The sequence below is a fragment of the Chiroxiphia lanceolata genome, chromosome 22 (assembly GCF_009829145.1).
Source record: "Chiroxiphia lanceolata isolate bChiLan1 chromosome 22, bChiLan1.pri, whole genome shotgun sequence".
Taxonomy (NCBI): Eukaryota; Metazoa; Chordata; class Aves; order Passeriformes; family Pipridae; genus Chiroxiphia; species Chiroxiphia lanceolata.
In genome coordinates this window covers 4,528,861-4,817,218 of record NC_045658.1, presented here as the reverse complement: position 1 = coordinate 4,817,218, position 288,358 = coordinate 4,528,861, and the positions used below count along the sequence as shown (strand labels likewise).

General features: G+C 46.0%; 1 protein-coding gene and 1 long non-coding RNA gene across 9 annotated transcripts; both read right to left on the bottom strand.

Moving 5' to 3' along the window:
• Positions 1-22,072: 22,072 nt before the first annotated feature.
• On the bottom strand, positions 22,073-23,450 carry LOC116797332. The gene is made up of 3 exons (XR_004360619.1): positions 23,339-23,450; positions 22,954-23,021; positions 22,073-22,162 (listed from the first exon to the last, which is right to left on the bottom strand). It is a non-coding gene; the product is annotated as an uncharacterized LOC116797332 (long non-coding RNA).
• Positions 23,451-72,870: 49,420 nt separating this feature from the next.
• RERE (arginine-glutamic acid dipeptide repeats) lies at positions 72,871-278,996 on the bottom strand. Of its 8 annotated transcripts, none has more exons than XM_032709297.1 (22): positions 278,835-278,996; positions 212,568-213,038; positions 198,444-198,514; positions 172,467-172,572; positions 170,959-171,055; positions 167,604-167,708; positions 152,175-152,223; positions 149,365-149,489; positions 148,434-148,533; positions 140,337-140,435; positions 118,587-118,667; positions 89,076-89,238; positions 86,823-86,915; positions 85,875-86,074; positions 84,428-84,589; positions 83,145-83,258; positions 80,920-82,298; positions 80,473-80,695; positions 79,206-79,929; positions 77,249-77,395; positions 76,892-77,072; positions 72,871-75,916 (listed from the first exon to the last, which is right to left on the bottom strand). In XM_032709297.1, the coding sequence occupies exons 2-22, from the start codon at positions 212,890-212,892 to the stop codon at positions 75,883-75,885; spliced, it is 4,578 nt and encodes a 1,525-aa protein (XP_032565188.1). In that variant the 5' UTR covers positions 212,893-213,038; positions 278,835-278,996; the 3' UTR covers positions 72,871-75,882. The 8 variants fall into 8 exon arrangements, with proteins under 8 accessions (XP_032565188.1, XP_032565193.1, XP_032565187.1 ...); XM_032709302.1 differs by lacking the exon at positions 278,835-278,996 and adding an exon at positions 240,353-240,550 and having other exon boundaries at positions 83,145-83,255; XM_032709296.1 differs by lacking the exon at positions 278,835-278,996 and adding an exon at positions 240,353-240,549.
• Between the last annotated feature and the right edge of the window lie 9,362 nt (positions 278,997-288,358).

Below are 288,358 nucleotides of genomic sequence, written 5' to 3'. Positions count from 1 at the left end.
TCCGCTTTTTTTTTCATTTAAGTAAAACAACAAAAAGACACAAGAAAAGAGCAAGGAGTTCTGTGATGGTGTCACATATGTGCCTGCCCCTTCTGCACACACAGAATTACAGCCAAAGCTGTCTGCCTGGATGGCACTGCCCAAACTCTGCTGTTTTCCTATTGTTTCTCCATGTTAGCAGAAGCCAACACCCCTTAATTCACAGGTTTCCACATTCTAAGTTTATACCTAAAGTTAATATTATTTAAACATCACTTTACTTTTTTTTTTTCCCTTCTCTCTCCTGTGAATTTCATGCTGGGCTTCTTATTTCCCTCCATTTTTTTAAAAGAACAGTTCATTAAGAAAAGCTGCCTGTACCTCCAACCCCGTCTGTTGGAGCAGCACTGACGAATAAAAAACCCACCTCACAGGAAGACAGTTTTATTCTGTTGATCGGAAGTCTGCCAGCCCAATTTATGATTGGACATAAGATCTCCAAATCTGGATTTATGTGTTGCAGTATAACGACAGGTCAATGAGATTAAAAGTATGTTCATGAGAGAGCTGTAAGGCAATTTGAGTTTCATGGTTCTGTGGTGATTGGGCATTCAGTCTAAGAAAACCTGTGTTAATAAAACACTTGCAGTCCCCGGGAACAATCTGCACATTATTCATTATTGCAGCCTGGCTGTGGTCGCCTTCACCAACACCCCCTCACCATAAAAACAGAGAGAGAGGGGGAAAGCAATTCCCCCCCTCCTCCCTATTCAGATGGAGCCATCGGGGAGATGGTGCCACTGATAACGAATGGGCTTGAATTAACAATAGAAACACTTTTCTCCCTTATCCTATGGTTCACATAATCAAAACAGGGAGGGGGGGGAATGGGAGGCGAGAAGAAAAGTCTGAGCCTCACATATGGGTCTCCCCCACCAGCTGAAAAATATGTGGACTCAACGCAGAGCAGCAGCTTCTAATCACACACAGAGTAACTCCCTTGCCTTCGAGTTCCTGTTTATTGAAGGAACATCACCCTACAAACCTTAAACACGGGGCTTAAATGAGCTTGAGCCAGGTCACATTGGCTCGTGGAGGTCTCCTGCATCAGAGCAAACCTGCAGAAATTGTGGATGTGGGCCTTTGGATCCAGGGCCAAACAGCCTCGGGCTTCAAAACAGGCCACAGGCTGGATGCAGCAAGTCCTGCAAACTTGAGGTTCAAATTCAAGGATCTCCCAGGCTGGAAGCCAGACCAAGGTTTAGGTTCAGTTTGTTATCAGGGTAACTTTCAAGTGATGCTCAGATCTTGATCCACAGTTACCTGGGGGCGTAAAGTTGTTTTGCTTTGACCATTCTAGTTCGCCCTGTACCTCCCTGCAAATGCTAGTTCAAGCCCAAATCACAGAATTTGGTAGGAAGAGACTGTAAAGATCATGTAGTTCTAACCCAAAATCAATCAAATTCCTCACCTTGCTTTGGCATCACATCCCAACTCCTGACTGCTCCCACCTAGTACAGGAACACTCTCACCCATCAGAGCACCACATAACCAGAAGGGAACCTGCAGCAAACCCAAAAGTCATCATCTTTCCTCTTTAAGATGTCACTCTTCATCATCACAATAAAGATTTTAGCTCAAGACAGATCACAGGATGCAACCATTTGGTGGTGGGGAAAATGTTCCATGCTTTGTTTCCACGTGGACTCTGCCTAAACAAAGCAACTCCTGATGCTCCTTTCCCCATGCAAGTACAAGGGCCAAATTCACCTTGGCTTGACTTAAGAAGGGCTGAGAACCCCCAACCCCTGAGTACTTCAGTAATTGCTGAAGGTGCTCAGCACTTCTGAACATTAAGCACAAATGCTGGAAATCCAGAGCAGGAATGTAAGGGATGTAACAGCAGCAGCCCAAGGACAAAGGAAGGACATGAAGAAAGGAGCCTGAAAAGGGACAGAGGAGGTACTGGGGAGCTGTCACTTGTGCTGCTGTTGGACTGTTCCAATCATTATGCAATGGAGTCCCAAATCAGAGAGCCCTGTGTACCTACAGAGCTGTTACTGCTGAAGGGGCCAGAAAACGTTTGTTGAGCAAACCCATCTCTGATAGGCAATGAGATACCAGGACGTTCCTGTTTCATCCTTGTTTAATCTGTTCTTGTTGTCAGGCAGGGCGCTGGGCCAGTACAAGTTCCCATTGCCTCAGCTTCAGGGGTGGACTGGCTTCAGAATTTATACAAGTAAAAGAAGAAACGAAAAAGCGCCGGCAGCCCCAATCTGATTACAGAGTCATTTATTTTCTGGTCGTTAATAATTTGTGCAATAAAAGATTGCGTGCCTTTCTGAGTTAGTAGGAGTTATTGGCATGAATTTCCCTCCACACTGGTGTGAGTCTGTGCTTGGAACATAAATTATTAGTTTCTTATCGCACTCCTCCTCATTTTTCATGCTGCCACAGCGAGATCGCCAGGAGCCAGCCCCTCAGTCTCAGTCTTATTTTATGCTGCACGAGAGGAAGGCAGCAAAGATGGCTATTCCATCTTTAATTACACCAGCTCCTTCCTGCACTGCCTCCCTCTCCCAGTCCTCCTCCCCACCGGAGCACGGGAAGGGGTGCCCTGTACTGTGGCTGTGTGTGTAGCCACTGCTGGTGACAGGCCACTTGCCAGCGGCGTTTCTAGTGAAAACACTGTTCTTTGACAACACCCAGAGTAAGGAAATGACAGGCTTCCACCATCCTGCCAGCTCCTGTCACAGATCTGTTTGGAAGCAAATTGCATGTGTGGCTCTCAGTGCGAGGATAAAAGGAGACTGGAATCCATAACATCCTTGAAAGGAGAGGAGGGAAGTCCTGGCACAGAGCTGGGTTGTACACAAGATGGTTGTACCTCCAGCTGAAGATTAAGAAGTTTGAGTCTTGGCTGTGACTGAGGAAATGCCTGGTCTTTCTCTTCCTAGAGCATTAAGCAGGTGAATTATAAGAATGCCTCAATGCTCTTCTGTCAAATGGATGCTTCACTCACATTTCCAAATGATTTGAAGTTCAGTGAGGGAAATACACTAAGAACTAAAACTCATTTAAAAGCCATCAAAACACCCTCCTTGTTTCTCTGACACACAGCACTGAAATGCTCTTTAATGATGCTAATTGCCCTGTTAAATGCAGCAGTGTGCATATAAACCACACCAAAACTCTTGGACCTTCCCATATGGCAGCCTCATGGTCTTCTCCAATCAACGTGGCTCTTCCAGTTGTGTCCCAGGAACATTTGCACCAACATCTGCTAAATTTCAGGAGCAGCACTGACAGACTGGGGGGACAGAGCACATCTGGCAGCTGCAAATGCACTTGCCAAGGGCTGTGCAAACCACGAGCTTCTCCAGAGGAGGGAGGCAGGAGGTGCAGGAGTAGCTTTGCACTCCATTGAAAGAGAAGTATCCACCAGCTGGGAGAGCTTCTCTGTGCAGCACCCATTCACAGCAGCCTTGGACCCTACCTTGCCTTGCTCCCTCCTTACACACTCCTCTGGCAACTCCAGTCACTCCTCTGGTCCCAGACAAAGCCCAAAGCCCACTGCTCTCCCTCCCAGATTCCTGAAACAGAAGGATGTGACACGCCCAGGGCACCGCTGTGACAAGGAACACGTGTTCCTCCATTCCAAGAGGATTTAGAACAGGGATCCTGGGCAGGCATAGCACACACTGAGGGTGTGCTGTCAGCTCCACAGTGACTGATGGCTCTGAGCTGGGCCTGTCTCTGCTGATCACACTGCACTGGGGACTCACTGAGCATTTCAAAACCATGCTCATGTCTGCAGGGGACCATCCAGCACACCCACGGCTCATGTGATGTTCCAAATGTCCATCCTGAACTCTCATGATTTGCTGAAGGAACATCACCATAAAGATCTGGTTGACTCTGTTTGACTGGGCTAATTCCTGTCAGGAACATCCCCCAGACTGCTCTCAGACTGCTCAAACACAAAACCCCAGCCCACCTCCCACTGCCTCACCAAGCACCTGTGTTAGAACTCTCCCCACCCAGGAGAAGAGTGAATCCGTGCTGAAAATACTACCACAGGAGGGACTATAGCTGCAGTCATGTTACTGCTGGGATAAGGATATTTAAAGCAAAAATTAAAAGTAAACAGAACAGTTGCATGCTTTATCCCTCAGTAGATCTGTCCTTGAAAAAAAAAAATAAAATCAAAGACAGGGGCACCAGCATCACAGAATTCCTTCAGGACAAAGATTTATAGATCACAGGACTAACTTCTCTGGTCTATCACAAAATTCCACTAAGGGACAGAAGAGAGAAATTTTACATTAGCAAAAGCTCATGTGCACTGTGTATGTGCTCCTGCTTACTGGACACAAATCCTGGGGTCTTCCCTGATTCTCTCACTCCCAAATTCACACATCCCATGCTGTTTGCCATCACCACTCTGATTTTTTACTACCTCGCTCCCAGTTTGGAATCTCCAGTTTGTAGCTACAGACCAGGCTAGGAAAAAAATAATCTAGTCCCTTTTAAAGTCTTTTAAAAAAAAGGATTGAGATCATGACTGGAAGGAGATACCAGAAAAAAAAGAGTGAGCAGAATGACACTTGACTGCAGAAAGACCCAGAAATAAGGATGAAATGGAGCCACCAGGTTCAAACCCAGGTCAGCTGAGAGGGGACCTGAAATCAGGGCCTCTGGTTCCCTGCATTTAGTCCCTTCAGGACCCAGGGACCCAAAATCACAGGAAATTTATTGTAAATCCTTGGCAGAGGCAAATTTCTACCCTTGGAGAGAAAAATGCTGGATTAAAAAAAACCCCTTAGCTGAAATCTTAGACTTTACCCAGTGCCTTACAGCGTTGGGTGCACGGGAGGACGGTGCCCGAGTGCTCCAACAAGCCCATCCTCACTGTTCCTCTGATCCAACAGTTTTAAGATATTTATTGCTTCCCTTTGCCACTTCCCTAGAGAACTCCCTTTATCACGACCTATTCCAAATTTGTTTTGCTGCCATCAACACCTGCCAAGGCCACGATTCCTGTAAAATAAGCTGGCGACGTGCCCCAGGCACGATTTGTCTCCACGCTGCCTCTTGGAGGACACCCTCCCTTCAACCTGGTGACATTTCCACGTCCCCCCAACTCCGTCATCCCATCCCTCATGGGGACACCTGGCTGAAAACCAGTGCCTACCTACAAGGTAAAGCCAAACTGCAGAAGTGTTTCAAATTTCTGGTGAAGCAACGACAAGACGTTGAGAGTAAGGTTGCAACGGGACTTGTACAGGAGCTTCCACGGATTTAAAAGCAGCAGACACCCCAAGAAATTGCTTGACATCCAACACAGACCTGGATTTCAGCATCCAGTTAAAAGTTAAAAGCAGACTGACAGCTCCTACTTGTATTCTGGTTGCAAACCACTCTCAAACAAGCCCCTGGAAATCCGGTCTGCATCGCTTGCTCAAACCTTGCCAGCTTAATCTGAATAATAACAGAGAAATGGCCCTGCAAGGCCAAGTGCTATCGGGGCAGGAGCAGTCAGGAAGATAAATTAAGCAGCACACGTGGCTGAGACCCTTTAAAAGGAACACTGCACTTCCTATTTGCACATCCTGAAATCCCCACACTGGAGCGGCGACTCTGGCACGAGTCCCTCAGTCACTCTCTCCCTAAGAGGTCAGCACACCCAGCAGATGTCCTTCCCCAGATCCCTTTCTCTTTTTTTCCCCCCTGTATAACAGCATGCCATGGATTTAATTCTTGATGTTTCTCTGCACAGCAAAACCAACCATCACCCCAAGCTCAGGAAACACTTGGCAAACGCTCCTGTCTCGGCTTCCTGAGAGTACCGGGGGGAGCCAGGGAAGCACCAAGCACAGGCAAATGTGAGTGGGATTTCTGATGTGCGTGGCAGTAATATATAAAAAAAAACCAAAACAGCAAAACATTCTTTAGGAGCGGTGCCCCAAAGTACCAAGAACCTCATAAAAACATTTTGCTACTCGATATTCTTGAATATTTCAATACGTGGCTGAATTTCCAAATCAATTTCTTCCATCTATTCCGCCTTTGTTTTTACTTTGTGGTGTTCAAGCCGAGGGATATTTGCTGCCTTATAATTCTGTGCACAAATACTCAAAGAAATCAACTTATTACCCTCAACTTGTCTGTGGAAAAAAAACAAAGGCACACAGCGAGCATTTGGCATTTTGGGATCAAGAGGCAGGAAGAGCAGACAAACAACTCCGTTTCCTTACACATGGGCAGCTCCACATGACCAGACTGTTCCAAAGTGGACCATTCATGTCACTTACCACCTACTAAGCATAAAATAATTAAATTCTATTCTTTTCTTTATATGTGATACTTGACATCAATATTTCTGTTTTCCATAATTTCTCCCGCCCTTCCCAGCCTGAGCTTTGCACGTCTCTCCTGAAAGAGCCACCACTGTGCAAGCACACGCTGTACTGCACCTAATGAGGCACTTCTGGAAAGATGAAGGACCTCATTGAACCTGTTCTAGCTCTGTGCTTCTCCCTTCCAGGCATCTTAAGTTGGCTCCTGCACGATCTTCATTGTGGTGCTGCTTCTTCCTCGAGTTACAGCTCCGTGGTTCCCTTCCCTCCTGCCTCAGGCAAAGGACTCAGGGGTTGGAACTCCTGCCTTCTGTTTCCAGATTTATCATGAGCTGTTGTGACCTTGACAATGAGCCAGGAAGGGGGTAATTTTCAAACTTGGGTGCTTCAATTTAGGCACCTGGCACAGCCTTATTTACTGAGAGGATAAGCATCCACAGCTCTTGTGATAAAAGAGCAATAATAATAATAATAATAATAATAATAATAAAAGTCCTTCTGACTCTCCTCCCTCTTTCATATTTCATTCATCCCAAATCTGCATCTCCCCCTTACTTTAAGAGCCAAACCTAATGCAAGCTTTATCTTCAAACCCAGTATAACCAATACTCCCAGTTCCTCTGGAAGCTACACTCTACTGGCAACAAACCCTCACATTAAAGCCTAAAAAGTTAAAGGAGAGCCACAGATAAGAGTTTCTGACACCAAGCCATGCACTGACCCACCTTCCCTAAACTTTTCACCGCAGTAGGAAACAGCTTCTTTAATTTTCCACCTTGGGACCCACAGTGCACATTGTCAGCAATACAACCAGGAAGAATAACACACATTCTCGGGACTGTGGATTATTGCACGTATATATTAAAAAAATTTACACAGCTCAGTTTTTAATTGACCTCACAAAAGGTCCATAAAGCATGAAAACTAAACCTTCCAACCCAATAATTTCATGCACGCCCTTCCTGCAGACCTGTAACACCCCCCCCCCCAGCAAAGGCTCTCTTTTAATCTCTGTGGGGACTACAGACCATTTTTTAAGGAAAAAAAAATAACCAAAAAATACGTGCTCTAGCTCCATAACGTTTCCAGGTGTATACTTGCTACGGTGTGTGAATGTACAGGGAGACAAAACAATACCGTATTGTCCTGCCCGCGTACGGCCCTACATCAGAGCGACTCTGTGAGTAATCCGATTATCTCCCCTATGAAATCAAAACAGCACGGGAGAGAGGTTTTCCCCTAATCCCAGCGCCATCTCTGGGAACGGCTCCGCGGCGCAGAACTACTTAACAAAGGGGCTGGGAATTAGGGGAGGGTTTTCCTGCTCTCCTGCATCGCCACAACCCGGGGAGGGGGATGTGCTCTCGGCAGCATCCCGGAGCCATCCCGGCGGGATGCGGGGAATGGGAAGGGATGGAGCCCCGCGGGCTGTGCCCGGGCTGGCGCCGCTCGGCCCCCCCGGGGCTGTGCCGTCGCCGCCGCGGTCGGAGCGGCCCCGGCGGCGGAGCCGAGACGCTGCAGAGCCGCCGACACGTCCCAATTAGCGCGGCGGCCCCGCCGCTGCCGCCCCCGGGGCGCTGCGGGCGCGTCCCGCCCGCCGCCCACGCGGCTCCCCGGGCGGCCGGAGCTCGGCGGGAGGGAGGGGGAGGATTAAAAGGGCGATAGCCTGGAAAAGCACGACCCTGCCAAATAAAATAAAATGAAATAAAAACCCACAACCAAAAAACAAAACGGCTGCGCGCCCCCCGCCCCGCGACCCCCTCGGGCGCGCATCGACAGGAAGCTGAGCATGAGCCAGAGTGTGCCCAGGTGGCCAAGATGGACAATGGATCCTGGCCTGGCTCAGGAACAGTGTGGCCAACAGGTCCAAGGAAGTGATTCTGCCCCTGGACTCAGCGCTGGTGAGGCCACCCCTGAGTGCTGTGTCCAGTTCTGGGCCCTCAGCTCAGGAAGGACATTGAGGGGCTGGAGCAGGTCCAGAGAAGAGCAGCAAGGCTGGGGAAGGGACTGGAGCACAAGTGCTGTGAGGAGAGGCTGAGGGAGCTGGGGCTGTTCAGCCTGGAGAAGAGGAGGCTCAGGGGAGACCTCCTCACTCTCTGCAACTCCCTGACAGGAGGGGGGAGCCGGGGGGGGTTGGTCTCTTTTCCCAGGCAACCATCAGCAAGACAAGAGGGCTCGGGCTTCAGCTGTGCCAGGGGAGGTTTAGGTTGGATCTTAGGAAGAATTTCTTTGCAGAGAGGGTGATCAGCCATTGGAATGGGCTGCCCAGGGAAGGGGTGGATTCTCTGTCTCTGGAGGTGTTTAAGAACAGACTGGATGTGGCATCAGTGCCATGGGCTGGGAACCACAGTGGGGTTGGATCAAGGGTTGGACTTGATGATCTCAGAGGTCCCTTCCAACACAGCTGATTCTATGATTCTGTGATCACTGGGATGTGGAGGAACAGGGGTTCGCAGGGAAACGCGCACCGAGGAAACCACCCCACAGCATTCCAGGCTGGAGAAGTACGGCAGGGAGCAGGAGGAGGAGAGCCAGGCACATGGAGTGTGTGTGCCCAGCACGGATGTGCTGTACAGCACCCCGGGCACCTCGCCAAAGAGCCAAAATCAAACATGAAGTTGGCCGTGCAGACACGGCCACCGCTGGCACACGGGAGCTCCCAGAGCTCCCAGCGCTGGACTTTGGCCGTCTGTACCCACAGGGGTTCTCAGGACAACGGGGCAGTGGCACACAGGGCACCTGTGGACCATCACGTGCCTTGCTGCCACTTACGGTACTCAAACAGCGCCAGCACAGGGCAGTGCCCCATTCCTGACAATCTGCACGTCAACATCGGTGATTTTCTGGGTATTTTAGCTACAAAAGGCTTCCATCCTGAGCTTTTCACATTCCTCTTTTGACCCCTGGACACACAGGTACAGGTGCTAGGAAAAGACTTCTAAATCATCAAGTGCCACGTCTCCTTGGAGAAACTTTGCTCCCTTAGAGCAGCAAAGATTCTCCAGGCACTGGTGGTGTGGGAAAGGGATGAAGTCACTATCAGAGCCCCATCCCTTCAAGCCACATCTGCCAGATGATTCTCCACACCTGGCAAGACCTTTCCCAGGAGACAGGCTTTGGCACCAAGCAGGTAGTTTCATGATTCAATTTTCCCCCTGTTTATCCCTCAAACCTCTGCTCATCTCTCTCCTTTCAGCACGATGGACCATCCTTAGGAGAAATGGGCCCCCGCTGTGCAGGAGGTGGAACTGGGGAAAGCATTTTATCCTCCTGTTCCCTCACACAGAGATCAGTTGTTTCCCTGGCAAAGCAAGGAGGATGATGGAAGTTGTTTCCCCTGTGCAGGTTCCTTTTTCCCCTCTGTCAGCACTTCCCTTGATCAGCAGATCTGATGCAATCCCACAAAAGCCAGCCAGTTAAAAACTCCATTAGGACTAGGAGTGTGTTTTAATTACCACCTTGTCTGACCTGACAGGTTTCCCTCCTTCTGGCTTCATTTTCAAACAGTTAAAAATATTTCCTATGTAAGAGGAAAGGCTTTTTGTATTTCAACAAGACAGTTAAAAATCGCACTCATTTATCATCATGGTCCCACTTTCAATTTTGCCTTCCTGGAAATCGTTTTGGGAAGGGAAAGACAGATTGTATCTCAAGCCATGACATTTCAGTCCAGTACCATCACTTCTCGTCACAAAATGATGCTGTTTTGTGCCCCATATCATCAAGTCATACGTTGAGAAGAAGACTTTTTCCCCCTCCTCCTGAATTTGCATTGCATAAAATAAATTAAGCACAGGAGCAAGCCACAAAATATCTGACTGGGCTCAGCTTAACACTGATCCAAAAATGGGACAAAACTTCCCAAGGTTATCAAAGTCCCCTTCTACTTGATATTACAAGGATTGAGAAAAGAAGCACCATGTCCCAAAGAATATTCAGCTCCAGCATAAAGACAAATGACACCTACTGACCTGGAATTGTGTCCACTTGGATGCAAGACACATTGGATCTCGTTGTTAATGCCATACATGGGAATTACACGGGGTGGAAGGAGCTGTTATGCCTGAAATATTCAACCTCTGAATATACATCCTGACTTCAAACCGTTCCAAGTCACTACTTCAAGAGAGACTCTCTTCAGAATGAAGCTAATTTTCAAAATCAGGTACTTTTTGAGGATAAAAGTGAGCTATTTGACATCTGATTTTCAGAGCAGCAGAGCCTTTCCACATGTTCCCATTGACTTCTGCTGGAGTTACAGAGGTGTCTCGAGAAGGACTCGCTGGCTGTACTTGTTTCCATGCCAACACCCACAAAAAAAAAAAGGGTTATTTCAGATACAGAGTAGCTAATTTTCAAATGACAAAACTATCTGCCATTTAAATTATGTTTGCTTCTCCTAAGCGGCTGAGCGGGGCCTAATCCAGAGTGTGAATACCTGCAGTATTTTATTATTAAAATTTAAGCTGTTTTGGCGTTACAGAAACATGAGAAGGGGGCTCTGTGTTGATGCTGCAGACCAGAGGCAGGCAAACCCTCCAGCAGAGTCCGAGGTGATTCTACCTGAGCACATCCCAGAGTGCAGGAACCTGTTGGCCAGGGACAGGATGCCAAGAGAGGTGAATAAAAAACGACAGTGAGATAAAGTGTGGAGAATTTTAGTCACAGAAACCAGGAGGGAGCAAGAGTCGTGGCAGATCTCATCCTGGCAGAGCTGTCGTTGACTTCGCTGAGGACTTTGCCTAAGAAGGGGTGAGAGACTTCTCACCTCATGGTGAAAGCCACCTGCTCAGTCCATCCCACAGCTCACCCAGAGGTTCTTAACATACCAATATCATATTTGGGAAGGAGAGAACAACTCAGTTCTATCAGCACAACCCTTAAAAGGATGCAGCTCTACCATCGTGACACAGGCTTTATTCTAGCAGAGCTTAGTGCAGTTATATGGCTTCAATCACACTGGTATAGCCAGGGAGTAAAACCCTTAAGTAAACAGGGTTATTTTCTGATCTAAAATGGAAATTAATTGTCTTAAAGGCATTTTTGCGGGCTCTCATCAGACATGATTTAACTAACATGTGGGTCATGGGTACAAAAGAACACAGCACTGCAGAAATCAAGCCTTTGCACCATTCCTGCATTTGTTTCAGGCAAGAAAATCCTGAGAAACTATTCTTTTTTTTTTTTTTTTTTTAGTTCCAGAAAAATGCTGGGATGCAGCTCCCACTGGGAGAAAAAAAATGGCAGAGCTCAGAGCTCTCAGGAATAATTGCTCACTGAGAAACTCCACCAGGAATTACAACTTCGGGGGGGTGGAGGGGAGGGGGGAAGAGTGTGGAACAGAAGAGGTCCAAGATGATGGGAGAAAATAATCTTTTTAAAAAGGGAGATGGGAAGAAGAGAGTTGCTCCCTAGATGAGTTTTGAATGCCAAGTTTCAGCCATTTCAGTGCCACATTATAAACCCTTGCAAAACGATATTTGAGGCTACTTATCAATTAGATGGATTACCCTTTGTGCTCATAATTTTTACAGAACTGCAAATGCTTCTCATCCCTTCTCCTGGAGTCGAGGGAGGGGAAAAAAAAAAAAAAAAACCCTGAGGAAAAAGCTAAGTTCCTTTCAGGGATGAGCTGTTCATTCTGGAGGCAGAAAGCCTGGAGGGCTCTGCACAGACCCTACAAAAATGACAGTGGTGGCCCCACAAATTTGTTCCTGGGGTGAGAGCTCGAACTGACCCTTCCCCATTCATCATATCAGCTCAGTGGCTCGTGGTGAATGACACAGCACGACACCACGGAATGATGTGTGACCTTTGGGAGGAGTGGCTCCTCCAGACCACGCCGGGGTCACGGGGAGGGCAGCAGGGAGAAGTTGGGCTGTCAGACCCGGGATTGGCAGAATGCTGCAGCCTCCAGAGCAAAGAGGTGGTGTGTTCACAGCCTGAGCCCGTCCCCAGGGCCCCAGGGACAGCCCTGTCACCTCGGCCAGAGAGCCCAGGAATGGGGGGGGGTGAGGTCACTCTGCCTCTGGAGCGTGAGAAGCTTGGGATGAGCCAACTATGGGCACAACAAAACTGCCTGGGCCCTGGTCCAGGCTGGTTGCACCACAGAAGCCACAACCAGTGGCCACACCACCGAGTTCATTAACACCTCGGGTCTAGCAGACAACTTGCTGTTTACAAACAGCTCCACCCAGATGAGTCCAGATCTTGGTTCAGATAATCCCTGAGAAAAGTTACCCACCACTGGATCAGGGCCTAACAATCTAATTCCAGCTAAGAATTACTAACTGCTGGTGGTGGTGAGTACAATGGGGCCATTGTACAGAGGTTTTAGGTGGATTGAGATTTAGAAATGAAATTGGGGAAAGTCATTTTTCCATAATACCAATTCAAACTAAACAATGAATTTTAAATAGGTTCATTTGTTGCTTGTCTGCATCAGGAAAAGGGTTGCAGTCCCTTAACACAGTGAACTAATCACACATTTCATCTTCTCAACGTTCATTCTTGGAAAATCCAAGCTTAAAAGTTAAACACTGCTGCTTTTATGTCTTTGGGGTGGGGTATCTACTGCCCACCAAACCACCACCTCTGGCCAAGTTATTCTTTCATATTTGTTCCAAGATCACACCATCAATAAGAACTGAAATGACTCTGCTCTCATGTCATTGTCTACACGGAGATTCCCTTGCCACCAAACAAGTCCCGGAAAATTCTCTGCAGGAAAATCTCACATGGCAGTTTTTTTACCCAGTAGTTCCCCAGAATATTTACTAAAGCAGCGTTTAAGAAAGAGATGTCACTCTGCATAGGGCACCAGGGAGGTCCACACACCTCCTGCTTCCCTCAAATCAACCAAGCCACAGAGCAACAGTGAAGTTACAAATATTTCCATCACTCAGCTGCAGCCCCAGAGGGTGGCAAGTGCTCCCCAGGATTTTAATTCCTACTCCACCTTTGTGCAGGCAGAAAATGGAAATGAAGGAGCTGCTCCATCGCTTTGGCAGGTGATTCAGCTTTCTTTGCTGCATCCTGGCAATTAATTTGCATTATTACAACTGTAGGGAAAAGCTGCAATTGCAAATCTCTGGGTTGGGGAGCTGAAGGAGGACTCGGCACTGGCAGCTGCTCCCCAAGGCACAGTGCCTGGGGCAAGACTCCCTTCTAGTCTGGACTAGATTCCCACAGCACCACACAGTGTGTGGAAGGAGTTTCAGAGCTGGTGTCTCCTCCCTGCCCCTGTACAGGGAAAAAAAAAAAATAGTTCCTTGTATCCATCTTCTCCTTCCCTGTGCACCTGTACAGGGTTAAGCATATTCCAACTCACTGTCTCATAATGGATTATGCTGGGGCACGACCTTACAGCTGGGGTACCACCAAGGCAGCTGCTTTCCTGGGAGGATGGCTTATACAGCCTGATTCCCTGCAGGAGAAGGCAGGCTAGAGAGAAGGAAAGGAGAAAAAAAAACAAAAACCAACAACAAGCAAAAAACCTCTTACAGGAAAGAGATGAGCATGTAGATTCCTCACCAGTAATTCCATTAGAGATTATTAAATCTACTACCCCTAAATAAGGTCACTGGCTTTTTTCTTTTCCCAGCCTATCCCTCTGTTGCCTGTTTCCTCTAGGCAGGCACCAGCACCGAGGCTCTTTATATGTCCTCTGAATCTGTTTTCTTTACAGCAAAGGAGATTCTCAAAAGAAAGCAAATCCCTAACTTCATGTTCTGTTGGCTGTAAGCATCAGAGCATGAACTGATCATACAGGAATCAGGAAGAAACATTCTATTTCTTGTATTTAGTAACAGACATTCAGCTGGGTGCAGAGTTGGGAGTTGGAGTTAATACTGCAAACAGGAGCAGGTTTTTTTAGGTTAAATCTGTAATCCTTTAGCACAGGAGAAGTCTCTGTCCTTCCCCTGGCAGTGACACTGCCCATCACTGGCACCCGTGTGCCACATGAAGTTACCACACACTGACCCAGGCATGCCCAAATTCACTCTCTCTCTCGAGTTTACCACTGTTAGTTTTGCATTTTCTGCACCCTCATATGCACCAGTGGTGCCTGCACAGACAGAAATCCCCTCCCAGCTAAATGGGATTGTGGATGAGTTCTTTCTCACAGCACCCCAATGATGGGTTATCACCCCCTTCCCTGGGTTTTGCTGGGGGAGAACAGCTCTGTGTGGGGGAATTTGGGCACCACACTCCAAAAAAAAAAAAAAACCCAGTCAGTACCAGCACTGTCCTCCTGCTCCACGCTCCGGCCACAGCCAAGAGCTGTCCACCACCACATCACACACAGGTGACTGAGAACTCCCACTTTCAGCTTTACCATCTGCCCCTCTGACAGCCAGGCTTCAGTTCGTGGGGAGATTAAGGGCTGTCCCATATGCTGAGGGATATCAGAGCAGTTTAAGGTGTGATTTTTAAGCAGCTGAAAGAGAATTCGTATTTCGAACCAGACTTTTTCCAGTTTAATTTCTATCAGACTTTCAAATGAAACTTGAAAAGGGAGTTGGCACACATTCACATCCAAATGGACTTTGTCTAATTCATTTAATTACTGACCCAGTCACAAAGCCAGAACAGTAGAACATGCAGAACTCAGCTGTTTCAGTATAAAATCCAGGGGTTTAGCACAAACCATCAGTGGAAAACAGTGCATTCTCTGCTCCCTTGTTGCTGTCCTACCCTCCTTTGTACCAATGATCAGGAGAACCTAAAGAGCTCATCTGACAGTCTGTAAGACAGAGAATAAGTCCTCCTCTTCCCTGGCAATGAAGGTATTTTGAAGACACCACAGCAGCACTTTTGTGGGACTTCACAATATGAGGTGGCTTTCCTAAATTTGGAGAGACAGTGAGTGTAAAAACTGTGATCTTTGCACACATTCTATATGATATCAAGAAGGAGGCTTTGACTCAGAATAGCCAACGTGCCAACTCCTGGCTGGACATGAGGAGCATGAAGTATCATGGAAATACCAGCTGCATGATCACAGAAGAAACCAGTTGCTAACAAGCCTATCAAGAGCAATGCCAACCTTTTGTACCATGAGAAAGGAAACATTCCCACACCTGGCTCAAAAGAGAGTGGAGCTAGGGATCCATAACTGGGGTTAAGTGTCAAACTCATCAAGGGTATAGCAAGGGTGCACCATCCCCATCACGCTTATAAAGAAGGAGAGAGGCAATGCAGGAAGAGAGGAAGGGGACAGGCAAGCAAATAAATAAGGACAATGCACAATTTATGAAGACAAGAAGGTAGTAAGTGCTACTCACCCAGAGTGTAAATTGGTATTGATGTCACAGCACAGCCCAGCCAAAAAATAATGATGATGATAATTTAGGGCCTGCACTATATCTCACTCAAGCCACAGTCCTATCCTACAGCAACTCTCACCCTGCTGCTTTCCTCCCCTTCTCTATTCATTGGTGTCCTCCTAAATCAAATACACTCAATGTTGATTTGATTATATTTCCTTATTTTATTTATCATCCATCGCTCACTCCTCTCCTCTGCTCACGGGTCCTGGGTGGGTGTCTCAGTCATTCCCTGGTACCTGGGAATGTTCCCAGAGGAACAGGCCTGTCCTTGGGCCCCGGGGATCCGAATCCTCCAGGCTGGGAAGGATTGGTGCCTCCTTCTCAGCCCTCATCTGTCATCCTTTAATCTCGCCTCTTTTATGCCTCAGATCCCAGCTCCCAGCTCCTGATTCCTGGGTTTATAGCCCTGACTTACTTCCCTCCTGTAACATTTTACTGCTCGGTTATCGGCCCTCAGGGGCCTCATTTACACAAGTGCTGTTTTCGCTATAGTTAAGACTAATTCACTGGGTTACAGTTTGCTCTTACATCCCACACTCTGTTCAGTTCCCAGTCTCCCCTCTCCTACATGGAGGCAAAGGATTTTTTTGTGGACAGGAGATTTTTTTTTTAATTTTTTTTTAAATTATTTAAATTTAATTATTATATATATTATATATATAAAATAAAAATATATAATATTAATTAATAATTTTAATTTTAAAGTGTTAATTCCCCCTTTAGGTATGTCAAAGCCTGAACTGAATCCTCCCCCATTGTATAGCATGATTCCTCCCTGTTGCACATGTGCCCACTGGGCCCTCCAAGAGGTCTGTGGGACCTCAAGAGGAGACTTCATCTGGGATCTGCTCCCCTCATCCAATCTGATGTTCTAGGGGAACAGAACCACACTCCTGATAAAATCTCAGGAGCCACACATGTCCCTGTGTGTGCCTCCAGTCCAGCTCCTAGAATGTGTGTGTGGCTTTTCTTCCCCCTCCTTTTTTTTTTTTTAGATTTATTTTCACTTTCTCACTGGATAAGGAAATGTTTTCCTTGTCCTTTTTATTAATTTCTTCCCTAGAGCTTTATATGGTTACTCCATGACCTTTAGAGCTCTGCCTGCCTAATACCCACACAGGTACAGGTACAGGAAAACACACAGAGATCACATCTACTGGTGTGAGTACAGGATTCATTTCAATAAATCTCCCTAAGCAAGGCTCGTTTGCCAGTGCTGCTTGATTCCAAAGCCCCAACCCCAGCTGGGGCTGCGATTTATTTTGTTCATGGACCAGTTTTCATATAAAACCACAGCACAGTGAATGTCCTTCTCTACACTGACTAAGCCAACACCCCAGAATCACCTGCAGGAAGACAGAAGACCCAGTCAGAGGTCACCTGTCAGCCCAGGGGTGGCCCCCAGGGCTGGTGCTGTGGAGAGCAGGTCACTGTGACCTGCCTGGGGGTCATGCCCAACGAGACTTAATTCAGCTGCCTAAGCAAACAAAAGAGAAACTGCCAACTTTGAGTCTCATTAGAACCTCCAACCTTCCAGACTCAAGGCTCTGTTAAACTCTGTTTCAATAATTCCAAGCAGCACCGAAACGGTGTCAATTACAAGAAAAAGGAAACGTAAATTGTGTAAATAATACTGGATTTTGTTACTTTTACAGGACCAAAACCTTGTTACCAACATCTACTAGATTTCCCAAACTATTGCAAGAGATAAATAGGTATTTTGTAGCTTATCCCTGTTTTCTTTGATAGATAAACTGTGGCACAGAGAAATGAAATGAGTTGCCTCGGGTCATACAATGGACAGTTGCAGAACTGCATCACTGGACCAGATCTTTTCTCCTCATTTCTGTGTTTCTAAAAGGCAAACCCTCCAGGGGTTTGGCACACACCTCCAAATGGTTTTCCAAACCTACCAATATTGGTTTAACTCCATTCCTGCAGAAGCCAGTATGATGTGAACAGAATTAGACCAGTTATTATCTTAAATGGTAACAGAGCTAAAGCACCACCAACTGCAGTTCAAAATCTCACCCAAATGCAGAATCAGTAAAACTCCAGAGGAAGTGACAATATTTCAAAAAATCAAACCAGCATCAACAAAGAAAAAAAAAAAAAACCAAACAAAACAAGGACCAAAAATTAAAATGAGAAATGAAAAGACACTCACAAGGATTTAAAGGTCATGGAGGAGCAAGAGCTCAGTGTGTTGCACCGTGGTTCTGATCTGTGACAGGGCTTCTGGCTACCGTGGGATGCAAATAAATAACATCCCTCAGGTGCATGTTGTTTGGGGATTTTTTTTTCTTTTTTTTTTTTTTCCTTAAATTGGCTTCTTTGGAAACAGTGACCACAACCAGATCCTCATCCCACACACCTTCCTTTTCTTTGAACCCCACCTGCACCATGCACCCAGATGAAAACAAGCATCCCTTTCTAATAAACAGGGATGTGCCCCAAGTGCTCCCCTGCAGCAGGCACATAAATACTCTGTTCATGGGAGCCTCGAGAAGTGTCTGATTATATTCAGATTTTGTTCTTTGTGGTCCTTCCTCTCTCTCTAAGTGCCCTGTTTCCCCTTTTCCACCCTCAGAGATGTGCCGTGTGCTCCAATGTTTTTGTTTGATGGCTGATGGAGTCCCCCCACATGGAGGTGGGAGGAAGGGGAGGAAGGAAGAAATCACAGCTCTGTTGCTGCACATGGCTCGTTCCTGGCCTGGCACGACACCCCCAGCACCACTGCCAGGAATTCTCTTTGAGACAAGGGTGTGAGTGCTGCAGGAGCCCCCTCAGACCCAGCTCCAGCTGGTATAGGCAAGGAAGAAACAACACATTAGAAATTCCTGCAAACCTTCAGGCCACAGAAATCACGTCTAATGTATTTATTTTAACAGTTAAAAGTCATGTTATTGCACTTTTCTATTCAGTGGGCAAAGCTACAGCTCCAAATTCCTTCATCAAAGCCCTGCCAGGTGCTCTTGTGGCGACTACCTGTGGGATTTGGAGACTCAGAGCCCAGCCCCAAAGCAGGCTCACAGTGCAGGAAGAACCATTTCAGGAAGAACCATGTCCTGCCATCCAGCCATCCCTGGCAAGGGGCTGATGCAGATGGATTTGTCCCATGAAGCTGGAGCCCCAGTCAGCACCCAAACCACACATTTCCATGGAGGAAGTGTGACCCACTCCACCATTCCTTTATGCACTAAGTACTACCCTCACTGCCCAGCACTGTGGAGACTTGGATTGGTAAAAGTGACTGTCCCTCCCCTCGGGGAGCTCAGCTCACTGACTCCAACAGACCTATTTATATGAGCAATAATTACTTCTCTGAATAGGGGATTAAATCTCCAGCTATTAGGCTCTAAAGTAAAAGCCCAAATGACAGACACTAATCTCTTCAGGGTACAGAAGTAGTTTTTAGATGGTACATTAACTGGCTGTGTGGCTTTATCCAGAGTCCCCATTCCATAGTCAGGATGTGTGTGCCCTGGATGCTGCCAGATCCCAAAGCAGCACCCACAGTGAGAGCAGGAGCAGTTTACCACCGTGCTGCCCTATGCAAACTCCATCCCTGGCAGCACCCCCTGACTCCTTCCAATCCCTGTGGAGCAGAAGGTGGGAGTGCAGTAGATTCCTGGATGTGTACACGGTGCTTGCTTTGTGATACACTTCATTTTCTCAACTATATATTCAGAAAGAGGGGTGAGTTTGTCAGGGTTTAGGGGGGCTGTAACTGTCTCCAGCATGGAAACTCAAGGGAGGTCTGGAGGCAGGTGTTCCAAGGACAGCACAGACACTGGGGATGACGCCCTGGGTGGTTTTCAGGGTTTAGAGGTGGTGAAAAAGCACTTTCTGCAAGCTTAGCAATCTTTTATGTCACCCCACTCATTTGGAGAGGAAAAGGCCCAGCGTTCCAGCATTCCATTTTCAAAGATTCCCAAGTGAGAAAGGAGTGCTGCATACCTCACTTCTGCTGTGATCCCATGGAACATCAGCAATGCAGAGGAGCTTTGCTTTGTTTCCTTGTGCTCCAAGCAGGAGTTTTCACTCCCTGTGTTCAGTGAACCTAAAATAATAGAGGGAAAACCTAAATAAAAAGTTCCACCTCAGAGGCAGGTGCTGAACGGGAAAATGGGCAAAGGTTCTCCCACTTTATTTCCAATATAATCCCGCTTCCAGCTACAAGGCTTTGTCTGGAATGTCATGGCATGGATAAGGCACTCACTCCTTTCTTTGCAATATGATAGAGGAGAGGGTGAGTGGTGACTGGAAGAGCCAAGGGATGTAAATCACAGAGACTCCAGTTGGGAAAGCCAGAAAGTGGCAACTGAAAATGGGAAGTGAAGGAGAACCGAACTCTGGGTCACCATTGCTGGAGTAATTTTGGCCACCACCGTGGGACCTCCCTAATAAACCACTTGAATAACAAGGCTGGGGACGAGGAAGGAAGTAAAACTCCTTCAGTGTTCGTGTATAAGTTTGATTCTGTGTGTGCATGAGGGTTAATTGGGTAAAACTCCAGTTCAGCACCGAGTCCCAGCAGTGCTGGGAAGCAGTGCCCAGAAGTCCCTGCTTCCCCTCTCCTCACCCAAACTGGTACCAATAACAGAAGGGATTGATGAAGGGCACACCAGCCGTTCTCCCAGAGGCTCCAAAGACCAGCAGCCATGCCCTAAATCTGAAGGGTTCTCTGATCATTCCATTCTCTAGTAACCAACAACCCTGACACCAAAACCTGGCCATTTTCCCCCCCAAACCTGGGTGGTGTTTATTCTCGATGCCCATACTCCAAGGGGTTAAAAGCCATTTTGTTCTGGGTGACTCAATTTCTAAAGCACTAAATTGTAAGCCGTAAACCCGTGCCATTATTTACTTTCCAGAAGATAACACAGAGCCAGCTTCTCCCCGTGTCTCTCCCTGCTTTGCTGCCCTTTGAAGGCATCCTGTGCCACTGCTGCACGGCTCAGGAATTCCCAACTCCGAGCACATATGGAAAATCCCCGTCAAATAATAGCCCGGGAGAGGGAAGGAGGAAAGCTCCTGGAAAATCCTCATCAAATAATAGCCCAGAAGAGGGAAGGAGGAAAGCTCCACTCCACACACTTGGTTCTCTCATGGCTGCCCTATTCCCCATCCCCAGATGGTTCCATGATTGTCTTCCCAGCCCCCTTGTTTTGGGAACAGAACAGCAGAAGCATCACACCCCACACCCATTTTTGGGGGAAGGGAAAGGGAAGGGGGCAGTGGGAGTGAGGAGGGGTCACAGGGGAGCAGAATGAACCTGCTCTCAAAGAATCCTGGTGTCCACACTGCCGGGGTTCTTTTATCCTGTTTCACTTCAGTAAAAGCCTCAATTAACTCCACATTAATTATTAAATCAGAACAATGCGTCTTTGGGTTCCAGCAGCTAAATTCTGTTACTGCTGTTTCTTTGAGGAGCTTGGCTAGTTTTACAACTCAGGACATAAATATCTTTGATCAGGGAGTTCCTGGACTGTTGTTTTTATTTTTCTCTCTGTGGGAGCATTTTTAATCACAGTATCTCAGGCACACATGGGGGGAGCATTTCTGGGTTTGCTGCACATTAAAAACTTTTTACATCTCACACATACAGGCTCCAACAGGTGCTACAAACACAGCCTAAGAAAGCTCCCACATTAAGGCTCTCCAGGAAATGGGAAGCATTTGCATAGCCCCTCTAGAAGGGGCTGCTTCCTTGCAAGAGGAAGTGCTGGGTTGCATGTACATGTTATTTAATTCCACTCTGCTCCATGGATGACCCAAGGAATTCTACCTGATAAAGCCAGTCTAGAAATATTTGCCTTTTTCTTACCCTGTTGTTGCCAGACACACACATTTACAGGATGTTTTTAGTTGGTCACTCATGTCTCACTGAGCAGAGCCCCAACCTCTCTTATTTCCCCAGAGTATTCTCAAACTCTTGCTCTTGTAGATGAGTCTGATTATATTTACTGCTTTCTTGCCCCAGATTATTTTAGAGACAAATGGCTTTCCTAATGTCTCCTGGAGAGTCTCTGGCTTTTACTCACGACGTTCTAGGACCTTCCAGGGAACGAGCAGCTCTAGCACTGCAAAATGCTTTTATTTTTTATGTGAGTGTAATGCATTTGGGAAAGAGCCAACCTGATAGGACCTGAATGCAAAGGCAACCCAGGAAGTACAGAAAAACAGACATAAGTAGGTAACAAAATTAAACTGGGCAGGCAGCTAAGTCAGTCAGTCAGTCAGTCCCCTTTGCTGCATCCCTTTGCTGCCTGGATTTCTGTTCCTGCTCAGACTGGGGAACCTGGCAGAACTTTGTGCTTGACCTGCAGCACCACTGACAAATATGTGATTTGCTTTGCCCTGTGGTGGAAATCCTGCAATATTTGCTGTAGCAGACTTACTGTGTGTCAGCCCACACGTCCTTCAGCAGTGCCACTGACCACAGCTCTCCAGTTCCTCCTGCCAGGAACGGCGAGAGGGAGGGAAAACCTGCAGTAAATACATTTGATTATTAGAGAAGCTGCTCCTGTACGTTTCTTTTTAAAAACAAACAGAACAGTCTAGAAGGGGGCCAGCAGTAAATGCTTCCTCCTAAATGCATGTTTTGAGATAATCTACACTTTGGCTGCATGAATGATTGTGTGTGTGAGCTGTGCATTTGCCATCGACTGCACATCACGCTCGGAACCTTTCTGATCTTGCAGATTTTTGGGTGTAAGGTTATCCTGTGAGGCTGCTGAGAGCACAACCCTCTTGCTCAGCAGAAAAAAAAAAGAAAAAAAAAAAAAAAAGGCAGCCCCTGCAGCCAGGTCTAAGTTTCTGGCAGTACCTGTCTCAAAGATATGCCTGAAAGACACGACCCAGGGCTCTGGGTCACAGAGAAAAAGCAAGGCAGACAAAAGGCACACTGTGGGAAGGATGTCTGGCCACTGGGTGAACTGAAGCACCCACAAAAATGAGGCCCTGGACAGTGCTGCAAACAGCATGAATTCAACCCCTGTTTGCCACACACTGCCCTGTGATTCCCTTTGCAGTTTCCACATTGTCTGGCAGAAATCAAGCTGCTCGTCCCCCTGCTGCAGCTCGACGTCTGCAAAATCCACCTTCCGAGGGGTTTTTATGATCTTGGATGAAAATTGCAACTGTGCCTTGCAGTTAATTAGGTAATCATTATTATTGGTCATTGTGGGAGTTTCTGAAAGTTGTATGAAAGCAGAACAGGAAGCTTGAGCTTATGGACTCACATCTCAGTCTAATTCAATATTCTTTATCAGACATACCTCTGCTGCAAAGTTCCTCTGGGGAGGAGCTCACTTCTTCTGCATAAAGTCAGCAACACTTCAAAATGCTGTGAAAATAATTAATAAAATTACCATTATCAATCACAATAGATACCAGCAAAGCTGCCTGCCTATGGATAGCAAAATCCAAATATTATTGCCAATTTGGAAGGGATTGTCAGTGGCAAGTGGAAAAGTCTCTCTAAAATGCTTAACTGTGGCTTATTTTAATGCCTACCTCCATTTGCGTTTATGGAAGACATTATGAGATAGAATTCTGACTTTTACAGTTGGATAATGGGCAAATTAAAGAAAAATTAAGAGCAAGGACAAAGAAAAGCAGCCTCTTGAGGCTTGTCTGCTTGAGAGAAGTCCACATGCTCACCCTGGTAAAATGTCCAGTGTGGAGCCCCTGCTTGCAGCAGATTTATGTCAGTGGAGATCCTTTGGCACCAGTGGAATTGCTCTTCCACACCAGCACGGCAGCAGCACCAGGGCAAGGATCTCTGCAGGGGAAAGGAAAAGAGAAACAACCTGAACAGTCTGGATTTGTATCTTGTGCCTCACACTCTGCCTCACTTAAACAGCACAGTCCCTCCCTTCTGGCAGGGTCTGAGAGCAGTGAGAGCTGTCCACAGCTACCCCCTCACCTGAGCACCCACAGCACAGGCACTTCTTAATCACACATCACACCAGTCATTCCTCCAAGGCATTCTGATTATCCCATAATCTTATTTTAGCAGCACCCAGGCACGAAAGGGAGTAACCTCCCACTGACTGGAGACAGCAGGGGCCTGATCCAGAACTGCCTGATGGCAAAGGAACCATTTCACCAATCCCTGCACATTTTCTGCAGGCTTCACCCCCCGCAGAACACCAGCAGGGTGCTGGTGGAACCCACCAGAAATGGACCTGTGGGAGCAAGTAAAAAGGTCCAGCCATCTTATCCCAGTCCAGGAATCCACTCTCACATGATTAATTATTTGTACTGTTAAGCAAACACGAGTGCTTTCGGTGCAGACTGAAGGGCTGCTCCTAATCAAAAGCAGCCAGTTTGTTTATTTCTAATTTTTTTTTTTAAATTTTTTTTGTCTCCATTGTCTGTTTTGCTGTTTATAAACCCCAAGATGGGAGCTCGTGTGGCTGTGTTCCCCTCACAGCAGCTGGCTGCTTGTAAAGCCAGAAGGACACGTCAGATACATGGTTCAGAGAGCATTCCCACTGGGAGAAAATACCCTTTGGTGGTAAGGCCAGGCCTGTGGTGCACAGAGGTGGTTCCCTAAGGTGGCTCCAAACAGGTAAAAAGAGGGATGGCTGTGCTGGAAGAGCCCCCACGTGCTCAGGCAGGCAGACCTGACTGTGCAGGAATTGCAGGGAGAGGCACTGACCATCATTCCAGCCCATATCTGGGAACAGCGGCTGCACTTCACTGCCTGTAACCTCCTTCACAGCTCCCATTCCAAACCCTACAGATCCTTTCCTTTGGATCCTCCCACCCTGTAGAAGAAGGATGGTGAGCCAAGCTCTGCCTGGGAGTCTCCTGTCCCCTGCTAACACATCCATGGGATTTTAGGAATATCCATGTGCTGTACTTAGCACTCTGTTGAGAACCTGCACTGGTTCCCATTTCCAGTTCCCTGCTACCTGAGAAAAGGCAAATGCCTTGAAAATAACCACCAGCTTGTTACATCAACATTTAGTCTGATTTCCACCGTTCACTTGATAATTCTGAGCCTGCCAATAAATGGAAAGGCCATTTAGGAATTCTGAGCCCCGAGTTCACAGCAGAGCAGCTCCTGTCCCTGTGGCAGCTCTTGGCTGGAGGCTTCCAGAGCAGATTCCTCAGCTCAGCTCCACGGGAAGGGAGGGATAACAAGGGGATAACACACCTGTATGAGATGCAGCCCAGAGCTGAGGCAGCAGCTCCCAACGGGTCCCCTCCTGCCCTGAAACCACCGTTGTGTTCAGATCCCAAGGGGATCTGCTCAGCCACACTCCAAATGCCAGTCAGCTCCCAGTGCATTAGTGGGGGAGGTGCCCAGTCCCACCCCAGTTACAAAGAGCAGATATAAACCTTTAATGGGCACTGGAAAGGGAGGGGGCAGAGCATCACTGAGCATCACTGCATTGAGAGCACTGAGCACACAAACAGCCCCAGGAGAGATCCCTGCACTCCCAAACACACATTTCCCTGTGCTAAGGGGCTGCCAGGTTAGGGGCAGAGTTATTGAAACCATCTGAACTTGAGCAATACTGGGCAGCTTGTACTTATTTTTCATTTTTTAAATAGCTGCTTACAGTCCCAACTTCTTCTTTAATTTTCTTTTTTTGGCACAGGACTGATTACATGCCTAATGCCTGAAGAAAAGTGGGAATACTGAAGGATTAGGAATATCTAAATTTATGGCAGGATTAGTTGGAGTTTTATCCTGCTTGACACGGAGAACTAACATGAACAATCAAGAAGGACATTCCAGCCCCATTATCTCCTGCTCCTGCTGTAAAGAATGCAGAAATAAAAGATTGCATTTAAAAAAAAGTGTAAGACATTCGAGATATCCCAGCCTATTATGAGAAACAGCATGTTTGCTGCATAATTCCATAATAATTAAAAAACTATTTTATAAAATAATTAAATAAAAAGCCCAATTCCTTTCTTGCTTACATCAGTTTTACATAAAACAACAGAAATGAAAAGAGAACCAAACCCAAAGAAAATACTTGGCTAGATCTCATTCCACTGCCAATGGAATTCACCACCGAGCTTAAAGGAGTAGGACCAACACCAGGAATACCCACATCTTCCTACAGCCAGACCGTTCAAGGCTCTGCTCAGATGCTGGGTGATGAAATCAGTATTTTTGTGTCCAGAATGAACGATTCAGGTGCCAAACTAGTGGAGGTTTCCTTGGGTGACCTCGGGCGTGTTTCAGTTCCCCTGAATCAGTCAGGGATAACAGCCCTGACACCCTGGATGGCTCCTGGGGAGACACGGCCCCAACTTTGCTGTGGACTTGGACTGAGTTAGGGATGGAGCCAGGCAAGAACGATGGACAGATCCTATGAAGGGAGAGAGAAAGGATGAGCTGATTTTCATATGGGAGCTGTAGGTTCTCAGCACAGCAGAAACCCAGCCAGCCTCTCTCTCTCTCTCTCTCTCTCTCTCTAAGCATTTTCTTTCAGACTGAGAATTAGATTCTTAGAATCTTTGCGCCTACACTGGGCTTGACATTTCAAACCTATAGATCGGGCGATCCAGAGCAGCGGAGCTCGGGGGGAGGGAGTGTAACAACAGCGAGTGCTTTCCAGCAGGAAAACACTCCTTTAAACCTCGCGTAATTACATCACAGCAATGCTGCAGAACGAGCCTTTCCCTCCCTCTTTCCCCCCCGCACGCCCATCCCCGGGGGTTATTTATCCCGGGACAGCATCCCGGCTCTCCCCCCGGGCAGGAGCATCTCCTGGGCACTGGTGCCAGAGCCGCTCCCCGGCCCCAGACGGCGCGGCGGGGGCGGCGAGGGGGGAAAAAGGATTCCTGGAAGCGGCGGGGAGGAGGGGGCGGCGGAGGGAGGACGGTGCCAAAGCCTTTCCGCTGGTGCCCGGCGACGGCACGGGGAGGGACGGCCATAAACTGACGCTGATTCGTTCATCAGGGCCCTGATGGGTCCCTTCCAACTCGGTTCTAAAAAAAAAAAAAAAAAGAAGTTTCACACACACCCCCCCCCAACGCGTGGAAGAACTTCTGCACCTCGAGGGCGGGTGGCACTGGAAGAAGGGGTGGCAGAGCCCTGGGAGAGCCGCCCCGGGAAGGGCGTGGAGTTCCCCTCTCTGGACACGTTCCAAACCCGTCCCTGTGTCACCTGTTCCAGGTGACCCTGCCTTGGATGAGCTCCAGGGGTCCCTTCCAACCCGAATGATTCTGCGGCTTGGGCAGGGAGGGAGCCCCCCGCCCGGCTCCATCAGCCCAGCCCAGCCCAGAGCAGTCTCGTTCTCCTTAGTAACAACTGCAAAACTCTGATGTATCTGAGCAAAACTTCTCCAAAGGGCACCTGGGCTGATCGAGACCGTGAAGAAGTCGATTGGAAATAGATTTAGGGAGCGAGAGCTTCCCCAGTGGCTGCATCTCCCTCCTTCCTTTTTTTTTTTTTTTTACCCTCGTCCCTTCTTGGCAGTAACAGCCTGTTGTGGAAGGCATTAAGGAAATTCATTCCTCCCTGATATTTAAGAAGATAAGATTGATTTGTTGCTATCTCACTATTGTTATTATTTCTCCAAAATGGTTTAACAATGTAGCTTTGAAATGATGAGGAAGAGGACAGATTTTGGACTGTGTTGGTAATGGTTGAAGAACTGTGCATCTCAATGGATTTGTGTCTCTGCTGCAACAGGTTAAAGCAACAATTAATCTGTATTTTCAGTACTGAAAATTGAGCTGGTAAGTCAGTGTTACGTGGAGATGGTGAATGCAGAGAGAATCAGTGCTACTGCCTGTGTATCTGACTGTGGCATATTTGAATCCTGTGCCAAAAGGTTTACTGTGAGGGGTCAAGAATATTCTGTAGAACAATTATGTTCATCCTGCCCTGCCTTTTCAGCATTCCAGGCCCTTTGGTATAGGCTGCTTTTACCAAAACCTTTCCCAGACATAAACAAGTTAATTTGTCCTTGGTTAAACACCAGTGGAGAGAATTGAGTTATGCTGGAGGCATATTTGTCATATGAAATCTGTTGCCACCAGCACTTGAGCTGAGCAATTATATTGTTAATAATAACTTACACCTAATAGCTCAATACACAGAATTGAGCATTGATGTTTTTCCACCCCAACCTGCAAATTGCTGTGTTCCACCTCTCGTATGGTGTCTCTAATTGTTGATGATCAGACTTTTTCCCTTCTTTGCTGCATGTTCACCCTCCTGCCAGTGCTACACACGGGGATTCATGAGGGATGACTGAGCCTTCAGCTTTTTGAACATGCCATTGATGAAAATATTTTTGGCTGCCTGTTAATAGAACTCCTCTGCTGCCTCCTTCCCAAGTGCAGGCTGCTGCTGGTAGTAACATGACAACACTCAAAACTCAGTGATTGCTTGAAAATTACAGGTTTGGATAAGAACTCTGTTCCACTCAAGGATGTTCCACACTGTAATGATCTAAAGAGAGCTGGGTTTTGTGAGTGATCAGCACTCTCAATTTTCCCATTTACTTTGCATCTGCCTCTTTAAATAATTGGGGGTTGCAAGGTAGGCATAAGGAGCTTATTCCTTTACCTTCATGTCATACAGCACCTTTGTCTTTTATTTGTTCCCTTTGGTCTACCAATTTTAGGGTTTTTTTAAAATGTATGCATTTTTTTTAATCTGTAAATCTTAATGGGATTGGAAATAACAGTTTCTAAGACATAATTTAGCCAGTAATAAAGATGGACAACCTGTGCCTTAAAGAACATATGCACAGACCCCAAAGACTTCAGACATTTACCTGTGTTTGAAGGGCAGGATTCTTCTCTCTCTGTCATTAGCCAAACCTGAAATAAAGAGGAGAGGCATTGGGTTATTGCATATTTTCATAGCTGCAGTGGCACAAGCTATGGGATTTAGTCATTTGTTAGATGCCTGTTAAATATGCATGACAGTAAAAAACCCAACATTAAACATGAATATAAATCATGTAGTAGATAATTCTGTAGCTAAAGAAACAAATACCAGGACCAGTGTCCACAGGCTCCATCACTTGAGTCTATCAGTGACTTGCTGAGTCACATTAATATTCCTGCCTCTCACTTTCTCCTTCTCTGGGAATGACAGTGAAGATTTACTGGAGGGGTTGGAAGGAGCTTCAGTCTGTCCATCCCAAATTTCCACTGCCCTCTGCAACCTGCCTGTGCTCAGTGCAGGCTCTGGCAGTGGGCTCTGGGAGCTCTGGGACAGGTTATTGGGGTGATTTGCAGGACCACACGTGTCTCCCCATGGCAGCTCTTCCCTCACCTCCCACCCCACCCCTGGGGTCGGTCTGGAGGGGTCTGGAGGGGGTCTGTCCGTGTGTCCCATTGCACAGCCTGCAAAGGTGGGCAGGGGGCTCCTGGTGTGGTCACAGCTGTGTCACATTCCCATCATCCACACCCTGATTCAGTGACACATCCTGGCCAAAGGAGAAACCCAAAGTAGAGGAGCCTCAGGCCGTTTGTTTCTCTGCCTTTCTTAAAGTTATGTCAGAAATCAAGATGTTTCTGTGAACTCTGTCAGACAAACTAACGCTCCCAGTTGATCATTTCACAACCAATGTTACTTGGAGCCTCCACCAGGCCAGCCCAGCTTTGTATCACCACCACAAAAGTCATTAATTTTGCATTTTAATTGACCTTTTCACTGTTAAAATTTACATATGCAGGAGGTGCAAAAGAGCCAATGAACACATAGGGTTGCCACTGCATCGTGGGGAATTTCTTGCTTTTATGCTTTATTTTTTAGCACCTTTGGATCCATCATCTCTGGTCATTCCTGGCACACTTTAAAGGAGTGCTGATGCTTCCCACATTCACTGTCCAGCACTTTGGAGATTTACAGCTGGAAAAATGGAAACAGAGCAAAGGGAAGGGCATATCAGGACTGATTGGAAAAGCACACACATATATATATTTAAGGCAGAGAAGGAGGAGGATTAACCTCACCTGTCTGTGGCAAGCAAAGACTAAACTGAATGGAAAGAAAAGGGGTGAGAGAAAGGAAGGAAGAAAGAAAACGAAAAACCCCAAAGATTAACTTTGGTCCCCATCAAGCAGCAGCTTTAGGAACACTCGACTTCTGTCTGTGTCAGAAATGAGCTGCACCTTCTGCCCTGCTGTTGGTATTTTTCATTCTAGAAAAATTAACAACAAAACCAAACTAAACCCCGTCCCCTCTTGCATTCTCAGCTCAGCTTCAAGGAATGTGATCCAGACAGACCGCTGGAGGGAAGGAAGGCTTTTGGATTCTACATCTTATTTTATTAGGTGCAAGTGAGTTATTTTGGTTATGTTGGCAAGAAGTGCAAAAAAAGCCTTATGGCAGCAGCTCTGTCCCCTCTCTACCCACTTCTCCCAGCACCACTGCCACATAATTTGGCCAGCAAAGGCTCACAGGGGCCAACCTACCCTGTGCCTCTGCCTTTTGGGAGGCAGAAATGCCCTTTTTTTTATTTTTAAATCAAAGCATGAAGGTAGGGAAAGGAAGGTGAGGAGCAAAAAAAAAAAAAAGGTGCAAATCCCCCAAGTTTGTGAGTTGTTGGGTTTTTTTTTCTCCCCAGTTTGGGGGCATTGCCCTGGGGGGGGGGGTTGCATGAATGAATGAATGGCATTCTTTGCAAGCTGCCTCCATGTGTGTGGTGGGAAGGTGGCTGTGGCTGTGCTGCAGGAAAACCATGGGCAGCACCCACCAGCCACGGGGGCCGTGGAGCAATCCAGGCTCCTTCCTCACATCTCCTCCGTGCCAGGGAGTTGGGCATCCTGGGGGTTGTTCTCCAGCTGCCACTGGGTTTTTGTGTGAACCTTGAGCCATTTCAACCTCTCTGCTCCTCAGCCTCCTGATGACTCTTCACCCAGCAAAGGAAACAGGGAAATCTGCCATTCTTACACTGCCAGGAAGGACCCGACGGAGTTCAAGTAATTTAAAGCCTAATTTCTGGAGACATCTCAAAGATTGGCCTCGTTGCCTGTGTGGAAGGGTGATGTGAATTCTCATGTGCATGCATATATCGATATCAAAGGGTAATCAGAATGGGAAGTTAGTAAAATTAATGTAAAAGCCAAGACCAGAGGCAAGCAGCCCTGCCAAGCTGAATGCCAGGAACACTAAACACAGGAACTTTAAAAGTGCTGCTTTAACTTCCCAGTCCAAAGGGCAGATGGAAGCTGTGGTGCTGCTCATAAGGGTTTTCTTTCCAGCTTCAATCTTCTGTGTTATTTTCTAACATGACTTTAGAAGGTACTTTACTACTTATGTGCTCGAGACAGCCCTTAATTCAGGAATCACCTGCTCTGCAGATCTCACACCTACAACATCTCTCTCCTTCCCCCAACAGCAGCTGAGGAAGCAGAAAAGGACAAAACTGTATTTCTCCAGTGAAGCCACTACAAATAAAACTTTCAGATAAGAATTTATCAGCATCTGCCTCCCTTCTTGGCACCACAGAGGCAACTTAGATGGTTTTGAGACCTTGCAGAGGGCCAGAAACACGGTGTGCCACCACTTCCCTTCCCTGACAGAGATCCTGTCCTTGGTACAAACCTTGAGAGAGGAGCACAAGGCTTGAGCCTAGAACAAGGATGGGAAAACACAGCATGAGGAGAATTTTCCCCATGGAACCCTCCTTAGGCTCCCAAACTCATGTGAACCAAAAACCCATCGAAATTGGTAGCAGAACTTTCCTAAAGGCAATCTAGGGTTGAACAAGAGACCCTGAACTCCCCACATTTCCATAGGAACCCCCCCAAGGGGAGGAAAAAAGGAAGGAATGATAAGAGTTTTGAAAACTGGGGGGGTGGGGGAAACCTGGAAGGGAATGCTGTGAGGCTGGAAGAAGTGAGAAGCAGTAAGAGGGAAGTGTGGCCTTCCTGAGACACAGGGGACAGAGCAAGTGGCCTGGGAGTGAAGTGTGGATGTGAAATATGGCCCTGCCCCAGCTGTTCAGCACGTTATCCCCTTGGTGTGCAGGCTCCCATCCAAGAGCTCTCCCATCAGAATCCCAGTCCAGCAAATGCAGCAGGATGGAGTCAGCCCCTTGCAAGCTGTGAACGGATCAGAGATGCTGCCTCTTGACTTGGGGACAGCCCTGATGCAGTTGTGATGGAGAAAGGGAAGGCAGCAGGTTCTCAGCTCCCCTTGCTGGATGCTGGAAAGGGCTGCAAGAGGAAGAACAGCAATAGTTGGAATACCTTAGGCTGCATCCAAGCCTGCCTGCCTGCAGAAGGAGGTTTTATGCATTAAGATATTCCTGGCAGGTGGCCAGGTGGTGCTTTTTCCTTTTCACTCAGCCTTCCTAATGGTGACAAGGCTTCCAAGGAGGATGGGAAAGGAGGATGCAGAGGACACCTGCACTGCCTGGCTCTGAGGTAACACCAGTGGCCTCCACAGCAGAGCAGCTGCAGGGCATGAGTTTCGGTGGAGACAGCCAACCCTTCCAACCCACTCCCACAACAGAAATACCCACTCAGCCCTGTGAGCCTGCATGTTGTTGTGTTTATCCTGCAGGAGAAACCAGCTGGCAGAACCAGTCCTTGCTGTTCAAAAGGACTGACCTGCCATTCTGCTCAAAATGCTGCTTGAGCTGAAACACATTTATTAATAAGGGTTGTGAGTTCCAGGAGAAGTCGAACGTTCAGCAGCTCCTGTCAAAGCCAGAAGGCCCATCAGGGCACGTGGCCCATAGAACCAAACACCCTGCAGCTGAAATGCAGTGCTGGAGTGAGGCAGAGCCTAAACTTTGAGGGAAAAGAAAGGAGTGATAGAACAGGCAGCAGATCACACCTTCAATACATTTACAGAATAAGCCTTTCTCCTTTCAGACCTGAGATCAGGTCAGATTTGAGGCAAATAGCTCAACCTTTCCCCACAGTCCTTTCAGTGTCTGGCAAATGGAGATCTGGGATCCTGGAAACGCCCTGACTGCAAAGGCTGAAGTTCAGATCTCACCACTGGCAGCAGAAGTGCCTCGAGCTGATCTCATCTGCTGGGACAGGGATCAAAGTGCTCACTTGCTGCATGACCTCTGGGGGCAAGTCACTTGACCTCCAGGAGCAAGTCAGCCAACTGAGCTGGAAAAGCACTTGGAAAAAACCCTAACATTGCAGAGACGTTTGGAAAACCAGATGTTGAGTTGGAGCAGAGTTTTCCAAGGGACAGAAACTACCAGCAGTGGTAGGGTGCAGTTCCTGTGCTGAAGAGCACGAGGATGACATCAGCTCTCTGCATGCCCACTTGTCCCCATCCCCATTCCACGCTGGAAAAACACCTTTTTCCTCACAGGTTCAGCATGAGTTCAGACATTTGTGGTTTAAAGCACATTCAGCAGCCTTACAGCAGGCAAGGGTCAAAACTACACCGACCCAGGACTGAGCACAACTCTCCAAGCCTGTGTCAGCGAGAGGTGATTTCTCTGCTGCAGACCAAACCCCGGGGATGTCTTTTCTTGAGGCTTGCCTGTATTATGGAAATTACCTACCCACTCACTGGGTATTTACTGGAACCACTTTAACCACCAGGCACTTCTTCTCAAGAGCAGGCAGGAGATCGCCAGTGTGTGTGTGTGCGTGGGAAGGGGGGCACCCCTTCAGCACGAGTTGTCTTTCAGATCCTCCTCGGATCTGACACATCCTGTGTCAAAAAAAAGCAGCCTTGGCTGGGGAGAGGGCGTTCGAAAGGGCAAGGGAGGAGGAGGCAGCAGCGCGAAGGCTTTTCTCACCCCTGTGGCAGGAAATGGAAACAACGCTTCGGCGGCAGGAGAGCGAGAGTGATGGAGCTCCTGGGGCACCCACCGGGGCTGAGAGGCAGCACCTCTCTGAGCGCTCCTGTTGCTGCAGCAAGTTCCCTTTTTCTGGCTTGGGCGTTTGGCCTGACTGCAAATGAGTCCACTAATTCTCTTAATGCTGCTGCTGCAAGTGCTGCTCGTTAGCCTTTGGCTCCCGTGCATTCCCATCCCTTCCCAAAATCTGTAGCTGTAGTGAGAGACCACAATAGTTCTAACCAAGGTCCAGCTCTGCCCTCGGTTTCATCTCTTTGGCCCTAATGCATGAAAGCTCCACCTGAAGGTCAGGGACACTGCTCCATCCATGTGTCCCCAAAAACAGCCTTTTAAATAATAACTTCAACCTCCCTTCTTCATTCAGAGTCCGAAAGCACTACTAAATAAGTGTCCTGCAGCCCCTTCCTGCAAAGAGGTAAATAATCATAATTCATGCTCGCTGACATGACTCTGTTGGACTTGCCACTTGTCTCTGAACCTGTCCCTGATCCATGGACTCTGGAGCTCTGGCCAAGCTTAATTGAGGCTTAGTTTCCTCCTCACTTACAGCACTAGTTCTCCTCTTCTTGCCACACAAGCTTTTGACCACCACGAGTGCAAAATAGGCCTTTCCAGTGTGACTAAATCCTGTCTGACCGATGAATGAATGGAATCTTGAAGCATTTAATGAATCCTGTATTCCCGCTGACATCACCGACGTTCAGAAAGTCGGAACATGACTGTACACCCTGAACTAGACCAAAGAATTTAATGTATGTTTGTTTGGATTTTTTTAATGTCCATACTCTCATCTTATTACTCACAGCCACGCTTGGGTACATTTTAATTAGCTTATTACTTTTTATCTCAAAAGACATGACTGAAAGAATAAAAATGTCTCAAAAACATACACAAGCTTTGCAAAATCTCCAGTGATTAAACTCCACGCTGCTCCAGCATCAGGAATTTTATCATGGTTATATTTCCTTTAGATTCATAGTTGCTTGCTGATCTGATTAATTCCCTATCTTGCTTTCTGTGAATATTCAGTGAATTGTTGCATGTCCAAATGCTCCGGATTCTTCCCTACATGCACTGATTTATTTTGATCCCTGCCATTTATTACTTCAGAAACCAGAAAGAAAAAGCTAAGAAGAGCAAAAGGGTTACTCAGCTGTCTGTGTTCACTGCCCATCCAAGACTGCCAAGAACACAGGAGGGAAGGGCAGAGAGATACAGAGATATCCCCAGGAAACACCCCTCCAGATGTGATCTCCAAACAGGATCTCTCTATCCTTTATCAAGGCCATCCAAGTAGGACTGATTGTTTTTGCATCAGTCTTTCTCTAGGCCCCTAAGAAAGCCTAAAGACAGAAAACAAAACATACAGAACCAAAATAAAAAGAAACAAAACAAGAAAGGCATCAGCAACTACAAAAAAAAAAAAAAGGAAGAGGAGGGTGGGGGAATCTCCTCTGTGTTGACAGCAGATATTCAGGGCTGTTTGAACTTCATTGGTGGTACAGTCTCACATTTCTAAGGCTCTTGACATAGGCGTTGGCTCCAGGGGTGAGACCATCTGCATCTCTGTTTTGATGGGATTGCTTCCACGGGGAGGGCCAGGAAAGGGAGAGGGATTTCAGCAGAACTGCCTTCTACAACTCCCGTCCTCTCTCCTGCCCCACCCCTTGCCAAGAGGGAGCGATGGGAGGTGAATGTGGTTCCTAACTCTAGGCTCGTTTCAGGGCACTCTGGTGCCAGCCAGCAGCTGGATCCCACTGCACTGGGACATAAACACCCTTCCCATGGAACAGGGGCTGAACTCAGCAGCCAACCCCCCCCCACCTCTCAGGGACAGTGTAAAGGTGGGGAAGTTTAGCATGAGGAATATTTCACCAGGACATCAAAAAACACTTCCTGACAATACCAAACACCCAAATGAAGGAAAATCCAACTTAGCCATTAAATAAATGAGAGTTCACTCGAGGTGATGACTGTGGAACAAGTTGCAGTGAACACCACGTCATGTCAATGCTTTTTGCTGATATTGGCCAGCAATTAGCCTAAGCCATACAGTCTGGATTTGGAGAATTCCCCCTAAGGATAAGTATTTCTGAGGAGCCACATTCTGCCTCAGTACCAACTCCATAAGTAGCTCATGGTGGTTGGTCCCAGTTCAGAGTTAAGTAACACATGCACAGTTAAGAGAAGCAAGAGAAGTTTGGAACAGAAATGGGGTCCAAAGTCCTACAGCTGTGGTGTTAATTCCATAGCAATTGCCACTGAGAGGGGCAGGTTTCTGTCTAAGAGCAAATCTGCAGAGATCAGGAACCTACTGCATGAAGTGTTGCACTGTGACCCTAAGACCCCCCCTGCTTGCTTGCCTGCTGTGCAAGAGCAGTTGTCCCCATAAACCCAGCCATTAAACCCACCAGTTGTGTCTGTCACTGCAGAGTTACCTGCTCACAACACTCAGAATTAGTGCAGTCACCTGTGAGGCAGCACTTTGCCATCACCAAATCTGCTGCTGACTGTGCATATTTAGTCATAGTTCTGTCCTGGTCAGTTCTGGTCTCACCAGCAAAAGGAAGGATGTATTTTGGGTACAAGCAATGGCAGTTTGATACCCTAATCTGCAGGAGTTGCTCAGTTTTGTCCTCTGTTACTATTTCCCCTCATGAACCTGTGTCATTCCTATTTCCCCATGCCTCAGTTTCCCTGGAAGACATAATTTCCTTCAACTTTGAGGACTTAATTCCAAGGGCTCCTTTTAGAGCCCTGTCTTCACCCCGAAGAACAAACCTTATATGCCATGTGTCTCTACCCATTCTCAGATGGCAAAGACAAGCCACACCCCTGTTCTCCTTCCAAAGAGGGGCTCCTGAAATCCTGCATCCCTTGACACAGCCCATTCAATTATTCAGAACCAGAACACAAGATCAGCTCCATTACCTGCTGCAGAGCCACATCTCACCCCAGGAAGTCTGTGGACCCACCTTGATGGGAAGAGTGTCACCTCACACCTTGGTGGATGGTGGAGGGAAACCCAGCTATGATTACCAGTGTGTCCATGGCTGACTCCATCCCATCCCCAGTGATATCAGTGGAGGGGGAAGAGGATGAAAGCAGGGAGAGAACTCCCTCTCTCTGCTCCAGTAACGCTGGTTTTAGATCCTGGCAGTGCTGCTGGTGTTTATTTCCTCCTGTGTCCCACTCTCTCCAGAGCTCCTGCCATCCCCTCCAGCTACTCCACGGTGCATAACTAGTGTGCAGCAGCACTAATTGAACACTCAGGGGATGGGAGCTGCCTGTGTGCTGCTGGGGTGGGAACTGGGGAGGGAAGCAGAAGCTAACATGAGTGCTTACTGGGGGGGGAGGGGGGGGGAGAAATAAAAATCTGCATTTTATTTTGTTGAAAAATATCCCTGGCATGCCTAAAGCCTGCAGCTCTGCTCTGCAGACATGGTAATGATCTGGGAGTCACTGTCTGCGTGCGTGGGGCTGCTAAACACCCACCTCTGCTTTGGGGGAACAAACAGGCGGAGGTCTTTTGTGTGTTGGGTTTTTTTCCCCTCTACCCTTCCCTTGTCGTTCTGGTTGGTGAAGCTGATCTGCCCGAACCTCCCTCTTGCCAGCGGAGCTGCAGCAGCTCTTTCCTGGAACGCTCCGTGGGTGGAAAATGCATAACTTTGCTGTACCCACGGGGCAAACCTCCCTCCCCCCTCTCCCAGCGCCGTCTGGAGCCACATCGCTCCCAGCGACAGGACGGCACTCGGGGCTCTCCCTGGGAATGCCCTGCACGAGCCAAACCCTCCGAGCACGGACCCTTCCAAATCCTGCACACACACACACACCTTTCCCCTCTGTTAAACCTTCCTCCCCCGCTGCACGTGCTCACTCCACCTTCATCCTCATCTTCCATCCTCAAGTCTGTGGCTCTGCTTCTTTCCAAACCCAGCTCCACTTGCTCTTCTTGCTCCTGGCAGACAGATCCTACCCCACTCCCTCTTGTATTTCCACACACTGCACCCCATAAACCTCTACACCTTTTTACCCACTGTCACAGGGGGCTTTCCCTTGACACCACCTTCCTCTTCAGGCTCCTCAACCGTGTCTCATTCATGAGCCTTCCTGCTTATGCTCACTCAGTTGTCCTGATTATTCTCTCACACATTCTTCCTTATTTTCCCCTCACCTTCCCATGCATGTACCTCACACAAACCCATTCAGCTTCTCACACAGGTTGCCCAGCTGTCTGTTCCTGACCCTGGTGATACAAATAGTTGGGCAAGTCACCTTTTATTTTGTTTCCTCTCCTACAGTGGCCACGCTCATCCCTCCTGCCTAATTAGGGCAGACTGAGGGTTAATATTTGAAGAGTACTCTAAGACAGTTCTCAAATTATTATTATTATTATTATTATTATTATTATTATTATTATTATTATTATTATTATTATTTCTGTCCCTGGTGCCTTTTGGGAAAACTGTGGCCAAGTGATACATGGAAGCTGAACATTCTCAAGCAGTGCTAAGGCCTGTCCCCTTGCTGCTCAGCTTGTCCACATTCTGATGGTGCTTCAAATAACATGTACAGAGATGCTCTCTGGACTTGTAGGCTGTTTGCTGACACTGAGGATGTGAGCACATGGATGCACAAAACATCAGAGCTGAACCAGGTTTTTAACTGTTTTTGCTTGATCCCCTGTGCCAAAAAATGACCTGCAACATGGTGACAGGACTGAGCCAAACCAAAGGGGCAGGAAGAGGAAACCTTTTACCCAACGTGCCCACAGGCTCCACCACACTGGGGCTGGTTCATGGCCCTGCGTGGTGGAGTCTCCCCATTCCTTCCAGCACTGAAGGCAGGGGGGGGGTCTAACAGCAGCTCTGGCTGCCTTGCAAGAGGGGGTTTACATTTCACAGAAGCAAAAGCAGTGTCCAGCATGAATGCCCTGCTTGTTTCACAGCTACAAACCACCTGACAGAACCACCAGCACGGGGGGGAAAACATTCTTTCTCCACCTCGCCCGACGCAAAGGAGAGGTGAGGGAAAGGTGCAGGGAGAGAAGGGACAGGAATGGAATCCTGGGAACCTCAGGAAAGAGGTGGCAAGCCAGAGAGGCACCTGACAGCGTGGAGCAGCGAGGCAGAAAAAGAAAGGAGCTTAGTGAGGTGTTTTCCAGGCTGCTGCTGATCCCGGGGAGTCCTGCCCTGTTTTATTTTCCACCCGCAGCCCCCAGAAATCTCGGTTTCAATCACAGGCTTTCCCCCTTTCCCCCAGTACTCCCCCGGGGAGGACTCTCAGCCAGGCTGGGGGCAACCCAAACCCTCACACAAACAAGAGGTCCCTCTGGTAACTGCCTTTCTCTGTGGCTCTCCTCTTTCACATGCATATTCCGTTCGGAGAAACCCCCTCTCCCCTCCCACGCTCTCACCCACACCATCTGGTTATGGTTTGCACCATGACGTGCTTCCTCTGTGGTTTATTTGCTTTTTTTAGCCAAACTCGAGAGAGAGAGGGAGAGAAATACCCTGTTTGCTTTGGGGGTGAACTACTCACCCCCTCAAACACATTTACTTTGCTTATTAGAGAGGGTTTATGTGGCGGGTTAGGGGAGGGTTGGGTTTTCATTTTGGTTTTGTTCCCCCCCCCCCCCCCCCGTGAAGGAAATAAATGGGCTCCTCAGAGCATCTGCAGCAAATGATGAAAAGCTTTAGGAGGCTGTTGATTTTGAAAAACACTGTCAGGTGATAAGGTAGTGTGATCCAAGGGTTTGAGTGGGAGGGAGGGCACAAGCAGAGCACCTGGCACCCACAGTCACTCTGTGCCTCAGTGTCCCCATCACGGCAACAGGACTCATTCAGGGTTGTCACCAGGGCACCAGTGAGGGCCTGGCTTCTGTCAAGTGCTTCATACACAAAGCACTCTAGGGGTGCTAAATATCTGTAGTGCTTACACCCCTGAACTACTCAACAGGCACAGAACAGTCAGAGGCTGCCAACTCCTCACTGCTGCAGGCCAGGAATGCTCATGGATTTTCAGGCTGAAGGGCAGCCTGTGACATCCCACCTTCCCAGTCCAGCTTAGCATGAGAGATGAAGCTCCACGGAGCTCCCAGAGCCTGTCCCAGACCACTGCAGTGAGCACAGCAGGGAAGAGAACCCACACTTCCCAGCTCCCAGCCCCAGGCCAGTCCTGCAGAGTGTCCTGCATCCTCCAGCAGGCACTCAGAGAAGCTCTGAGAGCTGCTTTGTCCCGGGTTTTGACATTTGCCTTCTGCAATTGCTAAACATTCCCACACAGTTCACCCCTCAAGGCTCTGCTCTTCCACAGAGACTATTTCTCCAGGCACAACACAGAAGCTGTTGGTCTCCACCAAATATATTTATGGCTTATACAGTCATTTCCTAAGAGCCTTCCTCTTCCACGGTTTGCTCCATCTACACGAGGAGCACAGGAGAGACACTGCTCCCCTTTGGATAAACTCATGGATGGCTCCACAAGGAGTTATCTCCACTTTCACCAGGAGGAAGCTGCTCCCACAGCCTAGTTCTTTTCCTGCAGAGGGATGCAGGATTCCTGCAGCCTTCCCTCGCCCTACCTGGTGATTGGCTTCCTAATTTCCAGCAAGCTTTTCAAACTTTGCCTGGGTCGCAGCCCCTTTGCCAGACGTGTGCCTGTGCGTGCACAGCCCATTAATCCTCTCTGCTCCAGACCTGATTAAATTTAACATTAGTTTTGGATGAGTAATTTCATCCTGCAACGCAATTCAAGGTGATAGATGAGACCACAAGCAGGTGATAACCCAGGCTTGACTCCCTCCTCCCGAGAAAGTGGAGTTGGCCAGACTGCACAAAGAGATTTACTGCTGCTCCAGAGTGGGGCTTCCACTGGGAAGAGCCAAGGAACGGAGATTTCAACTGTCAGGGAAGGCCTGAAAGGAGGAAGGGGCAAGGAGGGAGGATTGGAAGACTTGCTGAGCCAAAGCCCAAGTGGAATGGCTGGAATCCAGGGAGCAGAAATTCAGAGCAGCCCCTTCCTCCCCTCTTTTGCGTGGATTAACTCTTTGGAGGCCAATCTTGGGAGAGAGATAGAACTTCCCATTTCCTCTGTGTGTGCATCAATCTGCTTGAAACAAGGGAAAAAGGAAGCTGAGACTGTAACAACTTGGGATCAGCCCTCCACTGAACACTCCTCTGTGTCAATTCTGGAATCAAAACGCTGATAATGATGCACTCAGTGTTTCTAAAATTCTTTTAGACGTGCCTTGCACTTTCAGCCATGGCTCCCAAAGTGAGTTGTCACTCTGCCCTGCATTCAAAAGGTAGTGTTTGACTGCACACAGAGATATCATCTGTGCCAGGCACAGACACTTGAGCACACAAATACAGGTCTTTAAACACCTTCACAGCCTCTCTTCTGGGTGCTTAAGCACCCATTCATACCTGCAGGGCTGAGTACATCTGCTTATATCCAATTGTGCCAGAAACAGAGGTAAAGTAACACAGACACACAAATACACCATCTCATCCATCCAGACATGCACAGCCTTTCATTTGCTTTGTGCTTCTCAGCTTTTACATCACAGAATTGTTGGTACATTCCTGCCCTACAGTCACTTGACTCTCAAAGTTCTGTTAAGAGAGACAAGAATAGCAGGGAACAAGTGACAGGGCACCCAACAGACATTTATCATCTAATTCATTCACAGCCAGGTGAGTTCCATCCCTGTTCCTACCAACACTGTGGAAACCCTGAGTGCAGACAGCCCTTCGTGGTTATTTGGGATTTGTACCCAGGGGGGTTCCTCTGATGCCAAACCCTCCCTCTGGGACCGGTGTGGTGTCCCCATTCCTTACCCTGCAGTGCCCCTTATGGACACCTTGGGAAGGAGTGGCCACGAGGCAGAGCTGCACAAGGTCCTGGGCCACTTGGTGTGTTGGGAACGCCTCCCAAACTATTCCTTTCAGCACCAGTAACACCTACGAGGTCCATTTGGTGGAGAAGAATCTCCCTCCCTTTACAGTTAAACCAAACACTGGGATCCAGCAGGTTCTCCCTCTTCCCAGGTGATGCAATTCCTTCAGCTTCAGTGAACATGAGACTGGCCTACACCATTGCTTGGGAGTGTTCCAGAGCTTATTCACTAATAATTTACATCAGGCCTGAACTTAGGAATTCCTGTATGGACAGCAGCAAATTCCAGCCCTTTCCCAGCCAGATCCCAGTCACACAGTGCACAGCAGCCTTTTTCCACAGCACCTGCTTCATACCAGAAGTGGGGGAAACAGTTAACCCCAGTTTTCACAGAAAGAGTGTCTCATGTCCCTGACACAATGTGAAAAGCCTGATTCACCCAATGGCTCTGAAAAGAGCAGACAGATGGGGTATGGCCTTCAGGAGCTTTAATAAAATAGCCCAGGGGATGATTCTTTTCATTAACACATTTTTCCTGGATTTCCTTTTTCCATTTCTGCTGCTGAGTCAGACACTACACTAATATCCACCTTAATTCCCTGTGGTTTACATCCACCCTTTTTGCAGCCAGCCCTGGGTGATGCCTCACAGCAGAACCTTCAGTATCCAAGTCCATCTCACACACTCCCTCAAAGTGAAAGTTGCAGGGAAGGGCAGGCTCTCAACTCTTAAGACACTTCACTGGAATGACACAACATTAGTTCTTCCAAAGCCTTGTATTCCATAAAAAGGATCCCCCAGTACACTGTGGGGATGAGCCTCCTTGGGTTCCCAGTGCCAGAATCAAATACTCTTTATCAAACAAGTAAAACATGAGAACTTTTTGGGTTAAAGGACACAGATTAGAGGTTTCACAGGTGAGGAGCGAAGGTGCAAAGAGAATTAACAGTGTTTCCTGAAAGGTATATGGGGAATTGAGCCTGTGGAAAATCCTAAATGAACACTGTGTGTGGGGAGCAGGAGGAGGCTTTATAAAATGAGGTATTGTTGATAATGCAATGCAAAGAAAAATGAGACATGTCATTTGTGTAGCACAGATGCTAATGGAACTCTTTCCTAAAGAATTTGCTACCAGACTGAATGATAGAAATGTACAGATTCTGGGCAAATTCAGGTCCACTTTGTACCTTTTTCAGACCAGTTTTTAGGGTGCAACATTAGGGATAAATTACCCCAGGTTGCTCCATGACTTATGGTCCTTTTTGTTACACAGCTACAGTGCCCTGTGTACCAAGGGCAGGCAAAGGGGTTCACATCTGCCAAGTGCTTTGGAGATGAAGTGCTTTGAAGATGCACCCAAAACCTGCTGAAAGGCACCACCAAAACTCTGACGAGACCACCCAGCACAGCAGCAGGGAAGGAAGAGTTGATGGGCAGTGGGGAGGCACCAAATCTTGAAACCTCAACAAGCAACTTCCAAAGTCTTCCAAAGTTTCCCCCTTGGCACGCTGTGCAAGAGGCAGGGAGGGAGATAAGACTCAGCTTGTCCAAACACACAGCAAGAGATCTATTACTGGCCCAGCACACAGGTCTGCCAGCCCCTGGCTCCAGTCCCACCATCATCCTCAAAGCAGGGTGGCAAGGAGGTGGAGTGGGAAGGAGGAACATTTCACATTAGCAAGGGGAGAGGTGGCACAGACTTGGGTGTTGTGAGAAAGGAGAGCCACAAAAATAGTTAAAATGTAAACAAGAAGAAGCAGGGAAGACTAGGGGAGAGCCTGGGGAGAAGAGCAGGGAATCCACATATTGGGGATTCCTGTTCAGAGAGGCAGAATGATTCCCCCAGCAGCCACGGGGGCTGCAGGGCAGAGCTCTGTGCAGGCTGAGGAGTCACACGGGAGAAGGGGTTAATGAGAAAGGACGAGAGAACGGCACAAATAAAATCAGAAGTGACATTCTGGCCAACAGAGCATCTCCAGGCTGGGGAAAAACCCTGAGACCTCACTTGGTTCTATTTTCTGTCCTGCCTGGGGTTGGGCTCTGGGCTGAAACTTCACCTTTAATCTCATTCCTGCACTTGAACAGAGCTGCGGTGCCAAAGCCAGGGTTTATCTCAAAGCCTCTGACTGAACCCACAGTTCTTGAGGGTTTGAGCATCCCACACCCCCCAAAAAACTACAATGCAGCAAGTCATCCTTGGGATGCAGATTCCACACTGATGCACCTGCCCACAACTGTTCAAAAGAGAAATCACTGATAGGCTTCAATCTCCAGCTCTCCCAGAGAATTCCTGGGTGACCTTGAGACAGTCCCTAATTGCTCTGTGCCTCAGTTCTCCACCCATAACAAAGAGATCATTAAATAGCCGTGAAATCACAGTGAAAGTTAATTAATTCGGCATTCTCCAGGTCCTGATACATTAAGGGGACCGCAGAGCACATTTGAATAGAAATATCACAGCCAGCCCCACAGGAGCTGGTCCATCCACACCTCACAGAGCTCACAGAGAGCCCAGAACCAGCACGGTCGTGTCTGGCCATCCACCCAGGGTAATTAACCCGGCCTCAGGTAATTAGGTAATTACCTAGGGTGGAGTATCTAACGGGCACTCTCTCTTTTCCAGGTCAGGATTAGCTCGTTCAGAGGGAGGGAGATCTCTGCTGGGCAATGCCCAGTGCAGAGCAGACATATCCAGAGCCATTCCAGGGGCCATCCACATAAAATATTCCTGCTGGAGTTCTCATGGGAGTGCTGAGCCACACCAGGACCAAGACTGTTCTTGGTTGCTCTTCACAAAGAGAAACCTCTGGGTTTTTGTTGGGTTTTTTTGTTTGTTTGTTTTTTTCCTCGTTGTTATTATGTTTGGGTGCAGGCACTGGGTGTTCACTTCAGGAATAGAAATAAAAATTGTAGGTGTTGTGTTGCAGAATTGTTTCAAATGGAACGACTTAAAGTTGTTGCAGTGACCACAGGATTGCTTTTTTTTTTTTTTCTTTTAGGTCCTTTTAGATCCTCAGTCATAAGGATCTAGGAGGAAAGGGAATGAAGAAAGGGGGGGGGGGTGGAATTCAAACCATCCCATTAATTGCTGGGCCACTTTGGACACTGCAACAGGAGCTTCTGTGCATGGGATTAAGGGGAGGTAGAATTTTCTCAGCATCCTTGAGAAAGACAATTGTCCCCTTAATATGTGGCCATTTAGAATATAACCCATGTCATTAGAGTTTCAAAGAGGAAATTAGAGTAGCTAATAAGAAAACACGAGAAGAAATACATTTAGCAATAAAGACTCTCTGAAGCCAGAAGGACACATAAATAAGCAGCAAGAAGGATGTGTGCATGGTTATAAACCCTCAGCCCCTTTAAAAGGAAGTAGCAGGAAAGTTAATTGTGTGTCTTGTCTCTTCCTTCGAGGACAATGGAGAGATTTCTATTCTGGAAGCCCTTTGCATGGGATATCAGAACGTGGCCTTAGCAGACATCAAACTCTCCAAGGAGGAAGTTATGAAGCGAGCAGAGGAACTCAGAGACAGTAAATCACCAGGGCCAGATGGTGATTCAGCTGCAAGTTCAGCAGGGATTACAGTCCCCACCGTGGGACCAGCCAGGAGAGCCCCCAGGAGCTGCTGCTGAGGGGAATAAAGTCAGGGAGGTGCTGCTGGGCTTTACAATCCCCCCCTCCAGTCCCCAAATACCAGCCATTAAAGCCTCATAAGGCTGACTTTGGGCAGCTTACTCCAAGTCTGCTTAAGGGCAAAACAGCACCATAGTTGGATAATCCAGTGCTGCTAATTCAGCTCTAAGGTAAACAGCTCCCTGCTAAACAAGGAGCTATTTAAAATTCTACATAAACCATATAAGCTTGAGAAATTCACCTTGGCCCCCTTCAAAGCACCGTTGCACAGATAACCAAAATACAAGTGAGGCTGCTAAGAGCTGCCTTTTTGCCTGGCTCACCTGCATGAGGGTTATGGGAACTCAGGGAAAAGGACAACCAAGAAATAAAACAGGTATTGGAGACCCTGAGCAGTCCCAGCAGTGATGCTAACAGTGTGGCCCAGGTGGGAGTCAGGGTGTGTCCTTTGTGTCCCTTCTCCTTCTCCTTCAATGGACAGGGTTGTGGGTTGTCCAGATGGAAAGGAAAAGAAGGGTGAGAATTTCTCCTTCCCCAACAGCACCACCAGAGCCCCAGGGAAAATACAGCTCAGCTGCTGTCAACACTTGTGATTTATCACCAAAGCCTTTGGATATTTAGTGGTTTTCACAAAGCCTTCCCCTCCTGGAGCCAAGTGCTTATGTCTGAGACCTGTATCTTCCTCACTTTCCAGGAGAATTCCCAGCTTCAAGTTTATAGAAGAATTTGAACACGTAACTGTTGGAATGTCAAAGTGAAGTAAAACAACAACAACATCAACATAAGCAAAGCAAAAAGAAGCAGCCCTCCAAACGTCTGCCTTTAATTTTCCTGACTTTTCATGCCAACCTCCAGGTTTTGGGTGCCTGACTCCTGAATACTGGAGCACTTCCAGTTGACAGCACAACAGCCTGGCATAGACAGCAGTACAACCCAGTCCAGCAGCTGCCAAAAATGACAGTGAATATTCACATGCCTCTTCTTTTCTGAAGAGGAGAAGGAAGAGACAACAGAAAAAAATGTACTCCAGGGATGCAGGAAATGCATTGGGAACCTTCTCTCCAGGTGGAGATGCTTCCAGCCTGGATGCTCCATAATTTGATTCTGAAAAGCAACAACTGCAGAGGGTTGTATTTTGGTTTGGTTGTTGGGTCATGTTTTGTTGTTGTTTTTTTTTCTGAAGGAAATATTGACACTGCCTGTCAGCAACTTCCCAGAGGGGCGCAGTGTCAAAGCACATTAGCCTATTGGAAATGAAAAACCAGATGCAAAGTCTGAGGCCTGGGAGCAGCAAAGCTTCAACAGCAGCCCAGGGTCTGTGCATGCTAATTCAGTTTAAAGGGACACTCCTGTGCTCTTTGCTTTTCAGCAGAAAGTGGGGGAGAGGGGGAGGAGGTTCCCCTTTTAGCTCTTTGTAAGAATAGTTTAGAAATTAATGCTCTATACAGAGATTTTTTTGGGGTCAGGTTTACCAAATTATTTAGATTATAAAGGGCTGAGAAACACACTTAGCAGGATTTAGAAGAACATCCAAAGGGATGAAGTGGCTTTATCCTTTTGGCTTTATGGGATGGTCAAGCATACAGAAATATTTCCACATATCTGGCCTATTCTCTCGTTTAACAACTATATAGAGAATATCTGGATTTTCTCCAAATGCAAAATCCACACTCAGAACTTCCTTGGTGTTTACTTACACATGACAAAGGAGTGGTAAAACCACAGACAGGACTATCAAAACCTGGAAATTGTGGTTATTTCATCAAGGAGAAAAGGCATAAAAGGCAGGAGAAGACCTCCAGTGTTTGTCATTGCTGCATCCCTGTCTCCAACTGACCAAGACTCATCATAAAACTCATCTTACACTGCACCATCACTTGGAGGTCCCTCTAGAACTCTGCTGCCCTAAAGCAGAGAAGCATCTCCTGAATTCCAGCTAAAATGTCCCCGTCCAGTCTGTGCCACCCTTGCTGGTGTTTAACCTCACTTGCCCAGAGAAGCCTCCTGGACGTGGGGTGTTCAAGAGAGTCCCTCAGCTCGTGCACAGAAGGAGGCAGAGCTGGCAAAACCTTGGCAAGCCTCTGGCAGAGCCCTGACCCAGCTGCCACCCAGCAGTGCCCTTCCCAGCCCTTCCATCCGCTGGGAACTGTGATTCCAACAGCCAGGCCAAAACCACCAGCCATTCCAGAGCCTTTCCCCCATGGCTGGGTAACATAATGCAACGTGATGTAATATGGCCATAAAATTCCCAAGAGGAGTCTCCCAAGCAGAGCACTCTCCCTTCTTGAAGCAGCTTTCCCTACAAGTGCATGTGCTGTCCCAAGGCTCAAATCCCTCCATCCTTCCAGCAGTGGACCCCAATATTCCATCCTCTGGAAGACCTATTTCCCCCTGACCCAGCACTGACGGGGAAGGAGGGCACAGAAACGTTTTGCCAGGGCTTGCTTTCTTCCCCTGTGCCTCCCTGCTGCTCCTGCCTGTCCTCCCAGTGATGGATGGCTATTGGTTCTGGCTTCATCCCACAGAGAAATCTGTCACCTCATGCCAGGGAGAGGTGACAGCAAATCCATCAGCGTGGAGACAGCACTCACTTGCAGATTGCTTTCAAGGCCACTGGGGGCTGGATTCTTCTGTGCCTCCCACCTCTCTGGTCCCTCTCCTCCCCTCTTTTACACAAGTCTTAGTAAATCTTCCCTTGAACAAACCCATTTGGCCCCTGTTGCATATCCAAATTCGAACAGCTTTGAATTAGTGTGTTGTTGTCTTGCCTAAAAGGACAAAAAAAAAAAAAAAAGGAAAAGAAGAAGTAGTTTTCCCAAGCCTGGATTCCAATTCTGCTTGTGCCCCCATGGGTTTATCAAGTCTGATAGCACTGTTTGGCCCAGAGGGGAACACTGGTCCAGTGGCAGCTTCTAATCAAGGCAGTCCCAAGAATGGAAGTGCAGGGGACTGGACAAGGCAGGGACTGGCTGGCAAATGAAACTACAGCTGATAGAAATGGAGCAAAATGTCTCTCCATTCTACACAGCAGCCTCTGAAATATTAGATTCAGGGAGAGGCAGAAGCACTCCACCAGCTGCCAGAGGTGGACATCTGGGATGCCAGAACTTCTGGACTCTGTCACTGCCTCCTCTGACCTCTTTATGCCTCAGGCTTTCCCTGGGACAGTAAGATTTATCCTCCTGGAAGTGCAAAGTAAGGCTTTATCACATGATACAAAGCTGTTGGAGATCTTCAGACAAAAGACTTAACAAAGCATCATTTCCCTCTATCCCAAGCACTGTAAGGAGTTTATTGCCTATCTGACAGTGGGACTTAGAGCAAGAGTCTGGCTTACAGGGCTCACCTGGCTCTCCAAAGCACCTCATGCTTAGGGGACTGAGGTTGTTTAGCATTCTCCCTCCCTGAGGGCAGCCACGAGCACCAGCATAATGAAGAGCAGTTCCTACTGTCGCTCTGCCTGCTTGCAGAGACACAAGGGGACATGCTGGTGATTTGGAATTGCTTCTGACATGTGTGTTATACACAGCAAGTGGGAAGGGTGGCAGTTTGTTGCCAGCAATGCCCCATTTCCCCCCGAACACCAACAATACCCCCGTGTCAGAGCAGAACACCAACAATACCCCTGTGTCACTGCTCAGCCACCACGCCGAGGGCTCTGGTGACAAACACCTGAACACCCAGACACGCCATGGAGCACAGCACAGGCTGCTCCAGCAGCCCAGAGGGTCAGTAGTTTAAAATAAAATGGTCCTAAAAGCGTTTTAATTTCCTCAGTGACTTTTTTTTTTTTTTTTTTTTTACTTTTAAATGAATTGTGCTCCGCTCTGAACCGTGAGCCACAAAAATTCCTAAAGGTAGCAGAAACACGATGTCCTGCAGGGCTGGAGAGCTGCAAAAAACTAGTGCATAATCCTAATGCCACACAGGAGCCATGTCCTTTAATTTCTTAACGTTCTCTGATGATGGGGGACACATTCTCATTCTTTTGCACCGACACAAATCCACTGCAGCACTTCTGGCCTTAGTGGAGTCACTGTAGATTTAAACTGACAACTTGGATACACGGTGGTTCTCCAAGATAAAGCTGCCAGGCTGAGATCTGACAGGAGGACGACCTAGGCTTGTCCCCAGATTTAATCCCTCCCTATAGAATTCCTCATTATCTCCTCTGTGTCCAGCAGCACGGCCAACACAGGAGTACAAGAGAAGTGCACTCGTCCCCCATAGGACCACAGCTCTAGATATTGTAGACAAATAGATCTTGAACACCTCATGGTCCCTGAGCTTGACCCCTGTCTTGGTCCCTGGGTATAATTAGGGAAAAGGAACTCATTCTGATGATTTGGGATCAGGCTGTCTCCACAGTTGCTTCTCTCCTGCATTTGCAGGTGGGAAGGATGGAGTTGGCAACCTGACTTTCAGGGCCTCTGAACACCAGTGGGTAGACACAGATAAAGGGTCATGACAACAGGGTAATGGTGACAGAGCACCCCACAGTAACACAGAGAGCACAAGTCCTATGAGGAGAGGCTGAGGGAGCTGGGGCTGTTCAGCCTGGAGAAGAGGAGGCTCAGGGGAGACCTCCTCACTCTCTACAACTCCCTGACAGGAGGGGGGAGCCAGGGGGGGGTTGGTCTCTTTTCCCAGGCAACCATCAGCAAGACAAGAGGACTCGGTCTTCAGCTGTGCCAGGGGAGGTTTAGGTTGGATCTTAGGAAGAATTTCTTTGCAGAGAGGGTGCTCAGCCATTGGAATGGGCTGCCCAGGGAAGTGGTGGATTCTCCATCCCTGGAGGTGTTTAAGGACAGACTGGATGTGGCATCAGTGCCATGGGCTGGGAACCACAGCGGGGTTGGATCAAGGGTTGGACTTGATGATCTCAGAGGTCCCTTCCAACACAGCTGATTCTATGATTCTGTGATTCTGTGAAAGACAAGTTTGGCAGGGGCCAGGCACTCCGCTGGAAGGGTCCTGAGAGGCACCACGGCCTGGGAGGTGGGGACAGTCCCCCCACTGCCACCACTCCCCACAGGGTGAGCAGGCTTTGCCGAGGGTTCAGAGCCAGGGCGTGCTGGTACAATCTGCCCAGCCCATCCCCTGCTGCAGAGCAGAGAGCAGGGAAGGCTTCCTGCAAGTTTCCTGGCCGTGGTCCCCGCGGCCTCCCGGGATGCAGCTGGGGGGGGGGAAACACCTGGAGTGCAGCCCAAAGGAGGGCCTGGCTGGGACCCTCCGCCTGCAGGAACATCCTGCAGGTCCCGGGACACACGGACACCCTGCTGGACTGCAGCCTGGGAGCACAGGATGATTTATGGGTCTCTGCAGATGGCACGTTCCAGCCAGAGGGCTTCTGACCAGAAAACCCAGAGCCTTCTGCTTCCTTAAAGGGACAGCTCTGCTGCAGCCCTGCAGACTCACTGTGAAGGGAACTGCTCTGCCATTTTAATATTTTAAGTGCCGACCCCTCATTGATTCTGTTCAGCCTTTTAAATCTTTAATTTACTTACTTATTTGGGCTTTAAACCTCGCCTGCGATTGCAGCTAATTAAAAAGCTCATTAGTTGGCATCCTGAGCTGACTCCCTGGGCTTTATGTACTGTACAGTATTGCCTCCCCAGAGTTTGGACCATGGCTGGGGCTGCTCAACTTGTTTCCTACCTCCCCAGCTTTATGAGGTGTTCCATATTTTGGAAGACTAGTCCCCTTTCCCCTGATTTTTTTTTTCATTTAAACTACCACTTGCTGCAGTCTTCGGGAAAAATTAGAGGCATTCTTGCTATATACAGTAGCTGTGTCATAAATTTATTTATAGCTGATCTTCCCCATCGCTCAGAGCTAAGATCTCCCCAGACGTGCAACCCTTTTTTTAAAAGGTGGCATTATATGTAGACAACAAAAATCCCAAACGGATTCATTTCCAGCATCACACGCAGGGCTTGACTTGCTCAAATGTGTTGTTTGCGTGCTCAGTAGGAAATTCCATCCTCCTTGAAGACAAACACCGAGGGCTAAAGCCAGAGTTGGAAAAAAACAGGTCCTGATCTCACACACCCCATGCACAGACCATAACGTACAACTGCTTGAGGAAAATACCAAAATACCTTTCTGAAGGAGACATAGGGTCATGTTCACGTCTCCCCTCCGTAAGAATGTGCTCCTTGAGCTTGGTTTAAGGATGGGTGGATGCAAAGCCAGTAAACATTTTACATTTTCCTGCCGTAGTACTGATAAAGCCACAGTTTGTGCCAGTTCTTGCCACAAGACCTAAGATTTGGGAGCAGTCAAATTCATGCCTTAAATCCTGACCTCTCCACCCAACAGCATCAGAAAACCTCTCCTCAAACCCACACATCCTTCCTGTAACACTGTGACAAATAACATTTCTTCAGTTCTTGTACTGTGGTCACTGGTGCCAAGTCAGTCACTCCAGTACAAAGCCTCATCAGCAGTACCTGTGAAATGATCTGACAGTCAGAACACAGGCAGCCAACTTACAGCTTCCAACTAATAAAAGCAAAAGTCAACAGGAGGGAATAAAGTTCCTCTCCATCCCCTCCCCTTGCTCAGCTCAGGGAACAGTTTGGAAAGGTAGGAGAGACAAGGACAGTCGGAACAGATTCCCCGACCCTTGGAAGGGTCCAGCTCTGCCATTCTTTGTAGGAGGACAGAGGTGTTATGTTTGCTACTTGTCAAAAAAACCCAAACAGCTTCAAAGACACCCCTCTCCTGCAGAGAATTTCTGTGGTTGGAGTCATGCTCCAACCCAGAACTATTAGCCCCAGGTGTTACTTGGAAGATGCAAGTGCATATATCAATTGTCATTCTAGTACACAGTGCCACGGCCATGTCCATCTCCCTTCCCTCATCTCCCCCATCCCTACCCCCTTCTTTCCCCAGCCCTTGCATCTTGCCACAGACAGCCTCTGTCAGGGCACTCTCAAGGCAGCAGAGCCTCAAATGGAAACTGGAATATGGAGCTGCTCCCTCACAAACTCCCCTTCTCCTCCCCTCCCCTTCCCTGTCACCATCTGGCTGCTCTGCCTTCCAACAAATCCAGCAGCTCCACTCCCTGCTTGGGGAAGCTCCTGCTTTTAACTCTGCTGGAGAGCCCCAAACGTGGTTCCAGAGGCTGTTCCAGGGTAGGTTTGCACAATAAAGTTCCAGAGGAAGCTGTGATTACAGAGCGGAGGTTTGGGAGCATCTGAGACAGCCCCCCCACCCCCTGGCTGCTGCAGGCAAGTGTTAAAGCCCATCTGGGAAGAAAAGGCCTCCTGCTTCCTGCTGCCTCTGCCTGCCAGGATAGCCAGGAGGGATGGCAGGACCGTGGACCAGAGCTAGACTGGAGCACAGGCAGCTGGGACTGGGTTTGGCAACAGCTCAGTCGTCATGTTTTCATTTTACAAGGTCAAAACCAAAACCACCTCTGGTTTGGGTTTTGCATTGGTGCCTACAGAAACACGAGAGGATTTTAGACTTAGCAAAGCCCTGGCTCCCCCCACACACACCCCACATCCCCTGCCTTCCCAGCTTGCTGGCCTGTGACCAGCAACATCTAAAATAACCACCTTCTCCTTCCCTAATTCCTGCCTTGCTTCTAGGACTGTAAATAGAATAAAGTACAAACAGATAGACCAAGGCCATCTCAGTGCAGCCCAGCAGCTGCTGGGGGCAGTCCCTGACTGGCCTGGCACAGTCCAGCCAAAGGAGATGGCCCTGGGAAAAGCAAACCCACATGGCCTGGGGCAACAGGGAGTGAATGCTCAGGTGAGACAAGAGCCAGAGAACACAACACTGCACTCCAAAGTGTGCCAGAATGGAAGTGGTCAGGCAGTGAATAACAGCACCTGGATCACAATGTAAATACCAGCAGATTTCAAAGTGGGGGTTGGCTCTAGAAAGGACCATGATGTCTCTCACCTTGTATGGCCTCCTTACTAACCCTCCAATTCCAAAAACCACATCCAACATCCTGCATCCTGGAGTACTCTATAATCCTTTGGCAGGCCTCCCCTCACCATCAAACACACCCATTTTTGGTACTTACTGGTCCCTTCCATCAGCCTGCTACCACCTCTCTGAGGGTCCAAAGCAGGACAGGGCTGTGGCAGAGACACCCCTGGAGCTGATTCCCCTTTGCTGTCGTTTGAACTGCTGTGCTAAACTGAGAACCACGGGAAAGGAGAAACTTCAGGAACTGGGGGGAAAGAGAGGAGGTTGGAGCCACAGGAACCAAAGGGGATTCCCAGCAATGAAATAAACTGGAAGTGGATTCCCAGTGATGAAAACAGGGGGTCTGTCAGGACAGAAGGGAGGAATCCAGTGTGGGAACAGCAGGCAGCACGGATCAGGGCTGAGCTGTCTCTCTGGACTGAGAGAGCCAGGGTAGCAAATCAGGTTGGAAGAGCTTCACGTTTGGCAGAGCCTGGGGCTGGAGCAGCAGATGATGTGACAGGTCAGGACTAAGGTCTCTGGCAAAGCCCACTGGCTGACTGGGGACAAAAGTTTATCCAGTGTTTCTCCATGTGCTATCCGACCATAGCCACGCCGGTGAGCCCATCGCTTCCTTAAGGACCAAGACCAGCCCTGTCTCTGTTTTCCAAGAGAAAAAAAACCCATGAAAACTCTCTCTCCTCCTAATAACCACGAACACCCCCCTCTGTGCTGGGCAGCAGATCCTCAGCAGCTGTTTTTGAGGGAACAGGGCTGTACACACGCATCCCATCCTCGTGTGCTTTATTCCCGTGTCAGCTGCAGGTTGTGCTTTGCTGAAGGCATCACTGAGCCTGCTTGGGGCCAAAAGGGCCGTGGGTCCCCTCCCTTTCTCTCCCCACTGCTTTGCTTTCCTTTCTTTCTTTCTTTGCTAGAACAGAGCTATTATTGGTCGGCCTGGCCTCTGGTGCAGCTCCTTTTGGCAGTCGCAGGGCCCTTGGACTCCAGCCAAGGTCTATCCCGGGGGGACTGTCGGGAAGAACAGCTTTGAAAATTAAATCTCCCAAGAACTCACGAGGCTGCAAAATGCCACGATGCTGCCTGACCTTGGGTTAAACCCGGCAGGAAGAGGAGCGGGAGCGGCGGCGGCGGCCGGTGCCACATTGCTGCCCTCGGATAACTCCCGGGAAGAAGAGCCCCGCGGGGAGCCAGGGAAAGGGGAGGCTGGGGGGGAGAAGAGGGCTGTGCACAAGCGGGAAGCCAAGCAGGAGAGCTGCCACTCTGCATTAGCCCCGAGAGGACTGATCAGCCTCTGCCACGCACTCGGATTTTTCGCTCCAGACCCTTTGGTGCCGTGTGAGAGTCGCCTGTGTTGTTCTTGCACAGGTTTTAAATGAACCGTGTCTCTCACCTCAGGAAAAGGGCATCACCTGGAGAAGTGCTGAAGTACCCATCCCACTACTGTCCTCAGCAAACAGAGCAATTAAATATGAGCTTGTGGGGTGTGAAGGTCCACTGCACCCACACAGCATGGACTAGCACAAAAAACTACACCTCTTCTCTTTGCCCCTTGCTCAACAATTCCCAGCCCTCAGGGTATCTCTCCCCACTCTGCTCTCAGCTGCCTTTTATCCCCTGTCCACACTTATCTCCTGATCTGGGTGAAATACTGGGAAGTCTGATCCTTTCTCACTTAAAAATCCTCCAGGACAAGAGGTCTTTTCTCTCAGAGACGGAGAATTCTAAAATGAGCTTCATCATTTAAGAGTGAGGCAGCACCACTATAGTCCAGACAACTCCAGACCCCGGGAAAAGCAGAAAGCACCAGTGCTGGGAGGTGCCCATTCCCTGAGGATGCAGCTGGCTGGAGAGGCAGCAGGGGATGCCTCAGTGCAGGTGCCTTTGTACACACTCAATGCTTTGTCATGGAGATGCTGCAGGTCTTGCAAAGTCTCCACTGGAGATGCTACAGCTAAAAAACCCTCTTTAGCTTCCCCCCCTCGCTGCAGGAGGTCCAGTGGGAGCTCAAGAGGAATTGATGGATAGACCCCTGGAGATGCTCTGGGATCAGGTCCATCTGCCCTCCCCTGTGCCAGGCTGGCTGAGCTGTGCACATCTCATTATGTCCCTCTGCAGAGCCCCCACTCCATAAACCTCCCTCCAGCCCTGTGCCCCCTGGAGCTGGCTGATTATTTCTGTCTCTGGATGCTTCCGAGTATCCCGACATTTGTGCAGCATTCCCCCTGCCCTCCCTCCCCATTCCAGTCGTCCCCACTGCTGTCCCAGAGAGACGATCCAGATGGAGCTGCCCGGCCCCCTCTGGTCGAGCCTGGGAGGTTCGTAATTAGGGCTCCACGCTATTATCCCGTGACAGCTGAGGGCGGTATCCAGGCAGCCCCGGAGGCCACGGAAGGAATGTGAGGGTTCTGAGGAAGGAGGGAAGCCGCGGGTGCTTTCCAGCCGTGCCATATTGCGCCAGCCCCGGTGACAACAGCCCACCTGCCAGGCCCGGCTCCGGGGGCAGCGCCGGTGCCAAAGGGCAAGGGAGAGGGAAGGAGGGGAGGAGGATGGATGGCAGATACAAGGGAGGGAGTGTGTGGAATAGACCTCGGTGACCAGCCCAGCAATTCCCCCCGGGACACAGCCAGCTCTGGCTGCTGAGGCAGCCAGGACAGTCTGCTGGAGCAGAGGGGCAGAGGGTCCGATTTCAGAGCTTGTCCCCACACTGGGGCCGCAGCGGCGCCGTCCAGGCTTCCCATCCCACAGTTGGGATTCCTCCGGGAGACACATGGCTCTGGAGCGCGGCCACGGGAGACAGGAGCAGCCCAAAAGGGGAGCAGGTGTCACAACCCTTCCCCACCCTCCCCGAGCTTTCCACATACGCAGCCAGCCTTCCTAAAACAGAGCCCTCCTGCTTTAAAAAGTGGCTGGATCCACACATTTCCAAATATGTGTTATTACCAAGCTTTAGGAAAGGTCGAGGAGGAAGATGCTCTCTCACTCCTCAGCTCCTCCCTCCCTTGCTCTGCCTGCTGTTGGCAGAGCTGTGGCACCTCAGCCTGTCTCTTCTGCTCCAGTAATCCCCAGCCTGCTGGCACACGGACAGGGAGAGGGGCAGGAGCAGCAGACGGACGGCTGGGTCACAGACCAGCAAGCCCAGGGTACAGGCAGCCTGCACCAAATGCCAGCCAAACCCTGGGAATCTGGGATCTGGTGTGTCACGGTCAGAAAAATCAGGTTGCCCTTCGTACAAAGCCAGGACTCCCAACGCCCCGAGATGCTCCAGCCTTGCCCTTCTAGACTTTGCTGCCTCAAAGCACGTCAGACTTTGGAACACACACTGAATCTGTTAGACAAGCAGGAAGAGAAAGTAAAACCCAACCCAGGCCATCACAGCCAGCCTTTATCATCCATAGACTGTGTGTTCATCCTGGAAGGCTACAGGAAATCAACAGGGGCCAGCAGGAGATGTGAACAAACAATAAATAACTCCCAAAAAATGAGAATAGCCATCTCCCCCACCCTCTAGCTGCACACACTCAGTGACTTCCCAGCCAGTACATATATTCTGCTTTTCCCAAAGCATTGTTGCTGGCTTGAATGTGTTAAAACACACTATTTATTTCTGGTTGGAGACTCTAAGACCTTTGTGCAGCTTCCCCTCCTGTCCCCCACATCAAACCAGGGTGGACTCTGCCCTCAGAGCAGAACAAGGCAGATTCAGAAGGGGCAGGGGAGGGGGAAGAAGAGGTCTGGGAGGTTTAATGCCCCAAAGCATCGAAGTTGGCCCTCCTGCATGTCCCTGCTGCCAAGGCTGGAGGAAGTGAGTCACTGCTGGGGCTGGAGGGGGACTCCAGAGTTTTAGTCACCCCCTGGAAGGGCCTGGAGCAGTGGACAGGCCCTGCCCAGGGATCAGCCAGTGCTGGATTCCTGTTTGTGTCCTAGATGAATCATTCCCAACTGCTGTCCCCGTGCCTGACTGTGCTCCTCATGTGCTTCCTATTAGCTGAGGAAACAAGGCAGGCTGCTCCCGAGTTTGCCTTGGGGCAGTGGGGGAGTGCAGAGGGGAGAACCTGGAAAACCCAACCCTGCTTTAACCCTGCACACACGGTGCTGATGTCTGGGAGTGGGAGGACAGACCACTCACAGCCTCATTGGGGTGCCACTGACCCCACAATTTTCTTCTCCACTCGGCTTTCCAAATGCAATTTCTGCAGTCAACTTGACTCCCACACTCATGGCACTGTTCCTCAAAAGCCAAGCCCCTGTGCCTGGGAGAGCCAGCTTTTCAAGGATGTATTTTAAGAGACCACCAAAGGCACAACCCAGAGGAACCTTCCCATTCAGAAACTGTACCAACAGCAATGATGCAGCCAGGAGGGAACCACAGCACAACAGTCAGAGCAGGGAACAAGGGCCCTCAACAGCACGAGATGAGCCTGAGGAAAAAAGCTTACACAAACCAGATGGGAAGTCACAGGCTCCCTGTGTGACTGAGGGTAACTGTGCCTCAGTTTCCCCCTCTGCTAAACAGAGCTGAGGGCGACCTGGAGAGCTGGAATAGCTCCTAAAGCTCTTTGGTGAGCTCAGAGGAAAGGAGCTCTGGACATGCAAAAGTGTGGCTATTGATTGAAACAGCACAAAGGGAACAGCCCCAGGCTTCCCTCCCCTCCTGCTTGGGTCACTCCCTGTTGGGAAAAATGCTAGGGCTGTGCTTTCCACCTCAGCCAAAAATAATCAGCAAGCTGCAGGGGGTAGAGGGCCAGGGGAGGGAGAGAGAATTTCTCTTCTCAGGCTGCCAGAGCAGAGAGGCTGCAGCACATAATGAGAAATGCATTCCTTCCCTCCTCATTCCCTCCTCCTGCAGCCACCTCTGCACACAAAAACCGTGTGGGCCCGTTCCAAAAGACACAGGAGTGTGAAGCCTGAGCCAGTGGTTCTCTGCTTCCTTTTGAGACAGGGAGTCTCCAAACTGAAATAGGAATTTTTTTGTGCATTACTCCCATTGCTGCTCTGGGGAGGCCTCCAAGCCCCCTTCCCCCCCCCAAGTATAACTTGGGGCAAGTGGGAACCACCAACCACCACGTTCTGCTGAGTGGGCAGAAGTGCACACGATGGCCTGACATGTCAGGGGTGTAGGTAACCTTTGGACACAAAGACAAACCTTAACAAAAGTTAATTCTCGATGAGAATTAACTCCCTGAGCTTTCACTGCTTGATAAAATAAGTCTGTGTCGAGAGACAGCTGAGGTATGGTGTTAAAGCACATCACTGCTTCCAGCTTTCGTTTTCCAGGAGATGTTCCCAGGGCTGCTGATGTGGCCCCACGTCCTGCAGAGACGGGCTTGCAGTTTGCTTTCTCCAGCATCCTATTGCTGACCCTTGTCTGTGGTTACTGCGTTTCAAACCACCTCCTTCCTCCCCCGAGCCGGAGCCCTGGCTGCTCTCCAGAGGATGTTCAGGAGAGAAATACGGGTCACAGCAACCCTCCACCTTAAACCCCGCAGCATCCTCGCCTCAGCCGCTCCTTTTCCACGTCATTAGTGCCAGGGCCGTGGGATGCCAGCAACAGGAAGCCTCCGGTGGCAGCTCGGGGCTAATTGAGGTGCCTCTCAGGCAGCAGCGGTGCCAGGAATCGAACTGCTGTCCCCGGGGAGCGGCGGCAGAGGCAGCAAAAACCTTCCTCGGTGGCAGAGGAGTTTTTCCATTTCCTCGGTTTCAGATCTTGCCTCTGTTCTCCCCGGCGTCTGCTGCGGCTCCAGCCGCGAGTTCCAGGGAAGCCCAGCTGCCTCAGCAGGTACGGTCTCATTAGTGAGCAATTAGCTCCCAGCCTAATTGGGCAGCAGAATGGCTAATGAGCCCGGCCGTGGCTGTCTGTGCCCTCATTATCCCGTGCTCAGCCAGTGGCAATGCTGAACTTCTGTCCCATTTCCATCATGCCAGGATCAGAGCCCTGGCTGGAAGCTCTCGTGTGCCAGAGCTCCCTGTCTCTCAGTGCCTTGAAGGTGAGGGTTTGTCTCACCTGTTTCCTCTGGCAGGCCTGGAAAAGCTTCTCTTGCTCAGCACTACACACCCAGATCCTCCTTCCCTTGTCTGCCTCCTCCTCTTTCACTCAGGAGGGGTTTGTTTTGTTCTCTCTTGTGTGTATTTATATTTGTGAGCACAGACACACACAGATATTCAACCATTTCTCTGTGCCTACCTGCATACTTATATTTACACACACACACAAGGCTTGTGCAAAGAAACAAGGGTTGTGCTCACCTGCCTGAGGAAGACACTTGGTAAAAACATTTCCAGTGCAACCCAGAACACCAGCCTGTCTGTCTGTCTGTCTGACTAACCAACCCAGGCACCCTCAGCACCTGGAGAGGAATCCTTGCACCAAAACCATGCTGGAAGGAAGGCAAGGTTAATCCAAACCTTTGCTTTGCAGTTTTAATGTTCAGGAGTCCTAAGCATGTTCCAGTTGGAAATCACACAGGCCTGTTTTGATCTGCTCTGACTTTGGGGTCCAAGTTGGGGACTCACCAGTTGGATTTTACACGGTACCAGGGGTGTTTTCCATCATTTCCATCCTTGAGGTGAACAGGGAGGACAGAAGCAGAAAAATGAGCTGCTCCTGCTTTGCAGCAGCCCCTGAGCAGACTCTGCTCATTGACAGGAGGCCGGGAGATCTTCATGAAGTTGTGTCACAAGTCTGAACACTCCAACTAGAAAGGGTCTGTCCTCACACATCTGGAAGCATCCTATGGGATGAGGATCATTTCACAGCTACAACAGCAGGTACAGCAGTTTTTAACAGAGAACCTCGATGCTGTGTGCCAGTTTAACAGGACACATGAAAACTGTTCAGTTAACCAGCAAAGCTCTTTGGCACAATGTATTTTTACTTCCCAGCATTTGAATTCAGAGATCTCTTGTGAAGAGTGGCACGTGATCCTTTAAGGACAGTAGAGTCAACATTTTTTTTTTTTTTTGCTTGTTTTGGTGTTGTTTGGGCTTTTTTGAGTTTGCCTTTTTTTGTGTTTTGATTTGTTTTTTTTTTAAATTTTTTTGGTTGGCTCTTATTTTTTTAAGTTTTATCCAGCTGCTGGACTCAGGATAATCCAAGTCACATTACCCAGATGTGAAATACCTCTATTTCACATATGTCATAGCTCTACCTGCTGCAGCAAAGAACCGTGTTCCTCCTAGGATTGATTATGCCAACTTCCTGCTGCTCCTGATAAGGCTTTCCAGTGGCTGCTGATTGGTTTTAAACACAGCTTCTTCTGCCTCCAGGGTACTTCCTTATATTAGATTATCTCAACATATCACACCCGCTTTTTAGTCGCTTCACTGCCTTCCTGTTAAGCACCAAAATGATTTTTGAACGGCTCTTCTGCCCTAGAAGGACTTGTCTGACCTTGTTCTACCCCACCAGTGGTTCTCCTCCTGGGTGCCCCATGAAACCAGCCAGTGCTGAGATCCCCTCACCTCCACGTGTGATTATGGGACACTTTGATGTCTCCAGTTTTCACTGAGCATTTTTTACTTTTGAGGTGTACGTTTTCAGAACCTGCAGACTGCAAACCGGGACAAAACTTCTCCCTTTTCTCTCCTTTGTACAAATACAAGACCATTGCCTTTTCTGACAGTCTTGAAGCAGAGGGCCAGCCTGATCCCAGCCAGAACAAACCCCCTCAGCACAGAATAAACAGCTCTAAGGAAGGAGCTGGGGGGTACCTGCTGCACCAGTGCTAATGGTGCTGTCAGAGCAGGCAAAAACATCCCTTAATGTTTTACACATATGGACAGAGAAACACTGGGCCAAAAGCCCCATTTTAAGTGCTAAGGGTTTGGGGTTTTTTTTAGATTAAACCCTCTCAACACTGATGCAGTCTTTTGTCCAAGCTGCTAAACCAGACTAAAATCCAACATATTTTTCATTTAGGACACATGGACAAACTTTTCCAACGTGGTTTCCCGACTTTATGTTGAGCCCCTTCGGAATCTTTTTCACTGAAGATCCCAGATGGCATTTACTAATCCTTAGTGCAAACTTCACACCACTCCCAAGTCTCCAGAAGAGGAAGCTGAAGCACTGAGAAAGGCTGAGGCAGCAATGGCAGATAAACCTTTCCACAAAAACATGCTGTGAACTGCCACCAACCTCCACCGGTGTCTTTAAAGGGCTAATTTAATGAATGGAACAAATGCTGAAACACAAGCCAGTTAGAGAAGCCTCTCACGTCTTCTCCCTGGCATGTGCTGAAATCCTTCCTTGCTATTGGGAAAAGAGAAGCACAGTCATGTGCATGGGATTGATTTCCCAGAAGTCCCAGACTGCATAATACCAGGCATTCCACGGGGGCAGGCAGCAAATGGAATATTGTGTGCATTTTTGACAGTCTTTCCTTTACTGTGGGCTCCCCACAGCGTTTCTTTTTTCTTTTTTAAAAAAAACAACCCTTTTGCACGGCCCTGTTTGTGTCTCCTGCCTCACCCACCCTTCCCTGGCTGATATTTTATTTATTGCATCCTCATCCTAACGAGCGAGCTGCTTCCCCCCAATCACTGCTAATTAGACTGGGTGTCTCTCCAGGGCTTGTGTGCACACAGACCCAGACAGAGCACTGCAATTCCCAGGGAGTGTTCAGTGTCCATATAGATCGTCCAAAGACCACAGCACTTGAACAGATTGTATTTTACCCACAAGTCCAGGTTATCAGCAAGAAGAATTAATATTGCATTTCACTGAAAGCAGAAGATAACAACAGATTGGCCAAGCCTATACATTGGTGTGGAAAAAAGCAATACAAAGGAAGACACCTAAGGGGGAACTATTTCTCTTCCCCTCTCTCTGGTCCCTTTCAAAGCACTGATTACTCCTTCAAGGTTGAACCTCGTTGATCTCACAGTCATCTCCCTGCCTTTTAGAACTGTCAAGAAGTTTTTACCCAACAGAAAAAACATTCTTTGGATGTCCTTCTCAAGGTGAATCCTTGGGTTGGGGCTCTTTTTTGGGACAAAAGTAGAGGTGAGGTAAATGTAGGATGGGGTGGGGAGGGACTTGCCAGGAGCTGGATAGTGGTTGAGGGCCTTGAAGGAAAAGCCAAATGAAAAGGCATTTCTGGAAGGTAAGAGGATGGTACTGCAGCCCAAGGAAACGTCTCCAGAAAATGGGCAGTAAATCATGCTCACTGCATATAAGAAATCAATATTGCTGTTGGACCAGGGACATCAGAAATGGCAAAAAAAAGGAGTTTCACGCTGGAAAAGGTATTTACAGTACAGCAGATCTCAGACAGGCGAACAGAGAGCTGTACTTGACCCAGTGAGTTCAGCCATCACACAGGATTAACAGCAGCCATTTCTCATCCATTAAAAAAGATAAGAATAGCTTGGCCAGCCCTACGTGTCAATACAGACAAAGGGGGCCAATCTATGGGTGTTTTTATATATGGATACACGAGGAAGTCATTCAAGTGGGCTCATTTCCAGGGCAATAATTTAAATGCAACCAGCAGAAGCTACACATGGGAGCAACTGAGGAGCTGCCCAAAGCAGGGTTTAAACTCCTGACCCTCCAGCTCTGGGGAGGCAGAGGTGAGGGGGGAAGGAAAACACTAGAGGTGGATGGGGAGTAGGGGAGAAGGTCATAAATCCCTTCCTTCCTCCACAAGCATCCGGAGCGACACGAGTGAGTTGTTCCCCACCAGCAGCGCTGCAGAAGGTGAGGTGCAGGATGGACTCTTGAGCAGACCCCACAGGCTCCTGTCCCCGGGTCATTTGTTCCTGTCTGCTCTCATAGGAGTGACAAGGCACGCTCCTCACTGCTGGCTGGGGACAAAACCTCACGGAGAACACAAAGCTAAACACTTCTGACTGAGCAACTAAGGCTGAAGAGATGCTCCTGGCACTGGATGGCCGGATTGCTTTCCATCTCTGAGCATCCACGACACTCGTGCACCGTGCAGGAGTACAGATTAGCTGCTGATCAGGTTGTAAAATTGGCCTTTGCAGCCATAAAGCAGGAATGCAGCATTCCAAACAAGCCTGGAGGCTCCACTGGGCTCCACTCCTTTGACTGCAGTGCTGCTGCACAACATTCAGCCTCGTCCTTGAACTTGTAACATGTTTTTCCCCTGCCTTTCAGGGGTGCCCGTGGGTGTTTCACCGAGGCAGAAACAGGTTGTGTGTTTCTGCCTTTTAAAAGCCAAGTTTGTGATGTGATTTCCCCGTGCCCTTCGTCCCATGGGAGCTCCAGCAAGGAATGTAATGAAAAACTAAGTCAGAGCTTTCCTCAGCCTTCACAGGGCCTGTCACCAGCAAAGAGCACGTGGCAGCAGCTGAGCCCTCTCCTGTCCTGCAGCTCCCCAGCAGAAGGGATGGATGGGGAAAGGTTGTGAAACACTTCCATAAAAAATTCCAGGGGTAGAGAGACACCACAGTGAACAAACTCGACAGGGATGGGTTAGGAAAAATTAAAAAGGGGACCAAACTCAAAGAATTTCCTCTCCCCTTTATACAGTTTGAAAAGTGGTCTGCAGAAAGGGTGCCAAGAAGGTTGTAACAGCACTCCCAGCCCTGGGGGACACAGCCTGCTTTCCTTGGAAAACCCAAGACCAGACAACCTGATGGACACAGACTTCTGTCCTAAATAAGCTGAGAGGCAGGACTACAAGAACCTGGGACAAAGAGAAAACCTTGGAATCACCAATGCTTGGAATCAATAACCCAGACCAGCCCCTATGGACATTGTGCTGGCAGATCTGCACACACAAAGCAGTGCTACACACACACAAATTCAGCATATATATATATATACACACACCCAAATTCATCTATATATATATATACACACACACAAGCTATATAAACACAGGCCACCAAAGGATGCAGGAGCCAGGCACCTGCTGCCATTCCCTGTGTCTCTCCCAGGGCTTCCAGCAGCACACTCTGTTGCTCTGAGCTCCTGTTCCCTCACCACTTGTTTTCTGCAGCACTGACAAAGCACTGCTGGTGTTCTTAACACAGGCAAGGCCCCACTGCTACCCCCAAAGAGCTTGCCTGGCACCAGTAATTAGATATTGCCTAACATCACTAATTACTACCTTAATTAACTCACTTTAAATAATTCTTAGATATTGTCAGCTCGCCACAATCCCTTTACATAAAACAAAAAAAGAGTTACACGTAGTATTATCCATATTTCAGGTACAGACACACAGGTATCATCCACAGCCAGGAAATTTGGCTCATCCTACTGGCTGAGCTGTCACCCAAACCTGCCCTTGCTGCTGTGATGCAGTTTGGGATTTGGGATGAAATATCTCAGCATGAGTTTCATGGTGTCAGTGACCAAGTCACAGCCCGGGGTATTCTTGACCATGATACACTTGGGGCAGAATGGGTCATGTTAGAGCAGGTCCAGAGCTGCAGAAAGGCTCCACAACTGTCTCTGAAGGGTTTGATTCTGTCAAACCTCTGATCTGCCAATACAACACAGACTTTGCTACCCCAATACTGAGGCCCTGAGCTGAATTTGGCAGCCCGCTTCCCAAAATTCAATATGGATCAAGATTCCTCCCAGACAAAAAGTGCCAGGACAGAAAGCTCTTGCTGTCCATGGAGTGCCAAGAGTGGCCAACCAGCTGCACATGAGAGTCTGAGGGTCAGGGCTTTCTTTCCTGGCTGTCAGGGCTGTCACTGGCCATTGATCACCACAGCACATCTGCTTGACAAGTGACATCACTGACCGGCACCTCCCTCTCGAGGGGCTGGCACAGCCAAACCAAGAAAGACAAAAAACACACACACAAAAAATAGAAGAAACCTCTTGTGCCATCCCCCAGCTGCTGGATGGTGTGGGAGAAGAGGGCTGTTGATAGCTTGGCTGGTTATATTAAATGTTATTGCATGGCTTGTTTATTTTTCAAGTTCAAAGGGGAGTCCATCTAAAAGAAATAAATAATCCCAGCGCAGCTTCCTTGTGTTTATATCCCTGTGTGTATAGGAGGGCATGAAAAGCCCCCCGTGGAGGGAGGGAAAGCAAGGCTGCAGGAGGCAGGGCACCTCACACAGGAGCCCAGACAAAAATTCCCTGACTGCATTCCCCCAGGATATAAATGTGCACACACACACACTCATTGAGCAGCTCACTTAAAAGGTCTGTGTCTCCCAGCCCCCAATGAGGAACGAGCAAAATAAAATAGAATTGTGGCCACTCTGCAGTGCCAAAAGGTGCCCAGCCAGAAAGGGGGAAAGAGGAGGAAGCAGCTGGAAAGTTTTGGCACATAAAACTTATTTTTGCAGAATGAAAGAAACCCAAGGAAAGCCACGGACTCGCAGCGTTGTGTGGCCCCAGGTCTCAGAGGCCTTTTCTCCCCTGCTATGAGGAAGCCCATCCTTCCCTGTTTGTGGAAGTCTTGCTTTTTCGGAGTTCCCCAAGTTTTCCCGGAAACAGATGCTGGAGGGCGAGGGTTGGAGTCCCTTTTTTTTTTCCCCGAGCATCTGCTGCCATCCCGTGGCAAACGCTGCAATGGCACCGGGAGCATCCCGGGGTACCAGGGCACAGGGACAGCCCCGGAGACAACCTGGAGCCCCTCAGTGTCCACAGGCTGTGTCCAGGGGATGGAGCTCCGGGAAAAGAGGGAGGGAGCTGGACAGGGAAAGACCTGGGTGAGTCACGGGCAGAAATCAAGCGCTGCAGGAAGCTCTCAAATCCCACTCGGGGAAGAAGTCGGGACAATTGGTTTGGCTCCAACTCGCCTCAGATCCCTTGGTCCTCCTTGGGACGGTGTCTCCTCTCATGGCACTGTCCGTGCCATCCCGCCCCCCAGGGAGGCAGAGGGAGTTCCCTGCCCCGGGGCCAGCATTCCAGCCGGGAAGGCGGCTTTGCCAAGTCCCTGCCGTCCAGCTGGGCACGGGAACGGCGCTGCCAGGGCCACCAGCCAGCTGCTCGTATTTACTTATTTGCAGGCTTGTAAATAAAAAAAAATCAGTCAGACAAGAGCCCCGGGGGCCCAGGCAGAGACAGCCCCGGTCCCCGCAGCCCAGAGTGTCTGTTCCACACGACTCAGAGCCGTCTGGCACAGGGCAGGGCAGTTTGCAGGGGCACTGCACCCCCACAGCACATTAAACTGCTGCTAAAAAAAGGGGCAGCCACATCCCCCGAGCTGTGGGGACAGGGCTGAGATGCCTGTTAGCATTCCTCGGCCAGTAAAAGCCAGACAATTCATTAAGAGAGAGACTTTATCCACGGCAAAGGCCCACACATAACAAGGAATAAGAAGTAGGAACCCGGATCTTCCCTTTCCAAATGTCACAGCAAAGGCTCAGCTCGTGTCCTGTGGTGTCCCAGAGCAAACAGGGGCTGTGCAAACAAGCTCTGTGTCCTACAGACATCCCACATTTAGGTAACAGACTGTAAGCACTGCTCTCCATTACTGCAGATAAATGCAGCTGAACTCAACAGCCCTTGCTCATGATGGATCACTGCAGAGGCTGGAACAGGTCAGCAGCAGTGAGGAGCACCGGGGACTGAGGCATTATCTCAGTGCCTCCTCAGCTCCAGAGCATGAGGGGCAGATCCACAGCGTGGAACTACAAGACCTCATTAGAACAGATGTCAGTAAGCCCAGCAGCCGAGGTTCAGACCACACCTGAAATCATGTGCAGTTATTAATTCTGCAGCCACCAGGATTCGAGGGGCTCCAAACCCGTTACTAAGTTCTCCTCCATTTGTATTTCACCAACACAAACAGTAGAAATCCATCTTTTCAAAGCTCTTTTGAAAGCACAAAACTGTAATTTAGAGCAAGCAAGAATCTTTTCACCTCTGTTTTTTCACACAGGGAAACCAAGGCAGAGCAATGCCAGCGCTGGGATTGGTGGCAGAACCAAAACTGCACCCGGACAGGTTGGCAAAACCACCTTCGCAGCCCTGTGGGACAGATTTGTCTTTCAATGGGCCATTAAGTAATTTGTCATGAATGCCAAAATGCTGTTTGAGGGAAATAAAAGCCGGGAGTTGCAGGGAGGATTACACGACTGAGCTGCATCGGCAGAGCACTTTAAATTGCCATCAACACCTGCCTGTGCCCATTAGCCCCTCGCTGTCAGAACACAGTGAGGTTACCTCGAACAGGCACAAGTCAAAGTGAAACGAAACGCCAGGCACCGCTCGGGGGTGGTGCTGGCAGGAGACACACACAGAGGATTCACGTTTTGATGTGGAATAAGAAATATGTAAAAAAAAAAAAAAAAAGAGTCACGTTCTGCGCTCTGGGGCAGCCCAACTTCACCTGCTTTCCCTTTTAACCAGCCAGGAGGGGGTGGGATAAGAGAGTTTCAAGCTGACTTTGTCCCAGACGGCAATGGACAGGCAGATGTCACTGCACTGAAGTGACTGGGAAAATATTCCCCTCCGTCTCTGTCAGGGAGTTTGTCTTGAACTCCTTCACTCAACCCCAACTCAGGTCAGAAGAGACTGTCCCAGTGCTCAGGGAGTTCTGTCCTTCTTCCACCTTGTGTTCCACTATTAAGGCACTTTAGTTCTTCTCACCCTTTGCACTCAAGACCCCGGGTTGTAACTCTCCCTGCCCAGCCTTACACAATTCCCTTTCCTTCTCCTTTATTCTCCCTATTTCTCATTCCCTCTGCCACACCTGCTTAAAAAACAAAAGTGGTCCTATCACCCCAGAACAATACATTTCAAATAAGCATATAAAAGACCTTTTATTGACATGAATAAATTGATTGGGACCATTACTTGGTGGCTGCTTCCCACAGAAAAAGCCTCTTAAAAGCAGCCCGAGGCAGGGCAGCAAAAATTTACATTTAGATGAAGGCATTCCTGTCACAGCACCTCCCAGCAGTTGCTGGCCCTGGGTACTGTCTGCAGAAAAAATCCAAGGAGATTTGCTTTTAAATAAAAGCAGAGGAAGGGAACGGGAGGAAATATTTCCACAGTCCTGGAATGCTGTGGTCTGGAATCACACGATCTGCACCAAGCAAAGCAACAGGTGAGAGCAGCGACACCACACGCAGAGAGCTTGTCTGGAAACCCGTTTTTCCAGTGCAAAATTCCCTGCTTTGTGTGCCCCGGACACTTGCAGAGGTTTCTGTCACCGGGCTGTGAACGTTCCCTCACACACTGACACCGGGACAGACTCGGTGCTGCTGTGGGACACTGTGAGACCACCCCAAATTTACACCATGAGGGTTTTCCCCCCCGGTCCTCGCTCAGTTCATCACATCCCAAGTCTTGGAGACAGCTGAGGGATGGGAATGCTCTAGTGCTGCAAAGGGACCCCTTTTAGTGGCTCTGTTTCCAGGGTGAGCACAGATCTAGCATGGATTTTCACTGCCCTTGGCATCCGTGTCCCCAGCCAGCACAGAAATGGCAGGGAACAAAACCAGACCTGTGGGTTTTGCTGCTGTCATTGAAATCTGTGCTCCAGATTTGTCCTACACAACAGCACTACACAACAGTTACAAGAGTAAAAACAGCAGATGCAAGTAGAACCCATAAAAATTATGTTTTACTGTCTTACCTACTCTAAAGGCATAATATCAGTCAGCTGGGGAAGAATTCCACCTCCCTAATCAATACCAGATAGCAAAACTCAGCACAGCCCAGGTGTTAATACAGCAGCTTGATGGATGAAGGACAGACAAACTACGAACCCTCTAGTTCCACCTCACGTATTTCAAAATGGACATCCTGACTGTTAAATTCTCTCTAAACCAAGAAACTTTACTGTATAAATGATTACAGCAGTTTTCAGGATGCTAGGTCAATAATTTTCTTCTTAACAACGAGTACATGAACGACTTTTTTCTCTAGAATTAACATCAATTAATATTATTCTTAACAATGAAAGTGAGTTAAAGGACAGTTTCACCAGAAGCAGAGTCCTTTTGCAGCATTCACTGAATACATTAATCCTCAACCCCTACTTCCAATAATTGTCACAATAATTGTGACAAACCCCCCAGTGTTACCAAGTGCTGACCCTCACTGCAGCTCCTCAGGGGAACTGGGTGGAGTGTTCCTTTCCTCCCTTTGCTGCTGAGTGTCCCCCTGCACTTCTTAAAACCCTGCTGTTGATGCCCATTTTATTTGCCACTCTATAAAAAGCATTAAGCTGTGAAGGAACGGACTGGAGAGAAGGATAAAAGGGACAGTTGGATGACAATAAAACAATTCAGCTTCCAGGGAGGAACAACCCCCCCCCCCCCCCCAAAGCTGTGGGTGGGTATTTTGAGAGCACAAATCCAGCCACGACCAGGGTGAGAATAAGATCCCTTGTAACTGCCCAGGCTTTGCAATTAGGGCTCATTTCAACAATGCCAGAGACATTTCCACCTTACAAGTTTGACTAATTGTCCATTCCAGCAAAACCAAGACCCCAGGCAAAGTGAAATGCAGCTCCACTGACACCACACACAGCTGCTCTCCAAGGCCAGCCCATCAATTTGTTCTGTAATTTCTCTCCCATACACATGTTCCCTGGTGCAGGAAACTCAGCCTTGCAGCAATAGGAGACAGGAGTGCTCATGAGCAGCACCTGAGCAGGGAATTCCTCCTCCTGGTGACATTGCCACAGGTAAGGACACTGGACTAATATTTAAAGAGCTAATGAGTAATGAAACAGGGATTGCAACAGGACTCGGGAACTGGAAAGACGCAACAAAGTCGTGCAGAGGGACAGAGTGGGCAACAACCCAATCACTTTGACCTTTTCCATGTCTTGGACAACTGTGTTGTTACCTGTGTGCTTTGGGGCACTGCTGCATTAATATCAATAAAGTTACTCATGCTTATGTTGAAGCTGGGCTTGATTTAATGCCCTAAAATTTACATACTCTGACTTCCAAAACCTGAGGTTTCGTAAAACAACAATCAAACCCTGTCCTGGATGTGACTCTCACCTGCCAAGTGTCCCCTCCACTCACTAAATGCTATGTTTTGTGGTGTCTTTTCCCCAACCTTTCCCATTACTCATCTGACCAGAAAATGGGTGTGACCAATATTTGTTGTCAAGACTCATTTCTCACATTTGTGAGCCCCAAGGAAGACAAGCTTATGTTGTGTCAGAACCCCCTGCTGCATATCAAGATTCAGGTGCCACTGGTGACTTCTGGAATTCAGTTTTGTCAAAACATCTGAGAGTTTACACAGATAAATGGGTTTTTTGCCACATTCCTTCACTGGATTTTTCTTTAGGGAGAAAGTGGGAAAGAGCAGCTCAATTTGCAAGGGGGGAAAGCTACCACTTGTACAGAGATCAGCATTTATAAAGAACAAAAAGCAATAACCTGGCTGAACTGTCCACTTGGGATTTGTGGTTTGCAATATGTTGGTTTTATCTTTTGCTCCAGTTTGAATTTTTTTTTTTTTTTTGCAAAGTCAACACCACGAGGAAAATCAGGTTTAATTAAAGAAGGAAAGGAGCAGCACAGCAGTTTGCAAAGGGTGATTTGTACACACAGGGGACCCCAAAGGCTCTGAAGGCTCTTCCCTCTATCAGACACTGAGTCTTTCTGATCTCTTAGAGTGAAAACCACCCTAAAAAAAGGACCCAACACAAACCCCAGCGACGCTTTCTCAGGCTTACCTGTCACAGCCGGGAACCAAAGGAGGGAAAAGTCCTGGAATTGCCACACAGGAGCAGCTGCCTGGGATACCTGGATGAGCAGCAACATGGACAGACCTGAGCAACGAGAACAAGCCCCTGGGCTGTGGGGTCTGGGCTGCCCCAGGGGCAAGAGGGACCCAGGTGCTTTGGGGACTGAGGGACAGCACCAGGAGGGGCAGAGGGGAAGCCAAGACTGAGGAGCAGTGCCAGGGGGTGGGGGACAGTGAACCCCAAGGTGTGGGATTCCCTCCCCAGGTAAAACACTGTGGCTGCTCTGGGAGAACAGGCTGTGCCCCACGACTCCCTCCCACCACAGCAGGGGAAAGGCTCTTACCTGAGGGGCTTCAATCAGCTCCTTCCAGAACCTTCGGGGCCAGGGGCTCCCTCAGGGGCTGAGGGGCCACACCCTCCCCTCAGGTGCTGAGGGGCCCCGCCCTTCCCTCAGGTGCGTCAGCCCGGCCCCTCACAGACAGGTTTTAAGGCTTCAGCACCAAACCCAGCACCAAGAGCTCCTGCAAAGTGCAGAGATCTCACAAGCAGCAACACCTGAGCGACCTTCCCTCGTTAACAGGCAATTAATTGCACCTGCTTCGCCTTTTCTCCTCGTTAAAAATCCTAAACGATGCCAGCTGTGAAAGGCGAGTTCCTGCCCGTGGTGAGGGGCTGGAGTCAGACGGTGTTTAAGGTCCCTTCCAAACCATTCCATGGCATTCTGTAAGTGATCCCACGGCCCAGGAAGGATCCCAACCCACCTGCCCTGTGTTCCAGCTGACACAGCACTACCTGAACTCTGTGCATGTAACAAAGCCCCTCCACTGATGGGCTTCCAGCCTTTACCCAAGATCCCATTAACACGAGACCACAACGTAAGAACTAACATCGTTTTCAATTTACCCAGCAATAAAAACCCTCTCCAGCCCCTCTCCCCCTGCAGAATTCATCATTTTAAATCCGGAAACTCAGAACCTTGTGGCAAGAAAGGGGCAGCCCGGGCCCATTCGAGTTCTACGTTAAGTACAAGGAATTAAAAAAAGAAATGTCAAAATAAATAGCACATGTTCAAGCCAGGCTCAGGAAAGAAAAAAAAAAAAAAGGCACTTTCAGAAGCTATTTCCAGCAGACAAGAACTGACCTTCCCCTCATAAAATGCCACAGGGTATAAATAGAGCAGCCTCTCATGCCATTTGTCATGGAGACTCCTCTGTCTGCTCTGAGCTCGCTGGAAAACAGGACACTGTGCTCACAGTGCTCCCAGCACTAATTAGCCTGGAGTCAAAATACCTCTTCTAGTCTATAATACTATTTCTGAAAAAAAAAAAAAAAATCACAGATTAAAACCAAAGCAGAACCGGGTCAAGAATGCAGCCTTTCCCATTCCCTTCTGACCAAGCAATTAATTCTGCAAAGATACTCACCATGGCTCTCCATGGCACCCCAACGTTTCCCTAAGTTTTGGGGATGCCAGTTATCACAAACTGGAAACAAGGAACCCTCACCAGCCAGCTCACACACACACACATTGTAATCCCTGCTGGGTGCAGGACAGGGAGCCACTACAATGGACACAAACATGTCACTTGATGTGATTGGAAGGCAAATTTTAGCTTTTCAGAAGACAACTAAGAGTTCTTGTGCATCCCCCTCCCTGCAGTTACCCCTTTGGAATGTGGCTCTTGCCAGCTTTGTATCAGTTGTGTGCAAGGCACAAAATAACATCTCTTTGGAAAAAATGTGCACAAACCCTCCTCTGCTGGGGTGTATATAGTGCATTATATTGAATTTCAAGCTTACACTTCATCAGGCCTCATTCTCCCTTGCAGGTTTTCTGAACACCTTAAGTTCACAAAGCAGATTTAAGAGATGACAGTCTTTCCTACTCCACTGAAATTAGGAAATTGTCCTCTCTGGATTAGAAGTTCTCGTCTTCCCATTGTTCTCTGGCTGAGGCAGTGAGAGCTTCTGCACACTTTATACTTCATTTTAGCTACTGGTTTGTGCTCAGCCACTGTACACTGGAAATCCACGAAATCACATCCTTACACATCCATTCTTATCCCTCTGACTGCTTAACTTCTGGAAGAACCTGCCAAAATTGAGCAGTGTGGCCCTACAGCAGCAACGTGCCTCGGGGATGCAGAGCTGGAACGGGACACGATAGTGGGGTTTGTGTGCTGTAGGTTAAAACCAAAATGATCTCAAAGAAGGAAAAAATAAAGCCAAAAAAAACCCCCAGACAGGTTTGAACCACACATACCAGCATCCCACATTATCCCAGATGAAAGCAACTCTTTCTTTCCCCCCCCCAACTAACAACAATCAACAGACACATTTCGCTTGCAGGCAAAACCTGGCTGCTGTAGTGTAGCTTGGTTTTATTTATGTCCACAAATATTTCAAAAAAATTACAAAATACTCAAATGGAGAGAACACAGAAGTCACGATTTCTGGGTTTCTACTCTGTTTACACTGTGTTATCCCATGGCAAACTACTCATATATACATTAAGCTTCAAGATATATATAAATGTAGCAGTCAGAATGTACACTCTGCTTTAACGGTGCAGTGAAACAAGCTCAACCATGACGACATAGAACAAGAGAGAGACGTTTCAAAAAACACTAAAGCAAAGTCTGAAAAATAAAACTTTCAGAACAGAGGAAAAAAAAAAAAGTGAGAGATTTCTTAAAAGAAAACCAAAAAGAGGTCTGGGTTGTTTTTTTAACAGGGCATCGAACATCGAGATGGCTTCAAAAGCCACTGCATGTGAAGTTGTAGTTAATCACTGGGCTGAAATGGAAGAATTTCAGTGCTTATTTGCTGAATGATGTGAACAAAAGAACTCCCATAAATTATTAGAATGCTCTTCTGTGGGAAAAAAAACCAATAAATTTGAACAGACTGCCAACTTCAGCTGAAAAAGTAAGGAATACAGAGAGAGGACCATTGGAGGCAATTAGGTTTTTTCTTAAGAGCTATGGCTAAAAATTGGCAAAGAGAAGGGTCAGAAGAAATGGCTGAAGTGGCTGAACTCCCCCAAATTCCACATAGTATAAAAAAATGAGGGCAGAGATTTAACTGAAATGTGCCTAATCAGACCTGTAAAGCAAACTGAGGCACCCTCTGCTGAGCAGAGCCCTCCTTCTGGGTACTCAGCTCTGAGCAAAAGTAAAAAACTGTGCTCAGAAGGAAAACATTTCACCTGATCACTGCCCACAGCAACTTCCCCTTCCTTGATTCCACATTGACCTCAAGCTTTGCCAGTCTCAGGAGCACCAGCTGCTCCTCCTCAAACCTCCACACAGAGTTCAAACAGAGCAGCTGGAACTGGGTAAGTGTTACTGCAGTTCTTTAGCACTGAGAAATCTGGAATGGAGGGCAGGAAAGGGAGATCAGCATTAGCTGAAATAGTCCTCCTGTCTCTCTCCTCACTCTTGCCTTAAGTGAGCTGGAATAGATGCATAAATTTACTTTAAGTTGCTGTCACTGACTGTCCAACACCAACCTTTGGGCAGGTTTGAGGTGCAGGAGGTGGGTGAGCACTGTGCCTGCCACACCTTCCATCAGAACAACTGATTAACTACAAATTTATCACGGGTGGCTCAGAACAGTCCTAGGACACAACCATCACACTGAACAGGCTACAACAGCAGAGAGAGAGCACTCATGAGCTGAGAGAGAGAATGGGGGGAAGTTGTGCACCAGCAGAAAAAAAAATGACCAGCATGTTCAGATGTCCATTGGTCACATCACCCTCTGCTCTGGCAAAGAAAAAGTGGCAAAACAGGGAAAAAATGTTTAAAAAAAATCTGCCTAGTAAGCAGAGCTGTCTCCAGAATAATGCTCACTGGCCTTCTGTGTGTTCCTCTCCTCTCACCACCCTCAGTAGCCAACAGGAGTTATCCTGCATGGATCAGCTGGCAGCCAGTAAATGTTACTGTCCATAATCAGGTTAATGCCAAAGCAATAAAAGTTCCTGAGATGCAGAACACTGGTGGCAGTTAAAGAGCTTTTGCTTATAAAAACAAAACTCAAACAGTCAAAGAGAAAAAACAGACTGGTGTTTGCAAAACAACTTTTAACGAGTTGCCTTAGTCCACTTTTCTTGAGAACTTCTCAAACAGGAGGCCAGAAAGAGCACATCCTCCAAAATATGCACATGCAGACAACATTCTGGCTGTACTGCTCTGAGCTACAGAACATTTTCAAAAAGAGACCTTTAGAACAGATTATTTCTTTGAACTTTTTGCCTACAGTCTAAACCCAGTGTCCTCAGGTTTTAAGTTTCCAAAGGTCACAGGGAAGAAGTGCTTTGTGGCCACACTGAAAATGAAAGCGCCGAAGGAGGGATCCAAAGGGTCAGGCTGGTTCCAAGGGACATCTGTGCTGCTGAGAAACCCAACTGAACAGAAATCATCTGCAGAACAGAGAGATGGAACACGAACAGAAAACCCCCAAACAACCAAACCAACCGAAAAAAACCCAAGAACAGAAACAGTCATTTGCAACATTATCCCTGCAAATCCCTTTAATGCTTATTGTTGATATCAAACCAAATTTCAAGCTTTTACCCATCTGAAATTATTGATACCCATCACTCCCTTTAATTAAAGGGATAATTATATATATATATTTTATTAAAAAATCAACTCTGTATTCTGTCAATACCAGGTAGGAATTCACAATTTGTGATGTTACTGAAAATCAAGATAAATGTTTCTGGAGTTTTGTTTTGTTTTTGTTTCTCCCCTCTACCCAAAAAAAGTTAATATTTACAGACTTAAAAAGCCATGCTGCAGAACTGAGCTCTCTTTAAAATTATGAAGATTTCCTACAATGTATTAAAATAAAAGTAGATTTTTATTATTATAGCACTTGGATTCAGAGCTTGTTATGTCACCTACTTGCAATCCTTGTTTTTTTTTTAAAATAGCTATAGATGCATTGAGTGTCTCTTCACGCACAGTGACTTGTGTTGTGAACCTGATTCTAGCACCTACTGAAAACAAACTAGTAAGAAAAGAAAAAAGAAAAAAAAAAGAAAAAAAAAAAACCAAGATTGCAGGAAGTTCTCTGAATATTCCACACAGTCCTGTATTTCCAATAGGCTTCTGAATACGTTGTCATGCAGGGAGACCCACACCAGTCTTGAGAAATCTTCTCTACAAATGAACACTATGCTGATAAGTCTCTACTTGTTGGGTGGTTGCTTCTGTTTTAAATATATAAAGAAATCTTTATAAGATATTCTTTTCCTTTTGTAGCTCTTCTCGTATGTAAAAATGTTCCACTCCTTCCCAAGGACTGGGGTTTCCACAGCCAGCGTTACAAATAAATAATTTATTACAACTGTTTGTCGCCTTCTTTCTTCAGTCGACTGCAAGAGAAAGAAAAAGTCGATTTAACCCAGAGAAGGGGGTGTCAGACACTTCAGAGCCAGCTCTGCCTCCCTGCCACCTCTCCCAGGTGCCCTGAGGGGAACAGAGGTTGCAGGTTTTGAGCTCGGAGCCCAGAACTGAGTGTGCTGTCCCAGCACTGATAACTCCGTGTGTGCAGGGGGGAGTGATGACCTTCTGCTCCCCAAAGTGCCCCTGCCATGGGAGCACCAGCACCAGTGCCAGCTCATCAGCTCCAGCCTTATCTGCAGTCCCAGCCGTGGCAGACTGGCTGTCCCTGTGGCACCAGGCCAGCAGGCAGTTCTGGACAGCAGCAGCAAGGAGGGAAACATCAGAGTAAAAGCAGTGCAGGGCAGGAGTTGAATATGCTGCTTCCCAGATATCCTGGCTACCCACACACACATGGAATGATCCCTGTGAGGTGCTGATGCTGTCAGTGGTCACTGCCAAACAGGAACTAAGGTGGTGTCACACACAACCACTCCACCATCAACACTGCAGAGCATTCAGGGGAGAAACAACTCCCAGGATTGATCCAGGCCTTCTCAGCTGGCAATGCAGGACCTGTATCATTCACACACTTCAACTTCCTAGTGCCCTCAGTCATTTCTCAGGATTGACTGAATCCCTCCCCTCTTTACAAGGCTTTGCCCACCCTCCACTGCTCTCAAGGAAGAGAAGGAGATGTGGAAACAGCCATCACAGCATCACACTAAAAACCCCAATCAGAGGGAATCCTGCAATGTAAGACTCAGCTAGTCTAATCCTGTTCTAGTAATCTGGACCCTGCTTCCAATCTGCCCAAATCAAGTCTTAGTAAAGCTTCACCTGTAACTGCACCAGGACAGTGACTCAGCTCACAGCGAGAAAGGCAAAAATTCAGAAGGAAAAAAGATGAAATGTAAAGAAATACAAAGGGATCTCCCACGTTTCCACAACGTGGGATCATCTCTCACCTGTAATAATCTTCCTGACTCGGTAGATGCCCACCATGCATGTGAGGATGCCCGTGCAACCACTGCTGCTCCATTGCCAGTCTTTGCAGCTCTGCGGACTGGGCGTGCATGGCCTGCAGCTGGTGGGCTGCTGACATGGGAGGTGGAATGGCACCAGGCAGATCCCGTGGGTAAGGAGTACCTAAGAGAGACAGGGCCCATTTTACAGACACTTGTTTGCTACAAGGTGTGCAGAGCTGTTCCAACAAACCAACAGAACCGACCAACCGACCTGCTGCAGCTCAACTCCCCCCGCCGGGAAAACACGACATCTCACACCAAAGGCAAGCTTTGTAAAGGACCAGAAAATGCTCTCACCAAAGACTGGATGTCGGAGCATTTCATGCTCGTGAGGTGGCTGCCCTAGCAATGGGTTGGGGATGGTCCCAGGTGGGTAGGGAAAACGTGCCAAATGGGGTCCAGCTGCTAAAGGATCCACCAGCGGGTGAACAGGTCCTGCTGAGCCTTGGAAAGAAGGAAAGAAAGCATCAGTCAACTGCCTTGGGATCGCAGAGGGACTGCAAGGGAAAGGAATAAACATAGCTAACACAATTCTCCCTTGGCTGGTACCTGGTCCAGAGCAGAAATTTGGGGTCATTTTGCCCTCTATTCATCTCCAATCTAAGGAGACACGGATTATAACGGCATTGACCACTACTCTGGAGCAAAGAACTACTTAGAGACACACAACTGTATTTTAGGAGCCCCTCACTATATTTGAACCTGCCATCCAATATTAAAGCCAAATTACTTTTCAAATACACTCGGGAGAGATCTGGAAACAGACTGATTTGGCTCTGTCTGTACCAGTCTCTCACTGCACTGAGAGGCAGAATGTACAAATCATATTTTTCTCCAGCTGGGGACTATCAGACTTACCTGCACAGAGGTGCTGAGTGACTGACTTACCTGACAACAGAACCCTGCTACAGACATGACCTATGGCAAATTCCTTCTGCTATCTGGGGCATTCAAACCTGCCTCCAACTGAGCCAGCCTGTGATCTCTGCATCACTCTCAGGCCATGGCCACAAACAACAGCTTCAGGAGTGCTGACACAGCACTATCACTTCCTACCTGTAACCTCCCCAGCCCTTAACAATGTCAAAACACCCTGCTGATCTCCTTGCTGTACAATCTGCATTCTGCAGCAGCACTCAAACTCCCCAGAGCAGCTCTCCCAGCACATCTGATGCATGATGCTGGCAAGGCAAAGTCTGCTACATGTGCTTGCACAAACACTGCACTGGTAACCACCAGAACCTGTACCTGGTGCCTGGCTTGCCATGTTCTCTCCAGTCTGCCACCTAAAAAATCTGGTAACATCTGCTTAGTGCCTCATCTTCAGGACTCCAGACCTCTAGAGGAGTTGCTTTAGAAATGAACAAGGCATCGATTCATTTTTGAGGCTATTAAACATTTCTGGATAAAAGTTTCCAGACATAAGAATACACCCTAAATAAAAAGATGCCAGTGCACAATTTTAGATGATTCTCGTGAGAACTATGACAGAGGATTTCAGCTCAACTAAAGCCACATGGTTAGCATGTTCAGTGGCTAAAGAGATGGAAGTTTTTCTCCAATTTGTTTTTTCAGTTCCTATATGGAAACACCATGTTCAATTATACCTCCTAACGTAACAGCCATGAGCAGCAGCAGTGTCACCAGTTCTGTGACACCTCTCCTAGGGAATTCCCTTGCCCTGTACACCAGACACCACTCTAAGGTGCTGCCCTAGGATGCCTGTATTTAAAAAAAACAAACCACAAACCAGCAAACCTTTCCCAGTGACAGTGTGGAGTCTCAATGAGCATCACTGTGGTGCTACCATCCTGTTTCACTATTACTGGTTCACTCTCACAGAAAGGACCTGCATTTCAGTTATTACCACCTTACACAGTACAGAATCACACCATGGATAAGAGGGCACAGTCTAAAGCTGTGCCAGGGGAGGTTTAGGTTAGACATTTGGATGAAATTATTTACAGAGAGAGTGATCAGAGACACTGGAATGGGCTGCCCGGGGAGGTGGTGGAGTCACCATCCCTGGAGGTGTTTAAGGAGGGACTGGATGTGGCATTAGTGCCATGGTCTAGTAAGCAAGGTGGTGCTGGGTCAAAGGTTGGACTTGATGAACTCAGAGGTCTTTTCCGACCTCGTAGATTCTGTGGTTCAGTGAAAACAGGGATTTTGCCACTTGAACCCCGGGGTCCCAGCCTGCCTGTCTGGGGCAGACTGACGCTAACAGCTCACGGGAGGGGTTCCCTGGGCTCACCTTGGTGCAAGGGATCCTGCTGGTGTAGGTGTAGATGCGAGTGTATGTGTGAGTGCTGGTGGTGGTGGGGCGTGACGTTGAACATCTGGAGCCGCGCCAGGGGGTCGTTGGTGAGCGATGCCATGCGCTCGGCGTGGATCCGCTCGGCCGCCAGCCTGTCGGGGTAGCTCATCTCCGGCCGCAGCTGGGGCCCTGCCAGCGCCAGTCTCTCCCTTTCCAGGGGGTTCAAACCCGGGTGGAAGGAAGCGAAGGGGTGAGGTCCTGCCGTGGGTGGAATAGTCAGTGCGCCGTGCCTGGCGAAATGCTCCATGGGGTTGGTGGCCGGGTGCAGCGCGTCCAGCTCCGGGGGCTTCACCTCGAAGCCGGGCTTCATCCTCTCTCTCAACTCCCGCTCCCGGATTTCCCGCTCCCGGATCTCCCGCTCCCGCAGCTCTCGCTCCCGAATGGTGGGATCCACGTTGTAGAGGCCGGGCATGTGGTAGGCCAGGAGTGGATCCGTGGGGTTGAGGGGCACGAAGAAGGGGTGGTTGCGGTTTGTGGGCGACATGACGTGAGGCCGCGCGTACTCGCTCAGTGTCCGTAACGCGGGCGTGTCCGGCCCGATGTAGGGGGGAACAGCAGCGATGGTGGTCGGGGGAGGTTCAAATGAAGGTCTCATGTGTGCTGGCCCGCTGAGCTGGGACTCGCCAAGACGGCCCTCGTGGGAGGAGCTGGATACCTTCTGCTGCACAGAACGGGGGGAGAGGAGTTTAGTCCAACACACTCGGCTCAGAACACTGCAGGTGCACACCTCCCATCTCTGCCTCAAGCAGCTAAGTTCAGACTTTGGCTCTCTATAACAACACTGGAGATCGGATCTCCTCATAAAGAAAGTTAATTAAGTTCACTTCAACTTTAAGAAGCCTTCAGATGCCTTTTTTCCCAGCAGACAGCTCTCATGTGCCTGCACACTAGTGCAAGGGACACAAAGACATTTATTGTATCTGCACAGTGTTTTCCTACTGCAAGTGAATGTCAACACTCGGCTTCCTTCTCCCCAGCTGCTCTGGCTTCCCTCACACCAGACACAGAGCAGGAGCAGAAGCTCTCCATTTCCTTTAAGGAGAAGACAGTCCCAGAGTGGGCTGGATACACACAGCTCCGTATTCAGGAACACCCAACTGCACAGGCATTAAAGTGCTCCTGAGATCTGCTTTCTGCAGTGACCACCCAGGTCAGACCCAACCACCAACTCCCTCCCACCGCCCTGAGCCCCCGCTGAACCTACCGCAGCTCTTTCCGCCTCTCGTTCCCGCTCCCGCTCCCTCTCTCTTTCCTTCTCCTTCTCTTTCTCTCTTTCCCTCTCCTCTCTGGCTTTCTGCTCCGCTTCCCTCTTGGCCTTTTCAATGGCCTCTTCTCTCTTCTTGGCCAGTTTTGATCCTGCCAGAGGCATGAAGTACAGGTCTGCTCTTGAGCATGAATTGTAGCCACGGTCCAGGTGCTTATAGAACCTGAAAGAAGCACGAGAGAAGGAGCTTATCCCTGGGAAAGATGCAGGAGTCTGGGATTTGAGAGCTGTATGTCAAAAATAAAAAAAATTATCACTTTACACTTATACAAAGCACTAGCAGCTTCCTTGAAAGCCAGGAGAAAATTAATTGAACCACATTACTCCACAGACAATGGAGTGTAAAATCAGAGCACAATCAGTGCTTAACTGGTGAAACTTCCATACCTGGCTGACTGACTGGCGTGACTTGGGATATCCACCACAGTGGGCTCTGGTGATGGACTCCTGGGTGGAGGGGGAGGGCTTTCTGGTTCCTCAGCTTCATCTGGGACCTCCTCTTTGATCTGGATGGGTGGCAGCGTGCAGGCTGTCACCACGGGCACCGTCCCACTAGAGGCTGCTGACGTGGAGATGGAAGTCTGGAGCGGGATGCCGGGCATGGTGGGTGGCGTGGAGGTGGAGGGGCACGAAGGAGGGGTGATGGAAGGTGGGCCCCCCGGGACAAAGGGATGCTGAGAAAAGGGGGGCTGGGAGGATACCTGATGGAGTCCAGAGGGGGGGTGACTAGCAGGAGGGGGAAGGTTCTGACTCTGGGTCAGAACAGGAGGCTGGGCTTGCGAGGACTGCAGTGGTTGGCTTTGAGGCATCAGCTGCAGAGGGGGAGGGTGTGCAGACGGAGGGTGGTGAGTCGAGAGGGAGCTCAGAGGTTTTAAAGCGGGCGGTGGAGGCAGGTTGGAGTTCATGGAGAACGGAGACGGGCCGGAGAGGTGAGGAGGGTGCTTGTGGGATGGAGCAGTGGGGAGCTGAGGGATGGGGGTGGTAGGGGGAGGTTTGATGTGAGGCATGGCCATGGGGGCGGGGGGCAGGGGCTGCTCCCGCGGGGGCTGCGCCTGCTGCAGCGAGGTGGCCGTGGGCAGGACAGGCTGTGTCACCTGCAGAGCCGAGTGGGAATGAGAGGGGGCTTGTGTCTGGAGGGGAACCTGAGACTGAGATGACTGAGCAGGCAGGGAAAATGGCTGGGAAGGTACGGGATGGGGCAGGAGGGGCTGTGCCTGCAGGCTGTGAGGGGCAGGCTGGGCCTGGCTGTGGAGGGGGGGCTGCGTGTGGGGCTGTGAGGAGGCAGGGCTGGGCTGGCTCTGCGACACGCTCAGGGGCTGCAGCGGAGGGTGGGGGGACGGGAGCCTCTGCGGGTGCAGAGCAGGGGCCTGCTGGATGTGGGAGTGAGGAGGAGGTGGGGCAGGGGCCTGGGGCTGGCTGGAGGGCTGGGACGCTGGCGGGGACACCTGCGGTGGGGCCGAGGCAGCGCTGGACACTGCGGGCAGCGACGCCGGTAACTGGGCCGGTACGGGAGGTGTGGGTGGAGGAGCCTGGCCAGAGCTGCTCTGTGCCTGCAGCACCTGGGGCTGTGCCTGCAGCACTTGCTGCTGGGCAGAGGAATCCGAGTCGCTCTCATTGTCCTGAGGGCTGGGGATGCTGGGCGAGGTGCTCCGGTTGTCCTGGTCGATGTCCTTGGGGTCGCTGCTCCCCTCGTCGTTGACGCTGCGGCTGTCGGAGCTCTCGCCCTCGCCCTCACCCTCCGAGGGGGAGTTGGGCCTGCTGATCTCCTGCAGGGAGAGGGAACAGTCACCACTGCACCAGTGTGCCACAGGATGGGACATGTCACACCAGTGCAGGAACCCTTTGAACCTCCCAGCACAGGCAACAAGAATATCCAAGGGGAGGGTGCCACAAGACAACAGAGCCAGGTTCCTTTCAGGAGTGCCCTGACATGCAGCAGGTTCTCCCTGAACACAGTGAAACACTCTGAGGGTGACCAGCAATGGAAAAGACTTGTCCTGTGAGGCTGTGAATTCTCCATCTTTGGAGACATTCAAAAGCCACCTGGATATATATCCTGGGCAGTCAGCTCTAGTGGCCCTGCTGGAACAGAGAAGGTGGCCTAGATGGCCTCCAGATCCCTTCCAACCTCAGCCATTCTGGGAGTCTCTATGGAAATATGGAAAGCTCAAGTTCAAAATCCCCAAATCCTATGCACAGAGTGAACCTGGGCATATACACAGAGACATCCTGAAAGTATTTCAACTGAGCTTTGATACTAGTGAATTAGGAGAACTCCAGTGGTAGTCCTCTAACTTTCCACAGAACAGGAAAAAACAAATTTAAATTAAAAAAATAGGAGTGGAGGGGGTGGAAAATAATCCAAGTGTACTCCTATATGGTTGGTATTGATATTAAAGTGAAAAACTACTTCTGGACTTACCCAGTATCATTCCACTGTTTTCAACAGAAGGAACACGTTATAATATTGGTTCCTTTCCAGCCCCAGATTAAGTTACAATTTGATGTGGCTTAAATTGATTTCATGTTTTTGGTTTGTTACCAGGTTTGCAACCCCCCCACACCCTCTCAAACCATTCTCCTAAGAGGAAATATTCTTCTGTGGGACTCACTTGAGTTTTGGATTTTTTGGCATTGGCCCTGTCAGGTTCCTCTGTGTCTGATGCTGCCTTTTCCCGCTGCCTCTTGGAGTTCTTGAGAGGAGAAGACACCTCTTCTTTTATCTTCTGCCACAAGGGAAGCAGAACACAGCAGTTACCAGTGGTGTAAATGCAAAAGTAAATTGAGTGTATGCCTGTGATACCATATTTAACACAAATACAGGAGAAGGGTTCCTATGGAGCAGGAGAACTCAGAAGCTGAGATAGCCAGCATTTAAAAACAACCCAACAGGCATCAAGCTAACAGGAGAAACGAGTGAATAAAGCATTCCTCTTATCAAGGGGGATTTTAAACAGAGCTGTGCAGGAGCAAGTCCACCGGGAACTTGTGCCAGATCAACCTGGCCCAGGTTACTCTTCTAACAGAGACCAACACCAGCTGTTAACAGAGGATGGAACAAGAACTTATGCAGGAGACAGGCACAAGATAAGCCTCATTAAAGTCCTGCTTTACCCCTGATATTTTGAGAGGAATATTTTTAGATCCCCTCAAATACAGGGCTATAGCTATTATAAGACTACTGCTTTCTTTCGTGGCCTGGGACAGCTTTATACATCACATAATTACCTAACCTAACTTCAAATTCTGCCAGGTTTTCAGTTTTATAATGTGAAAACTTGCTCCATACTCCAGTTTTGACTTCTTTTTTTAATATTTTTTTTTTAACTTGTACTTTTTTTGCTTAGTGGCAAGTCTTGCTGCTTCATGTGGCTTTGTTTCTTTAGAACTCCCTTGGAAAGACATTTATTCATTGAAACAGACTCAACTGTCAGCTTTGCTCTGAAAAATCAAACAAACACACCTCCAGAAAAACAGTAACAGAAGTAGCCTCAATTACCACACATTCAAATTCCTTTGTAAACAAAGACTAAGTACTGCTTAAGAAAAACAAAATCCTTAAAAAACCCAAACTGTCTACTTGTCTCAAATACAGCATTTCTGAGCTGTATTACTTCCCTGAGCTTAATGCCTGCATTTGCATCTGAAATGGATTAATTTCTCATGAGAGCAGAAAGGTTATGTGGGGATATCTGAATGGTCTGATCACCACCCAACCCTCTCTGCACAGGAACTCAGCAGCAGCTCAGCTGCACCAGGACATTCGCTGCTTATCCACACAAGCAGGAATTTCTGGGTCACGGGGAGATTCTCCAGCCTCCTGCAGCCTCGTGTGTCTGACTGAGAGGCCTCAGGTGTGCTGTCCTAACACACAAAAGGCGTGGGAAAAGGTTACCTTGGTGGATTTTTTCACCGAGTCTGCCTTGCTGTCGTTGCTGGAGGTGCTGGCAGCGCTGGGCGAGTTGCGGCCGCTGGACCTGATGTCCTCGTTGATGGGGGAGGCTCTACCATCGGGGCTGGCTGGCTGCTTCTTCCGACCACTGCGTAGTGTAGACATCTGGGGTTCAACACACACAAGTGTATCCAAGTCAGAATCTGCCCAACCTCTTGAATTTCCTCTGCCTTACAGCAGGGGCGTGCACCAGGCGCTCGTGCCAAGAGCTCGAGCACCAAAAACCAGGAGCGCTGTTACAACTTCTCCTTGAAAGCCCATCTGGACTTCAAAGGAGGCAAATCCTCCATTTGTCTACTCAAAACCAGTAAGTGCTGATTACTTAATTTAGTACTGTCTGTCAGAAGTAAGGTTAGAAAGATGTTTCAATGCACATTTGCAAGTCTGCCTACACACAGCAGTGAATGAGACAGGAGAGGACCCCCACGTTCCACTAAAAATAGTCCATCTGCTGGCATTCAAGCAGTCAAGCCCAGGTTCTTAACCAAATCCCCAGTTTGTGTGCTCCTGCCATGCAAAAAGGGGTCACAGTCAAGTTTATTTCAATAATTAATGCTGTTTCCCTCCCAGTTTGGCAGTTTTTCTGGATGACTGGCTACCATAAAAGCAATGAGCCAACATTACCCTGAGAGTGGAGCCTCACAAGAGATTTAGAATCAATGGTCATATCATCATGATTACAAAGACAGGGAGGGGAGGGTAAGGAAAAGAAATCTATCTGCTGCTTTTGATCAGCCAAATCCAAATCAAAGATCAAATTAGCCAGAGCTGCTGTCAGAGCTCTCCCAAGTGATGTGCTCACAGGAAGGCTCCCAGTGTTCCACCCCGAGTAACAGCTCAGGGACAGGGCACACCAATCACAGAGGCAAAACAGAGCTCTCTGCAGGGAAGAGATCTGAACTCCAGTAATATGAGGAGACCACATGAACAGCATCTAATTTTTTAAAACTCTTCCCAAGGGCTTAACTCTGACAGGATCCAGCTGGAAGGAGGACACGTACTAGAACAGAATCTCTAACACACTGTCAAGTGCCCCCTTACGATGCCAGTCCACTGCCAGTCATTACAAACATGGAAATAACTGATCTGAGCTTGCAGAGACATTTCAGCTCCTTTTTCCAAAGAAAGCCTCAACCTCAGCAAAGCTCACACAGAAACGCAGCAGCAGGCCCAGTCCAAGTGAGATTAGCTCAGCTGGTGCTAAAAATACCAAGGTCATGGGTTCAACCCCTGTATGGGCCATTCACTTCTGAAGAGTTGGACCTGATGATCCTTGTGGGTCTCTTCCAACTGAGATTATTTTGTGTGATTCTGTGGAACCAGCACGATGGAGAAAGGGTCAGCTGAGGAGTCTGACCCTTCTGCGCCAGAGGATGAGGGTTAAACCTACCGAGCCTCGACTCCGCCGTGTCCTCATGCTATGCTTTCCACTGAGTCCATCATCTTCCTCTTTGACAGGCTTGAACATAAAGGGTGGAGGGTCAACTGGCTTCTCGATGGGTGGCAGCTCCCCGTACTTCTTGAAGTGAATCCGACAGTCCGTGCACAGCAGGATGTTCTCCCGGCCGCCGTGGTGCCAGTCCTTGGAGGCTTGGGGCAAGGAGAGCAACAGCTCAGCAACACAAAAGCACCAGGTCCCCAGAACAAGCACACTGGATTATTTAAAAAGCTGCATTAGAAAAGTAGCTGCTTTTGTAAGGGGTAATGAAGTTGGAGAAGTTTCTGGAGAACTCTGTCCCGTTCCAGTGCACACCTTCAATGTTCAGCTTACAAACCAGTTGTTTGCTTGAGACATTACAGCTTTGAAAGCAAAGAAAGAAGCCTTATCTGCTCTACCTGGGAGCTAACAGGCAGCTGTTGTTCTCCAAAGCTGTGGTTTCTGCAAGAGCAGCGAGCTGTGAACCTCTCATTTCCTTCCCTTATTTTGGGGCTCACATTTCCATGCCATGCAAATGCCCAAATATCAACCAACCTTCAGAGCACCCACAGGAACGGGGCTGATGCAGAAGAGATTTGCTGCAGCATAAAGAAGTTGTGTGTGTGACAGTCACAGCCCAATGTTGATTCATTACATCACAAATTGATTACATAGATTGTGGATTATGGAGATTTATTCCTGTATAAATGTCTACCCCAGGGTTCTCCTTTGTCACTGCAATATTAATTTGCAATGGCAAAGCCTGATTAACTCTGCAAGGAGGAATGCTGCATATTTTAGCTGATTCAACCCCACATTTTTTTTCTGGACAGCTGTACAAGCACACAAACTGCTCCTGCTTGAAGGAACCCACATGAAAGAGGCAGTAGAAGGGAAAGCCAGCAGTGAACTGGGACATACTGGTGGTGAAGCAGTGGCGGCAGGCGTAGCCCTTCAGCTCCTGTTCACTGTCCTCGCTGTCAAAGTCATCTTCACTGGCAGAGCTCAGGTCCACTGAACAAGTGAAGAACAAGGGGAAAAAAGAGGAAAATGGAAAATAAAACACTCAGCGGGATTTTCTATTTCCTCTTACTTGGCTAAAATAACCATTAATAAAAATAGCTGGTGGCTTCCTACAACCACCCTGCCTTGCACGGCCATTAGTTCTGATTTTTCAAACTAGGCAAGGCCAGACCTCATCAGCCTCCAGGTTAAAGGAGGATTCCAGGAACGTGCCAAGTGACACAACTCACAGAACCTGATTCAGTACACGGTACATTTCCAGATAAACTGTCATTCAGATGTCATTCGTGGGGAGCTGGAGAGGCTGTGTTCCAAAAACACAATTTTCAAGAGAAAAGAGGTTTCTCTCTAGAATGTGTTCAAATTTAAAACTTAGTATTCTATACTTAAAACCTACTTTGCTACATTTAATGAGCAGACACTGTGGTGGCTTTTGTGTTTTCTATTTTGTTTCCAGACTTCGCCTTCCAGCCCAGCTGAGGACCAATGTCACGCTCTGTTAGACACTGGCTGTATTTAACCAGGAGCAGATGTGTTTGTGGGTGGAAGAATCAATGCTTACATATAATGGACCTGTTTGGAAAACATGCTGTGATTCTTTTGGATGAGAGGCACTAAAGGACACCACCAGCTTTCCAATCCTTACTCAAGCCTCAGAGAGCTTCAACCCGTGGCAAACTCACATTTCAAAACCACGTTTCAAAGAAGAGGAGGACATGGAAAGGGCCCCTTTCCTTTGTGGCAAGCAGTACACAGCAAATTAGCAGATTAAAAGGCTGTGAGCAAAAAAGCAGCATCTGAACCACTGAAAATCTGCAGACACCACAAAAACTGTATCTTATCTTCTAAGCAACTCAGGAGTAAATCCTTTCTTTCTGAGAGCGCTGCGTTTTTCAAGCACCACCACCATAAATTCACAACATAACAGGTCTGTAATTTGTCACAAGCAGAAAGCCCTCTGGCTTCTTTTGTTCTAATCCTTAATTAGAAGAGAAGTCCTTGATGCAAGAACACTGGTTTTCTAAAGGTTCCAAGAGGGTGTTTTGTACATGCAGGTTATAGTTCATGGATTATAGCTTATGGATTCTGCAGTAGTTGCCATCAGCATTTGTCAGCAACTTGTTACCCTTCAAATTAACACAGGGCCCCATCTAATAACCAGCACCACCATAATCCCCACAGTAATTCCTGCAGGTGTTTAAACCCTGACTGCAAAACTGACCCCAGGCTAGGACTTGCTTTCTTTTACTGAATTGATTTTTATTCTCATCCTGCACTCGGATCCATATGGACAGGTCCTTCCAACCACAAGCTCTGTGATGTGCTGAGTATCTTGGATTGAGCTGCAGAGTCCAGATCCTCACTTCTTGTGCACACAGAAACCAGCAATAAATCCTATAGATTCAGCAAGGAAAAACTAACAGCCCTTTCCTACCACCTCACTACCACCCTCTCCAGAATTCTGTCCTGCCTGATCACCACATCCTCCACCTCCCCCACATTCTGCCTTCCACACAGTCCCCCTTCTTTACAAGGCACATGAAATGTGCTGGGTTTAGTCCACAGAAAGACTCTAAACCTCACAGGGTAATTAATACAAAGCCTTTCATATAAGGATGAAAGTTTATCTCCAAATGGATGTTGCTGATATAACCCTGTGCAGTGCAGCACATGCAGCTGGTTTGGGGAACTACTCTTTGTTTGGACACTTCTGCTCCAGTCAAGGCCAGTGTTCTCCCAAGATACCCTGAGACACAGTGCTGGACACAGCACCCACTCTGAGGTCCTGCAGAAGGTGCGGGTCACCCAGGAAGGATGGAAGGGACTTCCTTCTTTCTGTGATTCCCAATTCCTGATACTGTAACAAGCCTGGATAAAAATACAGCACAACACCAAGCAAAGAGCAGGGAAATTCAACACCAGGGCAATATTTCCATCCTTCCAGGATGCTTTTATGTTGAAGAACTGCACAAAGCACTGGGTGATCAAAGCCGCCTTCCACATTCCAGCATAATGGCGCAGGAACCGGAGAGGGCAACTGCCTGAACTCCATTTCCTTGCTCCGTTCCCTTGAAGGTACAGCACCATCACATGGCTGTTGCTGCCTGCATTTAGACAAAGATAAATGCATTGCTTTTAGCTCCCACTTACAGAATTCACTGGAAGGGGGCCTGGAGGGAGTGTTGACCGGAGTGGAAGCGGTTCGAGTTTTAATTCTCCGAAACACAGCCTGCCTCCGATGCCTGCGGTGGGCTCGAGAACTTGCTGCTTCAGGGGTTTTCTTCCAATAGTAATAGAAGGTGATTAGTTCTCCCTGCAAACACAGAAGGAGTATGTTAGAGGGACATGCAAATCTGACTCGTCAGCTTTCTCCCTCCCTCGTGCCTCTCTGCGTTCACACACGTATTTCTGTAGGAACAATCACGAGGTACTTCAGCCAGATGAAAGAATTACTCAGTAAGACAGAAAATAAAATATCCTCGTTATTTTTTGTCTGCTTTTGCAAGGGAGGAAGAGAAGTAAATGAATGGGTTTTCACCCCTTGTCTAGAAAAGGAAAGAGGTTGGGAAGCACATATCCAGGCTCCACCGGGATGCTGCAGGCACTGCTGGTCCTGGGATTCAGAAGAGGGTGCCCTTGTCTCACTGTCAGCATCCCCTGACACCTCTGCTCTGCTCAGGAGAGGCACAACCTCCCACTGAGTTCTGAGAACAGACATCATCACACTGCTACAAATCCTCTGAGGTTCACAGAAAGAGTAAGGCTCAATCCAAACAGACACTGCCATTTTGTCAACCCACACTCTACATACAGCTATTTTTCCAATATTCCTGTTTTAAGAAGCTGAAAGTCAGAAGGAAAACGTGTTCAACAACAAGTCTATAACCGTAACACAACCCTACTACAGTAAATCGTGTTTTAATTTGAATATATATGCCCACATCTAAATTAATTAAGCAGTTAAAAGAGCACACCTAGAGAAATGAGTGATAATTTCACAGCATAATGAATCTGGCTTACATTCAAAAAGTGGAGCAGCTGCCATTCAAACTGGAGGATGTAATGTTGAACCAAAGAACAGCATGTGGTTTTAATCTCTTTTCTCTTACTTTGAATCCCCATCATTTCCTGGCGACTTGTCTGCCTCTGAGGTAAAAGGTGTTGTTGCTTTCAAGTTGCAAGAGAAGAACGGAGAAGTTCTCGAAAAAAATCAACATCAGAACAAACATACCTGAATTGCCCACAAAAAGGGTTCCTTTGAACCGTGTTTTTATGTGATCAAATAACCTCAGCCTGCTCCCTCCACGGGGAAATCCTGCAGCCCCTGCTCAGGGCAGAGCAGGGAGTTAACTCAGACCTGAATCCAAACCTTCCCAAACAAGCAATTACAGCCAAACTAATACCTGGCCCCATGAAACACCCTAAAGACAAAAGGAGGATGTTGTTCTAAACATTAACTGCTGATATTTAACGTGCTTAAGAGTTTTATCAATGCCTACTTTAAAAATGGAAACCACAGAAAGAAGAACACGACCACAACTGTGATTTCTGGCACCAGGCAGAAATAGATAATTTTTAATCTGAGCTGCTGCAGACTGGGATGATGCTGCTGATCCTCACCAGGAACCTAAACAATATTAATGTGTTATATATTAAAGTAACAAGTATTCAGAGTGGTAACTGGTGAGGAAGAGGAGAAAGGAGCAAGTGGGCAAAACATTACCTACAACTGTCGATTCTGAAGCACAAACGCTCTACTAAAAAAAAATATTTAAAAAAATAAGTGTTTCCTGAAGAGAATGTAAAACTGGCTGGCAATGAGTACCCAACTATGTCAGACTGGGACAGAACAAGGAGTTCTGACCCCAGCACCCTGCTCTGCCACTGCCTGTTCCTCGTGTTTGCTTTAGAAATACCATTTCACTGAGTGCACTCAGTGGGCTCAAAGTCCACTCAGCCCAACTGTTTGTCCAACAGGGATATGCCCCGTGCCAGAGGCAGGCACAGCTCTGCACAAAAGCTTATGCAGTGCTCTTGCAAATGAAACCAGCCACTTTTAACCTATAAATTCATTTATATCAAATCTGAGGTGTCAGCACCAAGGAGCAAGTCAGTAAATCCCACATCTTTATGTCAGTGAATTAATGTGTCCTCTGACACCTGGCAACAGCAGAGTGCAAACCAATCTGTTCTCCTCCCATCATAAAATAGGGAATGGGAACCTATTTCAGCTCAATTTACACATTGCAAAGCCATCAGGTCCCAAGGGAAGTTTAACAACTCATATCATAAACCAAACTTTAAAAAAGAAATGGTGTGTATTTATTAAAGAAGCTGACTTCATGATCACAAGGCTTTTTTTTCCCCACAAGACCCTCCCGAAAGTGCAGCCACAACCACACGCAGATAAAGATGAAGTAAAAGTCTATTTATTCAACAACCAGTTAACCCAACTATGAAATCTGGAGAGATCAAACGAGCAAAGAATGTTCTATGCTTCAAATTCAGTGTTGGACTGCACAGCTACAACACTCAGTAAATGAAGTAAGAGAGAGGAAATAAGAGAGAGGAAGCACACAGAGAATGGCAACGTCACACACGGGTCAGACAGGTACCACAGGGAACAAATTCCATGCCAGATCTTATTAGCCACCTGGCTACCTAACGGGGCATTGTCTACCTAAGGGATTAAACGCTGGAGTGGAGTGAGCCTGGCAGGATTAGACCCAGCTCGCTGGTGGCTGCATGGGTGGCACAAGCTGGAGCACAAAGGAGTAAGTGAGGGAAGCTTTGGTTCTCCAAACAGGGAGTAAAAAACCAGCTTCCAGCAAAGAAGTCAAATGAACTTTAATCAAACATGCAGAGTGCGTGCTGCTGAAAGCCACGGCACATAAATTCGGGAACAAAAGCTGCTGCAGAAATCAATAGCCTCCTGAAACATTAACACAGGCCAGCATTGATCAAAGGCCCCGTGACAAAAGGCTGCCTTGCAAATTAGCTGCTGGTTTTGCTTGCAAGCAAACAGAAAAGCATGAACGCGCTGACATGAATGGCCTGTAATGATCATTTTGTTCCTGGTGATCTCACCTCACCTCACCACAAGGTCTCGCAGTCAACACACATCCCACAGCTCGGAGCTGTAATTGCCAGCAGAGACACTCTGCTGGCTGGGGGAGGGCTGGGGGCAGCTGCTCTCCCTCGGATTTTCTGGGTAGCAGAAAAATCCCAGGGAACAATCCTAACCAAAGAGCCTGAAACACGCTGTGTGTCTCCTCTGAAGTGTTCTGTGCCAGGAACTGGGTATTGCTAAACCACGCACACTAAAATCACACAGGTTAGGGCAGACTGAGCCATCCTTCACTGCAGCATCAGATTCCTTCAACTCAGGAGTGACACGCCCTAATGAGATAAATTAAGGAAGGGTGAGACCACTGTGGCAACCACTACCTGGCTGATGATGGAAGAGAAACCTGTGTTGTTGACACCATAATTGTCCACTTGCACCTTTACTTACCTATAAATCTAGTATGTTAGAAGGAAAATCCCAATAAAATGACCCACACATCTACTCCAACACGACCCCTCAAACAAGCAGCTCTAATTCCTGTACTGTGCCACATCCAAGAAAGATGTTATTAGTGCCCTCCCAGATCAGCTCCATCATGGCCCAGCTTTTTCTTTTCCATTTGTGGAAAAGATTCATCTCTTTTCCTGTTCACAGTAACAGCCTCACCTCCACTTGATGCACCACCACCTCTTTTTTCCTGCAAACACAACTGCATTTTTCCATGTTAACGTCTGATTAACTGTCCCAAGCAATTCAGGAAACATATAAAATGAGAGGCATTATCCAGGCTTTTAATGCCACATTTCCTCAAGAACACCTACTTTCCCACCTTCACAAGACAGAAGGGGTGTGTTCTTCACTAAAACCACGGTTCAGCTTCCATCAGTTCTGAAATACATCTGGAGTTCATGACAAAAATCTCCTGCCAAGGCCATTTCACCCCACGTTGTTGGTGCATATAGAAAAGTCACACTTTACTCTCCTTTTAGCTCCATTCTAGGGATCATTTTTGAAGAGAGAGACGTGGTTCAGATCCCTCTTGCAGGAGGACACAGCAGTGAGACTTTCTCAGCGATTCAGAGGTGACACAAGACTTTGAGTGTCCCCCAGCCCTCATCCCCCCTAACCCAGTAGGGGATGGATTCCTTGGCATGTGGCACCTTTCTCTGACCTCTCCCACTGTTTTCACCCAGGTGTTTGTGCAGCTCAACCCAGCTCCCCAACCCACATCCCACAGCACCAGGGCAGCCTCCCCAACCAACCTTTACACTCCCAGGGGCGCCAGCAAACCTGCAAGTCCTGGCTTCCCACTTCTTATCGGTAGTTTTCAAATGTAAAATACACGAGGTGAGCTGTGCCCCGTGTTTGTGTTTAGTCTTGCCTTGGGTAAACAAAGGATTAAGGCTGTGTGTGCATTTCTGGATTGGAGAGGTTCTGACAGCCCTGCAGCAGCGCTGCTCCTGTGGAAGCCAATCACACACATCAACTTACCTTCAAGTATCTGTTATGGTATAACAGAGTGAGCAAACATAATAATTGCTGTTTAATTTCCCCAGAGCCGAGCTCTGCCAGGGGGGAGAAAAAAAAAAATCATGGGGGTGGGGAATAGCTTTACAGTAATTAAACAGAAAAGGTAAATGACAGAGCTCCTCAATGGCTATAAACCAGCCATGGCAGAGCAGAGGGGAACAGATTGTCCAGCTGTGGCCTTAATGAATTCACAATCTTTCTGGACTGCATCAAGATTTTATTAAGTCAACTCAATTTAGCTAATGCTCCTTAAAGTCCTGCAGTAAAAGCAAGTCTCCAGAGCTTCCCTCCTTCACTGGATTCCTGGCTTTGACAAAGTCTTTCTCCAACATCTGCTCCAGTGCCTGTCTGCCACGGACAAGAACCTGGAGTTTTGGATAATGGGAAGTGTATGGAATCAGTACAGACCTGTGTATCCATCTGGCACCTCCAGGCTGCTTCCCAAAACTTTACAGAGTAACCCCAAACACTGCCACGCACTGTTGGACTGGGAGACAGAACTGGAGGTGCCTGACCCTTCCATCACACACATCCCACACCCCAGAGCTGCCAAGAGAAGAGGGGAGTGGTGGCATCACCATCCCTGCAAGGGTTCCAAGAACACGTGGATGTGGCACGTGGGGACAGGGTTTAGTGGCAAACACTGTGCTGGGTTAACGGCTGGACTCTGCCATCTCAGAGGGCTTTTCCAACCTCAGGGATTCCATGGCTATTCTTCCTCATGAGCCCCTGCCCAGGCAAGAGAAAATTTGGAACTTGTCTGAACAAGTTTAAAGGATTGAAAAAAAAAATGCAGCAGGGCAGAGAGGAGCAGCTGTGTGCAGCTCCAAGGGCTGAACTTGGGCATCTCCACAACGTGAAGCCCTGTCTGGGTGCCTCTGCCAACCATGACAAATAGGTTTGCACATGCTCCAATTAAGCAGCTTGTTCAGTAGCACTGATTAATGTCCACTTTGGGTGCACAGGAATCCTGCATAATCCAACACATTACCGAGATTTTAAGAGAGGCCTTTAAAAACCAAGCAATATTTAACTTAACACTACAAAAATCCCCATTAAAAATCGTGGGATGCTCTCTAAGGGAATACCCTGCAGGCCCCAGTTCTCTGGCATGTTTTAGGAGTACAGCATTTTACCTCACAGTTCCTCTGGGCTTTTGTTATCTGTTGGATGGCAATGCAGCCCTCTCCCCATGGTCTCTGCTAAGAACTCTATCTACAATTTTAGGAGAAGACTGGCTGCCCTAATACTCTGTTCCCTGGCTCAGCACACAGCAAGGTTAAGCTCCCAGGTTTCAATTTTTATTTCAAACTCCTGGCAAACAGGCTGGCCAAGTGAGAATCAGAAGAGGAGACAGGTGTGTAAGAAACCCAGGCTGACTTCCTTGGGTTTTTATGCTCTCAATTTACTCCCAATCCAGGAACAGGCATAGAATTTCCTGGGAACCCAGTCGAGGCTCCATCTGCAGCTTCTGGAGTTCATTTGGTTGTGGAAAAAACCCACAATCAGACACAGCTTTGTGCTTTCTAATTGTTTCTGCTAAATGAGTACTGGTACCCTGCTTAGTCCTCTGCAGACCAGAGGAAGATCAAGCTTTGATCTCCTACAAATGATACCTGCAGGGCTAACACAGGCCTAGGATGCCACAGCTCCTTGGAGAACTGTGGCACTTTTGAGAGTGCTAAAATAAGCTTGGAGCCTGAAGATTTCACTCCAAAGTTCCTCAAGCAGTGAAGAGACTAAAATAATTTCACTGTGCATGTTACCTAAACACAGAGATCACGTCTGTAATTCCCCCAAGAGAATATATTTGCCCTTCTTAACTACTACTCCGAATTCTTCAACATAATGGGTGAGTGCAAATTAAACCCAACTCTTCAATAAAAATTATGCATGGGAACTGGAGTGGTAAGACTCACAGTAATGCAATCATTAGTAGCAAAGAGTCACTGCAAAGCCAGGAGAAAAAAGGAAAAGAACTACACAAGCTGGATGTAAATAATCCCTCCTGCCAAACAAGCATTATCTGCAGTACCACAGCAACACTCAACCACTGCACAGCATCTTCCATTTGATGACAAAGTCAATCAAGTTTTACAAATGAAGTCTCAGCACATCCTTTTGAAGTTTTACAGCGTGGAGAAACAATGAGACAGAAGATTTATAAACTGGCCGAGATCAATCCTGTGTGGGAAGTCACAATTGTGCTGATTAACCTCTGTGAGCAGCTCCAGCAGTGACAGGCTCTGAAATTCCTTCAGAATTCCAACACGGGCCTATTGGACAGGCTTATCCATCCTTATTAAGCACAGTACTGGCTGAGTGTTCAACAGTTCACTCTTCCTTCTGCCCTCAATACAAGCTGCTTTTTCTTACAGCTGGATATCCCCATTTCACTCCTACCACTGTATGGGTTTAGCAAACCACAGAGAAACCCAAATGCCATTGTCCAAGCCTGGAAAAAAACCCCAGTAACATGTCTCTGTGCCACATCTCCCTTACCATTTTCATGTAGCCCATTTGTTCCTCTTCTCCACTGTTTGTAATTAAGGCTGCATAGACCGGTAGGAAATAAGAATAATTAACATTTTATGGAACTTACCCTCGCTATCTGCTCTATGCAAACAATTCTTTTTCCCCTCCCATTTTTAGGGATTTAAGCACCAGCTTTAACAGTTCTGCAAAACAAATGCACAGCACACTGGGGCATTGTTTTAAGCCTCAGCCAGAGTTAAAAGCTGCCGACCCTCTCTGCAGCTGCACCTCGTGCCAGAATGAAAAGAAAGCTTTTGTAATTATGGCTTCTTCCTCCAGAGACTCCTCTTTGTTAATCAACAGAGCTCCCAATGCCCACAGGAACTCACAGACTGTTGGCTGCATCTATTATTAATTATTAGAGCCACTCTTTAATAGTGGCAGTGGTGGTTCTCCAGGACTGGGTAACCCCTGCCAGGGTCACCAGGTACCTCCCAGGGGGATCTCTGGGGCTTGATCAATCACAAGGTTATCAAAAGAGTGTGAGTTAAGAACCCCAGAGCCTTACACATATTTGTGGAGGGTTTCTTTTCTGCTCAGCTTCCCCTCTCCAACTTACATCACCCAAATTTCACAGGTTAGAAATCTCGATTTGTCTCGACCACTTTGAACTCCAATAATTTAAATTTACCCTCCATCTCTTGTCTTCCACAGCCCTCTGTCCAACCTCTGCCCAGGCACAGCCCCCCAACCTGCAGCACAGAGGGGGGCCTTCCATTCCTGCAGAGCCCAATTCTCCAGCCCTGGTGGGATGTTTTCACCCCTGACCACATTCACCAGGTGAACGGAGCACGACGTGGTTCTGAAGGGCTGAGATGCCTTTGCAGAGATGGCAGAAGCTGCTGTTTTCTTGAGCCAGCAGTTCTTCTGTTCCATTTTACAACCCACATCAAAGTCCTGGGGTTCCCAGCTGTTCCCTGCAGCAGCTTTCCCTGCCAGTCTCTTGTTAACTAGAAGTTCTCAATACTGGAGCTCACACACCAGGACAGAGTGAGATAAATACCCAGACAAATTAAATGCAGGCTGTTCAGGAAAGCTTTCAGGGCAGGGCACTGTCTGCACTGGATCATGTCTTTCCCACTCCACGTACACTTTTCCTGTCACAATAAGAATTTAGCAGCACAATAGATAGAACAGCATTTTCTCAATGAAGGTGCCAACACTGACACATTATCCCTTTAACTGCACTTTCTTTTTGCAGCAGCTCAATAATTAAGTTTCTTGGTTGTGATTTGCCAGAGTTCAGGTGTGGAACAAAAACCCCATTTCACTGCTACATCCCAATGCTACCTTCCTCAAAGCCTAAAATCCATCACATTTTCACTATTTAAAGCAGAGGCAGCCGTGGTTCATGCAGGGGTGTGCTGGAGAGAAGCGAGCCGTGAAGCCATAAAGCAGTTCCAGCCACCACACTCCATCCTGTAAACATTTTTCTATTTATCTGCCCTTCATTACAAGCACAATCTTATTATCTGTGCACATCCTCAAAGCGACAGCCGTCAGGGTCACCCTATAAAATATACATCGACAACGTTCCATCTAATGACTGGAGAGAGCCGGGAGATGAAGGATGGGAGGAGTGGAAATACTGCAGGATGTTCTAAAGGGATCATCAGTTATATCTGTGCATTTCCTGAGGTGATAATTGAATGACAGTGGCTGGGAGGAAAATCCATTTTTGAGCTTGGGAAAGGACTGTTAAGGAAAAATCAGGGGGTTTTTTTGTGTGCTGGCAGCGTGTAATGGCTGCCAGAGAATGGAAACCCTCAGCCACAGCAGCTCCTCTGCCTTGTGGATTCTATACAGGGGCTGAGAATTAGATCAAGTACAATCAGATATTCAAGCCAATCCAAAAAATATCGATGGATTTTGGTCATTTCCTCTGCCAATCAGACTGCTGCTTGTTGTGGTTTGCATGTCAACTTTAATTAACGAGAGACCAATCTGGGTATGTGTACAAGAAAGGGACACTCCAACCACAAGGGCAGCAGCCCTTTTTTACTTTCATAATTTCCTACTTTCACAATTTTCTACTTTCACAATTTTCTACTTTCATCATTCCCATTGAAACAAAGTATTAAAAAATTTAATTCTGCTATTCAGCAGGGAACTCAATCCCCCTGCACCTCAGTAAGGTGTACAGATGCTCACTCGTTTTTCTGAGAACTGAAATGAAGCTTGGGATTATTAAGGAAGTTTTTATACTTTAAAAATATTTTTATCATTGCCTGATTTATTTTACAAATGGAACCAAACTATACTTAAGAAAACATTTCTCCAGTTGTAACTGTTGGAGTTTTTTGTTCTGTTAGTCGACTGATTCACAGCAATAACTCAAGTTGGTGCTAAAAACAAACCATTCCCAGTGAACTGTCACTTGGAATCAATGCTCTGCATCACTGCAGCCCTGCCCTGGCTGCCCCAGGCTCACACAGAACTGAAGAGAGGATGGAAAATGCTGACTTGGAGCTCAGGCTCCTGGGTTTTCTCTCACTAAAATACTGGGGAGGGGCAATAAAATAACCCCCCCACATTCCCACTCCTCAGCAGCTAAACCAGACAAGCATTCCAAAGCTCAGGGAACTCCCCTTCAGTCCAGCTGGAAATTCCCCCAGGGATCAGAGGGATGACATCTCACTGCTCTGAAAAGGTGAGGTGCTGAAAATGGTGAAGTGCTTTCACTATGCAGTGCACCTTTCCTGGCCCAACTCACCTGAGCAGCCACTGGAGCCCCCAGCATTTAACAGAGAACTTTCTGGTTATCTTTTCAAGCCCCACTTTAAACCCCCTGGTCCATGTGTGGGCAAAGCCTTTCAGGTTGAACTCACACCATCACTCAACACCTCTGGGGCACCTTGGACGTCTGGGAAAAAAGTTCCAACCCCCAAGTTGCTGCAGCCCCTCTGTGACAGTCAAATGTGTAAATCCTACAATGTTTTATGGGCCAAAAGGACTGTTTTCCTGTTAACTGGAGCTGGTGCTTCTGTTTGCTTCCTTGTATGAAACTGTCTCATGGCTTCCCCAAGTCAGAATATATTATATTATATATTATATTACCACCTTTCAACCCAAATCTTGCCATGCTCTATTACTGGAATCTGATATCATTCCCACTAGGAGTCCATCTCCATGATGTCAGACAGGTTTTATTCCCCCTGATTCCTTTGAAGAGTGGGATTTTGCCCCTGGATTAAGAACACAGTTGATATGCACTGCTCTCTGCAGCCCCAATCCCAGTTCTTTCCTGAGCAGGCAGCGGGCACTGAGATGACAACGTACCACAAAACCAAGGAAGAAAAACCAATAAAGAAACACATGGAAATTCTGAAAGTTTGATCAGATTTTTCCATTTTTAAGTAGGGCAAGAAGGGCTGAAAGGGGAGGAAGAATTAGCCACTGGTTTCTCAAATGTCAGATCTAATTGCTTTTATTTAAATATAAAATCAGAATTCCAGGTCCACCCAGTCCTGTGACAACCACCAGCAAGGCAACTTTGCCATGAGCAGCACAGTTTTGGACTCCTGATGTGTCTTGACCACTGACCTGCATTCCACACTTCCATGTGCCAGATGTTTCAGGTTTTCCAAACACATCTGGGCCGGATCACACAAAGCCTGGCTTGTCAAATGTAGGCACTCCCTCCCCTGACACAGCTTCCTCCCTCTGCAGCTCGTGACCCACGGGGGAGCTGCTGGGTTTTAATAGTTCATTACAAAGTCATGTTAAAAACAGCAGCCATCAGAAAGTACTGACAATTGTACAGGAGATAAACTTTGTAAAACCACCCTCTCACTGCTAATGAGGAATGGGAAGCTGTGATCCCCTGGAAACAATGATTTTCAGTCTTTTTTTTATAAAAAAATCCTCACACCTGGTTATTTCAGGATGAAAACCATCAACCCCCCTGACTCCACGCTGAAGACAGACAGAATTTGACCTCTTAATAAAAATCACTAGCACAGGATGTCCAACATCTGAACGAGCCAGATGGAGGAAGAAACCCACCCGTTTTACACCTGGAAAGCATCAACTGAACTCATCCCAACCCCCAGCTTATCACTGCAAACTCACACACTGCACTAACAGAGGGTTAGGGAGGATGGGGGCCTGTCCCACAGTTCAGGCTGAGTTATGGACAAAGCAACCACAACTTGCAAACAAACCCTCTCATGCACAGTCCCTGCCATCCAGCCCTGATTTTAAACAGACTTGGTTCCTCTCAGATCTGGTCCCTGAACAGCTGTTTTCCTTTTACTGCTCTCTGAGAACAGTTCTCTAAACCAGTAGATTTTCTAGATTAAGCATGGAGGGCTGAGGGGTATTTAAGTGTTTTCCTGTTTATCAGAGGAATATATGGAAAGAGGAATACTGAAGCAGGACATCAAGCAACCTCCCACCCCCCAACCCACAAAGAACTGCCACGTAAGCTGCTTATCCCTCGGTTATTGTTGCTTCCCTCCAGCCTCAAATTCCTTCTGTCAGGAAAAAATCCTTAGCAAGCAAAATTTAACCAGAAGACAATGCTAAGAGTTGTAAAGCAGCATTAGAAAGAGCAATTCGTTGTAGCTCACTATAATACCTACACAGTGAGATCAAAAGTGAAAGAAATCACTAACTCTTCACAGCTCTCTTCTGCCCTGGTGTCTCTAGCAAGGATTAATCCAAGCTGCTCCCCTGGAAAGTGAATTTGATCCTCACAATTAGGAGCACGAAAAAAAAAAGGGCACCAGTAATTTGGGGCACGACTTAGAGCTCTGACTCCTGAGGATTTGCACATCATCCCATGGTGAGTTCAGAGCTGACATGAGCTGCTCCATGAATCCTGTTGGTGGCCACATCCACTGCAGGGGTGTTGCAGGACAGGTGACAGGGCTGTCACAGCTCCCTTACCCAGTGAGCTGAATTCAAATGTGTCATTGTCTCGGCTGATGCTGTTAATTGCAGTAAACAGCAGGCTCAGTGTTACCTTTCTGTCACGTCCACTCCAGGGATGAGCTGAGGAAGAGCTGTGTAAGCAGGGCAGGAAGGGAGCGTGAAGGAAAAAGGAAATTAAAGCAACGGTATTTTTCCACCAACACAGAAATCAGCTGCCACCAGGAGCAGAGATCTCAGACGCCTCAGAGCTGTGATTCACACCCCCAGGCCACTGAACCCTCCCACAGCTATTGCTCACAAGTTGGGCACATTTCAGCTTCTGCTCCACTGGATGCCAGAAAGACAACTCCGTGTCCCTGGCCCTGCACAATTCCCGTTATCCCGAAGAGCACAGTTATCCAGAGGAGCCATTACAGCTGAAGGGCAGCACTGGCAAAAGAACAAATGGCTACAGACCTGATGAGCTTTGATATGAAGTTTGATCTGCCCCTGAACGGGATGTGAGCGATGGTTGCCTGTGACAACACCTCTCCAGGTGGTCTGGGCCTGCATTCCCGTGCCAGGGGAAAGCAGTGCACGGATCCCAGGAAAGCTGCCAGCAAGGCACTGCCCTGTTCCTCTGCCAGCCTGCCACTTCAGCAACATTTTCCCTACAGCAGCCTGACAAGCTCGTTTAGAGCTGCCTTTCTGCCTCCCTGAAACACGTCCCTCCACATTCACTTTAGTGCCCAAGGAAAGCTCAATTCCCTTGTGCAAACAAAGTCGAGTTGACTTCCCTGTTCATAGGTCTGGACCTGTGTTGTCTCTACCTGCCTCTTCCTGAGCTCCTCCACAGACTGAGACAGTTTTGATAAAGAGGAATAAAATGTCATTTTTACCCTGTCAGTGATCTCCTGAAGACTAAGGTGCTTCCTTTACTGCTTTATTAGATATGTAGAACTATATAAATAGTGTGGATATATATAACTATTATAACTATATACATATTATAACTATAGTTATAAATAGTTATAAATCCAATACATAAAGTGATAAATGATGATAACATATATAAAATAGCAGTATATAACATATATACATAATTATATACAATATCAGACATATAAAACATATATAAAGATAGTTATATATCAAACAATGCCTGACAGCTCCTGCTACACCAGACTCAGCAGGACACTTCCATCCCTAATAGCCACCAAAATTCCCCACTGCATTTTTTTTTTCCTTAAACTTTGCTCTTCTGGAACACATTTCTCCCCCTGGAAACCAACCAGCCTGTGGCTCTAGACAAAGCACAACAGCTTCCATCTATTAGAAAGCTGCACTTCACTCTGGATTTGGTTTACTACAGCAAAATATAGCGTGTCCTAACTGAATTCTTCAGAAAGATGGAGAGCCCCAGTGACACAGCTGGAAAAAACCCTGAGATGGATGTTCAGGGTGCTGATTTCACTGCCACATGTGTCTGAAAACCAGAATGCCACAAGTGTTATTAGGTGGGGGCACATTGTCATTTGTCCTTTTAACTGTGGAAGGTTTCTGTTTGTGAACCAAGGCCAGTGTTTGACACAGGGCTTGGGCTCAGGGCCAACCTCACCAAACAACCACATACAGGGCACAAGGAACGTTTCCTGCAGACATGGAACACTTGGAAATTTTGGGAAGGGTTTCTCTGTGCACCATCACCCCAAACCTGCAGAAACAGGTCAGCCTAGAAAGGCCACATTGGCAACACATGGCAAACCTTTCTGTGAATCCCCCAGCTCCTGTCTTTTTCCTTTCCCTGTCCAAGCTGGTCCTTACAAAGCTTCTCCTACAAGCTTTGGAGCAATGTCTCAGTCTCAAGTGGTCTGATCCCCACAGGACCATTACAGGACAGGCATTATCCCATTTCACAGAGCAGTCAAGCCAGGAGAGAAGGCCAACTGAAGAACAAGGAGATTAAGCCAGTTCTCTCTATACAAGACTAACTTCACAGAGCTGGAGCCAGCTTTCTGTGGGATCAGATCCCATTTTTCATCCACCAGCACCTTCTCTGCAGGGCTGCTCTGAATCCATTCACCCCTCAGTCTGCACTGATTGTGGGGATCCCCCTGACCCAGGGCAGCACCTCAAGCTTGGCCTTGAGCCTTGGGAGCTTCCTCAGATGCCTCCTGAGAGCAGTCAGAGCCACGGTGCATCCCCTTGGCTCCTCCAACAGGCACGGAAGGGAAGCTCTTTCCAGAGCCAAGTGCTAGGAAAAGGTTCCTCGTGGTTGGTATCCTTGCAGGGTCTGTAAATGCAGAATCCCTGCGTTTTCCATATGAAATATTCACCAACCTGAGGACACTCTCAGCTCTGTGAGCACTTCTCCATCAATGAGGAGCCAGGCAGTGCCGTGACAGCCCCCTCAGCTCTGCCAGGCAGCTGCTGCTCTGCACAATTCATCACCCCCAGTTACTCAACAGCCACATCAGAGCATCACCACAGCCCTTCTCTTCTGCTTAACTCTTCCCTATCTGTTTGTCCAATTTTTGGGCTGCCAAGCACCCTGTTCTACCCACCCCAAACCCCGGGTGTCGCAGCCTTAGGAAAATCCCAAGGATCAAAAAGCCACAGACACAAGTTGTGATCAGAAACACATCCCGTGGCCCAACCAGCTGACACAGCCAAGGCACAGATCCTGCAGGAACAGGGACTTGAGACATTACACAACTCTGGAAAAGAAACCTTGTGGCACAAGGAAGACAGACCACAAACACTATTTTCTCTGCTAAAAAACTCACTTTACTGTGCTGGATCTACCCACATAAAAGCACAGGGGATGCTCTGAGTGTCTCCTGTATCATTCTGTAAGTAATTCCTGCTCTCCTGGTTTCCCCCCTCGTTAAACTAATCACAGTAACCCTGCTAAAACTATCATTTACTTCTGGTCCATCCTTGCAGGTATCATTTGTGTGAGGTAAAGGAGTAATTTCTCTATTTATTTCTATGTCTATTGCTCAGGCCTCGTGTGTGAAATCACAGCCTGGAATTCAGTCCATTCCCACAGGTATGTGAGGATAATCAGGATTCCCTGGGTCTATACAGTACTGTCAGAAGCTGCTACCCAGCAAACAGGACCAAAAGTGGCATCTTTGGGTGGGAATAAAACAAAAGCAGCAAATTAAGAAAAACATAATGGAGAAACACAGAAAATGATGCACTAAAAAAACTGGAATCACTCAGTGGAATTTTTCTATAGTGATGCTTTTCACAGCAGCACTACCATCTCCTTAAAATGTTCCATGAATCTTTCATGGACAAACACACTCAAAGAGGCTCAACAAACACCTGACAGTCAACTCAGGCATGTAAGAATTTTGACATTGCTTATTTTATACCATGTAAAAATATCAGCAGCAGCTCAGGGCCTGAGAACTGCAGGTTGCACACAGCAGGCAGCCCTGGCTGAGGCAGGAAAGGGGCTTTGCAGAGGTGAGATGTGGAATTCTTCACTTCCAACTCACTGGTTCCCATTTGGTCTGAAGCAGCAGTGACAGGATTGCTGAGCAGCATCCCCAGGAGCAAAGAGGCATCTGGGGGGAGCAGAGTGTTTCAAGGAGTCTGAATCCTACTCCTACTCATCTACATCCAAGACACACAACACCAGGAGAGAATCACAGAATTGCAGAATCAGCTGGGTTGGAAGGGACCTCTGAGATCATCAAGTCCAACCCTTGATCCAACCCCGCTGTGGTTCCCAGCCCATGGCACTGATGCCACATCCAGTCTCTTCTTAAAAACCTCCAGGGATGGAGAATCCACCACTTCCCTGGGCAGCCCATTCCAATGGCTGAGCACCCTCTCTGCAAAGAAATTCTTCCTAATCTCCAACCTAACCCTCCCCTGGCACAGCTGAAGCCCGAGCCCTCTTGTCTTGCTGATGGTTGCCTGGGCAAAGAGACCAACCCCCCCTGGCTCCCCCCTCCTGTCAGGGAGTTGCAGAGAGTGAGGAGGTCTCCCCTGAGCCTCCTCTTCTCCAGGCTGAACAGCCCCAGCTCCCTCAGCCTCTCCTCACAGCACTTGTGCTCCAGTCCCTTCCCCAGCCTTGTTGCTCTTCTCTGGCCCTGTTCCAGCCCCTCCATGTCCTTCCTGAGCTGAGGGCCCAGAGCTGGACACAGCACTCCAGGGGTGGCCTCACCAGCGCTGAGAAAACCAGTGAGCAGCTCATCTGCACTTTGTGTAAAGCCTGAGGAAGCTGAGCTGCCTCAGTCTCCTGGTCTGGCCTCTCTTCAGTGACACAGAGGAGAGAAACACTGCAAACCCTCAAACTTCTGTGGAATGGGTACAACTGATCTAAAGCTGAAGCTCAAGAAATACTGCAACATGAAAAAAAGAGCAGATGAGGGAGCAGAAGCAAAGAAACACCCTTTGCAAATTCAAAACAAACAAAAAAACCCCAACAAACCCAAACAAATACAAATTGTTTCCTTAGTGAAATCACAGCAGAGTTACCTTGAGCAGAGGAACATCCAACAATGAGAGCTCAGCTAGGCAGAAATTCCCCCAGCACCCGTGAAAATTCAGATTTTCAAAAACATTTGGAAGTGGAGAAAGGTGTATAAGTGAGTATCACACCTAACTGAATTCAAACAGTAAGTTCCCACAGTGGCTGTGTGTACATATTTTGGTATTGTTTTATATTTAAAAGCACACAGGCCTTCTTCCCCTGCATTCCCTCACTCAGCACAGGCTCCTGCCTCCCCTCAGGAAAGCCCTGAGACACAAAGCAGCAGGACAGGTTTTCTGTTACTCATGTTTCCCCAATCCATCACACACATGCTGCTGCAAAGTGGTCCCATAATTGAAACCACCCTCATTGTCAAACAGACCAACAAAGCCCTTGCTGTGGTTCACTGGCCAGTTTTTACTGTGGTTTGGTTACTCACCAGGCTTGGAAAAATTTCCACCACCGTGACCCTGGCCAGGCAGGAGGGCCCAGAGCAGGTGTGGAGCTGCAGCTCCACTGCCTCCCACAATTCCTCCTACAAAAGGGCTTTTAACCTATTAAAGGAATTAATTACGGGGTGCACGTCATTTCTGTTCACAGATGCAGGTAACTGTAACTTATTTTTTCACTGTTTGCATCTCCAAGAGCAGATATTCCCCTGGCTAACAGATCCCTGGGGAGCAGGGAAGCAGAGCTGCCAGGAATCCAGCAGCCTCCGAGTGAGCCACGTCAACATTAATTATTATGGAGACAAGGCAAAATAATACAGAGCAACAAAGCCTGGGCAGCAGGGAACTTACCTTCCTGCTGCCTTTTAGAAACTCTGCTGAAGAAAGAAAATGGAAATCCCCCCTCTATCCTGCAGATGAAGGTGACCTTGGGAAGTGGGGGAGAAGAGGAATAAAAGCAGATGGATGAACTTTGGGAACTGTCCCCAAGAGCCCAGGTCCCCCCAGCCCTGTCCTTCCACCTGGGGACAACCAGAAAGGAGTAGGTCTCATTAAATATCAGAGCAAACCATATCCATCCATGTCCATCCCCCTGCACTGCTCAATCTGCAAAGAATTCAACTACAGACATGAACCCAAATGAAGAAACCAATAACAGAGAAACCTCTCCTCCTGCCACACAGAGCATCACAACTGCAGGGATGCTCCAGAAGCTGGAGGCTGAATAACAGAGTATTTGGGAAGTAAGTTCCTCAATGGGCTCTGCTGAGCACTGAAGGAGAGAGGAGATATTCCTGGAGAGAGACTGAAGCAAGAAAATCTGAAAGATCAGCAGCCCAAAGAATTTCTTGTTCCTGAATTATGAAGTCCCTGCTAGTCTGGGATTTTTTTGGTTGTGCTGTTTTGGGGTTTTTCCCCTCATTTTGACATGACCTTTATGAATGACAAACCAAGAGCAGTGCACCAAAAGCTGTTTATCCACAGCCTGCAGGATTCCACCCCCATTTTCAGCCCTGAGATGACAACTAAAGCAGTCAAACATAATGTGAAACCTGGTTTTAAAAATGTCCCACGTAAGCTCCCTTGAAAAGGTCAAAGCAAAACTTCAGCAACTCAAAGACATCCAAAAACTTAATGCTGGTTTGGCACAGACATAAATATAAAACCAGTTAATCAGTGGTGATTCAGAGGGATTTGTTACATATTACTTAATTGCTGAAGCAATGAAACTTCTCCAGTGGTAATTTGTAAATGCCTCCTGACTCAGGATTGGGTAAACATGGGATAAGGACCAGAAAAGAGTGACTGGATGGAGGTGGGAAATGGGAGGGTGGTTTTCACTTACACACATAACAATCCCATGGATTTATCTCCAGCAGCACTGTTAATGTGCTCCATGGAAAAGTATTCAGAGGAGTGGGGCAAGTGGGTCATTCATAACCACAAACAGCAGCTCACAATATTAATGTTTCTCTACAGTAGCCACACACCCATTAAATAAAACTTTCTCAAAGTATATGCATGATTTCCAAGTATCTCCTGGCCAGCTTTGAGTTACAACTCCCTGATTGCTCAAATCTAACAAGACTTTAGCTTCCTCCTTTTCATTCTTTAGCTGAAAATCATTTGAATCAGTTTTGAAAGCCTTTGAAATGATCTGAAATCAGTTTTGAAGTTTGGGACACATAGATTGCTTGGAAACAAAAAGACTACTAACCTTAGGAGATAATAAATAAGGGGCAGATAGGGAGGAGAGTTTTATGCCCACAGTGAGCAGACAAATTCTTTATAGAAGCTCTTATGCTCACAAAAAAAGAATGTCCTTCTATAGCCAGGCAACAACAACAAGGGAAAAAAAAAACCTATCCCATCAAATGCCACAGAATAAGAACATGAGCTGGAATTGTTAAATCAATACAACTTTAACACAGCACTGAAGGTGGGAGGCCTTTGTCCGTGTCACTTCTCCATAACAAGGTGAAGGTCCAGTTATACAACCCACAGAGTTATTCTACATTCTGGATCTCATTTAACAGTGGGAATTAGGATAAATGCATGTTTTTCATGTGCTCTTTAAGCACCCAGACTGTGCAAGGTTTATGGTACATGTTTTTAATCACATCTCAACCTGCAAGGTTTTGCAGAACAAAACCAGGGTCCAAACCCAAACCCTTCCTCTTTCTATAAATTATGTTCTTCTGAGCCATTGTGCATCCCAACTGTATCACTGCAGAACAAGGAAGGAAACCTGGGCAGAGAGTGTTTGTGTGACAGCAAAACTGCAGAGGAGCCAGCCAAGCTCTAGTCAAGCACAACCACCAAAGGTGAAGACACTGCCCAGGCAAAAAACAAACTCACTGTACAAACTAAATTCACTATTCACCCTAAAAGTCTAAAAGAAACTTCAGGGAAGGGAAAGGAATGGATGGAAAGTAACAGGCTGCAGGAACAGGGCAAGGAGAGAGAAAAGGGTTGGGTTTATAGTTTAATAGGGTTTCTTTTGGTTTTACTCTGCTTGGTTTGTTTGTTTGCTGGGGAGATGCCATGATTTATTTCTCCAGTTCCCTCTGACTGCAATTCGGGTAATGAAAGACTCGAGCTTTGGCAAAGAACCCCTCCATGGCCATAAAAATAAAAAAAGAACTGTAATTAAACTTACCAGCAACAAAGCTAATCAAACTCAACAGTAACAAAGGGCAACAGAAACAAGTTCAATGTATCAGATCTTCCTTGCTGGCCCCCAGCCCAGAGTTTTCATTACATTTTTTCCTTCCCACCCCCATTTCACAGCAGCATTAACCACCCCTGGCCCAGGATGCCTCAGCTTTACAAACTGCATTTGTAGGAGGTCAGCCTTCCATGAAGCCAAAAACCCAGCATGTGGAAAGTGTTAAGTCTTTCATGTAGCAGAGAAGGTTCTTCAAACTACTACTGTTCAACTCAAAAAATCTTGGAGCTTCACAGATCATTAGAGGTTTCTGAACCACAGAGAAGGGCAGAGTTAGCAAAATAAATCCAGAGTTCCTGTGGGATGTCCTGGTGCTTTACACAACAGGCACAAAGCAGGCTTGGAGTTTAACAACAGGGAGGACTTCTCAGATTGCAGTTTATAACCTGGAATGTGCTCCCCTCTCTTTACAGCTCAGGGTCTGGAGGCATCGGACAAAATAACTCCGTTTGTGTCAGGGGCACTGGGAGGGAAAAGGGAGCCCAGAGAGTGTGTCTGGGGGAGGAGAGGAGCAACTCAACTGTTGTTCCACCCAAGAACAAACTATTTCACCATGGCAATAAAAGTACTTATCAGCACCTTTTTAATGCCAGATTTCTTCCTGTAGTTTGGTAGCATAAAACAATATTCCCCACCAATGTTCCTTCTACCAATGACCAGAGCCAGGGAGGATTTCCCAACCATCAAGTACCCTCAGCATCCGTGATTTTGTCATCAGTCTTGTAACACTTGGTCTGTTTCTTAACACTCCAAGATCTTAAATAAGAGGGGATTACTCAGGAAAGCAGCTCCATCACCTCCCCAGCAGAGAAAGTTTCTAAGTTCAGCTTTGCAAGGAAAAGAGGAACAGACAAATTCCATCTCGAAAGAGCTAAATCAGAAGGAAATGCCTGTCAACACTAGGGTTTTTAAAAAATAAGGCATGCAAGAAGCCAAAGGTTTCCTGTGGAATCTGCTTTGATTACTCAACATTTGATGAGGTACTACCTGTACCTTCTGAGCCAGCCTAAAAGGGAGAAGGGAAGGTGGGTTGAATTTCTTTACTGCAGAACATGTGATGCTGCTGCAGCAGAACGTGGCTTTACCTGGGACAGTGCCAGAGGCACAGGCAGCACAGGGAAGAGTCCTTTCACTCCAAGGAAAAGGCAGGAAAGCTGGACACATCCTTGCAAGATCCTTACTACTCACTAGCAGGAATGGGAAACCAAAAGCCTGAGCATTTCACAGCTTTGAGCTTTGTTTTCCACATACCAGGAGACATTAAGGTGCTTCAAAAAATGCACCTCTTGGCAGGGAAAGAAGCCCCTGACTATAAATTCACTGCTGTGCACGTGCAAAGGGCTCTGGTTGGCACTTCCAGCTGTCCTCCTGCCACCTGAGCTCTCTCCAGAACGGGCCTCTGCCCTCCCCTGCCTCTGGGAGAAAAGAAGCTCACCCAAAAAAGAACACCCAGAAGTAATCACCAGCATCCTATGCCCTGACAATTTGAATTCTGTCACACTCCTACACATCCTTTCTTTCAGATAACAAACTAGAAAGGGGAAACCAAACAGAAGCAAAGGGAGGCAGTTTGGGAGTGTGATGGTAAATGTTTTCTAGGCTCCCACAGTCAGTGCTTCCCACAAACTGCCTTTCCCTATGGCACAGCTTTTATTTTTAACCCTCCACTCTTAGTTTATTCCATAAGCTGTGAAGTTCCTGGGAATCTTCCCTGGCATGAAAAAAACCCACACAACAACATCCCCCCCCAACAAGTAATCAAGCACTGCTTCATTTTTACAGCTGGTTCAGAACAAAAATGGCCAAATGAGTGCATCTGTCTGCTGGAGCTGTTATTGTCTTGCTCTGGCAGTACAGCAGAGCAGCACGTTACAGGATGTTTAGGAGTGAATAATGGATTGGGGGGCTGGTTCTGTGCCAGAAGAAGGCAGGAGATACAGTTCTTTTGGTGCCATCTGGGGCAGGAGCAACAATTAAGGCCAATGATCTGCTGTGCGAGAAGAAAGTTCATTTCGTGCTCAGCGTGGCAGGCAAGACACGTTCAAAGCAGAGTTTACTCTCTGCCAGCAGCTCAGGTTTTTTACCTGCTGCACAATCCTTTGCCCCAAATGGCTGCTTGACTGAACCCCACACAACCTGAGCAACTGAATTTCATGTGTGTCTGTGCTAAGGAACCAAAAAGTGCTTTGCAGCTCTGCAGATCGCTCTGACTCTCGACAAGTCCAAGCTATTTGTATTTATTTACTTCTTGAACTTGAAGATTCAAAGCCAACTGCTGCAGTGCCTTTTGAAACTGTAATCTCCCTCTCACACACACTGTAAATACACACAGTGAGTACCACAGAGAGGATTACCTGGAGAGTATTTCTCTATTAAGCCATTTCAAAAATCAGACCCCAGGCAGGATTATACAGATCCATTTCTTCAAGGAGTTACTCAAATTTTATGGCTTTAGCACTGTTCTAGGACAGGATGTCCCACAAACATCACTGCTGCTGAGATGCCTTGTTTATTCCTGCCTTTCTGAAAGCCATTTTCATGTTCTAAAGAAGATCTTCAGTCACTCACTGGATGGGGAACAAACAGCATGAAGGGTTTGATGAGTGGCAGCCCTGGTAAAGAATCCTGCCAGGCTGGGACACTCAGCCATGAAAATAAACTCCACAAAGTCTTTAACAGGTACCTATTTTATGTACCTGTGATTCACAGGACCTCAGGGTTGATGTCTGAGTATTTGATACAATCTGACAACTGCCACAGAGGAAGAAAAGCTGGGTTTCTTTATTCTTACAGGGGAAAAAAAATACAGAATAAATATACAGCTGTTGATGAACAACAACATTTTAACCAGAGTCACACTTACCCTTCAGCACTGATGCAAAAAAAAAAGAATTCACAGTAAGGAAATAAACAAACCAAAATTCCTTAGGATGGTGAATTATAAACAGAAGGTAAGGAAAATGCAGTGTAACAGAGCTCTGAGGAGCCACAGCACCATTGTGTTCCCTCAGTTGTTGAGGAAGACTCAGACAATGTTCTATCCATTACCCAAATAATCTTGGCTTGTATCTTTGACTACAGACCTTTCCCCACAAAGCAGAAACTGTCCTTTTTGGCTCTCTGACAGAACTCAATGCAATTGCCTAATGGCCCTCTTTTACTCACAACAATATTTTACTCCTACCTACCTCTAAACCTTCAGAGAAAAATAAACAATGAGTTCCAATCTTGTAATGTAAAATAATAAAAAAAAGCCACTAGAGTGCAGAGCTGATTTATTGCCCGTGCTAAACTCAATTCTAGAGTCCAGCTGGCACAGTGAATACACCTTCTGCTTTTATGCTCCTCATTTATGAAGGTTTCTTAGTAAGAAACTCGAATAAGCAGCCCAGTTTTTGAGCTGATGACACTATAAATTACCTCTGGAATACAGAAGTAAAACAATACAATTGAAAATTAATCCTCTTATTCTCTTAAGAGAAAAGCTTAAGAGATTTAAAAGAAAAACAGAGCACATGAGGTACTTTCTTGCTTTGGTTTTACTTGGTTCAGCTGAAATTGAGACAGGCAGGCAGGGGAAAGGGTATTTTGGCCTTTGGAAGATGGACCCAGTCATGAACTGGTGACCACACACTGGTGGCACCGGGCCCTGAGAGGGAACAGGCCATGGAAAGGGGTTTCAGAGTCAGTGTGCACCTTCAGGACACGTTCAATCAGAAGAAGAAACTCAGGGAATGGAAACAAATGGTATAAAAATGGTCTATAAACCACAGGGCTGGAACTGTGGCCCAGGTCTGTCCAGTGCAGGACACAGCTGGCAGCTCTACTCACCTGCAACACCTGAAAGCAGGTTTAGAGGTTAAGAAAGACAATAGTGTGAGTTATACCTCTGTGTCTCTTTAAAAACCTTTCCAGACCTTCTGCTTCATTATCCAATAAAATTATGACATTTGCAAGAGGTTTCACAGTTAAACTCCTGAAAACAAACCAAATCACAGCGAGCACACCCCCTGAACATCCCTTTGTAAACAGCTTTCAGCTCAGAGCCACTTAAATTCAGGAATATCTCCATGTGAGCTCGGCTCCTGTGAGCTCAGCATTTCATTACATTCTTTGGCTTCACTTCTCCTGCTCCTGGTGAGCAGCACGAACTGGATGGCTGGGAGCTGCCTCAGCACTGCTCTACCTTGAAGTCAAACATTAATGCAGTGTTCTTCCTCCACCAGCCACGACAAAAACAGCCAAAAAAAAAAAAAAATAAAAAAGGCAGCATGTTCCCTCCAGAAGAGTTTGTTATGCAAATCAGTCAATGGTTTCACTTACACAGGAAAAGCAACCAACTGCTGCCTCTGCCCCGTTTTTCTAACTGGACTGAAGCCCAGTAGGATATTTGCTATGACTAAAAGAAAAAAAAAGTCTCAGATTATCATTTGAAAAATGTGAAGCCCACAGTCCCTGTTTTAACAAGAACAAACCCCTCTGACTGCAGTATCCACGCTCTGGAAGCACCAGCAGCAGTGAGCAGGGATGAAATGAAAAGAAGCAGTGGCTGTTTATGTTGGCAGTCGCTTCAAACTCTAATGGAAAATTTCAGCTCTGGCTGCACCCAGGCTAGAACAAGTTATTAAAGAAAAAGGTTCAGCTTTCAAACAGAAAAGGCTTCCATGGCTTGTCCCTTTCTGAACGCTCCTGCAGCAAAGACAAGTCAGGAAATAATATGCCTTGACTGTGCACTGTATTAATATCCCATCATTAGGGGAATATGGCATCAAATAAAATAGATTTCCTCTGGGAAAGGGGAGCAGTGACAGAGCCCACACCACAGCTACTGCTACAAACAAGCTCCACCACTAAATGCAAATATTAAAAAGCCAGTGTAGGGCTAAGTAATCACTTTATACCAACAGACCAAGAGATATTCATCTAATTATCCCCCTCTTTTGATCAAAGGAAAACTGCTATTTGAACAATTGTCTCGAGGGAGAAGCTCTACCTTTCCGGGGAGTTTTGCACAAATATTCCTGAGGCTGGGAGCTGCCATGAGGAGCACACAGTTTGTCCTCAGAGAGGACAGACACCTTGCCAGCCTGCACATATGGTAACTGCACTGACCTTTCAGCTACTACACATTTGCACTATATTTAAGAGCTACTCAGGAAGCCAATATTGTGTATTATGTAACACAAGATTAAGCATTAATGAGGCAAGAATAAAATTGTTTATCTAAACCCCAATCTAAAATTAAACAGAAGTTTATGCTGAAAGCTCACACTGCACTCATTTTGTCTCCTAACATTAACAGAGCTCAGCTTATTTAGTCTCTGAGGTAAATCCCAGCAGCATATAATTTGGAGAGGAAGATTTTACTATGAGAAGAGAGACTATTCTTCCTAAAGAAATGATGCATATTTAGGTTGTTCTGTGCATAAACACAGCACGTTGCAGGTATTTCGATCTGAAGGAAACAGCTGATGTTCATAACTTCTGTTTACACTGTGTTTTAAAGCTAAATAAAGGAGCACCCACCCAGAGGCAAGAGCTCTGGATTGCACTCTGTCATCTCTTGCTCAGCAGCCAAACCAAAAATCACACACCCCAAAGATACCTATGTGCTCAACAGGGGAATTCAAAACCCAATTAGAGCAGGGGCTGTGAGCCTCCACAAAGATCCCCTGCCCTCTTTTCAGGCTTCCTGCTAAGCCAGCAGCTCTGCAAGGCTCAGCCTGCCAGGAACAGATCCCATGGTCACAATCACCGTGCCATAAACTGTCCTTGAAGAAGGCAGGAGCCACGGGAGAACCTCAGAACGTTCAGATGGGTGTCACCCCCAAGTTTTCAGGACATGCAGAAGAGGTCAGAAGCACCATGGGGGTTCCAAAACCACGACTCCAACTGCAGCAAACGCCAGGACCATCCAATGGTGTCACTTTGTATCACTCCTGAACCTGTGCAAGGCCACCAAAGGGACAATCACACACGTCCCCCTCTGTTTCTAGGGGCCAACTAAACTACCCAGGCTTCCTGCTAAGCCAGCAGCTCTGCAAGGCTCAGCCTGCCAGGAACAGACCCCAGGGTCACAATCACCGTGCCATAAACTGTCCTTGAAGAAGGTAGGAGCCACGGGAGAACCTCACAGCGTTCAGATGGGTGTCACCCCCAAGTTTTAGGGGCCAACTAAACCACCCAGCACGAGCCTGGAGTTGCACAGCTCAGACAACACCTCTGACACGACACAGGCTGCAGGAACTCCAGCCAGAGGGAAACGATTCTGCTTCTTCTGGGACTGGGGCCTTAAATAGTTCAAACAAACTGCAGCCGCACCCCTGAGGCTTCCAGGAGTGTTTGTGAGTGACCAGCACAAGGGCAGGCTGAGGGGAACAGGACACAGCTGCCACCACGGCCTGGCCTCCTCCTTCTCCTGCTCTGCACGAGCTCAAGTTCATTCCATGTTTCTATTTACCTCCTGCTCGTAGCCAACACAGAGTTAAGCTATTTCCATGAACACAATGAGGCAATTCCCAGCCTCTGAGGCGTTTAAGTACCTTTATCTCAGGCCTATCACAACTGCCGGTGCTCCTAAAACTCTCCAATTCAAGTAGCTCAGTGTAATCACCTAAAGAATTCAGAGCAGAATGTTAAATACTTGGAAAATCCTGTATTATCACAAAGTTTTAGCAAATTATCCCAAAACGAGGGGGAGGGGGGGAACGAAAAACCACATTCAAAGCCAAATCAGATACTTAGAAAAACTGCTGCCAGCTGTGTACCTTCCATTCTCACAACATGGGAATTTAACCTCCAAAATTTACTTCTTGGCTTACCATGCAGAAGCATCAAAAGTTCTGCCAAGCATGAACCAAAGGAGAGCAGCACAGTTCATCAGCTGGGTCAGTCAACCACAGCTACAACCAAAGGGAAAACTGTTCAGGAGGAAGGGGAAAGGATGGAAGGAACACTGGAATGGAGGAGAAGGTCTATTTAAGACAGTTCAGTGAAAACCCAAGGAAGATTCAGAGATTTTATTTTAAAATCTCACAGGGAGGCACTTTTTCTCTGGAGGATGAGAAGGTTAACACTTACTGATATTCCTTTATTCCCTAAAGCTACTGGCCTGCCTTGATCCATGTCAGCATTCCCACCTCAGCCCAAGGCATGTCCAGGTAACAGCTGATTTCAGTTCCTGTGCCTCTTATGTAAAAAAGCCTGAAGGAAATGCTACAGCTCTTTACTCTCATGTCCACTGGGAACCTCTCTTGGTCATAAACATGGGAATAAAAGTGAAAATTTGAAATAGGCTGGAAGAGGGAAGTCCTAAACAAACACACCTTTGATATGGAATAAATGTTTTCTTTCATGGAGCTTTTGGTTTGGTGATTATTCCTTTAGAATAAACCATCAAAAAAGTTGGAAACCTGTGTTAAACTAATTAAAACACACATGGACAAATAGAAGGTTTTCTTAGAAGATACTGCATGTTAACTGTGGAGGAATAAAAAAAGCCAAGGCACAACTCAAATAGGACATTCCTTAACACACTTGTGAAATTCAGTACAGGATGGCCTAATTCTCATCTCACCACGGCCACTTTACACCTTCCAATACTACAAAAGAAATACAATGTCATGTTCATCTCTATATTCAGACTTTCTGCACAGCAACCTCAGCTTGATTTCATATAAAATAGGCCTGGTCTCTACAAGGATTCTGGGCTTCCATTGTATTCCTTATCTTCCCCTCTTTTCATGTTCCAACCACGGGGTTTAAGGTGATATTAGGGAGAGCTCTCCCCCAGTGAAAGGGGCAGAAATTTAAGAGTTTAGAAAAGGCACATATTGTACAAAAATCATGATAATAAGGAGGTTTTACTTTTAGTGGGGTTTGCAGAGGCAAAAACCCTGGCTCTCCTCCCCACAGGCTTCAGTGACCAGGAAGGTAAACTTCATAAATTAGATGTATTCAGATATTAGGGTAAGTCACTCTAAGAATGGCCCTGACACATTTTTAAGTATCTGGAAGGTGCTTCACTGCTTTTGTATCCACATAATAATTTTTGGGGGGAGTTTCACCTCGTCTTAATATGGAGGGCAAACAGGAGAGTAAGACCTTTTTCTAGTTATTTCTGGAATTGCCACAGGATTGCTTCACACTGCAATAAAGAAATGGCAGGCAAGGTGTCTGAAATTATTCTGGTGATGAAAAAAGATGGACAAATAAATTCCACGGCCTTGTCACTGACATTACTCATTATTCCACTTAAAGGAAGGAAAGCAAAGCTGGGCAGTCAAGTATTTACTGCAGCCTTTATTCTGCAATGTCTTCCTATAGCAAAGCTGCTGTAAATTCTGGCTGAAAAAAACTGGGAATTCAAAGAAAGCAGAAGTGAGGCCTGTGGGCAAAAATAGGAAGCAGAGATTATAAACAACCCGCTGTAGGTCAAAGGTTATTTGTAGATCAGTTACCACAAGGGGCTAAAAAAACGAGCCCAAACCCATCAGCGTGAGGCTTCCCATGGCTCAGACTTAATATTTAGTCTTCTCCGTACTCAAAAATTACACCTAATTAAACAAAAACATAGCACTTGTAAAATGATAGCTTATATGAGGTTTAACACCACTTGCAAAACTTTCAGAAAAAGCCTGAGGCCTGATATCCAAGCTCCAATGTAGAAATCAAGCAGCACAAACACGGTCAGACACCTGCCCCCAGCTCTGTTCTTCAGTTTTTCTTTTCCTTCCCCCCTGAAAAAATGTTTTCCTCCGTCACAAAAATACGTTTTATATTTAAAACACAAATTTAAGTTTTTAAAAAAAAATATGTATTTCACAATTGCTGCAATTCCTGCTGTCATCTTTCCAGCACTAGGCCTTCACGCCTCAAAATCCGACAGAATACTAAAGCAAAAAGTCTACCAACACTCAATCAGTAATTAAGTTTTCTTTCTCAACAGAATCCATGAACATCTAAGTTCAGGAATTGTTTCATCCTCCCCTTCCTATTTGCCTTATTCAGTGTTACTATTTACCACCAAAAGACTGTGTTATCGCAGCACTGTCTCACAAGAACATCTCAGAGGAGAATGGAAACATCCCACAGCAAGTGACAGATTGTTAAATATTTTTACAGTAATGCTCTTCCCCACTGCACGTCCAAACTCCACACCTACAGAAGTCCAAACAACCAGTTATGCTTCAAATAAATATTTTCCAGATCGCTAACACATTGCTAGAAAATAACCTAACTCCATTTCCAGGGAGTTACCTCCTTTCTAAATTCAGAACAGAAATGAAAACCTCTCCCAGCTGTTAAACGACACCTGCAGAACAGAAACCGAAGCTTTTAGGGAAGCTTGATTAGGACTAAGGGAGAAGTAACTGGATCCCCCAAGGCTTCCCAAACCCTCTTTTCCTTTGAAGGAGGCGACCACTCCTCCCCGTCCATCTCCCCGGGAGGCCCTTGCCAGGATTTTCCCTGGAATGACAGTTACGTAAGCTTGATGAAGTTCAGGAGAGGGATGAGCCACGGATCGATTCCCCAGCAGAACTTCCACGGTCCGGGAAGGTGAAGGGTTAAAACCCAACCAGCGAATCCTGCGGGTCACAGGAGCAGGCACATACCTCAGGCTTCCCGATTCAATTAGATCTTGTTTTGTTTTAGGCTTCCTTTAATTACCCAATGCCATTTGAGCCCGGGCCGGGTGACATAAATGTATTATCCCCATCATAATGTCAGAATTTAAAATTAGATCTGGTCTCCCATAAATACACTTCAACCCAACCTCGGCGACTCCGTCCAGCCATGACGACTGTTTTATGTAACATCTTTCGTGCCCCGAGACCTAAAAAATCTGCGCTGAAATTTAAAGGCTACCTTGCTCTGGCTGTGGGTCTGCCTTCCATTTATCCGAAGAGAATTCCGGGTGAAAAGGAAAGAGTTCCGTAAGATCAAACAGCGAAGCAGCAGCGAGAGAGAGAAAAAAGCAAATTACATAAAGTCCGAATGTACTCACGGTCTCCTTATTGGGAAGCAACTCCTTTCGGATTCTGAAGAAGTTCTTGCCGTACTGCCTCAACCCCTTAATAAAACGTTTCTGTGGTAAAAGATAACAAAAAACAGCGTGTCAGTAACAGCTAAAAAAAAAAAAATTTTTTTTAAAAAAGAGGTAAAAACCCCAATAAGCTCCTGTTAATCAGCACAAGAGCCGAGCAGCGCCGGGAGCCGAAGGTCTGTCGGTGGAAGCAAACGCACCTACACGGCGGCTGCGAACGGGGTGGGGAGGGAGGGGGGGAAAAGGGCTTTGAAAACACACCGAAAAATTCCGACCGCATCCCCTTCCACGTCAAACTTCCACCGCTCGGAGCTCGGGGACACCGCAGCACAGCCCGTCCTCCCCGGGCTCAGCTCCCCGGCCGGGGAACGCGGCGGCCGAGCGAAATGCGCAGCGCCGGGATCGGGGGGCGCGGGAGCCGCTGGCGAGCAGGTGCCGCAGGGGTTAAATCCTCGCAAAGCCCCCCGCGTTCCTCCTCCGGGGGGCTCGGAGCGGCGGCCGAGCCCGGGAGCGCGAAGCCGAGCCCAGAGCCGAGCCCGGGCGCGGAGCGGAGCCGAGCGGAGCAGCCGAGGGCCGGGCGCGAGGCGGCGGCCGCCCAGCGTGTGATGGCGGCGGGGCTGGGCGGGCGGCACCCGCGGGGCGCGCCGCAAAAGGCGGCCTGGATCGCCGGCCCCCCCCCCGCCGCCCGCGGGGCCCCGAGCCCGGGCACAGCCGGGGAAGAGCCGCGGAGGAGCCGCCGCCGGGTCCCGCCCGCCCCGGCCCCGGGCTCGGTAGCGGCGCCGGCCCCCCCTTCCCTCGCTCCGAGCAGCCGCTGCCTCGCATCCGCCTCCCCTCACGTCTCCCCTCAGCCCCTCGCGTTTCCCCTCAGCAACACCCCCAACCCCGAATAACCCTCCGGCACCGCTCCCTGCCCTGCTCCTCTTCCTCCTCCTCCTCCTCCTTTTTCCAGCACCTTCGCGTGGTAAATCCATGGCCGGGTGTCACCCACCCCCTGCCCGCAGCGCTGGGACCCGGTGACGACCCTCTCACCTGCACCCCCAACACGAACCACCGCCGGGACCCTCAAAAACCTCCACCGGGACCCTCAAAAACCTCCACCGGGACCCTCAAAAACCTCCACCGGGACCCTCAAAAACCTCCACCGGGACCCTCAAAAACCACCACCAGGACACTGAAAAGCCACCACCAGGACACTCAAAAACCACCACCAGGAGATTTAAGAACCAGCACCAAGACATTTAAGACTAAAAGTCCCTCTTCTGTGGAAAGGCCAGTCCTCCCCAGGAGGACTTTTTCTATAAACAGCAAAAAAATAAATAAAAAAGGGGGGCTTTTTCCTTTCCTGTAAACACCATACACACGTATAAACAACGAGTGAACACCAAATTCTGCCCGCAAAAAAGATAAGGGATGTTGAGTATGTGGGCCCTAATATTCCAGAGAAGGGAGGGACTTGAGAATTAGTAATCCCCTAAAAAGAAACAAGAGGAAAAAAAGAGCTTTTCCTTTCCTGTACACATCATACACAGGTATAAACAACAAGCGAACATCAAATTCTGCCCACAAAAAAGATAAGGGATGTTAAGTATGTGGGCCCTAATATTCCAGAGAAGGGAAGGACTTGAGAATTAGTAATTCCCTAAAAAGAAATAAGTTGACAGTGTATTTTGGATCACACCTTCTTAACAAACATCTGCTTGAAGGAGGCGGGCAGTGATTAGAGGCTTCCATGTTGTGAAGGGCGTAAGGAACCCCAGAAAGGGTAATTCGCTGCTCAGAGGACTCAGAACCTCAGCAGCTCCCACCACAGTCCTGGAGAGGAGTGAACAGGCCCTTTGGAACCTCACGCACATTATTTTGCAGATCTGCTCCCACAGGGTTCTGTCCTCACCCAACCCTGACCCTCAAAACCAGCAAGACTGCAGAGTTCGCCAAGAACGTGCCTGGGGGCACAGAGCTGAGAATTAACCACCAGTTGTAAAGGCTTTGAGATTACAGTTCCTTCCAGTGTATGATTTACTCAAGACCCACCTGCTCCTTTCAAACCACTTTCAAATCACTTGGGATTTGAGCACTGGGGGCACCTGGGCTCCTGAACACGGAGAATTTTGCTAAGAGCAAAGTACCAGCCCCCCCCCCCGACACAGGCAGAAGTCACACAAATATCTAGAGAGCAAGATATTGAGTGCCTACAGTGTGTAACTGGTCCCTAATGCACAAACATACTCCTCGTTTTTACCCTGTGAATTTTACCAAGGAATTCTCATTATGCTGAGGGGAAGGTGGATCACGCCCCTGGCACCACAAACCTCTGGCTGGTGCCCTCACACCACTCCCAGTATCCCAAAGAGAGATATAATTCCTGTCTGCAGCTCATCACAAAGAATGAAAAAGCAACTAAATGAAGAAACATTTAAAAGCAGACAATCCACAGGGAACTGGAGGATGCAGCTCAGTTCCTGGCTCTGCCATCACTGCCTCCTGGGCTGTATCAGAGGGACGGTGCTTTTGCAGCATCAGTTAACAGCATACACAGGGAAAGGTGACAGGAAAAGCTGTAGGGGATAAGAAGAAACCAGAGCTGGAACACTCCAACCAAGGATGAAACAGCATAGGGAAACCAGAGAGTGCAATCTAAAATGAAATCATCCAAAATTCTCTATTCCTCATTTTGCCAAAGACTTATTATGGTGCATCTGAATTCTCAATGGAGCATTTAGTTTATTTTTTTAAGATTCTTTAACAAGAACTATTCTATATTTGTTTTGTGTTGGGATTCAACTCTATTAAAAAAGCCTTTGACAAACTGTTTTCCTTTGAACCCACGGGATATCAAAAATCCCTACTGGGAATGCAAGCTTAGCATAGAGCCCATCGGAATAACAGAATTATAGGGACCTTGAAATGCTATTCCAAATTTTCCAAGTAGGAACAAAGTCAATCCTTCTGACATTCTGAAATTTTGGCCAATTATTGGTGCTGTGCAGCATTATCCCTGGGCCACTGAGGCAGTGGGAGATACCCAACTACAAAATAGTTGTGTCCCCCTTGCCACACACAGAGATGAACTTCTTAATACACAAAAAGCACTCAAAAATCAATTTGAGAAACTCAGAAGTCCTAAAGCTTAACAAAACAATAAAGGGTTGCTTAAAACGATTTCTTTTTCAGATTTTCCTTCCTCATTTGCATCGGATTCTTCAGCTTTTCCTCCCTGTTCTAGTCTTCCATTAATTCAGGCATCATGCTCTGCTCTCCCTTGGCCTGCAGCAAGAACAGCTACTCCTTTCCTCCAAGCCAAGCCCAACAGAGACCCCGAAATGGTTTTAAATATGAAAGAACCAAACAGTTGCAACACCAAATCAGAAGTGACCTGTTGCTCTGCGGCGCCTCGCAAAGCAGACTGCACAACACTGATTAAATTTGCTCTCCTCTGCACAGATGACATGCACCAAATTCCGTGTCTGCCTGTTAATGGGGCGGGAGATGTTGAGCTGCTCACAGAAGGCATCTGGGAGCGACAGCTGCTGAATTAAAATAGTCTTACAGTACAGGGCTGGTGGAATAACGAGGCTCAAACCTATGGATAAGTTTGGATGAGACGTGGAAGCGGCTCCAGAGCACAAACGGTTTAATTTTTACAGGTAGAGAATTCGGATTTTTTTAGGGCAAACATTTCAATTTCGCCACTTGTGTTTAACTTTCCAGCATTCCTTCTGACAGGGTTCTGTCAGCACTGCTGTTTGTTCTGTTCACTGATGACAAACTGTGGCACAATTAAAAAAAAAAAAAATGCTCTGGATAACGATGGCTGGGAAGCAGCTTTAGGAAATCCCATGGCTTGCAGCCGGTGCTGACAGACACAGTTATATTTTATGAAGTGGTTTCCATGGCTATTGACCAGCCACAGCACAAGGCCTCCTAATACCATTTTATAATTTGATGCAATGCATTAGATCCTGCAGTATCCCTGCTCCAGCCTGTAAACAGGGAGCTATAAATAACCCAGGAAGAACAAGGAACAAGCATGTTAATGTTTGCGTGTGTGTTACTTGCAGGGCCCATATTTTATCCCGGGGAACAAATATCATGACAAGATACACAAAGCCATTATGTTGTGTCTAACAGAGCTCAGCTGGCATGTTTATCAACGGGATGGCAGTGCCAGCACAGAGCTGGAGTTCAGGGTTTCTATTATCCAGAGATTACAGCCTGGCAGGAGAAATCTGCTGCTGCTGCTGCTGCTGCTGCTGCCTGAAATCCTGCACCCCAGCTTTCCACCGGGAAATGAGGGGCCCAGGTCGCCTCTTCACTGCAAAGATCTAAACCAGAGCGTGCAAGAATAACAACTCCTGCAAAAAACAACCTGGGTAAATCAATTGTAGAATTTCAAACGGAAACCTCACGGGCTTCAGGAAGGCAGCACAACTCTGAGAAACCTGCAGATTCATCACTGCTGCTAATCTGCCTCTTCTGAGGTGATGCTTCAATCAAGTTCAGATCAAATGTATTTCCACTAAGAAATTCCACGTGGTATTTCATTCCCTTCCTATGATTTCCACATGGTTAATGAGTGAAGAACATTGTGCAATGCAATATATTTACAAACACACAGAGCCTCTACTGTTCTTTCTCAATCCAGGAAATAAGGACTTTATTTCTCAATCTTTCTCAAAAAAAAAAAGAAGCCCTCTCTAGCCTATGTCCAAGAACAGCAAGTTCTTCTCTCTCAACCTTTTCCTTTATTATAAGCAAATAAAATGGAAGATTTTGCTATAAGGAAAGCAATAGGTTCAGTGCATTTTGGGAAAGGCCTGAGGTTTTTCAGGCAGATACCAATGGAAGTTGTCACCACTTTCCATATTTAATCTGCCTTTTTAAGTTTTATAGTACATACAGTAGCAAAATTTATGGGGTTTTAATAGTTAACAGCAAATAAACACTAAATGCATGAAAGCATCTTTATTTCTTAAGTTTCACAAGATGAAAAATTATGGCAGCTGTTCCAAAAAGAAAATGAGATTTGGTTATAGCTGCAAAACTTCTGCTCAACGTGCAGCACATTTAGAGACTGCTCCAAACAATTCTGTCAGCTGAATTTCAGTGCAGAGCACATTTTATTAAAAGCTTGGCTGAGTTAACATTATATTTCGCTCATGTGTGTACAGAGCAAATAAAGGCATTTGCTGATAAGGTCAGTGACAGACACTGTCCTCTAGAAACAGAAGTATTCCTGATAGTTTCATTAAGACTCAACCTGAAGATGTCAGGTCTCTCTTACAAAAAAACTTGTGTTATTCACAACTTTTTTTTTGCCAAAATAGACCCGCCAGGAGTAGAAAATGATGCCAATATTTATTGTATCAATCTCTCTATATTCTAGAGTAACAGACAGTAACAGACAGGACTCCTCAGTAACTGCATGAAGGGCAAAGAGATACTTTAAGTGAAAGAAAAAGCAGCTGTCACACACATCCAAGCTGTTCTCAACATCCACCTGACCACTGCAGACACAGAGCATGTCTATTTAATGCTTATTTAACCCCTCCTACAAACTGCTTTGTTGCCTGAACACTTACCCCCAAAAAAACCCTCCAGCTGCCCCAAGGCACTGCAGCAGCTCTGGCCGTGGCCAGGAGGGGCAGGACTGCAGGAAGGGAAGTGCCAGGGATTGATGTGCCCTTGCCATGCCCGTTGTTGGCAGAATTTCCCTCTCCAACAGCCCAGGCCAGGCACTGGGCTCTGGGTTAAATCTGGGGGAAACCCCTTTGTGGTGACACCTCTGTTGTAGGGGAGTGTCTGTGCCTTGCTGACCAAACCATACACACAAAATATACTCACTCCATGAAATAACTTATTCCATTTACTGCTTCATTCAGCAGATTGTGACCTTAGTTCAAAATACATCCTAAACCCAAAGTCAGCTTTCTTTTAATAGGATCACAGAATGGTTTGGGTTGGAAGGGTCCTTACAGTCCATCTAGTAAGAACTCCCTGCCATGGGCAGGGATGCCACTCTCTGGAGATCAGTGAGATCATAGAAACTGCTCTGTTTGTTTTTCTTATCAATTTTTTTTTTAAGTGAAATAATTCTATTCCGTCAAGATGAAATTATCCTTTAACCTTTGTGGTATTTTTGAAAATAAAATCGTATTTTCACCAAGTTCTCTTAGTCGAAGACATGGAAACCTCAAAATATTTTGCTGGTATTCATTAGATATTATTCTATACTATGAATGTTCCTGCTGGATATTCAAAGCCCCTCTTCAGAGTGCATTGCTGGTCACCCCCATGTGATAAAAACCTCACACTCCTTCAGGCCATCTGCCTGCAAGATCAAGCATCCTCTATAAACAAACTGACAAGGAACAGATCAGCTGAAAGGCTCCGAGGAGCCAAACAGTTTGCTCTCCCTCCCAATCCGATCGCTTTGTCTTCCTGAAAAATTAGACTGGAAAATCAGAGCCTCCCTCAAACCGAGGGGTTCAACAGCAAAGCATTGCAGGGACAGGCTGTGCCCTGAGTATCCACAGAGTCATTAGGCAGACTCCCTCGAGGGAATGCCAAAAGATCCCGCGATGATAATGACCCCCCTTCCCTGGTGCTGCACTGCTCAGCTTTTGTTTGGAACAATGGATCTCCCAGGGTACCTCTCGCCCCGCTGAAAATGTTGGTATTAAGTGAGCGTGAGCACAGCTGTGTGTAAATGACATATATAAACAGATTAGATTTGTGTGTTTATACTGGATGCAAACACATTAATAGCACATTTGCATACCCAGTTGGCTAAATGAGATTGCATGCAGAGCGGGATTACTGGTTACAAGCACATTTATTTAGAATTTTCAATAAAGTATTTATATTGCTGTCGGAGAGGTCAGAGTGGATTCACCATCCTTTCTGTCCTCTCTGCCTTCTCAGACCTGCACAAATGCTCTTGCTGACGTGCTTTCCATGGATTGCCCACCCCTCCTCACCACTGTGCTGGGAAAAGGACTGGAGCCAGCAGAAGGAGCTGAGCTGAGGTGTTTATACCTAAAGGCTGCCCCAGTTTCCTTCCATTTCATTTATCCAAGGTGATGCTTTAAGAGGGTGAGGGTTCTACATGTGACCCCAGCAGGAACCATTACCTAAATGCCAGTTTACAAAACTCTGCTTTCCCTTTTCTCTTTTTAATGCCAGGGATCAATGTGAAAGTCTGTATGAAAGGCAACATGGTATTGAAGGTGACACAACAGCTCTCAGACATTTCCAGAGCTGGAGGAGAATTCAGCTATTCCTTCACCCCAGGCCTGGAGCTGTCAGGGTGTTGTTAACCTTCTGTGCTGACCCCAGCTGTATTTTCCCATCAGGATTTTATCAGAGCTATTTTTATAAAGACAGAGATTTCAGGTTCACCCAAAGCACCAGGCACTGCCTTGATTTGGGTTCTGCACCATACCTGGGTCTGGGTGGGAGCCTCGATGGGAAAGAGAAAACAAAACAGGGGGAAAAAAATAAATTAAAAAAAAAAATCAATTCTGTCTAAATGAAGAGCCTTTATTTTTGCTCTAATTGTGCCCTGACTGTCAGCCCCGGGTGCTTTCAGAGCACATCCCAGATAATGCTCCCAGCCCAGCCAGGCTCTCTCCAGTCCTGCCTGCCGGGTTCACCGCCCAGCCCCGCGATAAATCATCCCCGACCTGATGCTCCGGCCCCGAGCCGGCTCCGGCCCGGGGTTGCCAAGCAACCTGTGCAGGAGGGATGCAGGGATGGATGGATGGATGTCTGGGAACTGCTGACAAACGGCCAAGTGGCTGCAACAACAGACTCCTCTGTGTCAGGAGCGTGTTTGGGAGAAGTGCCTCCCCCGCCTCTGCTCCGGGCGTAAAACCCGACTCCAAAGGCTTTTGTGAGGAACACACACTTCCTGCTCAATTCCTAATTGTTAGGGAGCTGCGGGGAGGCTGCGATCACACAGCGTATGGCAACAGAAATGTGATCCTGTAAACGAGATAAAGTCAACAGCGCACCGAGAAACCTGATCTGAGCACAGCCCACAGTGGCACAGCAGCAGCTGATGCACGATCAAAACCAGGCTGGATATTAAAGCAGCAGCAAGAGGAAAAAAAGGAAACCTGACTTTCCTTTTCCCCAGCTCTAGAAAGGGTGTTTGATAAACAACCATGATGCCTTGGAAGAAACAATTCATGGATTATTACAGGCATTCTCAGCCCTGTTAACACTACTGCTGATGGTCCCTCGTTTCAAGGCAGGGATGGAGAGGCAGGGAGAGATGAGCCCTCGGGTTTGGAGAGTGCTCAGTTTGCCATTTCCTCTCCTCTAATAAAACCAGGGTGGGAAGAGGAGGAGGCATTGCTTTGTCCCTCCCAGGTCGGTGGCACTGCACAGAGGGGCGAGTGGCAGGAAGGAGGATCTTCCAAAGGGAGCAACAAGTGCTGGGCCTCCAGCAGGCTGGAAACATTCCCTCAGGACTCTCCACACCTCTCCTCTCTGGAGCTGCACAGAAAGCAGCTCCTCACTCTGCTCAACGTCATCATTTCCACAGCAGGGAACCAGCCTGGCTGACTCACCCAGGCTGAGATTTAAATGCCCATGACAGACCTTCTGCTGACAGATGTAGGATCCACCTATGCAGGTGGGACAGGCAGATCCAGGTCTGTGCAACACTCCAGCTGCTCCCACGGCCTCCCCAGACATCTGCTCTTCCATGATCTTCAGAGAACAGCCCCGTGGCACGGGGCCATCAACCAGGCTTCACACAACCAGTCTGAGACTCGTCCCTCCTGTGGGCACAGACCTTAAACCCACCAACCTGGAGACTGCCCTCACTGACAATAAAGAGAGCTGCTTATAAAACATTCTCTCTAGCTTGTTGTCTCCTGGAATCAACAGTTTCTCAGTCCTGCAAACAAAGCTAAAATGATTTGAGCGTGTTTTTACATAAATGATTTTTTAAAGGTGCCTTTTAAGAGTTAAGCAGAACAAAGGTCTGGCACATTTTGTGACCCAGAGAAGCAAAACAATGTGCTGCTGCCAAGAGACAACAGCAAGCTTTTGATTATACCTCAGATTGCCTTTTCTGTACACAAAGAGATTCATTTCTGATTGTTATTTTAAACTGCTGTTAAAAATGCTAATATACAAAAAGCCTTCTTGTACATCAAAACCAAAGAGCAAGTAAAAAGAAAGAGCTGGACAATGTGTTCCTTTTCAAGGACATGCTTCCTTTCCCATGTGGCATCTCCAAATATCTCCCTTTTATACAGGTAAATGGAAGAAATTCAGCACTTAACCTGCAAACTTCAATCTGAATAGAAAAGAAAAAAAGCTATTTGTTTTCATTTCTCAAGATTATGCTCACCCAGACTTGGTACAACTGCATTTTCTAAAAAAAAAATCATTTGTAGTTCCAATTGTTGTTGGGTTTTTTTGAACGTGATGGAACTGGTAGAAGAATAGAATCCAAAAGCAGAGGTAAAACCACATACAATAGAGTATGTAACATGAACCAAGAGAGAAATCATCACTTGTGGAATATAAACAATGTCCTACCAGACCCCCTCTCCTCCTGAGGAACAGCTCTCAGGCATCACTTGGGAATATTAACCTTTCTTTCCCTCACATCCTCTGAATCTCAAATACCTGTACCAAGGACTGCAATGCCAGTGTATTCTTAAAGTTATCAATATTTCCTTGAATTACACCAACACTGGAATGTTCCTTATGTTTCCTCACCTTCACTGGGCAGAAAAAAGCCCAGAGGAAAATGTCAGATTGATCAGCCTCCCCCTGAATTTCCTTCTCCTCGTGCTGTTGTTCTTAAAAGCAGCATTTTTACTCCATGTACAGCAGTGAAGGGAACACCACCCTGCCCAGTAACACCCAGAGGATCTCCATTAAATCTCCATTAAATCATCAATGCTAAAATGCCCATTGCAGGCAATGCCACGGGTGGGTGAGCACAGACACACAGCAGCCCCAGCAGCCCAGAGCCTCGTAACTAATGGGAGAGTTAACACAAAACATCAGAACATTTCCATTTTCTCCATTTTTTTCACCAGGAAATTCTCTTTTTGTGACACAGGTCATGCAGAGTGAGGGGAATACACATGGACTGTTAGGCAAGTCTGGAGTTGTTCTCTCTTGCTGTGACATTTTTAGTCCTTTCAGTCAATTTGAAGCACCAAGCACAGAAAAACACCACTCAAACCACCTCAAATATCCTGTGTGAGCCTTTCAGGGCTCGAGCACAGTATTTCTCATGGAATTTCCATATTGCAGGAATATTGTTCCCTTGGGATTTCAACCATTACTATCAATTATTGTGGAGATGATTTTCTGCCTTCAAACAGGGACTTTATGCAAACAGCAGCGGGAAACAAATAAAAGCACTTCAAGAGCCCCCAGACTTTAGAGCAATGAACAAATCCAGGAATAATGAGACAAAATGGTGGCAAGAATCCCCAAGGAAATTATCCATGTAGAGAGGCAGGTATTTCTGCAGGTGGCTTCCCAGCTAAATCACTGAACAGCAGGGCTGTGACAGCAATGATGCCCAGGCTGGAATTCAGGCACTTGGATACAAATTCCAGGTTTTTGACCCTTACAAGAATGACATAAGGCAACCTCTGGAAACTCCCTGAATTCCTCTCAGGATATGTCTGCCACTGGCTGCAGTGGCAGTGAAGAGACCCCTGAGTGTGCAAATCTGGAGAGAAATAATACTGGTGATGACAAAATTAAAGTCCAGGCTGGGGGACACATCCCCAGTGAGGGGGGAATGGTGCCAAATGTGAAAAAGTGGCCACGAATAAGAGAGGAAATAGTAAAGATTTAAAAATGAAGGACCAGAAATGCAGCTGCAACAAAGGTGAACACTGGAAGGGAAACTGGGAAGGTGGATATTTGGGGGGAGGGAGGCAAGGGGGAAGTGGTGCTGAGACTATGGAACTGCCTCCCCAGACACACAGAAGTGAAGAATACCTTCCCTAAGAGAGAAATGAAATATGCACCCTAATAAACCAGAGGTGCCCTCATTGCCTTCCCCAGTTTGTAGCAAATGGGATGTTTGATTTGAGCATTGGAAGTTATTCCAGTGCAGTGGAGGGGAATACACTGCCACGTTATTTATCAGCTCCTCTAAATGCATAAGGCCTGAATGATCCATCTCCCCACGTAGCCTAAAAGCCATATAAATCTGAGGGATGCTGTGAAAGGGAAGGGGGGAGGAGGAAAGGAACAAAAGAATAGAAAAAAAACCTCCACGGTGGAACAAGCACAAGGGGAACAAGTGAGATATCAAGAGGCCAGTCAGTAAAAGCTGAAGCAAAACCACAAAGCCAGAAGCTCCTGCACTGAGTCTTTAACACAATATATTCAAAACCACAAGGCACATGAAAGTACAAACAACACTGGGCAAGGAGCACCGAGCAGCAGCTTTTAAAAGTGCACCCTCATGAGCACTGATCAACACATCTGACACTCACTTAACCAAGGAGGGGAAGAGAGAACCTCCCCCGTGCAGAGGGAAGCACAGACGGGGTTTGCAGGGGCTGCTGTGCCAGGGCTCAGCTCTGCCAACCACACCCTGCTCTTAAAGGGTTAAAAGTGAAGCCACTCAGTGACTGTTCCATGGTCAGTGACTGGGAAAAGGTGGCATTTCCTCGCTCAAATCTAAGTTTCCTTCCAGATACACCAAACCCCTCACGCTGGCTCTGGGAGCAACGGGGAGCCAGGCTCAGAAACGAGGCCTTTGCAGCTCTAGCAGAACTCATGGAATCATGGAATATGCTGAGTTGGAGGGGACCCACAAGGACCATCAAGTCCAGCTCCTCCCAGCAATCCCACCATGGCCCTGAGAGTGTTGTCCAAACCCTCCTGGAGCTCTGGCAGCCTTGGGGCCGTGACCACTGTTCAGTGCCCGACCACCCTCTGGGGGAAGAACCTTCTCCTGCTACAGGTTACAGTCTCCCTTTGGATCAAATCCTTATCTGCTGTCAAACCCTTCCCATGGCACTATAATCATTAGCTCCACTGGCACTGCCACCCTCACAACTAATTAGGGCTCTTGGATGGATGCAGGAAATGATGAATATTTAGTCACTGTGCATCTACTACAGAACCAGCCTATTATCAAACAAGTGACACCTCCACAAACTTAAATTAAATAATGGCTCCCATCGAGGATTCTGAGCCCCTGACAGGATGGCAAGTGATTTAAGTAACATGAAGCTGAGCAACTGGTGATGGATCATGGTTTTCCACTCGCCCTGTTACAGCCTGTAATAGAACAAATGATCATTTTTCAGCCTAATTGAATGTGGCCGCCCCGCTTATACACAGAGGAGACAAAGCCTGATAATTTGCTTCATTAAAATGCATTTTTATGTCATCTGAAGGATTAAAAAAAATAATAATAAATCGGTGCTGTTGATAGGGAAGATTAGAAAAACAAAATTCATCATGCAAACGGCGCTTGCAAATGAGGGGTGTTTTGGCATTCTCGTTGTGCAAGAGAGATAAGCCCTGAGCACTAAAGCACACAGAGCATCCACACTGACAGTAATCAACCCTTCTTCAATAGGAATTATGTCACCACACCAATTTAAAGAGCATTTTGTCATTTGCTGCTGCAGTGGCCACTGGGCCATATTGGTAATTCTCAGATAAGCTGTGGGGGCAGAACCACGGGGAATCTCGTGACCAAGTCAAAAAGTTTGGGTTCTCTGGGCTGACAGGCTCTGTGTTCAGACAGAATCAAATCCAGGCTAAGGCACAGACCCAAACTAGCAGGGAAAAAAAAATTTAAATACGAAATATCATCTTGTCAAGTTGCAGACAATGCTTGTCATCTGTCTGCACTTGCTTTGTTTTTAGGGGGTTTTTTGTGTTTTCAAAGCGATCTTGTTAGGAACAGCAAATTGCCATCCAGACAGCAAACAACTCTTTGGAAATAAAACAACCACTTGCCATATCAAGGAATCTACTCCTGGGCTCTGTGTATTTAATGAAGTGTAATTCCAACATAAGTGTTACAAAAGGAAATGTTTTTACCTATATCACCTTAGACTAAGCCAAAATTACCTGGAAAGAAGCTGGAGATTTCTATCATACACTTAACAGGAAAAAAATATCAAAGCACTTCACCATTATTTTGCTACTATATTCTAATTGCACTTTTAGGTATTGAGGAGGGAAGGATCCTGGAGATAATTTGAATTTCTTACCGCCTGCAAGGCAGATAAACCCAACCAAACTGCTGAAGTGACAGGATTGAAATAACTTTAAATCAACCCAAGAACTGTTGCCATCAGTAAAAGCCAAGAAACCAGTCACCCTTCCTTAACTAGTAGAAAAGGTGAATCTAAGTTTAAATCACTCTATTGATAGCATTTCCAAAACAACAACAACAAAAGAATACCTGAAAACAGACAGCTGACCACCATTTCTCATATTTAAATTATAAAATCCCTTTCAAAAGCATAGAGAAGCTCATGCAGTCCTGCAGGCTGGGGTGATGCACCCCAAGGAGCACGAGACAGAAATCTACCCCAGGTAATTCCTTATATTTGCATTCAGAACGGGAAGCAAACGGTGCAATGGTATCTTATTAACACTATCAGCCTTTTAAAAGTCACTTATGCTGTGAATAAACACAGATTATCTTAAAATATTCAATTCAGAATCTGGAAATTACGTTTTGTACAAAGAAAGGGAGAGTAAACAGGTCGGTTTTACAATTATATCAAGATGTAACAACCTCCTACCCCCAAAATAAAAACACGGGGTGGGAAAGATTGACCACAACCACCAGAGATGAGTTACAACCCCTCCCCTGGTTTTCCTGCTGTGGCAAAAGCACTGAGCCCAGAAAATCCAGAATTCTGAGGATCCCTCCACTCTCCAGCTGCTCTTTCTAAGGCCATGACTCAGTTTCCTTTCGGAGAGGAACAGGATATAACACGCTGTTATATTTAAACCAGATTCCGGATCTCCGGGCAGATAAAATCTGAATAAAAGGTCAGAGTGTTGGAGGCAGGAGCTGTGCCAGTGACCAGAACATCACCTGATGGGAGCAGGGAGAGGGACCAGCTGGGCTGTTTTCTTCCCAAGGCCCAGGCTTTGTTTGAGCTGCAACCCTGCCCTGCTTCTCCACCGGCAGTGGGGAGACATCCCCTGGACCCGACTCCAGCCCCGTTGCTAAGGAACTGCCAGGCACGGCTTTTTTGGCCCCCCCTCCTTTACAAAACCACCCCCCTGCCCTGTGGGGTGACAAATGCCAGCACTGGGGTCCCCCCAGCACCTCGTCCTCCCTCCAGGAGAGATGATGGAGAGCTCAGGCAGGGGACAGGAGCTCCGTTTTTAAGATGCCCTTGAAAACGAGATGAAAAACACGCTTTCGACAATCAAGCGCCGGCTCGTTGATTAATCTTCCAGGCAGCAGATTCCTTCCCCTTGGCAACAGGGAAACTGCTGGATTACAAGACCTTTTTTTTTTTTTTCCTCCAGAAACCAAACCAGCAGCTTCTGGAGGCACCTCTGGATTATTCAGTTTATGCTGGAGTGGAGAGTTTCGCTTCTGTCCCCGCACAGAAATAGCTCTTTGAGCCCCGGCAACTGGCCAGGGGAAATATTTGCTGTGTTATTTTTTTTGGGGAGGGGGGGGATCAGCAACCTATGGTAAGTTGCTTAATAGATAAAAAATATTCCACGTGAAGGCAGAGAGACCACGAATCAAGAAGCATATGGCAGCTGAACAAAACAAAATAATAATTAATTAAGAAAAAAAAAAGATATTGTTAAGAAAACACCAACTTCTCTGGCAGCTGGGGGAAGATCAAGATTAGGGAAAGCAGTGAAATCACCCATTTTGAAGCCAAGGTCACTGACAGGATTTATAGGTTTATCCCTGAAGAGCCTCTGCTGAACATGAAATGCTGAAATAATTTTGTTTTAAATCTCTCCCTCCCCCCCATTTGGGCTCCCTCATTTGCTGGAGGCTTTTAAAATTCATTCCTTTTCACAGCTGGTTAAACAATGGAATCTTTTGGCAAACTAAAAGGACAGAATTGATTGCCCTACACAAACTTTTCTGCACGTATAATTGATTTTTAATTCACTGCCTTATTTCCGAAAGGACTCGACAATAAACTCGGGGCTGCATGTGCAATATTGATCCCTCCAAACAAGGGCTCGGCTCAAACACTGATGCAAGTTAATCACAGGCAAAAAGATGGTTATCTTTCATCTAGAAACCTGTGTTGAAACATAGTTCACCTTTTCAGGCTATAATACACCTTGTGTTTTCCAGCTGGGCCACAGCTTATCATTTTGTAACCCTGCCAACTGCTAAGGAACTGTAATTTTATGCAACCTTTAAATAACAACTTTTTTTTTTCCCCCCCAAGCAGAATAATTTCATCCCTCATCGGTTACTTTTTACTGGGAGGTAAAAAGTTCTTTCCCACTTCTTACAATAAGCTACAGACAAGACCTTCCCACACTTGCTTGCACTAAAATCTTATTTATTCTCCTTAAAGTACAGGCCCAACTGGGCCATGGCAGTTTAAATTTGGTGGGTTTTTTTATCTCAGTGCTCAGTAAATTCCAACTGCTACTGATTAACACACTTGCAAATGGCTGGATTTCCAAGTTCCAGAAAATGTTAATTTAGTGGAACTGTCCCTCCACTGTAAAGCTGTAATGTTTTATTTTCTGTGCATAAAACATTAAAACTGAGTAGTAAGTGATATTTTAACCTTCTGAGCCCACTGCCTGAGTCAGATGCAGCCCTGCAGTGCCACTCAGCTTTTCCAATCTCCCTTGATGATTTTTCCCCCCCACACACTTGACTATTCCAGAGGTTCTGTTTCAACCTGGCCATGAATTCCATTTCCTAGAGCTGCCACAGAAACAGTCAATAAAATTCATGGCATTTTTGCCCCAGTAAGCAGCTTTGTCTTCCAGCACATCTGAAGAGCTTGGCTTCAAAGGAGGAAGCCATGAAAACAATGTTTTCATGAGCAGATGCTCCAAAAAGGGCAGGTGAGAGACATTTGAAGATGATTCCAAGCAAATAAGTACGTGGGCTTTGCATAAGTAATTTCTTGACCTGCTATGCTGGATTACAAACCCTTGCAAACACATCAGGAAAAGAGTTTTCCCCTATCTTGTCCTTTTTGGAAGAAGGATCTCCATTTGTATTTTATGATAAATGAGTTTAAAGCTGAAGCCAGGTGTGGATATTTTAAAATTTATGAACTTGTAAATTGATGTACACGGCCAATTAAGGTTTAGCACCAGCAAGGATTAACTACCCCTGCACATAAATTTAAGAGGTTGTTTGAATCAGGGTTGTTTACCTCAACTACTCGACATCAAGAGCCATGTAAAATATTTAAAAGGCAGAATATTTCATGATAAAAGCTGGTGCTCAGGGATGTCACAGGGTGTCAGTGACAGCTCTGCACAGAGATGCACAAGTTAAAAAAAAACCCTCCTAAGGAAAACTTGGCAATTTCCCTCGGAGAATTGAACATCTCTGAAGAGATGGAACAAAGTGCAGAGGGAAAAGGAAGAACTGCCCAAGAAATGAAGTGTTGTTTTATCCAGATTTCCTGAACTTTGGGAGGCTCAGCCCTGAGTTTCAGAGGCGGTTCCATCAGCTCTTCATAATCAACATCTGCCTGGTAATCAGGAGCACAATTCCATGCAGGAAAAGCATCCCTGTGCAATAAGCTGCAGCAGAGCAGCACAAGCTCTGCCTGCAGCAAGCATGCATAAGTAAACAGAATTAATAACTACCCAAGTGTGGACGGGTGACTTAATCTGTTTCGATTAGATGCAGCTCAGCCCGAGGCCTTTGTGTTATTTAAAATGTGTTCATCATGTTTAATTAAAAACCTAATAAACTAGAGCTTCTTTTGGTTCTGATTTCTCTCTCTCTCTCTTTCTTCTGGAAGGCCTATTGATTTCTTTAGTACTTTTGATAGAAAGAGAGAGGAAAAAAAAAAAGCACATTCTGGACAAAGAGACAACGAGGTGAGATGGAATCAGGGCTGGTGGGTGAGGAACAGTCAGAACCAGCTGCTTTCCTTCCACACTTCCAATGCATCAGGAATGCCAGAGGACAAAAACCATTTAAATTAACAAAACTTAAGGTGACCACGGTATCCTTTATAAATTACAGCCATTTGATAGGCTATTGATCTGAAAGGGAAGCTCATTTTTGGACCTGGAGCAAGCGCAGGGGTCAGAATTGTACTGAACATCCCTGGAAGTGTAAAAGCAATTTTGCAGAGAAGATTTTCGCCCCAAAGATGTGTGGAAATTTCATAAGGACAATTTGTCTTGGGAGATATTTCCACTGAAACCACGCCAGGAAATATGGACGTTGAGTTTAACCCGAACTGAAAGAAGTTAATGATCATGGTTCCAAATCTGGAAGCTGTAGAAGGTCCAGAAATGCTGCAGTCAGGGCAAGCACCAGAGTAAACACAGGCACTGTTAAGTTTGCTGTATTTATTCTCCATAAACACCAGGTCTGCATGTTCCAAAACACAATTTCCAGATCAGTTTTGAACTGATTTTGAACAGAATTTCCAACTGGAGAAGAAGAAGGGACCAGCACCATTCCATTCTTAGGAGGGATTTCTGATTGCTGGCCCCCAAAATTAAAAAAAAAGATTTCTGATTGCTGGCACCACAAGATGAAAAGAGACAGCTTTTGAGGTGGCCACCAGCTCAGTGCTCTGACTCTGCCATCCCTTGCTTCGAGTGGAGCATTTTGATCTCTCGGGGTGTTCAAAATAAATCCCAGTGATATCCAGTGCCCCTTTTCCCAGGTACCCTGACCTCACTCCAGCAGTGCCAGACATGGAATTCAGTGGCAGGAAACTTGGAAAAGGTGCCAGCTGGATCAAAACCACACGACTTGCTCCGAGGCTTCTCCCCAAATAACCCACCTCCTCCAAGCTGCTCTGCTTCCTGCCTGGCACTGCAGCCTTACACTGAGGAGATGCCACCAGGTGATGCTGCTCGGTGTTGGTGAGTGCTCAGAATGTGCCTAAAGAAGGTTTTATATATGACAATTGCTCCAACTTGTCCACAGGAGTAAATCTATGAGAGCATGACAAGAGAAACCAATCCCTCCTCATCAAATCACTGCTGGGAATTGATGTTGTCAGGTGGAGAACTGAGCCCTGACAAACAGGAAACAGCTGCTCTCAGAGCTGCATTTAGACCCATCTGGAAAGAAGTTGCTTTGGCCACTTTTGCAGGCAGTGTGCAAGACTGGGTTTCACACTGTGCCTCTGAATTTACATACTGGGATTAAAAAAAAAAAAAAAAAAAGGTTTAAAAATAGCCATAGGTTTAGAGAAGCCAGGGAGACAACAAACCTCTGTCTTCATATTTATGAAGCCTTCCATGTAATTCGATCACTGGCCAATTTTATCCTCTGTTTAATTTGATCTAAACCTCTGCAACCACATCATCAGCACTAAAAATAACAGGACTGCCATCCTTTATTTTAATCAGGTCTGATATTGCCAAGCAGCTCTTAGATCACAGTTTGGTGACAGGGCAGCAGAGCTGTTCTAACTGACGAGAAAGGTTTGTCTTTGGGCAGCAGAGGCCACAGAAAAAGTTAAAAAAATTTGAGAAAGAACCACATTTTCAATAAATTTGAGTGATGCACGGTGTTATATCAGAAATGCTACAGAATACAGAGAGCCTGTGCTGGACAAAGTGTTACCATGTGCACAGCAAAATCAACAACAGGAATCACCCAGCACAGCAGAAGTGACTCGGCCAAAATCCTTGTGCAAGTCACAGACCAACCAACTCACAGGGCACTTCTGACTCTGGGAAATGTGGAGTTTTCAGAACTGGTTTTGTACTAAGCCAGTTCTTTCCCTGAATCAATGTGACTACACTCCACTGCAGTGGCTTTTACCACCTGCCCAATTCCTGGATGTTGCCCCAACACTCCTTTCTTTCCCAGCCACACAACCTTTACAGCTTCCCTGCAACAGTTCTGACACTCATCTTAAAAATCTGGCAGAAAATTAAACTTAAGAATAACAAAATGGGAAGTGTGACCTTTTTTGGGGGCTCAGAGACAAGGCAGGGGGAGAATATGATGGGATTAGAAAGGCAGGAATGGAAAAACTGAGACAACAAAAGCCACAAGCTACACTATTATCTTCATTATTATGACCTACATCATTATTGTGATGATGATTATTTGAGTTGGTCACGTGCCACAAAGCCCTTCTCAGTTCAGGTTATCTGACCAAAGCTCTGTATCAGGTGTGGGATCTGCTTCTTTATCCAAGCTGTAAAACTTAAGTAAGTAGATATTTGCTGGGCTACAAGAAAAGATTAATTCTAAGTCCAGCACAAACAGGGACATGGACTGGACCTGGGTCTTCTACTTCCCTCAGAATTGTGTCTCTTGGATTAGAGGCCTCCTACTGCTCATCATTTGCCATCAGGAGATGGAGGGGCCACACATAGTTATGGTTCTCAAATTTAACAGTTAAACCCACATTTAACTGTTTTGGTCAGATTTTAGGTTTGATAGATCAGTGTTTTCTGAAGAACACTTCAATACAGAATTCCTAAGCAGCCTGTGGATCACACAGAAAGAGTTTTTCCTCCATTTCAAAGAGCCAACAATAAGGAAACTTCCCTTGCAAGTCCCAGAAATGCTCCCAAGTGCAGAGCTGCTGCTTTAATCCGGAGTTTTCTCCAAGCTGCAGGGACAAACAGGCTGTGGAGCCGTGCAGGTGGAGCTTAGCTGGCTATAAATAAGAGCACAGTTTGATCTTTGGCTCTGCCGAGGCTGGAGGGCTGCCAAGTGTTTCTGGAAACTTGGATGGAACAGAACAAGAACAAATATGATAAAATGAGCTGGGCCTGACAATGATTTATAGAGTCAGTGATCATTGCTCTGTGCTCACAGTCTGCACTTCTGGGGTAATGTTTCACTTTGCAATAAACTTTGTTTTTTCCATTCCTAAGGCTCTGTTCTCCCTCTCATCTAACAGGGGTTGAGCATCGAGAACCCCTGAGCTGCAGCAGCTCCAGCACTCCCAGTGCAGCTGATGGAAAAAAACAAGGAGAGGGGGGAAAAAAAAAAAATCTACACAAGAAAGAAAAAAAAAAAAAAAAAGAGGTGTTGGCCCTGTACAATTTAACCATGAATGTATGAACACAAACTTCCTGAACACAGGGCAGAGCACTCCAGTGTTTGTTCCAACAGTCAGTTCCCTCAACAAAACTCACTTTTATGACGAGAGAACTGTAAAACTTATCAGGGAAGAGCGACTCAGGCTTTCCCCTGCCAGTGTCAGCACATGACCCTCCTTCCCTCCCTGACTCCAGGCAGCCTCCTGACCACAAAGGTTCTTTGTTGGATGGTGGAATCAGCTGCAAACACGGGTTTATGGGGCCTGGCTGAGCCCTGACAGAGCTCCTGCAGGAAGGTTTGCACAAGGAGAGAGCAAAGCACCCGAATTCACTGCAGCAACTCCCTGAAAGACTCACAGAGGAACAAGAGCTCAGAGAACTCTCCCCAGCCAGTGCCTGAATTATTAAAAACACCAAGAGACCACCAGAGTTCCCCCCGTTAACCAGCTCTGGTTTATAACACCAATCTCACTTTATTAGAAGCTGAACAAGAAAACAACCCTTTTATTTTTGTTCACGCCTTCACATACTTTATCAGTTAACCACCTTAAAAATTCATCCATTCAGGGAGAGAGAGAAAAAAAAAAAATCAACCAAACTTTCCTCCTATCACTTTTCCACGAGTAATTCTATCTTGCACTGCACCTTATTTTTTCACTTATATATTCATGTCTCTATATTTTCATTTATATCCCCAAGTCTGTATTTTTTCACTTATATATTCATGTCTATTTTTTCACTTATATATTCATGTCTCTCTATTTTTTCACTTATATATTCATGTCTCTCTATTTTTTCACTTATATCCCCATGTCTATATATTTTTTCACTTATATCCCCATGTCTATATCTTTTCACTTATATCCCCATGTCTCTATATTTTCATTTATATCCCCATGTCTCTATATTTTTTCACTCATATCCCCATGTCTCTATATTTTCATTTATATCCCCATGTCTATATATTTTTCACTTATATCCCCATGTCTGTATATTTTCACTTATATCCCCAGGTCTATATTTTTTCATTTCTGTACCCGTGTACATATTTTTCATTTATATCCCCAAGTCTATTTTGATTTATATCCCTGTGTCTATTTTCATTTATATCCCTGTGTCTATTTTAATTTATATCCCTGTGTCTATTTTCATTTATATCCCCATGTCTATATTTCCATTTATAAACCCATCTTTATGTATTTTCTAATAAAGTTCTATGCATTGAACAAGGGCTCGCTACTAACTCAGACCTGTGCCAAATTTATCCAGTGCAGCACATAATATTTGCTCATAGAGATAACCTTTTTAGGGGAGGAAAAACAAAAAACAAAACCCCAAAAAAACCAACTAACCAAACAAACAAAAACCTTCAAAACCAAACCAAAAAAACCCACAAAAATAAAAAAAAAAAAAAGAAAAAATTTTAAAAAAATTTAAAAAAAAAGAAAAAAAAGAAAAGAAAGCAAGAGAAGCAACATGAACTTTAAAGGCTGGAGGGAATAAATCATTTCCTACCACTTCATCCTCAGTCCAACACTTCTCAATCAGCTTTGGCACAGGTTTCTTCACCAGGCGCTGCAGGGCCTTCCCAGCATCGTAGTTGCTTTCATGGAGCTAAAAAAGGAGGGAGACAAACAGATCATTCCATGGAATTTAGCAGGGAGCTGATATTTGGGAGAAAAGCCACCACAGGGAGCCCCATGTGAGATGTTCTCTGCCTAATTGTTTTTCCTGTGGATGTCTGAAGTGAGATTTAAACAGGCTGAAGGGTAACTGGGGTAATTTTATTATAAAAGAAACGCCATTAAACCAAGTATTTTTTCCCTTTCCTTCCTAAGCCTCTCCCAGATAATGTTGGAGCCCATAAAGCACTGAAAGTTTTTTGGTTCACTTTAACAAAAAAATATTATTTTTACATTAGCAATTCCAAGAAAAATTAGAAGGAGCTCCAACAAAGTGTTTTTCAAAAGGACTTGTATTTTACGCAGCGAGTTTTGCTCAGATCAGTAAAATCAACTGGAAAAAGTAACACACAGGAGGGACTGCAAGTCATGGGGTGTCAAGTTTACCCATCCAGAAAATTCCCTTTATTTTTATTGCACTGCAAAGATCACCATGGTGTTGGAAAACAAGTGTGGAAGGGAACAAACACCTACAGAGAGCAACCAGGGATGTCCAAGCTCACCTCACCCTTTCAGAGTCAGAGCCTACAGTGCACCTGAATTTCTCCTCCAAATTCAGTATCTACAGGATCAAAAGTAGACAGGAGACATGAAAAACCAGGGTGGGGTAGAAAAACAACTGCATGGAAAAAAACATTAATGGAGCCCATGAGACTCTCTGTCTCTTCACTCAATAGGAAACTGCAGATTTAGGGACTGTCCTGCCTTCCAAGTGGGATTTTAAGCACTGAAGGACTAGGAAAGAGATTGCTCTGTGTCTTCTGAAAACGCTCTCAAAGAAAAGAAATATTGCTGGGATGACAAAAAGTGAATTATCTTCCTACACCATTTGCATCCCAACTTCCCTGCACAGACAGGAGGTTGTTTTTTTCAAACACAGACAGAGCAGAGCAAACCCTCAGAGCTGTTCATGAGCATCACAGAATTCTACAGAAGACCCTCAAAGGTTTCTTTACAGCAGGGAACACCAAACCAGGGCCCTTATATTGCTTCTCTTGTCTTAACTCTTCAGCAAAACCAGTCCCTAAAGCCAATCCAATTGGAGGATAAAACACGTTAGAAATCACATTGTTTTCTTCAATAAACAAGCCCTTGCACGTGAAGTTAGAGGTATTAAAAGTAACAGCTCATTTATTCCATTTGCTGGTGAACTCTCAGTTCGATACAGTTTTGGGCCTCCTTCAGAACACCTGAAGAGCTGAGTCCCCAGAACACAACTGGATCAACAATTATTAGTGAACACTGGGGTCCAAAACGAAGAGCACCAGGGGAGCTACAAAAGCAGAACCTTTGGAAAGACTTCTCAAAAATGAAGCCACTCAAAAGCCACAGTGAGGGGGCTGAACACGATGCCAGCTGAGTTCCAGGAGAAATTAGTACAGGATGGGTTAAATCCACACAAACTGGCTCAGATCTGCTCTCACCAGGAACAAATCTCGAGCTGCTGAAGGTGCTCTTCCACCTCCACCAAGTTACTGGGGCATTCCTTAGTTTTGAATACTTAAGGGAATTTTAAAGGAAGTGAAGTACTTATAAAAATAAAAGGTCACTCCAGGGCACAGACCTCTGCCCTTACACACAGTGTGTTTTCACCTTCCTTAACTGGAGGCCTGAACACTCTTTTTTTCCCCCTTATCAACAACTAAAATAACACCAGCAAACAGGGTGTTTCTGCACTGCTTGAATAATATAATGGGGACAAGAAAGAAAAGTAAGCCAGAGTGGATTTGTATTCATGTTCAGCTTTCAGATGGCACCTCCAGGGGAGCTGCAGGTACTTGGGGCAGGAATTACAGGCAGAGTGACCACAGCAAACAAGGCTTCAACTTCCAAAAGTGATCTAAGCTCAGGTAAGAGCAGAGAGCTGAGCCTGCAGTGCTCAACCACCACCACTGACTTAAAAAAAAAACCAAACCCAAAACCAAGTAAAAACCCAAGTTTCAAGCCCCCTGTGGTATCTGCAATACCCACTTACAGGCATGGAAATAAGATGTTGCCTTTCCTACTGGGTACACATTAATTTTCCTCCTTGTTTGCACTCCGGCACTGGGAACAAATCCATCTTAAAGCAAAAAAAGCACTGTTTGTTTTGCCAGCTCACCTTGCAAATGGTTTGGTTTTTTTTTTTTGTTTCCCTGTGCATTGCACTACCCAGAAGATTTTTCACTTAGGCAATGTGACAGTGTTGAAGAGAATGGTGCTTCTGTTTCCCTTCCCTCTCTGCTCCCTCCCCAGGCACCAGGAATGCCAAAGCCTCTTTGGAACTTGGAGGGCATCTTTATTTTGCCTCAAGGACAACACGTGTTTGGTTTTTTTCCCCTGGCAGCCCTTATTGCCCAAGCAGCTCCATCTCTGCAAACAAAATCAACCAGACAAGCCCAGAAAGAATGGCCTGGCCTGACAGAAAAGTCAAAGTTTACAGGCCACCAAGACTGTCCCAAATCAGCGACAGAAAATACAAGCATTGACTTTTGACCAAGTAATTACATTAATAATATAATAAACACCAAACCCATCAGCACAGGCACGAAAGAAGAGTCACCTAACAGAGAAGACACAAGTGTGAAAACAGACCTGCTAAAGGTTTAGAGTCTCCTGAAAAATGTCACTTTTAGCAAGTAAAAAAAAAAGGTTTTTAAATGCCAGGAGTGGGATAATGCAGCAGGAAGGAAAAATATTTTCTCTGAGTGCTGGAGTTAAATTTACGTGTTTCAATCTGGCTCATTCTCTGCTTATTACTTACAGTCATTTAATGTATCTAAGCACTTTATTGGCAAGATTCAAACATATAAATAACAGCTAATGATGACTGCCTCTGGGTTCATTAACTTCTGGTTGAACTTCTCAAGGTATTTCTATAAACACTTGGTTATTGTCCTGTCAGGTGCAGAATCACCACTCTGAGCATTAACTCTGCCATCTCTGCTTTGCACCACTGTGATTTTATGTCAGCCCACAACTGCAACAACAGGAACAGACACAGAGGTGCTTTAAACCAGAAAATACAGCAACTCCTGCATCACAGGATTAAAGAACAACTCTGAACGTGCACATGTCCAAACCCCTCATTTATATTACAGCAGTCATTAAACAACAGCAGATCCCAGGAAAGGCCTGTTACCATCCAGGCTGCACATTCCCACAAGGTTTCCAGTCCCTGCTCCCGAGCAGAGCTGCCATTCCTGTCTGTGATGCTGCAAATAAATTCTCCTCTGGCACAGCTCAGCTGTCAGACACCTCTGGGCTGTAATGAACCCATGAATTACATCTTGCAGCTCTGACATCTCTGGGCTTGCTCATCAAAATATTGTTCTTCAATTGTAATTTATAACTTAATTTAAATGTCCCTTTTACTGTGACCTTTTTAGCTCAGAGTGCCATTGCATCTGGCAGCTCCTGCTCCAGCAAGGCATCCTTTGGCAATTACAGTCATTAGGAGCTGCCTTGAAAAGCCCATCTGAGTTGGGCTGCATTCATGGCACAGTGTTAAATAATTGCAGTCCATTAAGAACAGTTACATTCCAGGGTCCTTTTCTCCAAGGAAAAATTGCTGCTGTCTAGTGGGACAGTATGATTGAACTAGTTGGATATGACAGAATCCCAGACTGGTTTGGGTTGGAAGGGACCTTCAAGTTCATCTTCTTCCATCCCCTGCCATGGGCAGGGACACCTTCCACTAGCCCAGGTTGTTCCAAACCCCATCCAACCTGGCCTTGGACACTTCCAGGGATCCAGGGGCAGCCACAGCTTCTCTGGGCAACCTGTGCCAGGGCCTCACCACCCTCACAGGGAAGAATTTCTGCCAAATATCCCATCTAACCCTACTCTCTGTCAGTGTGAAGCCATTCCCCCTTGTCCTGGCACTCCAGGCCCTGTAAAGAGCCTCTCTCCATCTTTCTTGTTGATCCTTCAGGCCCTGGAAGGCCACAATTAGGTCACCCTGGAGCCTTCTCTTCTCCAGGCTGAACAACCCCAGAAAGGATTGTTCAGTCAGAACCCCTTTTGTGGGGATACAGTCACATCTTTGTGGGGATACAGTCACATCCAGCATTTCTAGGGCAGCACTGGAATTCCAGAGTTTGCCACGTCCCAGTGCTGGTTCTTCCATGGAATGGCCACTGGTCACAGACAAATCACATCCCAGGATGAGAGAGAAGGGAAAAGATGAGGAAAATGAAAAGCAGGATGAGGATTCCTGCCCTGTGGCTGGAGCAGCCCCGTCTTTGGGTGGAATAATTCCAACCCAACACCTGATTTAACACAAAATGTGATTCAGGCCACTTCCTTCAGAAGCAGAGCTGACAAATCTCAGTTGGATGTGGATATTCCTCATAGCTGTGGGCATCTTGCCCTACTGTGAAAATGGAATATGCTCCATTTAATTTTTATCAGCCCTGGCTGATACCCAGCAAGACAAAGGGGCCCTTCAGGGCATTTGGTGCTCTTGTCTTGTTGGGTATCAGATAAAACCAAACCAAAAAAAAACCCCCAAACCCTCAATTTTCATCTCTTCCCCCCAGTTCTAACATTTTTAAGCATCTAAACAGCTCCAGTGGCTTCCAAATGATCTGAGATGCTACTGATAAAGGTTGAAAAGCCTGGTATTTGTGATGCAGCCACTCTGCACACTCTGGTACTGCCAAACAGCCCAAAATCCAGCTGCAAAACAGCTGTGGGGCACTGCAGGCATGGCCAGTGCTCCACACACACTCAGGGCAAGAACTTGCAACAGCACTTAAAAAAAAAACCTTCCAGAAAACACAAATATTTTGCCTACTCCCCAAAAAGTTTAAAAGCAATCACAGCAGTAGGTTTTTGGCCCTTTTTATCTGCCTGTTTCAACAGTTTCTGTAGAAAGGCTTTCTGACTCATCTAGCAAATAAAGTGCTGAAGTTTTTCCCCTAAGAGCAAGGATAAGGATGAATGGAAATTCAAAGTGGCCAAATTGTCTCATGCACTAGAGGTGGCTTCATCTCCCAACGTGCCCAGGCAGAGAGCACTGGCCCCTGAAGTGCTCCAGTACCTCGTTTGAACCATGAGAGTAAATGTTAATTAAGACTCATCCAAAAGGAAAACTGGTAATAATAAGAAATGCTAACATATATTTAAATAATTTTTTTTTATGCTTTCAACCTTGTCTGTAGTTAATGAACAAGAAAATCTGGTCTAAGGGCAAGTTAAAACAGGGAGTAATTTGTCTGGGTGACATCTGAGTTAGAACTGCATTTCCTTAAACTGATATTACACTGTCATGTTTGTCACTCATAATGACACGTTCCCATGTAACAGTGTGATGAGAAGGCAGAACAACACTATTAGTAAAGAGAGATTTACACAATATTAGCATATGATTGTTCTGTCTTCCCTCCATGTAGTCCTACCTGAGCTTCAGTGGTGCTGTTTTTTCCCCATGTGAGGATAAATTAGAGTTGCTGGCTCTGATTTCCCCAGCAAAAATATCACAGCATCAAATGCCCAAAAGCTCAGAGGTTCTACTCAAACACCTGCTCTGCACATGGGCATGCCCAGATTCTGGTCCAGGGGTTGCTGTTCCATAGAACTGGTTCTCACCCTCACTCCTGGATCAGAACAACAGGTCAGGCAGAACACTGGGGATGAAATATCACTCTGGAATTTTTCCAAACCCGGCACAAAGCAGTGAATTAACTCCTCCTTGAGCTGGGATCTGCGAGAACAGAACTGCCCAACCTCTGACCAGCAGGCACAGGTCAAAAGGATAACTGAGGTCAGGAGTTTCTGACACAGAGAGGATCTTAAACCACATCTGAGGCTGAAGCAGAGCTCCTGAGGGCACGGGCACAGAGATGGGAGGGAGGGGAAGAGCTACCCCAGGATTTAGCCCAGCTCTCACCCCACACAACCCACCAGCAGCAGGCTGAGGTTAAATATTCACCATGGCACATCTTCCCACGGATTGGCAGAGCTGGGGCATCACCTTTCCAACACAGAACTCTCTGAGCTCATTTCTCACCACATCTTGTGGTTAAAGCCTTGCAGGAGCTGCTGTGTCCTCCTCCCCCCTCCCAGCCTGACCCCAGAACTCATCAGGAGGGCAACAAACTCCAAAATGAAAACTTGATTTCCCTCCTAAGGGTTACAATGACAAATGTGGCAGCAAATCCCAACAGCCAAACAAAGGAACGGGAGCTGGAGTTTACCTGGCACGTTAAGTGAATAATCATTTCAATGAGGCTGAGATATAAATATAAATATATATGTCTGTATGTTGCACTGTGCCTTCCATGATCTTCATTTCTATCTGGTATAATTAACAATAAATCATTCTAGGGGCTTGCAGCACCTGTTATTACATAAATAAAACACCAGCAAAGGAGCTTGTCAAGACTGATTTATGTGAAGTGCTGCTCTGAAGTTTATTGGATTTCCATAATAAGAAATCATACCCTATCAGTTTCTTTTACATTCATCTTCTGGGTTGCATATGATAATTTCTAAACAAAAACACAACTTAGTGCAGGTTAAGAGTCTCACAAATTATTTATCAGATAAATCTGATCTGTTTCAAATAGACAGTGAGAGATAAAAAAAGAGGTGCCATTTTGTCAGGACAACAAATTTAACTGTTTTAAGTCAGTCTTTCAAAAAAGCAGGTTCTCAGAAATAAGTCAAAGTTTCTTAAAATATCCCTGACAGAACTGCTATTTATAAGGAAACCCTTTGGGAGAAAAATTCAAAGTGGACAAGGAAAGTATTTTCTAAAATAGATGTGCAATACAAAGAGAAAAGAATTAGAAGAACACAACCAAAATATTTTGGGACTAATCTAATTCAGAAGCAAGAACTCTACAAGTGCAACTACAGACTCCTCGGGCTGCTGAGTGATTAAAGGGGGTAATTAAAGTAGATGGCAAAGCAGAGAAGTTAAATGAATTTTCTGCATTAGTCTTTTATTATAGATAAGGGGAGAGAAACTCCAATTCCAAAAGCTCTTTGATGATTTTTGACCTTAACAGGAATTTGAGCCTCTGAGAAGGATGTTAAAGAACAGCTCAGCAGGCTCTGGAGTGGTGAGCCAGCAGGATCAGGTGGCATCCATCCCAAGGAAAGGCAGGAAATAAAATGGAACACAGGTAAGAACCTGAAGAGGATGTGCAATAGAGACTGAACTGCAACACTGATCAAACAGCATAAAAATCTGCATCACACAAAACCTTTAGGAAAGGAACCAAAGGACTTGGATTTCTACACTCCCCTCAGTTCTGGGAAGCACTGAGAAATAACACCTGACTTTGCAGAAGTCAAAGCGAGAACAACAGGGAAGGATTTAATTTGGGTGCAGAATTTGATCTTGGATTTCAGCTCATTACACATTCAAGTGTGTGTATTTGAACAAGAATGAAAGTTTTGGCACTGTTTACTTAGTAAGTATTACAAGGGAACATTTGAGCTCTTAATACTGTTTTACTCCTGCCTGTTGCAGGATGAGAACTGATGCACCCTCTGAAACACATGAAATCAAACAGAAGTGGAAATAAAATAAAAAACCCCAAAGCAAGTGGTTTTGATAAGCTAATGCTACCCAGGGAACACTTTCCCTGTTAAGAATGCAGGCATTTGAACCTCAGTTAACATTCCAGACTGGCTGGACTGAATGGAAGGACCAACAGCCAGGTCAGGGGCCAGCTGAGAAAGTCACAATTCCAGCTGCTGGACCTGATCTGAGCAGCTTCCCACACAGAACATTCCCTGGGATCCCCTTAAAGGCACCACTCAAAAGTTCATTGCTGAAGTTCCACGGCTCAGAAAACAGGCTGGTGTTTGAAAGGAAGGTTGAGCTACAATCAGCTTCATATTGTGATCCCTAAATCTGTTTTATCTCCTGTTTTATGCACTGAGGAGCCCAGAAATAACTGGGAAGGCTGTTCCTCCCTGCAGGAGTTGTACTCACTGTGTTGAGGGCGTTCAGGGTGGTGTCGTCACGGGAGGCAGCGACACAACCGTCCTCTGTGGATCCTCCATCACACATCCCTGCAAAGGCTGCCATGCTCCTGCAGAGTTTGAGGGCAAAAGAGTTTACATTCCTCAGCTGCTCTTTGATGCACACATCATGAGAGGCATAAAGAGTGTATTTACAGCTTAAATCATGAATTTCGGGGCCTTGTGATACTGTGGGAACGAGGAGGACGAGGCACCGAACGCTGGTGGTTATGGGAAGCTGAGTCACCTCAGCACATAGAATAATTGTTTCATAATTAAAATCCAATCTAATTGGGTTTCATCAGTTAAAAATCTGCACTGCAGTAGTACCAGAGCCTGATGAGCATTAAGGAAGATACAACCTCCAGACATGAGAACAGAGTCTCAGCAGAGACAGCAAACTTTTTGCTGTCATCTTAGTTTTATTATGTCAAAAAAACTAAACTGAATTGCAGATTCCCCAATCTCTGAATTCCTGCAAGCTACAACTAATTTACTAAGACTCTGAATTACTATGAATCTACCAGGCAAACCAGAGATGTGTATGGAACTGAAATGCACACTAGAGCTCCAAACACTCAGTCTCTGAAGGAATCCTGTGCTGTCATAGCTCTTCCACTCAGAGCAGTTCCTTCCCTTCTTCCACGATGCCCATCCCACACTGGATCATGCCAGCACACACTGCTGGCTTTGCATTTGAAAGCCAAAAGTCACAGCTGATGCAAAGATGCCTTGTTGGCCCAACAGCAAATCTGAGCATTCTTGTCTCAAAGGAAACATTTCAGCAGCCACATTATCCCGAAAGAGAATAAAGGAGGGATTGGATCCCACTGCACGGACGCAGCATCCCACATTCCCCCTCCAGCACGACCCAGGCACTGCAGGATCGTGGCTGGAATTACCTGGCTGCCCTCAGGTACATCAGCAAGTCACAGTCGTTGACTCCTGGCATCCACACGAGCTCTTCGTGCTGTGTCACCGTGTCACCGTCCGGGGAAGGGAAGGGCTGCAGGTCAGGGAGCTTGGCCTGGGTAAAAACGGGGTTCAGACAGACATGACAGTTCTTCCTAATGTTAGGAAGCTTGTAAATTCTCTGCAATACTATGATCTCATAGATGGAAGATACTCAGGCAACAGGTGGTGAAACTGTTTGATCCAAGTTTTCAGAAGTTTATCGGGAAACTGGGTCATCAAGCCCCAACCTACTCCCTTTATTCAGCATTTCTTCCTCCAGAAGGGCAGCTCATTTCCTGACAATTATGCAGGTTAACACCACTTCTCAGCCCACCACACAGACCAAGCATGTCTGTAGAAATATCAGGGCTTGAAAGGAAACCATTTTGTACTGCAAACACAGCCCTCTGTTGTACAGAAGTCAAACGCTGATGGACAATTTATCCTCAGAGACAGAGATTGCATTTGTCACAAAGATGCTGCTACAACTCTGCTTGCCAGGCTATAACATACTCACAGAACATACTAATAAGAGAGAAGGCAAGAATGTAGCTACCATATGTGTCCCATTTTAAATCAGTAAAAAAACCCCCACACATGTGATACTAAGTTTAAAATTAAATCCTCGGTAAATCATTTAAACTCTAAAGAGAAACAAAGACATTTCCTGAAAGCGAGATAGCTCAGCAAAATGAACCCTGCCACTAAATAAGTATTACACTACTCTATCCAGAGACCCAATTAGCATCTTTAGTCATCTACTGCTATGAGATGAGATAGCTGAGAGCCTCTTCAGAAACAGCTTTTAAGCCCTATAATTACCTCCTATACTTACAACGCTAAACGTATTTGAGAGGCAACATTTCTACATAACCAGTAATTACAAGTCACAGGTTCAGATGTCTTTCATGTTCTGCTCTTTAATCTGTACTTTATTTTACTTCTTGCCTGGGAAAATGGATATGTCATTGAACTTCTCTTCTGGAAAAGGATAAGCCAGCATTATCCCCAGCTGAGGTTTCTGGAGGAGCGATGCACTCCAGCAGCCGGGGGGGCTTTGCACAAATCCATGTTCAGCCTCCTGTACCCTTGGAATGTGCTTGATTACTGGAGTCACTCCCAAAAGCAACTTCCTCTTGAGCACAGAATCACTGAGGTTGGAAAAGACCTCCAGGATCACCGAGTCCAACCTGGGACCCATCACCACCTTGAGCACCGAGTCTTTCCTGAAACACTTCCAGGGATGGGGACCCTCCACCACCAGGGCATTAATTAGCCAAAAGCTGTCACAGGAGAACATTGAGTAGAGACCCTCTGTCCTCCTGTGCCTGTGAATTTGGAGAACTGCAACTCCACAGCACATTTATCTTCACTGTGTCCTTGTTTGCTGTGATGACACAGGGAACACTTTGGGGTATCTGTGCACTAAGTAAAAACCGACCCAACAACAACCTCCAGCATCTGTAACACACACTGTTTAAGGAAAAAGAAGGCAAGAGGTTCATAAAAAAACTACCCCCTGGGGACCTCAGGATTGTTTCTGGGTTCTGCTGCATGTTCTTTGTGCTCCCTGAGGTGGGTGGAGGGAATGAATCCATATCCACTCCCTGAGTTAAAGCCCAGGGTGCACAGGAGACCCTCTTACACCCTCCACAGACAGAATCAAACAACAGGACAGAGAGCAGCAAATACCACCCTCAACCTGACTTCCCACCAGGGCTACCACAATCAACCATTCCTGGATCTTAAGATGACACCATACACTAATTAACAGGCTGAGAAGAACCCTCTCAGTGGTGACATTTGTCAGGATGGACACGGATGCTCAGCAGGTGAGGGAGAGAACAATGCAAGTTTAAAGCATTAAGCAAGCAAGGATTTAACAGTGTTCTAAATCAGTGGACCTTCTCCCTGGCTCTGGTTTTTTTTTTTTCTCCCCATCCATAAATGCATCTGGTAATTACACCTTCCAGCACAGGTGACTAATGCCTGCCAAAATATTAGATGACAATTTGAGATGAAAGTTGTTTTGAAGGTACCATTTACAGTGCTCTTATTATAACTGTGGAAAAGAACAGCACAGGTTGAATTGCCAAGGACGTTTTTCCTCTGAAGCAAAACATCCTTAAGAATGCTACATAAATATTTACTTTCACTTGCTATTAAACAACATTTTTTTAAAAGGGTCTGAATGAATATTCATCACTTGGATGTGAAAATCCAGTACTTGGACAGTGCAAAGTCAATTCTACAAGTAAAGGAGAGGATTCAGTTCCCAGTGACAGATCTGGCTCCATGAAACACAGTAAGTTGTATGTTAATGCTCTTTAGGAACAGATTATTTTCATTCCTTATGAAGGATTTCCCTCAAATTAGCACTAAAATATCAGGCACAACTACAGTCTTAACCTTATTCTGCTTCCCAGTGTTGGAACACACTCACCTTTCTCAATTCCTATTTTAACAATCCAAAGGACTTAAGGCACTTTTTAATTTCCAGTAGATACTCACAGTGCTTCAATCTTATTCAAGAATTAACCCAACAGCACTTCTGCTAGTAAAAATCATTAATATATCAACATCTGTCAGAAAACCCTGGGCTCAGGAATTCTAAAGGACTCACTAAAGTGAGTCATCTAAAGATGATTCTAAAAAAACTCGCTGGATTTGAACAGATGTAATTTTAAATAAGCATCATCTGAACAGATCAAGAGGCAAAAGCATGTCCAGATGTTGGGGCACAAACAAAACCCCTTACCTGATGGCTGGGTCCAACTCTGATTTCACCTTGGGTACTGTTAAGCCTCCTAAGATATAAAAAAGAAACCAGCAATGAGAGAAAGAATTGCAAGTAATAAAATTCAGGGTCACGTTCTGTCATTTTTTTTCATTGCATTTCCAATGCAAATGGAAGAGAAGCAAAAATAAATGTTATTAAGAAAACAAGGGGGGATCTAGTCAGGTGTACACTGAGCAAGCAGGAGGTGTCCCTGCCCATGGCCAGCTCCAAACCCTGCCATGCAGAGTCACCTCCCAACAAGCACCTGACTTGGACAAATCCTATGATCCTTTACCTGTTTCAACCCCAAACCCAAACCAATGCAGACGACATGGCAAGTATTACCCCTCAGCAAAACCACCACTGGGCAGCCCAAAGCATTAAATCCCATTTGATGCCAGAAAGGTCACACTGGAGGGTGTTTTTTATGTGATAATATCATGTCTTAATGAACACTTTCACCTCAGCATTTCAAAAATGTTGTTTAAACAGATGTATGAAGTTCAGCTTCCCCTCACTGACCATTCTGAACTGTAAATCATCAGTGCCCAAGTGTGGATCTGAACGGGCCTTACCCAGGGGAACCTGTCAGACAGGAATAAACACTGGGTTTGTAACACTCCATCCTGTGCCCTGATATTTTGGCAATGTTACCCCTCCTAGGAAGCAAATCCACTCCAAAATATAATGCCAAGAGCCTCCTGACAACAACGAGAACATGTCAAAATGTTTTCCCCCCCCAAATGCATATTTTTGTGAGACACGATCTGACACTGTTCTCTTGTTTTCAGGTTATGCAAAGGAATGACTGAACTAGGAAATCAATTTTATATTTACAAAGTTACACATTAAATACCAGGGTACGTTTTTTTTCCAGCTACGAGGTGTCAGAATTTTTCCCTGGGAGGAAGAAAGGGGAACCTGACGAGGGAAAATGCTGATGGCTCTTCCTTTATTCCCAGGACTCATTTTAAAGCCGTGCACATCTCTGCTAGTCAGTGCAAGTCAAACCTAAAAACATGCCTGAGCAGTGGCTGCCAGCTCCAGTTCTGCACCCCAGCCAAGGGCTGCACCAGCAGGTTTTGTACCTGCACAAAAAATTGGGCTGTTTTCAGTTTAAATATGAAAAACCCCAGCGCTCCAAACATCCCCCCAACTCCCAATTTCTTCCAGTGAATATGATAAATACAGCATTTAATAACCAGGGCTGGAGGATCCTGTAAGGAACTGCAAAGTTAAAAGCAAAGTTTTGGATGGGACTTCTGCTCCCATCTATTCCCATGGAAACTCAGTGGGGTTATCCAACCATTTCCCACGTGAAATGTGGAGAGAAACAGTTCTGTGTGTCCTTCCATCACCGTTTTCTGATTATGTTCACACCCTCCCCTGCCCCAAAGGTGGGGACAGGGCTGAGTGAAGCTGCTGTGCAGGCTGCTCTCCATCCCCCTTGGATTGTAAAAGGGCACAAAGCCGAGGGCTCTGCAAGGGCACACGAGCTGTTCCATAATTTTCACTGTTTCCACGTCCCCAGGAATGGGTTTCAGACAGAAAAGAAAATTCTCGTTACGGAAACCAAAAGGCACTGTAGGTTTTAAGCTAAATTATATTGGTGAGAGCAATTACAATGAGAATGGAATGGCATCCTGTGTTTATTCCATGGGAAAGGGGGAAAAAAAGGAGCCAACGCTGTATATGAAATGTGACACAAAAGAAACTGCTGTAACAAAGCAGTATCCATAGCAACAACAACTTAATATTTCAGTCCTCTTCAGCTGCAGTGGATTAAATATAATGACAAGATGTTCCCTTTGAAAAGTAACCTGTTGCCATGACAACGTTGTGTTCTGCAAAGTAAACAGGGGCTGGTCAGAGAGGAGATGGAAGCCTGTGCTGGAATATCAAAAAGGCAGGAGCTGCTGTGGCAGAGCAGGGCAAAAGCAGCAGGCTCTGATCCGGGAGAGGCTTGTTCCCAACAGCTCCCAGAGAAGAGAGAGGATGTTCAGTTCAATAAAGCTTTGTCCTTCCCATTCTGAAGCAACAGGGGAGGTTGGAGGTTCAAGGCCAAAGGCAGCAGCGCTGACAGAAAACAGTTCAGAGGTGAGGATGGGAAGGGACTGGAGGCAGCACAGGCTGGTGCAGAGCTTTCATTTACCAGCTTTAGGAAGAAGAAAGAGGAAGAAAGGTTGGGCACAACAGTTCCTGCACAATTTCCACTCCAGAAATAAGCTTAACCCTCTCTGTTTATCCCCTGCCTTCCTGCCCACACCAGGCTCGCCCCATTTAAACCAAGGGTGGCACCACTGGCAGCTCTGTCCATGAAAACGTGGCACTGCAATGCCAGAAAGGACTGGAATTCCCAGATGGAGCTGCCAGGAAGCACAGCAGGACAGCTTTGGGGATAACTTGGGTTCAGGACTTGCAGCACCAACCACTGTTACAGTGTGGCCAGAGCCAGGCGGGGTTCAAGGCTGGGAATTCCCAGCAAAACTCTCTGAGTTTGGAGGTGAGGGCCAAAGGCACTTGGAGATTTCTGCCCAGACTGTTCTGCACAGCTCTGCCCTGCCCTTGATGTGAATCCGAGTCAGTCCTTCCCCAGCAGGAGCAGTGAAGACCTTTGGCAGGTTCTGAGAGGAACCACACACGAGGGGGACCTTCAGGGTCAGGGATCGTGTGTACGAGGTGGAACCTCCGGAATGGTGCCACTGCTGCTTTCATGATTCCCTTTTTGCTGCCAGGGTTCAGCAGGAGACATGCTAGGCAGTAATTGCACGGTTCTGAAGTGACTTGCATGCCTGAGAAGGGGCTGAGGGAGGTGGCACTGCTGCAGCATCACACTGAACCCACTCTGTCCTTCTTCCCTTCATTACACCCAGCAGCAGACACGGTTCAATGTCCTTCTGCTGTGGCCACCACGCTCTCAGTGCTCTCCACCACTGGCTCTCAAACATCTGCCACCAGCCAGCAACAGCTCAAACCCCAGAAAAAGAACTCAGTGATACCATTAAGTTTAAAAAAAACCAAACAACCAACCCACAACAAAACACCAAAACAAAACCCCACAACCCAAACAGCACACACGGGCCAGAGTTCTGTGCTACCCACTAAACCACTCCGGGCATAATCACTCCTGAGTCTGTGTAATGAGGTGATCCCTAATTAAATTAGAGGGATGCTTCCACAGAAGAAGGATTTTGAACTGGCCAAACGGCTCAGCCACAAACCTCCCCTCAGACAGTGTTTCTGAATCTCTTTGGAGCTCTCCAGAAATAAAAGTTTTGAAAACCGACTTCGCTGGTGGAACGTGGGCAGGTCACCAACACCAACTTCCCAGCACAAAAGAAGTTTCAACCATTAAACTGGAAGCTTTATCAGCCTGGAGCAGCTCTCCCCACCCCAGAATCCAGCTGCAGGAGGGTCAGGGCTCTTGGAATTGAGCCCAGGACCACCGGGACGGCGATTCCGGTGCACGGAGCCATCCCCAAGGGAGGACACGTTGTTAGCTAAGGAAGTGTGCAAACCCAGCTGGAAGAGGTCATTAATTTTATATGACCAAAGATTAAAAGAGAAAAGACACAGCTCAAAGGCAGAATGTGCAGGGGGTGGGGCTGTTTGCTTGGGTTTAATAAGCAATAACAAGCTCTAGCACTGGACAATGAATCTGATGAGACTTGGGGTTATTTACGAAGCCTGGTATGAAACTCAATGGTTTCACTAAATAAAACCATGTCAGATACATGCATTATAGACATAATAGATTATATACTGCAATTATACACTTAACAGAGATGTAACCAAATTATTAGTGGCCAGATAATCAGTTACATCAATTGAGAGCGTGAGGCAATTCCTAGATATCTGTGATTTCTGTAAAATTAATACAAATCTCAGGTAGTTAGGAAAACAAAAATCTCAAGGAAAGGTTGTGGGTTTTTTTTTTAAATCCTTTAATTCATATAATCCAATACCCAAGATGAAGAAACCCTGCTCTTCAGAGGCAGTTCTAAAAACATCTGGCAAGGATCATTTTGTTCCACCTCCAGAGGGACAAAAGCGGGCGAGAACAAAAATTACTCCACTCCAACTTCAGCTGATTAAAAAATAGTTTATCAGGAGCTGAAAGTGACTGGCACTGCAGGGAAGAGCATCTGCTTGTGGTCACTGTTGGGGGACAGGAGACTGAGCCAACTGGAGCCCCAATTTTGACCTAAGATTATCTTATGCACGTCATGTTCATACACTACAAAAGGGACAGGCAGGCTCAGGGCACTCGACCTTTAACCAAGAAAACCCCACAACTACCACAAATACCTGGGTTAAATATCTAAGAATAACAAGCTCCCTGATTTTCACCTGTCCAGCTTGCACTTGGCCCTTAAACCTTTTTTTTTTTTTAAGCAAGATTTTCAAATCCATTTCATAGAAACAGTGTCTTAACCCTCAAAAAATATCCTGGTCAGCCCCTCGTAAGCTGAAGTTTCATTTAAAACCTGTTGTAACAGCGGGTTATAATTAAAAAAAAATAAAAAATAAAAAGGCAGGAGCACTTTTATGCTCTGAGTGAAATATCCACCCTGTATTTCAGGCAAATGAACTTATAAGGGAATGTTTGCAGTGATTGCTCAATGTCAAGCAGGAATGACTAAACATGTCCCAACACTTGGATGTTGGGTGCAGGCTCAGACCTGCTCCCTGACTGCAGAGCCACAACCTGCAGGAAGCTGGGGGCTGTCCTGCCCCGTGCTGCTGTTTGCACAAGGAAGTAGTTGCCCAAGTTTGAGTCAGACAGGAAAAGCTCTTTTCAAGATAACTGTTATTTTTCATGTTTAAATAGGAGGGGGAAAAAAAAAAGCCTTTAGAGAGTCCTCAGCACTGTGCCCCACTCAGAAGGTAGGATGGAAGTGACCATAATTCAGCTGAGACAAGTGTTCTCTGCACATTGGAATCACCTGGGTGGGTGATATTTGCTGGCAGATTTCACTGATCACCTCTCTAAGACTTGTTTTCCAATATTTGTTCACCTTTCAATAAGGAACACACCAGTATTTTGATCATAAGTTCAAAAAACAAAATAATCATACAGTGGAAACTTGCATGGTTGTGATGCAAAGTTGCACAGTGCAAAGGTTTTTATCTGGTTACATGGGATTTTAAAAGAACCAGAACGTTACTTATTCAAAAGCAACACTTACACTGATAAGTAAATGTGTAAATGAATTCACCATGGAATGATGTTGCTTTAAGTCTTTAACCTGCACAGTTTCTAAAATAGCCAGGCAGTACCTTTGCACTTCCAGAGCAAACATTCACCATTAAAACAGAATAAATGGGGTTTTTTTATCATAGTCTCAGTTTCTGGGCAGGACAGTGGAATGGGGCAGCAACTTGAGCAGGTAATTTTTCCATAAAGCTTCCTCAGGTCCCAGGCAATGATCCCCCATTTGGGCTCTTCCTTGAACAACACAAACCTCCAGCTCCTTGAACAGCAGGCACAGGGAGAAAGAACAAGGTGAGAAGCACAAAGGATGTGAAGCATAAAGGAAACTTGAAGATGTCCCTGGTTCTGCCACACACCTGGAAATGCAAACCTCTGATTAAAACAAACTGCAGCCTGAAGAGTTGGAAGGCAGGGGGAAAGGTGATCTGAGTGATTTATGCCTTGAAAAAAGCTAAAATGAAGGCAGAACGAAGGGAAGAAACCATCAAATACTGGGCCATCACTTCTTCACCCAAAGGACAATATACAAGCACTTCCCAGGATATATTTGTGACTTCCAACAGCTCTTTGGAATGGCACTGTAAGTCACCAGAACACCCACCAGTAACCTCTGAAGTGGGGAGAATCCTCTGGGCATCCAGCCAGCCTAAAATTCCCCTAAAATTCACCACCTGGAGCACAGCCCAGGCTGACCAGGGAGGAAGAGGCTTTTCAGGGCACTAAAGATCTTGCCAGTACCAAGACTCCTCACATCACACAGCCTTAGTCCTCCTCACACCCAGGGTTTTCCTGGTTTGGCTTTTCTGGGGAGGGTTGTGGGTTTTAGAGGTTTTCTTTAAGGTGGGGGGAGAAGGAGGTTGGTTTTTTATCTGTGCTGTTGCCTTTTTTTTTTTTTTAAAGAGGTCCTGTACTCCTACACACAGACCTCAGGAGCTGCTTTGGTTACAAACTCCAACCCCACAGGTGGTAACACAGGTGACAGACATTTGTGCTGAAACACGTGGAAAGGGAGAATTGAGATCTCAAAAGCACTGAGGGTCTGCTGTGAGAGGAGCATTGCCACAGGGAATACAAATATCCATACATTTGCTAGAGGCAGGAACCATCTGACTCCACACCACGGCACAGGCACCTGAGGCATCCTGCAAAGGGGAGGTCTGGGAGCCAAAACATCCAACATCACATCCACAAGTTCTTGTGCAAGTGATCAGTGAAGAATGACACATTTGGCATGTTATTCCAGCTGTATTTGTTTTGCCAAATGTAACGGTCCTGTTCAACAATCAGATTTTGTGGCTGTTATAACCTAGAGGTACTTATTCCACCTGTGCTATGGTAAATCAATCTCACAGTTTTTAAAAATAAGCATGACCAAATGATCATTTTAAGCTTAGAGCTGGCATTATTCTCAAACCTTTCTTAAATGCAGGCACAAATTGCCACTGAAAACCAGCAGAAAGCAGACTGCTTCATACCCTTCCCATACCTCAATGCATTCTCTTCTGCTTTTAAGTCAACATTAGAACAAATGTTCAGGACACAAGTGCCATATCCCTGTATCCCTGCAGAGCACTGTTGTATTCCTGCCTGTATTCCAGTAGCTCCTTTATTAGGAATAAGAATGTTTCCAAAGCTTAGGCCTATGGAGACACCTCTTTAAACTATGAAGTGATCCAGCCAGGCTGAGTTCAAGGGAATTGGGCTCTGTCATCATTAGCAGGGCTTTGCTTCAGCCAATGGCAAAGTGACCAGTGACCCACATTAATTAGGAGTTCTTGATTTTTTTATGCTCTACAGGTAGAAAAGGAAATGGAAAAGGGAATGAAACTTGGGATACAATATAGATATGGACATGGTACTAACTTGGGCAAAATTCTGCTGGCTTATTCATCATTCATTCCTCAGCTGCTGACAAGAATCATAGAATGGTTCTGGTTGGGAGAGACTTTAAAGTTCATCCAGTTCCACCCCCTGCCATGGGCAGGGACACCTTCCATTATCCCAGGTTGCTCCAAGTTCCATCCAACCTTGCCTTGGACACTCCTAGAGATGGGGCAAGCCACAGCTTCCCTGGACAACCTGTGCCAGGGCCTGCCCACCCTCACAGGGAAACATTTCTTCCTAATATCTATTCTAAATCTCGGCTCTGTTAGTTTAAAATTGTCCCCCCTTGTCCTGTCACCCTCTGCCCATGTGAAAAGTCTCTCCCCCCAGTGACACACACTGTGCAGGTGAGTGACAAGGTGTGCAAGGCTAAAGGCCAACCAGCCTTCTGCTCTCCAACTGCAGAGATGTCACCCTGAGCAGCACAAACACTCCTGCCACTTTTAAATCCCCACATTCCAGTAACTCCCAGACAAGCTGCCCTGGTTGAAGGATTTCCCCTCAGCACCAGCCCCTGCGGGGTGAGGTCAGTTCTGCAGGGCAAGGGGTCGACAGAGGATCTCAGTTCAGACACTCCTGAATGAGAACACGCTGCAGAACCATGTTTACTCCCCCCAACACACCCAAGCCCTCTCAAACCCATCTATATTTAGCAGTGACACTGATGGCTGCCCCACAAGGACCTCAGAGCCAGTTAGGACCGGAGCCCAAGCCTTACATTTCATTCAGACCAGCCTCAAAAGCTGTTTTGCCAGCCTGAAAAAACCACTGTGGGTGCTGCTGACACGGCTCTGCTCCCTGACACAGCACAAGCTCTCAGTGCTCGAGGCAATATTGCTGCAATTCAGATGCACAAGTGTCACCCGCATGTGACTGCCAGGCAAAAGAGACCCAGGCTGGGCACTGCTCCCGAATACCTGAGCGAGTGTCAGCAGGATCGCTGCCCCTCCATCACCAGGAGAACCACCCATCCTGGGAGCGACCAATGGATTGTGCTGCTGATCCACGACCCTCCTCTAACAGCGGCCAAAACAGGCCCAAACATTCCCTAATCCCCGCTCCGGCAGCGCTGCGGCTGCAGGGAGAGCCTCTGCAGCTCCCTCCAGACCCGGCACGCAGACAGCACCACCGAAATCCGAACTGCACCACGAGGAGAAGGGGGGGGGGGGAAAAGCCCCAACACCACCAAAAAACAAGCCCCCACAGCTCCAGCGTTTCAGTCCATGCCCCCCTCGGACCCCCTGGCAGTGCCCTCATGCACCGTGCGAGAGACGCCGCTGAGATTTATCGCAAGGCTCTGAGGAACATGCAACAGCAATGGAATGATTTTCATAAACATTGCAGAAAGTCACAAACAACAGCAAAAATCATCACTGTTTCGGGGAGGCCGGAGTGACGTAGCCTACCTGCAGGGGCTGAATGGATCATCCATGACTATGACAGGCGCCTGCGGGTTCGGATGTATCCCCGAACCCCCCAGTTAACAGCTAAAAACTCTGCCTTTTCCACTCTACCAACTCAAAATGGAGGCAACATGCAGGCTGAGAGACCTCGGCGAGCTTTCACTGAGCTTGTGCTGTGACCTAAGCCCGCACGCAGAACGCAGAAACTTCGCCCTCGGACTGCCGGCACTGAGCATGTGCTGTGACCCTCCCTCAGCACGCCCGGGCTCTCGGCGCGATCAATCCCAACGCGCTGTTTCCGTAAATAAAGCTCGGAGCGCTCGGCAGAGCCGCGAACACACCGCACACACACAGATACAGACACACACACACACACACGCCGAGCTTGTGTGCAGGGAAGTGGGGCCTTGGCTGGGGGATCCCTCACGGCCAACGCCGGAGATCCCGCCCCGGCCCCCGCGGCGGCTTCTCCCGCGCTCCCCGGGGCGAAACGAAACGCGCTCCTGGAGGCCTCTGGTTTTTGTGGGTTTTTTGGCTGTTGTTGTTTTGTTTGGTTTTTTTTTTTCCCTTTCACTACTAGGTCGTCATCAGCTTTTCGACATTAAAACTCTCGGATGCAAAAGGAGAAGCGCCGCGTTTTCACGTGGAGTTTATGTGTTGGAAAACGGAGTCACAAGATACCCGTGTTCTGCGTGTGAGGGCATTTAAGGGATGTCAGTCCATTTACAAGCTAAATGAACTTATTTTACCTGCAAAGCATGAGAAAATTAAGGAATAGCATTTCATTTATCAGCTACATGAACATATTTTACCTGCAATGGATGAGAGCATTTAAGGGATATTATTTCACATATGAGCACGTGTGAACACAACATGTTCTACCTGCAGTGTGTGAGGGCATTTAAGGGATGTCAGTTCATTTACAAGCTAAATGAACTTATTTTACCTGCAAAGCATGAGAAAATTTAAGGGATATAATTTCATTGACGAGCTAAATGAACATATTTTACCTGCAATGTATGAGAGCATTTAAGGAATATCAGTTCACATATGAGCACGTGTGAACACAACATGTTCTACCTGCAAGTATGAGAAAATTTAAGGAATATCAGTTCCTTTACAAACAAAATGAACATATTTTACCTGCAAAGTATGAGCAAGTTTAAGGGATATTATTTCACATATGAGCACGTGTGAACACAACATGTTCTACCTGCAGTGTGTGAGGGCATTAAAGGGATGTCAGTTCATTTACAAGCTAAATGAACTTATTTTACCTGTAATATATGAGAGCATTTAAGGAATATCAGTTCATATATGAGCACGTGTGAACACAATATGTTCTACCTGCAATGTAGGAGAAAATTTAAGGGATATCAGTTCATTTACAAGCTAAATGAACTTATTTTACCTGCAGTGTATGAGAGCATTTATGGGATATTAGTTCATTTACAGCCACGTGTGAACACATGTTTTCTCTGCAATGTATGAGAGCATTTAAGGAATATTAGTTCATTTATTGTGAACACAAAATGTTCTACCTGCAATGTATGGGAGCGTTTAAGGGATATTATTAGGTCATTTACACGGGTGAACACGTTGTGAACCCAAGAGGAGCCAGGCTTGACTTCCTGGCTCACCCTTCAATTTTGGCCTTCCTGTTTATATTAATGTGATTTTCAAACAGATTCTTTGGTGCCCATTTACATGAAGGTAACATCCCTTCCCCTGGAGCACACACACAATGATTTAATTAGGATTCTCACCTCTGTTTTTAGGCACCTGAGATGCCTGAAGCTACCACGAGGCTAAAGAAGGGCAAAAAGTTTCTCAGATTTTGAATTTTGACAGACAAACACATTAAACAGAACATATCAGGCCACAAAACAATCCCTGATTTCCTCTCTTACAACAATCCAGTGAGAAAAATTTGTTATAACATAGGTGGATACACAACTTTCTTGTTGTGTTGCCTCCCACCCCCTTCCTGAGAACCTTCACCAACAGTTTGGCTCCTTCAATCACTGTGCCATAATAATTTAAATGTTCAGTAAATGGAATGTTCCAGCTACTGTGGCTCTGCTGAAATTATCCAGTGCCATTTCCTAAGACACAGGATAGAGGAGCCTGGCTCATGCTTGTAAAATATTCAAAACTAACACAACCAAAGTTCCTATGGTTGGTTTGGTTTTCTTTTTTTAAATACTAAAGGTATAGGAGGTTATGGATTTAAAACTTCCAGAAACACGATATAAAGTTTTATAAACTTTATAAAAAACAAATAAACTCACCATAACTCTATCAACTCACTTCTGTTATAATATTACATTCAGAATGAGACCATCTGACCAGAAAAAGACAACTACTCCAAATATGCTGCCCAGTCTGTACCAGTTGATTGATTTAAGTAATTACAATTTAAGGCCAAATGTATCCAGTTTTCAATTACAGCTGAAATATATTTCTGATTTTTTTTTTGCTGCTGTTGTTCCAATTAAGGCTTCTGACCCCTCAAATTCACGTGAACTCGAGAACAAGCTCTCAGCTTTTATGCTCCCCTCAGTTCAGGGATAAATTGAGATATGGACACATGGAAATAATGTCACAGTGACAGCAGTAAATCTGATATCAGCCAGACAGAAAAACCCAAGGAAGTTACTCATCCATTTCTCTAAATACAGTTTTTGGGGAGGGTTTTTTTTTTGGCTGTTTGTTTAAAAAGGATCAACTGCAAGGTACTTCAACACAAGCTGATACAAAGTGAGGGTAACCAGCACCTTCCATAATTCCTTCTGAGCACTATCAGACAAGTGACACAAAACAACTTTGCTGTGATTCAGTAGGACCTACAGAAACCATCTGTTCCACATCACATGGGCCCCACCATGCACACAGGCCCCAGCTTCCCCCATCAGGAGGATTCATGGTTGTGTTTAAAACTGTTAAACTTATTTAAAAAATAAAATCAGGCTTGCAACACGCTGTAGGAATTGCCTCATCTAAATGAAGTACAGCAGAAACTGTCAGTGCTGTACTAAGTGTGAGCATAACAAGAACTCTGATTTGAGCCATAAGGATGGATACATTTAAAACCCATAATGATCATTTCTCTAGCGCTGCCCTAGGCACTGTTATGTGCTTACAATCAAAATATTCTGACTGCTAAACATTCAGCAGACAAGATGATGGCAAACCCCAGCTCTGCAGCTCTCCCCAGCCTCTGCTCCCACTTTGGGTTGCACATATCAATGGATCATCCAACTACGATTTTTTTTCTATTTCTAAACAGGGGCAACATCAAGAGGGAGCTCTGAAAATCCGACTGACACAGCTCCACAGCTTCCTGTAAGAATATACACTGTTGCCACCTGTTAATAGACCTGAAACTTGTACAACACCCACTCTGCTTCCCACTGAAAGGAGGGAAAAATAATAAAGGAAAAAGAGGCTCTTAATTCCGACTTCAAACAGAAATCCCTGTCCAGAGAACGTAAAATAAAGAACAAGAAGGAACAAAGTCCCCTTCAATGTCACTCTTGGGGACACTCCTCTCAGACACCCCAGTACTCATTTAACTCATGTCACCACCCACCAAGAACACTTCAAAGGATTAAAAGTAAAGGAAAAGCAAACGTTGTGCAATAAAAACACAGATAAACACCTCCCAAAACACGTATTCCAAAATTCACCCAAGCCTCCAGTGTTTGGTATTATTTTGTTGTACAACACAAAACAGTGTTGGGAAGGAGGAATTTGGATTCATGGCCATGAAAACTGTTTGTAGAAAATAATACCTGGTTATTTCTAGTTCCAAGTAAAAAATTCAGCAGCGTTTTCAATCTCTGGATATTTACAGATGTCAGTGTCAGACAAAACTTTAGATTGTCTTAATTTACTCCCGGGATCAAAGAATTGAACACACCAGCACATCACACAGACCAGCAGCATCTGGCACATCTGCATCCCCCAGCCACAGTTCCAAGAGCTTTCTCCAAGTCCATACAGGATGTCAGAGCACAAAAGGAAGGCCTGGAAGCAGTGGTGGGATTCCATGTTGGTGGAATTAGTCAGTTCAGAGCAGTCACTTCTCTGAAGAGACATGAAATTAATTATTTTCAACTACTCCACGTAAAATGAATTTCCTTTCTCAGCTGGCAGGATGAGCTCGGTGGATGCATCCCACACCCTGGAGAGCCAGGAACACGTTGCAGCTCTACTGACTGGCTTGATTAACACTATTCAAAGTGTTAACACTCAGTCTCTGGCTTTAAGATTAGCTGAGGGTTTTATTCCACGACAGACTTTTTTTTAGTGATGTGAGAATTACTGAAACTCAGGGTAGTCTTTTGCTGAAATCTGGAGGAAAAAAAAACAACCCGGCCTGATACTCACTGCAAAGAAAAGTTATCCCAAAATGCAGTTTTACCAGTTCCAGACAACAGCAACAACAGCAGGATCACAGCTGATATTTCTCCAGCTGAACCTACAATCAGCAGGTTTTCAAACAGCAAAAAAAGGACAAAACACACTTTCCTTGAGCTCTGTGTGCTCCAACAACAAAAAGGCCTCATATTCCACATGCACCGGTGCTGTGGATGTTTTTGGGATGTTTGTGAGCTGCTCTGCAAACACGTGAAAACACAGAAAACAGATTCCCACCAGGCTGAGCTGGATCTGAGAGACCTGGGTACGTTAATGAGTTTATGCTGAACACAAAACCACTCCAACAGAGCTCCACCTCTGTACACACAGCCCACAGCTCAGGATTGTTGGGGCAGAGATGTTTCCTATCCCACATTCCAACGAGGCACCTGAGGGGCTCACACTCATTCAGAACCTCATCTACAACACGCTGTTACTTCAGGCTACCAAGAACATTTTCCACCCTCCCCGTGTGAAACAAAACACAACCTTAGAAAAGCAAACCGACCTGAAGACAAAGTTGTTTTGTGTTTGTTTGTTGTTTTTTTTTTAAAGACAAACCACCAACAGCTCATCCCGAAATGTGTCTTACAATACTTTTCCTTCCAAAAGCAAAATACATCTGGCCTTGGGAACTCGAAGCCACATGTCATGTATTGTAAAACAGTAGCAAACGCATAGGTCAAAAATAATCAAGCGACCTTGACTTAGCTCCTTTTTCTCAACCTCCCCCATCCCAAGACAAAATACAGACTCGACGAGCTAGAGTGAAAAAAAAAAAAAAAAAGAACTGGCTGCAACCAAATGAAGAAAAAACTACTTTTCAGAGCTGGCCAGGCTGAGTAATTAGCTGATCACTAAGTGCTAAGCTTTGTCATTGTATTGATCTTTTCAGGCTCAGTCATTTTCTAATAGCTGGAAGAATTAGCAGCTACTTCTACACAGAAAGGGGGTTTAAAACTACCCTGACAGCTCACATAAACGGCATTTCAGAAGAGAAATCATCCATTAAACACTAATACAAACACATCGCTTAGAATTCACATTCAATGCCAAGACTGAAGAGCAGTGACAAATACAGGGGGGCAAGGATGGTGCTGAATATCAGAGAGGTGGACCATGAAAACCTCACAAATGCCCTGCCTCGCTGGGCTGCTCCATGCACAAACGATGTTACAAACGCATTTTAACATGTTTTATTTTAAAATACTCCGTTCCCAGAGCTCAGCACCACACACCACCAAGAGACCTCCTGGAGACTTACACTGAGTGCAAACTCACACTCCTCCAGGTCCCTCTCTCAGGGTTAAGGACAGTTTAAGACACTTTAGAATAAGGTGCAGGCAGCCTCATAAACAGGCAATTACATAATAATAATATGCCCACCCAGGGAATTTCTTCTTAACTGCCAGCAGGTCGTGGTTGGTTCAGCCCTGAAGCAGAAAGATCTATATCTGCATCAAGAACAGCAAACCTACCACCTAACAATTCAAATATTTATTGTTTATATGCCTACCTAATCCCCACTTCAAACAATACCTCTGGAAATCAAGGTCCACGGCTAATTATGTTCTGCACTGAAAGGAACAATGCACCTTTCAGTGGGCAAAGGGCTTGTTCCACATAATTCATCTTTTACTCCAGTAAAATATGCCCCTACACAACCAACTCCTCAAGGCTGGGGTTTGTAAGGTGTTCTCTGGGTTTAGGAAATTCCATAAATGAAGAAAATACAAGTCCTGGTTTGGAGCCAAAAAACAACAAAGGTACACTCTGGTCTCAGCTTTGCTTTCCAAACACAGCTGATAAATCCTGGCTGCACAAACCCCAGACAGACTGAAAGAGCTGTGAAATAAAAGAGCTGGACACACCTTCAAATATGTACTGACTCCCAAAGAGAAGTTCTTTCTGTACCTCTGATTTGTTCTCTAGGCCAGCAAAGCATCAAGTAGGAATTGCTGCTGACCCTGGATGACAATTTACACATGAGAGCAGGAATTCCCACACTTAAAAACTTCCCATTTGATTTCTTAGAAGTGTCTAAATTTCAACTTTGCTTGCTAGGGGATGCAAATGTACTTTAAAGAGTATTTTCAGGGGTGTACATTCAGCCAATGAGACAGCAAAGAACTCCTGCTGGTCTGCAACCTTTTTAAAAAAATCCACATTTCTAAGAAGCTGTTTTGAAGCAGCACATTATTTACCCAGAGATGCACCTGGATATCAGGATTTACTACAAAACTTTGTTTTCTACTCCTATTTTCTCCAATATAAACACACACTCCAGCAGAAAGATGGAGCTTCTCCCTTGCATTCCCTTTAATCAGCATCACACTTGATTTTTAACCTTTCTCCCCTTGAGCAGTTGTCACAGAATCACAGAATTAAGGTTGCAAAAGACCTCCAAGATCATCAAGTCCAACCTCTGACTGAACCCCAGCTCAGGTCAGTGGTAAAGTCGCCTTTAAAAGCCACTTCACTTACCTTGTCTCTGGATTATAGCCCAGGATGTAGAAAAATGAATCCACTCTGGCTTTGAACTCTCTAGCAGCAAAGATGTCAGAGAAATGGGAGATGTTGCACTTCCCTCTGGAAGAAAGAGGGAAAATGGCATTAGAATTCTAGCTTGAATAACAGCTATTTTAATTAAGTGCCACTGCAATCTGTGTATGAGCCACAGGCATCCTCGTTCTCATAAACGTCCAAAACCATCATAAATACCAGGCTGTTGTAACAAATAACCATGTGCATTCTTTCCCACGGTGGAAAGGGAAGGAAATCCAGTTACAGTGTCTCAGATGGTGTTCTCCAAACAACCATTAATCCTCCTTTAGCCAGCACAGAGTCCAAGGAGCCCAAATTTAATCAGACTAATGAACAATGCCTAGAAATACAAGCCTGAAAATATCTAATTTTCGAAGTTTTTACAGTCTCATTGCACTTCAATCTTCCAAAATTGTACTATTCACACTGTTGGAGTCAGACTGGGAAGTCAGTTTTGTATTTAGAAAGCTAAATAAAACCACAGTTTAATAAAAGCTCCAAACAAAAAGCAAAGCTGTGTCGTTTTTACCAAGTCTGCAATCCCAACAATACAAATTCCAAACAGACAGAAGTTTCTCCCTTCTCCTTTTGTACCTAAGAGAGTATAACACACAAAGACATATTAAAAAAAAATGAGAGGAGGAAAAAACCTGAGGATTTATTAGCTTGTTCCACCACAGATTGCTAATAATTTCTTTAATATAGCTGGCTGATGAAGTCATTATCCTTAAGAAGAGCATTCACAGTGACTCTAAGAAGTTGTTTCTCATTTCCTAGAGGGTTTGTTGGGCTCTTAATGTTCCACAGCTGCTCGTGCTCAGGCAGCAGCACATCCCACTTTGCTGCCTCCGAGTAAATCAGATCAGGAGCAGGCAGAGACAAATGGGCCAGAGAGCCAGAGCTGGGGCTTTTTATCTAAACCTGAGTCAAGGCAATAAACCAAAGCACAAGACTTGGCTCTTTTGCAGACTGATAGCATCTCCTCTCCCTTGCATTTACTGAACAGTATTCACTGTTATAAATAAGCTGCTACGGGGCTTATTTAACACTGTTAAAGGTTTGCCAGTCCTGGTTCAAATGGAATGAGAAGTGCTCTTGCCACCAGGATGCTGAGATGAATCATTATTTTTGCCTGCAATAATCATTATTTTGCCCAGGCTGCTCAGCAGAGCTGGGAAAACACCTCATCCTTGAACAACTGCATCCCTGAACAACTGCATCCCTAAACGACTGCATGGGGGATGCTGAAATGCTGGACTTGCTCCCCTTCCTAATCTTTTCAGGGTAAAGCACTTTAAAAAGGCTTTCCCAGTCAACAGCCAGCTAAGAACTGCCTGGGAACACGAGCTCTCCAACACTTCACCTGCTGCAGGTGAGGGAAACACCCCCGGGAGGATGAAGGAGGAATAAAGCTGCTGCTGTTTGAAGCCAAAATCGATACTGGGATCCTGCAGAACTGCCCCTGGCACTGCCTAATTCCCAGTCCACGGCCTTGCTGGCAAAGCACAGAGAGCACTGGGTACTGCCCAGGCCATGCCAGGCTCTAATGGAACATCACCAAGGTGTGGAACACCCATCCCACCCAAACACTCAACCAAACTCCTCCCTGACACCGATTTTCTCCCCGGTGGCTGCTGCTGGTTTCTTGGTTTAGTCATTTAGAACGACAGAAAACGAGAAGGGGGATTTGTTTTGATAATTCACATTAAATTCACATTTTAAAAGCGTTCTGGGGAAAGAGATTGAGTTTCCTTTCAATAATTCAGCTGACAGTTAATAAGCATTTGCCAGCTAAGCTGCATTATCTGTGTCAGTGGCAGCAGCACATCTTGTTCACAGCATTTCACACAAGGAGTGCTGCACTCACCACAAAGATTCACCATACAGGTAAAATTAAGCACATCATTTTTATTACACAGTTCCACGGGGAGCTACAACTCTGCTCCAGTTAAATTTTTCCACTTGTTGGAGCAGAGGATTGGTAGTTACAATCACTGGTTTGATTTCCCAGTTTGTCATCAATTCATCCTGTGGCCATTTGTTTGCAGAGGGCAGAGGAATAATCTGGTATTATAATAAATTAGAATTTCATGTTAACCTTTCATGCATCACGACACACTCTGCCTACACCACGTGCCATTATCCTTATGTTCAACTTGTACACTGGGAGAAGGTTATTTCTCTAGTTTGTTTGCCATACGTGTAAATTCCATTTTTAAGTTTTCCATTTCTATCTTTTCTTTAAAAAGAAAGAAATAAAATAAATAAAAAAAAAAAAAGAAAGGATGTAGAAGAGAAGGTAAAATACTCCCAGGGAAAATTCCAGACACACAGTTGAGTTTCTCTCTGTTGAAGCAGACAGATTTCCAGCTTGGTTCCATCAGGACAGCCAACCTCCTGCTAGCTGCTCTCTGGGAATGCTCATTTAATATTGCAAATCGACCTCCTGTAACTCTGCAAAGGCACTGTGGAATTCCATGAGCTTGTACTACACCATTGGAATGCTCTGAGTTTATAAAATAAGTCTAACACGTAAATCAAAGACTCCCCCCCCCAATAGAACAGGAGCTAAGTTTGTCTTGAAGTGAAGTGGCTTCAGCAAAGTGACTCTGAGCACAAAAATGTCTCCAGATGGCTCTGGTGAAACACCATCTGAGCATTATTAGCAGGGAGATTATTCAATTTGCATTTTGACAATATCCAGGCATGTTTGGCAGGCTGAAAATCAGCTGAAAAATAACGCCTGGCTGTTTTTCTCCGAAAACATTTGGCAGTGGTGGTGTGTCCCCCTCAGCTCGGACAGCTCAGGCAACCACTCGGTGTGAGCAAGAGCAGCAGCCCCCAGGGAAGGGCAGGGAGCAGGAACAGTTCCCTCTGGGTGTGCAGGCAGCGTTTAATGGAGCTCTGAGCTGTGACAATGACAAGGGCCCGGGAGAAAAAGCCTTTTAACACAATTTAATCAGGGCAACACCCCAGCAGTCCGTGCTGCAGGAGATGCCACCGTTACCAGGGCAATCAAACCCGGAGCAGGGAAGGGCAGCGCTGCCGCAGGAACCAGCGATGACCTCAGCTGGCAACGACGGCAAACAATATCTTCTGAGCAACATCGATTAACCGAGATTAAAACCGTACAATTACAGCTCCTTTCTGAATGAGAGCAGATAACGCCAGTTAATTACTGCGGGAGAGGAGGAGAAAGCTGAGCTGGGTGTTAATGACCCCACACAAACGCAGAAAAAGCCCCTCTCATGTCACTGAGGGTTTTCTCACCCACCTCAGCCCCGCAGTGTCTCACCTGAGGGCAGCAGCGTGGTAAGTGTCCACATAATCCGAAATGAAGAGCTCTCTGTTCTTGATAACGGGGTCTGTGATAACCAGCTCTCGTCCAGAGTCTGCCAGAAAGCACAAACACATCCCCCCAACTCGTTAGCTGGAGCCACTATTCCAGTCTGCAGGTGTTTTTTACAGGTCAAAGTGTGAGGATGGTCCTCAGATAACACACTCGGGTTAATTAAGGTGACAAACGCTCTGTTTATGTGGCCTGTAAAGGATGGGATATGAGAATTAACGTGTAAGAATGGCATATCCATTCTTATACATCAATTCTCCCTTGCCATACCTAAAAATCTTCTGAAGGGAGAGAGCTTTTAGGGGTACTGGATGACACATTTATCCCCTGACCACTGGAAACCGTCACTCACTCCTAGGGGGAAGGAATTAAGGTGGAAGGACATAAGGAAATTAAATTGTTACTGACTTTTCCAGGATAAGGTTTGGGCTGTTTTGCATATTTAATGTCAAATCTTCAACTAAATCTTGACAGCACTAACTGCTTAGTCCTCTGGCTTTTGAGGTAAATATTGATATTCATGTTGAAACACCAAAAATTTTGAGTGTTAACAAAAAACTGGAACACAACACAACTTTTTCCATGACTTCTTCATAACCCCTTTGAGGAGCACGGAAACCCTCGCCCAGGAGTGCATAAAAAAGCAGCCATGCTATCAAAACTGCTCCCTGTCTGACACTGGGCCTGTAATCTCATCGTCAGATGTTTCGAATAAATTAGTAAGAGAAACGTTAAGATTTGTGGAGCTTTTGCTAAAAGCACACACAGAATGTCCTTTAAAAGGAGAACTCGTGCTCAACTTTGTACTGTCAGGCACCAGAAAAGTTGCTGTGTTCCATATTTCAATCATCAACTTTTATCATCACGGTTCACCTTGGAGTAGCTTCAGAATTTTGAACAGTTGCCTCAAGGAACTTCCCTGGTAAGAACAGAAGCAAATGTTATGTCTTCCCTGGAGGCAAGAGATAAATGGCACTGGGATATGTACACTGAAGTTTCTTCTGCTTCTGTTAAACCCAAGATCACGCTTGTTTTTGCAAAGAGAGAAGGGGAAACCGAGCTGTGAGTGTTTCAGTTCCACCCCTCCCTGCAACATTAATCACGGGGAATATTCACGTGGGTGAGGGGCAGGAATGGAAAATCAGGAGAGATTCACAATTCCTTTGGATAATTTGGTCTTCACTTAGTAATTAGCACAGAAGGCCTACAAAGGATCCAGTGTTGGTTTTGTTTTCTGTTGTCTCTTAAGGGTCTGTTTAATACATCACAGAACTGCATCTGATTACAGCTGTGGGTACAGGAGTTAAACGAGGCAGGGGAGAAACACCACCAGCTGATAGATTGTTTTCATCCCCTCCTTGCTTGACACCCCGATGCAAAAGTGTTCTTGCTTTGTTAAAACTTCAAACTGAGAGCAAGGCAAAGCAGGCCTGGCTCTAGAAAGCCTGACTTACCATTCTCGTTGTGCCTGTCCTGGACCAGGTGCTGATAGACAGAGTCTGGGACCTCCGACTGGCGATAGTACCACTTGACGTTCATGAGGAGATGGTCCCGTTTGCTCTGAAAAACAAGGTCTAAAGGCATTACTAAAAAGGGAAATCACACCACACCCGACACAACCTCCTAAGTTTTCCACACTGAAACCTGAGATAAAACCCAAAAAAAGAGGAAAAAACCCAAAAAGGAGGAAAGCGTTTCCCCGACGCCGAACTGGGGCAATGTGCTGAGGACAGATGGATTTTCAAAGGCAACAAGAACCTCCTGCAGTTGTACCTCTCTGTGCATCTGACCAGCAAACACTAATCTATTCGCTCACATTAATTAACCCAAGGAAAGAAAAGGCAGGGATTAGAAAAGGATTGGAATTTCTGGCCTCATGCAGCATGGACTTAGTCTGCTATTTCTATAACCATGAAGTATTTATGGCCAAACACTCAAAAAAGAATACCAATAGTAACATAATTCAATGCAACTCTTTTTTAATAGTTGAAACCAAGAGATAATAGAATTCCCCCCCCCAGGGACAGATGGATTCAGACATAATCATAGATGTTCTTTATTACAGAAAAGAATAGGATGCTGCACTTCAATCACAATAATTACAGGCTCTGACTGCTCATGAACCTCACAGCAAAATCTACACAAAACTATCTTCCTCAAATGCTCCTTTTTCATTGAGATTCTCCAGCCACCAATTTGTTCCTTCTTAGAAGGAAACTGAAGCATAACCACCACTTAAAAAGAGAATTTTTAGATCAAGTCATTACAGACTCTGCTTCAGTTTATCTCTGAAGCCCTCGGTCAGCAATTCCTCCTGCTGCTCCAAAACACTTGAAGAAACAAAAGCCTGAAGGGAAAATAACATTCTTTTGGCATGAGGCAACTGCAAGTTCGTGTTTTTCTGGATTACAATTCTCTAGACCCTTCTAGGATTGCTCCTAAAACATTTACATTTCCAAGTTAAACCACAGGTTACTGGCCCGGGAGGTTCCTGTTGTCTCTCCTGTTCCCCTCAGCCCGGTTGTTGTTACAGCATTTCTGCTTCACAAACAACATCAAAACCCTCCCACTCAAAGCACTTGGTGAAGCCTTTGATGAGAACCACGTGCAATACCAGAAAACCACTGCCAGTGGCAGCATTGTGCCAGAAAAGTTTGTGACTGATCCACCACTTCCACACGAGATGCACTCGAATCCTCAAAGCCCATTCAAGAACAACACTTGGGCTGTACAGGAGAAACCTGATCCTGTTGGGTTGGTGGTTTTTTTCTTTAAATAACACGTTTGCAATCAAAGCCAACGAGCTTGTCTAATGCATGAAAACATCAAAAGGACAAGGAGTGAGAGGCAGCTCTGATTTCTGGCGCCTGCTGTTCCAAAATTGGGGTTGCAGACTTCTCTGTTCTCCTGCAGCACAGCTTTTGTGAGCAGCCTCCCTGAATCCTGGAGACAAAATAAGTACAAGGAAATAATCTGTCACCCTCTCACCAAGTGCTAACAGGGACTGCTTGAAATGATGGGAAACATCCCAACAACCCAAGCATTTCTCTGGGAATTCTCTTTGCATTCCTTAGGTGGGAGGAGAAAGCCCCCACTCTTGAACACACAAACCATCCCTCTGTGCCACAAAAACCCACTCCCTTTTATATGAGGGCAGTTTACAACAAGCAATAACAGCTTAATGCTTTGATTTCCTGGGTTTGTGCCACTGAAGTCAGGGGTCTCTCAAATAATACAACCCTCCAAGGAGCAGTGTGAAGGAGGCACAAGTGCATCTGTACGGGGAACCAGGAAGGAGGACTGAAAAATCCACTCTGGGATTTGGTGGTGGAGGTGGTTTTGAATAGCAAATGATATCAGGGGGAGGAGGAGGACTAGAAATCAGGAATGGAAGGTGCTTACAAAGAGTTATCTACAAACCAAACCATCCCAAGTCTGAACAACAACGAGCAGCCAAGGGAGAGATCCAAGAAAAGAGAGTAAATTATTATATTTTGGAAAAAAAGCAGAGGACAAAGGTAGCAAATGATGAATGAAAGGCTGCAACTCTGCTAAGAGGGGACAGTTTTGCAGAAGGAATTCTGAGGGTGTACAAATTCCGTGTGAAGGCACATCCTTTACATCTGCACACACTGGGATGATATTCCAGCAAAAAGGAAGGGATCAACACTGAAATGTTTTCACTGTTTCCTTGGCATCACACGGAGCTGGGAGGTCCCAGCTTTTCTGTGAATTAGGCCAAGGCTCTAAAGGAGGTGGTGATGCCATCACCCCACTTCCCTCTCTCTGTTTCTAATTCTATCCTGGAACAGCACAGGGCTTTTAGCAGGGCAGGGATGAGGCCAAGGTCAGCACTTCCAAAGCGTTCAGATACTCTGGAGAGAAGAAATCGCTGGTTGGAAGTGAGGTTTTCCCACTTGCTGCCATAAGGGACCACTCTGCCCTCCTCCCAAAATACCCTTTTTTGCCATTCAGCCAAAGCAAAGAGAAGTTTTTGCTGATTGCCACATCCCCTGGAAGCTTCACTGCCAATGCTCCCCAATATGCACTAAAGAAATGGGATATAGCAGGGGATTACCCAGGAGCTCATCAGGAATATTCACACATGAACACACAGAGGAGGCAGGCAAAACATTTACTGGGTTTGGCAGCATTTTATCACCTCATCACTCAAAAATCCCACAGTTTAAAAAAAAAAAGGATAACATCTACACGCAGGCTGGAGCTTTCTGCCAGCTGAAGGGTTTGAATTTGATGGGAAGATATTTCACTTCCCACTCTGAGTGGGAACCCCTCGGAATGCCTCAGTTGTTCCCCTCCCTGTGCTTTATTCCAGGGGTTTTGCGGTTTCTCTGGCACACACCAAGGAGAACAACAACATTTCCTCCCCTGCAATCAGATTCTCAGCCGGGAGATTGGATTTCGGGAGGCGGGGCTGGATCGAAGGAGTTTTTAGGGAAGTGATGAATGGCCCTGTGCTGCCAAACAGGAGTGGGACTGATGGCTCAGGCTGAGCCTGCAGGGGGGAAACGCTGGCACAGGGCAGGACAAAGCAAAAGGAATTACAGGGGGTTCCTAACACAGAGAACCACACTTCAATAACGTATCTTTTAAAACCAGGGAGAAAACCATGAAGTCAGAATTAGCACCAGAACAGGTGATAAAATCAAAACACAACCAGGCCAAAAGGCGTGAGATGAACACAGACTCTACACTCACTTCAACCCTGAACTTCTGAACACTAAATTCTATTAAATAGTCATCTGAAGGGAATTAGAAATGAGAAGATGGATGAAGATGGCCAGTCTTTAAAGATTATCGGACTCGTGGCTCCACGCTGCTGACTGGCTCTTGGTCATGGAATCGTGGGATGCTGCCCATGGAATAACTCGGTGCCTCCACAGGGAAAGCAAGCAGGGACAAAAATATCATTTACAATGGGATGTGCAACTTTTTAAATCAGTTTTTTTACAGAAAGGTCTCTGGACAAGGCTGCAACCCAAAATATTCTAATGTACTAATAAACTGCTATTTGTGCTCTGCTGGCAGGGGTTGGGGTTGGGCTGTGGGTTGGTTGGGTTGTGGGGTTTAGGGTTTTTTTGTTTGTTTGTTTTTCTGTTTGTTTGTTTTAAGGGGGAGGTGTGATCTCCTTCCTAAACAGCTCTTTTTACCAGGTTTGGTCAGTTTTGTCCAATTAATTTAAAAGCTTCACCCCGAGAAGCATTTTCTGTACCTCCTCTCGAATATGGATGATTTTGTGGGTTTTAACCTGAAGCTTCAATCTCCCTAAAAATATATAAAACGTCTGTCAGTGTCTTCCTTTTCACATTTACATCCTTCACTGCACAGAAATTCCTAGACATGCTATTTTGTCAGCCAACTTTCTAAATATGTATGTCATTTATAAAGCAGACTATACTCAGAGGTGTCAAGGCGCCAACTTCTGTGGCAGACTATTTATTTTAGAGCCATGTGCACACAAAAGAAGTGTCCCCCAGTTCCTGAAGTGTGACTTTTTTTTTTTTTAATTTTTTTTTTTTACACCTTTACATCTGAAAAGCCACAGACAGTCACCTGCCAAATTCAGACTCGCAGAAATTGCAGCCGTGGCAAGTGCTTTTAAATTTCAAAGTGTCTTTCTGTCGGCTCCAAACGATTCCCTGGGCTACAAAAACCACACTCTCCCCTTAAATGAAAATATTGTCTTCTGCTGCAGCACTCACAAAGTGCTCACTTGAGGGTTTTGTTCGTGCTGACATTTCGGGTTTTGTTCCTTTGAAACAACACGAATCAGTTTTGGGTGTTGAACAGGAATGAGATGGAACCTGTAACTGGATTAAAGCCTCCCCAGCTCACAAGCATCTGGTCAACTTCGGTTTAAAATGAGCCCCTGCCTTGGAGGGAGGAAAAAAAATAATCTTGCGGGTTTCTCTTTAAAAAAAATAGGGAATGTTGTGATTTCCACAGCCCCTGTGACAATTCCAAGGTGCCTGTTTCCCTTAGAACAGGCTCCACACAGAATTCCTGCTCATCCCAGCTCGGAGCTCCCGAGGTTCCAACACTCTCCTTCCAGGGTTATGAGTAACCACACTGTGCAAACCACCACAGATGTCCTGCACATTCTCCCAGAGGGATTTAATCAGTGTACTTCACTACTTGCCCTACTTAGATCCATGTTAAATCACAACTAGCTTTGGAAACAATATCCCAAATGCTGGGGATGACAGATGGGCACGCGGGAGTCGGGGAATAGCAGCTCTTGCAGAGACACAAACAGCAAAACAGGAACAAGGAAGAGAACATCTCCCCCTTTCCAACGTGTTTTCCACTAGGAAATTTTTCTATCAGAGAAGAAATAATAATGGGATTCATTCTAAGCTACCAAATTCTCTGTGGTATTTTAATTTACACGTTAAATATTTTAACAGCGTAAAAATAAACATCTTGTGCACAGCAGCAAAGCAGCTCTGGCCCCACAAAGCCAAGGGTTGTGGGGTTTTTTTAACAATATAAATTAACCTCCTCCTTTGGGGCATTGTTTGCCCCCCCCAAAATAAAGATTTCACTTCACACAAACAGTTGCAATGATGCTCAGTGATGTGCCTGACTCCAGTGGTACATTTGATTTGCTCCATCCCTTCCTGGCCCTTCCCTGCCATGGGGAACTGCTTCCAATATTTCTACTCCAACTGCAGAGCTTTTTTTTACACTTAGAATTTTGACATTTACTAATATTCAAAGGAGAGAAAAAGAAAAACAGAGACCACTCAACCAGTGGGGAGGAAAAAAAAAAAAAGCAGCAGGGGGGGACAAATGAAACTATCCGGGTACCAGGAGCTAAAGAGATCCAACAAGGATTATTTCTCTTCCCTCTCCACAACAGCCCATGTAATTTCACATTCTCAGGATATCTTTTTGTAGGCTGCTGGCTAATTAATTAGGAAACCCGATCAGCTGTTTGTAAGCCAGGCAAACCCAGCTTGGAAATACAGAGGTTTATTACTCCAAATGAATGTTATTTTTGCAGCTTGATTATTTAATTCAGCCGCCCGCGTAGCAACACATAATTACTCCTTGCAAACACAGAGGCATTGTCAGCGTTCAGCAAGAAATGAAAAAAAAAAAAAAATGTGAAATGAAAGCAAGGCCGTGGCAACAACGCAGATTAATCCTCCCAAGAGCCCGGGCAGGGCCGCCCCTGTCGCCCTGAACCCACACAAAGGCTGCCCCCTCCAAACCTGCTGGTGTTATCTAATGACTGTTCCATCCACAGGAGCTTTTCTAACAGGAACACCCCGGGGGGCTCAGCTGGTGCCCAGGGCAGGGCACAGAGCAGGGCCCGACTGAGGCAGGAGGGGAAGGCAGGAAATGAGAAGGCTCGGGGAGAATCGACCCGGGGCTTCGCTCGAGTGTGAGCTGAGCTGGGAATGAGCTGCCCGGGGTATCAAATATTGCTGTTTCCAGGGTAAAGGCCCATTTCTGTGATCAGTGCAGGAGAGAGAATAATTTATTGACAAAACAATATCGGATTTTTCTCGCCACGCCTCGCGCTTGACATTTGGTGACTGTTTACGGGGGTTTTTTTCCTGTGTCCTTTTTATTCACAAATAAAAACTCGTTTTGGAATTCACAAAGTCACCCCAGCGGGGCTGGAAATTAATTCAGCCTCGTGTACAAGTAACTCTGAGATGTAAAACATGCCTCACACACACCCACCTTGTCCTAAATCCCAACCTTTCACATTGGGTCCAAAGCACTTGGACACCTCCAGGACACACAGGTCTTTTGCTCAGAGCCACCCTGCTTTGTTGAGAACATTCTTTGCTCTCGGTCTCTGCTGCAGTTTCTACAGCATTGGAAGTAACACTGTTGGCAAACACACCCAAACATCACAGACAGGTTATTTGTAGACTTGTTTCCTACAGAAGGAGAGGGGAAAGTCCCATAACTGTACCTGCAAACCTCAGCCTACGCACGCATAGTGATGCATAAAACAACAATCTGTTTGCCTACGCCTTCAAAACAGTGCAGAACGTGGCCAAAATTAGTTTCACATCACGACACATCACGTGCAAGGTTGTTCAGTGCACTGGCAGGACGTGGCCAGGCAGCCAAACCCTCAGAACCAGCCCCCAAGGCTGGAGCCTTTAGCAGAGCGGTGGGTGAGGCGCGACTCATCCGCATGTTAATTCCGAGTGGCTGCCATATGTTGTCTCCCAGTGTGGGTGGTTTGGCATTAGAGCTGCCAGACTGTCTTAAAAACACAGCCTTCAGATCCCCAGAACTGCACCACCCAAACTTGCCACGCTGCCACCTTCCCCAGCACAAGATGTTCTGGTGGGGCGAGGCAAGAACTCCATGGGCACACACGACAGACAAAGAATAATTCTGGCAGCTGAGAACTGGGCAAAGATCCCTCAGAAACTGCAATAAACAGCACTAAAAGGCTGCCTGAACCTCAGGGAATTCAACAGCAAGATCTGCCTCATCAGGAGTTAGCACTGAATTTCGTTTGCTTCAACTGGATGCACTTCTAAGACAAAGCTCAACCAAATGAGCACATTTTTTACAAAACTCAACCAATCTGGCACTGATGTTACCTCCCAGCTCTTAGTTTTATTTAGTGTCACTCAGGTATCTTCCCTTGAACACGGCCTCATCCAGGTTTTTAAAGGAGAAAAAGAACATCCCTCATTTCAGGTACTGACAACAGAGATGTCTGTGTTTAAAACAAACTGCAGTATTGATTCCATAAACTTTTCAGCTTTACTAGAAACAAAGCTGCTCCCTGTGCCAAAAGAATTAGCAAGTCACCTGGTTTGATTTTCGAGTGAAATCCACCCCAGTACAAAGGCACCCTTAAAATTTCAGTGCAACCCTAAATGACAAAAGATAACTTCATCTTGTTAAAAAAAAAAAAAAGGGGCAGTTATGCTTAAACCCTGACTGGCTTAAAATAAAACTATGATAAGATCTTTCATGAAGGTTATGGGTCATTGCTTCCTAGCTCATTTAATCCCTTTGTGGTATCTTTCTGCTCCGTTTCCCTTCGACGTTCCCGGGATCCCATCTGTGGTTCCCGGTGTCGGTGACGCGGAGCAGAGGCACAAAATCATCCCAGGGGCACAAAATCATCCCAGGGGCACAAAATCATCCCAGAGGCACAAAATCATCCCAGGGGCACAAAATCATTCCAGGGGCACAAAATCATCCCAGGGGCACAAAATCATCCCAGGGGCACAAAATCATCCCAGGGGCACAAAATCATCCCAGAGGTACAAAATCATCCCAGGGGCACAAAATCATCCCAGGGGCACAAAGTCACCCCAGAGGCACAAAGTCATCCCGGGGCACAAAATCATCCCTGAGGTACGAAGTCATCCCAGAGGCACAAAATCATCCCAGGGGCACAAAATCATCCCAGGGGCACAAAATCATCCCAGGGGCACAAAATCATCCCAGGGGCACAAAGTCACCCCAGAGGCACAAAATCATCCCAGGGGCACAAAATCATCCCAGAGGCACAAAATCATCCCTGAGGCACAAAGTCACCCCAGAGGCACAAAATCATCCCAGGGGCACAAAGTCAGTGCCGGGGACGAGCCCCGGGAAGGAGCCTGTTTAACGATGGCTGGCAGGGCTGGGACACAGCCTGTCCACCCATTTCCTCCTCCCCCTGAGAGACACAAAAAGCTTTCCCCAGCTGACTGCTCCCTTCCTGGGGACAATCCCCAGCTGTCTGCAGCCCTGCATCCGGAGCAGATAAACGGGGCTGCGTCTGATGAGATAAAATTGGAGTTGCCTTCACAGATTCCCAAGAGGGAAGCAGAGCACGGATGCACAGCCAGTGGATGCACAGCCAGTGGATGCACAGCCAGTGGATGCACAGCCAGTGGGGTCCATCCTATTTTTATCTCCAAGTTTTCTGGGATTCCTGCTGGTGGTGAAGATCCTTCACAACCCCCGGAGCTGCTGCACCTCTGTGTGTGTGTTACAGCCGGGGGCAAAGCACAGGGGAAGCTGTGGAGGTGACACATCCCTGCTGGGATCCTACAAATATCACAAAGCCCTGCACAGCAGAGACAGGGCTGAGGAGCCACGGACAGGTTGTAATTCAAATCACTGGAAGAAAAAGCAACAAGCAGTATTTTTTGATCCCAGAGTGTTCATGTGTGCTCCCTCTCCCAAATCCATTATGCCTTTCCCACAGAAGGGAATTTGGAGGGACAGGGACCCTCCTCAGCATCCCTGTTGCTGTGCTCACCCCACACAGGGTCCAGCAAACCAGGCATCACGAGCAAACAGTCACCTCCAACTAATGGTACCACAAATGCACTTAACTAATCATCCAATACAGGCTCTGGTAATTAAATTCCATTAAGGTGTTTTTAGCATCATCCCGAAGAAGTGCAACACTGAAATGAAGACACCATTCAGGCCATGCCTGGCATTTGCCATTAAATGTCATTTATGGTATATACAGCTCCAATCTAATTGCTGAGCCCCACCAGCTGCAGTATTTATCACTTCTATTAACACAAGCAGCACCCGGCACTGGGGCTGTTCCAAGCCATCATATACAGTTTAAATAGATTTCTCACCTTTTAAATATCAAGAGGCCACATTTTCTTTACCATCTCACCAAGGGGTTTACCTTTGAACAAAGACATACCGAGAGCTGGAGGATAAAACAATCAGGAGACAGTTTGCTCTGCAAACCCTGCCCAGAGTTTGAACAGTCACAGGGCTGTTAAAATATCGCCTCATGGGCAGGGGAATTTTAGGACAGGCAAAATTAAAGCACCTCTTCAAACAGGCTGGGGTTTGAAATTATAAAAAGGAAAGGAAAAAAAAAATAAATAAAGACTGATTAGCCAGATCCTGTGACTTGGCCATTTCACCACAAAAGCCAATGCTGTTCCCATCAGGAAACAAAGTGTGTTTGGAAAATAAATGCCTGGAAAGTAAACGTTTCCTTGTGCAGCTCCACGGAGGATGTAATTTGCTTATGAAATGGTCAGTTACTTCAATGTTTACATCCTCTAAGAACCTGCACCAAACGTGTGTTATAGAACAAGCCAATGTTTTAAAGCAGGGGAAAAAAAAATCAGCTTTCTACACGTGCTTCATGTGAGGCTGTTCAGGCACTGGCTGATAAACAGGGGCACGACACAGCCTTCATAAAAACACTGCCAGTAATTAGTGTGCAACAACCAGAGCTGCTAATCAAGAAAACAAAGCAGGAATCTTAAAAAAATAATGCCAAGTTGTAGGAGATACAATTGGCTCTTATCCCACATTTCTGATACAGATTGTTGCTGTATGCCCCGGTATCCATAGCTAGAATTAGCAGCACCAGACTTTGTGGTTTTTCTTTGTATTTATATGTAAATCAGCACTAAACAAACATCCCCCACACCGGCTCCACAGGCTGCAATCTCATCTGAACCCGGAGATTGGAAAGATGGGCTCCATTCATCTGGAAATAGCCAGATATTGAAACCACTAAAATCAGAAATAACTACACTGGGAATAAAATGGATCCATTTACCTGCTAGAAAAGAAAAATGCTCAAAGGAAAAGTTGGGAGAGAGAGATACAAAGGAAAAAAACCCCCTTTTCTCAGGCCCTGAAAGCATAAACATCCAGACAACTACGATGATCCACGAGAAAAGGAGATGTGAAACACAGAAATAGAGTTTTTAGACATATAGTACAGACCATGTGCACTCTGGAATGAAAGGGAACACAGCCAGCCAAGCTAACATACAGTTTCTAAGGCTAATCGTTTGTCTTGGGCAATATAATTGTCACAGCATTACAGCTCTAACAAATGAAGCCACTAATAGCTCCCATTTTAAAAAGTCAAGGTGTTAATTCAGTCAGGGATCCAGCAGCAGAATAACTTTGAGACCAACCAGTAGTTCCATAAACCATTCAGTCCTCATGTAGAACTCAAATTAATTTACTTTATTACTGGAGGCATTGGATGGAACCCATTTTTTTTTTGCCCAATTCAAAGGCTCCTGCCTCCGAAATCCTCCTGTAATGTTAATGAAGGGTTTTGCCTTTCCCCTTGTTCTGGGCACAGGGGTTGCTACCAAGCACATCATCACAGCCAGTTCTTCCAGAGACTTATTGAAAACAGGAGAATTCTGTGTGCAATCATTACCCAGAAATGCAGAAGCTGGCAGAGTACCTTCCAACAAAAAAAAAAAAAAAATAAATTACTAAAAGTTATTCAGGAAATTTGTATAAAACTTGGTTTGCCTGGTTTAGAGGGAGCTCATGATTCCGATTAGCTTCCTCCTAACAAATGCCAGCTTCTCAGCAGGAGTCAGGAGATTGTTTTTAACATCTCCATGAACTCAGTCCTTCAAACTGCTGAGCAGGAGGAGTCTCTTTGGGGAAAAATTAAAGTGTTAGAGATTATGTAATAAAATCAGGAGCTCTCCCTCTCTTTGACACTCGTGTTAAAGGCAGAAGCCTGTTTAAAGCAGTGTTGGAGCACATATTTGAGAAGCCTGTGCAATTGTCTTCAGTTCTGGCTGTAACATCTCTCTGGGAACCTGACCTCAAAGGCCTGGAGCTCACTGAGTGTTCAGTACCTTAGCAAAGTGAAATAAAATCAAATATTCATGCACTGGCACAAGCAACACTGACAAATCCAAACCCATTTCCCAGCGCTTGAACTACTGCAAACTACAGCACTTGTCCTACAAGTGCTTTCCAATGAGTGCAGCAATAAATTAATCTGTAATATAATGCAATATTAGCTCATATTTAAATATTTACTGGGCAGTTAATGCCTTTCAAAGGCAGGAATGCCCTAGATATGCTCCCAGCTGTTTATTTTCCTGGCCTGATAATTAGTAACAAACAGCCCAGGGGTTTAATCACCCCCTCCACGTTCAGCATCAATATTAAACACCAAGGACAGGGACCCATCAGGCCTCTCTGGCACCAGGAACAGCCAACCCATGGGAATGGAGCATGTTCCAGGGGGATGGAGCATGTTCCAGGGGGATGGAGCATGTTCCAGGGGGATGGAGCCTGTTCCAGAGGGATGGAGCCTGTTCCAGGGGGATGGAGCCTGTTCCAGGGGGATGGGGCCTGTTCCAGGGGGATGGAGCATGTTCCAGGGGGATGGAGCCTGTTCCAGAGGGATGGAGCCTGTTCCAGGGGGATGGAGCCTGTTCCAGGGGGATGGGGCCTGTTCCAGGGGGATGGAGCATGTTCCAGGGGGATGGAGCCTGTTCCAGGGGGATGGAGCCTGTTCCAGGGGGAGGGAGCATGTTCCAGGGGGATGGAGCCTGTTCCAGGGGGAGGGAGCATGTTCCAGGGGGATGGACCATGTTCCAGGGACGTGCCCTTCCCAAAGGCCGGGGAGGATGATGGAGAGCAGGGATTGCAGCACAGGTTACACCGAACCCCGCAGAGACCACGACAGCTGCACCCCCAGATAAAGGGTTATGGTGATATTTCACCACTTTGTGGGAATTTTGCACTTTGGAGAGTGAAGTTTTTAGCTTAAAAGGTCCAAACTACCTCAAAATCCCAACATTTACATTGGATGAATTGAGGGCGTGGGAAATCCCACTGAAGGGTCCCAGAAATCAGGATACAATTTCCAGGTATTTCCTTACAAACCTGCCCCAGCTGAGGCAGGGAAACACTGAATCACAGTCCCTGCAGGTGACCACCATCATCATCATCATCCTGGATCAAGAATTCCTGGGTTTAGGAATTATTTTGTAATATCAGTATGTGAACCATCACAGCACATCAGAATGGGAACACCAACAGCAAACAGCAGCTTCCTTTTTGGAAAGCATTGTTTCCCAATCTTTTTTGGCAACAGACATTCCAAAAAGCATCCAAGGGAACACCTGCCTGCAGATCCCTTGCCATCCATTGCAGCACTGTCTGATATTCCACATTCTGCAGCTTGTGCCTGGCAGGGTCCTGGGGTTCACACATATCAAAGCAGCCAATTGCCTTTTCTTTTTTTTTTTGCCTTTTTCTCTTTTTTTTTTTAAAAAAAAAAAAAAGTGAAGAATATGAAAGCACAGACTGAAGCTGGTCCTTGTTAGCAGACCCATTTTCATCTCTTTAAACTCAAAGAGAGCAATTCCCTTGAAAACTGTCACAGCATTTTCCCAATCCATAAAGAGGAAGTTCAACAGCCTCAGGTCACTAATCACGACGACGGGAGATCCAGAGCATAAATTATGTCTTCCCATTTCACAGCAGCGAAACACAGATAGCCTTTTATCTTCCTTATTTGATTCTTTCTATAAACTGAATGTTTTAGGCATGTTTGTAGCCTAAAAAGGATGTTTTACAAATAAAAGGGAAGCACTTTGTGCAGCCTTCCTGACAGGAGGTGGATTAAGAGCACAGACAGGTGGATGGACAGGAATTGCTTTACACAGCAACAGAACCTGGGTGTTTTCTCAAAGGAAAAACTTCAAATGAAGTTTAAGGGTTTGCTTAGAACAAGTCTGTTGGTTTTAATAATTCTGCATTGCTTTTAACCTTAAAATGTGCCAACAAACAACTGAAGGGAATAAGATTTTAAACCCCCCCAGAAGTTCTGCTTAGAAAGCAGAGCAGGACGCTTACACGCTCCTAATTTAATTAAAGTTATTTTCCTTTTAAATACCCTCTAATGGCCCAAAACGAACTCAGGCTGATTTAAAATCAATCACTTTAATCAAAATTACAAGTTCAAATTCTCCATGGACTAGTGTTCAGTGACTACAGTGTCAAAAATGCACATCCATCACATCCTGACGTTTTCCTCGCTCCGAGTCCCAGTCAGGGACCAGCACAGGTTCTCTCCTTTACACAGAGGTGACTCTGAGGCTCTGCCAGCCCCCAGCCCTGCTCTCTGAACAGCCCTGCCTGCCTTCTGCAGGGAAGAAAACAGCATTTGCAGGAGCTCTGAAGCTCTATTAGCCGGTCACAAGGTGGAGCTGACTTGAAGCGTTTTCCTAAGTGGCTCCATCAGTCCCTGCTGTACAAAAGGGGAGATGTTGCCTTTCCTGCCACTCAAGCTCAGAACACATCCCAGCTATTCAAAGAGCATCCACACTATTTTCCCTTCCACATGCCAGCCTTTCTGTACCTCTCCCCAGCAGAACACACACCCTTCCCAGCGTTTTTTAACCTACACAAAAATCAACCCCTCCCGACGTGCAGTGGTGCACAAACCTCAAATTTACTGGACAGGCCAAATAATCCCTTGTCTTGCAGAACACAACTGCTCTACACAACACTCACACAGCAAGAGCAGGGGTAGGGCAGGGAAAAAACACCCACAGGGATAACAGGGAAACCTTCCATTCCAGAACATCCACCCCTTGCCCAATGTCTGTCACTTCACCAACACTCCCAAGGGGGTGGGATTGTTGGGGTGTCCTGTGCAGGACTGGAGGATCCTTGTGGGTCCCTCCCAACTCTGGATATCCTGGCATGGTGTAGTAAAGAGGAACAGTGGCTGATCCTTCTGGACAGCCAGTCCCTGCCTGCTGGAGCAGCAGCACACCAGAGGGGCAAGAACCACGGGCAGCTGCCTGTAACACAGGGGGTGTGCCAACAGCCTGGCATGGCCCCAGCTCCTGAAACCTTAAGGAAACTAGGAAAAATGGGAAGAGAGAGTCCAGCCAACTGCACACGGGGCAGGAAAGGAGGATCACAGATTTCTGACTACACTCACATGCCCACAGAGATGCAGGTGGAGATGTTTCTGTACCAAGGCTGCCAACACTGCAAACAATTGTTGTCCCACCTTCAGCCACACGCTGCTGTTGTAGAGATCTCACCCCACACACTTCAGGCAGGGAGTCTCAGGAATGTTTTCCAGAGGGTACCACGCTACAGCTCAACTGCCCTTCCTCCAGTGCAGCTGGAACAGCCAAAGGTGCCTGGTTTCCATATTATGCATCACTCTTTTCTGCCCAGGTTTTAGTTTGCAGCATCCTGACAGGACTCACAAGCTCAGCAAAGATGCTGAATTGTCCTCCACTGTGGTTGTTGTGACAGTTCACAGCTGGAAAAACCCCAAAACCGGCTCCCCCCCGGAGCTCAGGGACAGCACAGGGATCATTTTGGGGGATGTTTGTTGGGTCCTGCACCTCCAGGTGCTGCACTGAGCATTTGATACCCACAGGAGCATCAGCACTACCTCGTGGAGCAATTCCAAGGCCAGCAGTGAGGCTGCAGCAATGCTGAGGGACGGGACACACACGAAAATTCAGTGACCAGGGTGACATTTCACATTCCTTCAGGAAACCATTTTGAGAGTGGGAAAACAAATTTCTTTAATGAATTATCTTCGCCAGCTCACGAAGCATTAAGAGGGTGCCTTTGGAGGCTCAGCAGAGACACGAGAAATCTGACAGTGCTCAAGTACCCCCAAATGACCAGAGAGAAAATTTCAACTTCAATAATCCTAAAGGTCAGGAGCATTATTAAACATGACAGATGCCCTCACGATTCAACACTAGAGGACATGGCTAAATTTATTCTAACTCCATTTTCCCTTGCTACATAAAACCGCAGCTAATGTACAATTTGATACTTTTTCTTCTAAAAGCCAGAAATAACAATTTTTTTTTCCCCTCCCCTCCGTATTTTCAAGCTGGCGTGTAATGATTTATTTAGCAGTCAATTATCTCAGCAGCAGGTGCAGTAAACAGGTTTACTTCAGGTAAAGGAGGAGGAAACAAGACAGAAAGAAATGGAAAAAAAAAGAAAAAAAAAAGGTAAAAGGTGGTGAAGACTGCTGCTGTGACAAAGGGCCTAAGGAAGTGGAAATATGGGCAAGTTAAATATACAGGGGGGTGTTATTGAACCCTGTGCTTCCTGTATCTGCAATCAATCCACTGCTAATAAAGGTGTCCTTATCTACAGCTTTATAAGCCACACATCCCTCCTGCTAACCCAGCGTGGGAAACTGGGGAGTGTAACTGGGGGTTACACTCCACAACTGGTATATTCTTGTTTTTCCCTGTTTGCTCAACATCTGCCTTCCCCCTCAGCTCCCAGTCGAGCAGGGGGCGGGTGCTGTGCTGATGAAATTTATCCCAGTTGTGCTTCCTGCTTTCCTCCTGCTAAAACCAGGGAAAACAACACAATGGCAATTCTGCAGAGCCAGTGTGGGACTTCACAGCCAGCCCTATTTCTGTCCTGCTGCACTTCTCAAAAAACTCCCTTTGCCTTTTTATACAGAAGTTTGGCCCTCAAAATAAACCAGCTTTGCAGTGAATGGGAGCAGTTCTGTGATGTGAGCTGAGCTGACAGGGATGGTCAGCTTGGATTAAAGGCCTGTCTGCCACAGCCTTGGACACCAGGGATGCTCCAGCAGCTCCTGCTGGAGCCAGGGAAGGAGCTCCAGAGTCTTTTCCTGGGGGTGAATCCTCAACAGCCTCCAGCCAGGCCTTTGATTTTCACGTGGCAACAAGCCAGCGATGAAAATTCTGATTGCTGGGCCTCTGAATTGCCAAGTGGGGCAAAAACAAAGAGGGGAATCACATCAGGAAAGGAAAAAAGGAAAGAAGGGGGAAAGGAGAGGGGGGAAAGGAGAAGGGGGAAAGGAGAAGGGGGAAAGGAGAAGGGGGAAAGGAGAAGGGGGAAAGGAGAAGGGGGAAAGGAGAAGGGGGAAAGGAGAAGGGGGAAAGGAGAAGGGGGAAAGGAGAAGGGGGAAAGGAGAAGGGGGAAAGGAGAAGGGGGAAAGGAGAAGGGGGAAAGGAGAAGGGGGAAAGGAGAAGGGGGAAAGAGAAAGGGGGAAAGAGAAAGGGGGAAAGAGAAAGGGGGAAAGAGGGGAAACAGAGTACCAAAACCTCCAAAACAAAAACCCAGTGGGTTATTCTGTGGGGTGGTTTTTGTTTGTTTGTATTTTTGTTTGTTTGTGGGAGGTTTGTTTGTATTTCTTTGTACCCTAAGTTCTAAGGTCTGGATTCCAACTGCAAACATCCAGGCCATATGGAAGGAAATGGAGGGAGAGCTGGCTTTGAGCCCTCAAAAACACACCATATAGTCTTAACTTCCAGCTGTTTAATCCTCCTTCTGAACAATGCTCCCATCTCTTTTAACCCTCCACACATGAACACTCTCTCTCCCTCTCCCAAAAGACAATGATGGAACTTGTGACATAACATTGCAGCTCTGTAGACATCAAGTGAGGTGCATTGGTGCATTACACTGTCAAAGCCACTCAAAAAAACCCAAACATGAATCCAAACAAGTCACAAAAATGCTGAACATTCTTCAATTGACAAGATAATGACACTGATGGAATCACAGATCTTTGCCAGCATCAGCCAGCTCTGAATGCAGTGTCTCCACACAGCCCTGAGCACCTTGGGAATGCAAAATATGCTGGTTTAGCTGCCTCACAATGGATGGTTTCTGCTCCTGCCTCCACAAGATATACCACCAAATAAAAAGAACGGTGCTCTGTTTTTCAAGCGAGTCCAGTGCAACTCCAATCCCCATAAATCCCCAGAGCAGCCTCGTGCCTGTTCCTTCAGTGCTGAACTCACCTGAGAGCCGTGGCAAATGCCCTGCTAATTTAACACACTGAGAGCAGCAAATCAACTCAGCCCTTAAAGAACAGTCCGTTAGACCAAAAATAATTTGTTTTTACACGTATGTGACAGGGCCAGACCTCACTGTGAGCCACAGCTTAATATCCGTGTGAGGATTCCAAGGGGCATCAATGGAAACCAAAGGAAATGGTAAAAAAGGCAGGGAATTATCAAACTGGATTCATGTGCATCTGGAATGATTTTCATACAAAATGCCCAGCAAATCTCTCTGCGCCGCTGACAAATCACCAGCTGAGGTAAATCCCAGATAATGAAACATTGTAAGGAAGGCTCTATTTAATAATTTAGCCCCTGTCAAGGAGTTTGTATTGATTCTTGTTTTCAGCACTGGGAGAGAATGTTATCTGCAGCCTTACGGCTCAGTGACAGCATCAGTGAATTTAATCACTGTGCAGCTCCTGCCATGCAATCCTTAAACTGTCACCTCTGATTCTTCATCATTCCCTGCCACTTCCTTCAAAGCCCCTGGACCCACACTTCCATACTAATCTCCCGCCCCACACGTGCCCCACTGTAATCACAGCAGCCTTTCAATCTGCTTCACATTAGACATAAAAGCCAATCTCATTTGCAGGCTAAATTTTTGATTTTAAATAATTCAGTGCTCCTTCAAACGTCTCATTCGTCTGGCTCTTATTAGCCAGTCTGTTCCATCCCTTGAACAGCAAAATGAGCTGTGCTGAGGCAGGGCTGAGCACTTCCAGAATCATGGAATCACAGAATGGTTTGGGTTGGAAGGGACCTTAAAGGCCATCCTGTGCCACCTTCCACCAGACCAGGTCGCTCCAAGCCCTGTCCAACCTGGCCTTTAAAAGGTTTAGCAAAGATTTGGAGGAGAAAAAAAAAAACAAACCAACCAAACAAAACAACTTTCTGCCTTTTCTTGACTGTAGAAGGAGAAATGAATCTGGAGAAGCAAAAAAATCTATATTAATCAGCATTTTTTCCACCCCAAAAAGGAAAGGTCACGCTGCCTGCCTCGGAACTGGCCAGGAAAAATTTGCCACAAATTAATTCAGCTGCAGTTCAGCAACAGAACATCAATTCATCTGCAAACAGAATGAGGCTTTTAAATACATAAATGCTTGTGGCTACAGAAACCTCACCCAGATATTTGCATTCAAAACCAGGAGCTCCTGTAAGAGCGGGGAGAATAACAGATGTAAATTTAACATGTTTGCTGAAATGCAAGGCCTGATGCAGGGGGAATGCAAAGGACAGGAAGCAGATACTGCATAATTTAGAAAAACAAATTTCTTTTCATTTTTTTTTCCCCCCTCCCCTCCTTTATTCCAGGTGAGATGCACTCCTTGCCATTTCCTAATCCTTTGGATGGGAGTGAAATGATCCCCCAGGCCCACCCAGACAAGGTCACCGTACACAGATTTTCTATTACAGGGCACTGGCGGCGTTTCACAACTGTCTTTTTATGCACTTCTGCCTTTCCATCCAGACTATAAATTGTTACAAGGCCCTGGGGCAATCCAGCTGTGCACTCCATTCAAATCAGGCTTCAAGGAGAAAGCTCCACAGCCGAGATGCTCCAGTCAAATAAACACAGGGCAGCGGCATCACAATGAATAATGTTTGCTTTTGTGCAGGCAAATTCAGCGTTTTCCTGCCTTCAAAAGTTCCTCTCTGATGCTCAGATTCAAAAAAGTGTGGCCATTAGCATTTTAAATGTGACAGCAAATTAAGGGAGGATATGAGAAAGCAGAAGTGTGGCTGCTGAAAAATCCATCTGCTGGTCGGGCTCTGGGTCTCTCTGGAAAACAGGAAAACCTTCAAAAAGACAGTTTGGACTTAATTTATCCAAGATGGAAATTCATCCCAAGAAAGGTTGAAATGTCAGGATTAAGAGGATGGATTTGCAGGACCTGGTTTATTCGTATAAATTAGCTCATCCCATGGTCAGAGTCATCCTGTTCCCAGAGCTGTCAGTGGTTTTATCGTTCCAGTTTTCTTTGCTTCTCCCTTCACCTCTCCTTGTTATCCCAGAGAAAATGCATATAAACTTCCAGGATGAGTTGTTCCCCATTCCCTTTCATTTTGGATGGGTTTGTTTTCCCCTTTCAGCTTAGAAGTTAAGCTGGAAGTGCTTTGGTTTCAGTCCATTAATCAGCACTTCACACTCACACTGTAATGTTTTCAAACCTCCCCTTCCTCCCTCCTTGGGATGGAAGTTCAGGCTTAGGCAAGTTCCACACTTGTGCTTTGTTTCTTTTTCCCCAAACACTAATATTCAGTCATCTTATTTTACTTTATGATCTCTGCATACAGATAAACCCATTTCCAGCAGCCCTGGCTCTGTACCACTTTTGATATTTAAATGGAGACGTGTAATCAAAGCTGGATACGCAGGGGTTTAGATGCACTACATAATTAATATATTCCTATCTGAAATGCAATTACTGCTGTTGCATCATATATTTAAGCCAGCAGCTGGCTATTTAAGGTGAGGAGAAGAGTTTTATTGGAATATTATCATTAACAGCACTTCACCAAGGCAGTGTTTGGCTGGTGACAGATCCCTGTCCCCAACAGCAGGTTCATAGGTTTCCATGTTAAATTAAATATATCCTGAAGAATTCCTCAAACACCTCCCCTGTGCCTCTCTGGTGGGGCCACTGAGCACAAATGGCAAATTATCTGAGCTGCTTTTCCCTCCATGCCCCCAATATCCCAGCCTGGCTGATTCCCTGCCTCCTGCTTCCCAGGTTGCCCTTCCCTTCCAGGTCAGTGGGGTCCAAAGCAAAGGAGCATCAGAACCACCCCAGTGACCACTGGGCACACATTTGAACTGAATTGCTGCATGTTAATTGGGTTTTTCCTCATCCAAGTCAGTCAGCTCAGTTTTAATCATATATTTTCATCATCTGGAAGTAACCACAATCATCATTTTAATTAAGATAAAGAGAATGGACTGAGTTTTAGGACTTGTTAACCATTAACAAAGAGATAAAGGGAAACTTCAGTGTTTATAACACACTGATTGTAATGCAAAGAATCTGTCAAGGCTTCAACTACAAAAGAAAACCATTAAATACTACTGTTTAATAAAAAAACCCCCTTATAGCTATGAAACAATATCCTCAGAGCGAAGGGAATAAAAATCTGTTTCTTCAAGTGGCTTGATCCAAAAAGAAATGCAGTGAAACCTTCCAGTTTCAAAACATGACATTCTTCAATTAAAAAAGAAAGGGGGGGGGGGGGAAAAGGACTTGTTTTCTTTTTTGGAGGGTGGGGGGTGGAATGAGGCAGCACAAAGTGCTGGTGTGTGAGTGATAAAACACGACTGGCTGAGCAGATCCTTTGCTATTTCCTCCAGAAATTCCAGATACATTTCTCCTGCCAGAAACTCTGGAGATCAAAGTGATTTTGGCCAGGTTTGATTTATTCTCAGCAAGAGCTCAGAACTGCAATTCAGAGCCCACAATAACAGGATAAATAACCAGAGCCAGGCTCTGCACTGAAGGAATGAGGGGAGATAGGATCAATCCTGGAAAAATTAGCATTGGGGGGGGGGGGGGGAGTGAAGCAGCATTTGATTCCCTGGTAGTTATTTCAGGATTATTGCAGTTCAGAGCTGTAGGTCTGCAGACAATTCCCCCCTGTTCACTCCCTCTCCACTGCCAACCCAAACATGACTCAGTCATCGCTCCTCTGCCGGGTCTGCTTTGATCTGGGGATTTGTAGCACCAAAGAGTATTTAAGGAATACTTCAGGAAGCCTGGAGATTTTTATTATTTTTTTTTTTTTAAGATGTTTTGACTCGTGCCAAATGACAATGAACAAAAAAAGTATGCTTCCCTGACTTCCTGATGACTAGGAAAATTTGCATTTCTGGCAGGCGGCGGGTCTGCCGTGGGAACGGCTGCACTGTTAAAAATGCACTGGTTTTATTGCAGAAGGAAGGGGAAAAGCAGCAGATTGACAGCCAGGAGACAACTCTTGATGCAAACAAGCTGAACATTTTCTCTCAGGAAAAAAAAAACCAAAAACAACAAAAAAAAAAACCCCAACAAAACCCAACAATCAGAGAAACTTATGTTTTTTTAATGCAGCGAAGCATTAACTGCTTTCATTTTATTGACTCGCCCGTGTAATTTAAATCCCGACGCTGTGAGATTGTTCTGGAACAAAAAACTCCACAGTAAGCAAACCCTGAACCACATGTTAATGATCCCAGTCCTGCTCCTCCATGGAACACCATTTTCCTCATTCTTACGTTTGCTCAGCAATGTCAAGGAAGTATTAAAGGCACATTCCTGTGCCCTCTTACAGCCTTTATCCACATGTTCCAACTTTCCAGTTATATTTTGCTGTTTCTTCTTTCTGGAAACAATATTTTTAAAGTGACTGACACTGTAAGCTGGATAACACGGGCTGAAATTAGGGAAAGAAGTGCTTCCTGAGGGAAAAACAAGGGCAGAAAAGTTGCTCTAAAGCTACTCATGACCTTGTATAATCCAGATTTACAGGAGACCACCTGAACCCAACCAGTCCTTCAGCTGCCCCAGAGAGGAGGGAGAACACATCCTACAACACAACTGAGAGCAAATATTGAGTGCCAGCAATGAGAGGAACTGAGAACCAACAAAAACACAGAAGGCAATAAAGCAAGTACAGATTTAAACATTGCTTCACCACAGTTTGTTCCTAATCAAAGTCCTTAAGAATAATCTGGCCTTGAATCCTGAAAGAGGATAGTATTAATCCAGAGAAAATGAATTAGCACTAAAGAGAGATTAATAAAATGTTCTGGGACACAGACAGCACAGACTCCAATCAGCAGGGAAGGAATAATCTAGGAACTTCCTGGTTGCTTTTTTTTTTTTTAAATACAGACAAATAGCTCATACTCTTCTGACAGGTTGTGGCAATTTCACTTTTAAAATGTATCAATAATTCAAAACCTGTGAAGTGAAGCAAACAAAGAAAAGGCATTTATGGTACATTACACCTTTTCACGTGACCTGCCACCCCAACGTTTGCCATAAGGGGAAGAAAAAGAAGTTCTGCTTCCAAGGGTCAACATTCACAAACATTTCAGTATTTGAGGGTGAAAATAAACCAGTGGATTTCCCAAGAACACAGTCCTCAATGTTCTGCAGGATTCTAAAAAAAAATTAAACCATCACAACTCACAAAACAGCACGAGAGCTACTGAACCGTTATTCTGTATTTTTACACCTTTGATACATCACTTCCCCTGAGGGAACACCTGAGGCACTGGAGAAGAACAGGTACCCCCAGTGATCCAGCCTGGACAGCAGAGCATCCCCTTGTTTTTCCAGTGAGAAGAAACACAAAGGTGCAGCAACCCCACCCTGCCCAGGGCAGGACAGCACAACCCTCCAGTGCCAAGAAAACTGATGTTCACTCCAAGCCCCACTCATCCTTTTTCCTCTGGAGAACGTCCCTGCTCTAGTGCCATGTCGTTTTTATTTAAGCAACCTGTCTCTGGAGGCAGCTGGGAAAAAAATGATCCTTGTCTCAGCAAGACAGGATTCACAGGAATCACTCTCCATCACCATCTTTCAGTTCTTTCCCACCAGTTTCCTGCTGTTTCCCTTCCACACCAATGGGTCACCCAACCAGGACAGCAGAGTTCTGGGAGGCTCCCTCAGGTGGGAAAACTGTGCTTTTTCCAAGAGGTTTTTCCTAATTCCCATGGCAGAGCAGTTCTCTCGGTGCTGGTGTTCCCAGAAAACACCTGAGACTCCCAACATTGTTCTTGGAGGTGATTTTGGAGCTGTTGTTAATCCTGCAGTGAAAGCTGAGTTATGGAAGTTCTGAAGCAACAGCAGAGCAGAAAGGACTCGACAGTTGAAGTGCCCTTTGTGCTGACAGCTTCCCTAAGACACAACACAGCAATCATGATTTCCTCCTCAACTGCACTTCTATGAATCCCTGAAAGCCTGAAGGAATGTGGGACCACAAGAACAGTACAGACAGAGGAGGTGAATGTTATCCAGGACAGCTCCCAACACAGTTCAGGTGGATTGATCAGATAATTTCACAGCTTCTCACACGGCCAACCTGAAGGCATCACTTGTTCTTTGGACTCAAAGAGACAGACCCAGAAAGCTGGATGTGCTCCTCCAGCTGCCCTCAGTGCTCAGGAACCACATCTGCTGCTCCTGCTGCCCTGTCCTAAAGCAACAACTGATACCTGTCCTAAAGCAACAACTGATACCTGCCCTAAAGCAACAACTGATACCTGCCCTAAAGCAACAACTGATACCTGCCCTAAAGCAACAACTGATACCTGCCCTAAAGCAACAACTGATACCTGCCCTAAACCAACAACTAATACCTGCCCTAAACCAACAACTAATACCTGTCCTAAACCAACAACTAATACAACTCAGAGGGAAAAGCCAAGCTCTGGAACACAGGCACAACACAGGATGGCAACAGAGACAGATTAAAGAGAAATTAGGAGTCAGTGAAGTTTCCTCATGAGGATTTTAGGGCTGTTGGTGAAGTGGAATTGTTCTCCAGGAAAGGAAAAGAGCTACTCCTCTAATATAATTTTTAATAGAACTGATTCATCTTAATGTCAAGAGAAACTTGTGACAGAAGGATAAACTAATGCATCCAAACACAGCACTGCACCTGCCAGAACTGCTGCAACTGCCAAGAGCAGGTAAAGAAGAACAATTCCTGCTTTCTCCAAGGCACAGGGTTGAAACACTGAAACACAACTGCTCTGCAATTATTTTTATCATCTGCTTCTGGAGCTGTGTGACTGCACCAGGTTATCAGGAGTCTGGAACACTCAGCTGGAAGAAACTGCCAAACTTCACAGAACCTGTTCTTAGTTCTGGAATAAAATCACGTCTAATTATTATTATTTAAGATATTCCCATGAAAAGCAAGTTAAACCTCAGTTTACTTCAAGAATGGAGCTGAATGGTACTCCAGTCTCATCCCCAAAATCATCCTCAGGACCTTTTACCCTGCAGGACAGCACACAAGTGCATCAGGTTGCGCCATTTCTCACTGACTGCTCTTTTTATTTTTAATTTTTTTACATCTTTTGGTTCTAAAACACCACCCTCAACTGCTGCACCTGAGCAGCACCCAGAACCACAGAGAGCACAGGCTCAGGCTCAAACACTCAGCCAAAAACTTTTATTTTCTGACAACCAGCACAATAATGTATTTAATTAGCAGGCGACATTTCAAAGCTGTTGACTTTAACTTCTCTGCTTCACTTGACATATTTAGCTGAAGGCAAAACAAGACTGTTTTCCTGTTGGTATCTCACACTGAAAGAGAAATCAAGTGTCCTTTGCACTGTACATCTTTCCTTTTCCCCCAACAGTAAAATCAAGAGTCACATAAGCATTGGAGCTTCATTTTTTGCTGCTTTTATCAGCATCAAGAGCTTTTTGGTTTTGTCATTTTTATGCATTATGGCAGTAAGAGGAAAAAAAAAACTAACAGAGAAATTAAAGAACTCTGAGCAAGCAAAAATAAACATAAAACAGAGACACTATTTCCATGTCAAATATTATTCAAAACTGCCAGCAAACCTCACGCCAAGTTGAAAACACGAGTAAAGAGAAACCACTCCAAAAAAAATGTAAAGGTACTGCAACACAGTGCAATGCACTTCCCACAGTTCTGCAAACAGCTTCAACTTGTGGGACAAGCCCAGTGCTGACAAGAGAAGCTTCAGCTTTTGTTGTAAATATCCTGAACAATTAATGCAACTCAGCAGGAACTCATTGCCCAGAATGGCAACTCTCCCCCTGGAATTCCAGGGAGACACCAAAGTATCTGATGTGCAGGACTGGGACAAGTTCTCCCACTGGCAGAACCTGGGAACTACAAATCCAACAGCTCCAGAATCCAACAAATCCAACAAGTCCAGAAACAAAGGGGGAGGGAAGAGAGAACAAACCAAACCACTGCCACGGACACCAACTCTGAGCAAAGTTCTCCTTCACTGTGGTCTCACGGAATAAACTTGGAAAAGCTTGGAAGAAAGGAAGATACAGCTCAGAGCAACAGATCCTGGGTGATCTGTGTCTGCAGACAATGCACTGGTAAGAAGGACAGTTTATTATTTATTCAGAACTTGAATAAAGCACCAACAAGCAGCACAAGGAGGGGCAGGAACAGCTCCCTTTTCAAAGATCCTGCTCGCAAAGCTCTGCAAAGTCCAACCCCAGCCCTGGGCTGTGACCAGGCAGCAGCTCCTGCCCTGCACTGGGTGCTTTTCTGTGCAGCTCCAGCAGGTGAAAAGGAACACACTGAACCTTTCAGATGTGCAAATTCAGACACAAAGGGGCAAACCACAACTCTGATCTGTTCTCAGGCAGGTCCTTGACTTTGCAGGTTTAAAGAATAAAGTGCTAAAGTGTTCTTGGATGTTATTTTGTATTTTTCCCCAATCCAACTGGTCACCAGGTCTGGTCTCCCAGTGAGTCCAGGGGCAGCTGAGATGAAGAATTCCCAGTCTCACAGTTGAGCTACAGGAAGCCAGAGGGAGAGGCACAGCCAACCTTAACTTCCCAGGAAAAAAAATTTAACTTACTGAGCCACAGTTTCCCCCAAAACACTCAGCTCAGAGTTAATGCTTCTGCTAAGCTAAAAATGGCACAGAGCAGAGTTTGAGCTGCACAGTTAAACTGAGCCTAAACCAAAGGCAGGTCGCTGTCCTAAGAGCACAACAGCTCCTGTTCCAGAAGGGAAAGGTTTACTCAGGAGGAGCTGCAGGAAGAGATACAGGCTGAGAAATATCAGCACCTCACTGGTGAGCAGGGCAGGGTTAAAAAAGGAGATGTGAAAATGTTTCCTTACCAGTTTGAAGTCTTGAATGCTGCAGATGAAATAGGGGGTGTTGGGCCGGCGGCTCTCGATGTAAACGCAATCTTTAAAGAAACAAGATTTTAAAAATAAGGGGAATTAACTTCTGTACCTCCAAGAAAGAACATAAAAACAGGATAAAACTGAAACACAGCCCAAGCTTTGAAAGAGCCACCATTCCATTTGCATGAACGTGTAATTTATTCCGAGCGCGGTCTAAGAATAGAAACTATTTATGATGATAAATAAGGGAATTAACTGCATAAAAATTAACTTTGATTTGAATAGACATTTTGCTGGGGAAAAAAAAAAAAAAACAGCAAACCAAAAAGAAAGTCATTGAAAGCCCACTCTGGATTGAGTTAATAACAACGACCAGGTCACAGCCTATGAACCAGATCAAAATAAGAGAGGGAACTAATCAGATCTGGTGTGGTCAGTCTGCCATTAAAAACCCAGCACTAACATATTTTCTCTTCTAATTGTGAAGAAAACCAAGGCAACCAATCCCAGATGAAACACAGCCAAGTAAATTAGATTTACCTCAGGGAAGGCCTGGGCTTTCTCCAGTTACATTTGACATGACAGAAACACAGTAATTATTTTTGTTTGCTTTTGACAACTGGACCCTCCGAGGTTGCTGTAACATAAGGGCTGTTGTATTAAAAACAGGCTTGGCAATAACTACAACAAAAGCAGTGCCTTTGGAATAGAATTACTGCAGGGATGGGAACCAAGTGCCTGATTAATGATAATGACCTTAGAAATCAGAAAACTCACACAAAGCCTGCTAAACAACAAAGATGCTGCTCCCAAAGCCAAACAAGTATCTAAGGACAGTCATTGTGTCCCTTTTTATATACATAGAAATAAATGATATTCAAACCACAGAAGATACAAAACCCACCATTATCCTATGAATGGGTTTCCATGAATTTTTTTTTTTTACATTTCTACAGAAAAACTCCAAGGCTCAGAGTTTAAGCCAAACAAATATCATGGGACAGTCACTGTGTCCCTTTTTATATACATTTAAATAAATGATATTCAAACCACAGAAGATACAAACCCCACCATTATCCTATGAATGGGTTTCCATGAGGGGTTTTTTTATATTTCTGCAGAAAAACTCCAAAATCTCGGAGTTTTCTAACACACATGGATGCAGTTTGATTCAATCCAGCTTATTTGGGAGCTGTGGCAATTTAACCACATCAAAGCACCCGTGTGTTATCCCAGACTTCCCTGGCTAATCATTCCATTTGGACAAACCTCCACTCACTCCAACCAACTGCTCAGCATCCCAGATGAACCACCTATTTATTTCCATCATGTCCCACCTCCTCTCATGTGCTGGAAGTTTTTTCAGGATTCACTGGGGAACGTGCAGGAAAAGCTACGAGATTTCAGATATGGAAAACACCAAAATTTCCCAAGATTTTTATTTTTTTTTTATTTTCCCCCCCCCTTAATATCTGAGTTTTGCAAGATCTCATCTCCAGTGTTATCACACAGCAGGGCAGAACAAACAGCTGAACAGAACATCACAAAAAAATAGAGGAATGTGGCATCTACTGTGGATAAAGCAAAGGAGTTGCCTCTCTCTGTATTGCATTTAAGGGAGGCACTGCTGGCTGCCTGCCAAGCCTTAAAACAAGGATGACACCCAGTTAAGACATCTCTGAAGCAACAGAGGCCACAATGAGAAGGAAACAGGTTTATCCAGGTGCAAAGCAACGTCCTGAATGAAAAATGCCCCCCCCAAGAAAAGGAGAACACTGATGGATGGGTTCACATCATCCACCCAAAACTCACCGTAAAGAGCAATTCCTGCTGTTTGCCAGAAATCCAAACACCTTGCAAGTGGACCCAAGGAAAGAATTTTTATAATGCAATAAGATTTATGCCACTGAAAACTGCCCCACAGCCCCATCCTCACCCTCAGCACACTGCAATGTGCTGGCTCAGCCTTTTTTTGTCCCCCCACTGACCACAGATCTGGGGAACAATCTCAGCACAGAACTTCTGCACAGACTTAGGCAACTTCAGCCAAGTATAATTTGATTTATTCTGCTGAAGGATAGTTGTCCTCACATCATCCTGTGTTCACCAGGAGGTAAGAGCAAGTAACCCCATGGGAAATCATAGAATCAGTTGGGTTGGAAGTGACCTCTGAGATCATCAAGTCCAACCCTTGATCCAACCCCACTGTGGTTCCCAGCCCATGGCACTGATGCCACATCCAGTCTCTTCTTAAAAACCTCCAGGGATGGAGAATCCACCCCTTCCCTGGGCAGCCCATTCCAATGGCTGAGCACCCTCTCTGCAAAGAAATTCTTCCCAATATCCAACCTAAACCTCCCCTGGCACAGCTGAAGCCCGAGCCCTCTTGTCTTGCTGATGGTTGCCTGGGAAAAGAGACCAACCCCCCCCCGGCTCCCCCCTCCTGTCAGGGAGTTGCAGAGAGTGAGGAGGTCTCCCCTGAGCCTCCTCTTCTCCAGGCTGAACAGCCCCAGCTCCCTCAGCCTCTCCTCAGAGGACTTGTAATGTGTACAGTACAAATCCACGCAGTGAGATCTCATCCCAGGGCCACCCTGGACAACTCAAAACACCTGAGGTGTTGTGCACCACAGAGCTCCCTGCTGAACAAACTGGCAAAGGAAAGAAAAATAATCGACAAAAAATAAAAATAAAAGGGCTTTTCCATAACCTTTGCCACTCCAATGGCAAAACACAGCAAAGAAACAAATTCCCTGCACAGCTCTTGGGTTCACTGCCTGTCTCCAGCCGGGAGTGCATTTGCTTCCTTTCCCATTCCGTGTAAAACGTCCCACTGGAGATGGAGCGTTTCCCTGCCACATGGCACAGAGTCATTATGCCTTTGGGCTTGTGATATTCACCAGATGTGCCCTACTTCTGAGGGGTTACATTAATATCCCCACACTAAAAGCTGCTTTTAAAATTAGAGCTTCGATATGTGGACGTAAAGATCTTTTTTGGGGAAAAAAACCAAACCAAACCCAACCACCTCCATTTTCTGACCCTTGAGCAGCTGAAGTGTTGTGGGGTTTTTGTAGGAACCATCTTCGAAATTAGAATGCTTCTGATGTTTTACCTAATGAGTCAACACTTGCATCATGCAAGAAACAAAGCCTCAGGCTCTCTGCACAGCACCACACTTCCACAGGGATGATATTCCTTGAAAGTCATTGTCAAGGAATTGTCTACAATCCCCTGTCGTGGTTTCAAGAGCCACAAGCTCGGCCTTCACAGTGGAGCTGTGAGCAACCAGAGCTCCAATACACAGCATTTTGGGTTTGACAGCCCAGGATTTTATTGGATTCTTTCCCTCATTTTGCTTTTCCTTCAGATATTTGATGTTGGAGGTTCTGAGCCAGAGATGCTTCTGCTCCCGGGGAACAAGGGCCAGGACAAGAGGCTGTGCCAGGAGAGGGGCAGGTTGGACATCAGGAGGAATTTCCTCCTGGAAAGGGTGGACAGGCACTGGAAGGGGCTGCCCAGGCAGGTTTGGAGTCCCCACCCTGGGAGGTATCCAATGAAAAAAAAAGGAAAAAAGTGGAAAAAATGGGGGGAAAAATGGGGGGAAAAATGGGGGGAAAAATGGGGGGAAAAATGGGGGGAAAAATGGGGGGAAAAATGGGGGGAAAAATGGGGGGAAAAATGGGGGGAAAAATGGGGGGAAATTGGGGGAAAATTGGGGAAAAATTGGGGGAAATTGGGGAAAAATTGGGGAAAAATTGGGGAAAAATTGGGGAAAAATTGGGGAAAAATTGGGGAAAAATTGGGGAAAAATTGGGGAAAAATTGGGGAAAAATTGGGGAAAAATTGGGGAAAAATTGGGGAAAAATTGGGGAAAAATTGGGGAAAAATTGGGGAAAAATTGGGGAAAAATTGGGGAAAAATTGGGGGAAAATTGGGGAAAAATTGGGGAAAAATTGGGGAAAAATTGGGGAAAAATTGGGGAAAAATTGGGGAAAAATTGGGGAAAAATTGGGGAAAAATTGGGGGAAAATTGGGGGAAAATTGGGGAAAAATTGGGGAAAAATTGGGGAAAAATTGGGGAAAAATTGGGGAAAAATTGGGGAAAAATTGGGGAAAAATTGGGGAAAAATTGGGGAAAAATGGCAAGATGGTTCAGTGCCAGAGAGAAAGACAGGGAGGAGGGCACTGGGAACACCCAGCACGTGGTGTGAGCCAGGACAACATTCCCACTTGCAGGTAGGGAGCTGTGCAGCCTCCTCTCTCCTCCCCCATCTGGCTGACAACAAACAAATTGCCAGCCTGATCTTTCAGTGTCACCTCCTGCCGAGCAGATTTCCAGCAGCTCTGCTGGCTCCTTGTCAGGGAACGCCGAGCCCGAGCCCTGCTCTGCAATAAATGGTTCAACCAATTTACTGTGTTCATTTGAAGCTCACAGGAGTATTCCCAGTGCCTGGGCTATAGTTCTTATTTGGCAAATGATTTTATTATAAACTGGTATCATAGTGAATCCATTTTCTTTAAGGGGTTTTGCTGCTGTTTAATGGACTGTCAGTATAATTTAGATTTCATCTATTTAAACTCATTCAAGCCTGGCTCCTGATTGTACAATAAATGGAACATATTTCTATTCAACAAAATTAATGACAGCTAATTGTACTCTGCAGTTCCCAATTTCATAAAAGCAACTGTTCTGCAGCTCAGGCCCCCAGCTCCAGCATTTCCCACACCAATTATTTTCCTGCACTTTTCAAGCATGTCCACAACACTGCACAGCTCTCCTTGGAAGATGCATTCAGACATACTTCATTAACAACCCTGAGACAAAGCAAAATGTCCTTACAGAAAGTTGTTACCAAAAAAAAAAAAAAAAACAAGCCACACTGAAAGCAAAGGGTGCTGAGCCCCTGCAAGGGGATCCTCCTGCCTTGGAATTGTTTTTCTTTTTCAATTAAACACAGGAAAAAGGGAGGATGGGTGGGAATAAAGAATCCAGGCTGCAAAAAAATATTAATTAAATAACCAATTAGTCTAAGAGCTCCTCCTTTAGCAACAGATAAGCTTTACTGCACACATGCCATTTCAGACAGTCTTTTCTGGGCTTTTAAGGCAGCAAAGTTTTGCTGCAGGTGCCACATTTGCTCCCAGTGCTTCTCACAAACACCCACGGAGCCACCTGGCTCCCAAACCTCCTCTGGCTGCATTTCCACAGCTCTGCACAGACACTCCTTTCTAAACCTGGGAGACACAAAAGATGAGCAGCACCACAAATGTCTCACTTGATTTACACAGCCTTAACTTCCTTTTCTATTAAAGAATTCCCCCAGTGTGCAATTCCCAACTCACTGGGACGACAGCTCCAGGTAATTCCTCAACACAGGGATTATAATAAACCTTTAAAAATGGGAAAAATCATCACATTCTACATGGGATCAAGTGGTTTTCCACGATGCCTTTGAGTAGGGAATGCAACCAGCCAACACACAAAAATGTGCAGAGATCAAAGGACTGGGATTGGGGAGACACAGAACCTTTCTTCTCATGCACTTCCCATTCACTTGTGTTTCCCAATTTTGGCAATGAGTCACTGTGGAGGAAATAAAGAGTCAACAGTTGGCCCACGGAGCTGCACTTGATGTAAAAACTGTCATTTTTATGTGGTTTTAAGGAGCTCTTGTACAGTCCACGCAGGACTGGAACTCCACACTCTACCAGGGAAAACAGGCACACCACGAGGGCTTGGAAAACTCTTCCATTCCCAAACCCACCACAAACACCAAATGGTTGTTTAACTTCTCTCCCTTAGCCACCTTTTTGATAATTCGAGTGTAACACACTCATCAAAACCTGATATCTTGTTTTTTTCATCCAGCCTGGTTGATGTTCTCTGTTTGCACCCCCAGCACACCCAAAAAGCCAGTTTTATGCATGAAGGAGCTGGTGTGCTCTGCCACACAGCCTTAATTATTTCCTGTGCTTAATATTAATGACTTACTCCCTCTAAAACCCACACTTCTCCAACTCTCCAATGCTTTATTTGGAAAAAAAAAAAAATAAAATCCCAGCCATTCCTATTTCCCATCCCTGACCCATCAACTTCATCCTCCTGATTAGACACAGAGCAATCCATTTTCTAAGCTGTTGGTGCAGCCCTGAACAGAAACATGTGTTCAGAGCAGGGAAATTAAATGTGTCACTTGAGTGAGGATGATTTTCCCAGAGTGCTGCATTTCAAACAGTGCAGCCTGTGGAGATGCAAATACTGGCACTGCTGAGTGAGCTCACATGAGAACCTCCCTGTTACCCACCCAACAGGCACAAAAAAACGAGGCTCTGGCCAAAGATCTCCTCAAATTCAAATGTACAGCTGAAAAAAATATCATTTCCTTGCATTTCTCCCTTCTGCCCAAGCACCAAAGTCAAATTTAAACTCCCCAGCAAACAGCTGACTTTCCTGCAAACAGCTGGCAGCACTGAAAAATTACCTTTACTCCTCAAAATCAACCTGTATTTTCCCAAATGCAAACCCTTTTCCCTGGAAGGAGCTCTGAGAAGCCTTTCACACAGAACAAATCAAGGCAGCAGCTGTAAAGCTGATCTTACAGCAGAAGTGTTATTTACTTGGTTTTAACACTGGTATGTCACCTTTTCCCCTTCATTTTAAAGCACAATAATTATATATATATATATATAAAATATATATATAATATATATAAAAAATACATAATTATATATATATAAAATATATATAAAATATATAAAAATAGATTATATTTAATGTATATTTATTTAATATTATAATTAATGTATTGTATTGATATATAATAGCATAAAAACTTGCTGTTGGGTCAGCCCTGGGCAGAGCCACCTCCTCAGTGCTGCTCTCCATGATTTCTACACAAAGGCCAAACAAAGCCAGAGGAATCCATTTGCCAGATCAACCTTGATCTGCACTTAAGGCTCCATCTGCCAGGCACCAGCAGCTGTCCATGGGCAGAGCAGTGCAAGAGTAAATGTGAACTCAGGAAATGCATCTTGTTTTTTTCATCCAGCCCGGTTGATGTTCTCTGTTTGTACCCCCAGCACACACAGAAAGGCAGTTTTATGCATTAAGGAGCTGGTGTGCTCTGCCACACAGCCTTAATTATTTTCTGTGCTTAATATTATTCACTTACTCCCTTTAAAAACCACATTTCTCCAACTCTCCAACGCTGAGAATCAAAATTAATGATGAGCACTGTGATATCCCACAGTACAGGACAGAACCAGCCCGAGTTTCAGCTGCAGACAAACAGGCTGTTCCTACACACAGACTTCAATCAGCTGCAAAAAAAAACCCTTCTGGGATGTTTTCACACATTTTCTTAACCCTCCTGACATGATTTAGGACTCACCTACTAATCCAGGCCTCTACTTTAATTTTTTTTTTCCCCTTCTTTTAATTACCCGAGGAGGAAAATGGGTAAAGAACACATTTGTTTCCATTGAAACAAAAAAAGTCTTAATGTTTTCTTAAAAAAAAAGAAAAAAGATTGTTATTTTTCCTCACCACTATTCACAGATGCAGAAGGGTTGAAAACAGTGGTGGAAGTGTGAAAAATAAGAGAGCTTTTCTAACCACATGAAGCAGCTCAGCTCCTGAGGTGACTCCTCTTCAGAGGAGCTGAAAGTCTGGCACTGAACTATTGCAATGATCTGCTGTCACAATGGTAACAGATTTTCAAAGGAAAAGGAAAATACAGGCTCTGCATCACTTTGGAACACACTCAATCCAACTGTGGAGCTCCTGAGGGAACAGGAGACCACACGTGGAAAATACACATCTCTGTGACAAACCTGAGCCACCCAACAGGCACAAAAAACAAGGGTTTGGCCAAAGACCTCCTCAAATTCAAATGTACAGCTGAAAAAAAATCATCTCCTTGCATTTCTTCCTTCTGCCCAAGCACCAAATTCAAATTTCAACTTCCCAGAAAACAATTAAATTTCCTCCTTCCAACTTCAGCAGCCTAAAATGCACTTGCCAGAATTTCAAGGCTTATAGAAAAAAAGTTCATGTTCATCTTACACATATTTTTATACTATATTCTGGCATGGCCCCTTTTTGCAGCTGATAAAGCTGTCAGAATTAATAGAAGCATCCAGAAGAAAGACAAACACATGGGCCAACGTCAAATACAAGCCAAGCACTGTCAGAGCATGAGTTTTTCTGTTTCATTCAGCCCAGATCCCAACATACCATTTATCAACAAATAAACAGAGGGAGAAAGAACTTCGGTTTGATCCTTGTTTTTGTATTTTTATAAAGTTCATGGATTAAAACAACCATTCCAGCAATTTCCTCAGTTACAACAATACAAACCATCGACAGAGTTTTAATAAAGGGAACGTTCACAATTAATTAACACCAGAAAAAACTAAAGATTAAAATTTATATTGCTTGATAAGCAACCTGACAGGGGATTTTAAGGCAGCCAGAAGGAATCTCAGCCTGACTGGATCTTAGGAAAATATCATTGTGGTTCCACTGAGGCTGGGACTCCCCAGGGCAGCGACTGCAGCCCTGCAGGTTCACACACAACCTGACCCCCCTTCTTTGGCTGTTTTCTCACTGTGACAGAGCAAGAACCCAACTCCTGCAGGTCCTCCAGCCCTGCAGACTCTTCCACAGCTGAGGAAGTGCTCCCTTGGAAAAAGGGCCACTCTAAACCAGAACATATCCCAGGGAAAAGCAGGATCTCACTTGGACACGTCTGGTGCCGACCGAGCCGCAGGATTTCACAACAGTGTCTGACCTGCAGAGTCAGTCCTGTCCTGCTCCCACCCTGCCCAGGGAACAGCTCAGGGGGTTGTGGTGCCTCCTGAGCTGCACTCAGGGGCAGGAATCCAACAGAACTCTGAAGTGACATCGACCTCTAAACCCAAAGAAGTCAGTGCTCAGCTCAAGTTTTATTTTCCAGTAGCAATATCTCACTTTCATCCCAGTGACAACAACTTCCCACACCTTAGAAATAAAAAGGCAACTAAACCCAAAGGTCCAACAGCTGTCCCAAACAGCCTAAAAGAATGGAAGAAATTCTTTACAGAGAGGGTGCTCAGCCATTGGAATGGGCTGCCCAGGGAAGTGGTGGATTCTCCATCCCTGGAGGTTTTTAGGAAGAGACTGGATGTGGCATCAGTGCCATGGGCTGGGAACCACGGCGGGGTTGGATCAAGGGTTGGACTTGATGATCTTGGAGGTCCCTTCCAACCCAGCTGATTCTCTGATTCTAAATGGCAAAGGAACTCAGTCCTGTTTTTCAGATACAAGGACATGTTCCAGGACACACAGAAGGAGTGGGAGGTGTCTCTGCCCATGGCAGGGACACGGAATGGGATGATCCTTAAGGTCCCTTCCAGCCCAAACCATCCTGTGATTCCATCTGATGAAAAAGCTCATTCTGCCTCTTTCCCTGCACTGTATCAAACTGCTTGTTCTTGATACTCTATAAACTTTAAGAAGCCATAATTAAAATATTTGTTTCATCTATTCCAGTTTGCATTTTCAAATTTTGTATGCAAATGCAACCCAGTCAGACAGTTCCAAATAAAAGAATAAGCCAAGATGATATATATATATATTCACATGGCCTATGTTTTAAAATAACTTAAGGCTCTTAAAAAGTGCTGTTTTTATTTAACAGTCATCCTTCTTGGTTTGGGGCTAATTCACTGAGTGGTTAATGCTTTAGTGTTTCTCTATGTAGAAATATTATATATAATACAGATATAGTAAATAATATTGCTCTGTTGGTCCAACAGCTGTCCCAAACAGCCTAAAACATCTCTAAATGACAAAGGAACTCGTTCCTGTTTTTCAGATACTAGTCCACATGTCCAGGACACACAGAAGGAGTGGGAGGTGTCTCTGGACATGGGCGCTGGAATGGGATGATCTTTAAGGTTCCTTCCAACCCAAACCATCCTGTGATTCCATCTGATGAAAAAGCTCATTCTGCCTCTTTCCCTGAACTATATCAAACTGCACTTCCCATATCTAACCCCCTGCACCTCTTCTTCCAGCTTCACACGGATCCTAAAACTCCAGGACAAGGAGGCTCTCCCACAAGCTGTTCCAAAGCAGTTTGCTGGAGAAGCAGAGTGGGGTGTGGGATCATTTCACCTTGTGTCACCTCACGCTGACTCCTCTTGCTCAGGTGCTGTTTATGTAGCTACTGATGTCACTGGAGAAACAGATCCTCATAAATCCTTTTAATTCCTGCAGATCCTTTTAAATGTTTCTACGTAGGCGAAGCAAACAATGTTGTCCTCAGCTCCAGGGGACATGAAGTCACCTGGTTTTTTTTCCTGAAGCTCCAAATCAGTTCAGACTTCCACCCAACAAAGTTTTTCCAGTCCAGCACTCAAGGTGCCACCACAATGACACCACAGCAGTTTGCTCAGTGACAATACCCTCAGTTTTAAATTCTGTGACTTTAATATGAGAATATCCTTTCCTGAGGTGTTCAACAGGCTGAGGGTGAAAGGGGACAGGGACACCCAGAGGTTCCTCCAAGTAAGAAAGGTATTCAAGAGCTCAAAGAACAAGATAATCATTATCCACAGAGCCAGCTACTATTCTGATGCAGATATTTCTACTATGTACTTTTGCTGGCATCTTAATCCATTTACTTCATAATTTATTGGGCTACTGAAAAGGAAATCTCCATGTCCAATGACAGGCTGAAGACACAGGAGAAAAATACCTCCATATGTCAGGTTCTTGTAAGATTTTAAGCTTGTTGTTGCCCTCGTGAAGAGGGAGGGGAAAGATGCAAATATATTACCTCGTGCTAAGGAAGCCTAAAGCAAATCTGAACATACCCTCTGCAACCAAAATTCATGTTCCAACAGGAATTTGGACAAAAGCAAGGTTACAACTGTGGGGGGGGGGGGGGGGGGGGAATCAGGAAAACTCCCCAGATTAGACTGGGAAGGAAATGGGAGGGAGGTTGTGGAAGCTGAGGGGACAGATGGGGAACTGGGCCAACAAGCTTTTAGGAGAGGTCTGTGTGATTCCCAGCAAAGTAGAGAAGATTAATTGCATAGTGTTGTCTAAGCCCTACTCGGTTCTTTTTAATACCTTGTTTAAAGCTGTGCATGAATTCATTATATCCATGCAAATTAATAAGAGCAGTATTTATACAGTAACAATGTAGTGCCACCTTTCACTTGGAAAAATTCCAATTATCTTGATTATGTATTTATTTACAGTTTGTTTTCTATTGCTCCAATACAGCTGCTGAGCTCAGCATGGGAAAAAAAGGTTGCATTAAGTGCTGGATTAAGTACTGTACAGCAACAGGGTAAACACAGAATGAGATTTTAAGCAAGGACTTCACAGGAGGAAAATGCAGCCCTTTAACTTTCATCCATATCAGCTAAGAGTATTTAAGGGACAGAATCAAATGACTGGAAAGGATTTCCTTCCCTTAAAGCCTAGGAGATGTAAGCTGAAGACAGCTATCCCTATTGCACACACCTTTAATTTTCATCTTTCTAATCCTTGCTGTGTCTCATTAATTTAAGCTCTCTAATCTCTCTTAAAATTTATGTAATTTGCACCCTTAGCTACAAATACATCTTCCTGTGTGTAACAAGCTGTAAGAGCTCCTTCTGTAACACATGCTAAAACTGGTTTTTGGATGAATTAAGCATAGGAATGTGTATTCAAGATCTCAGCCTGTTGAGAAATTACCTTTTAAATCGAATTTAAAAATCAGTATATTCAGTTAAGGTTCCAGCTAAGCTCATGTCCCTCCAGAACTGAGCTAATGTTTGTTCTCACCACCCTCAGCACTTTTCAAGACAAAGTTTTACAAAAGCACAAAGAGCAAACTGAACAGAAAAGTTTCAGTGCTGGGGCACATCTCTTATGCTAATTATTACTAATCACGTAACATTTAATAAGCAGATTCTTAAATTACAGAACAGTTACAAATGCCCCATTATCACACAGACTGTGGCTTTCCCTGTTCTTTCACTGAATAACCTCCTCCACACCAGCTCCAACCACTCCTCCATCCCACTGCAACAGGGGAAAATTGAGATCACAAACTGGTTTCCCGTCTTCATTTCAAGCCCCAGCTCTTTCTGCAATAAAGCCAGTGTCTCACATTGTACTCCTGGGCCCACACAACAGCTGCTCTCCACAGATTCTGAATTATTTTTCATCCTCTGACACTGAAAATAAGATTGTCACCAGAGCCAGAGCTTCTGCAGCTCCCTATTGCCACTGCTCGGGCGACAAATATTCCCCAGCCGCGAGCCCTGACCGAGGGACAGACAGCTCCTGGAATGGTTTGGAGTGAGGGATGAAAGGAGTCCAAATTGAAGCTGAAGCATTTCAAGAGATAAGCTGCTCTGACTAATGTTGGGAGAGCTCAGTGAAAAACAGACTCTCGGACTTCCAGGGGGGGAAGGAGGAGTGTGGAATTCAGCACCTCCCGCCCGGAGCAGCCGGGTCTGACCCACACACCTCGGGGCACCCACAGCCTCTAAAACTGGGGACAGCACTTCAAACACTCCCAGCTGTACTGATGCCTTAAGGTCCATCTAGTTTTTTGATTTTTCTAATTTTTCTAAGTTTTATAAGTAGTTATGTAGCAGAAGCAGATTTTAGAAGCAGCAGCATTTATTCCCTTACCCTTAGCATAGTAACTACAACCCTTTTATCCCAATTCCCCAAATCAATACCCCTGAATTCCATGAGAAATGTTTAGTCTCTCTTTAAGATAGGCCTCTTCTGTTTGAGGACATCTAATCCTGGCCTGAACTGCGAGAGTACAGTCAAGACCTGGGTAACCAGGTGCCCCTTGTACCCCAAAGAAGATGAAGATGATGAAGAAAAGGGTCTCAAAGACCCCAGCCCCAATTCCCCAGGGGTGGGACTGGGGGTGGATCAGGGCAAAAGCCAGGGGGTGGAAAAACCTGGGATTGGACAGAGAATATTATAAATTATAACATCTGTAACAGAAGCATCTTGTAACCCCGTGCCCAGGCACGAGTTAAATACTTTCCTTATCTCACCCTCAAAACTAAGCTGTCTCAGAGTTTTTATTCCCTGAGTTTTCTTTTAGGTATCAGTACTCACACAGTGACATTTCTGTAGCTGAGCTATTACACAGCACCTCACAGAAAAATGAGATTTGACCTCCTGAGTTTCCCAGGTTTTCAGTTTGGATCCATCTCTGTTTTGCTCACTGTGGCACACTGAGCATTTCACAGCAAAGGGATGTAAAACCATCACTGTTCAGCCAACAGTGAAGCCAAAACCAATTATTGCTTGTGGGGGAACAAACAACTGCAATCAACACTTTTGAGATGCTGTGCAGGTGAACAGAGAAGTTTGTACTCAAAATGTGAGGAACACACAGGGCTGAATAATCTCATTTTCAAGTACAGGCTGAGGAAAATGTTAACTGGCAGCAGCCACAGGTTAGACCTTGAAACCTTACATGAGACCCTAAAAACGTGATGTTCAGAGGCACATCCAAGACATGCAGAGCACACCCCAAGCTCCTGGTTCTGTGCCCAAAACATCCCAGACACTTGCTGGTGCTGACACTGCTAAAGCTGCTGTGCACAGGCTCAGCTGTTAATGAGGAGGGTGAAATCAGTGGCATAACAGGGATGAGACCTGGAGTCACCCGATTTATATTTCACAGAAGACAGCAGAGGAGCTTTAGAAAACAATCACAGACCCACAGACAAACTTGCCAGAAAGGTTTGAAGATCATCCCAGTCAAACCTCCAGCTCAGATCAGCTTGTTCCCAAAGTGGGAGCAAAGCCTTTGGTGCATTACCCCATTTAGTTTCAAATCTCCCAGGGACAGAGATTCCACGGGACACACAGATAATTAACACAACAGAAAGCAAAAAGGGTGGCTCTTTCCTGAAGGGGAGCTAAATCAGACAGCACAAGATACACTGAAAAGCTTTTGCATGCACAGCCCCCTTTGTCTCCTTGGAAAGGCTGCCCCCAGGACAAGGATCATTTCAATTAGCAGGGAGCACACTGGGCTGGCTGGGAGCACAAGGCCTTCCAAAGGGAAACAACCCAGGGAAGGGATTTCTTACCTCCAGGCCTGTACACCACGTCGTCCTCGGTGATGAAGGACGTGATCTCCCCGTTGTCGGTCCTCTCGTAGCGGGATTTCTTCTTGGGGGGTTTCTTTTTGCTCTTCTTGGTGGACTCCTCGGTGGTGGCACTGTTGTTGTCGTTGTCCTCATCCTCGCTGTGGTCGCTCTCCGCGTAATTCTTGGCACCTCCTTCCAAGGTGCAGCTCCTCCGGGGCCGGGAGTTCTCGCTCTCCCTCGCCTTGTCCCTCTTGTCCCGCTCCTTCTCCCGGTCTCTGTCCCTGTCCTTCTCTTTGTCTTTGTCTTTCTCCTTGTCCGCTGTCATGATTCGCCACGTGCCTTCTTCTGTCCTCTCACGGCTGGGCCTCCGTGAAAGGTAGACAGTGAGCCTGGGCTTCAGTCTTCTGAATTTCTCACTCAAATCCAGGAAAAATTCGACCACTCCGACAACCCCAGCGTTTTAAAAAGGTTCTTGAAGGGGGGACGGGAAAGAAAGAAGGGAAAAGCCCATGTTAATATTCGAAATTCTCGCCGTTTCCGCAAAAATAAAAATTCGAACCCCCGCGACCCCAAAGCGATTCGGTCAGAACTGTCAAATACAAAGCAGCTCTTTGAAGGCTTCACAGAAATAATAACTGCAGTGTCTGTAAAATGTTTGAAGCCACTTCCCTCCTCAGAAAGATCCTCACAACTCCTTAAAAAAAAAAATTCTTCTGTTCGCTACAGACGCGCAATAACTTCTGGGATGGGTAGTGCTCCCTGAGAACACACATCACTTTACACCTGCAGCTAACAGGGAGGAAAAAAAGCAATTCCATGAAAGATTTAGGAAGGGACAAGTGCAAGAAAGGAGGAGACTCTGGCTCTCAGCTGGAAGCAAATGAAGGAGTTCAGCAAATGGCTGGATTGTTTTACATCCCCACACCACTCACAACGGATGCCCTACAAAGCTGGGACAGAGTGAAGGATGCCATCTGCCACTTCCAGGGCAATCTGTTAGGAAGTCCTGCCCCTATCCTGCTTTTCCAAAAATAGAGCCAACCTGTAATCCACAGATTACAGGAATTAATTAATTGAAACCAAACCAAACCGCAGGAGTTACAAGTGCACTAACAAAACCTGCTTTTCCATAGATAAAAATAGGATCTTTCCTAAAAGGAGGGTGTTTCAAAAAGGAGGCATCCACACACAAAGGTAAATTATCTTTTTCCCCCTGATTCACCAGTTTACCCACATCTAATTCCTAAGTTTCCAGGAAGCTGCTACTTGGTGCAATGAGAACTTCACCCACTGTGTAGAAAGCTGCAGCCTCAAAGGCTGGGCCCTGAGAACATTCATTGTTCATGTATTAAGCTTCTGAAACCACATTAGAGAAGGAAAAGGACTATTTTCATCTTTAAGAAGTCAGCTGAGCAGACAGTGATCCCCTGCACTTGACATTCCTTCAGCCTGACACCAATCTCAGACCACAACATTCCCGTCCCTGTCGACTCCCACCTCCAGCAATGGAAACAGCAAAAGAGAGAGACAAATTGCTTTTGCTGATGCAATTCAGGCTGTGCCTCGAATCTCTCAGGCATTTCCTGAATGAACAGCTCAGGTAGGAAATGATTCTGTTTTCTTTCCCTGTTATAGCAGCTGCCATCACTCTGATAACACACCGGGGGAATCCAATGAAACTCCAGTGGAGAAGAGCACAATGAACCTGTCAACTGCCAGAGAAGTTGCAGGTAATAGTGAGAGCAAAGCTCTACAGGGATTCAATAAGAAATGTCTTAAATTTCCAGAGGTTAGGGAATTCCCCAGCAGTAAACTCGGGGGTTTTTTAACTCTGGCTGTTGATATAAAGATCACTCTGGTGAAAGGATCACACCCCTCTTGTGGCACAGCCGAGCCCAGCACAAGCACCTTTCTCTGGCAAGTGCAAAATGTGTCTCTTTAGCCTCTAAATAATTTCCAATTAAAAAAAAAATAATCATCCATCAGTCACCACAGTATTGGATTATTGGGGATGGGTGGTACGTGAACAGAAAGAGCAGCTGGACAGCTACAGGGCTTTTCCTTGAAGCCCCAAACTTAAGGAGGTGCCAACCACCCCACACAGCTCTAAACATAAAGGAAAAATGATTTTAAAGTCCCTGTCCCAAGGAAAAATAAACCAAAGTTGATTAATAACTGACAGATAACTCATCCATATTAATTTTATCTGCATCTGAGGCATTCTGAGCTTCTCTTCGTAACCCACAACTCTCAAGGAAGCAGAGTTGTGCAAATAACCCTGGAAAAAGCAGCCAGGCTCTCAGGGCAGGCTGCTCCTGGCCAAGCTTTATTTGGAAAGCAAATTCCAAGTGAACCATTTTACACCAGTGGAGTCTGTTCAAGAGCCAACACCACATCAAACCCAGTGACCTCCCCGTGCCTGGGGGGGTAAATCACTTTACAGGAGTCACCCCCCAAATGCATTTTCCCCCCCTTAATCTGCTTTTCTGTCTCCATCGACCCTTTTTATGGGCAGAGGTAAAACCAACTGGCCAGGAAAGAGAAAAAACCCTTCCACAGCCCCTGCCATGGAGCACAGGAGAAGCCTCCAAACATCCTCAACTGATGGGTTCCAGTTCTCCCCAGGAGCAAGGACCAACCCTGCAGGACTTAACCCCCCCCAACAGCTGCAGGTTTTAAATCCTTGCTGTTGCTCTCACATTAAATCCAAACAAAGTACTTCAGTGTTTTTATTACAAGTCCAATTATTAATGGGGATTTTTTTTCCTGGGTTTTTTGTGTTTTGGGTTTGGTTGTTTTTTTTTTTTGCACAGAGGAGGAACGTTGAATAAATAAACACCACGTTCAGAATGATTTCATGTAATAATTAGTGTAGAGCACAGTCAGTCTGTTCATCTGTGAAATTTCCAGCTAAAAAAACACAGCCAAATGGCCACTCTCCTCCCAGCTCCCATTTCAGGAGATTCCATAAAAAGTCATTTCCATAGCCAATGTATTTATGAACAGCACAGGCAGCCTCTTCATCTTATCAGTCCCTACCTTGTGCTGCAATCTCATCACGAGCACTGTTCAACTTTCTCACAAAAATACATCCCATTTCCAAGACTATTTTACTCTAAATGCTCAATTTCAAAAGTTTTGCAGCAGATTCAACCAACATCATCGTGAAGCAAGGACTACTTCTGTCTAAGAATAAAGCAATCCCATAACCTTAAATTCAGTTGCAACAAGACCAAGAAAAAACACAACAGAGAAAAGATAATGTTACACAAACTCAACTGTGCAACAGCAATACAGGGCTGTCAGAGGAGCAAAGAAAAATTGTTTAATCAGCAGCCACCTAATTAAGATTAAGCCATTATTACCACTAAGAAGTATTTGATTAAGAAACTTTATTATTTAAGCAATGAGTCAAAGGTGTTTTGAAGATTCCAACATATATTTTGCTTTCATGGTGAGACACAACATTGTCCCCTGCTGCATCCCCGCTCTTTATTTACCACCACCAGAAACCAAAAGCAAAGAGCTGTTTATAGATAAAGGACACACCCAGTATCTGGAAGGATCCCTTTGACCATAAGAGCAGAGAGTTTCTCATACATCATCTAAACTTCAATATTTGGGTTTCATTTCACAAGTTCTCACCTCGCCCACCAACCACCCTGGAACAGGAGGATGTTACAGACTCAACGTGGTGCTGAATCACTCTGGACCAAAATGGAAATACTGTGAAAAAGTATCTGCTGGCTCAGCATCACTCCTCACTCCCAGATGTTGTGGTGGGTTCAGCACTTGTGGAATTCTGAATGAACGTGGAACCCGAGGAAACACCAGCACAAAACCCACAAAAATACCCTGAGCCTTCTTTTTTTGTTCTCTAAAGCAAACTGGGGTAATACATCATACAGTGATCACACGGATGTTTAACTCTGGATTAGGACAGCAGAGGCAAATACACTGAAAATCCGGGTTTTGGCAAGCCCTGGGGTTTGGGTTTCCTGTAATTTTATTCACTGGCAGCCCCTCGTTCTCCCTGTACCAAAGCACCACCAAAGCAGCTGCTTCTGTCATTAAACTACAGAAGAGAAATTCAGGTTAAGCACCACGGGCTGAAGGGCATTAACAGCCTTTGATACCGGTTTACTGCTCCCTCCGTAGGGAATTCAGCTCGGAAAGAAGTCATTTGAGCTAAAAGGGGAACAATCACTTTACAATAGCTGAGCCCGGCATGCAAAGGAGGGGGAGAACAGCCCCTGTCCATTATTTGCTCGATGCAAGTTGAAAAACCTGAGGAAAAACGTTAACTCTGCTGCAATCACACTCTGAGACTTCGTTGTTGTTATTATTTTGTAACCAGAGCCTCAGGATATGTCCACTTCTCCAAGTAAGTTTATTACACCCACTGTGGGAGAGCTTCCTTTGCCTCCACCCTGTGTGCCACCAGACTTGAAAGGTCTTTTTTTTATCTGAAATCGTTCCGAGATCAAACACGAGCCAAAAGCATGTTTGCAGAGTTACTCACTGAAGTTTTCTGTTCTCTGCTTTGTAGCAGAAAATGCAGATACCGGTGACCTCACGACACATTCAAGTGTGTTTGAGTCCTGTTAAAAGGCTCAGTGATGAAGGAACAGAGCAAACTGGGACCAGGAACCCTGAGTTTGAGTCTGGGGCAGGCAGGATGGAGGAAAGTTGGCACTGAGTGTCTCAGGAGAGGTCTGCAAGCAGGTGATTCACCAGGTCAGAATTGGCCCCTGCAGCGCTCTGCGACTTCCCAGGACATGCCAAGCACACTGAGTGCTTGCAAACACTCCTTTTGTACAGAAAAGGTGTTTAACATTGCACAGCAGTCTCTCAGAACAGTTAAGGTGGAACCAACTGCAGACAAGCCCCAAGGATCCCTCCCCTGCCCACAGCAGTTCTGGAGGAAAACTTCAGCGCCAGTGAAGTGGAAAACAAAGCCCTGCCGGGTCCCTGCATTCCTGACACGGCCTCTGCATCCTTCACCTCTCTGACAGGCAACTCCAGAGCAGCATCACTCCAAAAATAGCACACAGAGCTCCCAGCCACCCCTCAGGGCACAGGATACACCTGCACTTTCAACTAGTCCTTCTCTAGTCAAGCCCAAAAGCACCCGGGTGTCAGGCTGGACTCTCACTAAACCTCAGTTCCACTCTCAAAGACAGGGTACAAGAGATGTCATAATGAATATTATTAGACCTGCCTCTGCATTTTCAAGTGGAACCTAAAAGATGTTCTTGCCAAAGCATCTTTGGAGAAATCAAGCAGGCACAATTTAACCTTCAACTCAATTTAAAAATCTGAAGTGCAGAAGTTCATAATCACTATTTTCAACTTATTACCCCATACTCACTTGGCTCGGTGGTGGGGGGGGTTCCCCAGCATTTTAAATCTAGTTCAAATGAAAAGTTTCAGCATTTGTTCAGCCACGAATTCCCATCCTCCCATCCCAGCCCAGAGAGCAGGGCAGTGCTGCTCCCACGAGCAGTGAGTTCCAGTGGGATGTGGGCACTGGGAGCTCTGGGATGGCCAAAGTGCAGTGACCTGTCCCACACAGCCCTGCAGGGGTTTCATCTGGGCACCTGGAGACCTTTATCAGAGCAAAAGGCACATATACCACCTCTTCCCACATTAAGTACTTAAACCTCTTAACTAGAATTAAAGAGTCAGGTTTTAAAGATAATGTGAAAGCAAGTCCACCAGAAATGCTATGAGACTGTAACAGGAAGGCATCAGAGGGGAACTAAAAATATGGAGAAGAGCTCCTTTTTCTTATTTAAGCCAGACAGATAAATCTTTTAACAAGATTTGTTTGGTCATGTGTTACCAGCCTTAATAAACACAACAGGACCATTCTTCTGTAAGCTTTTAGTCTCATATTGCCAGATAAAAAGGCACTGTTTCCAGCAAATGCCAGATTAAAGGAAGTATGTGCTGCCACTGCTGGAGTTCCTGACATGGAGTTTTTCTAATTTAGATGTCAAGGGAGAATTTTAACTCTGTTTCAGTGCAAGGGATTAAGTTTTCACAAAAGAAACAAAAAGGAAACAGCCCATAATGGTTCCCCCTCTAAACTCATAAGGTTTGAAGAACTGCTTCAAGAAAACCTTTGAGAGCATTTGTGAAAAATAACCCTGATAAGCAGTGTAAGGGGAGAAGAAATTTCAGCTGCCACAGACAGAATGAAGAGTTAAACTCCAGGTATCCAAGTGGAGCACTAGACTGGAGTTCAGATCCTCCCAGCCTGTTCCAAGCACCCAAGAGAGGAGTTTCCACACAGCTCCCACTTCCCAAGATCCCACATCCACCATAAAGCTCATTAAATGCAGGGGAGCCACACACACCTTTAACCTTTAGGTTTCAGCAAAGACTAAGAACATCTGTTATCAGCTTTCTCCCACATTCTTTCCTTATCATCCATTTGCCACTGAAAATATGAGTTGCAGATATTCAGAGGGATCAAGTACTTTAAGAGTTCATGCAGGATATTCCTGGGAATACTCCCCACCCCACGGTTCATCCATCATCTCAAAGTGGAGAGCTTGGCTCAGGACACAAACAGGCTGCAAACTGAGGGCACAGGCACTGAAAAGCCACAGAGGAGGAAAAGGGGGAGAGGGAAAGCAAAAGGAAAAAAGGAAAGCAAAAGGAAAAAAGGAAAGCAAAAGGAAAAAAGGAAAGCAAAAGGAAAAAAGGAAAGCAAAAGGAAAAAAGGAAAGCAAAAGGAAAAAAGGAAAGCAAAAGGAAAAAAGGAAAGCAAAAGGAAAAAAGGAAAGCAAAAGGAAAAAAGGAAAGCAAAAGGAAAAAAGGAAAGCAAAAGGAAAAAAGGAAAGCAAAAGGAAAAAAGGAAAGCAAAAGGAAAAAAGGAAAGCAAAAGGAAAAAAGGAAAGCAAAAGGAAAAAAGGAAAGCAAAAGGAAAAAAGGAAAGCAAAAGGAAAAAAGGAAAGCAAAAGGAAAAAAAGGAAAGCAAAAGGAAAAAAAGGAAAGCAAAAGAAAAATAGGAAAGCAAAAGAAAAATAGGAAAGCAAAAGGAAGAACAGATACAGCAAGAGCTTTCTATCATTTCATGCCTGGAGTGAGATTTTGCTGAAGGTACTCACCCCAACTTCCATACTCCAGATCCTGCTGCATTTACCTGCAGTATTTTCCACCCAACTCCCACACACAGAGCCAGAACACGGAGCTCTCCCTGCCAGGAGTACAAACCACACACCAGCTTCTTCCCCGGGATATTAATGCATCGTTCAGCACAAACATGAATTGTCCTGCCCTGTTCTGGGGCACCTCCCGGGTGTGAGGACTGGAACAATCCTGCTGGGGCAGTGGGTGTTGAAGGGTCCTGCTGCCTGTCCTTGAATGCTCAGAGGCCAAGTGTGTGACCCTTCTGGAGGCAAGTTTGCTGAAAGTCTTAAAAAGCTCTCAGGAGCCTCTCCAATGATTTATGTGCCTCTTATCAGTTGTCTCCCTTATCTCCTTCCCTGTGAGTTTGTAACACAAACACCCGCTGAAACACTGTGGGCAGGAATGGTCACCGAGTTACACATTTACAGCCCTTGTAAGCCCTCGAAGAACAGGCAATTAAAAGTGTGTTTGTTCATCAGAACTGCTCTGTGCCAATCACCCCCGATGGCTCCAGGGTGCAGACAAAGCACCCGACAGGCACCGACTTCATCAGCATCTCCCAGCCCCGAGGTGACCCTGGAATCCAGGCACACAATTCCAGGTGTCCCCCATGACAGACACCGACCTTTTCCTTCCCCCTGCTATTTACCCACCGTGACCTGAGCGAAGCAAACGGGGAGATCTCACATTTCTGAGGGGAGATCTCACATTTCTGAGGGGACATCTCACATTCCTGAGCCGTGTCTCGCACCAGCCACGCTGGCAGCTGCCAGGTCTGAAATCCCAGTTTCTGGTGCTGCCCTCCCACTGCACATTCCACCCTCACACTGAGACATCCCGACCCGGGATGTCACGGCATCATCCCCAAATCCAGGTCGAGGGGCTGTTTGACAGACAAGCTATGCAGGGTGACAGCTCAGATAAGATCCTAAATCCCTCTCTTCAACACGGCGTTGATGCCACAGAACTTGGGGGAAAGCAGCAAAGCCAGATTTCCCAAGGCAAAACTATTTCTGCATTTGTCACCAGGATGTTTTGCACGGCTTCAGAGTCAATTTTTCAGGAGGAAATTGCCAGGTTTATGGGGCAATCGTGAGGATTTTTAAGGATTGGAGCGGGGAGGATCTAAGACAGCCAAGTAACATTTCCCTTTGTGTTATTCTAAATTGGCACAGCACAAGTAGAACAACTTTTTACTTGCAAGAGCTCATAAATTCAGGAAGGACGAAGAACAACACTTAAGACAGTCAGCTTTGGCCACAGGGAACACTGGGACTGATATCTGGAGGGAGCAGATCAGCTCCTGCCTCCTCCAAAAATGGGTGAGCAATTTATGGACCACACTCCCAACAGTGACCCGAGAGCAGCTCTCTGACAACACCTGCTTTCACACAGCTTTACACACAGGCTGCCAGAAAAGTAATGTTGTTCCAAATAAGCCACAGTTTCTCCTCACACTAGTTCAGGAGCAGCAACATAAGATCAATACAGTCTTAGAAAGTTTCTGGGCTCCCAAATTTAGCAGATAAACGAGTTATGCTTTCTGTTCTCTCAGTGTGTAGTGAGGGCTGCAGCAAACAGCAGGGCACTGGGGCTGTCTGCACACTGGTCACCAGCCCTGTGACACCCAAACCACTGCAGGAGCCTCTCCCAAATCCCTTCTCACCTCCATCACACACCCCCAGGACCTTCAGGGTCGAGTGGTTCAGTGGTGACCTCAAAAGCCCAGAGCAACCAAGGTACAGAGTTGGGAGCAGAGCACAAAAATTCCCAGCCCGGCCCAGGGCATTGATCCACCCTATTAAAGTGGGAGTTCTTTATTAGAGCTCCTCTTGTCGTTCAAAAAGGTGCTTTAATGGCCTCTGTAGTCATAACACACACACAGGAACAAACAATGATCCACAGGCAGTAAATATGAAGCCGTGTATTTACTGCTGCTTCTCTCAAGTCAGCCAGGCTAATGTCAATGATTACCACAAAATAGGTCTGAGTAATGCAAAGTAGTCATCCCATAGCACCATTAAAAAGCAGAGGTTTAAAAAATGACCATATAATGCAAGATAACTCCCTCCTGTTAAAGGCTGTTAGGGGAGAACAGGCCCACGGGACCTGCAGGAGCTGCTTCTGTAACAAGAACTATTATCTGGGGAACTTGGAGTCATTTGGAGCCAAGGAAACATCTGCATTATGAGGTTGCTTAACAACATTTAAAACAGGAAAAAACCCCTCGTTGTTATATAGAGCAGATTATTTTGAACAGATTCTATCACGGGATCACAGAATATCCTGAGCTGGAAGGGACCCAGAAGGATCATTAAAGTCCAACTCCTGGCCCTGCACAGGACACCCCAACAATCCCACCTTGTGCTGGGTTTTATCAGGCACAATTACTCTGCTTTCCTCCCAGCCACCACACCTACACAACTGGATTGGCAGGATAACCACTGAGCCAACAGAATGCAGATAAAGAGACAAAAAGTGAGATTAGGGTGGAGAACCTAAACCAGAGGCAGTGGAGCCATTCCACCACAGATCAGCCATGGGACACCCATACCCCAACAAATAAATCACATTTTCCCCTGATGAATCATCAAGTACTGTAAAAAACCCCCTCATTTGTTGACAGAGGTTTCAGAAAAAAAAGACAACAGATTTTGAGAAGTAAAAAGGGTTGAAAGCATGCATATGGATCTCTTGACAGGCAAGTCTGTGGCAAATAAAAAGAGAAATCTGTAGCATGTTTACTAAAATATATAAAGTCTAAACATTGCCAAGTGCTGTAAATTCAGATCTGGGGAAAACCAACACAGAAATCAAAGCATAAAGAGAAATTGCTGGTACACAATAACAACCAAGCTAAGGGTAAATGAAACAGAATTGTGTCCCTTTTACAACAGCTCTGGTTTTACAGGATGTTTATCAACGTTACCAATAAAACACATCCCTATATTTGCCTCTAAGTCACTTATTTTAAGACAGAAATGAGTGTTGTATAATACTGAAAACCTCCATTTGTGTGTGTTTATTAGAACGAGCCCGTTGCTGCCTCGCAGGCGACTCCAAGTGTAACTACACCCAAAACTCTGCCCACACCTAATTTCAGTCTCCAGTTCTAAATTTTATTTTGGCACCTCCATCTCTGCAGCATGGCTACAAATACCCCCCGAACTGTCACTCCCTGGGTGGATTTAGCTGTGCTTTTCTCCACTGGGAATGCCATTTTTCAGTGGCTCAGCTGTCCCCCTGCAAACCTTTCATCTTCCAGAAAAGCTTCCAACTGGAGTTATTTAAATCACCCAAACCAAAACTAGATCGGGGTTATTTTTGGGAGCAGCAAAGGCAAAACCCTCTGGTCTTCAGCCACATTAAGTGTTTTATTTAAACTCCAGACAACTGCCTGTGGATCTGAGCTCCTCAAAATGGAAGAGTAAGTGCAGGGTGGGCTCCCAGGATGAGCCCTGACCAGACATTCCCACTGAAACAGGGCTGTAATTAAAGCAATTCCTCTCTAAAGAAAGCAGCATCCTGAGATTTAGAGACTATCTGCAAGACTGACTAAAGCTGCACCACTTAAGTGCTCCATAAAATTCCACAAGAGTGGAAACAAAGAAATTCTCCTCTTTTGGTCAGAGGGGAGAAGGTACAATGTTATCAGAATAAACAGATTTTTTTCTCATCCGCTGTTTTAAAACACTTTCTGTACAAGCATCGAGACAGATGATAAAACAGGGGATAAAGACAAGATAAGAGACACTTAACAGTGCTAAAAGAAACGAATTTAGAAGAACTGTAGCTTGAAAGAAAAAAAAAAAAAAAAAAGACTTCTCCTTTTTCTCCTGGACTCTTTTTGGAAAAAAGGAGGGACTTAACCTAATGTAATATATCATTTTACTATTAAAAAAAAAATTAAGTTGTTATATATATATATATGTATGTAAATAAACTTGTAATATTTCCCTTCCCCTAATACCAAGTCGAATGTGTCTGAAAACTTCTTCTTCCCTTTCACATTAGAACAAACTGTACCAACCCCTTTAAACTGGCCTTTTTGAAACCCCTGTGTTTGTCAAACCACCACACTGTCTAGAGAAACTGCCTTTAATTTTCAGGCCTGGGTCTCATTTTCTCCGAGGAGCAGCTTATTTCAGTTAATGACAGAGCAGACGTCAGAATTTCCTTCCCCCCCCAAAGCCTCCCTTCCCAGCCGGGCTGGGCTGTTGTAATCGGGAGATTAACTGTGCTTATTCATGTGTGAAATGCAGGCTTGATCCCTGTCTCGTATTATAGACTGTCTGCAGCAAATGGTCAGCATATTCCTCATCATTTCATAACACTTAACAACTGAAATGGATTCAATTACATCTCACTTCCTTCGCTGCACTTAGAGAAAACAGCAATAAATACTTAGCATTTAAAGTGGTAAAACCCCACTAGTGCAAGGACGACCTTTGATCTTGACAGTGCTGCACGAGGCAGCAGGAATATTATCTGAAAAGCAAACAAAACACTGCGTGCAAGGCAAAGAATGAAAGCACAGAGGTGTGCTGCTCAAAAATGAGTTTGCAGCAAACCTCCAACAGCTCATTATCCCTCGGTGCTCTCGCTAAAGATCCCAAAACTCCCAAACCTCCAACAGCTCATTATCCCTCGGTGCTCTCGCTAAAGATCCCAAAACTGGTGTTAGAAGGTCTTTGCAAAGAGGGGGCTGTGTTTCAAGGGACCTCACGATCTCCTGCGTGACCTCAAGTGATGGAAACCAAAGCTGTCAATGCTGCCAGTTGGCTTCTAACATCTTTTCATCCCAAAAATCCAGCCAGGTGTCCTTTACACCTCCCTGAAGGCATCACTGTTGCCCGAGGTGAACTTCCCACAGGAGCCTACACCACTTTCCTGGCTGCTTTTTGTGCTGCACACCAACCCCAACCTTTCTCAGCTGCCCAGTGACTCCTCACTGCACAAACTTCCACATGTTTTCCTCCCCTCAGGTCTGGTTCACTCCTCTGAAAGTCAGAGAAGTTACTCTCAAAAAAACCCCCAAAAACCAAACCAGTACACAGTTTCAAAGATAACTGAAAAATTCCCCTCCTTTGTAGTCCTGTTACTGTCCTGGGCAACAACCAGTTGAATTCCTGAAGAGATTTGAAGCACAGTTTGTAAAAAAAGGACCAGCTCGCAGGTCTCACACAGTTTCAACCCTATATATTGTGTTTTAAACAGCTCTCAGCCCCAAGAATGACCCCACAGCACTCAGCTGCTAAAGAACCCAAGTGAAAGGGCTTCCCAACACCTTCCATGAGGAGAGGAAAATATTAAGGAATATTAAGAGTGATTAATTTGAGCCTGATCCACATCCAGAGGAAATATTTTAATGTTGCATGAAATAACTTCTGGCTTTGGTCACGCTTCAGATATTAACAGAATTCCCACTTCCAGGACTCTCAGCAGATGCTCTGAGCTCCTGGATGACCAGAGCAGTGGGATCTGATGGAACAGGGGGAGGCACCACCACTTTATCAAGATCAGTCTTTAGGGCTGATCTTTGTTAAGCTGCTGAGAACAAGGCTGCAGAGTAAGACCATAAGCCATTAAGCATCAAATAAGCAATGCAAACAACCATCCAGTTCCACGTGAAGTGTAATGGTCTTTAAAAAAAAAAAAACCAATAAAATTTTTACTAAAAAATTAAAATTTTTAAATAAAAATTTTATTTCATTTTTAAAAAATTATTTAAAATTTTTATTTTTTAAAATAAAAATTGTATTGCTTTTATTTTAAAGATATTAAAACAAAATTTTAATAAAAATTTTATTGCTTTTATTTTTAAAAAAATTTATTTAAAAAAATTGATTTTTTTTAAAATGAAAATTTTGTGGGTTTTTTTTTTTAGTGGCCTCGTTCACACCTGTGACACTGTCACATCCTGTCACCTGCCACCAGCAAAACCAGGAGGTGACACAGGGACTGGGGTGACAGTTTGATGGCTTTGGGTCTTGCCCTCCCTAAATCCAAGGATGCTTGTCCTTTGTGTGCTGATTGACATATTCCCACAGAAATAAGAGACCTGAAACACTTGTGGACAAAAATGAGCACATGGGGGGGGAAAAAAAAGAAAGAAAAAAAAAAGTAAAATCTCCTTAGCTTTCATAATGACATGCTAATACCCCATGACATGCAAATTAAGATCAAATAAGCCACGTATCCTACTGAAAATACCTTCAAAATGGAGGTTCTTTTCCCTAAATGAAGCACTGTGAGGTTCCCAACTCTGTTTTCAAGGTGAAGCTTTAAGGTTAGACACCAGTAACAGCTCTGAAACAACATTAAATGTTTAATAAAGCTACTTGGAGTGTGTAGTGGACAAGACATAGAATCACAGAGTCACAGAATCAGCTGGGTTAGAAGGGACCTCCGAGATCATCAAGTCCAACCCTTGATCCAACCCCGCTGTGGTTCCCAGCCCATGGCACTGATGCCACATCCAGTCTCTTCTTAAAAACCTCCAGGGATGGAGAATCCACCCCTTCCCTGGGCAGCCCATTCCAATGGCTGAGCACCCTCTCTGCAAAGAAATTCTTCCCAATATCCAACCTAAACCTCCCCTGGCACAGCTGAAGCCCGAGCCCTCTTGTCTTGCTGATGGTTGCCTGGGAAAAGAGACCAACCCCCCCCCGGCTCCCCCCTCCTGTCAGGGAGTTGCAGAGAGTGAGGAGGTCTCCCCTGAGCCTCCTCTTCTCCAGGCTGAACAGCCCCAGCTCCCTCAGCCTCTCCTCACAGCACTTGTGCTCCAGTCCCTTCCCCAGCCTCGTTGCTCTTCTCTGGACCTGCTCCAGCCCCTCAGTGTCCTTCCTGAGCTGAGGGCCCAGAACTGGACACAGCACTCCAGGGGTGGCCTCACCAGCGCTGAGTCCAGGGGCAGAATCACTTCCTTGGACCTGTTGGCCACACTGTTCCTGATCCAGGCCAGGATCCATTGGCCCTCTTGGCCACCTGGGCACACTCTGGCTCCTGTTCAGCTTCCTGTCAATCCAACCACAAGACTAAAGAGAGCACCAGAAGCTGTTCCCAGCAGTGTTTCATCCAGCTGTGACCAAGGAAAGTCTTTTAAGACCTTCTTTATTCCCACAATAACCTGGACCAACGTTACCATATCTCACTTGTCCTTTCCAATAAAAACCTGAGGTGATCCTTTAGCCACCAAAGACAGCAAAACAAATGACATGACTCGTTATTGTTCTGGGGCACTGAAGTTTTCCAGCTCTGAGGACACCTGTGGGTGAAGTTTCCATCATTTAAAGCACGTGAACATTCCCTAACTGGAGCAGGAGTTCAGAAGGATGCCCTGGCACCAAGTGTTTCCCTGCAACACAGACCCAATCAGGAGCTGACTTAAGAGCTACTTTTCAAAATACTACAGAAGAAAATTCACCAGGTGCCAGTTACCCAAGCAACTGGGACCTAATTAAATCCAGCCAGCACTTGAGGGATTAGCCCTGTTTTCTCCTCCAGTCCTGCAGCCTCTCCCATGAGATAACACACACAGCCAGGGTGAGATTTATTACTTGCTGACTACTCCTTAACATATGCTGATCTGGCCTTTGAATCAGAAGGAACTTTGGTTTAAGTGACATTTCAAAATAATTATGTACTATTTTTTATTCAAATTGTATTGATAAGACCAAGAAGGAAAAAAAACAAACCCCTTCCTATGAAAGGATGAAGGGTTTTCTCAAGTTCTCAGCCCAAGTGGAAAAACTTGTCATGATTTTTCAGTAGTGCTGTGCATATTATTTCTTTGTCCACTGCTTCCCAGACAGGGAGAACTACACTCACACTGCTCTAGAGTTTTCAAAAAAAAAACACCTCCCACAAACTAAAAGCCTTCTTGGAGAGGGGAAGAAAAAAAAAATGCACCAAACCAAAACCCTCAAAAAACAACACATCAAAGCAAAGCAAAAACCCCAAACAAAGCAAAAACCACTGCAAGAGTTCTAAGAAAAAGATCCCTGTATAAACCCAGACAAAAATAAAATCCCAAACACAACCACTGCCTTGCTCACATATTGAGCTTCAAAACCAAAACAGTCATCACATGCACAATTTAGGCTGGAAGAGGCAGGAAAAGTTTCAGCTGTCTCCTCAAGATAATCCCAGGGAAGGTTTTATTACTCATCATCTCTCCACACACTTATCTACAGGACTAAAGCACTTGTTTATCTGCCTAAGAAGAACAGTTAATATACTTTAAGATTTCCATGGAAGAGCTCTCCTGGGAGACCCACACAAAGTGGGATCCACAGGGTAGAAAATGATCTCAGAACTTTTATCACCCTGACGTGCAACGCTTAGAATTTCTCCCCAAAAATTCCCTCTGCTCCAAATGAACTGATGAAAGATGCTCAGAGATTTCACTGTCAGGAATCCTGTCACGCTCCTGAAATCCTAAACCATCCTGAACTCCTGCAGGAATGGAACAGAACGAGATAGTTCTGTTTACCTTTGGCATCTCAGATCCCACAGTGCATCCTCAGAGGGAATGCACCCAGCCAAAAGCATGGATTCAATAAAGTTCTGAGCCAAAGCAGAACTTTACACAGCAGCATTTGTTAGAAAAGTCCAACTCTGAAGTTCACATGTACATGTTGAGCTTCATTCCCATTTCTGTGGCTGACTCTGTGCTTTAAAAATCCACAAGAATTGCTTTTCCCAGCTCCACGGGGCTCAAACATCTTTCCAGGGCAAACTTTGGACTTTTGGTCCCTCAAATCCAGATCCTGACTCTCAAGTACCAACACTCTCAAATACAACAGTGACCTGCTATGGGAGGTCACCACTGGCACTTGTCCACTCTCATTCTCACCCCACTGGAAAAAAAACTTTAGTGGTACCTGAAACCAGGACATGGTGCTGAATTCCAGCAAAACTATCATTCCTGGTTGGATTTAGACATCCCAGCTGTACTTTTCTTTCACATTAACAATATTTTAGTCACAAATCACGTCACTCAAACCCCAGATCTCATTTGTGCACAACGGCAACTTAGACTAAAACTTATTTTTTAACCTTAAAAATTTGTGGAAGCATTTGATCATGTGCTACTTGAGTTAAAAACAGAGCATGAGGACTGATTATTTTTTTTTCCAAGCAACACTTTTCCCCCTGTCAGGACAGCACAGAAACAGTCCAGCAACAGATGAAGCTGCAAGAGCCCTGCTCAGCTGCAACTACTACATCCATTCAGGAAAGAATTCTTCCAATTTAAACCAGAGCACACTCCCAATTTAAAGCAGACCATACTCCCAATTCCCTCAGCACCAGGGGCATGTGCTTGTTTAAAGAGAACAGACCTGAGGTGAAACGTTATCAGGAGCTGAAAAACCTCGTGGAAAACCTCCACAACCAGATGGCATCATTTGGGGGGGGTTTAATGCCACACCTCCCATTTCCAGCTGCAAGTGGCAAATATCAAACACGCCCTGAATATGCAAATCATCAGCTCAACACAAAGGAGGACAAGGCAATTCCTGGGAAAGACAGGCAGTGATGTTGGAACAGACTGCACCCCCTTTTCATACACTATTCATAATTACTTTATGACACTGTGAAAGGGCAATTGGTTTCCAGATGATCTGATAACCTTGGGCTGCTCTTAACTCTTTAATACCAGCCTGAACTACAAACCCTACTAGTCCACAACCTTAAGCCAATTACACCAGTCTAATATTGAACACCCAGGGCAGATGTGCTCTGCCTCACACTCTCACACCCCAGCACACAAGACACCAAAGAACATTCAATTATTCAGCAGGAACTGATATATATATATATATATATATATATATATATATATATATATATATATATATATATATATATATATAAAAATCCATTCCCAGCTCTGATCTCAAAGGAATAGCTTTATTACCAGGAAATGGAAATCTGATTTTTGGCTTCTTTGTTAGATTTCAATAGGAAATGGAGCGAGCACGGTGTGTTTTGACTGCTTGGAAGGGTAAATTCCATAGGGATCTGTTACTGTGTCAAACTCACAAAAAAAAAAAAAAAAGGAAAAAAAAAAAGTCCCCAACCTTAAGTGCCTGAATTGTGTTGACTCATATTATGGCTCAGTCATTTCCACACTGCCTTGGAATTTGGAATTTAAGTGCTCGCTGGGGCAGCTCCTGAGTAAATGCAAGAAACTTCACCACATGAAAAAATACAAATCACTGAGTTCCCAACTTGTGCTGGGGTTAAAACCCCCACCCAGGGCAAGGACACAAAGGCTGTGAACTCCCCCCCTCAGAGGAAGGGGCTTGTTGGTCCTGGCTGAGGTGAATGTGTTGACTTTGCAGATTTTTTACACTGAAACCTCCCCAAAAAAGAACCCGAAGCTACTTCAGTTTCGAGTTTTAGAACCTTTTACTGCTGTAATTTTACTGGGGGGGCAGGCACAGAGACAAAACTGGGACAGAACTCTGGATTAAAAGATCGAATGGAATGGCAAAACTCTGCATTTTCTCCAGTTCCCAACAATGACCAAAGCCAAGGCCGTGACCTTCGCACCAAACCCGACAGTGACATTCCAACCACAAAGTGGTTTAAATTTTAAGCACCTAAACAGAATAAAAGCTTATCAGACTCCAGCTGCTGCTCAAACACTTACTGCCTATTAACCAAATTTCGGTTTTCTTTCAAAAACAAGTCATTTTGATCTCTACAAAGAAGCCAATTCCCCAAGAAAACACTGCCAGCCCCGAAGTATTTTCATTGGTAGCTTCAAGAAAATTCAAATCAGCACTTAAGACAAAACTTATTCCATGTATAAAATTGGTGTTACAGAAGCAGCAATTACCTAAACCCAGAGTGGTTGGTTTTAGTCGAAGGTTTATTCATCACATAGCTTTTTATAGTCAGTTCATCTAAAAAAAAAAAAAAAAAAAAAGGGGAAAACACAGAATGAAAAATCTGCAAGTATCGAATTTTTAGGAACCAACCCTCACACAGTCCAGATTTGTTATTTCCTGCTGTGTTGTCATCCTATGAAAAAGAAAGTGATCCCCATTTTCAGAGAGGAATAATTAAATCAAGTTTCCTTTTGGAATTTGCCATTACTTCCCAAGGGAAGTGCACAGCAACGTGGTTAATGCTGAATTTACAGCCCCCGTTTCTTCTGTGCCTTTGCTAACACCAGAAAAAGCCTGAATTCCAAACTCACCCGTTATATAAAAAAACACTGTAAGAAAATCTACACATCACAATCAAATCCCATTCAAATAAAACATTAATCCAATCACCAAGACCTTTTCTTGGCAAAACTTGTCACAAATGTTTCCTAGAGAAGGCCAGCTTGTTTTAATCATTTACATTTTTCAACACTATTTGTTCTCACTTTGTATCCAAAGGTCAGAACTCAAACCACTACCCCAGGCAAACTTTGGAATAAATACTATTTTTGTCCACTCTCCTGGAAAGAGTTTCACTTCTGCTAAGAAAGCTGGAGTATAAAAAGCAGATTTCCCTCTGATTCATTTATGAATACTTTTCATAGGCAGCTTAGAGCAAGTTTTTCATGGCTCCTTTCCTTTAGTACTTAACTGTGTTATATGACTTGTGGCTTTTCCAATCTTTACTAATAAGAGAAATTTAATCTGTGTGTATATTCTGAATTACACCAATGTGAGAATCAGCCAAACAAGGAGCAGGACTGAGCAAGGTCCAGCTGGAATTCCAGTTTTCCTGCCACAGCCCTTCTTCCCTAAACACCCCTTCTGAAATCATCTTGTTTTATAGGTATTAGAGAAGATTGGCACCTTAATCTGTATGTTATTAGCTAGGAAATTACTCCAAAAAAGGCCTTCCCACCTTATTTTGGGAATCTTCATTACACTGAATGCTTACACCCACCCCACTGGCAGTTCAGTGATATGTCAGGAAAATGGGAGAATCTCTCCCTCATACACCAAAAGCCACCTCTGCTGCCCCTTGGACAACCTATTTCTGAAGCAATGCTCAGTCTTCTGCACACAAAGGTGAGAAACTCGAAGATTCATCCACTTGACTGTCAATATTAAAGATTCACATCAGGTCACTTGCTATTCTAGGGCTACAGTGATTTATACACCATTTCCTTTCTTTACCCTTAAAATACAAAACAGAACTACTCAGTGTTCTTAGATGTCATTTCCTGAGCCTGGCACTTTAAATACACAAGGTTCAAACAAAAAAAAAAAAAGATATTTTAAGGCAGAGGGAGATATCTTGGCCAAGACATTACAGGTCACAAAAACAAATAAAACTCATCTGCAGCTTGTTGGGCTGCTCACAGCTCTGAGCCACTGCTTCAGGAAAGGAGCCAGGAGCTGCTCTGTACCTTCAGAGAGGTGAAAATGCTGAGCATTTGCATCAAACACCACAGGCTATGTGGAATTTCTGCCTCCCAGTGCCTGGAAAATGCTCACAGCCCTGTCCAATATTCTGTTGGGAGCCAAGTCCCCAACAACATCACCCCCCAGTTCACAGCTGGGCTCCTGAGCTGCTCTTGTGTTCTGCCTGGTGCATCCCTCTCAGTCAGAAGGAGGATTTGGTGAACTAAACAAGCCTGGTTGAGACCAGCAGCAGTTCAAAGCCAAGTTTCACCCAGATTTAGACACACACTGTGACCACAGTGACCAGTTGAGTGACACAACCGAGAGCTGGGGACTCCAACAACTCCAGTCAACACCTTTTAATCCATTCGTCTGCCAGAGCCCAGCCCAGGGCTCCAAAGAATAGCCTTAATTTGGCCAAAACAGCATTTCATGACAACCTCAAACACACTACACACCTATTTCTGCAATTGCTTTCACAATTGTTTTTTTTACCAGTAACTGGATCTCAGGTGAAATATTGTATTATTCACATTTATCAACAAGTTACAGAAACACTGGTCTTCAGTGTCTTACAAACTGGTTTTACTCCTAGTTCAGCACACACAGTATCAGCACAGTCTCTCTATATCACTTGAAAAAGTCCCAGGACAAGGGACCTGTGCACACTGACCTAATGCTCAGTCAGCTCTAGAAAGCTGCACATCCATTAAAGAATTAAAAAATTAGCAAGGTTGGGATTCCTTCTGGCTACTCTTGAGCAAAACAAAAGGCAACATAACCCCTCTCAACCCAAAAGACAAGGAGGTTTAGGATTAGTTCAATGATAAACAGCTTATTTTCTTTCCCACACACACACACAAAAAATCAAACTCAAGCCCTCTGGCAATGAACTCTTAACCACTCACATCGGGAGATAAAAGCCCCATCTTGTCACCTCTGCATAAATAAAAGCAAGCAAAAGAGGGGTTGAGAGACACACCAAGGGATTCTCTACAACCTGTAGTGAAATGGCAAAGACAGGCGATGCATTCCGACAGAACAGCTGTACACATCATTATGTTAATTAAAATTAAAGTCTCATCTGCTTAGCATACAAGCAATTCACTGAACCTTAGTGACAATAGGAAGGAACCATTTCCTCCAAGGGACATAATCACATACAACTGGAACAAGTTGTCTTGCTCATACTCAAGGCCACAGCAGCGAGAGGAGATAGAAAAGTATTCCAGAAACAGTCGCTGGCTATTTTAAGTAAAACAAAGCACTATCAACTCCAAAACACACACAAAGGAAGTGGTCGGAGAGATTACGTCAGCCCTCGCCTCAATTCATAAATCCTGACCACAAAACAAGACAAATTCTCAACTGCCTGGCTCTGGAAAGATGTTTTAAGTGAACCCAGGCAGTTTGTGCCCTAAAATACGCTCTCGAGCAACACTGGCTGATGCATCACTTTGAAACAGCGACGGGGGGGAGGTGAAAAAACTCGTGTAATCCCAGGCAATTCTCTCCTGCTGCCAGATCAAACAACATTTCCACAAGTGCCTGCCAAGCACCCGGCCCTGCCAGAGCACAATGAGCACTCGAGTACTCGGGGACTCCAAACCACCTTTCGCCCGGGTCCCAGAGATCTTTATAAAATAGTTTAAACACTGCTAAATTACAGGGTTGGAAAAACAAATAAAAGCTTTTTAAATGCTGCTGCTGCTCCTCCACCGTTCTCAGCTCGCTGTTCTGTCTTGTGACAGTCACTGGGCAAAAGTGCTCGAAAAACTGCGACTGCCTGCAGGAACAAAAACTGAGAAAAAATGTGGAGTTGGTTGCACGTCTGGAACTAATTGCCTGCAGATTAACGGCTTTACGTTGGAATAGTGCTGTCTGTAGGGTTTGACTTTAAACTGAGTTCCCAGAAAAAAAACCATATCTGAGGAGCATCTGAAACTACACTTCACTGCATTTCTGTTCTCCACTTTCTCCTGCTTCACGCCCCAACATTAATGTTAAGTTTAGAACAAACAACAACAACCAAAAAGAAATTTAGTGGCCTTGTCAACCGGCATTTCCACTCCCCTACAATTAAAGCCGCCCCATATGGCTGGAAGGAGCCATCCAGCCACACAATGCCCCATGCAGGGAGAAGCCACATGGACTCAGAGGAGCTTAAAACCAACTGCAAAACAAAGCAGAGCTGGTTTCTTCCTCAGGAAACAAAGTGGCCGAGCAGGTCTCCTGTCACTATCTTTATCCACCATTAAACATCGTTAAAAAAAGTTACACACACGCTGTCCCAATTAGTACTTCAAAGGCATTCCATTGTATCAAGAGCAATGAAAAAAAGTACTTTCTTCCAGGATAAGGAAAATGCAATCCTTATCTCCTTATCTCGTTTGCTTTTAAAAAACAGAATTAAACACTAGCGGCTGAACTGTTTATATTTAGAGCAGGGAGGTAAAGCGTTTGTTATGGAAAGAAAACCCCGCAGCCTTATTAGAACACTCTGAACTTCCCAGGCCAACAACAACCTACCCACCGACTCGATCCAACTTTTTCTGGGGGAAAAAAATAAAAAAATTAAAAAAAAATAATAAAAAAAACCCCAAACAAACCAGGAGTAACCAAAAGGGGGAAAACAGAATTAAGTCAAGCCTTTCCTCCATCCAGGTTATCCGTGGCCAGGTAACAACCGAAAAGCAGCTCCTGGGAGCACAACTTGTGCACGTAAAGGCACCGAGTCACCCAGTCAGGCACCTACTCCAGGAATGTTTCCAAGCGGGATCCCAGATCCCAGATCCTTCCTCCACCTTGGCCAAACTCCGGGGGAAGGTCCAGGGGGGCACCCACCGATAGCCTCGGGCTCCGCAGCTCCCGGGGGTGGATGGGGGGGGACACACCGGGAAAAACCCGCGATCCCGGGAAAACAAACACCCCCGATCCCGGGAAAACAAACACCCCCGATCCCGGGAAAACAAACACCCCCGATCCCGGGAAAACACCCCCGGATCCCGGGAAAACACCCCCGATCCCGGCGGGGCTGTGCTCCGGAGCGGGGGGGGGGACGACGACGACGACAGCCGCGGTGCCCGGGAGGAGGAAGAGGAGGAAGAGGAGGAAGAGGAGGAAGAGGAGGAAGAGGAGGAAGAGGAGGAAGAGGAGGAAGAGGAGGAAGGCTCCGGGAAGGGCAGGCACGGAGGAAGCGGGGCCGGGAGGCGCAGCTGGTGAACAAAAGGAGGCCCCTCCGCCGCCGCCGAGCAGCTGCTCCGAGCGGGGTCTCCCGGGCCCGCCGCCCCCTCCCCGCTCCCGGCACAGCCCCCCCGGGGTCCCCCCCGCTCATCCCCCCCCGGTCCCCACGCACCGGCCCCGGTCCCACGCGGCGGGGGCAGCTCGAACACACACGGACACACGCGCGGCTCCTTCCCCGCCTCCTCCTCCTCCTCCTCCTCCTCCTCCCCGCCCGGCCCCGCCGGAACCGGGAGCCCCGTGATTGATGGCAGCGCTTTAATAGCGTGGTCAGCGAGAAAAGGCATCTGCAGCCGGCGGAGCAGGAGCAGGAGGAGCAGGAGGAGGGAGGCGAAGCATCTCCCCCGGGGCTCTCGGCGCTCCCAGCCCGCGGTGCTGCAGGAATATCAATGGCCCGGCCTCCCCCGAGCACGGCACGACACGGGGAGGGGGGGAAATGCGGCTCAAACGGGGGCCGGGGGGATCCCAACACGGCCCAGGTGGGGAAGGGGGGGATGCCCGGCCAGTGCCACCTTCAGAGACACTTCAGGCGGGGGGTTTTGTTGCAGCGCGTTCAATTAGTAAGCCATTTTGTTTAAAATCCCTTCCTACCATGTCTTCCTTCCTTCCTCCCCCCTTTTGAGATAGAAATTCATCTGCTCGGCAGAACGCGTTCCTTTTAATTGTGTTTAATTGGGGTATTTTCAATAATGACTATTTATCTCACTGTGCCTCTCCACGCAGACCTGGAACTCATCTGAGCCTCACAATGTCTTGCTCTGTTCTTCACCACCACAGCCATGACCTTTCAGCTGCTAGTACCGACTTAATTTTAGAGCAAAGCTTTGCCATTTCCCTTGCAGAATAACACGCAGAACAAGTCATCTATGTAATCCATTACCTCGGGGCAACGTACACTTTATCCCTGCCGAGCAAATCCATTTCCTAGGCGTGCAGTAATATTTTACCTATAAAATAAATATGGCAGTACACCTTCCCAGAGCCGGCTTTACAAAGGCCAAGTTAAAAAAAAAATAAAATAAAAATCTAGAAAAAATAGTAATAATAATAATCATCATCATTAAGGTTCACAGACCCAGTTAATTAGAGCGACACCCTCAAGTCCTGCCTGCCAAGTTAATCTTTCCAGATGCTGGTAATTATTTGTAGTTGTGTATTTTCCCCTCTATTTATCCACACAGATTTCTACCATGTTGTACCATAACCCAGGAGTCCTTCAGGAGACAAAGACCCAACTTTGAAATTTATTCTGCGCTTTCTAGAAATAGCTCCCTAAAACCACACGCCCCAGCTGAAGGAGCTGATTAATTGATTAATCCTAATGCCCTTGCCACATCACAGGACTGCTCTGATCAATACAAATTGAAGCTGGTGTATGGCACGAGCTCTGCTCCTGCAATATTCATTGTACAACAGCTCCCGAGCTGGAGCCTTGTCTTTGCCAGACCTGGTTCAAAACAAGCTTTGTAACCAAGTAGCCGTGTGAGAGCTCCAAACCCGCCAGAGCTGAAATTCAATCCTCCACTCAGCACAAAGAAACCACATTGCATTTATCCTCACTCTTCAATTTTCTAATCAAATGTGGCCCAACACCTGGCAAACCGTCGGAGGGAACTTGCTGCTCCAGTGTGTATTTAAATCAGCGTTTACTCCTAATGACTTCCAAAAGAGCTTTCCAGCAGTAAGTTAATTCAGGCCAGGTTCCATCAGCTGAAAAATACCCTGCTTGACGGTACTTGTTCAAAACCACCTCATCCCTTTAGGGCAGATGACCCAGCCAGCTTGGACCACAAATCCTTAAAGTCAGTATATATTGGAAAAACGCGCTCAGTAATAATAATGATAATGATAATTTTAAAAGGCATAGAATTGTTTGTATCCCAGTAGGATGAAAGTTGTTCAAGCAGTGCAGGGAACAGCATCCAGCAGTCTGAGCACAGCAACAGAACTGGAGAGACTATTCCTGAATCTCAGACACTGTCTTGCAAATCCAAGACAAACCAACTTCCGAATTCAGCGGTGTGGGAGACGGCAGCGAAATCATCTCAGGCCCCATCTGCTTGTACACAGCACACTGGAGATCCTTCAATGAACAGAAGAGCCACAGCATTCAATCACCAACATCAGAGACAACTCAACTCTCACTAATTGGCTTTCCTGTGAGATATGGAGATCTGCTCCCATTTCAGAGACTGAAAGGAAAAACATGCACAGAGTACAGCCTCGAGCTCCATTTTGCAACAGGGACTTTTTAGCTTGCCTTTTGGAAATGGATCACAAAAGATCTTTCCTTGGCCGTGAAATGCACCTTTGCTGGTTCACAGCATCATAAACTCAAACAGCTTTCCTTTTAATATCACTTCTGGAAGCTTGATGTCTGGAAAAGGGGGAGTGTGGGGGGGAAACGTGAGTTACACATACACAAAGCCCAACAAGACTGTGCAAAATCTACCTTCACGTGGGTCAGGAGAGAATGAGAGTTTGAGTGGAGACTCACTGGAGTTGGAACAAGTGTCCCCAGCCCTCACAGAATCTACCTTCACATGGGTCAGGAGAGAATGAGAGTTTGAGTGGAGTTGGAACAAGTGCCCCCAGCCCTCACAGAACACGTTGTTGTGCTCGGTCCGGCGTGCAACAGTTATCTGGTGTTACACAATGAAATAAAGCTCAATTCCACCGCCTGCAAAATCCATCCCAGCTTTCCTGGCAGCCTCCATTTATCAAAACAAGCCTGTCATGTCGAGTACCATTAACAGATAATGAACTGAGACAAGGGATGCAGTTACAAGCAAAGCACTCCGCAAGCTACAGGCCCGAGCACACAGCCAAGGGAGCTGATATTTACTATAAACACCGTAATTAAATAGAACACCTAGCTGAAGAAACATTAAGGTCGTGACAATAAACAACAGAAGCTGGAAATCTGAAAAAAAAAATATAAAAATTAAAAATAAATAAATAAATAAAAAAAAATAAGGCTTTGACTTGCTGTCAGTAATTCCTGACATTGCTTAAAGGCATCTACACACACACAGACAGAGCCCAGCACACCTTCCCTGCCTGCTGCTGAAATCTGGGAAGCACCTGTTTGTGTTTTCAGCGCTTTCCCTGGATCCTGTAACACTTTGTATCCTGTGCCCACGCACTCGGGCTCATGAAAGGCTGAGCGCCGAGAAGTGACAGACAGCGAGGCTTCAAAGGGCCGCGAAAATGCGCCGCTTTCGAGACACACGGCTCACAACAGCCGCGAATAATTCATAACCCCGCCGTGCTCGAGGAATATTAAACGCGGCCACGCAAAGTTGAGGAATATTAAATAAAGAGGTGAGCCCTCCGAGCCCCAGGATCCATCGATCAGCGGCGTTCCCCGCCCCTCCTGACAGGATCAGCCATCGAGCACACATAAACATCTCACCCGCTAGAAAAACTGCTCCAGAGGAGCCATTTCGGGTCTCCCAGGTACCCACACACTTGAAACACAAACTAACCGTAAACAGGCTTAATGAGATTATACAGATTAAATGGGTACATTAACTTTTTTTTCTTTCAAGAGACCCCCACGACAAAGAGGTCCCACGGACACTTAAAAGCAGCTCCCTCCTACTCCGAGATCACTCGTCCAGTCAGTTCTGTTAAAAGGCAGGTTCGAGTTGCACAAATTGAACAAAAAGAAGCCTTAAACTACTTTTAAGAACGCATGGAGATGTGAACGTGACAAGTGTTTTCTAAAAGCTCATACAACACAACTTCCCAGCTCAGGCAAGCACTAAGTCTGACACACCAGCCCCCTGCTAAGCTGAACCTATTTTTAAAAGGGGATTTAACACTGTCTTCAGAGCTCCACGTAAATCAAGCCCTCCCCTCGGATTTGGCTTTGGATAGGGGGAGGAAGAGGAAGGGAGTAGGTTCATGGAGAACAAGCTGACAGCTTAATATTGTCACAACCCTGTTTTCCTTGCGTGTCATTCGACTCCGCTCCTCACGCCGAGTTTCCCTGTCAGCGCACCCATTCCCGGCCAGAACACCGGTGATTCCTCCAGCGAAACGAACCAACCCCGAAGCAGAGGGGCAGTTTAAACCCGGAATTAGCTGGAGAATTCCAGAGGCCAGCGGTCACCTGGAGGTTTCTCAGCAGAGCAGGGGAAGCGCCGGCTGTGCTGCCAGCAGGAAAGGTCACCCCCGGCCGCTCACCACAGCAGCGCCCGAGATTTGTTACCCGGTCCTGTTTGTTTTCAATTCCACATCAAAGCATCTGGGCTCTGTCTAAACACAAAACCTTTGGTCAGGCTAGAGGTGAGGTTTCTATTCCTCTGTAAATAATGCACTGGTTTATTGCCACAAGCACAGCTGAGAGGAACTGATACTCGGCTCTTGACAGGACAGTTGCTGCTGTCTACACACAAACGTCTTCAAATCCGCTCCGAGCAGGAAAGGTCTTGTCTGTGCTTGTAGATCTGGGAGCACGTGTGAGAGACCCAACAGGAAAGCTGCTCTGAGCTCCAGGCAGCCACAGCACTAACCCAGCTACCACTCCCTCCACGGTTACACCAGGGTGCTTTTCCACACTCCTGGAATGTAACCTGGGAGAGGAAACTCGGAGCAGTGCTGTTATTGCCTCGACATAATCAAAAGGCCATTTGGTGCTCTAATCCCGGCCTGAGGAGGCTGTAAACTCTGCACACAGTTAAACAGCCCTGGCTGCTTCCTCTCCCCCACATTCACATACTCAGCAGTTCTTAAAACCAGCATGGGAAGGGTTATTTTAAATTACAGTAGAACTGCTGAAATTTGGATGATCCTCCTTCCCTCTCTGAAATCTTCACCCTTTACAGACCTTTAAGAGGTTTGGCTTTTTTTTGTTGTTGTTGGGTTAGATTGTGTTTTGTTGGGGTTGGTAGGGTTTTTTGGTTTTGATTGGGGTGAGGGTTCCCCCCCCAGGCCTCTGGTTATGCAGCATCTAACCTGGAGCCTGCAAAACCAAATTACTGACACACTATCACACATTTTATGGTTCAAGAACTCTGACTCTTTTCCTGTACTTACCTGCTGTTCAGGTTTATATTCCAGATGACCTCTGCTCAAGCTGTAACTCCTCACAGGTCACTGTTAAATTCTAGCACCACATCAATACCCTGGGGAAGGAAAACCCTGCCAAGCACAGAAAAGTCTGAGCAACTTCAGCCTCTTTTTAACGACCCTGAGGCCCAAGAATTGCAGACAACGACCTTCTGTAACTGTCACCAGCAACTGCCACCAACTGCCCCTTTGCCAAGCCCTGCAAGTAACACCTTTGTACCAAACTCCAACTGGCAAGAGGGGCACAAGGCTGGAGCAACACACAAATGCAGACAAAAAATCCCCCAAAGAAATAAAAAAATGTATCACTCCCCAGACCTGTGCGCTGGTGGCACCTGGTGCTGGTTAAAACAATGGCTTGTTACGAGGTAAAAAACACAAATTGGCTCAAACCTGTGACAGAGCCAAAAAATGACTGTTGGTACAGTCAGGGCACCACTCAGCTGAGGAATGGGAATAGGGAATTCAAGGATAAAGGGCTGCACAGCTCTGTTCTGTGTGTTTTTGGGAGGAATCTGGTGGGTTATTTTTACACAGTCTTGGATGCACACAGCATTTCTGTCACAGTAGGGATGAAAAAACAAGAGTGGCTCCCCCAGGGAGCTGTGAGGACTAAGGCAATTCACATGCTAACACGTGAAAAAAGCAGGATTTTACAGGAAGGCCTAGCTTAGGAAGTGTTGGGGAAAACAAACAAACAAAAAAACCACCAGAAAACCCTCAACCGACCAACCACAACCCAAAAAGAAACAGCTCAGAGTTGCTCACACAATTAATGAGTGTTCACAGCTCCCTGTTCTCCCCCTCCAAAGGCTGGAGACTGGATTGTAGCAGCTCCAGAACCCCCTGAGCCCAACAAAAGGCCAAGGAAAAACACACCTGAGGCAGAGGAGGGACACAGAAGGGTTAAAACTTCATTGGAGGGCAATGGGCTGAGAGAGCTGCACCTCAAAGAGGGCAAAATTCAACCAGAAAGACGGGGTGGGAAGAAAAAAGGGTGGGGGGAAAGAACACAAAAAAAAGATAAACAAGCTGAGGAATGCAGCAGATTTTAAAATAAAAGCTGTTATGTGCATAGGTATGAGAGGATGGGTGTGATAAACTCAGCTGAGATGTTGTGACCAAGTGAGAGAAGTGGCTCAAAACCAGGTGCAGCCTCAGAGCTGGAGATCAAAACAAACCAGGCAAGGCAAATTTAAGCATAAAAACTTCATTTGCTCATCACAGAAATCACTTTTTTCCCCCCTAATATTTCCCTCCTGGTTTGTTTCTTCTCCTCTGTAGGGACCAACAGTGAAATCCAAAAATGATTTTGTGGAAAATCCCTGCCCTGGGAACCTCCAAATTACAGAATGGTAACCTGCAAGCCAAGAATATTAAAACAAAATCCAGTGTGTCTGCCAGATTTTGTGGTACTTAGGGCAAGACATCAACCTGTTTGGCAGCTTCTTGAATTCAACACAAAAGAATGCACAGAAGTTATTTTAGAAGGACAAGGGGGGAAAAAAAAATCCAAATATTTGTCAAGAAGAGAAGTCATATTTCAAAGGGAAAATTTACATACTGGAAAATCTAATACATGCATTAAAAAGCAAACAGGAAGCTATTTGTTCTCAGCTGTATATATAAAAAAGGCAAACAAAATAAAACCCTCAATAGTTTCAATGTGTGTGGGAGGAGTAAAGCTAAAGAAAAGGAGGGAAGGAAGAACTAAGCAAATGCATCTTTTTCCAACTCTATCAAAGCAACTGTAAAACAATGGAAGTTTGCCTGTTTAAACTAAAACTCTGGGAATGGAAAACCTGATACCCCCATCAAGAGCCTGTGGCCTGTGTTTAAACTATTATAACATAAAGCATGTTGGGACTCCCAGCTAAAGGAAATGACTCCCAAATGCTTCCCTTGCTCTGGAAGGAAGATTGTGAGACAGATCCTTTACCAGGAGGTTTTTCTCCACACACAAATTGAACTAACAGAGCTGTGGAATTTGCAGTGGATTTAGGGCTTTTTATTGGAATCACAGAGGGGATGGGAATGGTGACTCCAGCTCGGTTTTTTGGGGCAGTAATCACTCAGCACCTTCAAAGGCCTCTGAAAATTCAATAGGCTTTTTTTTTTCTCCCCCTCCCTAAGTGACAACAACCACAGGATGTGACCATACCTATAATAATCTCTCCCTCCAGACAGGGAGATAAGCTCTAAAAACAGGAAGTTTCTACTCTAATCTTGACGAAATGTTAACAGTTTAAAACCACACCACCCCGGTTCAGTTACACGGGGAAGAAATTCTTGGCTTCCCAAAACTCTGGGACGAGATACCCAGTGGATGGAACTAATTCACCCCTCCAGAATCCCCCCAAAACATGGAATAATGGGAAGGTTCTCAGTTTTTTCCTCTTCTTTTCCCCCCCCCCTACAGATTCATAAGAGTAAGCAAACAAGACAGCTGCCCTCTCACAGGAAAGAAATACTGGTTTCTTTAAAATAATTGATATTTTCCCACATTTTTAAAGCCTTTAGAAAAAGTAAAGCAGGGTAAGAATTGCACCCAAGCACTGGGAGGTGTCTGCCTTGGCCATGCTACAGCCAATTACTTAAATATAACTTTAATCCTTCTGAGAAAGGTCTCTTTACACTTTGGGAGACTTGATAGAGAGATCAATTCAGAACTGTGCTTAAACCCTTAAATCACACGAGTTATCTGAGCAGTTTGCTGGACTCTTACTTATTTTGACTGGTTGTTTTCAGGCAGACAGGGATTCACTGGTGCACATTTTCACACAGCAGTGAGTCTTCAACCACCTACACAGGGACTTTTAGTCACCTAAAAGGAAGCAGCCGATTTTTGATAGCTGTTATCAGCCAATTAACAGCCACAAAAGCCTTTCAGAGCCGAGCTTCACGAGGTTTCTCACGCTGCAGATGAGGAGGTGGCAACAGTTAAACACGGTTTACACCAACTCATCAAACAACTCTCTCCAAAGAAATGGATCCTGCTGTATATTTTAACATAAATCAGTGCTGCTTGTCGATACAATGCACGTTTTCCTGTCGGTGTTTAACATAAAACAACATAAAAATCACACCAAGGGCTTAAAAATCCCACTCACGTGACTGTATCCTGACTCTGAACTTCCTTCAGAATCCTCAAGCAGAACACACACTGGTTTTATCTACATTCCTGTTGGTGTCACGTGTTATGCAGCTACAGGAACAGAGAAAATTAGTATTTTTAGGAAGGCTACACCTGCAACACACCAGCTTTTCCCTTCCACTGCTCCTTCAGTGGCCTGCTAAGGGAATTCAGCATAAAAGGCACCCCAGATCTTCTGTTTAGTTGTCTTTTCTTGCAATCCCCCCAAAATAAGACAGAAAAACTTAAAAGAGAAAATCCCCATCAGAACTGAGCAGCCAAATAATTGCAAGGCATCACAGCATTAAGGTTATGGGAGAGGTATCCATGGAATGTCTTGAAAGGAGTTGCAGAAAACTGTAAAATGTCAGAGTACCACTCCCTGCCATCCTAAATCGTGTCCCAGGCATTGTGTCACATCTCTGGTGGAATAACAGCCTGCAAATTGCAAATGGAGACCTGAAACACACCCACAAAGGGACAATTCCATCAAACAAACATTCATTTAAGGAAGTATTTATACATCCTACATTAAATTTACAGGAGAAGCAAACACTCCTGGACGAAAGGAACTCACGAGTTTGGGAGGACACGAGGCAAGTTTCCAGTGTCCCAATAAAACCAGGCTGAAAGCCACTGCAGAGAGACAGAAAAATCCTCTTTCAACAGAAAGCAAACTGTGCCCAGTTCCCAGGGAGGTGACAGGGCCCAGCTGCAGCACTGCCACCTAGTGTCAGCCTCCAAAAAACGCTGCAAAACCCACCAAAACACCGGGAATTCAAGTCAAGTCACCAAGCCCAGGAAGAGACTTGACTTTGCAGCTGAAAATTTCAAGTTTTCAGTTTTGCCCCCCAAGTGCTGCCAACGTCCCAGCCGAGGGCAAGGAGGGCAAACCCAGACAGCACCAAGTTAAGCAACATCCCAGAAGCTCTTTGCTGTGCTTGGCTCCCCCTCCAGCTGATAAATCATCTCATTAACCAGAACATGAACTAACAAACAACAGAACCGCTGTGCAAAGTGCTCAGAAATCCAGAGGAGCACAGGCAGGGCTGTGGGATTCCCAGAGCAGATATAAAGTGCACCTTCCCAGCTCCATGTGCTGTTGTCTCATTCCTTCTGAACACCCTGTCTGGGTTTTGACAAGGAGACTGACAGGAACTGCTGGATTTTCATGCTAATGTTTTATCAGGAAAAAAGCATCCATGTCACCTCACGAGTTCATTAACAATCCATTTTATTAAAGCTTGGCAGGCGAATTCCTCCTGAAATAAAATCTGCTGCTTTGTGGGGTTTTTTTTTGGATCTGAACGTGCCAGGGTGGCACATCAAGAGGTGAAAACAGAATTTAAAAGACTTTGTTTCAGTTTCACAGAATCATCACTGAGCAGTCACAGATCCACTTCATTCTTCATTCCCTTCAGTCATCAAGCTCCAGAAGGAAAACGTGGAAATCACAACGAGCACATGGAAGTTCACACTCAGGGGACCACACACAGCAAGAACTTGTGCTCTCCCCCTAAACACCAGCCAAAAATGTCCCACTGGACTTGCCTGACTTCCATGAGGATGCCAGTGGGTAGCACAGGTAAAATAGGTTAAGCAGGGAGGAAATAAAACAGGGTGGGGGGGAAGAGGAGGAACTGGAGAACTGTCTCCAACCTGTATTTCCAGGCTCGCCTGCAAAGCCCAGTTGTTAAAAGGGCTTAAATATTAACAGTGATTTCAAGAAAGCAACACCAAGTTTATGCTACAGCCCCCCAAGCAGTGACTGCTTAGTCCACTCCCCGATTTACAGGGTTACAAGGCAACAATTCCAACCCCACCTACGTTTTCCCAAAGGAAAGGCCAACCAAGCTGTCATTCCCCTCGGGACTGCCCAGGGAAAGCCACACTTCGGGGTCCCAACAACCAGAGGTGCCATGGATGTATCTGGAATAAGCAGAGCTCACTGGACAAAGGAGGTCAAGAACAAGGGAGACAATTGTGCTGGATTCAGTCCTTGGAATGAAAAGCCCAAGTGCCTTTCATGGCTTCCACTACAAAGAGACCCATCATTAGACCTCATTTTTGTCAGCTCCTACAAAGGCTGAAGACAGAGACAAGAAGTGGTGGTTAAAAGGAAAGCCTTTGAAATCAAACAGCCCCCAAGAATCTCACTCTCTCCCTGGTAGATTAAAACCTGGCCTTACCTTCCCTTCATTAGTCCAGCTGCAGGGAGGAAGAAGCACCGAGCTCTGCTCATTAGTTCCAGAGCTGGGCTGGGGGGGTTTGGTTGGTTGGGGGGGGTTTGTTGGCCGGTTTGTTTTTTTTTTAAATAACCTCTACGACAGCTCTCTGTTGATTAAACCATTTTCATCCTTCAATGAGTTTGATTCCTATTAGTTCAGACTGCAGAGAAGACATTGATTTTTTACTATGGTCGGGATCAAGAGTAGTAACAGCTTTTGCAATTAAACAACTGCTCGCCACGTTAAGTAGAAAAATATGTCCAGAGCAATAATGTGCAAGCAAGCAGAGCACTCCTCAATGCCAACAAAAGCCAGCACACATGCTTGTAATAACTTTAACCTTTAACTTGAGAAAAGGAGGAAAACTCCATGTATTACAGACAGTTCACCTCGTGTTAACTCTGCTGATAAGGAGCTGTAACACTGAGAGAGGCTCAGAACCACAGACAACTCATCTCCCAGCTCGGAATTACCGTCATTACACCACACAAATCACCACGTTGGGCTCCGGCCTCCTAAAATAGAAATCACAGCCAGAAATGGTCTAGCAGGCTGCTGCTGCTGCTGCTGCTTCTCCTCTTAAATTAAGCCTTTATACCAAACAAATCCATACAGTTCTCGCATTATGGCCTTTCACGGGGTCGCAAAATAAATCAAATGTTTTATTCCACAGCCTGCAGCTATTTCCCCATTTAATAACTGACATGGGAGACAAGTTTTAATCTCCATCAGGCTGAAACAATTACTGTCCTCATAACCACTCAAGTCAGAGGTAAAAATTACGAGATTTCTATTACCTGATTGTATATTCAGGGGGAAACAGTCACATTTTTGCAAAGACAAAGTACAGTCAGCGAGACAAAAGAGGGGAGCACAATCACAGTCCCAGAGTAAGACTTCCTTTTAAGCTGTGAGAGAAATGCAACAACCCCCCTGCCAAAAATGCAGCAAAAAGATGTGAACAGACACCACACTTGCAGGTGTAAATATTCCCTGGCCAAAAACTTGAGCTGCAGCTTCACCACAGACCTTAAACAACACGGGGACTTTTTTCCAATCAGCAGGGAAACAGTTCCCCAAGCTCAGAGCAAAAAAATCTATTAAAAAGCTCCCTGAATTAAGAGATCTGGAAGTCCAGTCCATATCTGTGCAATTAATGCCAGTGCTGTGTTTTCATGTTTTAAATTACTTGTTAAAAGGAGTTCAGCTTTTCATTTAGGTGGTGACTCTCCCACCCTACTCTGTGACTGAAGAACCATCAGCACTTTGAGGCTTTCCAGTTTGCAACCAGGAAATTCCCTCCCCAGGAACATTTGGGAAAAGGTGGCAAAGACTGTTTAAATGGAAGAAAAAGAAGAAAGTGTTACCTGGACGGTTATAGCCAACAGGGAAAAAAAAAAAATCCCTCTGTGAAATCTCAGTGTGGAATTTGTACATTATTACATGTTTTATTACCAGTTATTACCAGCTGCTAGAGAGGGATATTAAAAATCACAGCAGGTCAAGACACTGTTTCTTTCTCCATTAATATATTGAGGCAAAAATGCAGTAATTTACCTCTTGTCCAAGAAAGGGAGAAAATGCCATCCAATTTGAAGCACTCCTGCTTTTATTTATGCTCTATAAAGGCCTCCAAAGATACTTCAAACATCCAAATTATTTAAGTCAGCATGAAAACACTGGGAAGGATGTTAAAGCTCACAGTGCAGGAATCCCCCCAGAGCTAAATAATTAAGCAGCATCTTCCAGACAAACTCTCCAGGCCAAAGCAACACTGAGGTTTCCAAGGCAGTGAGAGCCCGTGTGGTGGGTGAGAAAGGCAGGGGGAAAACAGGGAGATTTTTATTGTTTTTCTTCAGCAGAACTGTGCATGTTAAAGAGGGGAAGGAGACGCTGCCTTGGCTCAGAGCACCCTCTAGAGCCAACTCCTCATCAGTGACATCACCCCAATGTCCTCCTCCTCTCAAACCCACACCACTGCTGTGCAACAACCCCCAAACCAGCGGGGTTTGACCCAAAAAATGGTGACACACTGGTAAACCCAGCAGCGTTGTTCTGCCATCAGGAGACAAATGTATTTTCTAAATTTACATCCCTAAATATCCTCCCTGATCTGTGCTGTCAATGTGCTCCTAACAAAAGAAGACACAACCTCTGATTAAAGTACAAAGCTATTAAAAACCATTGCTACCTCTCTGGCACTTTGAAGAAGAATTAACCAGCTCATCCTGAATAAAGGCTGAGCTTTGTTTTCCAAGACTTCACGTGCACCTTTCACTGAAGGGAAAAAGGAAGCTGCTGTCTCCCAGATTTTTTTTGTATCAGGCTGAGGATGGATTGCAGGAGCCACTCTTGATCTGTTTGAACATCAGCCATCCTAAGAAGTGGAGTTTTTAATTATTATTCGTAAGAGAAAGACGTTAAGGCATGGAATTTCAGCTGAATAAAAATCCACTTAGTTCTCAAACTCCTATTAAAAGACCTATTTCAATCCCAAATGAGGGTTGGTTACTGCCACGTGAAAATACATCATTCAGTTCTCACTCATTGATTGTAAACTTTTTGCTTAAAGGAGGGACATGCAAAAGGTAACAGTGACACCAGAAAGGAGAGAATCTGATCAGTAACTTCATTCAGTTCACTTTTTTCCCCAAATCTGAGCCCTCAGGAGAAGAAGAAAAAAAAAACAAAACCCAAAGAAAAACCAGACTGTAGAATTGAATGATGTCATTTTGGTTTTATCCTCGGAATTAAAGGGGCTCACGAGTGAGGAGTGAGGAGAGAACAAGTCACACAGTGCCAGCAATTCCTACGGAGCTCTGCAGACAATTTAAGGCCCAAAATAAAGAGGGAGGGTTTTTCCTTCACCCCACCACCCTCCTCTTCATCCCCCAGCCCAAGGGCCTCATGTTCTAGGCCAGACAAGCAGGTAAACACACAAGGTCAGGCTCCTGAGCTCCACTCACACACCTCATCCTGGAGACCTGTCTTCTGTTTCACAAAATCTCTGATTATCCTTCTAATCTTTCTGGACGAGGACACTCATCCTTCATCTAAGGGGATTCAGAGAGATCTCCTGAGAACCTTCCTTTGGACACTGCAAGAACTCTAAGGGCTTTAAGAATTCGGGGCTATCTCCAAACCACCCTTTCCTTTAAAAGTAAATCACAGGAGAAATGAGGAGTTAAAACAAAAGTGGGGGGTTTTATATATTTTTAAACAAGCTCAAGGGAAAGCCAGAGAGGCAGAAGAAAATCATTTGTCTCTTCAACACACTAAGTCACTGCCAGCAAAATAAAGATTTGGAAAAGGAGGTCAGAACGGTTTTTGGCAACGTGAGCAGGCAGAAACCCTATCCTGCAGAAAGGACAGAACACACTTCCATCACAAATTGTCTTCCTTAGAGAGATTTGCTGCAAGAGAATCACAGCTCTGAAGGTCTAAATTAAGTGTCACAGACAGGCAAAAGTATCTCCCAGACCTCCTGCTCACAGCTGTGCCCTTCTCACATCCCAAGTCTGCAGTTTTCCAACACTTGTTCCAGCTCACGGTCAGGGGAAGTTTTAACCTCCCGCCTTCTCACGTGTTTATTTACCTCCCAACATCAACACTGACAAGGAATTAAGAGCAGTAGCTAAAACCAGCATCTATTTAAAGACAAATCTGAGCCTTTGACAACTACAAATCTTTACATCTCAATACAGATCTTTTCCTCCAAAGGGATCAAATAGTCCAGCCCCTGTTTTGGCAGAACCTGTTCTTTCTGTAAACCCGCAGCTGCTCTGACTCTGAAAATTAACAAACTGCTGTGCACACAAAAAGATATTACCTGCAGTTCCTCACAGATAAGCAACCTCATGGCTTTCCCATCTTTTGCTAAAGAGCATTTCCTCAGCCCTCATTTCCCTTTCCCTTGACCACAATAGAGAGATTAAGGTGAGCCATTCACAGCTCAGAAAATGAACATTTGTGACACGTTATTTTTAACGAGCTCCACCGAATTTAAACCCATCCCCAGAAATGATGCCCTGGCTTTCAGCAGCAACGTTTGTGCCTCCCACAGCTGCAGGCTGGGCATTTTCCTCCCTCCCTCCCTCATATTAATGTGTTTATCCAGCCATAATTCCATTAGCATTATGTAACACAGGCAATCTTCTTAGGCATTTTATCATTGTCTCACCCCCAACTAACCCCCTGCACACACGTACACTTTGCCTGGAAAACCGTGATCTCCCAGCCTTTGCTGACACACAACAACTGTCTGATGCAGAATTAAAGTGACACCTCCAATTCCTTGCCTGTATCCTCAGCCAAACCTCACAAAACAACCACCTCTCTCTGGCATCTTCTCCTCACATACACACACAACACACTGACGTTGTTGGAGTTGTGATCCTTCCTTTAAGGAAGAAAAAAAAAAAGAAAAAGGCTTTTAAAAAATATATTTCATGTTTGTCAACTGGCTGCCTCTCCTTGCATGCTGAACACAGTAAATACTATTTGCAGTTATGTCTGTAATTTGACATTAATTCCTTAATCCTCTTAAGCCAAAGGCAAGCTTGTGGATCATTAGGAGGTTACTTAGAAAAGCACAGCTCAAGTGTTACACGAAGGGGACGTTTTATGAAGAAAAGAAGTTAACTCGAGTTCTGTCTTTTGTCATTCCCACACCTGCAAAATAAATCAATCTCCTCTGGAGAGCAAGGAAGGGCCACACGATGGGCTGTTCTTGCTGTGTAATCCTCTTCGGGGTGGGGCAGGACCTGCTAACGAGATTGTGTGGCTTTCCCGTTGGATCAGCAGGACTGTGACCTTTCCTGACAGCTATTCCAATATTAATGCCCGACATGGCCAGGGCAGCCATCTCCCACATTCCTGCTCTCCCCAGCAGATCCCACCCGGATTAGCTGCCACTGCCCTGTCACCACCTGTTTCTTGCATCAAAAACCCCTGGATCAGGCCCAGAGATGATTTGTGCTGCCTGTGCAGCACCAGCTCACCACAAAAAACCCCCCCCAGGATTCTCCAGAAAACCCCTCTCACCTCAGCAGCCTTTATTGTGCCAAAAAAGACAGAGCCAAGAGGGGCTGTTTCAAAAAACACACACACCCCCCCCCAAGACAGAACTGTTAGAGCCCAGTAACTTCCAGAATCCTCCACACACAGTCCTTCCATTCTTACCTACAAATGCTGAAATCTGAGTTCCAAATCGAGGGTTTTAGTTAAGCCAATAGAGATGAGATTGGAAATAGCTTTAAAAAATTACCTGAATGAACTTGTGCTGAGACTCAGACACTGCTACACCAGGGAAAGGAAGAGACTTTTCACCAGGAGTGAAAAGACACACACCAGGCAAAATGCCTGGATTCAGCATTCCCAAATGACATCCCACCAAGAGAACTCACTGGCTGGCACTTGACAAGAGGTTTAAAATCCAATTTGCAGGCAACAGTCTAAAGCTGTGAGGATTAAAGTTACTTTAAGTCTAAAATTTTTCGAGAAATTTAAAACTGTGCTTAAGTTTCCAGAGGAAGCTTCATTCTGATGCAAATTCAGATGTTTCACTTGTTCTTACACTGGCCACTAAAACCAGTTTATGTGAAAAACAGGATGTGAAATAGCAGCTACCTCTACCAGGAAAAGTATTTTTTGCTAGGTTTACAATCACAATGCATTTTGTAATTAAATTGCTAATGTTGCAGAACCCAGTTTTGGTCAAATCTACACGTAATTACATTCATCAATTAGCCTGTAATTGCATTTTGCTATTTTTGATCCCTGGGTATATTGGCTGGGTGTATTTGACAGACTGACATTCCCTGGTTTTGGTTCTTGGCCTGGGGTGATCAATCCCACACTACAAAAGAAATGGAATGGTTTTAAACATCATTATGTTTCCAAATTAAGGTTTACCTGGAAAGCAGAACATGATCTTCAGTGTACAAATGGATGGAATGGCTGGTCACAGGGTAAGAGAAAAAGGATTCAAATATTACTCTGCAACATTCTGGTGTGAAAGCATTTCCTCTGAATGCAGAAGAGAGCTCCTTAAACTGTTCTTTCTGCCTCTGAAAGCTTCCTACTCCAATGATTACTGTAATTTCCAGGGGAGATAAACTACCAAAAACAAAGGAAATCCCATTTTGAAATTGTATCTGCACTGTGTGCTCAGCTAGTGGAAGAAATGACATTTCAGTACCTTTTCCTTCAAGACACCAATACAGGAACACCTTGCTTCAGGGTTTTGCCTAAAGATTCAAGACACAAACAGTTATAAAAACAAACTCATAAAATAGGAGCTAAGTAGGAGACTTTTTTTTTTTTGTTGCCACAGAAAACTGGAAGCCAAAAGCAAACAGCCAGCCAGGCACTGTCCATCAACCTCCTCACTGCAGGATGGAACTAAAGACAACTTTTTGGTATCAAGACACAGCTGAGTCCGTGAAAGGAGGAAATCAAACTTTGCCAGAGCTCCTCATAATGACAGAGCTAAACCAGGGGGGTTGTTTCTCTGGGAAGTGTTTAGTTTCTAAAAATAAAAGATGCAGAATATCCCACCATGAGCTCTCTGCCGTTTCCCCAGAGGAGTCATCAGCTCACTGCTGCTGCAGGACTGCAAAGCCACAAAGCAGGGCAGGATTAGCACAGTTCAGTTTAAAAAAAAAAAGATAATTCCAAGGAGTTAGAAGAGTTTGGCACTGAATCATAACCAAATCCCTGCCCTTTCCCTGAGTCCCTGTTGCTCCTGAAGATGCATTTCTCTCCAGCTCCACTGCAGGTGCAAGTTGGCTCCATGTGTGCCAAAAAGATCTTATTTTAAGCGAGCAGGAATGTTTTTTGAGAGCAGGTACTTCTCAGCCATTGTAGCCTTGGCCTGCTGTGGAGTGTTTCCTGAACTGCTGCTGGAATCCTTTAGAACTGATTTCCCCAAACAGAGAGCCTTAAAACTGCCAGAGAACAAAGTTATACAGGGATATTTATACAGACTTCCTTCCCCAAACCAGTCACAATTACTGTTGAGATGGTAAATTACTCTGGCAAACACTTCACCCACAAAAACTCTGCTTTAAGTGATGAGCCAGCAGTAATTCCAACCGAGAAAAACTAATCCTGCTCTAAGAACTACTTTTAATGAATTTCAGCTCTGTGTGCCAATTCTGGTTAAGGACCCAATAACTTTGGTGTTGCAGCTGATTAGGATCCAACCAAGGTGGATTTGCTGCCATTTTACATTTCTCAGAACGTCCTAATAAGACCAAGTGTGATCCAACACCACCCAACACAAGATTTATTTTATTTTATTTTTTTTCCACCAGATGCCACGGAAGAAAATCTGAATTATTACTCAAGGCAGCAAACAAGTTCGTGCACCCTCAGCTGTGGCTGTAACCGAAACTGCCAGGCCTCACTTTAGCACATCCAATTCTCTGCCTTTGCATATTTTTTGGGTTTGTCTCGCAGCTTATTAAGTTCTGCAAACAAAAGCAGGTTTTGTGTTCTTGCCAACAGATTATGGCGTTGACTTTAAAAACATCAGTGCACCTACACAAAGTAATGCACCTACACAGGGTAATGCACCTACACAGGGTAATGCACCTACACAGGGTAATAGAATCAGCTGGGTTAGAAGGGACCTCCGAGATCATCAAGTCCAACCCTTGATCCAACCCCGCTGTGGTTCCCAGCCCATGGCACTGATGCCACATCCAGTCTCAGCTTAAAAACCTCCAGGGATGGAGAATCCACCCCTTCCCTGGGCAGCCCATTCCAATGGCTGAGCACCCTCTCTGCAAAGAAATTCTTCCCAATATCCAACCTAAACCTCCCCTGGCACAGCTGAAGCCCGAGCCCTCTTGTCTTGCTGATGGTTGAGTGGGAAAAGAGACCAACCCCCCCCTGGCTCCCCCCTCCTGTCAGGGAGTTGCAGAGAGTGAGGAGGTCTCCCCTGAGCCTCCTCCTCTCCAGGCTGAACAGCCCCAGCTCCCTCAGCCTCTCCTCACAGCACCTGTGCTCCAGTCCCTTCCCCAGCCTAGTTGCTCTTCTCTGGCCCTGCTCCAGCCCCTCCATGTCCTTCCTGAGCTGAGGGCCCAGAGCTGGACACAGCACTCCAGAGGTGGCCTCACCAGCGCTGAGTCCAGGGGTAGAATCACTTCCTTGGCCCTGTTGGCCACCCTGTTCCTGAGCCAGGCCAGGATCCATTGGCCTTCTTGGCCACCTGGGCACACTCTGGCTCCTGTTCAGCTTCCTGCCCATCCACACTCCCAGCTCCCTCCCTGCCTGGCTGCTCTCCAGCCCCTCTGTCCCCAGCCTGTAGCGCTGCAGGGGGTTGTTGTGGCCAAAGTGCAGGACCCGGCACTTGGCCTGGTTGAACCTCATCAATTCACCCACACAAGGGGGGATGCACCCACACAAGGGGGGATGCACCCACACAGGTAAGGCACCCACACAGGTAAGGCACCCACACAGGGTGAGGCACCCACACAGGTAAGGCACCCACACAGGTAAGGCACCCACACAGGTAAGGCACCCACACAGGTAAGGCACCCACACAGGGTGAGGCACCCACACAGGGTGAGAGGCTCGAACTGCAAGTGCCTTTGGGCACCTGCAAGAGGATTTTCCTTGTTCCAGCAGCAGGAGTGTTTGGCCAGCACGGCAGGATGGTGTTTTCATCTGCCATGACAGCTGGGGCTGTGCAGACACCAAACAGGCAGTAACTGCAGCAAGCGTTCCTTTTAATAAACTGCCACGGCTAAAGCGAGGGGGGGGGGGGAAAAAAAACCACCACAACAAAACGATTGGAGCCGAGGACATATTGATGGGTACAAAATCCTCCAGGCATTATGCAGCTCACACAAGCTCATGGATCAGGATTATTGCAGCAACCAGGAGCCGTCAAAGCCAATTACCCCGGGGAGGGAGGACGGGGGCTCCTCGTGCCTCCCGCGCCCGGCGGAGCCGCGACGCGCCGGGGAGAGGAAAACCTGTCACAGCCAATTACCGCCCCTGGTTTATTCCTGCCAGGATACACCTGATCAGCCAACAATAAAGCCATTTTAAGAAGGGGATGATGACAAAAACAGAATGCAAAATGGCAACAACTGGTTGGGGCGGGGGGGGGGGGGGCTGGGAAGGAAAGGAAAAAAATCTCATTTCCAGCCCGACACGTTCTCCCCACACACGGAGAAATAAATCCTGGCTGCTGAGGGAGAGACACACACGAGGGTTTAAAGCTGTGGCTCCAGATGTAAACTGCTTTTTTTTTTTGCCCACCCCACCCCCCCTTTTTTTTTTTTTTTCAAATGCCCTGACAAAAGGCTGGGTTGTACATAACTCCTTTCAAGTCAATCTGCTACAAGGGATTTAAGGAATTCAATTTTATGGAGAAGGAAGCCAGAAACAGGGGAAGGTGGGGAGGGGGGGGGGAGGAGAAAACACTGACAGAATTTGGAGATAAGCCCATAGAACATCTTTTCTGTGCGACACCAGCCTTTATTTCAATTGCCCAACTCAAGTGACACAAGAAAAAGGTTATCTACAGGAAAAAAAATATAGGAATTTTAACATTCTCCAAGACTTGAGAACCTGCTTTGTGCTTATCTGTCTTCATCTTACAATATACTACCTGCATTTTAAAGTTAAACAGATTTCAGTTTAAACCTGCCCTTTGGCCATGGGACTCAACAGCAGATCCCAAAGAAAATATTGATTTTTTTTTTCCCCCTCCCCACAGATATATCAACTGTGTCTAGTTTTATTCATGGCAATTTTCATTACTTTCAGGAAAAGGGCACCGTGCAGAACTGTTCTGAAGGAACAGATCAGCTGGAGCCTTCCCAGGTGAATGTGCTGTTGGGGAAATCCTTCTTCAGGCAGAACTGACCTCCCAGGAGAAGTTCTCGGAGCCACCGAGGTGGGAGTTGGCACTTACAGAGAATTTCCTTCAATTATTAAATTCCTAAGTGCCAACATTTCCTGCCCTCTCTGTCCAAGGATGTATCATGACCCCGTTCCTCAGGACACCACAGGAGGTTTGGTGATTACTCTGGAAACGTGATTTCCATGAGTCACCTCTGAAACAGCCAACAAGCAAGTCATAGTTTTTTCTCAAATATAGTCAGTTTTTTTCTCAAATATGGCCTTTTTAAGTACTAGATCTGAGTGATACTCCACTATTTTGTGTACGAGGGAGGGAGAAAATGCCCCAGACTTCAGCTGTGGGAGGCACAAATGTTGCTGCTGAAAGGCACAGCACAATTTCTGGAAATGGTTTTAAATTCAGTGCAGCTCCTTAAAAAAAAACCAAAAAAACACAACAGCAAAGAGAAAGCCCAAAGATCCAGGAACCAAACCCAAGCCAGACTACACGTACCACTTTAAAAGGTAAATACACAGGAGTATTTGGGTCTGGCCTTCCCTGGCAGAAGGTTTAAAGAGTGCAAATAATGGGCAGTTCAGCCCTGAAATCCAAGTATGAAAGGAATGGCTGCTGGGTGCCAAGCTGAGCACTGGATACTCGGATTTCCCCCTCCCTCCCACATATCAGAGATGCAATATTCTTCAAAGGCTCGTTTTGTTCACCAGTCAGACACTGTGCAAGTACAGCTGCAGAATAAGGCAACATTTCAACACAAAAACATCCTCTCTGTGTAGAGTTTTGTGAGCACTTTGATATATTTTTTAAAATAATCTGTCCTGTAGCTACTCAAAGGAGCTACACAGTTATCTGCCAATAAATTCCATCCTTATTCTTTTTCTCTCCAAATGCACGCCTTTGAATTTAATCTGACTGTACCCAGCATATTTATGGGTGTGATGCTCAAAACATATTTAATCAAGGAGATATTACACACTGGAGTGGCTGAGCTCCCCAGAGAACACATTTGGTTCAGGTTTTCAGACCTGACAGGGACACCCCACCCCTAAAAAAAATAAAAAAAAAAAAAATAAAATCAGAAATATAGCAGATCTAACAGAATATTTCACAATGGAGTTGCACAGTCTATGCATTCAATCGCTCCATTTCCCAGAAGATTCATTACAGTTACATTAGAAAGTCAAATCAGGCAATTCTGCAGTCTGGTGAAAGCCAGCATATGAAAGCAGGTTAATACAAAAGAATTTCATTTTAAATAGAGGACATTTAGGACTTTTAAAAGCAACATTATGATAAAAATTTCAGGGTGTTTATTCTGGCTTCAGAGCACGCTTTTCAAGTCTCCTTTCAATGATGTAGCTGATTTTCTAAGGAAAGAGGGAGGGAATGTTAGATCTCCGAGGTTTGCCATCTTAATTACCCTCCTGCCCCCACACATTGCTAAAAAATCACGTTGCAGACGCCCTGCTGCACTCAGCAGCCGGGGTGGAGTTGGGACCAGCTCTCAGTAAAAAAAAAAAAAACACCAAGTGCCTCAGTTCCCACTTGCACAGGCTGTGCCTCACACACCAACAGATCCCCGGGGACTGCATTTCCCACAGAGGTGTTGTTAAGCACGAGATACAACCCCCCAGCTGAAGTTTTCTGCTTGCCTTACAACAGAGGTATTATATCTAATTATTGCCACTTACAGCCCTGCCTCCATCTCAGCCAGCAAAATGCAAACAGTGAATGGACTTGCTTTACTGAACTCATAATATAAGGCTTGACTGGCAGGGTGGAAGGAGAAAATTGTCCAAAAGCAGTTTTGACTTAAGAGAATAAGCTCAGCTGAATGAAGGCAACTAATTTCAGAGCCATTTCTTTACTATGAAGACACCCACAAACACACAAACAGTTAAAAGCAACATCAAAATAAAATAAAATAAAATAAAATAAAAAAACCCCAGAACACAGAGTGGTTGTCACAGCACCAGCCTTGGCAGCGTTAACAATGAACTTTGTGCACCCCTGCCTGTGTTTAATTTAACACAAACCCCAATGCAGTCAAAACAGCTGGTGCATTATTGATGGGGCCCGTGATAAATGAGGTTGGACTTCGCACAGGAACTCGTTAGAGGTCCCCTCACACCCCCGGCCTGCCAAGCCAGACACCTCCATTTATTTCTCATTTCACATCTTTTTTTTTGGGAAACACCCATCGTGTGATATTTTTGACCCTCCTATTGTGAAGGACTCAGCTCGCCCAGTTAATTACTAACACTGAGAATTTAAGCCCCGCCGCCCACATTATTTGTTTTTTTTTTTACCCTCTACCGAACCAAACGCTGCTGAAAGCCGAGATGATTTCCCAGCATTTTGTCCCGTTTGAAGGGCAGAGATCACAAGGAAGGGGCCACACGGACACGGGGTCGTGGCCACTCCTAAAACCAGAGATTAGAAAGTGAACTCCCAGCCCTGGTGCAGCCCCAAAACAAGGCTCCACGCAGCCTCTTTCCACGGCTGCATGAGATAATGCCTGCCAGCAGGAATAAATACACTGCAGGCCAGCCAAGAACCCTTTAATTTCTCACATCTTGACTCAAGAGCCGTACAAAAAGTTATTAAAATTAATGCAAACTATCATAACTCTGTCTTTTTTATTACTGGTAATATTCCTTCTAAAATATTAGTCTCCTTGGCTTGAACCAAGAGTGTCTGTTTGAAAGTTGGCTTTGAAGATCAGAAACTCTTTAGCATAAAAAGTGAAACATGCAATCATGTTAATTTGACAAGGTAAAAGGGGGAAAAAAAATCACTTCAGCTCAGTATTTCTGAAACTCAGGCTATTCTTTCATTCAGAAGGGAAAAAAAAAATGGCATTTTTCTTCCCTGGTTCTCACTACAGTCATTGAAGTGACTGGGAGTAAAGTAACAAAGGTTTTCGGTGCTCCAAGTGTTTAAAAACCAAAAGAAGAAAGTATTAAACTTGGCAAGTGACCTAAGTAAACACCTCCCATCTTAAATAAAATTAGTAAGTTTGAATAAATTGCTGATGCTCAAACAACCCCAGCAATCCAGTGAGGACTCATCTCTCCTTGTTTGCATAAGTACCACAGCTATATATATAAATACATATATATATGCAGATATATACATATATGAAGGAGGGAGCAGGAGCTTCAGCACATGTGTTGTATAAACAAGAAATTCCAGCTGGAATTTCTCCCTCTTCCTTCCGAAGCTGAAGCGAGCCCGGCCAAAACACCACATATTATGCAGTTATTTTGTCAAAAAAAGCAAACCCAACATCCACACATTCCCAGGTTTTGTACTAAAAAAAAAAACACCCCACAACCCAAGAGCCTCATGAGTTGGCACAAGTCTCTTCAGTTTTTCCAATATCCAAGGACAGCTTATGGTAACACTTTGTGCCTGTGAGTGTTTTATTCCTGGATCATTTGTTACTCTCATTTGCTTCACACCAGGAAAAACAGGTTGGGAGATTTAGAACAGCCCATTTCTCACTGCTGCCATGTAAGCACTGAGCTCTTACCGGGTAATCCATGTTACCATTACTGTTCCCAAATATTTATGAACACTTTTGCAGTCAATAATGGGCTCTTGATTGCAGAGTTGTAGAACAGCACATTCTGCAGTGCTGATCAGCACTTTGAGAATAACAGGCTTCTCCGAGTCATCCTGTGGGACCAACGAGATGCCAAAACTCCAGAATGAAAGGGATGCTGGTGTATAATCACATTTCTCTGAAGTTATATTTGCAGGGGTATTCCCTTGGAAAGCAGATGTTCTGCCTCTACCCACACATGCTCAGCTTTCCCCAGGACACACATCCACATTTTATATAATTCAGATATTTTACAGGTATGAAAATCAACTCACACCAAATAAATACACAAACGGCACCGTGTGACTGCTCTGCCTGCTGACTCCCCAGTGCTTGTTCAAACACCGACTCAACGCTGACAAAACGAGCCATTTCCAGGAGTGGGACCAACCCCCTTTTCATAATTGCTCACTCAATTTTTAAAAGCCCGTTCCTCTCCCTTACAGTTACAGAATGACTTCCAAAGCATGAACCCATTAAACATTTGCCTCAGTCTGCCCTCCACAATAGCCTCGAGAGATAAAACTCTCATTTGTTTCCACAGAGGCCCCTATTGATTGTGCTGTCACAGGATATGACTCTTCCCTGCTCACGCTGCTTTTCAGAAGGGAGCATTCGGCACATTTATTGCCTCTCCTGTCTCCCACAGCAGCTCTGCAGCGGCGGCTTCTCACACCCACCACCCTCCTCCCCTGTCCCAGAGCAGAGCAGGATGCAAATCCATCCACTTCACACACAGCAACACGCAGCAGGTCCCAGGCAAAAATCTGGGGAACACCAAAAACTGTTTCACGCCGTTCCAGTCAGAGCATCCAAGGAGCCGGTCGGAGATGAACGACCTGTCTCCCAGAAACCACCCACAGCATCACACCAGTGCTTATGGGCCTTCAGGAAAACAAGGCCACGAGAGACTTATTGCTGGGAGAGTCTCCAGGCACAGTCCTGGGCTGGCACTGGGAGAGCTGCCGGGTTTTATCAGGATTGGGGAACATCGACTGCGTTCCGCGCCCGGAATGGCGATGATCGGATCCCTCGGGGAAGTCAGGCCCAGCTTCCACCCCAGGGGTGCAGCGGGGATCCCCCCCGGGGGTGCAGCGGGGATCCCTCCCGGGGGTGCAGCGGGGATCCCTCCCGGGGGTGCAGCGGGGATCCCTCCCGGGGGTGCAGCGGGGATCCCCCCCGGGGGTGCAGCGGGGATCCCTCCCGGGGGTGCAGCGGGGATCCCTCCCGGGGGTGCAGCGGGGATCCCTCCCGGGGGTGCAGCAGGGATCCACCCCGGGGGTGCAGCAAGGATCCCTCCCGGGGGTGCAGCAGGGATCCCCCCCGGGGGTGCAGCGGGGATCCCTCCCGGGGGTGCAGCGGGGATCCCTCCCGGGGGTGCAGCGGGGGTCCATCCCGGGGGTGCAGCGGGGATCCCTCCCGGGGGTGCAGCGGGGATCCCCCCCAGGGGTGCAGCAGGGATCCCCCCCAGGGGTGCAGCAGCTGCTGAGTTCATGGTGTGGCTACAGAAGCTTCAGAGCAGCTGTTTGGGAAAGCCTGAACAGGCTCAGCACGACTGGATGGAACTAAAAGGGTTCTTTACTCATCTTCCAGCAAACATCAAAAATTGGGGCTGTCTAGTCCCTACAAACCCTGCAGGCAATGTTCTTTCCCAGGAAGCCACAACACCCCCAAAGAAAAGGAACAAAAATTAGCAGTTGTGTGAGCAACAAACACAAGCACCTTCTGAGAGACTTTTGAGTGTGATTAGAGGGGGGAAGGGAGGTTGTTTTTAGGCACAATCACAGCCAAGTCTTTCCTTCTACCTCCGGATACTTGTGAGGTGTCCCCACACATTTTCTTTCCTTTAAAATCCCTTAAAAACAAACAAGCCACGCTCAGAGGAAACACAGCTGAGAGCATCAGTTCCTACAAACAAGCTCAGCATCACTCAAATATTGTGCTCTCTCAAACACCTCTCCAACATAACTCCCTGGTCCACTTATCCCATATGAAGACAGGCTGATCACAGGTATTTTTCATACCTGTAAAATATCTGAAATATATAAAATGTGGATGTGTGCCCTGGGGAAAGCTGAGTGTGTGTGGATAGAGGCAGAACATACACCTGCTGCTGCTGAAAACCAACCCACTGACAGGATTAAAAACTGCCCTCTAATTCTCTTCCCAGAATTTAAAAAAACCCCAAAAAAATTAGAAAAATTGATTACCCTCCAAGAACAAGAGGATTTGTATTTTTTGGTTCCCCCAATACTTCAAGCACCACCACTGGTTTAAGTTTTATTGCTCTATCATTTAACTGGAGTTAAATTTCAGGTGCTCCCCAACACCTGCTTTCCCCACTGCAAGATGAGGTGCAATAAAACGCGAGCACAGAGGGAAAATATTTTCACAACAACTCGTGCCAGCACTCAATTCAACTGTTGCCATCGAGTTACAATAAGCTAAAAACACACAGAGAATGAGGGATCTGTGTGGCTTGGAAACCTTGAACCTCTGACTATTCACTGAGAGTGATAAAGCTGCAAACACACCCGTCCAGGGGAGCCAAACAATCCATCAGAAGGGAAGGCACAGCCTTTCACTCATGTCAGCTGAGCACGTCTTTGTTCAGCCCGAGGTTGAAAACTCGAGTAGTCAGTTTGCTACAGCACCAAAATAAATAAATAAGTAAGTAAGTAAATAAATAAATAAATAAAAGAAGCAAGGCAACACAATATACGGAAATTGAAAACAAAAATAAATGTAGTTTGCTCATAAGTGGGTCAGCACGGACCAGTCCTGCAACATCTCCCACTGAATTCATTTCCACCACAGTGAGGACTGAATAGAGATATCAGAATTCAGCAGACTAAGTGTTTTACAGAGCTCAGAGTTGAACCTAAAATAATTTTCAGTGATCCTCCAGCTCCACTTGAACGCTGCAGTGCCACCTTTAGCTCACTCCAAGGATTCTGCTAAGGATTGGCAAATTTCAGCTTCTTTGACAGTAAGGAAAGATCATTTAGTGACTCTGTGTCATAACCCCAAGTGAGAGATGCTGTGATATGTGGGGATGGGCTAAACTAAATCCAAGAGCTCCAGGAAGCTGCTTAGTGTCAGGAGCCAAGAGTGACCCAGGGAGAACTCTCCCTGACCCTGCTCCTGCTGTGAACAGACCTGCACACCCTGCCCCGGGAGCCAGGGGATTGCTGGAGGAGGCAGCTCCTTGTCCTACTGAACTCCAGCGTTTCCAGTCCGAGCAGAACATTCTGCCAGCCCTATAAATCTCCTCTTAACCTCCCTCCTTTCCTAATCCTCAGCAGCACAAGGACTTTTCCCCAGTCTCCTCCTTTCTGTGGTGTGTAACTCCCACTCGAGGGTGACATCTGGGTCCAACAAGCAGCAGATTGTTGCCTGGTTTTCAGCCCAGCCCTTGTAATCCCCGGGTTCCTGACATCTGCCTTTCATTTGGGATATAATTACACATTTATTTCCCATTTCAGAGTTTCGTTTCATACACTGTTTACTTGATCTTGGGTCTGATCTTGCTGCAGCCAAGGGACATCACAGACCTCGTTACCAACACGAACATGTTTCATTTGAGCTTAAATAGTTCTGCAGTTTTCTTGGTCGCCAACACATTCATGTATTTATAGAAGAAAATTGCTCACACATTTTTTCCCCCTAAACTCTTAATAATTCACAAAAAAAAAAAGCAGTGGAAAAAACCAGAGAAACTTGACCAGCTCTTCTATAAACACTTACAAACAACTGCAAGAGCTTTAGGAGTGTCTGGGAGGTGAGGGGGCAGAAAGAGGTATCAATATTTAATCCACTGCTAAAAGTGTAGCATCAAAGCTGCATCAGGGTGGCATAACGTTGCAGCTGGTTCCATTTTCATGTTCTTACATTAAGAAACCAGCTTTTCCTTTTGCATTATGTATTAAATAGTACATATTTTAGAATCTCAGAGAATCGTCTCTAAGCCTCGCTAAGCCTTTATAATTGAAAAAATTGCATTTAGCATTTTACAGACGAGACATGTGTGAAATACTAAATTCAAGGACAGAGTGAATGTTGATTTTTTGACGGTCTCTTGTGATCTACACCCCTTCCCAACCTCAGCACATCTGGAAAAGAGAGGGATCAGTGTAATTCACGGGCCTAACCTAAAGCATGCTTGCATTCCTCATGTCTGAGCAAGGAAAGTTCAGCCTTTCTAGCCACACAAATTCCTTTCCAGGAGAAAAATTGCCACCACGTGGTGAAGAGCTATCATGTCTATGGTGCCTATCTGGGAGAACATTAAGAAACCAAGGAGTTACGTTTCAAAACACGCTTTCTCACAAGTTTGGCACTGAAAGCCTGGTTTTTGCAGGTTGCTGCAGGCAGGATTTGTGTTTTAACAGCACACTCCGAGTGGGCAGGGCTTTAGAAGCTTTTAAATTAAACTCACACCCGTCTGACCTGACCCCTAAAGGCCATCCCGTCACACCAGCCAGGCCCACGTTCACAGAGAGCACAAGGCAGCCACGGCACACAGGGAGATAAACTGCACAGATTGCCAACAGACAACATTTTTGGCAACCAAAGAGCAATTAACATTAGAATTCTTAATCATCTCGACCATCTCCACATGGGAGATGAGTGCATCAGCACGTGGGAGAGTCGGTGGCAATGTCAGGGCTCCACAGTCAGCTGGAGCAGTGGGATCAGCCCTCCTTGGATTGCAGTGCTGGCAAAGCCTGGGATGATGCACAGCTCCAATCTACTCCTTCTCCCCCAGCCCACACGAATTCAAAGAACTACAAGGGAAGTCCTTGTTAAAAACGGGAGGGGAAAATATTTGTCTTACAAGACACACGGAGCTGAATAAGTGCAACACATTTGTGCAGCATCGCTGACTGGGCTGCAAACTGATTTTACTCCATCCAGGAACACGTTCCACACAGAAATTCATCCCACTGATCACCTTTCAGTGTAATAAATCACGTTTCCACTGTGCATGACCACACAACGTCAGCTTGCCATATCACCTCCTCCATTTGTTTTAAGTTGCTGCAGTTAAAACCATGCACTCAAGGGTAGCTGGAAGTTCCACAACCTGCCTGGTATCCATTATTAAAAGCTAAACAGATGTTTATTCACACTGTGACTCGCTGTTGGGGAAGCACATTGGGGCTGTTTATACCGGCCCAGAATAGAGGCCAGTGACTGCCAGAGAGGGACAATGAGGGGCATTGAAGCACAGCAGAACTTGCTAATGGGTTTTGATAACAGCAGAGACACCCCCCGTGTCCTTCATTACAGCTGCCACCCATTGCACTGCTCATTCCAAACGCATTTGGATACATAAAATCATCCTAAGCACTGTATTTAAACACATTATCTATCAGAGCACAGGATCCCTTCACCACCTCTCCCATATTGATTAAATGACCAGCACAGCAAGGATTTACAAGGCCACTATAATAGGAACCATCTTCTTCCCTGCAGAATCCTCTCATCAGTCCTTTGTGCTCATTTGTGCCCTCCACGCTTTAAGTGGTTTTTCCATTTTTTTAATAAAAAGACGTTTCTGGTCACACCATTAAAGTGTCTCATCAGGGCAGAAACACCGAGAAAAGACCTGTTCTTCCCCTCGGTACTTCTAAACAACTAAACATCACATTAAAATAATAATACTGAAAAAGACAATCACTCTGAAATACAGCCTGGTTTTGTCAGCTAGTGGAGATTTTAAAATTCAGATGGTTGCATTTTACTTGTCTGCCATTACTGGCAAATTAAAGCTATGAACAAATGCTGCGTAGGCAACAAATAATTCTACTAACATGCCAACAATCACTTTAATCTCTTCCACTTAACAACTCATGAACCTTTTATGAACATAATCTTCTAGAAGGTAGCTGGTAATACAAGATAATCCCAGTACAAGTTTAATTAAAACTACAAACTACATATAGCTCCATGCTCACCAACTCCTTCACGCTGGAAGAGCAAGAGAGGCTATTATTAATAGCTCTGTTAATCTGGCAAACTGAAGTGCACAGAAACAGGCTAAAGCAGCATCCAACAGGCCATTTCACACTGAAAAAAAACCCCAGTCCTCACAAATTCTAACTTGCCTTAGCACAGCATTAAAAATAAATTAAAAAAAAAAAGGCAAACCTATTTTAAGTAGCTGAACTAAAGCTTGCTTGCAGAGTTATGGATCCTGCTCTTACGAAGAAAATCCAGTCCAAAATTATTCATTGTTACAGGCTACAATGGAATTCATCAGAAATAATAATAAAAAAAAGCCATTTTCCTTCAAGAAACATAGAATTTGAGTCACTTGGCTGTCAGAGATGGAAGTCAACACAGATTTCATTTGACTGCCAAGAGCCTTATTTGACTGGACATAAAAGACATTTGCTATTTTTAACCATACCTCGTGTAATCATTTAAGCAGAGCCCTGTAATTCAGACTGGGGAGCTCTTCTCACATTCAAAAGCTGATCAGGAGACGGGTCTTTGCAGTTCTGTTTAAGGCTTGGCCCGTTTCCAATAAATACAGTTTGCACTCCCCAGCTCCCCTCGTAATCATCTCCACGGCTCTTTCCCAGCTCTTCTTCTAAACCCAGTCAGAAATATTTTGAAGTGCCTGAAAGCCTCCAGAAAGCTTTTTCTGCTGACCCTGAGCACAGGCACTGCCTCCCACCTGTGGCCAGTGAGAACCAGCCCAGGCAGGTCCATGCTGGCCACTCCAGTGGACACTCCAGTGGTTGTGGGTGTCCCCAACCCCTCACTGCCCTGACTGAGAATAATGGAGTCCAAAATCTTACTCTGCCACGTGGTGCCAAGAGTCAAACCTGCCACAAACACAGGAGTGGCACCTGCCCAGATCCCAAACCTTTAAGCCCCTTTCTCACCTCAAACACCAGCTGGGTCATCCTGAGTTCCTCCAAGTCCCCAAAGGAACTGTCTGTGACATATATGAGTAAACAGATCTCTAATGATCTCTAAAATAACTCCCCTGACACACACAGAATGAAGGGATGTGGAGGTGAGCTGTGACATTCTTGTGGAGAAGCACATTCCCCAAACCAGCAAGTTTTCCATATTTTTTCCCCACCTTTCTTTTGGATGGGACTATGCCAGGGGGAAAGGCATAGGCTCTTTTCACACTGAGAAAATAGCAAGAAATCCCACGCTGGAGACAAAAAAAAAGTGCACAAGCAAGCAAATTTAAACCTTGTGATCTAACACAGATTCCTTCAAACATGTTTCAGCTCTGACACTTCACTGAGAACTAAAGGCACAGCAAATATTTTTGCCTCCAACAAGAGAGCATCAAATTTTAGACACAGCTGAATGAGTTACCACTACAGAGGAATGTGGGTTTCCTCAAGCTCAGGATCATCAAAAGAAGCCAGACTATACAAAGGCTTTGTCTTTTCAGGAATATACTCGGCTAATCCTAACAGACAAATGTAATTCAGATGGATACCCAGCTCCTGGAGGGATCAGGGACTGGTGCTATTGCTCCTAGGAAGTTCTCTCACACTTGGAAAGCAGCTCCTTCAGATGTAACAGCGTTTACAGCTCCCTCCTCTTAAAAGATGTGATGCATTTTATTACCCAGGGCTACCCCCAAATGTCAGAATTTCTGCACACTCTTCATCTCTAAACAGTTTCTCGCTGATGTGAAGCTTCCCATTCAGTCCCCAGAGCACTCAAGGCTTGTTTTGATACCAGTGGTTTAAAAAAAAAAAAGAAAAAAACCCCCACAAAAACCAAACCAACGACAGAAAAAATCAAACCTAAAAATTGTGCTGTGCTATAGAGACAACACTTCCAGCCCTCTCTGACAGCCAATTTATCTGCAGTCCAAATTCATAGCTAATCAAGTCACCAGAGCAAGCACAGCAGCCACGTGCCACGCTGGGCGAGCCCCTCCTGCCAAACACTTGCCATCTGCAGGCTTTGGAAAGGCCAGACAGCCCTGCCCAGCTGCAGAGTCAAACCGGGCTGGGGATGAATGGCCCCTCCAGTCCTGTTCCTGCAAGCAGGAACTGATGACCTGAGAACTGTTAACATCAAGGAACTAAGCAGCAGAGATCTCAAAGGGGTGTTTAAGTGATGCTCCCAAAGAGGTTCTGCCCACCAGAAAAAAAAAAACACACGTTACTTTCAAAACTTAAAATATTTTTTATCACTGAACTTAAACACTGAAGACAAGGGCTTTGCTGCTGCATTGAAAGGCTACTTCTAAGGTCCCTTTTAAGTCTGGTGTCCTTCTGTATCATCATAATGTGGAATATGAAAGCAGTGCCTTCATTTTCTCTCAAAAAACCCCCCCCAATTAGCAGGGGAAAAAATAAGTCACATTCAACAACTCCAGCACACTCATACACATGCCTAAATCCACTCATAAAACAAGGAAATCCTCTTCTCCCCAGACGTGCTCCCTGAGAGTTGTTTGTATGTTTTATTTTAAAGTGTAAAGAATATTTTGGTTCCTCACCACGGCCACCACCTCTTCTGGTCACAAACAGCAAGGCTGCAGGAGCTCACAAACCCACCCAGGCACAGAGAGAACAGACCTGCCTGGACTTCAAACAGAGACTTCACATCACACAAGGATCAGTGTTTGCTGCACTGCAAGTATTAATCACTTCTGCCTAATTTTCTTCCCTGGAGCCCACCCTTCCTCTCACCAGGGAGAGTCAGAGAGAAGCTCAGTGAGAACACGGATTTTATTCCTCACCCACCCTCTGGACCACAGCCTGATTCTAAAGATCCGTATTTAAATGAAGTTCAAATCATGTTCCTACTGAACTAGATCCTAAAGAACATATTTTTATTAAAACCAAACATGTAGAAACAGAAATACCTGAGAAAGTGTAGAAACAGAAATACCTGAGAAAGTGTAGAAACAGAAATACCTGAGAAAGTGTAGAAATAGAAATACCTGAGAAAGTGTAGAAATAGAGAAAATGTAGAAATAGAAATACCTGAGAAAATGTAGAAATAGAAATACCTAAGAAACAACCTTCTGGCTTTCCTGAGCTTCCTAATGGGTGACACCTCTGTCCATCTTAAGAGGCTCATTCAATATTTATAATTCCACCTTTGTGCATTTGAAAGCAAAATCCCAATTTCATTCACTGGAAGGAGGAAGAGGGCACATTACTCAGAATGAATTTCCAGTATTGATTGAGAACTGTTCCCTGACTGAGCAGTCAATTAGTAACAGGAGGGACACCAAATACAGGAACTCTCCATCAGTAACCCCCAAAATCACCCACATAAAGACACATCTGTTCTGCTGAAAGCACAAGGAAGTAAACCAGGGGCAAGAAGTTACAGTTAGTTATTCCTACAAAGCTTATTTTAAAGGCAAACTTGATTTAGAACAAGAATTAGAGCATGAAACAGTTCTGAGAGCCAAGGAAAACAGCGAGCCAGAAATTGATTCTAAAACTTCAAGGGGAAAAAAAAAAAAAAATCAATATAACTCAAATTTGACAGCTAACAGAACAGGCATTTAAAAAACAATAAGAATAATTTCCATTCAATACCAAAGAATTAGATATTTTCTACAGCTGCTGCTACCAGAAGATCCTTAACTACTCTGCCATGGACAAGTAATACCAAATAGATGCTGCTGATACATCAAGACAAATACCAGATGCAAAGATACAACATAAAGTTGCCAGCAGAATTAGCCTTTGAAGTAAAAGAAGAGCAACCATGTCTTAAATTAAAAGGTACAGTGAGAAAGGGATGATCTGCACTCACATGGACCAGAGCTCAGTGGTGCTTGGATGCAAATATACCATTATTTATGTTTTTAAAGCATTAACTACCTATTTCATGATCCCTGCAAAAGGAAATGTGTCAGTTTAACTGAGTTAAACACACATTTTCAGATTAGCAAAGTAAACAGATATAGAAAATTGGCACTTTCTGATTGCTTAACAACTATAAAACTTCCTGATAACGATGGCAAAGCACCCTCACACCTATTTCATCAGCAGAAAAAAACACAACTGAGGTGAGTTATTCAGCTCAAGGTCAGGCAACATGTTTTTTGGGAGGGTTTTTAAGTGTTTGGAGCACAACCCAAATATTGTGCTACCAAAAGGTAAACTCCTGTTAGGAATTAACAACGTGCAGCCTTTTCCAGCCTCTCTCGCTGTGTGCTTGTAGCGTGACCCTTTATCATCTCCAGGAGTTAAATACGTGACCTAATTATGGGATCTTTGGGATTTAACACAGGAAACATGCTCGGTTTCAAAGAGAATGTCACAAACAAGAGGCCTCACTCGTTAATAATCCCTTGTTTCTACCCAAGAACATCCAACACGTGCACGAGGGCTCCGAAAAGTCCCAGCCAGGAGAAGTGTCACCGTAACTTGCGGGGACTCCGAAGACTTGACTGAACACACACAAAAGTAATTACTTCCCACATCTTGCTAAACTCGTACTTTGGGAGAAAAAGCTGTGCAAGGAGTTATTTGATGAATAATTAGTGCGGGGAAAGAGAACATTAATTGCAGCAGGGCTGCAGCGAGAGCAGGAGCCACGGAACACGGGCAGGGCCGGTTTCATTCCTCACCCATTCCAGCCGTGGAAAGAGAAGCATGCACTTACAATAAACCCCAACAATAAAAGGCTGAGGCCATTCAACATGAAGACAAGCAGGAAATAAGAATCAAATGACTTTTTCCAGCCAGAAGAACGAGCAGATATGCTGTTTACAGGCTGTTTAACAAAGCCGGCCCTGGAAGGTGAGCTGTGACAGGGGCTGAGACTCCGAGGAAGAAATATATCCTCAAACACTCAGATTAATCATCAGAAAAGCAGAGCAGGTGGAATCTCAAAGTCTGCAGGAGGGAAGTGGGTATAAATATGAAAAAAAAAAAAAATCCAAGCAGAGGTATAAAATAAACATGTTACATTTGTGCTGCCCTGCTAAAGGACGTGTGAGATGTAACAGGGTGCCACTGATAAATTGAGCACCTCCCAAGAATGACTATAATAAAAAAATAAAGAAATAAATCTTAAGATTACCAGACTACCTGCAGCACTACCCCTTTCACCTACTGCCCTCCAATATCTCCAAACTCTGATGAAGAATTCAAACAGCAACCCAGGGCAGCTCAGAAGAGAACTCGGATTCTGCCCAAGTTTCCTTTCAAGAGGAAGGTTTCCCTGATTAACCACAGATACAGGGGGCAAATCACAGCAGGATCTCAAAAAAAGAAAATAAAATGAATTTTACTTCACTCAAAACATGCCCATTTCAATTTTGTTCCCGGTGACAGCAAATAAACCTGGGTGTGACATAACAATAAACCTACAGGTTAAGTCGTCTTGCAAATTAAATACATTAGAAATTAAATGCTCAGCCTAAATTAGCCTTAGGGTAAGCCAGTTTACCCCCTGATGACTTACTAGCTGGGCATTTGATTCACAGAAACCTTTCAGTGTCTAGAGGAGTCAGTTTGTTGAATCACTGAGTAAAGTTTTCCCATCTTAAGGGTTCACATTAGAAGGCAAGGAACATAATTCAGTGGTTTAAGGAGCAGTCAGAGGCAGGTCTATTAAGTTTCATGAAAATGAATGACCTCAGAGACATAAATTAGATTTCCTGCACCTCGCTCCCAGTTTGTAAAAATGAGGATTAAGTGTTTAAAAGTCTCCTGCACCGACCTCATTAGAAGATCTTTAATGGAGACATCCCTTCTGAGACAAAAGGTACCACCCTGGCACAGCCACAGCAGGTACCAGGAGGGGACACAACTGCTGTCAAATTGTGTGTGTTTTGTTCACCTCAAGCAGGAAACAACTGCTCCGAAGAACCTCCCCACACGTCAAGTGTTTTCTTAATTCCAAGCCAATCTGAAGGTCCTGATTGCCTGGACACCCTGAGTTTTTTTGCTGGGTGTTTCTCAGGGAAATGCAACCCTTAAAGCACTGGAATTCCGGGATGTGCAGCACTTTCTTCTTCCATATTCATGACACTTTTCATTTTAACATGCATGAATAAAGACTCCTAAATCAAGGAGAAGATAAAGAGGCATTTTAGCATCAACACCATGTATTCCAGTCCCTTGTGGACATTGGCATCAGCAGACTACTGTCACATCCACACTTGTTTAAGAAGATTCATAATCCTTAAACACATATATTTAATAGCTTTGATATTTAGCACAAAGCTGCTGATCCCCTAACATCCTGTAATACATAGTTAATTACTAACTGAATTTGCCATTTTCTTCAAACCAGGGAATAAACTGGTTGCCAAAATAGTGAGCTTTGACAGAAACCATCACAGTCTGGTTTAATTCTCCATTCCACCACCCCAAAACACTCCAGTCTAGATCCTCCTGCTAACATGTAATTATTGTAGGTTTAAAACATGGTGCAGTCTAACCATATATATATATAGGTTATGTGTGTCCCAATTTACATCACCAACAATCCCCCCATCCACTCCCCTACACACATTCCCACTACCATGATCCCATGTACAGAATTCCAACAAAAAGATCCAGAGTTTAACAACCAATACCTGCCTAAGAATCTAATATACAGCACTTGCAAGGTATCTCAGATCAAATAAGATCCATCATGTTTTAGTCCCCTAAAATGAATTAGGCAAACTCTAGGTGAACATCCATTTGTGCATTTTTTGTAGTCCCCTAAAATGAATTAGGCAAACTCTAGGTGAACATCCATTTGTGCATTTTTTGTAGTCCCCTAAAATGAATTAGGCAAACTCTAAATAAAGATCCATTTGTGGGAGAACTGGTGTGAACACACACACACACAGATTCGTGTCAAACCAAACAAAAGCCTGTCTAAAAATGTTAATGGTGATTTCTCGCCAAGAAGAAATTCTGCTCCTTAATGTTTTTATTTGTTTTCAGTATAATATGCAACAGGAATGTCTCCCCTTTCTATATGCCTGTTCCCAGACCAGCTGACACTCACAGTGCTCCAAAAAAAGGAAGGAATATCTGCAGGAAGATGGGCCAAGTGCCCAATAATTGCCTGTTCCACCCCAAACCCGCTGACCACATGAAAAGGACCAACACAAAGGAGACACTGCTCATCACACACACAGAAATATTTATTAGCACTGGATGACACCACTTCCTCTCTCCTTCTTTCACCCAGTTTCTCAGAGAAAACAAACTTCCCTAATTCACCTCACTCCCCCCTTTCCCCTCCTCCCCAATTCCCTTCTCCTCTCATTCCATGCCAGTAATGAATCTCCAACCAGCCACGTTCATCCCAGCAACAACCAGCATTCCTGAAAGTTTTGTGCAAGCCAGCAGATGGATAGGAAAAAACCTCCCTAATTAATTACATCCCCAGCAAGGCATGGCCAGACACAAACCAGCCTTTGGAGTTTTGCTTGGCAGCCACAGCCATGTTACTCGTCCCCTCCACTGTCAGGAAGAAAAGGGGGGGAGAAAAAAAGAGGATTTAACTGCCAACAGGGATGGAGGGGGCAAATTTCAGGACTTACAAGCTCTTGTCCCCTCTGCAGAAATACTGAAACGGAAATTTCATTGTTCCTGCTGGTTATGAAAATAAATTTACACCACAGCCTTCACTAGAAAAGATCAGGCAACATCCATCACCGTAAAACAGAAATCCTGTTCCATATTTGAAACAGGCCAACGCTGCCTCTCAGAACCAGGGATTAATAATACCATGGTAAGGGATTTTTTATTACAGATTAAATATGTAGATCAACTAAGACCTCAAAATTAATGAGCACTCATTTTCTTCCACTTACCCTGAATCTTATAACAGTGAACTAACCTCTCATTTGTGTTCTGTAGGAAGAACAAAAAAGACAGTCAACATGTTCAAAGAATTGCCCATTTTTCAATAACTCAATCCTCAAAATTTACTTTTTAATCTATCAAATCTAGGCAATACCTAAGCTGACTGAATTTTCAGAGTTGCACTTCTGACAGAATTAAGATGCCAAAGACAAATAAATCCTTCATGTCTCGAACTCAGAGGAACACCACCAGCTTTGACAGCTGCATTCTGTGGACACATTTCTAAGAATTCCAAAGAAAAAGGTGATTATTATCCCCACTGGGCCTAGAGGGGACAGTGATGTTTGTATCCAAGCCAGTCTCACTTTTCTCCAGGTCAACCTACAATACCAAACTAACAGACATTTGCATCAAAAAAAAAAAAACACCAAAAAACCAAAACAAAACCAAAACCAACCGCCACAACACCTTTTGAAGCGGGAACAGCCAGCTCATATTTCCATCTGTGTGTGTTTTTCAGTCACTTCCAGCAATTCCTTGCCCCTGCAGACTTGTAAAGCAGAGGGAGCCAGGGCAGCATTCAGATCTTGTTTGCTCCTTTGTTCCCCCCTCAGCCCTTCTGAAAGGAGCAGTTGGGCACAGCCACCAACATTTGCAGAGCTGCTGTGAAAAGGCTGCTGGCAAAGCCACAATGCAGCCTTGTGGATCCTTGTGGATCCCCCTCCCAGCACTTCCCATGGTTCTGAGGATTGCCTGGATTTTCCCCGCTGGAAGAGCCATTTCCAAAGGGCAGCTGATGGCACTCACCTCCCCGTGCCAGCCGTGCCAGCCTCACACCCCTCCCAGCTTCCCCCCCCCCCAAAGCTTCGCTGCAGGCGGTTTTTAAAAAAAGCACCTTAAATAAACAGGTCTCCAGTCAAGAGGGGGTTTTGTTCTGTTATGGTTCAAAGATGGGTTTCTCCTGAAATACACAGTATTTTAAGCCTATTGATTGAACTCTAAGCCCTGAGCTAAAAATCACAGAGTATGCATCCCTTTAAGTCAAACTGGATGATTTGTTCAGGCTTCATGCAACTGTAACAACTGCAATATATAGCAAAACCAGAGTGAAAAATAGCTGAACATTAAAAATAGTTAGTCCAGCCAGGACACCATCCTAAAAAAACACACCAACCTGCACATTAGAAACTTAAGAGTTGGTTGTTTCGAGCTTGTTTGTTTTTTTAATAGTCAAAAAGGGGTGGTTGGGGTTGGAGTTAATTTATGGAATAGCTCCCTCATTTCAGGATCACATAAAAACTGTTTTCCAATTGTCATTATTTTTTTTTTTAAACTAGAAATTAATCACAATTCGAGCACTGTACTCATACACCAACCTAAAAATACACACCAACGTGTACATTAGAAACTTAAGAGCTGGTTGTTTCGAGCTTGTTTGGGTTTTTTAATAGTTAAAAAGGGGTGGCTGGGGTTGGAGTTAATTTATGTAGTCGCTCCCTCATCTCATTTCAGGATCACATAATAACTAATTGTTTTCCAATTGTCATTATTTTCTTTTTAAACCAGAAATTAATCACAATTCAAGCACTGTACTCATACACCATCCTAAAAAAACACACCAACCTGTACATTAGAAACTTAAGAGCTGGCTGTTTCGAGCTTATTTGGGGTTTTTTAATAGTTAACTCCGACCCCAACCACCCCTTTTTAATTTATGTAGTCGCTCCCTCATCTCATTTCAGGATCACATAATAACTAATTGTTTTCCAATTGTCTTTCTTTTTTATTTTAAACCAGAAATTAATCACAATTCGAGCACTGTACTCATACACCAACAACAGAGAGTGTGATGTTCCTGGAGCTTACAGTGTCCTTAAATATGGCTCATAATGAAATCAAAGCTCCCCTCAGGCCATCTCAGTGTATGAACAGCAGCGCTGAGAGGACATCACACCTTCTGCTGTGCCATTACACGGCCACTAACACAGCCCTGCTGAATTCTGGATGCTCAGAGCACACTTGCTTCCCTCCCACTCCCCAAAGTGAAATAACTTCTTTATGGGCCAAACATGGCTAGGACAGAGAGATGCATTTTGCAGCTGTGACAGTAAATTTACAAACAGAGCGTTATTAAACCAGCCAGTTATTGAACTGCAACGTCAGAATGCCATTTTTTTTTCCTCACCTAAGCTGCAATCTGCATTAATAATTATGGAATCATAGATTTGGAAGGGGCACACAAGGATCACCCAGTCCAACTCCTGGCCCTGCACAGACACCCCAACAATCCCACCCTGTCCCTCAGAGCGTTGTCCAAACCCTCCTGGAGCTCTGGCAGCCTTGGGGCCGTGACCAAACCCTGGGGAGCCTGGGCAGTGCCCAAAAACCCTCTGGGGGAAGGACCTTTTCCTGAGATCCAACCTGACCCTGCCCTGGCACAGCTTCATAAATTCACAGCTTCAAAAACTGTCCCCACCATATCTCTTTATGTTCCTGAACACTGTTGGTTATTTGCCTTTTGCTGTGGCAGCACCGAATCCATGCCCACAGCTCCCCAGGATGGACTCTGCATGCAAACAACTCCCACCCTAAGGTAAAACAAATCCCTGGATGCAAAGAAATCACTAGTTTTTAATCCAGCTACTTAATTACTGGTTAAGGCAGGTCTGTCTCTCCCAGTTCCACTCACCTCTTCTGCCCCAGGAATGCCTCCTATTTTGAAAAGCTTCATCCAGATGGAGAATTATCCCTCTCTCTGTCACTCCACAGCATAAATTCACATGGCACAGGAATCTCAGAGCCACAGAGAGGCAGCACAAGTATTTCACTGCACCTCTCTGAACTCACAGCACAGCATTCCTGCAGACAATAGCCCACAGGGACATTACCACTGGCCACACCAAAGCCATGGGAGTGGGAGAAAAATACCCAAAAAAAGTGTCCTCAACCCAGAGGCAACCACCACAAGTTATTCAGGTAAGGAAAATGAAGTAATTTACCCCAATTGCACACTGAAGTCAGCTGAAGAGTCAAAAACAAAACCAGGAGGCCTCATGATTAAACCATGACAGTCACTGTTTCCTATTTTCCACAGATCCAGCACACTGGCAACTTTTCCTCAACACCCACATGTTATCTTTTCACCCACTCCTGCAGACCTCAGTATCACCAGCCAGCTGAAGTCACCAGTGAGCTGACTGAGATTTTACCATCCCCCCAACAAGCCAACAACCCAAAATCTCAACCCCTTGTGCAGCAGTTGCTCTTTCACAGCCTCAACACCCCCCCCAGTCCTGCAAGGACTCCGTGATCCTTATGGGGCCACTCCAGCTCCACACATCCTCCAACCCTACAACCGGTTTTGGCCTTTTCAAAGCTGCTGCTGTAAAAACAAAAGCCAGCAACAGTCACCAGGAAAGGAAACCATGGACACACTGAAGTCAACTCTGCACATTTCCTTTTGTTACCCCACGCACTCATCTGACCTATCCCCCTCACCCTTGGCAGCAGTTTTCCCTGCACAAACACACACACACACACCCACCTCGGGACCAAACACCCCAAAGCCAACACACACAGACCTGAAGGGCAGCAATTTTTATTTCAGGCCGGCTGGGTGTTTGGGGTTTTTTTTTGTCTGTTTGTTTTTCATTTTGGGGGGGTGGAGAAGGTGGAACACGAAAGAAAGTTGCGAGGGGTTCAGTGGAGTGCACTTCCGAGTCTCACCTCATGTGCTCCCTCTCCACATTCGCTCCCAGACACCGAGCGGAGGGAGGGGAGGAGGAGAGAACATACACAATGTTTTGGCGCCCTTTAGCTTCTAATTTACTATTTTCTTTTTTTTTTTTTTTTTTTTCCGAGGGACCAAAAGGCCGTTCTGGGGAAGGAGGAGAAGGCGGACAGCGCTTCTCGGTCCCGATCTTTCGCTCCTCCGAGGGGAAAAAGAGGCCGTGTGTGAGCGAGAGCACGGTCCCAAACCCAGCGGAGCGTTCGGAGGAGAACAATGAGCTCCCAGCCTGGGCATTGTGTGCATCCACCTCCCGCTCGTCCCTCCAGACCTCGGCAACCGGCACCCAAATCCCCCCAAAATCACTCGCCCCCCGACCCAGGCCACCGAAATCAACCCCACTCCGCAATTTATGGGACGAACCGGAGGAGTAAAAGCCGAGGTGAGGCGTATTTACCAGAAGTGCTTTTATTATTAGAGAAACGCTTCCACGCCTCTGAACCACCACCATGGATTTCTCAATTCTAAGGGAGCTGTGTACACAAAAAAAAAAGAACCAAACCCACCAAAACCAAAAAACCCAGCAAAATGTTTGCCTGGCAATCCCAGAACAACAGGGAAAAAAAAAACAAACCCTGTTGTACGTTGCACATTATTCAAAAACGTGGCGTGTGCCTTTTACAACCAACGACTACTTCTTTTGACACAGTGTTCATTTTTTTATCTGGTTAAAACCCACATTTAAGAACAGGCACACTGCCTGAATTGTATCACTTCAGGTTTGCTCCAAAAAAAAAGGCATTTTTATTACATTTGAGCAGTAAGAACCGGTGGCTGAGAGGCTCCTCAACTCAGCGACATCAGAGCACAAGCAAAATAATATCTTTGATTTGAATAAGTGGATAAGGTAACCCAGGAGTAAACAGCCATCAAACAGCAGCACAAAAAAACCTCCCGAGCTCCCAATCTTCCAAGAACGCCACTGCTTCGAGGAAAAACTCAGCATAAGAAGCCAGCAACCCAAAATAACTGCAAGCAGTCCGTAAAAAATAAATCTAAGGGGGCAAAGGCACCTCCACAATGAATCATATTGTTTTCTTCCCAGCAATTTCTCCAGCAGCCAATGAAGCCTCCAATGTTTTCTACCTCCTGCTACTTTTTTTTTTCTGATTCTGGGCATCTTCTTTTCACGCTTTAGGAAGGAGAAAATGGGAACCGAACAAAACAAACACACACACACACACACAAAAAAAAAAGGAAAGAAAGAAAAAAACCCCACCCCTTCCTATGCTACTGAAAATGTTGTGATTAAATCCATTTGCATAAAATCTTCATTTCCGTACCCGCACACACACACACGAAAACAAGTGTGTGTCTTTTGAACAGCTCACTCGATTTTCCCCTAAATCATATATATTTAAGTCATATATCCGGTTCATTTAGAAGGTTCACAAGTTAAAAACCTTTCTCCGAGAGCATTATCTCTCTATTGAGCATCAGGGCAGGCACGACACGGCAGCAATAAAGAAATAAACAAACAAACAAAAAAAAACCCCGAAATAAAATAAATTAAATAAATGCATAAAATAAAGAAATCAAATACAGAAATAAAGAGATAAAGCGAAGAAAAAATAAAGAAATAAAATAAAGAAATAAAGTAAAATGAAGAAAAATAAAGACATAAAATAAGGAAAAATTAATTGAAAGAAATAAAATAAAGAAACGAAGAAACAAATGAAGAAATAAAGAATTACAAGACACAAAGAGGTAAAATAAACAAATAAAGAAATAAATTCACAGATAAAGAAATAAATTCACAATTAAATAAATAAAAAGCCAAACACACACAGAGACCAAACACAGCCAGACCCAGCACCCAGAACTCCGACGAGGGACTTTCTCACCCCCCCTAAATCCCCCAAAACACACACACACACACACAAATCCCCCCGAATTCCCGGCGGAGTTCCCTCTCCCAACGCTCCCTCCCCTCGCCTCCCGCACTCCCCACGGATCCAACCCCTGGATTCCCTGGATATCAGGGAAGGGCCTCACAGCCCGGCACAACAAAACCCCTCCGAGCCCCCCTCCCACCCACCCACCTCTGCGGGCTCTACACCATCCGCGGCGGCTCCGGGGCGCTGCCGGGACAAAGCGGCGGCGGAGAACAAGGGGGGGACGGCGAGCGAGCGGCGCTCAGCAGCGGCAGCCCAGGGGCATCTTCCCGGGGAACAAGGAGGGGATGGAGGAGGAGGAGGAGGAGGAGGAGGAGGAGGAGGAGCGGCCGGTGCGGGCCCCCCGCGCTGCCCCCGCCCGGCCCTGCCCTCACGCACGGCACGCACGGGCCGGGCACGGCCAGCGCCGCCGGCGGCACGCGCCGGCCCCGCAGTAACGCCGCGCGCCATTGGAGGAGGCGCCGCGCCGCGCGACGCGGAGGGCGGGGCGGGCCAATGGCGGCGGCCGATGGAAGGGGGTCGGACGAGCAGGGCGAAGGCGGAGAGGGGCGCGGGCACAAAGGCGGCGGCGCCCGGACACGGGGGGTGTCCCCCCTGCCCTCCCCGCGGCCCCCTCTGCCCCACAGCCCCTTCTCCCTTCCCCTCCTGCCTCTTCCAACCCCCTTCCTCACCCTCGTTCCTATCCGCTTCTCTTCCCCCTTCTTTTCTCCCGTCTCTTCCCCTTTCTCAACCCTTTCCCTTCCCTGTCGCCCTTTTCTCCACCTCTTCTCCCACTTCACCTTCTTTCCCGTCTTCCCCATCCCCCTTTTCCCCATCCCTCCTTCCCCCATTTTCTTCCTCCCCCTCTCTTCCCCCATCCCCTTCTTCCTCTTTGCCATCCCCCTTTTCCTCACCCCTTTCCCCTCTTCCCCCCGCAGTGGTTCAGGGGGTGGCTTTGATGTCTCAAATGTCTCAGCCATCACAGGGGTGGTTTTTGGGGTGTCTCCATCCCCTGCTGCCATGACATGGGAGTGTGAGCCCCCCCCAATCCCCCCTGCTCCCAGCACAGCCTCCCCCTGTGCTGGCACCGTGGATTTTGGGCACAGAATCACAAAATCCCAGAATCACTGAGGTTGGAAAAGATTTCTGGGATGATTGAGTCCACCCTGTGCCCGACCCCCACCTTGTCCCCCAGCCCAGAGCACTGAGTGCCACGTCCAGCCCTTCCTTGGACACCTCCAGGGGTGGGGACCCCAAACCTCCCTGGGCAGCCCCTGCCAAGGCCTGACCACCCTTTCCATGAGGAAATTCCCGCTGATGTCCAACCTCCCCTGGTGCAGCTTGAGACCAAAAATCAGAGTCACTGAATGGTTTGGGTTGGAGGGACCTTAAAGCCCATCTGATCCTCCACGGGCAGGGACACCTCTTCTATCCCAGGTTGCTCCAAGCCCTGTCCAACCTCACCTTGGACACTTCCAGGGGTGGGGCAGCCACAACGTGGGGCATCCAGCATCCCATGGCAGTGCCCAGAGCATCCCTGGCGTTGTGCTGCTCCCTTTGGGAATCACGTCTCTCCCCCCCTCCGTCCGTGTCCGACGTGTCTCGCGCGCCTTCCCTCCGTGTCTCCTCGTTCTCATGAATAACTAAACAGTTTATCAGCATTACGAGTAAATGTGTTTGAAGTGTCTTCAGTGGGAGGCAAGGTACAAAATTTTATGGCTCTGGCAGAAGCTTTTGGCTGCGCTGTGGCTCCAGCCCATCAGACCTTTTAGGCTCACGCTCCGTCTTAGTCACATTAAGCTGCTGTTACTGGCCCTGCACTGAATGTTAAGATTATGCACAAGAGCTTTGCTGGATAAACAGCTGATGCTGCTTCTTGCTGCTCTATGCAGTGAGGAAGTTGACACAGCAGCAGAATTCCAAATTACCGAGGGGCAATTAATAAAATACTTGGTCGCTTAGGACATTTATTTATTTTTTTTTTAAGCTCCTCCATCTCTGAGCTGTCGGGTATTTAGCAAAGACAACGTGGAGGTACCAGTGCTGCAAATAGAGCAGAGTTGTTATTTAACATTAACCTCACCTCTCATGCACAGGCCAGCAAAATAAATCACATGGCCGTGAAGGAAGTCACACGCTCCTCCCAGGGATCTGAGAATTTTCATGTGGAATTATATCTCCTTTCTGGAAAGGCACTCGGAGATGTCAGGACAGATTTTGCCCTCAATTACACTCGTGTAACCCCAACTGTTTGCTGCCTCTGTAAACTGCCTTCAGTGCTGGTTCTGGTCGTGTCACAGAGATAAGTTGGAGGCTGGCAATGTTATTGCCTTTAGCAGGGGGAAGTGGGAGCTGCTCTTGCTGCAGAGAAAGGCACACACGAGGAGATCTGAGCTCTGCACATCAGAGGAATTTGGTTCTTTGCCCTGAACACACAGGACAAATTTATCCCCAGCATAACTTCGGGGCCATCACCACCAGAGGTTGAGACACGGAGCTGATTGTGTTCTAATAACTAATTTAGATAAGCGTCTAAAAACGCACATCAGTTCAGTGTCTGACACAGCCATTTCACAGGCTACACTTAAGCTGTCCTTGATAGAGTGTGATTCCATCTCTCCTATTTTCCCTGCTAATTACAATTTCATGTTCCTTGGCCTCTGGATGCAAGTGTTAAAAACTGCAGGAACTGCCACGACGGAGGGTTTGCCTTCAGCTTCCTCCGGTTCTCTCTTCTCTGCGAGGGGAAAATCCTCCACAGCAGCCTCTCTTTCTCCTACAAACCTGGGGATCACGTCACCACACAAGGATTACAAGTGTGTGCTCAAGGCATTCTGATGTCATATTTTGTTGTTAAACAGAAACCAGCATGGTTGAGGTGAATATTCTCAGATATACACATCCATCTATCAATCTATCTATCTATCCATCTAATCCATTTATCCATCTATCCAATCCTTCTTTCCATCTATCCATCTATCCATCCATCTATCCAATCCATCTATCTATCTATCTATCCATCTATACAATCCATCCATCCATCCATCTCTGTCTCCTAATCCAGAGGAGGCCACCACACTGACCAGAGGGATGGAGCACCATTCCCACGAGGAAAGGCTGAGAGAATTGGGATTATTCAGCCCAGAAAAGAGAAGGCTTTGGGGTGACCTGGTTGTGGCCTTCCAGGACCTGAAGGAGCTACAAGAAAGATGGGGAGAGACTATTTGCAAAGGCCTGGAGGGACAGGACAAGGGGGAATGGCTTCAAACTGCCAGAGGGGAGGGTTAGGTGGAATACTGGGGAGAAATTCTTCCCTGTGAGGGTGGGGAGGCCCTGGCACAGGTTGCCCAGAGAAGCTGTGGCTGCCCCTGGATCCCTGGAAGTGTCCAAGGCCAGGTTGGACGGGGCTTGGAGTAACCTGGGACAGTGGAAGGTGTCCTTGCCCATGGCAGGGGGTGGCACTGGATGAGCTTTAAGGTCCCTTCCAACCCAAACTATGATTCAACTGTATAACAAACATTTGTTTAGCCCCTAAAATTATTCCCAGCCAGTTCTAGCAGGCAAACCCACATCCTCATACCACAAACAAGTGATCCAATTATAAGTTTGCCTCTCAGCCAGAGGATTGCTGCAGGAGTTGCACTTGAAGCTGCTTCTTTGTTTGGGTTGTCTTTTTTTTTTTTTTTTTTTGACAAAGACCCAGCTCTCCCTTTGGACAGTGACAAATAAATAATAATAAAATCCACAGAGCTCATCCCACCATCTCCCACCAGCTAAAGCCACAGGGTTTAGTCAACACAAGACCAAGGAACACCCAAATGCTGCTGAGAGAGATCTTTGTCCTCCTGTCTGGTCACTGCAGGTTTTCGTGGTTCACATCCAAGTGGAGAGAGATGGATGGTGGAATGACTGGGCATATTCCACATGTGAAATATTTTATGTACATACAGATTGGCTCCAGGGGATGCTGGCAGGTCTCTGCCCAGGCAGGGGCTGACATCTCTGCAATGTTTCCTGTGTCTCTCCCCCAGAGCTCCCAGGAGGTGTAAAACTGCTGAGGCAGGGAAAGGCTAATTGGCCAAATCCACACAGACACTTAAATTCCAACGTGCCACATAAGGTATCCACACACAAAATGTTAATCCTCAAATTCCCCTCCCTTCACCCCGGGATATTTCCAACGTGTGCTGAGAATTCCAGCTCTGAGATCCTGCTGCTCTCAGCTGGGAATGCTCCTGTCTTCCCATCACTGCTCCTGCCTTCCCTGCTGCTTCCCCACCTCCCAGACCTCCTGCCCCGGGCTGTTCTGCCCTGCTCTGTCCCTTTTGGGCCCCTCAGTTCCACAATCCTGTTCTGCTGGTCACACCCCCCGACTCACCGAGGGCAAAAGACGCAGCAGGAACTTCCAATGTTCCCTGGGATCATCATCATGTCATGGAAAAATCACACCCTCCTTCACTGCAGGGGTGGGAAAACCCCAACAGTGGCAAAGCAGCACTCAGGGAATGGGCACCACCGAGGGGAAAAGGAAAACCACCGTCTGACAAAACAGGTCACCAGTGAGCAGAGGCAAAACATTTCATGACAACTCTGCTGCCAAATCCAGACAAGCCTCAGGTGGGCAGGGAAGAGTCTGTGGGGCTCCCAGCAAACCTCGGGAACGCTCTGGGAGGGAAGAAAAGCATTGGCATGACAATGGCACGAAGCCTTTCTGGGTTTGTTGGGGTGCTGCAGGACTTCTCCCCCCGGGTGAGGGAGGGTTCTGCACGTGGCTCTGTGTCCTCCCTTCAGCTGCTGGTCTGATTCCTGCCCAAAAACCTTCCTGACGCTTCCCTTGGGCTGCAAAGTTTGCTGTCAGCAGCTCAGAGAGACCACGAACTGCTCTGTTCCCTCAGCAGCCAGGGAGGTTCATTCCGTCAATGATTGACTCAGTTCTGGCCTAAACTGTTTTTTTCTTCCTAGTCTTAGATAACATTTCTTTCTTTCTCCCTCCCTGTTTTAACCCCTGCCTCTATTTTGTCTGACATCTATGTGCCAGTGCAGGTGGTGCATTTAACTTCTGAAAATTCTCCACAGATGTGTTTTCACACGGCTCTCTTTTTTTCAGCATCTGTCCATTTGCCAACCAAGTGACACAAAAATCTATGAGGGAGGAAAAAAAAAAATCTAAGGAGGAACTACAAAAAAATCCCCCCCCACCAACACAGAGAATTCTGTGAACACCATTTCAACCCAACCTGTTAAAAGAAGGGAGACTTTCTTTTTTTTTTTTTTTTTGGATTTCATTCTACGGTCATGAAATTACAAACCAGTCCTTGCCCATGATGGATGAGTCAGGTTGTAACCTCAGCAATGCAGTAAAAACTGAGCTCTAATGAAACAGGCAAATGTCAATACAGCGATTAGCTGGGGAGATAATATTCTGAGAGGCTTTTACAGATGACCTAACTCCACTCACCAAAAAGGATTATATTCTTTCCTTCTCTTTGTCATATCTGAATACCAGCCCTTTTAGCTGAAAACTGTTTGCTTTGGGGGGTTTTCTGCTTTGGTTTTTTTTTGTTTGTTCGTGGGGTTTTTTTGCCATAGAGAACTCAGGAATTTTTAAAATCTCATTTTCACAGATATTACCAGAGAATATTTTTTCTTTTTTTTTGGAAGCCTCATACCACTTGGAGGACAATGCTCTGCTGGACGTTTGTGAACTCCTCCTGGACACAGATGTCACTGTTTAAAACTGGCAGCCGTGTGGGTTGCAATGAAGGCAAAAGCGATATAAACGAGATTTAAATCGATTTGGGGATAATCACACCCATTCCAGGGCACAGCGAATTCCAGGGGCTCAGCAGGAGCTGTTAAAAACCCAGCACGTTATTCCCTAACCTGATGCAACTTCCCAGAGGCTGGAGAAACAAGTTCCCAGCAGGACAGGCTGAGCTGACAAGTCAGGGGGTGACTGTGGAGCAGACGCTCCACCGGGAGAGGAAGATGCTCCTGGTTATTTTTGGGGGGATGGAAACACTCCCCTGTGGAGCCCAGGGCACTCGTGTGCCCAGCCAGCCTCCACCTGGGTGGCTTCTTCCAGATCCTTAAAAAAATCAGGCTCCCAAGTCACCGTTGGATGCATTTCCTGTGACCCAAAAAGGGCCTTGTCCGTGTCTGGGCTCAGTCGTTACATTTTGCTGTGAGGTTCTGAACACAAGGATCGTGGAACCATTAATTTGGAAAAGCCCTCTGAGATCACCAAATCCAACCTGGCACTGCCAGATCCACCACTAAACCGTGTCCCTACACATCTCCAGATACCCAGGGGTTTTGGGGAGAGAAGCCCTATTTCCTACGGGACCATCCTCGGGCCCTCCCGTGGTTTCTAACACAAGGCACACACAACCCTGACATTTCTGGGGTTTAATATTTTTAATATCCTAAAACATCCCAGCAGCGCCAAATGTTACGAATTAGTTTCCTCATTATCTCTCTTTTAAAAAAAAAAAAAAAAAAAAAAGAATTTAAACCTTTTTATCTTTTAAAGGTTTTCCATTTCCCTGACTCAGACCGTTTCCTAGTGGGTTCTGCATAATGAATATTAGCAGAGGTTGGCTTACCACAGTGTCTAGAGAGACTCATTTATCAAAGCCCAGGATGTGAGCCATGCAAAGGGGGGGGGGGGGGGGAAAACCAAACCATTGAAAGGGAACAAAAAAACGTCAGCCCTAACAATCGTCCCTCTCATTTTTGTGTACTTGGGCATGTTCCAGTGCGTGCAGGGAGAGGACAAAGTGACCATCTGCAGAACATGAGACGTGTCTAACGAGAGCTCTGGGCACCTTGAAAGCCACCAGTGCTGAAGCTGCAAATGGCTAATGAGTCTTTCCTCATGAGTGGGATTAATTGCATCACCCCTCGATGCTCAGCTCTGTGTCCTGCCCCCACCCAGGGATGGCTACACGGGAATTCTGTCTGGGATCCACACACCAGGGAAGGAAACACAACAAAGTTGCTTTCAACCCCAAAACAGCTTTTGGATTGTAACATCACAAAGGGACAGCAGTCCTTGGAGGCGGGATCCTGGCAAAGGGATCCAAGCACCAGAGGATTTAGGGTGTGGTTTTGTTGTGTATTTTGGTACCTTTTCAGTGAGAAGCCTCACAGCCTCCTGTCTGAGTAACCACTGGACATGGAGTGGTGACTGTGTGCAGGTTTACACACAGAACCACACAGGCACCTTTGGATCCAATTCCACAGCCACACACTCCAAATCTGGAGCTGCATCCACCTTCTTCCCAACAGGAAATCAGTTTTCCATAAGGTCTGCATCCCCTGCAGGTGCTCGTGGACAAGGCACAGCAGGGGTCTAACACAGCTCCAAGCGGGGGTATTTCCCATTTAATCTAAACCCTTGGAATTCTGTCCAGGGAGCTGCCAAGCCAAAGGCTTGGCACGTGCACGGGGCTGGCTCATCTCTACTTTTCTTATGGTTCATACCAATAAATTGTTCATAACCCACTGATTGTCAATTGACTGCTCGGAATAGAAGCGGATGTAAAATCCAGCTGAATGTGACAACACGGGCGGGAGAGCTGGGCTGCCTCCAGCCCTCAAAGTGGGATGGTTCTGGTACAGGCTCAGGAAGAGCTCTGGAATCACAGGGTGGGTTCTTGTTAAACCAGGAGGGGTGAGGGAATTCAGCCCCCCTTGCTGTGAGCAGAGTCACCTGCTGCCTGAGGAGGCTGAATTCCATCGCCCTGGGAAGTGCCCTCATTTTTTTGGCACAGCTGTCCCTCCCCACGAGGGCAGGGAAGGTTTCAGGGGGAACAACAACAACACAGCTTGTGCTGCCACCACAATGAGACCACAACCACGGGGGATCAAAGGCATGGACACCTCTGTGCCTCCCATGGAAACCCAGGGGCAGGGCAGGGCAGGGGAGATCAGCCCCAAAAGCTGTTTGACAGCTCTGGGTCCCAAGGCCTCGTGCTTTCTGCTTGTTCAAAGGTCTGCTCTGATATTTCGGAGCCGTCCTCTCTTGCTAACCTGGAACACCTCACCTGTGCACTTACAGCACTCCCACTATAAATCCACCTCTTCTCCTCCAGTGCAGAAAGCAGTAAATGGATTTACAAGCTTCTCCTCTTGGCCTAAGTGACTGACTTCACTTGAGGCTGTTACAAATGGCCAAAGCGTTCAAGGCGGGGAGAGAGAGAGAGAAGGATCGATGCCAGATTTGCATTTTTGCCCTTCCCACCAGGAACCTGCTCCTCCAGGAGGAGGTGTCTGGCTCCCACCTCCCCCTCGTAGCTGCTCTTCCCCTGCTGTTGCAACACGTGCAACCTTTGATGGCACATCTGAATGAGCTTTGCTGAAAGGAGAAAAGAGAGTGACAGAAAGGGGAACATTTCCATTCCAAGCACCGTCTCCTTTTTTCCCCCCCTCTCAGCACTTTGTTATCTTCAAAGCACTGAACAAAATCGAGGGATGGATCCCCCCCCCACCACCTGACTGGGAAGTGTCAGCCACCCCATGGGACAGGGGAGACGAGGGAGCAATAGAGGAATGAAACACAGACAAGGTCTGGGAGTGTGTCCGGGGCTGGGGAGGGCTCCCAACCCTCCAGCACCTCCCTGGGGACTCTCCCCTCTGGACAGGCTCGTTCTGAACACAAACAGCTGGGCAAGAGGATTTCGGGGTTTGTTAAATAACAGAGAAACCTGTCTGCCTTCCTAAAGCCACACACCTCTCACCTCTCCTCTTTAAGGCAGGTTCAGACCTAGAAACATCTGCTCTTAGCGTTTTGCTGGGCCAGGAGACTTCTGGGCTCTGAATTCAGCTGTCCCAGTGACTTTACAGGCAGCATAAAAGCCGCGATAGGCATCTTTCAATCACTGTTTATTGCAAGAGATTAGAGAGGAACCTGGGTGCTCCGGAGAATAAAGACCACAGGTTAGGGCTTATTTAAAGTGGGGCAGTAAAAGGGATCAGTCAGCGGAAGGGAAGAGCAGCAGCTTTTATGCCCAGCTTTTGTTTGCAGCCCTGCCTCGAGGAGGAGAAAAAACAGAAAAACCAGGGTGGGGGGTGGCAGCACAGCCTGGAACCTGCCCTACACCAAAGCCCCGCAGCTCCACTCGGATCAGCAGGCAAGTCTTTGTCAGGGGTTTGTCACCTCCCCTCCAAAGTCCTGGCTCGGGAGCTTTCCCATACACTGCTTTTTGCAGCATTTCTTTGAGTTTGCACCTGCCCACCGCGGGACAAACGAGGCACAGGTGGCACCGGGCTCCTTCCTGGTGCAAAAATCCCCGAGCCCACCTACACCAATATTCCCCCAGCAGCTGGTGCCTCTGGAGCCCCTCAGCAGGGCCTGTTCTAGGCAGGGCTGTGTTCTCACAACACTCCTGATGCCTGTTCCCACACAAATTGTGTCGGGTCACCCCAAAACCGAGGTGACCTCAGCAAAGAAGTGCTTTGTCTGGCAGGAAGTGTTTGTTTTCCTTGTTGGGTTTGTTTTCGAGGCTTTCTGAAGGGCTTTTCAAAGGAAACATCCCTTTATAATGAACATCAGTGAAAGTGTTTTCCTCTCAGAACGCTAAAACACACAGGGTCCTGAAAATCATATTTTGAGCTGAAAATTAATGTGCCAAATTTGTAAACAGTTCCAGGGGGGTAGAAGTGATGCCCAGCCCTCCCTGCCAGCAGGG

Coding starts and splice junctions, on each gene's coding strand:
- RERE (XM_032709297.1), bottom strand. CDS start 212,892: ATGACAGCGGACAAGGAGAAAGACAAAGACAAAGAGAAGGACAGGGAC. Junction 118,668..140,336: donor GTTGGACTGAGGATGAAGTG/GTAGGAAATGAT, acceptor CTTTTACCACAG/AAACGTTTTATTAAGGGGTT. Junction 77,396..79,205: donor GCAGGATCCCTTGCACCAAG/GTGAGCCCAGGG, acceptor CTTCTTTCCAAG/GCTCAGCAGGACCTGTTCAC.